Here is a 288,358-nt window from a genome sequence, read left to right as displayed (position 1 = left end):
AAACATTAATTCGTAAACTTGGTAATTTATCACCTCCATTGCATCTATTGCAGTTTTAATACCATACTTTTTAAAAAGTGGTTTTAAAAATCTCTGTTGATAAATCTTTAAGGCAGGACAAGCAAATATAATGTATCCACTGGTTTGTACATCATTATTACATAAGGTGCACAGTGTCTCTTCCATTATTACATTCTGCCATTCATCAGTCACAGTTTTTAATGGTAAACAGTTCAGTCTACGTAGCACTGTACATCTTCACACTCTATGTTTTAAGTTCCAGTTCAAATACATTTAAGGAACGGCTACCTGACAAGACTGAATAATATATTGGAAACAACGTTTTGCTCTTCACATCTCTGTATCATTTTCCATGGAGACATTTTTCATAGTATATTTTAGATAGTTTTTCAAGATGAACATAACTCATATTCTGAATATCTACTGTAGTCAAAGAAAACTGCTGAAGTCCAGTTAAAACATTAGTTAAAAATGATGCAGCCTCAATAGTTGGAGCAAACTATTCCGAAGCCATAAGACTCCTTAAAGACTTCTCTTTAGCATCTCACATACAATGGTACCATCATAATATAGCAGGCAATCCTCTTATGAAAGTGCTCACAAATCCTACTTACAACCCTGAACTTTCTATTGGCACCATGGAATTTAAAGTGCAAATACTTGAAAGGATCTTTCCCTCCACCTTGTGCATAAAGTGCCAATGATTAATTTTAATTATATTTATTGCATTTAAAAGTGTTGGTGGATCTTCATTTTATATGCTGTTAAGAGAGGACCAAAGTGCCTGTGACCTGTTGCTCCAAAAAGTACTTTTAGTGCATTTAAATGGGAAAACGCCTTTTCTGATATATGTCCAACATGTTCGCTTATCAGCCAAGTTTGCTGAAATAATTCTTCCAAGATGTGGACAGGATTTTACTACTTCTATGACAGAATTATCGAAAAAACACTTATAAGTTGTTTTTATCTGACACCCCTTTGGTCAAAACCTCATAACCTTAGATTTATTTATATTCACCTTCAGGAAATGAGTATCTGAGTATGATGATAAGGTATCAAGAAGTCTCTGGAGGCTTTTAGGAGTCAGGTCTAACAGACAATATTGTCTGCATAAAGGAGTGTACCTAAAGGGTAAGAGCTTAATTTTAAGGCATCACCGGCCACCTTACTCAACATTTCAGGCAGATCTGCCATTTATACACGGGCTGCTCCTCCGCAATATCATTTTATTTTTCTGCTGCTGGCTCAGCCAGCAAGTTCAGGGAGGGGCAGAGTTGGGCCACGGGAGGTGAGAGGAGGAACTGTGTGCGCTAAGGGCGCATGTGTGTTTGGACGGCCTAAGATGGCCATCCAAACACACATGTGCACTCAGGTTTCTCCAGCCTGGCTGTGTACACAGCCAGACTGGAGAGACTGCACAGACCCCAGGGTTGTTTCTGAGCAGCATTCACTACCCCTCAGACCAATCCTGACGCTGCTTACATGCTATGTTTAGCAAGTAAGCAGCTCTAAGATTGCTGGGGAGCCTCTTTTGGTGTCCCATTGAATGCTGGGACACCAGAACAGGAAAGGAGGACGAGCGAGACGGCAGGAGAGGTCAGCGGCGGCGATAAAAGATAAGTTTTGTTTTTAATTTCATGTATTCCCCACATCCCCATTGTTCCTCCTGCCCCTCACCTTGATATCTGCGCAGCCACCGCTGGATATATAGTGAAAAAAGAAGGGGAGCCAACAGGCATCCCTGTTTCAAGCCATTTCTAATGGGGATTTTCAGAGTCATACCTCGCCTACCTCCTAACATTACATGGCACCATACATGACACCATGTAGTGGTGTTAAGAGCAATAATGAGTTTCAAAAGACCCTCTGGGATTCCCATGGCGCTCAACTTCCTCCAAAGGGTCTTACTGTCTATGCGATCGAAAGCAGTTGAATAATCAATATAGGCTGCATAGACTGGCATCCCCCTTCGTTTCACGTATTTCTCCAATATCATATCACATGTATTAAATTTATATTATCCAAAGTTGAAAGGCCTGCTCTGAACTCTGCCTGCTCCAATGATATAATGTTTTTTCCTCTAACCATTCAAGTAGGTTAGATAATACACATTTAGAAAAACACCTCCTGTAGCATCCAGCAGGATAAGCTGACAATATCACTTGGTTTGTATAAGGGGCCTTTTTTATGTAGTGGCAGGATGATACTACCCCTTCAAGAGTTAAACACCACTCCTGTATAGCAGCAGTAACGGAAGAGCGCCACTAAGTGAGACGCCCATAGGCCCAGATCCAATTTTATGATAGTAATGGGTAATTGATCTGGGCCTCTTGCACCAGTGTTCTTGGCAGCCTTAAGATATTCTAGCACATCCTGTCTAGAAGGAGGGATAAGAGGAGAGCATCTCTCATCTGATATCTCACCAGGGGGGTACATAACACTGTTGCTTTCCATCTGTTTATTCAAAACATAAAGGGAAGATATATATTTCTGCCATTCCAAGCTACTAATATTATTTATGTTGGGTTTAGAGAAAGAGACACTATTTTCCCCTATAATTTTCCAAAAGGCTTTTGAATTTTTATATTTCACCACTTCTGTTATTGTTACCCAGATGTTATCAGAGTAAAATCTTTTTTGAATTCTTACCCACCTCGTCCTTCTTATTTTAAGTGGAGAGACACACTTGTTACGTTCTTTGGAGTAAAAGGTGTATTGCGTTCTTTGTAAGTGATTAATGATCTTATTAAAAGTAAACAATTTATTGAAATGATTAGACTGCCATATTCAAAGTTACCCTCACATATTTTTCAGTATGTTCCTCAATACGTCAACAGGTAATGAACCTAGCATGTTTCCACCCTGAGTGGAACACAATGGCTGTGTTCTTCACCATGCTGGATGACCTTGGAATGGCAGCTGATGATCATAGTGTCTGATGCGTTTGGATCTGTCAACAGCATTTGTTACTTGACTACAGCTTCTTGATTAGTGGGATGTAAGAGATTGGCTTAGAGGGTATTTCACTCAGTTGATTTCTGTCATTTAAAAATAATCATACCCATGTAGTTATTTTGCCACCATTCACTTACAAGACCATTTCCATCTCACGTGGCATTCTCCAGGGATCCTCCCTTTTATGGCTATTCATATCATCCTGATGTGCTCTAATTGCCTTCAGCTTTTTTCTTATGCAGACGACACCCAGCTCCTCCTTTTGTTCAGAGCAATCTTCATTGGTATTTCAGCATGCTGGGGATTTAAAGGTGGATGGGGGGAATTGCTTCACGGTTCTGGGCCTGGGTGGAAACACAGAACTCTGGACCTCCACCCTCCGACCTGTGGATATAATGCCTTACCCTTTTCCTGCTCAGGTATTGAAGAACATGGGTGCTAAAACTGAGTCCCCTCTTCAGCGGGGTAGTCGGGACTCTGTGGCTGCATCTTCCACTTTTTAAAACTCACTAGGATAATGGCATTCTACATCTTAGAAGTTAACATCGGTCTTTATAGGTTCAAGATTCAACATCTGTATGCCATCTACCTGTGAATGGCAATCACACTCCTCAAACAGAGACAAATTGTTTACAGTATTGCTGCCAGAATGGTAGTCATGGCATCTAGATTAAGCCATGTCTCGCTGATTTTTTTTAGAGCCTTCAAAGCTTATTCATTCAGGCCAAAGTCTCACTCAGTCTTCTGTCTGTCACACGTGGACGTCATTTAGGAGTTGCTGCTGCGACCCCTGTCTCGCCCTTTTCTACCCCTGGCACTGCCTTTGTGAGCCCTGGCATCAGAGGTAGCAAATGCAGTAACAGGAACACAGTGGCAGCTCGTCATTCAGTTGGAGCTCCACTTTCTTTATTTTCTGTAAAATTCTTATCACACTAATAGTGCATAATGACATATTATTCACTATTAGTGTAATAAAAATGGATTACAAATAGCTGGAGTATGCCCTTCCATGGCAGCTGAGGTAAGTAAAAAATACTTTTAAATGTATGCTGTGTGTGTGTTTGCAGGTGAGAGTGTGTTTATGTGAGAGAGTGTGTGTAAGTGTGAATGTGTGTATGTGTAAGTGTGTGTGTGTGAGTGATGGTGAGGGTCAAAGGGCATGTGATGCCACTTCCGCTATCCCTGGCATTTCAGTGAATTGACGCCCATGATGTCACCTAGAGTTTTGCATCACAAGTCTCCTAAATTTCCATAAAAGTGGCATATTATTACTCTGCCCTTCACCTTCTGAACTCTGCCAGCGCTTAAAGCTGGCAGAGTATTTTAAAATATCCATGTTCGGGGACATTCTTTTCCTGTTCTTGTGCCACTGCTGTGGAACTAATTCCCTTGGAGTTGGGCAAGATTCTTCTTCTCCGCCCTTTTCAAGAGATATTTGTTTCAACAAATTCCTTTTGATCATCACAATAATTCTGCTGTGGCCGTCTCTTTCATATAGGTTTGAGAAATTCTATGGAATGGGCGCATTTTACAGAAATGTATTTTCTTTTCCTCATGCCACTGCTGTTGAACTCATTCCCTTTGGAGTTGAGCAAGATTCTTCTTCTCCACCCTTTTCAAGAAATACTTGTTACAACAAATTCCTTTTGATCATCATAGTAATTCTGCTGAGGCCATCTCCTTCCTATAGTGTTGAGAATCCTATGGGAAAGTGTGCATTTTATAAAAATGGCTTATGATAACGTCACTGAGACAGTGAATTCCTTATTTGGATGTTGCACTGACAAGCACAGATGCTCACTCACAGCTCTTCTCAGCCACCTCAAATTCTCGCGGAGCCGCTGTTTCTGCTGGGCACTCAATGTTAGGGCGCTTAACTCTTAAGTGCGTCATTGGATACTAAAGACTTAAAGAAGGGCCCCACAAACTGTGTCTCTTTCCAGACCAACGCTGCACGTGTTTTCTCCAGTGCTAATCCAACAGAATTATAGACAAGCGTTGGGAAAGCCAGCAGGTCTCGCCTAGGCGAGATCTATTGACTTAGTCAATATATTTTTAGCCATGTTGTACAGCAGCGGGCTACTGTGCAGCATGGCAGGAAGTAAGAACACAACACGGGCCGCGTCAGCGCTTTTTTTTTTTTTTTTTATTCTGAACTACGCTGTTTAAAAAAAAAACGACATTACATTTGAAGAGACTCTCTCTCATCTGGTTAAACAATAGAAAGCTCCGAATTATGAGGCCGCCGGACTGAGAGCACTTTGTTTTGTTAATTGTGCCTGTTAAGCCCTATAAACGAGCCGGATGGAGCTGTTGTGGAGGGAGGGAAAAGCTCTCTTTAACAGCAAAGTTTTCAATCATGCGGGCACTCTCGGGTGCATTAGATGTGCATGTGTGTGAGAGAGAACAGAGCTCGCGAATGCACTGAGCACCCCGGGATGAACAAGCCGGAGCCAGGGAGCCTTCAGGAGGGGACGGACCTGAGACAAGGTGGGCGAATTGATGGATGACTGAAGTGAACAGATGAGTTGCTTGGGTTTTAATAGACAGATGAATGTGAAGAGTGGCTGGAGAACGGGTAGTGGATGGATTTGAGTGGGTTGGCATGATGGGTCGGTGGATAGATTGGATAGATGGATGGATGGATGGATGGATGAACAGATGGCTGATGAATGGGTGACGGGTGACGGATGATGGATGAATTGGTGTGTGGATGGGTAAACTGATGGAATACTGGATTGATTGTTCAGACCACATCATGCCAGGGGCAATTTTTTTTGGTTTTTTTTTTTTTTGTTTGTTTGTTTTTTTAGAGATGGGGAGCGACCCATCAGGCAAGGGTCGCTCCCCTGGGGGGCAATTTGTATTTAGGCCATTTCTGCCCCCCTTGGGGGCAGATTGGCCGATTTTAGGTCAATCTGCCCCCAAGGGGGCAGAAACCACTAGGCACCGGGGATTTGTTTTTTGGCGCCAATGTCACGCAGGGGGAGCGACCCCGTAGGCAAGGGTCGCTCCCGGGCAGGGGGGGGGGTTCAAATTTATTTTAGGGCATTTCTGCCCCCCCCCTGGGGCCGGCTGAGCTAGAGGCCAAACTCCACAGGTAGGCACTTTGCAAAAAACACCTCTGTTTTCTCTGAAAAAATATGTTGTGTCCACGTTGTGTTTTGGGCCATTTCCTTTCGTGGGCGCTAGGCCTACCCACAGAAGTGAGGTACCATTTTTATCGAGAGACTTAGGGGAACGCTGGGTGGAAAGAAATTTGTGGCTCCTCTCAGATTCCATAACTTTCTGTCACCGAAATGAGAGGAAAAAGTGTTTTTTTGGCCAAATGTTGATGTTTGCAAAGGATTCTGGGTAACATAACCTGGTCAGAGCCCCGCAAGTCACCCCATCTTGGATTCCCCTGGGTTTCTAGTTTTCAAAAATGCGCTGGTTTGCTAGGTTTCCACAGGTGCCGGCTGAGCTACAGGACAAAATCCACAGGTAGGCACTGTTTTCTATGAAAAAATGTGATGTGTCCACGTTGTGTTTTGGGCCATTTCCTTTCGTGGGCGCTAGTCCTACCCACACAAGTGAGGTATCATTTTTATCGGGAGACTTGGGGGAACGCTGGGTGGAAGGAAATTTGTGGCTCCTCTCAGATTCCAGAACTTTCTGCCACGGAAATGTGAGGAACATGTGTTTTTTTAGCCAAACTTTGAGGTTTGCAAAGGATTCTGGGTAACAGAACCTGGTCCGAGCCCCACAAGTCACCCCAACTTGGATTCCCCTAGGTCTCTAGTTTTCAGAAATGCACAGGTTTGGTAGGTTTCCCTAGGTGCCGGCTGAGCTAGAGGCCAAAATCTACAGATAGGCACTTCGCAAAAATCACCTCTATTTTCTTTAAAAAAATTGGATGTATCCACGTTGCGCTTTGGGGCGTTTCCTGTCGCGGGCGCTAGGCCTACCCACACAAGTGAGGTATCATTTTTATCGGGAGACTTGGGGGAACGCTGGGTGGAAGGAAATTTGTGGCTCCTCTCAGATTCCAGAACTTTCTGCCACAGAAATGTGAGGAACATGTGTTTTTTTAAGCTAAACTTTGAGGTTTGCAAAGGATTCTGGGTAAAAGAACCTGGTCCGAGCCCCACAAGTCACCCCATCTTGGATTCCCCTAGGTCTCTAGTTTTCAGAAATGCACAGGTTTGGTAGGTTTGCCTTGGTGCCGGCTGAGCTAGAGGCCAAAATCTACAGGTAGGCACTTCGCAAAAATCACCTCTGTTTTCTTTCAAAAAATTGGATGTGTCCACGTTGCGCTTTGGGGCGTTTCCTGTCGCGGGCGCTAGGCCTACCCACAGAAGTGAGGTATCATTTTTATCGGGAGACTTGGGGGAACGCTGGGTGGAAGGACATTTGTGGCTCCTCTCAGATTCCAGAACTTTCTGCCACAGAAATGTGAGGAACATGTGTTTTTTTAGCCAAATTTTGAGGTTTGCAAAGGATTCTGGTTAACAGAACCTGGTCCGAGCCCCACAAGTCACCCCATCTTGGATTCCCCTAGGTCTCTAGTTTTCAGAAATGCACAGGTTTGGTAGGTTTCCCTAGGTGCCGGCTGAGTCAGAGGCCAAAATCTACAGGTAGGCACTTCGCAAAAAACACCTCTGTTTTCTTTAAAAAAATTGGATGTGTCCACGTTGCACTTTGGGGCGTTTCCTGTCGCGGGCGCTAGGCCTACCCACACAAGTGAGGTATCATTTTTATCGGGAGACTTGGGGGAACGCTGGGTGGAACGAAATTTGTGGCTCCTCTCAGATTCCAGAACTTTCTGCCACAGAAATGTGAGGAACGTGTTTTTTTAGCCAAATTTTGAGGTTTGGAAAGGATTCTGGGTAACAGAACCTGGTCCGAGCCCCACAATTCACCCCATCTTGGATTCCCCTAGGTCTCTAGTTTTCAGAAATGCACAGGTTTGGTAGGTTTCCCTAGGTGCCGGCTGAGCTAGAGGCCAAAATCTACAGGTAGGCACTTTGCAAAAAACACCTCTGTTTTCTTTCAAAAATTTGGATGTGTCCACGTTGCGCTTTGGGGCGTTTCCTGTCGCGGGCGCTAGGCCTACCCACACAAGTGCGGTTTCATTTTTATCGGGAGACTTGGGGGAATGCTGGGTGGAAGGAAATTTGTGGCTCCACTCAGATTCCAGAACTTTCTGCCACAGAAATGTGAGGAACATGTGTTTTTTTAGCCAAATTTTGAGGTTTGCAAAGGATTCTGGGTAACAGAACCTGGTCCGAGCCCCACAAGTCACCCCATCTTGGATTCCCCTAGGTCTCTAGTTTTCAGAAATGCACAGGTTTGGTAGGTTTCCCTAGGTGCTGGCTGAGCTAGAGGCCAAAATCTACAGGTAGGCACTTTGCAAAAAACACCTCTGTTTTCTTTCAAAAATTTGGATGTGTCCACGTTGCGCTTTGGGGCGTTTCCTGTCGCGGGCGCTAGGCCTACCCACACAAGTGAGGTATCATTTTTATCGGGAGACTTGGGGGAACGCTGGGTGGAAGGAAATTTGTGGCTCCTCTCAGATTCCAGAACTTTCTGCCACAGAAATGTGAGGAACATGTGTTTTTTTAGCCAAATTTTGAGGTTTGCAAAGGATTCTGGGTAACAGAACCTGGTCCGAGCCCCACAAGTCACCCCATCTTGGATTCCCCTAGGTCTCTAGTTTTCAGAAATGCACAGGTTTGGTAGGTTTCCCTAGGTGCCGGCTGAGCCAGAGGCCAAAATCTACAGGTAGGCACTTCGCAAAAAACACCTCTGTTTTCTTTAAAAAAATTGGATGTGTCCACGTTGCGCTTTGGGGCGTTTCCTGTCGCGGGCGCTAGGCCTACCCACACAAGTGAGGTATCATTTTTATCGGGAGACTTGGGGGAACGCTGGGTGGAAGGAAATTTGTGGCTCCTCTCAGATTCCAGAACTTTCTGCCACAGAAATGTGAGGAACGTGTTTTTTTAGCCAAATTTTGAGGTTTGCAAAGGATTCTGGGTAACAGAACCTGGTCCGAGCCCCACAATTCACCCCATCTTGGATTCCCCTAGGTCTCTAGTTTTCAGAAATGCACAGGTTTGGTAGGTTTCCCTAGGTGCCGGCTGAGCTAGAGGCCAAAATCTACAGGTAGGCACTTTGCAAAAAACACCTCTGTTTTCTTTCAAAAATTTGGATGTGTCTACGTTGCGCTTTGGGGCGTTTCCTGTCGCGGGCGCTAGGCCTACCCACACAAGTGAGGTATCATTTTTATTGGGAGACTTGGGGGAACGCTGGGTGGAAGGAAATTTGTGGCTCCTCTCAGATTCCAGAACTTTCTGCCACAGAAATGTGAGGAACATGTGTTTTTTTAGCCAAATTTTGAGGTTTGCAAAGGATTCTGGGTAACAGAACCTGGTCCGAGCCCCACAAGTCACCCCATCTTGGATTCCCCTAGGTCTCTAGTTTTCAGAAATGCACAGGTTTGGTAGGTTTCCCTAGGTGCCGGCTGAGCTAGAGGCCAAAATCTACAGGTAGGCACTTTGCAAAAAACACCTCTGTTTTCTTTCAAAAATTTGGATGTGTCCACGTTGCGCTTTGGGGCGTTTCCTGTCGCGGGCGCTAGGCCTACCCACACAAGTGCGGTTTCATTTTTATCGGGACACTTGGGGGAATACTGGGTGGAAGGAAATTTGTGGCTCCACTCAGATTCCAGAACTTTCTGCCACAGAAATGTGAGGAACATGTGTTTTTTTAGCCAAATTTTGAGGTTTGCAAAGGATTCTGGGTAACAGAACCTGGTCCGAGCCCCACAAGTCACCCCATCTTGGATTCCCCTAGGTCTCTAGTTTTCCGAAATGCACAGGTTTGGTAGGTTTCCCTAGGTGCCGGCTGAGCTAGAGGCCAAAATCTACAGGTAGGCACTTTGCAAAAAACACCTCTGTTTTCTTTCAAAAATGTGGATGTGTCCACGTTGCGCTTTGGGGCGTTTCCTGTCGCGGGCGCTAGGCCTACCCACACAAGTGAGGTATCATTTTTATCGGGAGACTTGGGGGAACATAGATTAGTGAAACAAGTGTTATTGCCCCTTGTCTTTCTCTACATTTTTTCCTTCCAAATATAGGAGAGTGTGTAAAAAAGACATCTATTTGAGAAATGCCCTGTAATTCACATGCTAGTATGGTCACCCCGGAATTCAGAGATGTGCAAATAACCACTGCTCCTCAACACCTTATCTTGTGCCCTTTTTGAAAAAACAAAGGTTTTCTTGATAGCTATTTTTTACTCTTTATATTTCAGCAAATGAATTGCTGTATACCCGGTATAGAATGAAAACGCACTGCAGGGTGCAGATCATTTATTGGCTCTGGGTTCCTCGGGTTCTTGATGAACCTACATATCCCCGCAACCAGAGGAGTCCAGCAGACGTAACGGTATATTGCTTTCGATAATCTGACATTGCAGGGAAAAGTTACAGAGTAAAACGTAGAGAAAAATTGATGTTTGTTTCACCTCAATTTCAATATTTTTCTTTTTCAGTTGTTATTTTCTGTAGGAAACCCTTGTAGCATCTACACAAATGACCCCTTGCTGAATTCAGAATTTTGTCTACTTTTCAGAAATGTTTAGTTTTCTGGGATCCAGCATTGGTTTCATGCCCATTTCTGTCACTGACTGGAAGGAGGCTGAAAGCACAAAAAATTGCAAAAATGGGGTATGTCCCAGTAAAATACCAAAATTGTGTTGAAAAATTGGGTTTTCTGATTCAAGTCTGCCTGTTCCTGAAAGCTGGGAAGCTGCTGAGCTTAGCACCCCAAACCCTTTGTTGATGCCATTTTCAGGGGAAAAACCACAAGCCTTCTTCTGCAGCCACTTTTTCAAATTTTTTGAAAAAAACGAAATTTTCACTGTATTTTGGCTAATTTCTTGGCCTCCTTCAGGGAAACCCACAAAGCCTGGGTACCTCTAGAATCCCTAGGATGTTGGAAAACAAGGATGTAAATTTGGCTTGGTTAGCTTATGTGGCCAAAAAGTTATGAGGGCCTAAGCGCGAACTGCCCCAAATAGTCAAAAAAAGGCCTGGCACAGGAGGGGGAAAAGGCCTGGCAGCGAAGGGGTTAAGTGCCAGTGCTCCGCACAGGCAATAACAAGCACAAATTAAGCACTGCGATAGGGGCATATTTAAGAGCCCCTACTGCCATCTAACCCCACATTAGTGTCATTTTTTTTACACGAATATGGTGTTAGAGGGCCAAAAACACTGCGCCATATTTACAAAGAGGCGCAATGCATGCATTGAGCCACTTTGTAACCCTTTGCGCTACATTATGCCTGCGCCCGGCATAATGTATGCAAAAGGGGCATCCCCCTGTTAGGGGGGGCAAAATAAAGGTGCAAAGAAATCTGGCACCGCTGGCACCGCCCAAAAGCCGGCCCTGTTTTCAGCCCTAAAATAACAAGTTTATCCAGCTATGACAGGACAGTACAACACCGACCCCTGGTTGATGTGAATTTACCTGTCTTACATGGAACATCATAACTGAAATTGATAGAAATGTTGTTGTTTTTTTGACTGGGGTGTGAGCCCTGGTCAAGCAGTACCACAATCCTAGTCACGGTAAGTGTCAGGCAAACCCTAAATTAACCTGCGCTCACCCTCTGGTAGCTTGCACAGACCAGTCAGACTCAACTTAGAGGTAATGTGTAAATATTTCTGCAACACTTCTAACAGTAAAACAGTGAAAATACCACACAGAAGATTCCACACCAAGTTAGAAAAGTAGAAATTAATTTAAAAAATAAAACCAGACCAAAATGACAAGAATGTAATCAGTAGATCCTGAGATATGCAGTTTTAAAGATTTAGGTGAGAAACAGTGCATAAAAACACAAAGAGTCAACTGTGGTCATTGGGTGATGCTGGACTGGGACAAAGTCACAAGCTCAGGCCGGCCGCAATGGAGTGGGGGCTGGCTACAGGGACCCACTGGGGGACCCACTGGGGCCAACTGAACACAGTATGTTAAATCCTGGTGTGTGGTCTGTGTGGTGTTGCTTTGCGTGGTTTCGCGTCATCTGATGTGGCTTCCGAGAAGCTGTTCGGTGAGGCTTTGCAGGGCTTGGTATCACTTTGTATCTATCCAGGGGAGCTGAGTGGTGTGGCTTTGCAGGGCTTGCTGTCCCTATGCTTTGGTTGAGATGGGCTGCCAGTTGCGCAGCAAGGCTTTGTGGGGCTTTGTGCTGCCCAGCATCGGTTCCAGTGAGGCTGGCAGCTGTGCGGGGAGGCGTTGCGGGGCTTGGTGTTGCTTTGCAGTACCTCTGATGAGGACCAAAGAAGGCAGGGCACCTTAGGCCCACTTCCAAGGATCCAGGACTGAAGGTGCACCACTTGGCAGATCAGACTCACAGATGGCACAGTCTAGGTGCATATGCAGGGTGGTTGGAAGTCTGTTATCTCCCTGAGACTTGAGATCAGGAGGCCAGCCAACTAGCCCTTGGAGTCAGTCTGGGTTCAAGAAAGATGCCAGTCCAGTCCTTCTCACCCAGGCAAGAGGTCAGCAGGCAGCAGATCAGCAAAGCAGGAGTCCAGCAGAATGCAGTTCAGTAGAGTGGCAGTCCTTCAGCAGCACAGCGGTCCTTCCTGGCAGAGTATCCACAGGTCCAGAAGTATACTGAGTTGATGGTGTCAGAGGGCCAATACTTATACCCAATTGGTACTTTGAAGTGGGAGGGATTTCAAAGACAGGCCTTTGTAATGCGTAGAAATTCTTCCCTTCCTGCCCTGGCTCCAGACTCACTATAGGAGGATATGCAGCCCTTTGTGTGGGGGCAGGACAGTGACTATTCAGGTGTAAATGAGGCTGAGCCCAGCTCCTCCCTCCCATCCTCCCAGGATGACCCATCAAGTCAGACCTAAACTCCCATTGTGTGTGGCTGTCTGGGGGTCTAGGGGGAATACACAAAGACCAGCTGACACCCACCTCAGAGACAGGTAGCAGGCACCAAATGGCTAACAAAAGAAAATGTCACCTTTTCAAAAGTAGCATTTTGAGAATTGCAATTTAAAATCCTACTTCACCATGAGTTGTAATTTTAAATTGTGATTATAGAGACACCAAATGAGAAGTTTATCTCTTTCAGATTGTGATTTACACTTATAAAATGTGATAAGGTAATCCCAATGTTATCCAATGGGAGATATATGCCTTGCTGTGGTGAAAAAACGACTTAGTGAGTTTTTCACTACCATGGCATGTAAAACATAAAGGTACATGCCCTGACTTTTAAATACATTGCACCCTGCCCTCTGGGTAGTCCAGCATCTACCTTATGGTGACTTCTGTGTACAAAAAGGTATGATTTGACCCAGGCAAAAGGATTACTTTGCCAGGTCAACCAGAGCAAAGTAGAACTGCATACACTGGCTCTGCAATGGCAGGCTTGAGACATGGTTAAACGGCTACTTATATGGATGGCACAATCAGTGCTGCAGGCTCCCAAGTAGCATTTAATTTACAGGCCCTGGACACATGTATTGCACTTTACTGAGGACTGATACGTAAATTAAATACGCCAACTGGGGATATGCCAATATTACCATGTTTTAAGGAGAGAGTACAAGCACTTTAGCACTGCTTGGCAGTGATAAATTACATAGAGTCCTAAAGCCAGCAAAAATGAACTCAGAAAAAATAGAAGGATGGCAAAAAAGTTTGGGGATTACCCTGTGAGAAAGGCCATTTTCCAACAGACATGTACAAGTTAAACTATGTTAGGGTCAAGATCTATCCCTGCTGTAACATATATTAATCTTGCCTGTCAAGAACACCCTCTGGTTTGTATGGAACCAAGTCCACGCATCTTCACGCAGGTCTTTTCATGGTCAGGAAGGATGGCCTATTACACACCTACACCAACTTCTTTTTTTAATTTATTTTTTAATTGAATTCTTTCAGAGCAAACATAACAGGACAGAACAGAAAAAGGGGAGGGGAGAGGAGTAAAGGAAAAAAGAAGGGAAGGAGTAACATATTATAATTGCATTAGAAGGCATAATGCAACATTCCTTGCGGCAGTAATTATTAAACAACTATACATAACTCAGACAGTGCTCTGTTCCATGGCACAATAAGGAGAACTATGTAATAATAACTTACTATATATCATGAGCCAGAGGCAGGCAAGCTTGCTTGTCAAATCATCTATGGGCGGACCACCAGTTGGCCCAAAAACAGTGGCAGATCCTCACAGAAATCTTACAATGTTGCATTTAAGAGGTATGATTTTACTGGTGACCATATATCTTTGGGCTTGGATGAGTACAAAAGCAGGTCTGCATAAGGCTGATGCTGGGCAGTGCAGTAAATGAGGGAATCAAGCAATGTCTTAAATTTGGGAGTTCTATCTCTACCAGATTAGCAGGGCACCAGTCATTTTCCCAGCAGCAGTGTGAGATCTGCAATTTCCTACACAGCTTTGGATATCATCTACCCTGCAAAGGGTGGTGTTTTTGGGGTTCAATGAGGATGTGGTTGTTTGGCACAGGCCAAACCACCACATTTATATTGTGGCGGTTTTCACTGCCGGCCCATCGTGCAGAGACTGCCATTGCCGCCCTGGTGGTCTTCGGACCGCCAGGGTCATAATGAGGGCTATGTCTTCTAAATTATATATGTCATCGCTGACCCCATCTTTGGCATTGTTTCTACATTTGGAGCAATTTTCTGACTTTGCTGGAATTCATAAAGGATAGCAAGAGTGCTGGTAGAAAACTAAGAGAACCATACATTATGTGGAGTACTCAAATGTATAAAAAAATATCCATTCAGATTTTCTACATGTTGGATTCCACATGTGCAAAGCTGTGCTAAATGTATACTTGCACATTTAGCCTTAGTGGCTAGTATTTCTCCAGTGGTGCAGCACCCCATTAATAATGGCAATGTTCCTGACCGATCCGGAACCTGACAGGAATGGATTAGCATCTGTTTGCATGTGGGATACTACTTAGCAGGTACGTAAATAAAAACAACCATAAGCCTTTATTTTTTTTTACTTTTGTAGCCTACAACCACCAACAACCAGTGCTTAATTTGTGCTTGTTGTTTCCGGTGCTGAGCACCAGCATTTATTTTTGAGGGCCGGCGCTTAGTCTTCTGCCTCAGGCATTTGCTGCGAGCAAAAGACACATTTGGGAAAGACGGAGGAAGGGAAAAACGAAAAAGCGTCACAAAGATTGAAAGCAGAACGCTGCTAGAGTGAGCAGAAGGGGCATGGAGTGGCTTTAAATGGATTGAAGAGGCCCGAGATGGCTTCAGGATTAGGCTGCCTCAGTATTCTGTGCTCGCACATTTTTATGCAGCAGTCTCGTGTTTAAGAGGAGGGCTTTGGGCACGTTTTTATTTACAAATTAAGCACTGTCAACAACCCATCCCATCATTGCACGCATGAATTCCAAGATTTCATCATGATGTTTTTATATTTCATAAATGCACTTTGTGCATGAAACATTATGCCAGAACCGATTCTGAAACTTGATAAAAGTGATAATTTTCTGCACCAACGTTCATTTTAGGTACGAATAATCTTTTATGGACCGAATCTCGATAGATTCTAAACCCAGAATCCTTTTGCCAGCCATCTTTTTTCAAAGATATGAACAATTATTGTGAATGTCTTTCCAAAAAACTCACGCGTGCATAACGCCATATTTCTAAAACTCTTCGCTTTCAAGCGGTAAATCCAGACTTTCGTAGGTTATTACACTTCTAATTGAAACAAAATGTACTTATTTAAATGGATGTAATCTAACCAAACTGCCCATTGTTCGCTTGCGAACAGGTACATACATGTGTTCATTATCTGCGTTTTTGCGTTATAAATTATCGTTTGCATATGTGAATTGCCCAGAAATTATCTACACATTTCAAATTGGAAAGATAACACAATGTTTTCTACGTGTTTTCTAATTCTCACTGAATTTTACCAGGGGTGGAATCTGGGCGTCATGCATTTACCGGAAAACACCATTAAAATATGTTCGCAAGTGGGTGAGATCCGATCTACATATGTTCAAGTACTGAAGCGCAGAATCTCACCCGCCGTTTGGCAATCAAACAAAGGTTGCTATTTCTTCATATCTGTGCAAAATACTAAGCTGTGCCAAAATGGGCCATCAGGGCTCAACGTCAATAAAACGTGTGTTGATAAAACGGTAAAATACAGCCATCATCAAGTGGACAAAGCTCCTTATTGTGGTGTCTTCGGACACATTGGGGGTCACGTTCACATTTACTGCGCACGCTGGCGCATGATAAAAGACTCGGACACCGGGCGTCGCATACTACGGGTCCCAGCTGATCGGGCGTGCTCCTGTATTGCCGTGCAGAACCATACATGACCACGCCCGTCGGCTGCGCCCAATTTATTAACAAATTACCATGTGACCCATGGGTCACCACATTGAGGCAAACATCATGGGTAGACTGCGAAAACACCTCTCATCTCCTTAACCTACATGGTAGTGGTTGCGACACCGTTACATCACGGGCGCGACACAACATCCCTCTCAAAACACAAAACAAAAATCACAGAATGCAACACTGTCATTAATCTTACTCAGAGTGTTCACAGGTTGCGTACCACTCAGCCATACCAGATGGTCCCACAATCGAGTTGAGGGTGCTGGGTTACTCCGTAACTCATACAGAGGGCTGATGGCTCGTCTGGCAGGTGACCTGGGCTTACCAGGGCTGGCACAGGGACGGCTCCCAGGATCAGGTGGCTCTGGATCACCATCAGCCGTGCTACCTGTCGGCTAGGGTTCTTCCAACCGGCCATCATCCGATGCATCGTCGTCATCCATCTCAAAGGGGTTATCTGAGGAGACGACGTCGGGCATGGATGCTGGTGGATGAAACCTTTTGAATCATGAGATGTTGCGGGAATTTGTTCTGTGCCTCTCTGTGTGACCACTAGGGATCCCTGGTGTTGAGCTATGACCCAGGAGTAACCCTCAAATGGTAATCGGAACTTGCTGCCTGGAAACCTATCTTTGAGGAGGACTCGATCCCCCACCTGCAAGTTTTATTCACAAGTGCAAGAGACCAGGACTCATGAAACGGAATGACATCTGTGACGACTCGACCCATGGAGAGGTGACTCGGGGCAGCTCCTGTTGTGGAGTGCGGCGTCTGACGGTAATCTCGAAGGAACAAATACACCGTCAACTCGGGCATGTCCTTCCTCGCAGAGGCAATTCAGACTACTTTATTTAAAGTCTGCATAAATCGTTCTTCCTCTCCATTGGCTTGTGGCCATTGTGGTGTGATCTTTCGGTGTCTTATGTCAAGAGAGTTTATGTATTCTGCAAACTCCCTTCCTTGAAAAAGGGGACCGTTGTCCGTTTTAATCTCTGTGAGCATTCCATAGGTGGCAAATATGTTTTTCCAGCTGCAGTATTACTTCTGTTGCTGTTAGAGACTGGACGATTTCCACTTCCGGATAGTGTGAAAAATCATCAATCAGCACCATCATATGTTTGCCATCGGGCAGACTCCGAAAAATCAAGGCTGGCTGAAATCCAGGGTTGCAGAGGTCGTTTTTCCATTTCTATGGGGACTGGCATGCTTGGTTCTCCGGTCAATTGACACCAATGGCAGGAGCATACTACCCTACTTTTGTATCCATCATTGGGAACCATTCTTTGGTCCTCAGTCTACTCTTTGTTTTCACCATGCCTTGGTGGCCAGCATGAGCTAATTGGACAGCTCTGTCGGTGAGTTTGGCTGGGATCACTAGTCAGTGTCCTCAGAGGAGGCATCCATCGCCATTGACGGTCAATTTTTGACAGACTCAGTACAACCCTTCCATGGTCCTCTGTGCCTCTGGTATGAGATGCTCCACTGCTTCTGCATCATGTGCCATGTCTGGGTCTCCATCTCTGGCATGACCCTTTATAGGTTTTCATCCTCTGTGGTTGCTTGTCGGATAGCTTCTAGAGAGATAGGCAGAGGTTGGGATCTCTCTATCACACACCTCACATACTCCTCTGTTTCTTGAGCCTTATCTTCTTTGGTGGGGGTGGCAGGCCTTGGATATCACGAGAGGTAGTCCGCAGGGTTGTTTGTTCCAGGGCGATACTCAACTTTGCAGTTATACTCCTGCAGTTGTAGCATCCATTTGTCTATGCAAGAGGGTGGTTTGGAGTCAGTGCCATTGAATAGAGGGATAAGCGGTTTGTGATCAGTGGTGACCATGATCGGATGTTTGTAGACGTACATATGAAAATGCTTGCACCCCCAATGGAGGGCAATCGCTTCTCACTCTATCTGAGAGTACCGCCTCTCCGTTTCAGTGAGGGACAGACTGGTGTAAGCCACGGGGGCCCACTCCTCTGCTTGAAGTTTCTGCAGGAGCACCGCCGCTAGCCCAGTTGGGCTGGTGTCTACTGCTATGGTCGTCTCTCTCCGGGGATCAAAGTACCACAGGGCGGTATCTGAAGATAGTGCATCTTTTTTTGCCTGGAACGCGCTCTCCTGTGCCGGACCCCATGTGGTGGTGGCTTTAGTTTGGTCTCTCAGTGGTTCCCTGAGGGATGTGAGATCCTTAATGAATCACCCGCAGTAATTCACCATGCCTAAAAAACTCCGGACTTCTGTTACACTGGTGGATGGAAAAGCATTCTTAATGTCCTCAACCTTGTCAGGGTCGGGAGCGACTCCTTCCGATGAAAAGACATAGCCAAAGAGCTGTAATTTGTCCTTTAGGAACTCGCATTTCTCTTTATGAAGGGTGAGGCCCAACTCATGTATGCACTGAAGGACTTTCTTTAGTTGCGCATGATGTTCTGGAATGCTCTTAGCGTAAATTAAAATGTCATCATTGATTCTGATGACACCAGGTAAGTCTCTCAGGAGTTCGAAGATGGTGTTCTGAAAAACGTCTGCTGCACTGGAAATACTGAAGTTCTGTCTTTGGTAGCGGCGAAGTCCCACATGGGTTTAAAACCTCGTGACGTACCTAGATTCCTCTGCTAGAACTAGTTAATAATATCCAGTCGGTAGGTCTAGTTTCGAAAACCACCGGGCTTCACTCAGTGCCCCAATGAAATCATCAATGGTTGGAGTAAGATGTTGTTCTCTCTTTATCACGGCATTGTGTAGCCTCATGTCAACACAAATTCTGACTTCCCCAGGTTGTTCTGGTTTCTTGGCCACTACAATCGGCGATACCCATGGTGTTGGACCCTCTACTTTTTCAATAATACCCGCAGCCCCCAGTTTCTCCAGTTCTCTTTAAACGAGAGGCCTGAGGTGGAAAGCTATCCGTTGGTGCTGCAGGGCCACTGGTTGGATCGACTGGTCTATATGCAGGGTGATTTCTTTGTTTTTGAGGCACCTTATCCCTTCAAACACCTGTGGGAAAGATTCTAGGATGTCGCTGAGGGACTCGACATAGACACCTAACGTGAAGGTTATGATCCCCAGGGCTTCAGGTGTGTGACATCCTAGGAGTGTGCGCTGGCCTTCTTCTGCCATGTACACATACGCATCTGTCTCATGCAGTCAATGGCAGGTGGGAGACCGGAACTTCCCTCTCATGGTAAGTGGTTGAGCTTGTCCATATGCGAATACTCTAATGTGGGTTGGTGTTAGGGGTGGCCGTGGCTGCAGGCTTTGGGACGTGGCACTTGACATGACGTTAATGGATGCTCCTATGTCCACTATGGCTGTAACTGGACATTCCGCTATTAGTACCTTGCACTTGGGCAATCTTCCGTTCTTCTCTTTGGCAGCGCTGACAGTGAAGATTGGGTGTACCATTTGTGCTTCATCTTTGTCATCGTCCATGTCACTGCCATGGATCTGAATCTCCAGGGTGGTATTTGCTGTGGTTTGGGTTGGTGTCCACTTTGTCAGACGGCACATCTTGACAAAATGGTTGATCTTGCGACATCCAGTGCATTTCTTTTCTTTTGCTAGACAGTCTGACGGGGCGAGATGATCCTCCACATCAACCCCATATTCTCTGCTGTGGCGGTTGTTTACAAGGTCTGGGTCTGGGTCTGTACGGTGAAGTTGTGACTGCGGCAAATTGCTGTATTTTGACTGGGCTCTGGAACGCTGCCTCCATGTGGGAAGCTTTCGCTTTTGACAGCTCCTTTGTTCTCCCCATTGTCAGAATGTCCGCTAGGGACCGTCCCGACTCATCAAGGATGCATTCCTGTAGCTTGGATGAGGCTCACCCTTGAATAATCTGTCCCCTGATTTCATCGTTTTCATAGTGGAAATTGCATGTTAGCTAATTCTTTAAGCCTCATATAGAACGTGTCAATGGACTCTTCGAGGTTTTGGTGAACTTGCCTGAATATGAACCTCTTGTAGTCATCGTTGACCATGGGTTCAAAATGGGCTTTGGGGGCTGCAATGAGGGTTAAGTATGTCCTTAGTTCTGCCTCGACTATTGTTTTAGGTATACAATGTATGTCTTTCCCTCCAAAGTGCAGTAACATGGCCCTCTTCTGTGCATCTTTGATTTTCATGGCTTCAAAGAATAATATCACTCTCTCTACCCAGTCCTTCCACCTGGAGGTTTGTGCAGCCAGGACGTCCTCCACTATAAATGGCTCTATGGAGGTATGGTGTTCATTTTGCAGGTGCGAGATGTCTTGTGGATGGCCAAACTCTATCTGTTGCGTGCTGAGGTACGTGTATGATGTTCTCACATTCTATGTAAATGTCTCTTTATTTACTTTTCTCTCTCTCCTTTTGATTTTTTTTTTTCTTTTAGATCCTGGGTGGTCTGGTGACACCTGGCTTCCTTGTGGAGTACAAAGTCTGCACCTGTCTTTCTGGACGCTGTAGCTTTAAAAAGCTCCAGGGACAGCGGGGGCTTGGCCTGCTCCGACTCACCGGCCCTTTCTGTTGAACACGTTGCTCTCTGGAGGCCAGGCTGATCCCCCTGTGCAGCATAAGCATCTGGGATGCCAGTACCGGCAGTGAGCTATTTGGGGCGGCCTGCAGTCAGCTGGTCGGCTTCAGGTTCGGGCACGAGCACTCAAGCCACGAGGTGAGGCAAGCGGCCACCGCATCATGGAAGCACACAGTCAGCCACCCTTGTTGCCAGTGTGGTATCTTCGGACACATGGGGAAGGGGATCATGTTCACATTTACTGCGCATGTTGGTGCCTGATAAAAGACTCGGACACCAGGCGTGGCATACTACAGGTCCCAGCGGATCAGGCGTGCTCATGTATTGCTGTGCAGAGCCATACATGGCTGCGCCCAATTTATTAACAAATTACCACGTGACCCATGGGTCACCACTTGAGGCAAACATAATGGGTAGACTGTGAAAACACCCCTCATCTCCAGAACCTACCTGGTAGGGGTCGCAACCCATTACGTCACGGGCGTGACACTACACTTACATCAGTGTTGCAGCCATCAGATGCTGAACACAAGCACTCAGTTAGGGCACAAATATGCTCGACCTCGTATAAATAGAGTGTGCACCTCGTACTTTGCACGTGGTGTAAAAAAAAAAACAAGCATTTGCAATACAATGGATCTCGCGTTCGCTCAAATTAGCGCTATTAGCGTTGTAAATTCCTAACTAGACTTTTCTTGCCACACAAACTGAAAATAAAAAGTAAAACAGTTGACATAAGCAGGCCGATTCAAAGCGCCACCGCCGCCATGACGTGAGCGACAAGGAGAGGCACAAAAGGAAAAAGAAGTTCGCCCACAGTCAAAGTTATCAGCAAAAGTGTAATTATCCGTGTAACAGGGTCGATGGCCATGGCGGTAACAAAACCGCCCCAAGGAGGGACAAATGGAAAGCATTTACCAACGAAAACTAAGGATTTTTGAAAGGCAAGCCCATGAAGGAGTGATAGTGATGGGCGTGCAGTGCAAGTGATTAAAATCCCAGATACATACCAAAACGTCAAAATAGAATCATGCAAAGCTCAACCTCAAAATAGCCCTGTTCAAGCACAAAAAAGGGAACGTACGCCCTCTTGTGAATCAAAGGAACTGGAAATTACCAAGCAGTTGGTTTGAAAAATGGGCTAGTTAAGAATAAGAAGCAGTTTCCATGCTGCTCGAAAGAAAACTACTACAGAGTTAGAAGAAAGACTGTACTGCACTGAAAGGGCAGAGACAGTAGACTACCAGTAACTGACTGGAAAAATATATCGATCTAGGCAAAACTAAAGACTCGAGGAGCAAAACAAAATCCCAAGATGGTACATCAAGTTAACAAAACAATAATAAATGGACAGGTGTTCCGAGTGTTATACTGTAAATATAGAACACATACAATTATTGCTGAATTTATTTGAGGAAAGATATAAACTTACAAGAAAAACACCCTGCGTTCATACAACTGAATATACAATATACAGATTTCAATATACAGTTTTGCAGCAGTTTTGCCAATGTCTAAGTACTTGGAGATATAAATCCATGATACATGTTCAAATGACATTGCGGGAGCAATGCAGTTTTAAAAAAAGGGCTGCCAGTCTCCAGTCTCCAGTCCTATAGGTTATTCAATCCCTTTTATATAATGTCCAGATGATCAATCCACTTCAGTTCTCTTTTCATCATGATCTGTGTTGTGTTCTCCCTATGGAATCAGGCGCTATCTGTTTGATCACTTGCCATTGGATATCATCTGTGGTGTGTTGTAATTCTCAGAAGCATTCAACCAGTGGTGCAGGTCCTATGTTGCAGTACACAACTCTTCACTTTTTGGGTGGTATGCCCTGTACAGATCATGTCGCAGGGACACCAAATGGTGTAAACCACGTTGTGGGAATTACAGTTGGTCAGAGATCTCAAAGCAAATTTAGTGTCAGAATCTACAAGTTTTTTGGTGTCTTTACAATATTTACAGGCCGTGCAGTTCCCACATTTATCTGCAGTCTGGTTATGGTAGGTAACCCCAATTGTGATGCAAGTGAGGGTGTAGGGAGTTTGGGAAAGGCTGCCCTCACTATTAGATCCTTGACATTTGCTCCTCTTTTGAGTGAGAACATGGGTCTGTCTGGTTGTGGCATAAGAGTTTTAATCAAATCCCGGTGCTTATTGACAGTAGCTTTAATTGCTTTGCTGACCGTGCTGAAAGTCTTGACACAAATCAGGCGGTCAGCAGTTTCAACTCTCATACGGGGTACTCGAAGTTCTTTCCATGGGTTGTAGCAAGCCCTTTTGCAGGCTTGTTTTACAAATCTCTTGGGATAACCTCTGTCTAGTAGTCTTGATATTAGAGTGTCAGATATTCTCTGAAGTAGTCTTCTTTTACGGTGCAGTTCTATGTGAGCCTAAGAAACTGTCCAAATGGAAGATTATCTTTTAGATTGCTAGGATGGTGTCTACAATATTTTAGAAGAGAACTCCTTTCAATGGGCTTCCTAAATGATGAAGTGTACAGTTTATTGTTTTCTGACAGAATTTTCAGATCTACAAAGGCAATCTCTTGTACGTCATGTGATATTGTGAATTGGATATCTCTCGACCAGGTATTGAATCAAGAGAGTAAATCAATCAATCTAGCTTCCATTGTAAGTGAACATTATCAATGTATCTGGTCCATAAAATTATATTGTCTTAGTAGGGATTATTGGCAAATATATGTTGTTCCTCATAATCTGCCATGAAAAGATGCGCTAAATCCGGAGCAAAGACAGCCCCCATTTCAACATGATTTGTCTGTAAAGTAAAAGCTGTTCCCAAATTGGAAGTAGTTTTTACTGAGAGCTATCCTTGTGAGGGCCACTACGAACCAAGGAGAGCCCTAGCAGGGATGTTTACTGCTTTCGAGGGTTGCCTGTATCACCCTAGCTTTCTGTTGGGGGATGTTGGTGTATAGGGATTGAATATCTATAATGAATAGAATGTATGTGGATTTATCAAAGTTAATTCTTTCGGGATCTGCAGGCTTGGGGAATACCATTGGGCAGGGACCGCCATATTGTTTCACTCTACACCAATGACGCTCTATTTTATGTGTCCTCCCCTTGTGTTTCTGGGCCACTGTTACTCCGGCTGTTGGATGAGTTTGTTGGCCTTTCAAGACTCAGACTCAATAGAGCCAAGTCCTTACTGTTTCCACTCACCTTGTTGTCGGGATCCTGCTAGAAGAATTGCCACCTTTGGGATTGCGTTGGGAAATGTGCTGCAGAATTCACTGCGTCCCCTCCTGGGGAGCGTCTGCAAGCAAATGGACTCTCTGCTTGTATCTCTCTTGTGGGTGGAGGGCTGCTGCAGGGTGGCATTGACATCACTGAATAGAACCTACGATGAAGGGGGGCTGAATGCCCCGAGCCTTGACCTGTACTACTAGGTAGCACACTTACAGCATGCAGCTTGTTGGCTGGATCTCAGAAACAACTGGGAGAAGCACCTGTTATCAGTGAGAGTTGCTGTAGAATGCTTACTGGAGCTCCTGATGGAGGGGGCAGGACTTCCACAGGACATTCTGCATATAGTGTGATCAACAGCCTCCATTTGGCAACGGTTTGTCCAAAAAGAGCTAAGGAGAGCCCCATTCCACATGGATCTCCTGATCTGGATACTAGAACCCATCAGGCAATTAACGGAGGAGGTATCCTTTCAGGAGTGCCGCATGGGTGACTGCAGCAGCACTCTTGGAGAGCTATACCCCAAGAAGACTTTCATAACATTTGAGGAGGCAGGTACCACATTCACACTGGGTGAAGGCCACTTCCTAAATTATGCCAGTGTGGCTGAAATAGCCAGGCAAACCTGGCCCACTTTCCCTGAGATACCTAGGACCAAGCACACTCTGGGAATAATTTTGTCCTGTGGGTTAGTTTGCCACCTGATCACAATATTATGTAAAGCAATGAGAATGGATGAGGGTGGATTCCCGCGATCCCGGGCAGCATGTGAAGTTGACTTGGAGGAATAGCTGGGGGAGATGGACTGGTAATGTATGAACACCCTTACCTACTCTGTTTCATACAACACCCATTTTAAATTAATCCACTATGATTTCTTACACAGGATCTATCTAACCCCAGGTGTCCTCCACAGAAAGATTGCCTCCTGCGCAGGTAGTTGTCCTAGATGTGGGGAAGGGAGTGTGGGCTTCCTACATATAGCATGAGAATGCACACTGATTAACAGGTATTGGGAACAAGTGGTTCTGGACCTAAAGAGGACTGTGAACATTAATCTGACACTCAGGCCACTGTGTTGCTTCCTAGGGATCATACATCGCCCAAAATGTAGAGAGACAGCATACAAGTTCTTGCAACTGCTGCTGGTTCTGGCCAGGTGCTGGGTAGCCATCACATGGATGGGCCATAGAGCTCCTGATCCTAACAGTTGGTATAGCGATATAGGGGAATGGGCATTAGCACAAGAGTTACATATGGAACAAAGTAGGCATGAGGACAAAGTGGTAGAAGACCTCAAGACCTGGAGAGGTCTCATTGACAAACTCCTGAATCCGCAGGCTTCGGCTGGGGCCCCTGATGATGATAGCATAACAGACAATGGGGAAGATGATTCAACGGAGGGGTGACTAAATGTATGGACACAACAGGGATTGAGGTGTAGAAGTGTAAGACAGGCTTGGCACCTAACGGGTTATCCCAAACTGTATGAATACTGATTACTCATTGATGTAGTCATCTGTGAGTTTGTCTTGGACAATGTGCTTCATATACTTTATATACTGCTCTATGCTGGTTTGTTCAAAATCAAGAAATAAAGGTTTAAAAAAAAAAAGTTAATTCCTTACATAGTATTGATAAAATCTACTGTCTCCAATAAAAGCCCTGGTGTCTAAAATCAGTGGCTTTATGAAACGATCAACCTATTTGCGAAGAGGTTCCAGGATAGAACTACAACGCGAGAATATGGGTCTGCCATGGGGATTCTGTAGATTCTTATGTACTTTAGGAGGTGTGTATAGTACAGAAATACCTGGGTTTGGTCTATTCAGATAACCACATTCATTTTGACTTAGTAATTCCTGAATCCAAATCTTTCCTGGTGATGTCCAAGATCAAGGTTTGTATGTCCTTATTCGGATTGCTGGCATTTTTTGGTAGCATTCTCTGTCTGATATTTCCTTGTAAATCTCATTGCATTAGTCAGTGGTGTTACAAATGACAATCCCACTCCCTTTATCTGCTGGTTTCACTACAATCTCAGCATTATTTCTTAAGGATTTTACAACTGTGTTCCATTCTTTGGTAATAATGTAATGGATATATTTGCATTTGTTACTAAGTTAGTCTATAGCCCTCATCACGACCCTGGCGGTCCAAAGACCGAAAGGGCGGCTGTGGCGGTGACACACCTATGGGCCAGTGGTGAATACCTCCAAATTAGAAGTTTGGCAGTTTGGCCTAAGCCAAACCGCTGAGCCCCCCCACCCATCCCGCCATGTTACAGCATTCTGCTGGGCTGGCGGTGAGCACCTTCAGCACGGTGGAAGGCGTGATACCGCTAATGGTATCACAAGGTAGGAGACAGCCAGCATTTTTCTGCCGGTCGCACCGCCCGAAAAAGCTGGTGCTCCTGCACCCTGGCGACAGGAATAAGCATTCCTGTCACTAGGATACACTCGCACACACATCCACATACCCGCACACATGCACTCACATACTCCCACACACAAACACACCCCCACTCACCCAGGCACTTGTGTAATACACCTCCATTCACACTAACATACATAAAACACTGCACTCATGCATGCAATCACTCCCACCTTCCCCTGCCCCCTACCTCCTCCCCAGCTCATACATACATTCACTCCCCCAGTGCATCCCTACATTCACTCACCTATCCCCCTCCCCCAGCACATACATACATTCACTCCCCTCCACCCTGCCTGCATACACAACTTCTCCTGCTCTCCCCGTTCACTCACACAAACACCTACCCCCTCTCCCTGCACTGCATACACGCACTCACCCACTCTCCCCGTTCATTAACACAAACACGCAAGCCCTCCCCCTGCACCGCATACACACACTCACCCGCTCTCCCCGTTCAATCACACAAACACGCACCCCCTCCCCACCCACTTACATACACATGCACACGCATACACGCACTCACCCTTTCCATCCACTCAATCACACTCATGAACTCAGTCGCTCACTCCCGCACACATGCACTCACGCACTCACCCCTCAATCCCCATTCACAACCACTCACTCACCCCCACCCTCATCCACAATTTAATTGTATACAGCGCACCTCTGTGTTGTCCCCTGCGCTAGTGCTAAAATTAGTTACCAGCAGCAAAGCAGGCATCCTTGCACCATCGTGCAAGGATGTCTGCATTGAGGGGTGTGATTGTTTATGTGCAGGACCGGACATATGATTTTCTCCCTCATATGCAAACTTGTTTATGGGATGGTTTGAAGAAAAACAGGTGTGGGGTCTGGGAGCAGCGGAATGGCAGACACACATCCTATATTGGGGTACATATATAGATGATTGCTTTATGATATGGACGGGGAATGAGGAGATGTTAAAATGTTTTTGTGAATATTTAAACAGTAATAAGGAAAACATCAAGCTCACATACAAATATAGCTCAACCTGTATTGATATTTTAGATGTGGAATTATTTGTGGAAAACAATAAGATTGAGAGTAGATTACATCGTAAACCAACAGCATGCAATACTTTATTACACGCAACTAGTGCGCACCCAAAACATCAGATAGATGCAATACCGTTTGGTGAAATGGTTAGAGCAAGACAAAACTGTAGCAAAGATAGTGATTTTCACAATTGTTTTGAAGATATAGGACAGAGATTCATTGCTAGAGGTTATCAAGAAGAAATTGTTAGGAAGTCTCAGCTCAAAGTTTCTGAGATATCACGCTCACACACATTGAAACCTCGTAAAATAATGAAAGAAGTAGAAGGGAAGAATGATAGAAGAAAAGTAAGAATAGTATTAGATAACACTGAAAGCTCTGCTCTATTACTCAAGATCATGAAAAAACATTGGGGAATTTTACTACAAGATCAAGTCTTAAAGAAGTATATCAATAACAAACCAGATGTATCATATAGAAGAGGAGTAACACATAATAATATCCTTAGTCCTAGTTACTTAAAAGAAAAGATCAAGTCGAATTGGCTTAACACACACAATATGGGTTTCTTTAAATGTGGAAGTTGTGCGATGTGCAGGTGGGCGTGGCATGCAAAGAGGGACTAAGAAGGAAGGAATCTATTTGGATCATGCGTTTAGGGGCAGTGGAACATGGACTAAATTCAGATCATGAATTAGAATATTTTCTAGGAGATAGGTAAGAAAGTGGCAAATATTAGATTTGGCCACACATTATAAAATATACATATGTAATAATATCGTTGAAATAGTATTAATGTATATCCAGATTACATCTAATAATAAGTAAATAACAATTAGATGTATTTCTCCTATGTATGAGTTTAAAGATACAAAAGTAATGAGAAATAAAAAGAAGACGTATTGTAGTCTTCATTTAATTTGATAATAGATCAGTTGGCATTTTCATAAATTTATGTATAATTTCAAGGAATTTAAATGCAATTAATCTGATCTGCCTGTCGGCGAACGGCTATTGTACAACATTTGGGATTCGGAGCATGCGCGGAAATGCACGATAGTAAGATTAGTCCACTCCCAATGTTGATGACCAGAGGGGGCGGGCTTATAAACGCCGAGAGAGGAAACGTACACTCTTTGGCAGAAACCAGCGTACTCGCGGATTCCATGGAACTAGTTGCAGGAACGAGCTCATGTTGACAAATACGGAGACTATCTAGATTAGCAGGCATACAAGATGGTGAATAACTTTTAACTGTTTTTTTAGGATACGCTTCTGTGCAAGAGCATATTGGAGCACCCGATTAAATATACAGTACATTGAGCAAACTTACGTAGCCAGGTAAGCGTTATAACGCAGCGACCACCTTATCATTCAACTATCATCATTATGGGATAGAGCTTTCAATTAAACACATAGGGGGTCATTACAACATTGGTAGTAAAAGCTGCTTACTGCTGTGCAGAAGACTGCCAACACACCACCGCGGCCGCGGAATTCTGCCACGGTCATTTTGACCCACAGCTCGGAATCCGCCAAAATTTAGACACCCACACAAGTCCGCCACACCAAAGGTCAGTGATAAACTGGCGAAAACAAAACCTCCACCGTCACGCCAACAGGAATACACCCACACTATCACGACCCACGAATCCACGCGGAGGTCTTTCAACCGCGGTATTCTATTGGCGGTACACACTGCCGCGCTCAAAATACACACACATTTACAAAACACTACCACATTGGACAATTCGAAATACACACACCTGATACACCACTCCCACACATCCAATACAATATAAAAACACATCCACATCACCCACAAACCCATACTACCAAAAATTCTGAAAGAAGGCCAGAGAGAGACACCACAATCTACAAACAAGCATCCACAGGCACTCAACACCATCACCCACATAACATCCACACACCTCACATAACACAACACTAAATATCATCCCACACATCACAGCACACACCAACCCACACATCACCCACACCACCCCATGGCATGGCAAAGACATCTCAGGTTTTCTGAGGAGGAGCTCAGGGTCATGGTGGAGCAAATCATCCGGGTAGAGCCAAAGCTATTCGGATCACAGGTGCAGCACACCTCCATAGCTAGGAAGATGGAGCTATGGCAAAGAATAGTGGACAGGGTCAACGCAGTGCGACAGCACCCAAGAAATAGGGATGACATCAGGAAGAGGTGGAACAACCTACAGGGGAAAGTGCGTTCCGTGGTCTCAAGACACCACCTTGCGGTTCAGAGGACTGGCGGGGGACCCCCACCTCCTCCCCCACAACTAATAACATGGGAGGAGCTAGTCTTGGCTATTCTGCATCCTGAGGGCCTCGCAGGAGTAGCTGGAGGAATGGACTCTGGTAAGTCAAATCTTTACTATTACATCCCCCACCCTACCTGCATGCCATCACATACCCCCACCCTCGCCCTCACCCCCATCACTCCAACTCCTCACAAATGTCCCAATATCACAAACCACCCATCCTAACACCAAGCCGTGCATGCAACAACTAAAAGCATGGACACCCATCACCAAAGCATGGCCACTGCACATACCCATACACCCCCCTAAACCATCATCACACAAGGTCCCACACAGGGATGCAAGCACTGGGGTACACGGTCACCCACCCATTGCACACCATGGTACACACAGATGCAATAATCATGCTTTTACACCCCTGCAGGACCCCTAGCCAACGTCACCGGACAGGAGGGTCCAGACATGTCCACACCACCAACAGAAGAGGACCACAGTGATGACAGCAGCTCTGTCCAACTGGATCTAGACGACCAGCCCGGCCCATCTGGGACCTCGGGACAGTCGGTTCCCCTCACACAGTCACAGGCCACCACAGAGCACCTTCTTTGGTGCGTAGAATAGGGAACCACCTGTCATATGTAGGCACCGGAGCCTGGCCTTCAGGAGGCCGAAGGTCCGCTCTATAATCCTCCGAGTTCGCCCATGGGCCTCATTGTAGCGTTCCTCTGCCCTTGTCCTGGGATTCCTCACTCGGGTCAGTAGACATGACAGGTTGGGGTAACCAGAGTCACCTGCAAATGGCGAGGGACAACTGTTAGACACACACTAACTCTTAGGGATATCCCCAGACCCAGACAACTATTCCCACTGATTTGGTTCCAGGTGCTCACCTAATAGCCACACAAGATGCCTCTGGAGTTGCCCCATCACATAAGGGATGCTGCTATTCTGCAGGATGTAAGCGTCATGCACTGAGCCAGGGAATTTGGCATTAACATGGGAGATGTACTGGTCTGCCAAACTCACCATCTGCACATTCATCGAATGGTAATTCTTCCGGTTTCTGTACACCTGTTCACTCCTGCAGCGGGACAAAGGCCACATGAGTCCCATCATTGGCACCTATGATGTTGGGGATATGTCCCAGGGTATAGAAGTCACCTTTCACTGTAGGCAAATTCTCCACCTGAGGGAAAACAATGTAGCTCTGCATGTGTTTCAGCAGGGCAGACAACACTCTGGACAACACATTGGAAAACATAGGCTGGGACATCCCTGATGCTATGGCCACTGTTGTTTGAAATAACCCACTTGCAAGGAAATGGAGTACGGACAGCACCTGCACTTGAGGTGAGATTCCTGTGGGATGGTGGATAGCTGACATAAGGTCTGGCTCCAACTGGGCACACAGTTCCAGAATTGTGGCACGATCAAGCCTGTAGGTGATGATCACATGTCTTTCCTCCAATGTCGACAGGTCCTCCAGAGGTCTGTACACCAGAGGATGCCGCCATCTCCTCACATGCCCCAGCGGACGGTGCCTATGGAGGAGAACAGCGATCACAGGGTCAGCCAACTCTGAGGTACGTAAACACACCTTACTCAGAAAACTATTCATAAAACGAAATTTGCCTGTATGAGTGTTGAGCCAAGGCTTAGGTATGTGTGACACAGTTAAAAATAAAGCCATGTGGGCCCCTGAAATGGTGGCTGCCTGACCTTTAAAGTGGAACAATGGGATATGAGGTAACTGCGCTGGCGTTGTACACCGTCGTGGTAGGCGGTCGAAGACCGCGGCGCAATCCTGCATTGATTAACATTGGACCCTATGGGTCCCAGGAGCCAATGACGATGTACGCCGGCGGTGACGGTTTTCTATCTGTTCAATCACTCGATACCTGATCTTCGACAGGAGAGGACCAACACTGCAAGTGCTGCTGTGACCTCAGTCTGGAAGAGACAATGGCTTGTGCGTCTGGGGAAAGTGCCCCTGCCTTCAGCACAGAGGAGTTGGAGAAACTCCTAGATGGGGTCCTCCTACAGTACACGCTACTCTACGGTCCTCCAGACAAACAGGTAAGTACACTGTGAGCATGCTGTATGGGCAATGCCTGTGTGGAGTGGTGTGGATGAAAGATAGGGGGGGGGAATGAGGCGTGCATGAAACAACGGTGAGTGCATGTGCCACATGAAAAGGGTAGGGATGTGGGCCAATGACTGTGATGGTGCAGTTGGTAATAACTTCTCTTTTTCCCCTGTACAATTCCTGTAGGTCAGCGCCCACCAGAAGAAGGATATTTGGCGTGCCATCGCCAAGGACGTCCGGACCCTGGGGGTCTACCACAGACGGAGCACCCACTGCCGGAAAAGATGGGAGGACATTCGCCGCTGGAGCAAGAAGACGGCGGAGGCCCAGCTGGGGATGGCCTCCCAAAGTGGGAGGGGTGCCAGTCGCACCATGACCCCCCTGATGTTCAGGATCCTGGCGGTGGCGTACACGGAGTTGGATGGGCGCTTGAGGGCATCACAGCAGCAACAAGGGGGTGAGTACACTCTCATTCAGCTGATTCAGCACGCATTGTAGGTGTCTGGGTGGGGGAGGTGGGCTGTGGGTGCCACTAGGCCAGGGCGAGTTTGCTAGTTAAGTCCCCTTTTTCAGGCAGACCCTGTGGCACTCCCCCACCTGGGTACAGTGCCAACTGCACCTAGTCAGGCTCCTGTGACATCCATGTGTGCAGAAATCGGCCATAGCCTTGTAAGCCATGTCCCAGGGATTGAATAGTGGACCCCAAGTGCGCGACGTAGTGCAGGGGGCTTCTGTGTCTGTCGTGTCCGCCAATGGTAGTGGTATTGCATGCACTCAACATGTCTTTCTTCTGCCTTCCCCCTCCCCTTTTTGTGGTCTCCCTGTACTTGTGTGCATTAGCATCATCAGGTGGAGGAGCATTGGCGCAGGAGGGAGCTGCATCCCACATGGCCCTGGAGGGCGAGACTACGGACTCCGAATTCACCAGTGGAACGAAGGGCGAGGGGAGCTCCATGGCGGGGACAGGAGCTGACACCAGCGATACGGACTCCTCCTCTAATGGGAGCTCCCTTGCGGTGGCGGGCCCATCTGTGCCCCCTGCATCTACAGGTACAACCGCCACCCCCCTCCAGCACTGCCCTCCCAGCAGCCCCTCAGCCTTTGCCCCGTGCCCGCTCACCCAGGAGGGTGGGCATCACCTTCGCCCAGGCACCTCAGCCCCTGTCCCTGTCACCCCTGCTGCCCTCAGTGAGGAGGCCATTGACCTCCTCAGGCCCCTCACTGTTGGGCAGTCTACCATTTTGAATGCCATCCAGGGTGTAGAGAGGCAGTTGCAACAAACCAATGCATTCCTGGAGGGCATTCATTCTGGTCAGGCAGCCATTCAGCGAGCTTTTCAGACTCTGGCCTCAGCACTGATGGCAGCCATTGTCCCTGTCTCTAGCCTCCCCCCTCCAACTTCCTCCACCCAGACCAACACCCCTGTACCTCAGCCTATCCCAAGCACACCATCAGACCAGCATGCACACACCTCAACACACAAAGGAAGCTCAGGCAAACATAAGCACCACACATCCCACAGGCACTCACGCAAGCATCAGACACATGCAGACATACCAACATCCACTGCCTTCACTGTGTCCCCCTCCTCCTCGTCTCCCTCATCCCTCCCTGTCTCATCTCCACTCACACCTGCATGCACTACATCTTCAGCCACTACGTCCATCACCAGCACACCCACCACCACACCCCGCTCACATGCAGTCACCACCCCACTGCCATTCACACATCCCCTGTGTCCTCTCCAAGTGTGTCTGTGAGGCCACCTCCCAAGGTACACAAACACAGCCACACACTCATCCAACGGCCATCCACCTCAGGACAGCCTCCAGCTCATGCACCTTCACCCAAAGTCAGCAAACGTACGCCTCCTACGACCACTACCTCTTCCTCCACTCCCAAACCCCCTCCATCTACCCGTCCCAGTGTGCCTAAGAAACTTTTCCTGTCCACCCTTGACCTCTTTCCCTCACCTCCCCCACCCCGTCAGTCTCCTAGGGCCCGACTCTCCAGGTCCCAACCTAGCACCTCAGCCACAACATCGGCGGGACCAGTGGTGCCAGTAGTCACCGGATTATGAAGTGCACCAGGCAGCAGGGCAGGCAGTGTGGCAGGGAGCCACAGCACGGACAGTCCCCCACCTGCCAAGCAGGTGTTGAGCCGTATTTCTATGCCCATGCTCTTATCACTCACTAGACCAACAATGGTATATCATGGCAACAATGGCAGGCCACACACTATTGGCACTACATCCATGATTTCATCCAGTCAATGTGCAGGAATGTACAACAACTACACAAGAGTACACTCCCATAGCAATTTTGAAAGTATGTGTGCTTTGAGATGGCACACACATATTACTTACTTCATTGAAGGATGTATGATGCCATTCCCCAACACATTGAAATACCCACACAACCCCAGGGTAGTACTTTGTTGGTTTGCTGTGACAATGATATAGATCTATGCAACATCTGATGCAGGCTGAAATGCTATGGGTGTGACAATGGGCCAGGTAATGCAACAACCTTTGCATGCCCCTCAGATGGAATATACATTTTCAAGCAGTCCCATATGGTATTGGAGGTGTCGTGCTAACAGACAGCTGCATGACAATGCCATGTAGAAATGGTGCAATGAGAAGCACCACAGGAGTGTCAGGGACAGTGATGGTTTGTAGGTGTGTGGGTCTACCTTATCTGAGTGTATGTGTGATTGAGTGATCATAGATGTTTGTCAGTTAATATGATCTACCTCTAGGATGACTTCCTAACTCAGCCTAACAAGTTTACATTGAACAATGTTTTCCATTTACGGAAACTTGGCTTTTACACTTAGCAATGTTTTCCATTCATGTCTTTCAGGTGGACTAGCGCTCTGCACCATAGGAGAGGTGGCGCGTTTTCAAGACCTCAAACCATCCAGTAAGTGTCATATTGTGCATCCTGTGAGCAAATCCAGGCAATGTTGTGAGTCAGTCAGAAGTGTGGAATGCAATGACAGAGGTTTTTGCCTAACCAATGATCTGGTATTATAGGAGGATGGATGGTGACATCATGTATGTTGCAATGTTGTGCAATGAGAATGGCTTGCATGTGGTTCAAGGGCCAACGTGTGATGGCATGGATGTGTGTGCAATAGGAATAGTAATGGCTGACCACATATTCATTGCTGTCTACCATAATAGGTCACAGGACAACTGTATATGTACATTGCATGCCTGTTGACAACCACTTTGTCACAACACCATTGCCAGCACTGTGTGCCACACTTAGAGAGTTGGTGAGAGAAAATGTTGAAAAGATACAAAGAAAGAATGTTCGACACTATAACAAAAGAATGGGTGTGAAGCGTTGTGACATACAGAGGGGTGAATGGGTGGTGACGAGGAAAGGTGGAATTGTCCTGAAAGGGGATAGCAAATATTCTATTCCCCAATTGGTGAAGGATGTTAAAAGAAATGTGGTAATTCTAGAAAATGGTTCGTCATGGAGCATGGGTAGTGTCTGCAAAGTTAATCGTTAAACCATGTATTAAGTTTCCTTTTTATTGTTTATAGTTTGTAAAACATTCAAGATCCATGTTTAGATCTCTATATGTATATGTATGTATCTACAATTAAATGCTTTGTGCTTAGTGGAGGCTGGAATGTCATGATGTAAGCTGTGAGGTCAGGCGGAATTCTAGGGTGAGTGAGAAGGAGAGAGTAGAGAGCTGTGCTGAAGGTGTCAGGTTACTACTTATGGCCAATAAAATTGGATGTTAAAAGAAGACTTGGAAGAGTGATCTATACACATAGATGAGGAGGAAGTCATCGTTGAGGAATGTGTGTTGGACTGTATGTGTTAGCTGCTATTGCAGTACAATTTAAAATTCTGTACAAACTCAGCCCAATGCTGATATTGATGCTTGCGTGTTCTTATATTTCAGCAGCCAACATGACTCATAAGCAGAGGTCCAATTTTATGAAGAGGGCAGAACGTTACCGCCACATCCTTGAGATGGAAGTGGGATACCACAAGATGGCCAGGTGATTCCATCATACGAAAGCTTCGGGGGAATGGTGTGCCTTTGCACATGGTAGTCCAGCAAAGCAGGTACCAAAGGACACAGGAGCAAGCTCCTCAGGAATGCAGGGGGTCATAGCTGGACCTACGCCCTCCACATCACCTCCACCTGTCTCCACACAGCCACAGGTACTGCCACCAGCAGCCGGTGCACCAACTCAAATTGAGGTGGACCTCAGAAGGGAGCTAAATGCAATCCTCAAGAGACTGGACAAATTGGAGAAGGAATCAGCAGACAAAAGGAGGATGTTGAAGTTCATTAAAAAAAATCAAAAAGGGAAAGAAATGAACATTTGGACTTGTGGAATGCCTCCCAGTTCCCTCCCCTCCCTATTAAAGTTTTGGTAAGTTTTAGGTTGGGTTTTAGATAGTTAGTATTAAGTTAGTGTAGGGTAGGCATAAGTTAGGTTAAGTATAGTGGGAGGGTGGGTTTTTCTTAGTTTGGCGGGCGGCTACCAATGCAGCTGCACTCCAGCAGACCCCATTACGACATCCACCGCTGGGCCGGCGGACGCAAACCAAGTTTATGCCCGCCGGCCCAGCGGGGATGAGGCCGCAACATAGGAGCCGGCTCCTAATGGAGCCGGCAGTGTTGCGGCCGTGCGACGGGTGCAGTAGCACCCGTCGCGCTTTTCACTGTCTGCTATGCAGACAGTGAAAAGCTGCCCGGGGACCTGTTAGAGGGCCCCAATAGAGCTGAAACATCGTGGTGGTAGACAACCATGTCTTCCCTGAGGAAGGCCACTTCCCGCTGAATGTTGTCTGCTATGCTGCTGCCAGTTTGGGAGGGCAACTGTTGTGGCCTCTCCCTCATGGCAGCAGCTATGTCCGCCAGGGACGGCTGGAGTCCATGCAGTGGGGAGTGTGTGCCTCGGATGGCAGCTGTGTTTTCATTAGGTGATATGAGGACCGTCCGCACTCTCTCTAGGCTGCCTGCCATGGTCTCCATCCCCACCCACACCTGCTTGGCCAGCTCCTGCTGGACTCCTACCACTGTCCTCTGAAAGCTGGTCTATGGGTCCCCGGACTCCAGGGCTGTGTCAGTATTGGCAGGTGGTATATTTTGGTTGTTGGGTGGTTCATGTGGAGATCCTGCAATGCTGTGTATCCTCCTTGCAACTGGAGGTGGTGTCTGAAGGGATCCTAAGGCATCCTGGAGAGTTGGTTGATTGATGGTTGTCAGCTGGTCATCCAGGTCATCACTGAAATCCAGGACAGGCAGGTTGGCAGGAGGAAAGCCATCATCCTTTGCAAAGAGATAGTGTAAAATCAATCTTAGATTGTTGTGGCAGTTGACATGGCACATAATTTATTTGGTAGTAGAGGCTAGGTGATTAGTTAAAGGCCCAAGGCTGTTATTGTACATTTCGGGGGTCATTCCGACCCTGGCGGTCCATGACCGCCAGAGCCGGGGACCGCGGAAGCACCGCCAACAGGCTGGCGGTGCTTCCAGGGCCATTCTGACCGCGGCGGTAAAGCCGCAGTCAGAAAAGGGCGGTTTACCCCTGGCCCAAGGAATCCGCCATGGCGGCGCTGCTTGCAGCACCGCCATGGGGATTCCAACCCCCTTCCCGCCATCCTGGTCCTGGCGGTAAATACCGCCAGGAACAGGATGGTGGGAACGGGTGTCGTGGGGCCCCCTCACAGGGCCCCATAATGATTTTCAGTGTCTGCAAAGCAGACACTGAAAATCGGGACGGGTGCCACTGCACCCGTCGCACACCAGCAACTCCGCCGGCTCCATTCGGAGCCGGCTTCATCGTTGCTGGGCCTTTCCCACTGGGCCGGCGGGCAGCCTTTTGGCGGTCGCCCGCCGGCCCAGCGGGAAAGCCAGAATGGCCGCCACGGTCTTTTGACCGCGCTGCCGTCATTCGGCGGTAACCGCATGGCAGGCGGCTACCGCCGCCCGCCGCGGTTGGAATGACCGCCTATGTGGCATATAATTTTTGCCCCTATGGCCACTGGAGTGTCACGTAAAGGGACTCTCAGGTGGCGCTAAGGGGTGCGTCGTATTTACTAGGTGGCATTAAGCCACTTATTGTGGTTTGACGTCACCTTGTAAATACAGCCCCTTCCCACGCTGAAATTTGTGTGAAATGGGCATGCAATGGCTGTTGCTGTGGATGGGCCACACCAACACCCATTGCATTTTCACACTGCCCCAGATCTACGTGTTTTTGTAGACCTGCGGCACCGCCAAAATCTAACACCACCCCAGGGGTGGCACTAGCAGGGCACAATGTTGATGTATATTTTAATTCCTCCTCATGTTTTCCTTTGTCTCTGTGTGCTGCATTCCACTGCACACATCGACCAAGCAGATTGCCATTTCAGTTTCTTGTTGTGCAGGAAGGTGCTCCTTCCTACACAACAATTTTCTCCCCCTCAACGCAGCCATCCTTGCACTATGGTGCAAGGGATGCAGCGTTGAGGCTGGACAGCTAATTTACCACTGGCACAGGGGTGGACACAGGGATGGCCGGTATGCTTATGATTTTTGCTCAAGACTGCGTTTTCTAAATGTCAGTGCATGATCCAGCCTAATTCGGTACCGAGGCACCCAACTTAATTTCCAGTTTGATCAGGGCCTCTATCTTGTTTGATGGTGGGATTGCAGCTACTTGGACTACTGCACACATGGGCCCTCATAACGAGTCTAGAGGTCCTATGACCGCCAGACTTGCAGTGGCGCTCGGGCCACCGCCAACAGCAGCGGTCCAACCAGCACATTAGGATCATGGTACACGATGCCCTGGCACTGTCAGGTTGCTGCCAGCCTATGGGCTGGCGGTGCCACCGGTCTTAATTCTCCAAGCCAGCACTGCAATCAGCGCTGCCCTCCAGATTATGATCCCACTTTCCCACCAGCCTTTGCATGGCAGTCCGTCCACCATGCAAAGGCCGGTGGTAATGGGGTGTGGGGTGCCCCGGGTGCCCCTGCTCTGCCCATTCACTTGGGCCTCCTGTGGTGCAGGACTTCCACCTCCAGTTTGCAGTGCGGCATTTCTGTTCTTGACCAATTTCTCCTTAGTTCTACGCTTGTAATCATGCCAGCGCTTCTTGCACTCAGCAACAGTTCTCTTCACTTTTGCCACGCTGTTGATTTTGTCCACTAGTTGCTGCCATATAGTCTCTCTCCTACCAGTCAGCAATTTAGAGGTGACAAAAATCTGGTGTAGGTGCTCCGTCACCTCTCTGACAAGGATGTTGTGCCCCTCCTCACTAAAGCGACACTTGTGATTTTTTTTTCTTCTCCTTTTGTGGATCCTCCTGGCTGGTGCTTAGGCTATTGGGGTCTCTCCTGGCCTGATGCTTTCATTTTCAGTTGCAATTACACTCTTTCCTTCTTGTGCGTTTAAATTTGGTGCTAATGCAGGCTAAAAATGGCGGTATACCTTAAATATGGTGCATGGCTGGCGCTATGGAATGGCACTAGCTTATGCTAAATAAAATGACACAAAACTGCATTAGCGCAGTTTTGAATCATTTTGTATAAATATAGGCCCTAATGCTCAGCAGCAAGGGCTTGATAATGCCATCATAGTGTCCAGGTCAATAGTGAATTCCACCATTTCAGAACGGGTGGATAGGATCTACGTCCAATTCGCCTGGATTATCAGCAATTCCATGTAAGATGTGCGAAGTCTGCATGTGCGGCGTCACATTTCAGACAGTGGTGGGAGCTGCACGGTCTATTTTCGCTAAGCGCTGCAGTGTTGTGTATGTGCAGTGTAAAGATTTATAATGTAGCAATGTGTGTCGGTGGTTGTTGGACTGAATGCAGCAGAATCTCCATATATTGTTCGTTATGGGTTGGCCATACTCCTAGGCTGTCCGTGCCACAACCACTCCCCCCAACGTCAGTGCTAAGCAGGATTGATAGAGGTGGGGCACAAGCCATGAACTGTCAGTTGATTCAATCAGCAAGGTCAGAGGGGGAATGTCATCTGATGCCTCCAGGTATGAAGGCAGCTGGTCCCGTAAGGTGCCCTGAAGTTGTCTTAGGATGAAATGGTCCATTTGTGTGGACACCACTATTTGTGTGAGAGTGGCATGTGTGATAACCTGCCCCTCAGGGAAAAGGTCACCTAGCATGTCCAAGTGGTCTGACTCAAGTGTGTGCTGAATGAGCCGTTCCTAAGTCAAGTGTAACCCTGGGTTATTTTTGAGTGGCAGGGCAGGGAAATACAGTCTTTCAGCTCCCAGGTATTTTTGCAGTTTCGCCCATGCCTAACTACTGGTAGCAAGCATATCAATGTCCTTGGGATCACAGGTGAGGCCGAAGGACAAAATGGATGATAAGGGAATGCAGCCCACCTGTCCTGTTCTGGCCAGAGATAGGGGAGGCGGGCATCAGGGTGGTACCAATAGTACGCAAAGTGACATGATGCTACCAAATAAAAGAGGTGAAGATCTGGCACCCCTAGGCCGTGGGAGCGTTAAACTTTCCCAGACCAGTCAAATTAGAAGGCTGCACAAGGAAGCAAAGAAGTTGTTGGTAAGAGATATGGGGATGTTTAAGAACAGATTAATAAACCACAGGAGTACAACCATTTTAATTATGATGATGTGCCCAGCCATAGACAGCGGCAACTTGATCCATTGTCGTTTCACCTGTCTGCAAGTCTGGCAACTGCCAGGCCATAGTTGTGGCAGACCACCATCTCCCTCTGGCTATGTAAGATAATGCCAAATATTTGGGAGAGTCATTGCATCCTTTAAGAGAATAGTCCAGGACACAAGGCACGATGGCATCAGTAAGGGGAACGATCTGACTTGCTCCAATTTATGTAAAGCCCGGAAAAGCTGCTCTTAGAGCTGGTGAACCAGTGGATCCAGGGCAATAAGGAAAAGCAAGGGTTAAAGAGGACAGCCTTGCTGAGTCCCCCTGGAGATCGAAAAAGAGTTGGTAAAGGTGCCATTCACCTGAAGCCTGACCTCTGGATTGGTCAAGGTCACCTTCAGGAATGGCCACTCTAAGGAGTCCAACACCTTTTCGGCATTAAGGAGCCCAACCACTGTCGGGACAGATAGAGAGATATGATTCAATACCGCGTAAATTGTGCGAAGGTTCAATGTGGTGGGGCTGTGTGGGGTGAATCCTGTTTGAATGGGGAAAATTACTTGCTCCAACAGGAGTGAGAGGAGTGTAGTAATGACTTTGGATCATATCTTGTTGTCCAGGTTCAAGAGGGGCTGCATCCTCTAAGATGTACAGTAGTGTGGGGCCTAACCAGATTTAAACAGCAGAGTGATCACTGCTTCTCTGAGGTGGGGGGAGCATGCCGGTCTCAAGGGACTCTGCGTACACCTTCAAAAGATGTGGAGAAAGCATATGTTTGTATGCCTTGTAGAAACTGCCTACTAGGCCATTTAACCCTGGAGCTTAGAGCCATTTAAGGTGTCAATCGCCTGAATTATCACCTCACTTCTGATATGAACAGTGAGATATTGCTGCTGACCAGTCGTGATCCAAACCATGGCTATCTCTGCCAAGTAGGACGATATAGCGTTGGGCTTCTCAACCAGGCCGGTAGTATATAGGTGCTTATAATATGTTAGGAATTCCTAGGCTGTACCATAAGCAGATGTCATAGGTGTGCCTGCAGCCATGCTGAGTTCCGTGATATAATTACTATGTAGGTTGGGTCAGAGCAGCCTCGCCATACCTGCAAACCTGGGCATATTTTCCAAGGTAAGCCACCTTGAGGTGAAACAGATCTCAGGATTCATCTAGGAGTTGTAACCTACATTGAAGGGAATGTACACCACCCCATTCCGCAGCTTCCTGATTGAAGGTCTGCAATGCCTGTTCCAGCTGGGCCAAGTCCACATGGATGGATTTGAGTATGCCAGCATGTTTGGAGATACACGTATCATGTATGTAAGCACTGGAAGCCTCCCAGATTACAACACGTGTGGATACAGAACTAATGCTTAATGGGAAATATTAATTGATGGCATCCTCTAGTTCGGAGTGAAAGACCACATCATGTAGTGCATTTTTGGGGCAGCGCCATTGTCTATCTGACCCACCGGTGCCAGGTATAGTCAATAGTAACTTTTACAGGTGCATGGTGAAGTGCCTGTCAAAATCACATATCTCCCCTTTGTGTCTATGACACTGCTATTACAGGTGAAAGGGACACTCTTGTGGATTAGGATACAGACCTCACAGGAGTATGAACTCTAGTACACAAAATAGCGATGTCCCCCTTCCCGATTTATTCACACAGATGCATTCACTTTTGGGCGATAGATGCATTTCCTGAAGGAACACCAGTTGTACATTGTGCCTGGTCAAGTATGACAGTATATGTTTAACCTTCCTGGGGCTGTTAAGACCCCGGATAGTTCAGGACATAAAGGTGAGGTCAAGCCCCTGTGTGCCTTAATGGTGGGACCATGAAAAAGGGAAGACATGGGCAACATGTGCAAAAGGTGCAGTAAATGTGACATGATGTGACAACACAAAAAAGGAGCAGTTAAGCAGTAGTGAGCCCCACAAATAATATCCCACCCCACCGTCCTAACCACACCACAGCAACAAACATCTGGTAAATCAGAGTCAAAAAGGAAAGCAAAACAATAATATACATTGCGGTATACACCTAGGTGGGGTGTCAACACCCAATAGCCGGTGCACTCCTGTGATGGATTAATGTGTGTTAGTGTGTATCGGACCTATTGAGGGATACAGGCACCAGGTTCCAGCAGCACTTGGGCAATGTGATGCATAGGGGCCACGTCCATAAACGCGGCAGTACCAGAGAAATAGAGAGTGTGTGGCAACCAGTATCGAGCAGGGGGCCTCAGTAGCATCCTGCACCGTGGCGCTAGGACAGCGGTCAGGGGTGACATGTTGATGTGAACCACAGTCCTCGCCGTGGTACTTGCAGAATGTGATTGACATCAGTAGGTACGACAAAGATTCGGTGTTGGCTGTTGATCTTGACCCACAATCGGACTGGCTATAGTATAATGCACTTGAGCCCCTGTTTTCGTTAGGTGTTCTTAGCATCAGCAAACTTCTACCTTGCCTCCTGGACTGCGAGAGTAAAATCTGGGAACATCAACAAAGTGGAGCCCTGGAACTGGAGTGGATCAGGTTCACATGCTCGCTGCAGCTCTGTCTCTGTTCCTATAATTCAGTAAGCGGGAAATAATTGGCTGAGGTGGGGCTCCTGTGTTGGGCTTCAGGACAAGCGACTTATGGTAATGCTCCACAACAAATGTATCAGTAAATGCTTCCCTGCCAAAAAGTTCTGTAAGTAGATTTTCGATAAAGATGTCGGGGCAACCCATGTTAGTAGATTCCACCACTTCTGCTATGCGGAGAATGTTGTGACGTGAGTACAATTCCAGGACTCCGTTCTTAGCCACCGTCTGCTTTAGGACTCATTCAACCTTCGCTAGACATTTCACAATGTTAGTAGCATCATCTTCCATCTCAAATATGTGGTGTTCAGCTCCATCGAGGTGGGTAGTGTGACGGTCAGTGGACTCCCCCATCTGATCCAGGTGGCTGGTAAGTGTGTCAAAATGAGCATCAATGGATTTAAAACTGTCCCTCAGCCATTAAGGCAGCTGTACCATCAGCCATCTCCGCCAGCAAGGTCATGGATAATCCTTCCTCTATGTCCGACACTAAGAGTCTCATTATGAACACGTCGGGATTCACCGCTGTGTTCATGCTGGCGGTCTAAACATAGACCGCCAGCCCCTTTGAGATGCTGCTGGCCATATAAACAACATTCCACTCAGCCGGATGGCGGAAACAGCGTTTCCGCCAGCCGGCCCAGCAGAATGGTGGGCCAGGACATTGCTGATTGCGCCACCTGGAGCTGTCGTCAATGCCACAGTGCGGCGGGTGCAGCAGGACCCGTCGCGCAAATCAGACCTGCGCGACGGGGCTGGTCACGGGGGCCCCTGCACTGCCAATGCCAAGTGCATGGGCAGTGCAGGGGCCCCAAGGAAGGCCCCGGATCACCCCTTCCGCCAGCCTTTTCCTGGCGGGTGAAACCACCAGGGAATGGCTAGTGGAATACGGATTCTTTATCCGAAAGGCAGCGCTGCTTGCCCGCTAAGTTCATAATGACCCTCTAAGTGTTGCTGTTGTCGCACGCCCCTGGGATAGTTGAAGGTCACTTTCTTCTGGCAGAGGTCCCCTTGTCCCAGAATAGTGGGGGCTCACAGTCGGCCCCCGGGAGGCTAATTGCAAAGGGGAGGTAGTCTAAGGCCAAGCAGCACTCAAGCTCAGGGTTCCCAGGAACACCCAAAGTATCCCAAGTGCATAGTAGCTACGCTGCAGTCTCTTGCTGGGGAACAGCACAGCCATCTGGATCTCAGCGAGGATATTATATGGAGGTCAGGCAGCAGGAGTGGGCCCGACGTCGTCCCCATCACAGTCAGGGTATGAGGTGGGGGAGGCAGTGATCAAGTGAGGGCTCTACCTCAACCTCCAATCATGTTGTCACAACATTGGGCCCCAGGCAGCACCAAAAGTCTCAGGGGCAGGAATGCTACCAACCAAGGCAGTCGAAGCTCCAGATGTCAGCAGTGAGGTGCGTCTTAAAGACCATATTGGCCCACAATGAAGTTGATCATCACCAGCAGCAGAAGTGGGGCCCCTTCGACACCCCCTGACACACCACTGCAGCCTCTCATGCATGGGAAGAAGCATGAGGCATGTTCCAGGCTTCTAGGCCAGTAGGCAGCAGGCGGGGGCCTACAGCACACTCAGCGTTGGCCATGCAACCCAGAGGACTGCACCAGGCCTCAGGTTCTCAGCCCTGCCTCACCCCACCCGTGCAACGCAGGAATTCAGGCCCAGTCCCGAGTGGCAGGCCCCAATAGACACCCGTTTCGCCTCAGAGTACTCAGAAGTGATGGGGCACAGACATTGATGGCAGGTGAGCGGTAGTTTCACCCAGCAGCCTGGGCCCAAGATCAGCCCATGCGGTCCTCCCCAGTTGGCAGCAGCATTGAGGGTCACAAACAGGTGCACGGGCCACACTCAGCACATCAACGAGGTCCTGTAGGGGGGAAGATGAGCACCATCGCAGGCCTGCATTAGGTAGGGCCCAGCGACCCTGTCCTCAGGCTTGCCTGCAGCCTCTGTCGCCATGGAGCCTCTGAGGTCCACTTCCAGCCTCTAAGTCCTCCACTACTCGGGGCGTGGCCACGAAGCCGAAGATGGCGCAAGCTTGATCCGTCTGCTCCGGAGGGGCCTAAACTTCTCCTGTTATCCTGGGCCACACCCCGGGGCAAATTGACGGGGAGCGAGAGCGGGGACCCGTGTGGGTGACCCGAGCACCAGCGGAGCCCAGAGCGAGCCTGGCGGAGCCCGTTGGAGACGGCCGGCGAGCCCCACGGCCTGGGGCCTGTCGCCATGTTAATGCCGGGAGCCGGACTGAGCGAGTGAGCGGGCGTGCGGCTGGGCGTGGGACCGCGCGCCGTTTGAGGGGGAGCCGGCCGACCGCGGCTGGGGAGGCGGGGCGGCCCCCCTCCTGCCTGGAGGTAGCTGCAGGGCTGATCATGGAAAGCCTTGTGTTCCCGAGACCGCGGAGGACGGTGTGACGGCGGCCTGGGGTGCGTGCGGGCCCTCCGCCCCCATCCTCGCAAGTAAGGAGAAGCAACAAGAACGTGTGCGACCGGAGCCCCTGGGCCTAGCGGGTGGGCCCGGCTGCCGGGAGCCTTGCTGTGGCGCCGACCCCGCAGGACCGGTCCGGCTCCTGAAGTGGCGACTACTGTGATCGAGCTGGTGTGGTGCCTCTTGTCCTGGTGCAACGCGCCCCGAGTCCACTGAGATCCAGAGCGAGAAAGCACGGTCTCTGGTACTGGTGGGATTCTACCTGGCGGCCCCTGCGGGCTTTGAACTGCGCTTGAGACGGAAGTCCTAGATGGGGGATCCCCTGAACTAACGCACCATGGTCCGATTCGCCACTGGGGGGACGATCTCCTACGCAATAGATGTCCCCTAAGAACCGCCACAAGGCTAAAGTCATGGACAGCACAGCGACCCCCGGGCGCAAGGGGGGGACGTGCAGGGTCCACTGCAGGTCAATGTACAGGACACCCTGGACAAAATATTAGGTGCGATAGAAGACACTAAGGGGGTTATTCTAACTTTGGAGGAGTGTTAATCCGTCCCAAAAGTGACGGTAAAGTGACGGATATACCACCAGCCGTATTACGAGTTCCATAGGATATAATGGACTCGTAATACGCTGGTGGTAAATCCGTCACTTTTCCGTCACTTTTGGGACGGATTAACACCTCCTCCAAAGTTAGAATAACCCCCTAAGTTAACACTGCAACACGACATCAATCAGGTCGCGGTCGAACTGGGCCTCTTGAGGGCTGACCATCACAAATTATCGGACAGAGTCAAAGAGACAGAAACCACACTGGCCGACATTGCACCAAAACAAAAAGACCTGCAGGCCGAAATGTCGCATCTCAGAGATAGAGTGATGCGACTAGAGCGAAGAGCTGAGGACGCAGAGGGGAGAAGCCGGCGGAATAACGTGCGAGTGGTGGGCCTCCCAGAGGGGGCTGAAGGATCAAATATGGTGGAATTCCTGGAAAAATGGTTGAGCACAGTGGTGGCACCGGGCCGGCTGACTTCATTCTACACTCTGGAAAGAGCACACCGCGTGCCTGCGAGGCCCCTGGCGCCGGGCAGGCCCCCCGAGTGGTGATCGCAAGATTACTGCACTATAGAGATAGGGACATCTTGCTACAAAGGCCGTGAGAAGAGGGCCCATTTAAGGTAGCAAATGGCGAAGTCACGCTGTTCCCGGACTTTACAGTAGAGGTACAGAGTAAGCGTGCCTCATACATGGCAGTCAAAAGGGCTCTAAGGGACGAAGGTATACAATATTCGTTGCTGTACCCGGCTAAGCTGAAAGTAATGCTTGACAGTAAAACAACATTTCTTCAATCCCCGGAGGAGGCATGGGAATGGTTGGAAGCCCATGGGACCCAGACAGAGCGGCTCGGGAGGGGGGGCCCGACCGGAGCTGGACCGCGCCGGCCCCCCATGGGAAGACGGACCTGAAGTCGCCCACACTTGGCGCCATCCCGGAACCAAAAAGAAAGTGGCAGAAGACCAGCACTGGAGGCAGCGGCCCGTGTGAACGGAGAGGGGACCCCCCGGGAGGACTCTGGCGGTGAATCGGACGAGACCGTGATGTCATCGGCGGGGGGCTCGAGCAGCTCGGTGCAGGCCCCGGTAGTGACCCCACAGACTGCAGATGACCTCTGAGGCCCAGAGGCTTACCGGACACCCTGGGGCGGGCGCAAATGGTGCACTAATGGCCCCTCCGTGCAGGGCCACCCCCCTACTGGAATCTCGCCTGTACAGGTGGACTGGTGAGAACTGCAACTAAAAGATGAAACATGCTGCACTGTTGCACGGGTGTTTTTTCTGTTTTTGGGCAGCCTACTGTTTGAGAGGTGCCCTGGGAGGGGGAGTTGGGATAAGCAGTTACAAGTTAGGATGGCAAGGGGTGGTGAATGGTTGCGTAACAACAGTGCTTCACTAATGAACAGGGGACAGCAGACGGTAAGAGTAGCAAAGAGTAGCCAATGTAAATTTAAAAATCACCAACATGGCAGAATACAATTTCTTAACGTGGAACGTTAGAGGGATGGGGTCACCGGCCAAACGACACAAAATACTGGCTTATTTAAAAAGGAGGAATATACAGGTAGCAATGCTACAGGAGACCCACCTAGCGGCTGGTGAACCTGAGAGATTGAGACGTAGGTGGAGGGGGCGGGTGTTCGCAACAGAGTACTCAGTGTACGCAAGGGGAGTAATGATCTGGATCCGTGCAGGGGTTCCCCTAGAGATAGAAGCTTCCAACATAGATCATGAGGGGAGGATCGTGATTCTGGAGGGAAGGTTATACGGCACACCGATTGTCCTATGCTGCATGTATGCCCCAAATCAAGACCAGATCCCCTTTTTGACGAAATTGTCAAGCCACCTCACCCGCCAGAGGAGAGGAGAGCTTTTGGTTGGAGGGAACTTCAATAGTATATTAGATGTAGACTTGGATAGATCCTCCCCCCACTGCAGGGTGTAATGTCAAGTAAGATAGCTGGGAAACTTAGTGAATGGATGAGCTACTGGGGGCTGGTGGATATTTGGCGGGAACAACACTTACACGACAGGGATTACTCATATTATTCGGGCCTTCACCGACTCCACACCAGAATCGTCAGGGTGGCGTGTACGGCAGACCTTGCACGTGGGATGGTTCACTCAGAATATCTGGGCCGTACACTGTCCGACCACAACCCTCTATTGGTAACATGGATGGCGGCAGAGATTAGGCCCCCCATTCCGGCCTGGAGATTGTCCCCTACAGCACTTGAGGACCCAGCATATAGAGACACCCTGAGACAGCACCTGACTGACCATATTCAATTTAACAGTGGATCCACCACCTCTAGATCTACGGAATGGGAGGCCCTCAAGGTGGTGACAAGGGGTTTTTGTCTTGGACTATCGGCCGGAGTGAGACGCACACTTGAAAGGGAGCTGACTAAGCTAGAGAAGATAATACATGAGGGAGAACTTAATCAGGGGGCTGGCACACTAGTAAATGAGAAATATAATCAGGCAAAGAGGGACCATTCCCAGATCGAAGAACAACTCAGATGCCACAGCACACAAAAATACTTTGCCTCCCTACAATCTGAAGAGGGTAGGTCTGGGAAAATGTTAGCCTGGTTGGTGAGGCCGGGTGGAGAGGCCGAGCCCATCACAAATGTGCTGGATAAGGAAGGGTCATGCAGAAGTAGACCAGGCCCTGTAAATGATGCATTCAAGGATTATTACACCTTTTTATATGGAAAACCGGCTGAAATCAGTACGGAGATCTTTGATAATTACCTACAACATATACCTATAACGAACCTGATGGCCGGAGACAGGGATAGGCTGGGGGGCCCAGTGACGATGGCGGAGGTCAGTGAAGCTATAGCTCAATTAGCCTCAGGAGAGAACCCGGGAACAGACGGCCTCCCCATGGACTTTTATAAAAAATTCGAGAAGCAACTGACACCCCAGTTGGTAGAGATGTATACAGAATCGCTACAGAATGGGATAATGCCGTGCACCATGAGAGAGGCAATGGTAGTCCCACTCCCTGAGACAAAATCTAGGCAACCTTCGGTGACTGACTTCCGCTCCCTGTCAATGCTAAACAGTGATTTTAAAATACTAAGCAAGATCTTGGCCAACCGTTTACTCCCTCTTGTACCAACTCTGGTACATGTAGATCAGAATGGTTTCGTCCCGAATCACAGCACCTCCTTAAACCTGAGACGTCTCTTTGCGGTCCTGAATATGCCTAGCGACACGAAACCTGCAGCAGGGGTGTTGCTCGCTGTGGACTTTGAGAAGGCATTCGACTCGATCAGATGGGACTACCTGAGAGCAGTGATGCTCCGAATGGGAATGGGTGAAGATTGGGTCAAATGGGTGGACTTGTTATACACGTCACCGCTGGCAAGAGTGAGAACAGGTAAAACGGTGTCCGGAACTTACCCAATTCACAGGGGAACCAGACAAGGTTGCCCATTGTCCCCACTGTTATTCGCCCTGGCCATCGAGCCGCTGGCGTCCCAGATGCGGCAGGAGGGCGTGGGTAGAGGAGTGGAATGGGGACACCAAGAACATATCATCTCGCTATATGCTGATGATATACTTGTCTACCTTAGGGACGGAGAGAAGGATCTCCCATGGGCGCTGGGAGTGCTGGAGAACTATGGGAACATATCTGGACTTTGCCTCAACCGTAGCAAGACATGCGTGTTCCCTATGGCTCCGGGCGGCGAACGCCCGACAACATGCCCTGGGGATATGATTTGGGCCCCTCGAACCTTTAAGTACTTGGGTATACAGGTGTTTCACGACAGGGCAGACTTGCGCGAGGGTAACCTGGGCAGAGCTTTACGATCCCTAAAGTCCTCGGTGGGGTTCTGGCGATCGCTGAAATTGACGATAATGGCCAGAGTAGCATTGTCCAAAATGGTCATGCTGCCCCGGCTTCTATACTACTTCGCTAACCTGCCCCTTCTGATTCCAACAGCGTGGTTTCGTGAACTAAACACCCTACTCAGGGAACTTATATGGGATGATGGTCGTAGACGCACCTCGCTCCAAATACTATGCAGGCCAACTAACCAGGGGGGTCTAGGAGCGCCAGATTTTGAAGCCTACTACCTGGCATCCCAGCTGCAATGGGTTGCCGGGTGGCTCACAGGTAAGGGTCACCTGGAGAGGTACACCGACCCAGTAGTGGAGGACATAAATCAGTTCATTGCTCGAATGACAAATAGGAAGCTCAATCCCCACATGCACAGCCCGATGACAAGAGTGGCGTCAGCATGTTGGAAGAGGTGCGTGAAAAGGGATGGCATTGTCCCCCCGTACTCTCCGGCCCTACCCCTGGTGGTACTCACGATCGAGGCAGGTGAGAGGAACCTGGGAGGCATGAGCCTCGGAACCTGGAGGAGAGCAGGAATAGAAACGGTGGGAGACCTGTTTCAGGAGGGAGTGTTGAGGTCTTTCACTAATCTTGTTGACAGTGGAGTCTCCCCGGGGCAGTTCCTTATGTATCATAAACTGATACATGTGCTGAAAACGCACTGGATCACGGTCAACGCAGAACCAGCCACCCACAGGGTGCTGCATCTCCTATTGACATCAGGAGATGAGTCCCATCTGATATCTAAATTATACTGAGTTCAAGTTGAGGATGCACTAGATTCCCTGCGGCCACTGAGAGAGAGATGGGGGAGGACAGTCGGTAGGGAACCGTCAGATGCGGAATGGAACAGAGCTTCGGCTTACCCCCGGACCGTCGCTCGCAGCACACGACTGAGATATATACAATATAATTACCTCCACAGAACGTACCTCACCCCACATCGGCTAACAGTAATCTATGGGGGGGTTCCTAGGGTGTGCCCCAGATGTAAAAATGTAGACGCAAATTTTTACCACATGGTATGGACCTGTCCAGAGATCCAACTGGGGTGGGAAGAGGTGATGTCCGACCTGTCGAGACTCCTTAATATGAACCTGACTCCGACCCCTGACAGATGTCTGATGGGCTTTGGGGATGGATTGCCGCAGGGAAGAGTGGAGACCCGCTTTCTGAGTCTGGCACTGGGACTGTACAGGAGACAGATAGCAAAGAACTGGAAGGCACAGTTTCGGCCCCCCCGGGTTGGGTGGAGACAAGACGTTACAACATGGGCCAGAGCCGAACTCCAGGTCCTGAAGAGCGAGGAGGGGAGGGGAATGCGTCGCCACCCTATAGCACAGAATTGGGAAGTAGCAATGACAAGTTGGGACAATATATTGAGAACAGCGGACACAGACACACCAACAGGAGTGGAGACTGGATAAACATAGGAAGGGAGGAGATGTTGCCTCACCCTGTAGGACATGGTAAGGGAAGACAGGATAAGGCCGAGATTGAATAAAAGGCGGACAACAGGGGACAGAGCCCAGGACATTGAGTAACAGACAGGTTGGACCCGGTAGACGCCCCACCCACCTGAAACCAGACAAGTCTATGAGTAATGACACCATATATACTAGAAAAGCCAGGAAATGGCATCCCCCTGCATTAGCAGCCTCCACCCCCTACATTGCCATCGTGTTTAAGTTTAAGTTGATTAATGTTTGAAACGAGTTAAATGTGTTGTATAATAACTAGAAAAACATGACTCTGCTACACCAGGCCAATTGGGCAACCCATATGAGAAGAAGCGCCACTGATGTTCTATTCTTGCATAAGTTTAAAGTATAAAGGTTATTGAATAATGAAGTAGAACATTCAAACAATGTAGACAGTAGTGATATTAACACTGTTATGCACTAACACGAAGCAAACAAGATGGTGCTGTAAACATGATACTGTTTATTAAATAATAAAATGTTAATAAAAAAATATTTAAAAAAAAAAAAAAGTCCTCCACTACTCAATCCACTGCCATTAGGTTCACAGGTGCATAGTAAAGGGGACCACACAACTGCGGGGTCCATGTGTATGGTTACGCTGCAGGGCCACGGATAGAGTGCGTTATCCGATCGTTTGGGGCAATCTGCATCGGAGCGTCAACGCCATGCAGCCATCTTAGTTGACGGCCCCCACATTGAGTTTACCTTTATAGCTATTTTTACTGGAAAAATAGCTAAGCCTTACTTTTCTGAAAAATGTATGCATCTCAAGTTTAATCTCAAGAAAATCAGGTCTGTTAGTGGATACAAAGGAGAGACCCCTCCTTAAAATAGCAATTTCAGATGGAGATAATGTGTGTTTGGAAAGACTGAATATAGGGGCCATAGTTGGGTTATCAGCAGTTGAAGTCATCTCAGTTGTTACCAAAAGTAGTGCTGCCTCCTCATTTGTAGTCCCCTGTGTGTTTCCTGGGGATAAAAATTCCTGCCTCTCCCCCGACCCCTCCTCCTTTTCTGTGGTCCTCGGAATCCCTATCCGCCCCCCTAAAAATTGGAATATTCGGAGTGACTCGGGTCAGGGGGAAGGGACGTTTTGCCAGTCCCTGGGTGCTATCAGAGTCTGAGAGGTCTGAAGATGAAGTATCAGAAAATGTTAAAAAGCGTCCCCTTGCTCTGAATAAATGGCGTCCAGTTTCGTCCTGTTTATAATAATCATCGCTGAGATATGGAAGGGCTGAAGTTTATCGTATTTTTTTATATCTTTAGGTATTTTATCTAGTTTACAGGGGTGTCATTTAGGGTTTGTTAGGGGTTGTAGCTGCGACCCCTGGCACTGCCTTTTCGACCACTCGGGTATTGGTAAATCAGTGGCAGCATGATACGAGTCTCCGCATTCCTTATTATCTGCCTGTTTTTTATTAACCTAATAGTGAATAATATTTTTGTATTCACTATTAGTGTAATAAAAAATGGAGAACACCTAGGAATTTGGTGGCCGCTGTTGTAAGTAAAAATGGTTTCAAATGTATGTTGTATGTGTGCTTGCGGGTGAAAGTGTGTTTCAGTGAGTAAAAGTGTGTGTATGTGTTAGGAATGTTTCTGTATGTGTAAGCATGTGCATGCAAGTGAAAGCAAATAAGAGTCAAGAGACAGGTCGTGAGTGATTGTGTGAGACTGAGGCACAGACTTACTATTCTTTGATGCAAGGCAACGCTGCAACCAAAGGATGCGCATTTATTCTATCCCAGTGCGCTGGCACAATTTTAAATGCCATGTACCAACGCGCATACCCTTGTGCCAGAGTGCAGGGTGTGTGCATTCTCTGAAGCATGGGTTTTGTACTTCCAGTACTAAAACTATGCCTTAAAGCATTTCCCACTTTGTATGTGTGCTGTACAATGCAGCACACAGGCAAAGTTGGAAAAACGAGAAGAAATGAATAAAATTTCCTTACGCTTGCCTCGACGATGCATAAGATTTTGGTGCAAACTCCTCTTTTCCAACATTTGTAGAAGGTATTAGCATCACACCCCATTGGTGGCTGCATGGGACCATCCATGGAACACCTCTTTGATATAAAATATAGCAAAGCAGCGCATAGCACAACTTTGTGTTACTTTGTGATACACTCCTCAATTGTTGGCATGTTAGGTCATGTGACATGCCTGCCTGGAAAAAAAGGGGTCATATGATCTCAATTCCTGTGATGTCATTGTTAATCAAAGGGTAAGTGATGGTTCTTAAGCTACCCCTGGCATTCTGGTGAAGCGGCGCCCATGATTCCCCTGGGTTCTGTCGCCGCTGCCTGTCATTCTGCTACTGGAGGTTTCTTCTGGCTATCTTTGTCATATTTTAAAGCTGCTGGAGGGAGGAGATGGGGAAGGTCGTACGTGATTAGCATTTAATAGTCATAATAATATTGGTAGCGAACACAAGGAGGCTTTATATTTATAAAATGTAAGCAATTCTAAAAGTCTGAAATTCTCAGTAGTGTGAGGGGATTTCCAAAAAAGGTACATGTTTTAGATTAGGTAAGGAGCCATGCATCACAGTAAATTGTTGTATTAAGTATGTAACTTCTCTTTATTTTCTGTTGATTAAAAATGCCGTTATTATATTGTAACTAAATGCGTTTCCATTTAATAGGGTAGCTACGGATAAACTGTCTGGTATGGGCTCTTCATACAGTGCCTTTTATTTTGTTAAGGTTGCAAGCAGAAATGGTTGCCACTTAATTTAGGAGATTCAAGACAAGAACTGAAAGAAAAACAGAGCTCTCAGATCAGCTTATATTTACATCCCGAAGCAAATGTGGCGCAGCCTAACAGACGCGTGGAATATTCCCAAAGTGAGTAACCACAGTTCATCTCACGTGTTGAGTTCTTGTTTATGTTCAGTCAGCTGAGCTGAGCTGGAGCCGTCGAAGAACCGAGCAGCAAAATCTAGCCGGGTGTTTAGGACATCTCCCATGATTATGTATGAGATCAATTTAAATATAATGAACTATAGAACATATTATTTGAGCATTGCTCATCATTCACAATACCTGATTGGATTCCACTGCTGAGTGGACCAATGGACGCAGCCCTAGTGATAACGTGCGAAAGTGAGAAAGCTCTAGGAGGAGTGTTCTTGCAGAAGACCATGATATGGCGCCTTGCTGAGTTTTGGTATTGCGATGGTATGTAGCATGATGGTTATATCATGTGGCTGCAAAGGTTCGACTTGGTTTTCCTTGGAGTACTTTTAGGGAATGAGGACGGGTATGTGTGTGCCAGTTATGACATGTGCCTATGGGTGCCAGGTCCATTGTTTGGCCTGAAGAGCAACTGTTTGTGGAACTTCTGGATTGTTGTGTAATTGCAGGCTGGGCATTTGAGAGGCCAAAATGAGTTTCTTCTTTTCCTGAATGTTAAACGTCTGCCTTTCTCGTGTTTTCCTTGGTGGGTGTGTGTACTGGTTCCTTTAGTATCTCAGTCATACCCTGTTTGCATGGTTTTGCTTTTCTGTGAATATAAAGTTTTATTTCAAAGTAAGTATGAAACAATGTCTGCCCACTGCTGACAACGAATGTGGGGTGACTATACAGTGGCGTTGTCAACCCTCCGCTTTAGCAGCTACAGCGGGGTTGAGGTTCTTGATTGGCCTCTTCTGACTGAAACTCAGCAGACAAAGGCTCATAAATAAGGTGAAAAGGTGGGTGAGTAAGTGAGAGGATGGATAGTTGGATGGATGGCTTGGTGGATGGATGGCTGGATGAAAAAGTGAACAGAAGGATGGATGAGTGACTGGGTGAAAGGGTGGATTGGTGAGTGAAAGGATGGAAGAACGAGTGAATGAAAGGATGGATGAGTGAAAGGGTAAATAGATGGATGAGTGGAGAGATGCATCAGTGAAAGGGTGGATGGATGGAGGAGCGAAAGGATGGATGAATGTAATGATGGGTGAGTGAAAGAATGGATAGACGAGTGGAGGGATGATGAATGGCTTGTTGAAAGGATGGGATAATTGAAAAGCTGAATGGATGGATGAATGAGTAAAAAGATGGATAAGTGGATGGATGAGTGAAAGTGTAAACTGATGGATGAATGCGTGGGTCATGAGGTGCATAGATAAGTGAAAGGATGGATGGTTAAGTATAAGGATGGATGGATGAGTGAAATGGGGTGGATGGAGTGAAAGAGTGGATGGGTGGAGTGAAAGGATAGATGGATGCATGAAAGGAAGGTCGTATGGTTGATAGGATAGATGGATGAATGGATGGAAGAAAGGGTGGACGGATAAGTGAAAGGGTGGATGACTAGGTGGAATGATGGATGGACATCTTTGAAGATACATGGATAGGTCTGGAAATAGATGGACGGATGGATGGACGGAATGGTGACAGGCTGAATGATGGATAAAAGATTGAATAGATGAAGGAATGTAAAGCTGGATATTAGCAGGGGGATGGAAGGATGAATGGATGAATGAATAGTTACTTTTATGGAAGACGAGCAATCTCTTTGGGAGAGGGTTGTGATGACGGGGTCAAAGTGGGGGGTATTTTCATTTTCTTGCTACTCCCTTGTGACAAAAGAGTCAATGTTTGGAGTTCATGCACGCCAGTGCTGTTTTTTTACCTTGTTGTTTGGAAGGTTTCTGTTTGTGAAATTAATGTACTACACGTACTCCACTGTCCAGTGTATCTTGTCACTAAAGTGTGTTTCTCTGTGTACCCATGCACGTAATATATTAACGATTACAGTACTTTGTTTCTTGTAGTTCAGTTTTACTTGGAAAATGTCTTGTTGGCACAGCACTGCCACATTTTGTTGTGTATGTGAAGTGTATGTCTGATATTGATATGTATTCATTGTGATGTGTATGGAGATGTGTTTGTGCCATGAATGCTGGCACCTTACAGCTCAGGTGCTGTTTTACCACACTACTATGTATAATAATGTGTGTACTGCACGCATTACTTCCTCAACCTTGACCTTGTACCAATACTTACTGAAGTTAGGTGTTCAACCGCTACCCAGGCTCCATGTGACCTGGTTAGAACCAATCACAAGTTTTAGCACTAAACGCTATCCCCCTCCAAGCCTCTCCCACGAATATGGTGGATAAAAGGGGGTAGAGTCCAGAACACGGGCTGTTCTTTTCTGTCCGCTCATCGGTACATGACCTACGAGCGTAGGGAACCCCTTTTCAGGTAAGCCTGGGAATGCGAGGCCTCTTCAGGTATGGGGTTCGCGGATGTTCTCCACCTACTCCTCGAAAGTTGGGTACTTGCTGAGCGAAGTATCTGGAGTGTAGAGAACATTGTTTGTTTTATTTTGTCCCTTGTTTCCAAAGGCGGGGCCTTTTGGGTTCCCAGGCGTGGGAGACTTGGTCTTCCCTTCGTGCAGCTACAGGTTGCTTAGTGGGGCCCGTGGTTGTGGCCAGGGTCTCTCCTTTTCTGCGCCGCCCAAATCTTGGATAGTGAGGCTTGTAATTCTTTATCGCGCGCTGCAGGGTGAGTTACATCCTGGATGCACGCAGTCTGTTTTGCCTCAGGTTGCCTTTCCCTCCTTCCCTGGGTTGCTGGGACTTACCTGGTTCGTGGAGCTTGCTGCACGTTATTTGCCCTGGAGTATTGGTGTCTCCTCAGCAAATCCACTGGGCTCGGCGGAGTTTGCTTTATGTTCCGTGATAGGCACGCGGCTCCCCCGTTGAGCAGGTGCAGCAAAACAGGATACCTAGCCAGAGGCTGGGCACTTGGTTGGATGCCGCTTGGTTTTCTCAGAGGCCGGCTAGCATGGCAACTAGGTGAGCGTGGCTGCCTGGCGGCCATGTTACGGTGTGGATGGTGCTCATCTGCAGCTGTGCCCTTCAGTCTTGCGCTCGCGACACCTGGTTGTTTTCCCCTGACTTCTTCAGGATCAATTTCGGCAGGCTGCTCGTCTTTGGTGTGACTTTGGCTCCCTCTTGTGGATGAGGGAGCTTACGTTTCTTTTGCTGCCTGCAGTTGTCAAGACTCCGTGATGCTGTTTTTGTCACAGTTATATGTGTTTCATATTGGTTATGCCCAGGGCCACTGGGTTTATGCGATTGTGCAGCCGCGACCGTTTTCAGATTATTGTGGATTTGCTGAATTTGCCCCTTACTCCATCATCTGCAGTATATTCTGCACAAGGCCTGAGCAAAGAAAAAAGAAAACCCTTTCAGTAAGCAAGAATCCAAACCAACCATCACCTCGACACCCCAAAGCAGCCCCAACAATGTTGAGAAAGACAAACCCTGGAAGCTCAGACCCCTTCAAACAGGAGCCATGCCAGCAGACATAACGGCCTTCAAGTGTCCAGGGGAAGAAAGAGGCGCAAGTCCCCTCCGCACTCGGGCCAGGAGTCTGGGGCACAAGGGGAAAGGAGGAAAGGCATATAAAAGAAGGGGAGGCCAGGGATGCAAGGGCGCATCTACCCCCAAACACCCCTGAATCCTCATGTTGCCTTGGGGACATACAGAACGTGTTGTGGAATCCATCCCCTTTTATCCACCATATTGGTGAAAGGGGATTGGAGGGAGGTAAGCGTATTGCACTAAAACTTGTGATTGGTTGTAGCTAGGTCACATGGTGCCTGGGTAGAGTTTGAACACATCATTTCAGTAAGTATTGGTACGAGAAAAGGGTATTCAGAGTAATGAAGATTACTGTTAAGTAATTGAACCATTACTTAATTGGTTCCTCAGTCTTCACAAATGGGATGTAATGTTCAATGCATTCACTGCATGCGCCTGGAAATAACTCTGGCAATAACTCTGGCAATAACTCAGATTGGTGAACATGAGACTTGCATAAGGAAGTAGGTGTCCCATTAGGAAACTCGCTCAGCATCCGCCATGAGGTTCATATTGATGCCCAGCAACAGGTTTCAGTGCTGCAAGATTTTACATTTTTCAATAAAGCACAGAACATATTTAACCTGTTTCTCCCAAAGTTCACTCCTGAAAAGCATTCCGTGCCAGCTACAATATCGTATGCACAAATAATCCTTTTAAGAATGTCTCATCTAGAAATCGGAAACACAATGTAGACGTGGCACATTTGTAAGCATGTTTGAGTAATTTTACAGAGAACTGCAAAATGTTCAACATTTGCTATCGCCATGAAAGCAGAATGTTTTTTAGGTCAACATATCTCCTCGAGCCCACATCTTAGCCGCACTCCTTACACATTTCTGTACTCGTCCAGGTCATTTACACCACGTTCCCTCCTGAAGAATGTGGTACTTTCATGTCTCTCCCTTTTATGTGTCGCTTGAAAACGCACTTGTAAGCAGGACACATTGTTAACAATACTTTAAAATATACACGCGGTGGGCTTTAGGTCCACCCTGCAGAATATTTGTCTCTCACCCCATTCTATTGGCAGTTTGATATAAAGCAAGGAAATATGGGCATGCATCAATACAGTGTCCATTAATTAGCACACAAGCCAATTCTATTGGCTTTGACAGTGCTTGGCATGTCAGGGAGTTAGCCAACCCCAATCGATTTCCCTACTAAACTTACTTACAAGGGCTTTCAGAGAGCACTCTTCATGATCTCATGCCTCCATCACTCAAGGCATCTTCCCAGAAGCTCTCAAGAGAAGTCAGATCCTCCTACTCCTGAATAAGCCTACACTAAACCTTGATAACCTCAACAACTACCAGCTCACCACTCATCTGCCATTCATTGGAAAGATTATTGAAAAGGAAGTCTATGTTCAACTCCAGGATCACTTCAGTGCTAACCATCTCCTGCAGGACTACCAGTTTGACTTTGGATCACTCTGCAGCACTTAAACTGCTACCTCACATATAGTAAACAATGCCCCCTGACCACAGATGACAATGAACTCTGTCTCTTGACATTGCTGCACCTCACAGTCTCCTTCAGGACTGTTGACCATTCCACCCTCATATGAACCCTGGAGCCTTGAATGGGATTAACCAGCAATGTCCTTCACTGGTTTCAAACCAACACAATCCTTTACCAGCCATCCTCTGTCACTGATAGCACAGCACACTAAACAGTTTGTGCACTGGCTCCAGATTTGGCCCATTGAGGACAGTTGGGGTTGATGCCACCTGGATGTACGAGTATATTCTTTTTATTCCCCTCCACACAATTTACATGTGCGACTGGATAGGATAGCATGCTCATGCTCCCTCAGTTCCTCGTTCACCAAGATTGATTATTTGGGTCAGACTGCATCGGACCACAACCAGCTGCCTGCAGGTATCCACTGGGATGCTTCTTGCTCTCCTGTACTTGCCTGGCAGCTTCAACTCTCCCCATCAGAAAACCAGGTGTTCTATGCTCCCTTTCGAGACCAAATCTCGGCTGATTTTGTTGATAATGACCATACAGCTATGACTTGAGCTATTAAATAAGACTCCTTCGAGGTCACAATTAGGGACGTCTCGATCAGCATTATTGTTGAATTTCACAGCGTGTTGGAGAGGGAGATGAGAAATGGCAAAGATTTCCTGCTTTACCTGGAGACTCAGACTCTCTTAGACAATGCCAGTGGTGTAGTGAATCCTATCTTGTTTTAATGGGAGCAGGAGTTAGCTTAGCCGTCTAGCTTGCAGACCTGCGCCCCGTCACCCAGTGACTTTTACCCTGGTTAGTTTGTTCTGTTTTAGTGCAAATATTTAATTATATCTTCCCAAGATGGCTGCATTATTTCTAGTTAGGAAGATGTTTTAGTTTCATGTTATCAGCGCCACTCTGCAAAGGCATCACTATCAGCATCAAAGATGTAGGTATTCATATTAGGTACTTATCTACTTTGTGCTTTCCAGGGAATTGTTTACATCATGGGTACTCGCAAACATTTTCCCAGGGGCCAAAAAGTTTGATCTGTGGCGTGCCTGGGGGCTGCATTTATGCCAGGGCAGTGGCGGTCGGGTGGGGTGGCTGGGGGGATTCGTGGCAAGGTAGGTATAGGAGAAGCAAATTATATACATTTAGTGGCTGAAATAACCAATGGGATACCAGAAAACCTGTAACTAATCCCGGCTTACCCACTTTTCCAAATTGTGTGATCCTAGACAATTGTTTAGTCTCACTTTCCCTCCTTTTTCTGCATTATCACATTTAAGATGACCTTGAAATACATGATTCATGGTGTGCTGCACAAAACCTGCTTCTATGTTTGATTTATTAAAGTGTAATGTTGTTCATGTATGATAGGAACCCAGGACACCCATAAAACACACTCTTTAATTTACTATTGGTGTTGTTCTCAGGGTTAGGGAAATAATTAATGTTTCCAAATTTATGTTTGAAAACTATCACTTTTAAATGGATACATCTCAATGCACTGATCAAATAAATTGTATTAAGGCGAAAAGGTTCTGCATGTTAACTAAATACACTTTTTTAATTTTTAAGAGGCTGTCTTAGTTTTACACTTGTTTTGCAAGATGTCTTTAAAAATGAAGGCTTTTCTAAAGTTAAGTGCAGGAGTCCCTAGTTACTTCCTTTCTTGAAGACCAATTGAGCTTGAAATAAATGATTGTGCGTGTATTTCATATTGTTATTGTTAGTGCAGAGTTGAGCAAACAGCTGCCCAGTGCTCCTGTTGCTCCAAGGGCCGCATGTAAAGGTCAGAGGGGCCGCATGAGGCCCAAGGGCCGTACTTTGAGCATCCATGGTTTACATAATTGCCACCCCAAGCATGTCTTCTTATCTATTGTTTGGGAACATACCTATGTCAGGGGTCCAATCAGTTCTGTATAAATACATCTCACACAGACAGCTAGTTAGAGGGATTCCTACCAGATGCCATCAACGCTATCAATGCTCCATGTCACCTTGATGCCGATCCAGTCTTCGTGTTTCCACAGAGTCTGATCTAGAGACCTCATTCCAAGGTAACAAGGGTTGGGGGCTCTTCTCATGGACATGGCACTGGCAGACTAGGTTTAACATGCCTAGCTCTCTTTAGGTTAGAGGGTAGGTTCATCAGATTAGGATATTAGGACATAGTTCACATCCAATGCCATTTCATGCTATTGCAAGATGGTGGGGGTCTTTGTATTAATGACTCTCATCTTTACAGTTCTGTTTCTTGCACTGTTCATTATCATAATCATTGCAGCCCGTGCAACTTATTGTAGATTGTAGTCTTTTTGAATAAAACATATTGAAAACTTTACTGCATGTCCTTCATTGCCTGTGTGTTTGACTGAGACATGTTGTTCATGGGAGAAAGGGGTAATCTCTGTTTAACCACAACCTCCCTGAGATGTCGCACACTTGAGTCCATGCGTAAAGGCTGCCACAAATCACCTTTTACTATTTGGGTTTTTGTGAGGTACTGCTTGTGAGCCTGAAGGGTTGGGATGTCAGTTGCAACTTGTTGTAGGATTGACTTAGTCACCTACAAACAAAAGTACTGTCCTTCTTAAACCAGCAGTCTAGCCTAGATCAAGGGTCATACTACGACAGCGGGAGGCACCCCAGATGGTGTGCACTGAACACCCTGCTTTGATAGACTGTCTCCACTGTCTTAATCACGCTGTGCACGTCGCACAAACCCATGCTGAATTGAATAGGGCTAGTATCCTTGCATGGCCGATCAGGCAGGACCAACCTCTACTTGCCACACTCTTACTTTGTCTGAACCTTAACACACAGGCACGCTTCCAGACTGACATCCATGTGGCCTTCACTGATCATTATGCAAGATTCTACAGTCCAGACCTGCTTGCCTCTGACGCAGCTATTATAGACTTCTTCAAAACCTCCCTTTACCCCACAGCATGCCGGATCAATGCCGGGAACATGACCTCCCTATCTAAGTTGGGGAGGTTGAGGGAGCAATTAGATCATTGGCCACTTATAAAACCATGGGGCCAGACGGCCTCCCGATCAAATTTTATTGGACTTTCTCCAACCTGGCTGGAAAAAGTATATAATGTGGCTGTGACAGAGGATTGTCTTCCCCCATCACTTTGAGAACCCATAGTTATACCTATTACTAAATAGGGAATGGGTACATCGGACATCTCCTCATACTGCCCATGAATGGTACTTAATATGTCACAAGATCCTTAGCAAGATTCTGGCAAAACGCTTGCTCCCGCTGATCTTGCGACTAGTGCCCCTTGACAATAGTTCTGTGCAGGGCAGGAATGTGTCTTTCAAAATCCGCAGCCTAGTCAGGATACTGGAGGTGGATCCTGGACCTTGGCCCCAAGCCCCCCTGTATCATTCTTTATCTAGAGAAGGCCTTTGATTCTCAGAATTGGACATACCTTTTCCACTTACTAGAATACTGTGGGCTGGGTGATTGCATAAGCAATATGATTTGGCTCTTGTACGATTTACTGGTGGCGCGAGTGTTAACAGGAAAACTAAATTGCAGCCTCCCTACAAATATATAAGAGCATGAAACCTGGTTGCCCGCTGCCCATCCTTCTGGTTGCTCTGGCGATGGAGCCAGGGGCCAGTTGCCTGAGCTAGGTTGGAGTGGGATGGGGAATACCACTTGGGGATAGGAGTCATAGAAACTCTTTACATGAAGGTGACATAGTGCTCTATTCCCAGAATGAATGGACTGACCAATCTGACATTACTTCCACTCTTGCTACCTTCGTTGAGATCTCTACTCATCACATCAACTGTTGAAAGTCATGTCTATTCCCCCTACAGCTATATGCTGAGGACCCCTGTGTGGATGGTGAGCCATTGATATGGCAGCCACAGACATTTAGGTTCTTGGGGATCCAGGTATATCGTTGTGGGAGGCCCTTCGGGATGGCAGTCTTGGTAGAGCAGTAGCATGTCTTGAGATAGGTCTCTTTTTGGTGTACTCTCTCTCTCCGAAGTTGGTAGAATAGCACTCTCTAATATGGTTATCCTCCTGTGCCTGCTGTACTATATAGCTAACCACCCCCTTGTGCTACCGGCATCCTTCTTCCGTTCTCTGAATGTACTGGTCGGTAATTGTATCTGGAGTGAAGCCCAAAGTAGAGTAGCTTTGTCTAAGATGCATCGGCCCATGCCGATATGAGCATCACTATTTGGCCTCTCAGGTACAGTGGGTGAGTAGCTGGTTTGCGGAGCTCCAGCTTTCCCCCTTGACAACTGGGTTGCTTGCTGTACCTGTTCTATCACACATAGACCAGGGCGCCTGCTGCACTTTGTCTCTTCCCCATGACATTTTGGTGCTTTTGTAGGGGTGTACTTGTTACCATCTCTGCTCTACCTTACGCATCAGCAGTTTCCAGGCTGGGCTCTCCGCGTATCCGGGGGTCATTATTGACCTCGGAACTGGAGGGATAGCAGGCTGGTGGGGGGGTGACAGTATTGGGAAATATTTTTCATGCCCTTCAACAGTGTAACATCCCTCAAAGATAATTCTTATATCACGCGCTGTTCCATGAGCTGTGACCACCTGGAACATCACACCCGTGAAACCTCCACCTCCTGCTCTTATACAATACCTTCATAGCATGGGAAGTGGCCACCATCTTGTCCAGAAACACTAGGTTCAAACTCATACAATTCTTCATTTTACAGAGAGCTTACCTGGCCCAGCATAGATTAATCAATACTTTCCTACAAAGAATGCTGCCTGCGCCGATGCCAAGTGCCTGATGTTGATTTACACCACGTGATGTTGGCATTCTGGTCCCCCTGTAACGCAGTATCGGACTGCGTTTACTAATCAGTTCATCCACTACTTTTCAACCAGAGAGGCTTGTGACCTGGGATGCCTTCCGCACTCTGTGAAAAAACAGAAACAAATCGTGCTTCCTGGACCTGGCCTTAGTTTTGGCCAAGTGCCTCATCACGCATCACTGGAGGGCTTCACACCTGTTGCAATGACGTAGTGGCTTTCGCTTCCGGCTTGGGCTATCAGTCTGCCTTGTTGATGCTTCCTTCACATACCTTTACGTTGTATTCCCCTTTTTTTCTTGTAGGTTTACTATTGTTGGGATTATATTCCTATGTTGCCACTCCATGTTTAACGACGGAGTTGGCTGGCTACAGATGCCATTATGCAACACGCATATTATTGGGTAAAATGTAACCTGTTATTTGCACGTTGCTAAAATGCACAGACACTGTTGTTAATGCTAACCCGGAAAAGAAAAAACAATACAAATAGTTAAAAAAAAAAATCTTTGAAAGTTTCTGTAAGAACTTTATTATGGAATTATTCATTCAAATATGTCAAACTGTATGAGCACACGTGTGCGCACAGGCTGCCATCTTGTAATTAAGATATTATTAGGTTTAGCAAGCTTCAAAGGGCCCAATTTATTCATATTATATATACTGAAAAATAAAGAATGAAAACAATTATGGGGTTTCTATATCTATAATTAGATATCAAATAATAGAAATGGCTATCTCTGTCTAAATATCATTATCTATTAGACAGGGATAGCAGATTGTTAAGAATCATGCATCGTTGTTGGAGGTTGTCTGTCGCCAAAACGGAATCAATATCTTATTTGATTTGTATTTGCTGTGCACTACTTTGTGAAAGTAACAGATTGCTGAAATCTATGTTTCGCAAACTTCGTGTGTAAGCTATTGGCCAAGCAGTACATCACTGTGTGCCACGAATAAACGAGCAGCGTATTTGTTGCTAATAGTATTTGTAGTCATTTTGTGCTAAGAGTGCAGCATGTGGAGACGGATATACATTCTTCTACATGTTATATCGCATCGGAATACAAACTGTGAAGTATTTTCCATTGCTATGTAAACGTGGTTTGTCCCAGTTGCTCATAACTGATGGATCTGGTGAGCCTGAATAACTTTTATTTTAGCTTTTACTACATGGGCAGCTTAAACCCATAGTATATGAATGTTCATGCGGACATCAATTTAATTTATGTGAATATTTAGTTTATATATTTAGTAAATAAATTAACTTACTATTGTATTGTGAAGAACCTAGGGGTGAAACTTGATGGCTAGTTATCATTTAAGCCACATATTAAAGCTGTGGTAGACATGTGCTTTCAGATGTTGCACTCTCTAAAAAGGTTTTACATCTTCTGTCCTTCTCGGCTAAAAAATAAGTCATCAGGCTTTGATAACATCAAGGTTGGACTACTGCAATGCACTTTATTTGGGCTTACCTGAGTACCTCCTGGAGAAACTTCAGATGGTGCAAAATGCGACAGCTTGCCTCCTTTCCCAGTGGCTGGTGAGACAGCACATCTCTCCATACCTGCGTGAGTTACATCGGCTGCCGGTTAGGAAAAGAATCATGTTCAAAGCACTGGTGCTGACACATGAGGCCCTCTATCCATCTGGGGCCGAATATCTGAGATCCAGATTCAGCTTTCACTGCCCCTTACACAACTTGAGATCAGCTAAGAAATCGCTGGCAGTTATTCCTAGAGTGCGGAAGACCAGAACTGGCAGCAGATCGGCTGCTTTCCTAAGGGCGACAGCCTGGAATAAGCTCCCGCTAGGATTGTGGACCATGTCTTGTCAATCAGCTTTTAAGAGACAGTTGAAAACATGGTTCTTTATTCAGTGTTAACTGTCGATGTTGCTCCTGACCTGTTGGCTTGTTTGCCGGGACATTAATTCGGGTAGCGGTGCGCAATAAGTCTCTATTCATCATCATCATCATCATTACGTGGAAATATTTTATATAAACTTTCCTTTTTACCGTTTTTGGGGGTACATCATTATTGGGTGCCAAACTATGAGATCCAATATTCTTAAAGGCTTCATGGGGTCAGCACTGTCACCTGATTCCACACTGTATATTCTATTTGCTGATTTTCATTTTCGTATTTTGCAATATAAACCATTAGTAACCCTTTGTACCTTATTTTGCAAGAAAACCTTTGGTTAGATTTGGGTCCCACCACCACTGCGTAGTATCACTCCAGTGAGTATAGTCACTTTGTTGGAGGGTTCTGACTATTTCATGAGGTGACCCATCAGCTTCTGTGCTTTCCAACTCTTGACAATACCAGGAAAGAAACATTTTGAGTATTAACACATGAACCCAGTACTGTTTGAGCTCTTTATATCAGTCATGGAATAAATATCTGAGATACATGAGGTACAGCTGGTAATATTGTTAGATATACTGTGCATATTTTTATGATCAGTCATGTCTTCAGCTATTTTCCCCAAGTTCAATAATTCTGCTAAGATGTTCTTGTTGCTAGCTAGTTTTAAATGGAGTATGGTGGATCGAAATAATCGATTCCATGGTGGGTGGGAAGCCAAATAATTTGGGTCTTCAGAATTGATCAAGTGATGCTTTTTCCTCAGAATTAATAAAAAAGAAATGTATCTGACACCATTAGCTGGAAGTGTGGATATCCCACCTGGTGAATGGATCACATTAGCTGATGTGACTCATAACATGGTGCACAATAATAGCGTATTTCCTTGTGTTCGTTTTATGAACAGGTTGGCGAAATGGTAGAGACAAAAGAGATGCTATTGATACTTCTTGCGGTGAAAACGAAAGTAGCAGCATGCGTGGAAGCTCTCAGAACAGAGGTGGACGTAGAGGAAGAGGAAGAGGACGTGGGCACCGTAATGCACAAAGTAAGAGACAACAAATATTAAAATATCCAAGCACACATGCAAGAGAGATATCATTTGTATGGAATTCTGGCATACCCCTGCTGTATGACAATGTCCTAATGAATGCATAGATATTATGGAAAAAGGATTTTCTCTGGGAGTCTAGAGGTTTCTTTCTGAAGAGGGAACAACACACATATTTTCACTACTTCACATTGGGTGTCGATCCTCCCATTCAACTGACAATATATCAGAAAAGACTCCACGGTTGGTGAGGGAGATAAACTTGAGAAAGATAACTCAACCAATAGACTGCAACATTTTCTCTTGTTAAACGGTGAACAATGGTGTGCACTAACGAGCAGACTTTTGATACTAAAACCAGAATAGAGAACAGCCATGTTGGCAGCCTTTACGTCATAATGCCCCGCCTGAAAGTTGGATGGATTTCCAGGTTCTAATAAGAATTGAAGAGATCTCCATTTTCTTTTGTCTCTTGCCTGTAAACCAGTAGTTTGAATTGGCTTAGTGAGTTTATCTAATTATTCTTCTACATTACTTTCTAAGTTTAGAGTCTTTTCTTAGTGTAATTGTGTAAAAGAATACTTGTTATGCAGTTCTATTAAGAGTTCAGAAAGCTTGTAAACTACACAAAACATTGAGGTGAAAACAATGTATCTGCTTTAGTCCTTTTACGTCATTTCTTCACATCACAGACTTCAAGGCTAGATCTTAAGTCCACATAGAGGAAATAAGACTTTTCTGGCAGATCACACCTTTCCTTGTGGCTCAGAAGTAATATTATGTAATGTTATGTTGACTTGCACGGTGCTGCTTATCACCTGTGATGGTATCAATGTACTGGAGCAGGAACATAGGGCGGACAGCGCTCCCAGTTGAATAACAAGGTCTTCAGTTTCTTCAGTTTCTTGCGCTAATCAAAGAGAAAAGTAGCTGCCCTGATGTGTTGAGGAAGTTCATTCTAGTTCTTGGCAGCTATGAAGGAGAAGGCATGCCCTCCTGACTTGCTTCTGCAGATGCGGGGGACCCACACAAGGGAGAGAGAGGTAGAAAATAGCTTGCTGGAAGATTGGTAGAGTTGGAGTCGGCCGTTGAGGTATGCTGGTTCGGTGTTGTGGAGGGATATGTAGGCGTGGATGAGCAGCTTGAATTGGCAACATTTCTGGATGGGTACCCAGTGTAGTTCAGTGAGGTAGGGAGTGAGGTGAGCGTTTTCTGAGAAAGTCAAGGATGAGCCTGGTGGCAGTGTTTTGGATGGTCTGGAGTCTTTGTGTTAGTTGGTTGGAGATGCTGACATAGAGTGCATTGCCGTAGTCTAGTCAAATCTACATGGTTACCTGGGTGACCATGCATCTTGTGTGCATGGGGAGCTACTTGAAAATTCTGTTCAGCATTCTGAGAATGAGGCAGGAGGATGCAATCACAGCGTTTATTTGTTTATTCATTTTGACTGTTGCCTAGTATGATGCTGGGCATTCTAGTGTGGTCTGTGGGGGGGGGGGGGGGGGGACTAATTTGGGTGGCCACCAAGAAGAACCGCATGGGGAGCTCTTGGTTCTAAGGCCCAGATATTCCCTGTTTGAAATTAAAACCCCTTAGAAGTTGCCAGCAATTTTGTTGTAAGAAAGAAAGGAGTGAGAAGAAACTTACCCTCTCCTGCTCTTTTTCCCCACTTCACAGAAACCCCCTCAAACATGAGGATGATAGTTTACTATTGTAATAGTGGGCATCTATTTCACTTCCTTATGCATATGTGGATCCTGCAGGAGTGCCTATGTTTAGAATCCATCTCTGCAATAGGTTGTTTTTTATAAGGAGAACAGCATACAGAGTGCAGTAAAAAAATGCTGCTAACCAGCCTTGCATCATTTCCAGGCGCACAACCATTCTAAAACATGACTCCTGTCTTAGCAAAGAGAGGAGTCATGCCCACCATCCCAAAACAAAATAACCCACTACAGTATCCATCCAATAATAACAACTAACACAAAATTCACCCTAACAACTCAATACTATACAGTTAAGGAATTACTGTTTACAAGTAGGGACCTAAGAAGTATAAAATACACTTCGAAAACCATGAGCACTATACAATCAAACCATACAATGTTAAGACGGATAGATATCGTAAATGTAAATGTACACTAACATATATACCCCTCTTTGAGTTTCCATGGTACATGTTTTTCACAGGTGGATCTCCGTGGATTGTGTTGTTCCAGATTTTTAAACATTGGCTTGTTGTTCTCATTTATCACATACCTGGATAACAAATTTTCTCTTGTTCCAACCTCATTGAAAGCATCACCTCCAACATTCGCAATGTTCCCAACATTCCACCAATGGTCACCCTCTATCATAACAGCATTGCTACACACTTTCTTCACAGTGATCGGTTCACCATAACTGGTATACCCTTTCTTAACAAATGTTTGATGTTTTTTTGCGTACAACATCTCCAGGTTGAACATTTTAAAGTCTGGTAGATTTTTTTAAATCGTACCTGTGTTTTATTTTAATCTGTGCTTATTTTATTCTACACAACATTTTTGTTTGGTCCACCTTATCTGTGACCTTGCCCTCTACTGCTTTGGCTAACCAGGCAGGAGTTAGTTTAGAGGTGGAACGTCGCCCCCTGAGAAGCTCAGAGGGGGATATTTTGGTGAGTGAATGTGGTGTTGTGCGATAAAACCACAACATAGACTTCACTGCCTCTCCCACATCATACCTATTATCCTTAGCCCACTTAATACATTCTACCACCACTGGTTTGTGGATGGTACAGTGAACGTTTCAGATGCTTCACACCAGATTCTTCCAGGAAAGCTTCCACCCCGTGACTAACAAACTGAACCCCATTATCAGAAACTATGGACTCCGGGCACCCCTTCCTTATGGAAACATCTCTGTATAGCACTGCCAGCTGTGGGATTAGAGAAAAAACAAACTTCTGGCTATTTGCTATGGTAATCCAGAAACACAAATGCATAGGGTAAATTATGTGTGAGAAAATGAAAAGGTCTCACTATGTTAATGCCAACTTTCATCTGTGGTTTCTCCGGCATAGGTATGGGCTGTAAGGGTAGTGTCACTACCTTGAACCCCTTCTCTGCTCTGATACACACATCTACTCACCACCATATCCACATCTCTGTCCAGAGAAGGCCACCAGTATTGAGCTCTCACTCTTCTCTTCTTCATAGTTGAGCCCAAATGGCCTTCATGTGCATAGTTAACCAACATAGGACAAATGATGTCTGGGGGAACACATTTGTCATTTTTCAACACCACGCCATCCTCAATAGATAGGTCTTCACAAATTTTGGAGAAAGGTTGTGTCTCGGTACACAAACTCCTTTCCTTGGGTTATCCATTCACAAGATACTCATTGACCATCCTCCAAAGTATATCATTGCTTTCTGCCATCCTCTAAACCATTTCAGTGCAAACTTTGCTTTCATCAATATCCACTATTGCTATGAAACATTCCTCCTTAGCCTCCTCCAGATCTGTTGCTTCCTGTTCACAAACAGGTCACTCAGACAAAAAGTCTGCTGTGATATTTTCCTTATCTGGAATATATTTCACTTGGAAGTCATACTGTAACATACTGTAACAATTTTGTAGTTAAACAAGCAATGCATGGTGTGGTGTACTTAACTTTGTTCCGACTCAAGATGTACACCAGGGGCTTATGATCTGTTTGTATTACATATTTCCTGCCCCACACATGACTCCTGCATTTCTCACTCGCTCAGTAGAATCCTTTTCAATTACAGAGTAATGCAGCTCAGGTTCTTGTAGTACTCTTGAAGCATAGCTAATGACAGTTTCATCCTCCCTGGAACCCTGAGTAAGAACTGCACTCAACCCATTCTTACTAGCATCCACAGAGATGGTGCAACCTTTACCAGGGTCATATGCACTTAATGTTCTTAGATTTGTCATTTCCAGTTAAACACTGTCAAATGTGTTTTGACATGCACTATCCCACATGAAGGGAACCTTGTTTTTTGTCATATTTTAGTTGTATAATCTGGAATGAATCTAGCATAATATTTGCATGGGTCCGCCTTGAGTTTCTACATAGAGACCAATCAGGTTTTATGTCTGGCAAGCCAACACAATATAATCTCCGGCAAGCTCACAATTGGATAAACAAACTTGGAACCCAGTCTGAACTACGTCTTCCTTGCACTGGATACTGAAAAGGCATTTGATGAGGTACACTGGCTCTTCTTGGAGTGCATCCTGATAATGTTTGGCTTTGGTCCCCAATACCGGCAGTGGATTAAGCTCCTCTACCAGGCCCTGGTCACTGCTCTTAGAGTGAATGTTACGCTGTCTTCTGACTTTTCCAGTTGGCAGGGGCACGAGGCAGGGATGCACTCTGTCCCTTCTCCTCTTTGCCCTCAGGATTAAGTCCCTAGCCTGCATAGTTCATGACCACCCAAGAGAAGGCCGCTTCTCCGCACCAGGAGTAGACGAGGTGGAAAGAAAATTTAGCTTTATGCAGACAATATTTTACTGTACATTACGGCGCCAGCCACAACTATTTCCCTTATTTTGTGTCTGTTCAATAAGTATGGAGCTACTCCGGTTATCAAACAAATTGGGATAAGCCAGTGCCTTACCTTCCTCAGGGATAGTCAAACATGTTGGTGCTCACCCGTCATCTGCAATATGCAAAAGATGGCTTTAAATACTTGGGCATCTTTATGATGCAGAATAGAGACCTATGCCTTGAATCAAATCTGTGGAGGGTGGTGAAGCATACTGGGAAGACATGGCGAGATGGCAAGGTCTGCCTCTTACATTAATAGGACGGGTTCCCCTATTTAAAATGCTCTCACTCCCTAAACTATTATATGTGTTCCAGAACACTTACTACTGGATCCGCCCAGAGGTCTTCAGCCGACTAGACAGTGACATGCAAACCTTTCTGTGGGATGGGAAGCACCCTAGAATCCCTTTGAAAACTTTACAACGTAATCCGTTTAATGGGGGATTAGCTCTACCTGATATGGAGGCCTACTATTGGGCAATTCTCCTAATTAATCTTGATGACTGGTTGTTCTCCCTTGCGGATCACTCTACTTTCAGGCTTGAGAGGGCACAATGGGGAAATAGGTCCTGCCTACATTATTTATATGTGTGCAAGGAAGCGCAAGAATTTCTCCCATCCACCCAGGCTGTGCTGGCAGCCTGGGAGAAAGCCCTGAAGCATCTTGGTTGGTACCAGAAGTCTACACGGGAAACACCACTATTGGAGGGAAATTGTTGCTGAGATGTGGAAACTGCGAGGATTCGAAGCCTGAGATCTCACTGGGATTTCCAAAATACGAGACCTCCTTGGGGGGTGGGGGGGCAAAGGGTGGCAATATGATGACTTTTCCCTCTCTTCAGCAGGAAGATCAATTGAATGCCAACCAGTTCTTAAAATACGCACAGGTACATCATGCCCGGCAGGCTGAGGGACTACCGGGGAGGGCAGCCCAGAGTTCACCCCCTTGGAGGGGCAGCTGCTCGCAGAGGAACTAGGAAAAGTTGCAGGATCCCTAACCTACAAAACCCTACATAACAGCATGCCTGATACTGTTCTAAGGTTGAGAGTGAGGTGGGTGGCAGACCTGAGAGACTTAGAAGATATTGATTGGGAGGTGGCCTTAATGCAGCCAAGGGAAGTAGCAATTAAATTGATCTAATTTAAAATACTTCATATGGTATATTTTGTTAGGAAATGATTATTCACCATGGGCAGGGCACAAAGCCCAAATTGCTTAAGATGTAACAACAAAAATAACTCCTTTTTCCACATTACTTTCGGTTGCCCACTAATCCATGTCTATTGAATGGAGATTATAGGGGAATTTAGCAAAATCCTTGCAGAATCGATCCCACTAGACCCTAAATTTATCTTACTGGGAATTCCGAATAATATTGACTTGACAACCGTTAGGTTGTTGTTCTGTGTACTAGGGCTGGTAGTGGTGAAGAGGTTTTCACTCCAGTATTGGGGGGCGAGTGAGAGGCCATAATTTACTAGAGTGGAAACTGAGCATGGACATAGACAAGAGAGCTGAAAAAGTTACATATGCTAGCAGGGGTTGCCCCAAAATGTTTTATAAAGTATGCGACAGATGGAAATATTACTACTCCTCATAGCTGCCCTAGGGGGAGATGAGGGACCGGGCAGTACTGGGCATGATGGATGTTAATATACAAAGTTACTGTGAACTGTGGCTGTGGACACTAATGACCCTTGGTGTAATGTACATGTATTTGCTGGCGTTTGTCAATTTCAAGGGGGAGGGGAACAGGGGCCGTTAGTAGTCTGCTATGGCTGTTGCCCTTTTTTCCCATTAGGTTTCACAGTTGCACTCCTAAGATCCTAAGTGCCATCTTCTTCTACCTTATGTATGAAATGCAACTTCTTAAAACCAAAGTAAAAAATATTTATTAAAAAAAATAGTTCCAGGTTTGAGCAGTGCACTGCAAAATGACAGTATGATTTTATAGGATTATTTTATTCTACCCGTAGATTGTAACACACGCGTGCTTTCTGTTTTTATATGTGTGAAGCACACTATGGCTATTCCTATGTTTATCAAGAGCAATATGGTGAAATACCCCACCAGCAGCAACAAGCAGAAGGCAGCCCGAGGATAATGTATTACTTTGATGATGGAGTTGCACCACAGATGTACCCCGTGGATGAAACACTGCTAAAAGAATACATTAAGCGACAAATGTACGTACAAAGACCTAACAAACATGTTGATTTTTGACTGCTGATGAACGTTTTAAAAATAATATCTGTATATTCCTGACAATCAGGAGGAGAGAATGATGGAGAAAATCGGACACATAAAGGTCCCATGAAAACCATCACAAATCTCTTGTTTCAAATACTGGGAAAATCACCTAAACCCCTTGGAGGGATGGGGAAGGATACATTTCAGAACAGGAAACTCATATGTAACATATATCTGTCCCAACCACAATTGCAAACAGTTTTCATCACAGTGACATTCTAGATATTACCCAAATACATTATTTCACTACATACACCTTAACATCCCATCATAAGAGAAGGAAACTACATTAAGTTTAAATTGTGACAAAACATTGGTATGACTTATTACTAGATTAAATGGAATTGATCATCACTTGGTCCCAAACAGAACAATTCTATGTTACATGTGTTATGCCCAGAGAACCTTTTAAAGGCTAAAAATATAACAATGTGAAATTAGTGTACTGTAAAATGAAATAAATCCAATGTTATTATTTTGTTTTACGAGATCCTAACGCGAAATAAAAAAATGTCGAAAGTGCTAAAAAATCAGTGCCTAGCATATCACACTACAGACAAACCCTGTGAAATAAACAAAAGACAATCAGTAGAAAGTATTTCTTAAATGAGTCGTGATAGCAAAAAGTAAGCAATCTAAACTGTGAGTGAAGAGCACGGGTCATTCCAAACTGGTTAAATGGTTTTCGATTTCAAAGACCAGAAAAAAATGATGCCATGCTAAACCCAACAACGTATTTGTTAGGTCAAGCTAGAAGGAGAACCATTAGTGGTGCCATACCACATTATATTACAATTTGTTGAACTAGAAAGAGGACCCAAATAGGAAACAACCTAATTTTATTTTTAGTCACCAACATGTAGCAATGTTGTTACATGTGTCTATGACACAGATTATTTTTTTAATCTTGAGTTAATTATTACCAACCAAAGCTTCTTGGCTCCTTCTTTCAGTATGACGTAAGAGCTGTAAAATGGATTGCACCACACAAGGACCTCAGTGTCATGCATTTCAGCCATCTTTGCTAGTACTGATGGAAAAGAGACACTCAGGCCCAAATTTACGAAGTCCTTCTGTTTTAGTAGATATGGCACATTCCTGCCCTCTTCCTGTCACACAACGCAGTTGTTAGAAATGGGGTCTTTGGTTGGCAGTCAGGTTACCCCCTGTCCAAGCAAGGACCCTCACTCTAGTCAGGGTAAAAGAGAATCACCCTCAGCTAACCACTGCTTACCCCCTTGGTAGCTTGTCACGAGCAGTATGCTTAACCTCAGAGTGCTAGGTGTAAAGTATTTGTACCAACACACACAGTATCTTAATGAAAATATCACAAAATGACACAACACAGGTTTAGAAAAATAGAAAATATTTATCTAAACAAAACAAGACCAAAATGACAAAAATCCACAATACACAAGTCAAGTTATCAATTAAAAAGCAAAATAGTCTTCATGTAGTTTTAGACACACACTAACACTGTTAGCGTGAAAATGTACCTTGGGTGTGTCAAAAATAACCCCGCACGGGTGAGTGTGCGTCAAAAAGGGCTTGCGATGCGTCGATTTCACTCACGAGCGAGACCTTGCGTTGTTTCTCCTTTCGTCGGGTCGGGCGCATGGTTTCTTCTCTCCACAGGAGAGCGATGCGTCGTTCCGGTCAGCACATGGGTCCGGACAGGCCTTGCATTGTTTTTACACCACCAGCGGTGTTTGCATCGGAAATCCAGCCGCACGATGATCCGAAAACCACACAGCATGGGTTGCGATCTCCCAGCCTCCATCAGCGATGCTGCACGTCGTCTTTCCAGCTCGGTGCATCGATTTTTCGGTTGCAATGAAGGCGAGCGTCGATTTTTCAGCCGCGAAGCCAGTGGCGCGTTGATTTTTCAGCTGCAGATCGGAGTTGTGTCGATCTTTTCCCCGCATGGCGTTCTGTGCGTAGATTTCTTCCTCTTAGGCTGCCAGCTTCTCCTTTCAGGGTCCTAGGAACTGGATGGGCACCACAGGGCAGAGTAGGAGTCTATCTAGAGACTCCAGGTGCTGGCAGAGAGAAGTCTTTGCTGTCCCTGGGACTTCAAACAACAGGAGGCAAGCTCTAATTCAAGCCCTTGGAGATCTTCACAAGATGGAAGGCACACAAAGTCCAGTCTTTGCCCTCTTACTCTGGCAGAAGCAGCAACTGCAGGATAGCTCCACAAGGCACAGTCAAAGGCAGTGCAGCTCTTCTTCCTCAGCTCTTCAGCTCTTCTCCATGTAGAGGTTCCACTTGGTTTCCAGAAGTGTTCTAAAGTCTGTGTTTTGGGTGCCCTTCTTATACCCATTTTCTCCTTTGAAGTAGGCCTACTTCAAAGCAAAGTCTCTCTTGATTGCGAAATCCTGCCTTCCCCGGCCGGCACCAGACACTCACCAGGGGGTTGGAGACTGCATTGTGTGAGGACAGGCACAGCGCTTTCAGGTGTCAGTGACCACTCCTCCCTTCCCTCCTAGCACAGATGGTTAATCAGGAAATGCAGACTACACCCCAGCTTCCCTTTGTGTCGATGTCTAGTGTGAAGTGGAACCAGCCCAACTGTCAAACTGACCCAGACAGATAATCCACAAACAGGCAGAGTCACAGAAATGGTATAGGCAAGAAAATGCTCACTTTCTAAAAGTGGCATTTTCAAACACACAATCTCAAAATCAACTTTACTAAAAGATGTATTTTTAAATTGTGAGCTCAGAGACCCCAAACTCCACATGTCCATCCGCTCCCAAAGGGAATCTACACTTTAATCATATTTAAAGGTAGCCCCTATGTTAACCTAAGAGAGGTCAGGCCTTGCAACAGTGAAAAACGATTTTAGCAATATTTCTCTGTTAGGGCATATAAAACACATTACTATGGCCCTCATTTCAACCCTGGCGGTAAATCCCGCTTACCGGCATGCAGACGACTGCCAACATACCGCTGCTGCCACGGAATTCCGATACAGGTATTACGACCCACAGCCCGGAATCCGCAACAATACAGACACCCATGCAAGTCCAACACACAGGTCCACCACAAAGGTCAGTGATAAACTGGCAATAACAAAACCGACACCGTCACGCCAACAGGAATATGCCCACAGTATCATGACCCACGAATCAACGCGGCGGTCTTTCAACCACAGTAATCCATTGGTGGTACACACCGCTGCGCTCAAAATACACACTTACAAAACACAACCACATTGGACAATTCAAAATGCACACACCTGATACACATACACACACCACACCCACACACCCAATCCTATATAAAGCACACACCCACATCACCCACAAACCCTTACTACACGAATTTTGAAAGCACACCAGAGAGAGCCACCACCTAAAACAACACCAGCATCCACAGGCACACAACACCATCACTCACACAACATCCACGCACCTCAAACAACACACACCAACGCACCCCCTCACACATCACAACAGACACCACCTCACATATCACCCACACCACATCATGGCACCTCAATGACACCCCAGGTTTTCTGAGGAGGAGCTGAGGGTAATTTTGGAGGAAATCGTCAGGGTAGAGCCACAGCTATTCGGATCGCAGGTGCAGCAGACCTCCATTGCAAGGAAGATGGAGCTATGGCGCAGAATTGTCAACAGGGTCAACGCAGTAGGACAGCATCCAAGAACTAGGGATGACATCAGGAAGAGGTGGAACGACCTACGGGGGAAGGTGCGTTCCGTGGTCGCAAGACACCAGATTGCTGTACAGAGGACTGGCGGTGGACCCCCACCTCCTCCCCCACAACTAACAACCTGGGAGGAGCAAGTCTTGGCAATACTGCATTCTGAGGGCCTCGCAGGAGTAGCAGGAGGACCGGACTCTGGTAATGCAAATCTTTACTACCTTATCTCCCCACCCCACCTGCATGCCATCACATACTCCCACCCTTACCCTCACACCCATCTCCCCAACAACCCACAGATACCCCTCTAACACAACCCACACATCCCAAAACCAAGCCCTGCATGAAACACCAACGCATGGACACCCATCACCGAAGCATGTCCACTACAGAGACTCACTCATGCCCCAAAATCACCAATCATACACGGACCAAGCCAATAATGCAAGCACTGGAGTAGAGAGTCAACCACCCATTGCACACAATGGCACACACAGATACAATAATTATGCATTTACACCCCAACAGGACCCCTACCCAACGTCACCGGACAGAGGTGCCAGACATATCCCGTCCCCCCACAGAAGAGGCCCACAGTGATGACAGCAGCTCTGCACAACTGGATCAAGATGACCAGCCCGGCCCATCTGGGACCTCAGGACAGTCGGTTCCCCTGACACTGTCACAAGCCAACACAGAACCTCCCCCCCTCAGGAAACACCAGCACAGCACCCACCCTAGCGGGCCCATCCCTCTGTCCCCAGGCAATCAGCAGTGTGCCCACCACTACAGGGAACCCAGGCAAACCCACCAACCAAAGAAAATCAGGGACCTGGGGGCAGTGGCAGTGGGCACACAGTTCAGGGGACAGAGGCACAGGATACCATGGAAACTGGGAGGACTGCTGTGCAACAGAGGGAGGACAGGCCCAGGGAACCCACTCTCCACGAAGCACTCTCCAACATCATGGGAGCTTACCATCATTCCCAGGAGACGATGGCAACGGTACTGGCCAAGTTTCAGGAGACCCAGCGGCTGCAGGAGGAACACTACCTTGAGATCAGGGAGGACTTGAAGTCCATTAACATCACCCTGGTCACCATTGCAGGGGTGCTGGCAGACCTTTTATCAACACCAGGAGGGACACAGTGGCACAACAAGGTGCCCCTGACACTAGCCTGGATGATGAACATCCCTCCACCTCTGCCGGCGCTAGTGGACAGGAGGCACCGCCACAGGAACAACAGGACACCGGCACCCCACCCCCTACAGATGGAGAACCACCCCACAAACGGTCCCTGAGATCCAGGAACAAGACAGAGAACATTGCCAAGATCCCCGCCAGGAAATGAGACCCCCCTGAATGTCACCCTTCTGTCCCACTATGTCACCCTGTCCATCCTTAAATTGCCATTGCTCCACTTCCCATGCCCCTTTGGACAATGCACCTGTGAAACAAATAGACTGGACTCTGCCATGGACATTCCTCCACCATCACCCCACTCCATTTTACAACCCCCTCCACTTATTAGCACAGGAATAAACACACTTCAATCACAAAACAATCTGGAGTCAGTCTGTTCTTTCACAAATGTGTAATTGCAATAACTATGGAATATAGCAATGTCAATTTACTTGCTCACATACCAATGTAACACAGCTGTAGGCCAGCAGTAAACATAGCAGATGGCACAAAGTGGGACCCACATCTGTGAAATGGAAAGTCAAAGTGACAAGTCAGAGTCCATACACTAAATGAAAATGACACACTTATGCTAGTTCCAACAGTAGAATGAGATGTGGGAAGCAGTGGCATCTTCTTACCTATGTCTCATCACTGGAAGTATTGCATGATGATGTTGTTTCGGTTGTCGATATCCTCTTCTTCTGCCTCCTCTTCTTCACTGTCCACAGGCTCCACAGCTGCCACAAGACCACCATCTGGCCCATCCTCCTGCAGAAAAGGCACCTGGCATCGCAAAGCCAGGTTGTGCAGCATACATCAGGCCACGATTATCTGGCACACCTTCTTCGGTGAGTAGTATAGGGAACCACCTGTCAGATGGAGGCACCAGAATCTGGCCTTCAGGAGGCCGAAGGTGCGTTAGATCACCCTCCTAGTTCGCCCATGTGCCTCATTGTAGCGTTCCTCTGCCCTTGTCCTGGGATTCCTCACTGGGGTCAGTAGCCATGACAGGTTGGGGTAACCAGAGTCCCCTACAAATGTCGAGGGACAACTGTTAGACACACACTAACCCTTAGGGACAGCCCCATACCCAGACACCTATTTCAACTGTATTGGGAGCTTGGCCTCACCTATTAGCCACACACGGTGCCTCTGGAGTTGGCCCATCAAATAAGGGATGCTGCTAATCCTCAAAATGTAAGCGTCATCCACAGAGCCATGATACTTGTCATTCACATGGGAGATGTACTGGTCTGCCAAACATACCATCTGCACATTCATAGAATGGTAGCTCTTCCGGTTTCTGTACACCTGTTCATTTCTGCTGGGGGGTACAAATGCCACATGTGTACCATCAATGACACCAATGATGTTGGGGATATGCCCCAGGGCATAGAAGTCACCTTTCACTGTGGGCAAATCCTCCACCTGAGGGAAAACGATGTAGCTGCGCATGTGTTTCAGCAGGGCAGACAACACTCTGGACAACACGTTAGAGAACATTGGCTGGGACATCCCTGATGGCATGGCCACTGTTGTTTGAAAAGACACACTGGCAGGAAATGGAGTACAGACAGGACCTGCACTAGAGGGGGGATTCCTGTGGGATGGCGGATAGCTGACATCAGGTCCGGCTCCCACTGGGCACACAGTTCCTGGATTGTTGCACGATCAAGTCTGTATGTGACCAGGATGTGTCTCTCTTCCATTGTCGACAGGTCCACCAGGGTTCTGTACACGGGAGGATGCCGCCATCTCATCACCTGCCGCAGCGGACGTGCCCTATGGAGGAGAACAGCGAGCAGAGAGTCATCCAACACTGAGGTATCACAATGTCTTATTTTCAGAAACGTTATTAATCCGCAATGTGCCGGTATCTGTCTATATTCCCGGCCTAGATAGGTGTGACGCAGTTAACATCCATCCCATGTGGCCTCCTGAAATGGCTGCTGCCTGACCTGCAAGGTGGGACAAGGGGATATGAGGTAACTGCGCTGGCGTTGTACACCATCGCGGTGGGTGGTCGAAGACTGCAGCGCAATTCTGCATTGGTTAACATTGGGCCCTATGGGTGCCAGGAGCCAATGACGATGTACGCTGGCGGTGACGGTACACACCGCCGCGGACGTGACCGCCATTTTCTGTCTGTTTACTCACTTGATACCTGACCTTTAACAGGAGAGGACCTACACTGCAAGTGCTGCTGTGACCTCAGTTTGGAAGCTACAATGGCTCATGTGTCTGGGGAAAGGGCCCCTGCCTTCACTTCGGAGGAGTTGGAGAAACTAGTGGATGGGGTCCTCCCTCAGTACACGCAACTGTACGGTCCTCCAGACAAACAGGTGAGTACACTGTGAGCATGTTGCATGGTCAATGCCTGTTTGGAGTGGTGTGGATGGAAGATACATGGGCGGGGGACTGAGGCCTGCATGTGCAGATGGGGAGTGTATGTGCGTCAGGGCAAGGATGGGAACTGGGGGGCAATGAGTATGACGGGCCGGATGGGTAAGTAATTTCCTTTCCCCCTTTACCATTCCTCTAGGTCAGCGCCCACCAGAAGAAGGGTATTTGGCGTGCCATCGCCAAGGATGTCCGGACCCTGGGGGTCTACCACAGATGGAGCACCCACTGCTGTAAAAGATGGGAGGACCTGCACCGCTGGAGCAAGAAGACGACGGAGGCCCAGCTGGGGATGGCCTCCCAACGTGGGAGGGGTGCCCGTCGCATCATGACTCTCCTGATGTTCCGGATCCTGGCGGTGGCATATCCGGAGTTGGATGGGCGCTTGAGGGCATCACAACAGCCACAAGGGGGTGAGTACACTCTCATTCAGCTGACTCTCCGGCATTACGAGGTGTCTGGTTGGGGGAGGTGGGCAGTGGGTTCCCCTAGGCCAGGGCGAAGTTGATAGGCAAGGTCCTTTGTGAGGCAGGCTATGTGGCACCCCAACCCCACCAGTGGTAAGTGCCATCTTCACATAGTCAGGCTCCTGTGACTTCCAGGTGTCCAGCAATTGGTCTTAGGCCTCGTACCCCATGGTCAGCTGAAATTTCTAGGAACTGTTAGTGCATGGCGTAGTGGCGAGGGCTGCTCCCTGTCTATTTTGGCGGTTTCCGCCACGGTCGTAATCCATTTTTTTTTTCTACCGGCCTGTTTGCGTTATTACCAACGCTTTAACACCAACCGCTAGGGTTGTAATGAGGGCCTATATGTCCTACCTTAACCATACACTGCACCCTGTCCTTGGGGCTACCTAGGGCCTACCTTAGGGGCACCTTACATGTAAGAAAAGGGAAGGGTTAGGCCTTGCAAGTGGGTACACTTGCCAAGTCGAATTTACAGTTAACACTGCACACACAGACTCTGCAGGGGCAGGTCTGAGACATGATTAGAGAGCTACTTATGTGGGTGGCACAACCAGTGCTGCAGGTCCACTAGTAGCATTTGATTTACAGGCCCTGGGCACCTCTAGTGCACTGTACTAGAGAGTTACTAATACATCAAATATTCCAATCATGGATAAGCCAATTACGTACACATTTTGTAAAGGCACACTTGCACTTTAGCAATGGTTAGCAGTGGTAAAGTGCCCAGAGTAACAAAAACAACAAAAACAGAGTCCAGCACACATTAACAACCTGGGAAACAGAGGCAAAAAGTTGATGGAGACCACGCTAAGGATGAACAGTCTAACAGCAGTGCAGTAAGTTGTCTTGATGCGTTGTGTTGTGCGACTTGTTAGTAAATCTGCCTCTTAATGTATCTCACTGTTCTATGGCTTGTAGGTGCAGTCTAATGCTTTTATTAGTAATATCCATTATTTGGTAAAAACTACAGGTCTAGCAGGCACCAAGCCAAGTATTTCTTGGAGATGTCCTACAACCACATCTTACAGTGTGGCTTTTCCAAATATTAGTAGATTTAACTTGGGACAATCCAAATTTTTTACCATTGGGTCAAAGGATGTTTATGTAAAGGAATGATTCACTCATTGGGATGTATGGAGCATCTTTAAATTAAATGAGCTTTTAATTTAGCAATTACCTGTTAGCACTTAAACACTTCGGTTCATCCCTAGCCTTCCAACAGTTCATTGACATATCAAATGGCTCTTAATCATCTGGCTAATCTCAGGTCTCAATCCTTCAACAAACCTGAACACAAAATGAATCATGTCTTTCGGCTCAAATGTTTCTGTACCACTGTAATGCTTAAACACCTGCAACAGTCTCTCATAGTACGCATGTATTGACTCTTTCCTTTCCTGAGCTGTCCTGTCTATTCTCTGTCAGTCGATATTTGATCACTTTGTAATAGTATTTCATTACATCAGGTGATGGTGCACCTGCAGCTGGATCTCTCTGTGGTTCTCTTTTCGGCCAATCTAACTCCTCTTGCACTCGACCCATAAGTCTGCTGGAACTACTATTTCTAGCAGGGTGTTCAAATCCTCTCACAGGCCTTTTGTGGGTTTCACAAACCTATCTGTTTGCTGGTACCATTATAATGGCTTCTCTCTCAACCTGGGATAATCATTAGTAAACAAGAATATGTCACTCCTGCTCCAAGGGACATGAACAAAATTCCCTCCCGGAATTTCTCTCATTGATAATATTTTCACTGGGTCTTCAACCTGCTGCACATTCGCAGTAAGATTCCCAGAATCCTTTTCTTCTTGTCTCTTTTCTTCGCCCATCTGCCTTCCCACTTATCTAATGCTCCCCATGTTTGAATGTTCTGTATTTATTTCCTAATGTGAATGTTTATCCCTGGTATTCTCATGTTCCTAAAGTCCTTTGAGTCAAACTCTAATCAGTAACTCCTCTTTAAAGGCTTTGTTTTCTCAATTTCTACATCATATTTTTTTGCCAGGTCTGCTAACTTCTGATGGATGATTCCTGGTTTGTTGGTAATCAGTTTGCACAAATAACGCAACTCATCTTCTCAGTATGAGTCAATTCTGTCTAACCCCATCGTTTGTTCAATCAAGTCTTCTGCTTCTAGTCTAAGCCTGGTCAAATTCAGTTCACTTCCTCCACTGGAATCCCCTGGGGTGCTACTCAACTTCTCTAACTATTCAGATAACTGCTGAGCTGTTAAACCTTGTAATGAAATGTGGTATTGCTTACAGAGGGCACTTGCTGTAACGTTAGTCTTGGGGTCTCTGGTGTTACCATGCTTCGATTGGAACCTATGTCCAATCTCCCCTGATTATTTGGTGGAGTCCTAAAATAATTCAAATCAATTAACGGACCTGTTTCGTCAAATGCCGGTCTCATGGGAGTAATTATTTCTGCATTTTCATGGAACCTCTCCTTTTCTACTCTTGGAATCAGGATTTTCTGTTCACTGCTCTTATTGTTTCCCAGGGCAAACAATGGTATAACTGGACCTATGGTAACCGATACTGACACAGCATCTGGACTTGATCAGGCATTTGGATCTCTTGGGTGCGTTACTCCTGTATTCTGATTTGTCAATGCAGACATCTCTGTCTGTGACCATGTTATGGGGGTGTATCTTGGGATCATCTGTGTCTGTATTGGAGACATTAGATTTGGGTTAGACTCTATCTGGATCAGCGTTGGCTTCTGATAAACCTGTCTCATGTGGGCCGCTTGTCCTGACGGCACTACTAAGTTTGTTGCAGTATCTATAATAGGTAATTCTGGATAAATCCTCGGTATGTCATTCTTTGCACAGGCATTTGAATCACAGAAGTGGTAGGGACATTATGGCTAATCTGTATCTGTCTCTGTGTGGGTTCAATTGGTATCAGAGCTGTAGGGTCTACATTAGTGCCTCGAACCTCTCTCATGTGCTGCATATGGTGAGGGACGATTTCTCAATAACTGCAAAATAAACTCATCATCATCCATATCCTCATCAAAAGTTGAAGTTTTCCTAGACTCAGTCGGTCTCTGGTTTTTGTCATCAGAAGGATAGGAATCCCTCTTCTTGGTACCTTTTTTAGCTTTGCTGTCCTTCTCTTGTGCAATTGCAGGAAACATCTTAATTCGTGTAAAGTGTCAGTTCTCCAAAAGTTCTGCTCACTGTCCCACCTTGCCTCTGCTAAAGATTTCTCAGCTTTCCTCATTCTCCTCTCATATTTCTGTTACTGTTGCTGTCTAGCCACTAATTCCCAAATAGCTAATGCTTCAAACTGTGCAGGTCTCAGAGGAGGTTTCAATTCATACAATACTCCCCTCAAATTCTCTAAAGTCCTCAAATGAAATGTTCAGTTGACAGTGAACGCTAAGCTCCGGTATCTCTCTGTTTCTTTGCACTATTGCTTCAGCCAAAGGAATGGAGCAGTCCCTTGTTCTTCAAATACAGTGTAAGTGGGTGTTCCTTCTGGAGGTGTAATTTCTCCTATTCCAGTTGGAATGAACGTATCGCCCCTTAGGGCATTCTTTAAAGCTTTGAAACATTTCATTTTCTGTAATTTACACTACTTTCAATCTAATCAGGAAGTGAATTTCAAACCCAAACTTCTTTTCGCCTACCTTTTCAACCAATTATGCTTCACGGTTGTCCACCAATCCGTTCGCGGCTTTTCACACTAACCAACCTATCCCAGGGCAGCTTTAGTGATGTCACACTCTTACATACAGCGGCTGACAAAGCTCTCCGGTTTGTCTTCCTCAACTCAGATTCACGCAAAACGAATGCAAATAATGCAAGCACTAATAAAATCAATACACAAACTTCTCTGTTTACTACAGGTAGGTAACACAATTGTTTCAGAAAACTTACTGAATTTTCAACTGCAGCATTTTGCTCTGACAGATACTCCTTCTATCTCAGTTTTTTACCAGCAAATTTTACTCTCAACTGATCATTGGATCCTCCTGGTACACATAGGACTCACCAAATCTCCCTCGAAAAACTATCACACTCTTTAACACGCACTCCTGAGTTTGTCAGCCACGCCCGATTGACCTATTAAACAGACAAATTCCAACATAAACCGAGGCTCTCATTACGACTTTGGTGGTTGATTTCATTGACCGCCAAAGCCAAACCCGCCATTCGACCGCCAGTGCTGGCGGTCAGCATACCGCCATATTACGAGTGATGGCTGCTCACCTTCATTTTTGAGGTGGAGAGCAGCCATCATTCATTCTGACGGTCAGCGGTGCAGAGGCTATTCCCTCGCCGGCACCGCCATGCCAGCATGGCTCCACCCTCTGTATTACGAGCATGACCGCCAGGCTTTTCATGGCAGGGTGACCGCCACAGAAAGCCTGCAACCTTGTAATCTGGATGGCGGCCTCAGGCCTGCCGCCAGATTGGAGGAGGTCACCGCCGGCTGCAGCAGTGCAACCGCACCAGTGGTCCAGGTGGAGTTGTGGAGGTTTGGCTGTAGCCAAACCCCACAACTCATAATACGGCGTCTTCACTGCCGGCTCTGCAGCAGTGAGACCGCCACGGCGAGTCTGGCAGTCTCAAGACCGCCAGATTCGTAATGAGGGCCCAAGTGTCTCAAAAACGTATACAATATTCGGGAGTCTTAGACCACACAGGGTCCGTATACCAACAACCACGTGGGCAATTTTTTAGCACAAAGCGCCACACACCTATTAAGTTCGACGACTTCCCTACTCTCACACTTCGGAATACCCAAACTCCTTAAACAACTTCCTTGGAGTACGCACACTTCCTAAACACTCACAAACTTCACAATTCACCTGCGATTTGCTTAATCTGTGCAAGCGCAAAACCTACTTCATTCACACAGTCACTAGAAACGCTGAGAATACTTTCAAACAACCATTGGCAAACTCCAAGGTTTTGGGAAAGTCATGGTAGGTTCTTAGGAGACATAGGTGGTCATTATGGTGGCAGCCCCACCGCCAACAGGCTGGCGGTAGGACCGCCACATTACGACCATGGCGGAGCCGCCACAGTCAGACCACCAACACCGCCAGGCTGCCGCAAGCCGGCAGCCTGGTGGTTTCACATCCACCAGGGCAGAGCTGCTTGCAGCACCGCCCTGGGGATTAGGAGTCTCCATCTGCCAGACTTTCCTGAAAAGCTGGTGGAATGGGGGACTTGGGGGCCCCTGTGCTGCCCATGCACCTGGCATGGGTAGTGCAGGAGCCCCCATGCACAGCCCCATCGCGCATTCCACTGTCCAAATTATGAGCAGTGAAATGCGCGACGGGTGCTGCTGCACCTGCCGCACCGCCACATTGGCTCCAGCTCCTTATGGAGTCAATGTTAAGGCCCAGCGGTGAAGTCATATTACGGCTGGCGGGGTTCAGGCCGCGCAGGCGGTCTGTGAGTGGGAAGAGGCCGCCCGCCAAACTGTTAATGACCATTACAATCTTTCCTCTGTACTACCAAATTTCCAAAATTATAGCCTATATATTTAGGGGATCATAGTGGCCTCTTAAGGAGACACACCATCCAACTTTTCTACCAAAATCTGTGAATTACAGTGTTCTCTTAAGAAAGCTAACCATCCGACTTATAGTGGCCTCACAAGGAGATAAACCCTCCGACTCTAGTGGCCTCACAAGGAAACTAACCATCCGACTCTGCTACCAAGATCCGTGAGCACGTCAGACCTTATTTGGTCTTTTATATTTTAATTTATAAGGGGATGCATTAGAGGTTTGATGGACCTTTTGACTACTCTTGGAGTGATTCCACTATGAGCTTCGCCTTTAAACAACACTCCTTTCAACATAATCAATAAACAACCATTTCACCTGGAGTCAATAATCTTCACGTACCATGACCCATATGGCCATGAATAATCACACCTTTAGTAATAGTGAGAAAGTTTATTTCCCTATATTAATAATGCTAAAATCACGTAAATTATTCTCAATACCAAATGAGAAACATACACGAATAACACTGGCTGACCAAATCTTCTAAAGAATCTCAATTTAACCAAAACATTTGCAATTAAGCATTCTAGAGTTACAGTACAAATTACCAGCAAAAATAACTGCATAATAGAGATGACATACATCTAGATTCAACAAATTAACAAGATCAATTCTTAGTTAATTGCATTTCCAGGGCTTCCTAACTAACCTTCTAATTAGAATAGCATGTTTGGGCTTCATGTAAAACAATTTTAGTCAAACGTTAATTTGGAAAACATCTAACTATGGCTCTATCTAAATAGAGGTTGGTACCTAGAAACAATGAGCAAAATCTACAACAAGGACAATAGCATTTTGTTACACCTCTCCTCAAACGGATCAGCAAGCTGTGATTTCTCTTCGTCAGTTGGACATCCGTCTAGTCAGCTTCAGCAATAGGGCAATGAAAGGGAATGGCTCAGACATGGGGTACTCTACGGAAAAAGCAATCTCTAAGGAATCCGCATCCACCATTAGCAATTTAAGCAATAAAGTCAAAGTTATAGATAGTCATCAGGAACTGTTCAACTCCTCAAGCAGAACCACTACGAGGAAAATCAGGATAGAAAAGAGCTCCCTCTCCCCTGTGTGGTCGGGCTAAGCTAGATTTTCCTAAAGAAACTTCCCACACTGTCATTGGTCAGAAAATCATACGTTTACAGTTAAGCCAACAGAATTTAAAACCCAAATCTAAGATATAACTGAACTGTCTCATCAGGTAACTTTTCTTGTTGCAATCCATACTCCAGTCAGTGCATCCATTGTTGGTTCCTGGGAACATCGCTGTCATCAAATCTACAATGTAGCGTTCCTAGTACAAGACATTCTAGCAGGCAGTTCTTATGAGAAAGCTAAAAGCGTCTGCTAAACGTTTGGTCAGCACAGTGTGAAAATTTTTCCACTATTTTATTAAATGTTGCAGTCTGACAATAGAGTCTGCAAACTAGGCCCAATCCTTACCTACTTATTGCCTAAGGTTAATAAAACAAATACATAGCATGAAATTGTCAATATGATATACACCTACAATTTTCTCTACACACACTTCAACTAATATTAATATGCATTCACTAAAAGAAATACGCATTAAATGGTGACCACTCAAGTGGGCACATTTTCCCAAGTGACACATTATTTTCTATGTTAGCCTAACTCCATTCAAATTCTTAACACCTAAACAAACAAAACTTATTAGTAAGTAATTCAGCTTTCATACCACCATAGTCCATTGTGCTGCCACTAACCCTCCTGTCTGCCATACATGGTCTTTTGTGCTACATGCCCCTCGCACCTGCCCTGTGGGGTCAGTTTGCTACAGCTGACTGCCTCCCACCTTCCCTCCGTTGTCCAAGTGTAATGCCCTTATTGGCTCCCGGTTGCCTCCATGGTGTGTTGTGCTTCCACTGCCCAATTCCGCCTGCCCTGCATGGTCAGCTTTGTGCTCCTGCCCTGCTCCCTTGTCCCCTCCCTCCATTGTCCATGTGTGGGTGCCTATCCCCTCCCTCCCGCCTTCCATATCCCTTTAGCATGCATCTGCCCCCTCCCTCCTGCCCTCCATGGTCCATTGTGCTGCAACTGCTCCTCCTGCCTGCCCTGTATGGTCAGCATGCTGCCCTTGCCTCTTCCCCCATGCCTCTGTTGCCCATGTGCATGGCCCTATTGTTTTCCATGTTGTGCTGTACTTTCTGCATACCCTGTGTGGTGTGTTGTGCTGCCACAACCCCTGTGCACCTGCCCTGTAAGGTCAGTTTGGTGCCCCTGCCACCTGCCTCCTGCCCTCTGTTGTCTGAGACCATGTACCTACTGTATTCCTTTTGACTTCCATGGTCCATTGTACTAAACATGGCAATGTTTTGAACTGTTAAGATCCGATTTTGAAAATAAATGAATGGGGGAATCGATTTAACCAATTGACCTACTTTGAAAAAGAGGACATTTTAGGCTGAAGACAGGTAAAATAAAGTCCTTTTGGGCTTAAAACAATTGGGAGTCTCTCATCTGAATCGGGTCTGTTGGCATGTATGGATGTACTGCCACTGCCTCTCCCTACTGCCCTCAGTTGTCCATTGTGTTGCCACAACCTCTATTGCCTCTGCTGTATGGTTGATTTGCTGCCCCTGCCCCACTATCCCTTCCTCGCTATGGTCCAATGTGCTGCCATTGCCCCTCCTGCCTACCCAGTGTGGTCAATTTGCTACCTCTGTCCCTTACTTCCTGCCCACAATTGTCTGAGTCCATGCCAATGACCTCTCCCTCCCCACAGTGCTCTAATGAACAATTGTAGCAATAAAATTATGTTTTTATTACAAAAGTGTGGCACACCCTAAGTCATCTTGATGGAATCAAAACTGTAAAACCTACAGCATTTCCTTCAGAAATGATAAATATGAGAAGGTCTTTTTTTCTCTAGCAATTATGGCTTTATTCTAAAAAACCTAATATTTATTTTTCTGAGTTCTCAAATAGGAACAACACACTTTAATTTGTTATTTTTATGTTGTTTATCCAGTTGATCACTTGATTATTTATTTCACTTAGGTTAAAGGATGTGGCATTATGGTCAGAGCTGCCGACTTTGGAACTGGGGAATCAGGTTTAAGTTTCAAGATTAGCTCAACATCATGTGATTCAGGGCTAATTACTTAATTTCCACTTGCCTACAACCAAAATTAATGTGTCCTTGTGTAATGTAACTGATGTTCATGTAAAGCACTCCAATACCTTCAAGTCACAGCTGTGCTATATAGAACTGCAAAAAAAAGTAAGCGTTTTGAACACTTCTGTCATTGTGCTATAATTGGGTGATAATTGGGTTATGCTTGAGCTCTTTTTTCTCCAGTGGCCATCCTGTGAGATTTTGTTGTTATGAAGCTCCCTCATTTCCTAATTTTCTGCAGTTTCCTCAGTGAAAAATGCTTTCAGTTTTCCACTTTGATTCCATCAAGATGGCGTTCAGATGTACCACAATTTTGTCATAAATTTAGAATGTTAGCACTCTAGTTCCTCATTAGAACACTGTGATAAAGCTGCAGTTTATCACCAGGGAGTTAACTGGCAGTCTGCTGCTGGTGTTGAAAGTGCATATTTTAATCTGAATGCCAGAGTGTTTTCATGAAATAGATGAGAAAGATATTTGAGAACTCATCTAAAATGTGTCCTAATCTTGCTTACTGCAGCACTAATCATAATTTCTCTGACAACATGAACCCCCTCATTTTGTTCCTTTCTAAATGAAACGTATCAGTTTGATTTAATCAAGATGGCTTCAGCACTGCCACACTTTTGCCATATGTTTGACTGTTAGTGCTGTAGTTGTTCTTTAGAACACTCTGGGAGGCTGCAGTAGAAACACAGGGGGATCAACTGATAGGCTGTTGCTGTTGGAAGTATATGTTTTACTCAAAGTGTCAGACATTATTCTCACTTGAGTGAGGAAGATAGTGTGAATATACAGAAAATATGCTCTCATTTTAGGTTCTAAAGCACCTTCCATACCTCAATGAGCACATCAGGAGAGAAAACTGTTTTTTCCAAATGTCCCAGTAGAGGGTCAGCATTTTTACAGGATAAAATCACCATAGAACACACCATAATTCCTAAACTTTGTATGTTACCACCCACAAATGATTTATATTTTACCTACAATTTGTTATTACCCTTTATACATGCTCCTTTTTGTGACCCTCAGAACCTGCCATTCACTACAATGCATTTCAATGGGAACCATGCCTGTAAATCTGTAAAGGGTTGCCCCCCCCATACAAACACATGCCCTTTTGGTCTGGGTCTGCTCACCCTGCCCTCATATGCATTTTTTAAATTGTTGTCAGGACACAGGGATCCAGTCCCTGAGTCTTGTAATGGCTGTCAAAACATATTGCTCAGGTTGTCACAGCCAGTCAGGATTGACTAGTCCCCATTAGTTTGGCCAGTCACAGCATCTCTGAACCAACTGTGCAGATATCTATAAGTTTTGAACCTTAATTTCTCAAACTACTGAATGGATCTACACTAAATCACAAAAAGCACACTTTCTGGACCAAGATCCATCTTCCTGCAAAATTTGGTATATTGATGTTCAGCAGTTTTTAGGGTGTTACTTCTTAAAAATATCTAAGCTAAATGCGTGGTGATTTTGTGTTTTGAGATCCCCCTTTTTCTTGGCCCCTGCTTCATAGATCACCCCAAAACTTTCCTTGTGGAAACTAAGCAAAAAACTGCACTTTTTTGGAAAGTGGTGTCACTTAAATTTTCACCTATCTATAATGGTACTTTAACCTTTGTCTTTTTCAGTGATATATGTATCTATATCAGTGGGGGTCTTACCTTAACTATACTTACCATGCTTTGTAAAGGCATGATCATGGTTAAGGCATGTGTGATAAAGGATGCGTGGTAAAGTCATACATTCCTTCCCAGACAAAGGTTTTACCTGTCTTATATACTAGTATTTTATGTTTATGGAAATTTGTAAATTTTAACTCTCCTTTATCCAACGTCAGGCGCTTCCCCCTAGTAGGTTTGTTTTAGTATTATATTCCTTGAGAAATGTTGTAGCCTTGGGCCTGATTCACAAAGGTAAATTTAGATGTGTAGATTTACACATGTGTAAACTACTACTGCACTTATCTACACTTATTTTCTATTCACCATGTTTGAGTGTAGATTTACACATAAGTATAGATTTTCATGTCTCCACTACTAGGTAGGGATCTCTGCTAATAGATGCGCCAATGGAAAAGCATGGGGAAAATATTAAAATGTGTCATTATTTTAAATAAAATACAAATGTAAAATAATTTAAAGTTTTAAGTATGACAAATAACCAATAACCTAAAATGTTACAGCACAATAACTCAGTAAATGAAATGTGTATTGACTAAATAATACTTTTTTAAAATTTATAAATCATATTTCTTAAAGATTAATTTTAGAATATTCCACCCACAGTACCATTTATATTTTTATTTATTACATTTTGTTAAAAGTTAGGTGCAGAATTAATTTAATTTATTTTTACTATGTTAAACTACATTTTAAAATAAAGTAATGTATTAATAACGGTACATATTTTTGGAGCTTGCACAAAAATGTGCATGTTAGAAATGGGGTCTTTGGTTGGCAGTCAGGTTACCCCCTGTCCAAGCAAGGACCCTCACTCTAATCAGGGTAAGTCACACACAATCCAAATTATCCTGTGCCCACCCTCTGGTAGCTTGGCACTGAGCAGTCAGGCTTAACTTAGAAGGCAATGTGTAAAGTATTTGGCCAGTAACTCATACATTACACAATATAGCACCACAAACATACACCACACAGTGTTTAGAAAAATATATAATATTTATCTGGATATTTGCAGGTCAAAACGATCAAAGATGCAATAAGTAAATGTAGAGATCTCACTGAAAAGTGATGCAAAGTGTGTTAAGTCTTTTTAAATCAAACAAAGTCTCTTTCAAGCACAAAGTACCTGGTTTGCGTGAAAAATCTCTGCAAAGGGTTGCAGAGGAAGAGAAGTGTGTAAATAAAGGGGTGTGCGTTGATTTCTCGGGCCGCATATAGCGATGCGTTGTTTAGTTTCCACGCAGGGATGGCTGTGCATCAATTTCCGGCACTTGGTCATGGATCCTCTTTGGGTTGCGGGGTTTTCAGACACCCCGGGGTCTATGCATGGAATCCTGGGCTTGCGAAGCGAAGTCACAAACGCTGCGTTGTTCCAGTGGGCATTGTGTGGAATTTTCTTCCTCACAGCAGGCGCTGTGTCAATTCCCCTCTGGCAGTCTGGCTGCGTTGTCCCAGGTCGGCTGTGCGTCGATCCGGTGGGCCGTGCGCCAGAGTCTCGGTTGCAACGCAGGCGCCGTATCGATCTTCTCCTTGCGAAGTCGCGCTGTGTCGTTCCGGTTCTGTGAATTTCTCACCGCGGGTAAGGCTGTGCATCGGTTTTACCAAGCTGTGTGTCAAATTTTCGCCGCAGAAGGAGTCCAGTTGCAATATAGAAGTCTTTTGGGTCCTGAGACTTCAGGGAACAGGAGGCAAGCTCTATCCATCCCCGTGGAGAGCACTTCTTCACCACAGCCAGAGAGCAGCAAGGCAGCAGGCCAACAGCAAGGCAGCAGTCCTTCACAGAAAGCAGTCAGGTGAGTCCTTTGGGCAGCCAGGCAGTTCTTCTTGGCAGGATGCAGGTTCTGGTTACAAGTTTCTTCACCAGGAAGTTTCTGTGAGGTAGAGTGTCTACCCCAAGAAGTGTCTGAGTTGGAAGGGGCAGAGGCCCTGTTTATATACCCAAATGTGCCTTTGAAGTGGGGCAGACTTCAAAGAGTGGCTAAGAAGTGCACCAGGTCCCCTTTCAGTTCAATCCTGTCTGCCAGGGTCCCAGTAGGGGGTGTGGCAGTCCTTTGTGTGAGAGCAGGCCCTCCACCCTCCCAGCCCAGGGAGACCCATTCAAAATGCAGATTTATGCAAGTGAGGCTGAGTATCCTGTGTTTGTGTCTGAGTGAATGCACAAGGAGCTGTCAACCAAACCCAGCCAGACATGGATTGTAAGGCACAGAAAGATTTAAGTGCAGAGAAATGCTCACTTTCTAAAAGTGGCATTTCTAAAATAGTAATATTAAATCCAACTTCACCAGTCAGCAGGATTTTATATCACCATTCTGGCCATATTAAATATGACCTTTCTACTCCTTTCAGATCAGCAGCTACCACTCAAACAATGTATGAGGGCAGCCCCAATGTTAGTCTATGAAGGGAGCAGGCCTCACAGCAGTGTAAAAATGAATTTGGGAGTTTTACACTACCAGGACATGTAAACTACATAGGTACATGTCCAGCCTTTTGCCTACTCAGCACCCTGCCCTATGGGTTACATAGGGCATACCCTAGGGGTGACTTATATGTAGAAAAAGGGGAGGTTTAGGCTTGGCAAGTCCTTTTAAATGCCAAGTCGAATTGGCAGTGAAACTCCACACACAGGCCTTGCAATGGCAGGCCTGAGACATGGTTAAGGGGCTACTTAAGTGGGTGGCACAACCAGTGCTGCAGGCCCACTAGTAGCATTTAATCTACAGGCCCTGGGCACATATAGTGCACACTACTAGGGACTTAGAAGTAAATTAAATAGTCCAATTGGGTATGATCCAATGTTACCATGTTTAAAGGGAGAGAGCATATGTACTTTAGCACTGAGTAAAGTGCAGAGTCATAAAGCCAGCAAAAAAGAGGGCAGAAAAAGAGAAGGAGGAAGGCAAAAAGTCTGTGGATAACACTGCAGAAAGGCCATTTCCAACAGTGTATATATAGGAAAGTTGAAATAATTGTATTAGTTTAATATTTTCTAAAGGGTGTTATTTTAAGTTCCTGTCTCCATTATTTTCGACACAGGTGTGTTGCAGTAATTGTAAGTTGATAAAGCATTTTTCCATCATGCTTTAAACAAGGTCAATGCATTTTTTTACACAGGGTAAGGGATAGAAATATAGTTATAAAACTCAACACGATTCAAAATGACAGTATGACGCATTTGGCCATCCAAGGAAAAAATCCAGTCTGAAATAAAGTTAAGGGGTTTATTACATATTCAGTCTCAAATTTATGTAAATGGTTCTTAAAACAAAGCTATAAAGGTACAGAATCACCATGGGTTGACCAAGGCAACGAAACATATTCAAGTAAACTAACATCAAAAGGACTAAACACTCAACAACAGCAATACAAAACATCAATAGAATAATTTGATGATTAGAGAATAAGCACTGTTCAGTTCTTTTAAGCATTAAGGCAAAATAAGAGTTATCCAAGTTTGCTAGCTAGGGCACAAGAAATACCTACTGATTAGCACATCACAAGTTAGCATGTGCTGGCTAAAACATGTGGACAAAAAGTAAAAAGAAATAGGACAAAAATATTTTGAAAAAATGACATCTGGGGCAAAAAGTGAAAAGGGAAGGCAACAACATTTCATAAGCTCGGTCAAGTGTCTTCTTCTCGGGGCAGGGGAAACATTCTAAGTCTCAACAAAGCATTAAAATATAAAGTAAGGGTAGAGAGGTCTGTACCTCTCAGAGTCCAAAGGGATCCAGAAAGAAGTGAAGAAGAGTGAGTAAAGCCCAACCCCAGAACGGTATATTAAAGTCCAAAGTAACTGATGAATCGTCCATCAGCTGCATGACATCAATCAGAAGATTTCACTATCCAATGAAAGTTCATCGCATTACATGGAAACTACAATATCTTAACTCAAATATAGAAACAAATGTATACATTTAATTGCCACAGTTTCTCAATGGACTGGGTTCAAGGTTACTTTCTTAGGCCTACTTTGCGTATGGCAATAGGACATCTATTTCCAAGCTAGCATTTCATGGGAAATAAGTCTTAATAGAATAACAAGTTAGCAAGAATGACTAAAGAGTTTCTACACGTTTTATGGAACAGGGACTTACAGGCCTCACATAGGCTAACTAAGTGCATTTGTTTATTTCAAGCAAGACACAGATAACATTCAGAATTATGAGTTTGTCATTACTGTGCCTTATCAGTGTTCATGATACTGTAGATTTAAAACAAAATAACTTTGTTAATGCAATTCATTAACTATAATGCAGAACAGCATTTTTCAACAATTCCATGTAACATTTAAGACATTTCTTTTCAGACATTCATTATTGTTTTAGTGCAAGTACATGAATTGTAAGGCTATACCACATCAGGCATGTATGGATGATAACTGTGATGGCAAAAGTAGCACATTTCTGCTACATTAATGTGACCATGTGTGGTACTTGAATTATTTAAAGGCTGGGTTAAAGTATATTTACTATTGTTTTGCTTTAGGGCTGTAGTAACATAAAAAGTGTAGTTTGTAAATAGCAATGGGGTTACTGTTTTTTGGGTGGGTAGTTGTAGTAGCCTTTCACTCCCTAAACCGCTCCTCACGTTTCTCTAAACTCCATCCCATTTTATAGTAAGTATTCCTCATTTTCCAGCCTCTCCCCTCCCAGTCCATGCCACTTTTACTATGAAAACATGGGCATAAAAGTGCAGAGATCTCCGCAACTAATAATGTGTTTACTTCTTTATTCTGCAGCAGAAATTGTACCTCTCTGTCCATTTTATTCTTTAAAATGCAGTTATTGTTCTCCATTAATGATGTTGAATGGTTTAAAAAAATGCGAGGCCTCCAGCTATAGATAAAGACATTTTAGATGGGATTCAGAATTCACACATGTGAATGTATTGACTTAGTCATGAAAAATCATTATGTAAGGAGCAAGCATGCATAAGAGAGATATCAGCCTTTTTGTTGAGGAGAGGGGTTTATGTATCCAAGGATCTAAAAACCCTCAAATGTAATAATTTATAGATTTCATACATTTCTTTTCCTTGACTTTAGTGAAGAACTATGAAGTTTATGATGTGACTGGAATGTGAACATCACCTACTTGTATTACCACAGAATACCCCATGATTGGAATTATGTAATCTTCAAAAAGCCCCCTCACCCGTAATGTGACCCTTCACATCACAAACTACATAAATGATCCCAAAGTTGCCATGATACATGATTTTCCCATTAACATTACCAGTGAGCTCACTATGGATACAATATGATTTCTTTGCTTGTCTTTGTGGTTTGTTTGGGAATGAAGAACAGCTTTAAAATTAACCTCATTTTAAGAAAATGTTTCAGCCCCTTAACAGTTTTTTTTTTTTTACTTTTATGTGTACGCTTTTATTTTAGTGAGTATTACTTCAGTCCAGAGAATTTGGAGCGGGACTTTTTCCTTAGACGAAAGATGGACGTGAAGGGATTTCTACCTGTTTCCCTTATTGCCAGCTTTCACCGTGTGCAGGCTTTGACTACAGATGTGAATATTATTTTGGAGGTAAAGCAATGAAAGTAAAACTCTTGAGCATCTTTGTCCTGGCTTTTTGTCTCATCCACAGTAAATTGTTATAAGCCTGTGCATCCAATGAAGTAAATGTAGTTTATGTATATTATACATATTCAAAGATGTTGTCACCTGGGTTTGATGCTGTAGTCAGGGCCACTGGAATTATACAATTGTATGATTATAGATTTTCTGCATTAGCCAACAGTCCATCATTTGCCACATAATCTGCAGATTTTGATTAAAAAATGTTTTTAGCTCAAACTGTTCGAAAGTTACTAACAATGCAGTGGCACATGTTGCCGTGCAGTGGAGCGCCCTTTGCAAGGCTGGACTGGCCTCCTTTCTGTTGCTTATTGTTATATTTTGGTATAACACTAGTACTAACGAGGTGCAACCAATGCCCAAACAGTGGTACCAATTTGAAATATGACAAAATAATGAAGTAATAATACTATTACAAATTGTGCCCATTATGTTGCATAATTTGCCTTTTCTTGATGCACAATTTGCTGAGCCCTGCCACATAACGTGGCCCTCTCCTGCTGCATAATTCCAGTGACTCTGACTATAGTTACAAGAACAAGTTAACACAAAATGTCCTGCTGCAAGTGGAGGGTGGTGCACTAGTGCAGCGCAGACTGACTAAGCCCAGTCCATTTACACTCAGCCCTTCTTCAGTATTAAATAAGGGGAAGTGGCTCTGCTTTGATATTCAGTAATGCCCAAGAGGTCATAGGGCAGGGACTGCAGCCTTCTCAGGCCTTAGACTTCCAGCCTAAGACATGACCTCAAGATAGTACATTGATCTAGGTAGTAAATTTTTTCAGAAAAAGTAATTGTGATTTGGACTGCTGTTGGCATTGAGCCTTCCCCTCTGCAAGACAATGGCTCGCATAGCGGAGAAGTGGTCTGAGGAGTATGTAAAGACTGCATACACATGTGAATTGAATGAAAGAGGCACAAGGCTCTGCATTTCATAAATACCCTCAAATACACAATTTGAGAGATAGAAGAAATGACAGGATCCTAAAAATAGCTAACACCTCATATCAGCGGGAGAGGAGTCACGTTTTTAGAGCTTTGTGCAAAGTCATAGGCTGATTAAAATCTAGCAGATTTAGGGCCCAGATTTAGAGTTTGTTAGACGGGTTAGTCTGTCACAAACCTGACGGGTTTCCCGTCCGCAGTATCACAAATTCTATGGATAAAAATGGGATCATTATATGGCAAACAGGAAATCCTCATGTTTGCGATGGAGTAACCCCTTCCACCAAACTCTAAATGAGGCCCTTAATGTTCTTATTCTTTGCTGTGGTGAAGGAGAAAGGAAGTCCACCATCACATGCACTGCAGGACTTGGGGCAATTAGAAGACATGCATCAGGACATGGGTGCAATTAGAAGACGTGCATCAGAGGACCCTGGAGCACAGTTAGAGATTAATGACGCAACCTATTTTACAAGTACTCAGGCCTGGGTCAATGATAGGTTCTAAAAACCAAATGTGTGGATTAAAAAATGATCCATTTGGCAACCGGTAGCTTGTGCAAAGATTTCAGAGAAACTTAGAAAGAGAGTCTCTTGAGAAGATTTAGTGCAGGTTGAGCACTGAAGCCCAGAATTACTATGGGTTTACATTGCTCTTGTGGCAAGGCAACACAAGCCTTAAGTCAGATTTGCTAAGTCACGGAAAGCCACCTCTGTAGCTTTGTGGCTTAGTAAATTTAGAGTAATGCAACACAAGTTGTTGCCTTGTGTTACTTTGCGCTGGGAAGGCATTCTATGGATGGAGTGTGGGCATTCTTACATATCCACCTATGGATTTTGGCGCATTCCCAGATTTACTAAGAATCATAAACCTGGGAATGCATCAAAATTGTATGCCATCCCAACAGAGGTGTTATGAGAAGAAATATGTTTATTTCTCCTTGTTGCAAATGCCCATGAGGATTGTTTGTGTTTTGTTTTGTGAAGGTGTTCCTTCCTGCACAACAACAATCCTACCTGTAATGCAGCCACCCTTGCACTATGGAGCAAGGTAGCTGCATTGGTGCTGGCAGCACTCAGTGCACCAGCACAGGTAGAGAGCAGGAATGCGCCATATCTTAGAAAATATGCACACTCCTGCTCTCTTAATTTGTCTCAGGGTAGCACAGCAAGTTGTCGTGCTGCATTGTATTGCACCAAATGTTAGTAAATCTAGGCCTTACTTATGAATGTGCTGAAAAAGTTGTGGAATGCAGGCAGGAAAGACAATCAAAAAGGGAAATGCAGTACTCGAGGCCGCTAAAAGTGGTACTCGCAGAGCATCTTTGCACGTCTACATTTTACTTGTGTGCATGCTCCTCTGCCAAAAATGAACCTTTTTCGTTTACACAATTGAACTTCGAGTAAAGGTGATACAGGGCTTAAAGCGCTCTCCTCCAATAAATGACCCTCCCCTATTTAAGATGAGAATTTCTAATGTAATGAGCTTGTATTCAGAAATACGTTTTCACCTTTTATTGTAGGACATGATCTTTCAAAATGTAAGTGAGCTCTGTCCTCAAATGCTGTTCAGTTGACATAGGCCTTATGTATGGCAGTGCGCGGTTTTAACACAAGAATATCCCAAGGCATCCAACTTCCTCAAGGACATGTGTGAGCAAAATGGAGATTATGAACAGGCATACACACCATGAAATAACTACGCAGGAAATAAAAGAGATTTTTCAACACAGGATTGATGTTGGGGTCTAGGGTATTTCTTAAAAAATATACAGATGTGTGCATATAACATTCATACCTATAGGTGACGGTTGATTGATTACTGTGTTTTCTTTTCTATTTTCTTTAAAATACATATTATAGTCATAATTATATATCCAGTTCCACAACCTGTTACTTTTTAAAGCACTCTGCCGCCCCGCTGTGCCTGCCTTACGCTATAAAAACTACCTATTAGCAAAAAATGAAATAAAGGCAAGCAGGCAGCTTAATACAATGTTGTGGCATGACTGTCAACACAACTCTGTAAAAACACTACGTGACATTAGTCATGAAGAAACTGCACTGGTTCCCAGTTTGGACTTTTTTTTTTTTACAGAAACTTTTATTGAATTTTTCTCCTTCATTTACATTGGGGCACCTGGCCCTTTACATTCAAAGCAAAATCACTTTGGGATTTGAATACTCATTCACAAGTCACTGAACAGCAAAGTCTCAAGCATTTGAAGCATTTGTTGCAATATTCTTTTGAAAGGACTCAGGTAGACAAAGCCATAATTCTAATATTAAGGAGTCAGTTAAGGAAAATCTGTGCCCACCAGTTGCCCTGCATGACAAGGATGATAGTTTTAAATTTCATGAGGGGTTGAGGCATTGCTATAGTAGTGTTCTCTGTTAAGAGGTCCCTATGAGACTGGCTGTTTCATAATAAGACAAGTTATCCCCCACCATACTGGTAGGAACTCTGAGGTGGCTTATCTATTTTCTTTGGGAATCAATTATAGTCTATCTTTTTTCATTAATTTTGCATTGACTCTAATACCTAAAGTCAGACGTACATTTTTGTATGAGGGATCAACATTAACTGTCAGTGTTACTTTGGTAATCACGACCTTGAGAAATGTTCAATGAAAATATATATTTAGAAAAAACTGTCAGTGTTGCTTTGCATTGTATTTTATCACAAAACTGTAACTATGCTGATAGAAGGGCCCCTGTTGCCAGTGAATAGTGAGTGGCGATTGGTGATATATGTATTTGGTGGGTTAAAGGCATGGATGCATGTTCCCTAATTTCCTCTTAGATGGCAGTGCTGTCATATAGCCTAGAAGGGGTCAGGGGAAGAGATATAACTGTAGAGGTATTCCAGAGCAACATGAAGGCGATTGCCTGGCTGAGTCTAGTTACCAGTAAGTTTTACAGATGAATTTAATTGGCCAGAGAGAGGTCTGAAATCTGCCTAGAAACAGAGGGCCTGGTTGAGTTGGGTGGTGGTGGAAATGTATCTGATTGCTCGAGAACTTGATAAATCTGTAGGAGAAGCGACCAGTAGAACTTCCACTGCCATAGGTATAGCATGGTTCTAGTGTGCCACATTAATGACAGTAATGCACAAATACCTATGATTTGATCTGCAGTGAATAACAAGGCTTCTGTGAGTGGTTAGTGTACTGGACATGTAGAGACCTGGGGCCAGATGTACCAAAGGGTTTTACCCATTCTGTGTCTATGGGAAAATGTGTTTGTACATATGACCGCTGGTCCCCACCGCTCTGTTAGGGCTTGGCAAGGATCGGCAAAGAGAACAATAGTTGGGCAGCATGTTTGGGCCACTGCATAAACCCACAAAGTTGTGGTGGGTTAAGGCACCAAATCAGCAACCTACCTCCGATTTAGTGGGTGATATCGCCACAGGGCTGGTAGAACCCCATTCTTATGCATAAATGTCATTGGTTAAGACTCCTTTCAGCCTAGGTTAGTTAGGCATCCTGGGCAAGGGCTTAATGATGGACATTTTCAAGATAAACCACATTTCACGCACATGTTACTCACAATCGCGCTCCAACAATTTCAAAGTGACCTGGATTAGTAGCCAGGTGGATTTCTAAAAGAAAATATGACAATGGTTAGCAGGGAGATTCCAACGTACACCATAGCTGAAATGTCCTCAACTTTAGCTTTCTGAAAGGCCTTTAGCCTCTGTATGAAAGAGTGGTATGGGTGATTTCTAGATGGCAATATATGTAGAGTAACGTAGATCATGTCCCGAGGATCAGAGCCTTACTCATCCCACCATAAGGAATACAACAGCACCATGTGGAGACAATAATTGTTCATTATACTTCTACCCGCAAGGATAGTGAGCCTGTTGTTTCTGATGTATGATAAGATCCTGTATTTTAAATACAATTAGAAACAGTGCACTTAAGAATTCTTATTTCCAACATAGAGATTTAGGAGTGTCTGGATACAGAATAATACAGAAAATTGTAACCTTTACACAAGACGTCGAGAGACCCCTTCTGTTTATTTCCGTATACAAGTTGAACCACTCCAAGTTCTGCCTACTTAGAACATAGCAATATGCTATATCTTGTGGCTGGCATTTCTGCTGCAGAGAAGGAGAAAATCCCAAGACCTACATTCTGAAATTCGTAACTCTACATTTCGATGTTTTATCCACAATAACCTTTTAAGAAGAGCACAGTGTGCAACCTGCAGCACCTGTAGAGCAGTATGGCATAATAATTCCCATTTGATGCCATCACATTGACAGTAATTGTGACATATTTCAGTTTTACACTGGTAGATAGACTGCACCCTGGTGATCTCTTCACATATAAATAAAAGGAATCCAGAGCTAAGTTCCCATCATCAACACAAGACAAGTGGCCCTTCAAATTCTATTGTCTTTGAAATATTCTTTAACTCTAGGTGAGATGGGGGACGTGGCCAGCAAGATAGCAGTTCGGTCGCTCCAAATCAGTGCTCTCGGCCCGCTGCCACTATCCTTTATATCCCACCTGCTAGATGGGCATCTAAGCCCAGGATTGCTTCCAAAGCATCGCTTGCACAGTGGTGGCATTGAAGGCCAGATTGAGCCCCAACCTGCGTAAGGAATCGCCATATGCTGGAGGCTGAGGGGGTGAAATGGATAAGCGGGGCTGGAGGCATGGTGGAAAATGCTGGAGCCCGAGCAGCAGTAACGCACCCCTCCTGCATGTGTGGTGACTTCACGGAGCTGCCCAGGGGACACGTGGACCTGAATGGAGGACTCTGCACCAGTGCCTGCGACTGGCCCACGGAGAATCCGGCTTCTGACTGTTCAGAACGGGAGCTTGGCACTGCCAGAGATGATGTGGCCTAGACTGGGGTGGTCAGCTGAGGCACTACGTGACACCCATGGGTTTCATCCACCTGCCAGCTGAGCCTGGCTTGTCTGACGCTGTCCAGCTGCGGTGGGCTCGGCCTGCCATCGCAAACTGCCTAAGGACCGGCTCTTGCACCATGAGGGTCAGGAGCTCAGCTGCATGGCTGCCCATGCAGCCTCGATAAAGTGCAGGAATACGGAACACTGGAGACTCCCAAGTAAGAGACTGGGCCACTAGCGCTTGTCCGCTCCCTCTCCCTGGAGGTTGGAAGACTACTGTGGGCTGGCGGCGGCCCCTGGTGATCAAAAGGCATGGAGGGGTGGCATCTCCTCACCAACGACGAAAACACAATAGTGAGGAGCCAGTTGAGGTGGCGCCACTGCTGGAGAGGTGAGGAGACCGAGGTATGGGAGCCAGTGGGTGAATGCAGAAGGGCAACGAAAGCTGTCAGAGAAAATAAGTGCCCCCCTTGAGGCTGAGCCTGCAATGCAGATCACCCCTGGCAGATACTGGCTGGGACCCTTTCTCTGCCCTGGATGGGCTTTAGATACTTGCACTTCCCCCTTGGCCCTGCAAGAGCAGTGACAGACCCCCTGCACCTGGAGGGAACCAGAGAATACTGGAGGAAGAGACACAGAGGTGGCCCGGGGGGATGGCATGCACCTCACTAGAGAGTGAGCCCATAGCGCAGATTTTCTCCTGGCAGACTGCCGCTGGGAGATTAATTTTGGCCCGGATTGGCTGCAGGCCTTTGCTTCCCCTCCCTTGGTGCCATAGGATTATTGTGGGCCCCCTGCTGTTTGGAGCCATGCCCCCACTGCCACCTCTACTTGAGTTTAATGGTGACCCCCCATCGCCAGTGCAAAAGAGGACCGGTTTCCTGGTGCTGGCTAGAGCATGGCTGCTGAGTGTGGTCGGCGACATTCTTCTCTTGTGAAACTGGTTGTGACATACTATCTAGGAGGCGAAATGGTTAGAGACAAAAAAAACCTGTGCTGTGCAACAAACCACCATAGACCAGTTTATGACACAAAGCCGGGTGCCAGCAGGCAGCTGATCAGGACAGCTTGCAGGCACTGCAAGCTCCCACAGGAGCACAGATCCTGGTGGCTATTGAGGCCTTGAGCACAGAGGTCCAGTACAAATTTGAAGCATTAGTCCTGGATGTGAATTTACTGCGCACTGACATCCGAAAAGTAACGGAGAGGACAGTTGTAACGCAGAAACAAGTGGGTGAGCTTCAAACGGAGATGAGGACTCTTAAAGATACAGTACCACGATGGAGGCCCAGATGCTGAAGCTGAAACTAAGGGCAGAGGATGTGGAAGGGAAGGCCCGCAGATGCAATTTGCATTTCGTGGGATTCCCAGAAAAGGCCAAGGGTACTGAACCGGTTCGGTTCTTCAAGGAATGGATCAGAGCGCTTCTCCTGGAAACTGGGTTGTCCTCATTTTTTTGTGGTGGAGCAAGCCCACAGATCGTTGGCTCCCTCGCCCCTGCAAGGGTGTAAATGGGTACCACAAGGTCCATCATAGCAAAGTTACTTATATATAGAGATTGTGATGCCACACTACAGGGGGTGCACAGGAGAGGTGATCCTATCTTTGAGATTTGAGAACTACTTGATTAGGATATTCCCAGACTACACATGGCTAGTCCAGCAGCAACAGCAGTCCTTTGGAGGAGGCATTCAGAAGTGGAGGGTGATGGAACTTCAAAATATGCTCCTTTATCCAACCAAGCTTAAAGTACTACATGATGGCCGTTTGCACTTCTTTATGAAGCCGGGGGACGTCTGAGACTGGCTGGAGATCAGAGACGATGGCTGGATTGTGCCGGGGAGCCGAGGGGTTGCTGGAACAGACCCGGAAGAGTCCAAAGGGCAGAGTTGGGATCCAGGAAGAGAAGCAGACAACAGTGGTGCTTCAGCTCCAGAGATAGAGTGGTGGTACGCAGGGATGGCACACTGGATCTGAAACAGTAGAGACAGGAACGAGTGCAGGCCAGTTCTCTGGTGGAGTCGGTCAGGTCGGCTGATTCAATCGGGAGTGGTTCGGACCTTTTGGAGGGGTCACCGCTTCATGATACTGCACTGTCTACACCCCCATTTGGGCCGATTACTTTGTCCTCCAGGAACTGGTTGGTGTGACACCATTGGCGGAGTATCCTTTTACTGATGCCCTACGACTCGCAGATGTGATTCAGCTACTTCACATGGTATAAACTGGGTGTGCATGTCTGGCCCCTTATAGTGGTCTTGAATCTAGAAATTGTGACACTGGGCTGTAAATTTGATTGTAAGAGGTACGGACTATGAGGGGGGACTACTCAGCGGGCCGTGACCTCCACGTATACTGGGTTGTGGACACTCCCACTTAAACCTCCCTTCAGTGTGAGTGATAGCCCTCCCCCGAATGGAGGTTTGTAGCAGAGAGTGTAAGTGCTGAGTAGTTGCGTGATTGGGGGACTGCATGAGAGTATGCTGAAGAGTCACCATAGAGGCTGGATTGAAGCTGGGGTGACAGTTCTGGGCCAGGATTTCAGTCCCACTTTTGGGAGATAACACTGTTCATTGAGATGGATTGATTACGTTACTAGAAACACAAGTTTTTGTTGATGCCCGCTTGGGTGGTTGGGGTGTGATATAAATGGGGAAACACGAGTTGGATTGTGGGAGGTGGGAGTTGTATTCTTTTTTGTCAGTTAGTTTAGTGCAGTCGCAGCAGTGCTCTACTCAGGGAGAAGGCATAAGGAGACAGGGGACTCGGTGGGGGGAAGGGGGACCCCATGGCACATAACTTAGGCTGTCCTAATGGGTGACTTAACTCCTATTCTCATGTAGAAAATGAGGGTCCTGGGCTCTTTGGGGAAAATGTATTGATTGCACATACCTACTTAAGAGACTTGGGGATCCACAATGCCATGTTGCAGGAAACCTACTTGACAGATGGGGAAGCGCAGAAATTACAAAAAAGTGGAGGGGCCAATTGTACTCATCAACCTATTCCTCCTATGCTAGGGGGGTCCCCACCTGGGTGGCACCCAGATGCCTGTTCCAGCAGCTTAGTCATACAGCAGACGTGAAGGGGAGATACGTTTTGTTACACGGCCGATTGGATGGGGTTAAAATGTGCCTTCCCAATGTCTATGCTCCCAACACAGTCCACAAGGGATTTTTTACATTATGTGGGCATGCACATTATCTGGGGAGGAGATTTTAACTGCCTCCTTGATTGAGCGTTGGACAAACAACTGCCCAGGCTTGCTACCAAGCCTGGCATGGCTACCAGGCTGGCTGAAACCAAGCATAGTGTACAGTGTACAGACATATGGTGGGAATCCCAACCAATGGCAGCACAATTCTCCTACTTATTCCTCACACACCACGTACATAGTAGATTGGATTGGTTTCTTACAACCACAGATGGAGAATTGAATATTAGAGGGGTGGGATAGCAGGTGCGTTTCCTCTCAGAACATGCGTTTCACCTTTTGGAATGTGACATGGCAGATGCAAATCCTGCGCCGCTCTGTGGAGACTCAGACCTCAGTCGTTGGGTGACCCAGAGTTTACAGTAGACATACGACAATGCAGGATTATTTTGAAAACAACTGGAATTCCACAGAGATGAGTGGGTTTGAGTGGGACGCCTTTAAGGTAGTAGTCCGCAGAGGAATGCCTTGGAAATGTGTACGGTAGTCAGAGAAAACTGGAATGGGAGCTGTTGGAGGGCGAAGTCTTGTTGACCCAGCTCAAGCAAAGGACTTTGGGTAGAGAAGACGGACATGGGGAACTCACTGATGTGCACAGGAGTGTGGCTTAAATCTGGGATAGGCTGGATCGACAAGTGATAAGGGACTACTGACAGAGGCTACACAGGGAGGGGGGAATCGGTCGCCGCATGTTGACCTGGCTTCTGAAGAGGGAGAGAATCCCCCTCCCCCCCAGTGATCCTCACTTTTATGGGGCAGACGTACACCCAGTCATGGGCCAGGCTGCAATCAATCTGGTACTGAGGGACCATTTGGCGGAGGTATATGCAGCGCCCTGGATGGAGATATGCGTGAAAGGTTGCATTTCTCGATGATATCATGCTCCCCCACCAGACAGTGGAGTGCAGGAAATACCTTGACGGAGAAATCCAACTTGACGAACTGTGGAGGGCTCTCCAGGATATGGCCAGGGGGAAATGCCCATGCCCGGGAGACCTCCTGGTGGATTTCTTTCAGGTTTACTTGGCTGACCTCCTCCCTAAGATACTGTACACACCCTGCTGCTGAAACCTGGTAGAGATCCATGTGACCTGGGATCACACCGCCCATTATCTATGCTTAACGTAAATCTTATGCTTTTAGCAAAGGTCCTGGCCATGTGGCTGTGTCAGGTAATCACCAATGCAGGTTTATGCCAGGTAGGGGCACCCATATGAACCTCTGGAGACTCTCACATGTCCTACACACCACAAGATCTGCAGGGGAAGAGGCCACACTGGTAGCTCTGGATATACAAAAGCATTTGATTCTCCTACCTGGACATACTTATAGGACGTCCTTCAGAGAATGGAATTAGGCCCACTATACCTGGCCTGGGAACACCTGTTATACACGGCACCCAAGGAGAGAATGGGCACTGGCCAAATAATATCTGAGGCCTTCAACATCGAGAGGGGTACGTGACAGGGATGACCCTGTCCCCACTTCTCTTCGCCCTTGCAATGGAGCCTCTGCCAATTTATCTAAGAGAGAAACTTTAAAAAGTGTGGAACACGGATAGGGGACATGACCCATGTGGGGTCCATGTTTGCAGACTACACTCTCCTTTATGGGTCTATCAAGCATTTCTAAAAATTTTTATCTCAGTTTAAAATATATTCTTTTTATATTAAACCACTCCTAGGTAAACAACAAAGAGAATCAGCAACAGACCTTTATACCATAGCATTAGTACTAGTATGAAGTCATGGGCCACTTTTTCTATAGGTCTCCCAAAGACAAGCCTCGAGTTGGAAAGTGTGGGGTAATAGTTGTAGTTGAAGAGAAAATAGGAAAAGAGAAATAAGATGACAAGTGTTTGGAATGTGTGGAGGTGATAGGTACCAATGCAAATTGGTACTCCGTTCATCATTATGTTACTGATGGAGCTTCAAATCTTTTTTAGATTAACGTTGTATTAACTTATTTCTAAATAGGCAACAAATTGAAAGCTTTATATTTTTTAAGCGGTTACCACAACTGCATAAACTCAAAGAATGGTGAGAGCAGAGGCGAACTAAAACCTAACAGAAAGTACTATTGAGGGCTGCTCTTTTGTACTCTGGTTTCATAATATTGTCTTCAGAATCCACATAGCTTTTTCTTATGGATGTACACAGAGAGTTCGTTTGGGCAGATCTGCAGATGTCTAGGGAAGAAAAGTATGGAAGATGTTATAGATGGGACAGACTGCATCCCAAAGCCCTACCTATATAAAGTGCAGACATAGTCCCTCATTACGACATTCGTGGTCTTCCATGAAGACTGCCAAAGTCGCGGGCTCCAGGAGACACTTTGGGTGGAAATCCGGCAGTAATTGTGCTGGCGAGTGGAGGAGCTCTGGCACCCATATTATGGTCCATAATATGGCCTGGCGGTGTCCTGCTGGCGGGGCACTTCCCGTGGTGGATGCGCACTATCCCCTCCCTGCCGGACAACCTTATCCCTAAAACAGGTAAGGTGATTGTCCGACAGGTGGGGTGGTAAGGGTGGGGGGCGTTGTGTGTGCGTTTATGAGTGTGTGGTGTCTGTGTGTGTGCATGAATGTGTGTATGCGTGGTTGTATGCGTGTCTGAATGTTGAAGTGAATGCGTGTCTGCATGTCAGTGTGTATGCATATGAGATGCATGTTTGGACGTCACTGTGTAAGCGTGCATGAATGCGTGTATGGATGTCAGTGTGTATGCGTGCATGAATGCGAGTGGATGTTGTGAATGCCTGCATGGATGCGTGTGAGTGGATGCGTATATGTAAGTGTAGGTGAATCAGTGTATGCGTGGTGCATGTGGGTTTCTGTGCATGCATCTGGGGAAGGGGGGTGGGGGTGCTGTGTGAGGAGGGATGATGGGTGCTGTGTGAGGAGGAGGGGTGGGGGAGGGGGGCACTCTGGCTGGATGGGGATCTAGTGCTTGCTTGGGGGTGTGGGGGAGCCATCTACCGGTGACAGGGAAGGAATTTCCTGTCACCGTAGCCCTTCCGTCATGGTTTTTGTGGCGGTGCTACCGCCGCAGCAACCATGTCGGAAGGCTGTCTCCTTATATAGCTGACGGTCCTCTGTGAAGATGACCATCTCCGGTCCGGCGGCTCAGACCGCCATGGCGGTATGAGTGGAGATGTGGCAGGTTGGCAGGCACCAAACCCGTCACACTCATAATGTACCGGTCTGCACTGCCAGCCTGTTGGCTGTGGGACCGCCACATTTACTCTGGTAGTCAGGAGATCGTCAGGGTCAAAATGACCCCCATAATGTCCCTCTTGGTAATATATTGTAGTCTGAGTTGCCTTACGGGCACAAGACCCATACTATCACAGGTGACATTGATGTGGAGTCCATGAAAAGTATATTTTTCAGAACTGTATGATACTGTTTTGTTTCTCTTGGTGGTGGGATTTCATCAGCCAAAAACTATACACATAGCACAAGTAAAAGGTGAGGTAAATTTCAGCTGTAAATGGCTGCTCTTTCAGAATGAAGGTGAATCATTACTCTTAATTGTAATGTTATAGTAATTTATTTGTTTATGATATTTATTTATAGTATTTATATAGCATTTCCATAGACACTGGTGTATTTGATAGTTTTACAAAGGGCAAAAAATACATAAAACATCAGACCATTAAATAACGGAGGAGTAGAGATACGAAAACAACTAGAAAGACTAAGGGAAGGTATGGAATGTGTTGCATCGAGAGGTGCGTTTTGAGCCTAAATTATGTTGTCTTTGCCGTTTTCTTCCCTAAAATGAGAGTTTGGCAATTTGGCAAATATTTGCTTTGGGGGACAATTGATAGTGCAACAGTTAGTGCAATGTGGATTACAATGAGTGATACTGGCATAATTATGTAATAATACCAAAATGAAGTACTTTAGCCATCAATCTCGATATGTTTGTTATGTTGTCAGTGGACATGATTGAAATGCATTTTCATTCCTACTTTATCTGGAGTTGTTTTCTACACATGTAAACACTGAAAGCATATCCTCTTGTATACACCAACTAAACAATTTGAGTGTATTTTTATTTTCCTATTCAGGCCTTAAGCAGTAGTTCAGTGGTAGAAATAGTTGACTACAAGATAAGAAAGAAATTTGAGCCGGAGAAGTGGCCAATTCCTTGCTCACCACAAGAGGTTACAAGAACAGACTTCTCTCAATTAATTAACTGTCGAGAATTCATACCAGGAAAAGCCTCAATGTCACATAAGGGTAAGGTATGCTTTTATTTTACATATTGGAGCAGAAAATACAGTTGTTTAATTGGCTCGACAAACTGCTTTATACATCATTTGTACTAAATAATTATTACAATTATATGAAAAAATAAAACGATACAAAAAAGTAATGAGTAGTAGTTTTGTCTTAAAGAGATTCGGGTCTTGAATCTAAGAAGAATATGCCAAGAGAAATCACACAAGCTCCCTCCTTTCCCTCCTTAAATTACTGGCTGAGCAAGCACCTGCTTCTAAAATGCTACATTCTCACATAATCCATTCCTAAACCCTTCTCTCCATGCATATTCTTTCTTCAGTTCCTTCATTAGCACCTGCCTCCAAGAAGTTTCTTAACACTTCTAGGCTCATGCAAGCAGTTCATCTATATCAATATTCTATAGCATGTAGGTATGTATATGGTATTTCTATAGAAGGATCCTAGCCAAATGGCAGCAGAGAACTGTTGATCGTCAAAGAAAAGCATAAAGACAACGAGTGATAGAAAAGGAAGTTGGGTTGTGGATGGTAGTTAATTTATTGTGATTTTGTGTTCTTTGAAGAGGTAAGACTTCCTAAATTGGAGAAGTGTTGGGGCAGTCCGGATCGATACAGGGATGTTGTTCCAGATCCTGGGTGCCCAGATGGAAAAGGCCTCTTGCTTTCTTTTTTCCTTTTTACTCTTTGTAGTCATGGCCTGGCATGAGGGGTGGGTTGCAGAGTTTCACCAGAGATGGTGAGCTTGTCTGCAAGACAATCAGGGGTGCTGGTCGGGAGAGCTTTAGAAATGATGCAGCTGGTGTGAAAGTGGTGCAGACTGGCAAGGGAAGCCACTGGAGTTCCATCAGGATGGGGGTGATGGAATCATATTTTTTCAGGCCCTGGAAGAGACGTACTACCTAAAGTGTGGTATCTGAGACATCCTGGAGCATGGCACTACCGCCATCCAGATGCAAAAGTATGAGGGCTTGAACAGCAGTACTGAAGCCACTTTCTGGAGGAAACAAATTGTTTGACTTTCTTTAGAAGAGAGAGATACCAGGTCGTGATGCTGTTATCTGTGAGTAGAGCACCAAGTAGCTCCATGTATAGGTTGAAAATGAAAGGAGGCAGTATGGAGACTTACAGGACTCCACAGGTAATATGGATCTTCTGTGATCTGTATGTGTCTCTATAAACAAACTGATGTCGGTTGGAAAGGTAGGAGGAGAACTAGTGAAAGACATTGCCACGGAATCCCACTAAAGACTCTGGGTGCATTTGAGCCTGGGATAGTAGACTGTGTTGAAGACAACTGAAAAGTCCAGCGATATCAGGAGGCATGGGTCATCCTCCTCAATGTCAAGAGAGCATTGTCTATGATGTGTAAGGTAGCGGCTTCCATGCTGCAGCATGACCTGAAGTCAGACAGGCAGTTGTGCAGGAAATGGTTAGATTTGCTATGGAGTTGAACATAGACTTCTTTTTCAATTATCTTGCCGATGAATGGGTAAGTGAATGATGGGCCAGTAGTTGGCAAGGGCATCGGGATGTAGTGTAGGTTTCTTTAGGTGTGAGAAGATCTGACCTATATTGAGAGCTTCTGGGAAGACGCCTTGGGGAGTATCTCTAGGGAGAGCTTTGAAGAAGCATGATACTAAAGCAACATCTTCATAAGAAGTGACTTTGAGGTAGTTGAGTATGTCAGCAAGATTTGGGAGAGATAGGACCTTGAAGGCTGACCATTGTGGAATTCCACAGGAGAGGTGGGGATTGAAAGAATTGAAGGAGACTTGGAGCCGCTGATGTGCTGTCAGATTTTCTGTACGTTTTCAAGAAAGAAGAGATTGACTGCATTGCACATTTCTGTGAAATAAAGAATAGGTAGGTCTGGCAAGGCATTGACGTAGTACTTGATTGTCTTGAATAGTATTCTGCTCCTGTTGGTGGAGCAATTGATAGTGTTGGTGTATAACCTTGCTTTGGGTGATGTGATGTGCGGTTTGTGTGTTGAACAGTGGGTCTTTAATCTCAAGAAGTCCTGGGAGTTCTGTTTTCTTTCCTGTGTGTGGCTGGATTGTTTACTGTCAGCAAGGTCTTTAGAGTACCATGGTGCTGAAGGCTTTGGCTTGTACCTACATGTTGTAATTGAAATGGGGATATTCAAAGAGCTTTCCAAAAAAATGCTGAACTTGTTAGTAAGGTATTAGTGTAGTACATGGAGTTAAAAGGTTAAAAGTGTGAGAGATGATTTCAAGCATTAGGTTGTGTTAGATAATGAGGTCTGCAGAGCGAGAGTTGATGAGCATAAGTTGTAATGTTTGTTCTGTAGTCTGAAGGTGTGTGGTGGTTCGTGGGATGTATTAAAGATTAGGTCTATGTGTTATGTGGATGCAAAGTGAGTGTCTGGCTCGTCTCCCACTGGGCGTGATTGTGAGGATTGACAGCATGGGATGCTGGACGAGGCACATGATTATATCTTACCTTATAAGTTTCAATGGAGCAGGTGTTCTGGCCCAATGTCTTTCTTTTCCCTAACAGCCCCAAACAGGTGATACGTTTGTCTGTATCTGCCCATTCATATGGCAGCCCAGCTAATGGGATGCCCTGAAGAGTTAATTAAAATAGGGAGAGGTAGGAAAATATACCACTTCCTGTGGAGATGAATGTTGGGAAATCTAGTGATGTTAACTTCCTGTTCAGATGGATGTTGGAAAATGGAGTGGTAGGACTTCTTGTGCAGCTGGATGATGGGAAATGAAGTCCTTTTGCTTGGCTTCTTCGTTTAAAGACGGTTTTGACATGAGATCAGGTAAGTCACTGTGGGAAAATGGCTCCCTGTTGCTATTACTCCCCCACTTTTTGCCTTTAATTGATGCTGACTTGACCGAGAAGTGTGCTGGGACCCTGCTAACCAGGCCCCAGCACCAATGTTCTTTCACTAAAAATGTACCAAGGTTTCCACATTTGGCACACAGATCAGTTTCTTGTAAAAGGTACCAGTGGTACCAAGGACCCTGTGACCAGGGAAGGTCCCTAAGGGCTGGAGGATGTGTTGTGCCACCCTAGGGGACCCCTCACCTAACACATGCACACTGCCATTGCAGATTGTGTGTGTTGGTGGGGAGAAAAAGGCAAAGTCGATATTGCATCTCCCTCAGGATGCCATACACACAAAATACTGCCTGTGGCATAGGTACGTCACCCCTCTAGCAGGCCTTAAAGCCCTAAGGAAAGGTGCATTATACCACAGGTGAGGGCATAGCTCCATTCTTAGACATTGTAAGTACAGTGTGGCCATTTAAGTATATGGTCTGGGAGTTTGTCAAAACGAACTCCACAGTTCCATAATGGCTACACTGAATACTGGGAAGTTTGGTATCAAACTACATAAACCCACACTGATGCCAGTGATGGTTTTATTAAAAAATGCACACGGAGGGCATCTTAGATATGCCCCCTGTTTTTTTACCAATTCTTCAGTGCAGGACTGACTGGTCTGTGCCAACCTGCCACTGAGATGAGTTTCTGACCACCTGGGGTGAGAGCCTTTGTGCTCTCTGGGGCCAGAAACAAAGCATGCACTTGGTGGAGGTGCTTCACTCCTCCCCCCGGCAGGAACTGTAACACCTAGAAGTGAGCCTCAAAGGCTCAGGCTTTGTGTTACAATGCCCCAGGGTACTCCAGCTACTGGAGATGCCCACCCCCGTACACAACCCCCACTTTTGGGGGCAAGTCCAGAGGAGATAATGAGAAAAACAAGGAGGAGTCACCCTCCAGCCAGGACAGCCCCTAAGGTGTCCTGAGCTGAGTTGACCCCTGCCTTAGAAAATCCTCCATCCTGCTTTGGAGGATTTCCCCCAATAGAATTAGGAATGTGCCCCCTCCCCACAGGGAGGAGGCACAAAAAGGGTGTAGCCACCCTCAAGGACAGTAGCCATTTGCTACTGCCCCCCAGACCTAAACACACCCCTAAATTGAGTATTTAGGGGGGACCCTGAACCCAGAAAACCAGATTCCTGCACCTGAAACAAGAAGAAGGACTGCTGACCTGAAAGCCCCGCAGAGACGACGGAGATGACAGCTGACTTGGCCCCAGCCCTACCGGCCTGTCTCCAGCCTCATAGAACCTGCACAGCGACGCATTCAGCGGGACCAGTGACCTCTGAGGACTCAGAGGACTGACCTGCACCTAAAGGACAAAGAAACTCCCATGGACAGTGGCTCTGTCCAAGAAACAAGGACACAACCATCTTTAAAGGGACTCCAGCCTCACTCCGGAAGTGTGAGTCCCCAACACTCTGCACCCGACGCCCCCGACTCGTGTATAGAAGAACCAACACTGCGGAGAGGACCCCCAGGCGACTCCAATGACATGGACAACCTGAGTCAACCTCCCTGCACCCCCACAGCAACGCCTGCAGAGAGGATCCAGAGGCTCCCCCTGACTGCGACTGCCTGGTAACAAAGGAACCCGTTGCCTGGAAGAAGCACTGCACCCGCAGCCCCCAGGTCTGAGAGGAACCAACTGCCATTGCAGGAGTGACCAGCAGGTTGTCCCCCTCCTTGCCCAGTTGGTGGCTGGCCTGAGAAGCTCCCTGTGCCCTGCCTGCATCACCAGAGTGACCCCCGGGCCTCTCCATTGATTCCTATCTGAATCACGACACCTAATTTGCACACTGCACTTGGCCGCCCCTGTGCTGCTGAGGGTGTATTGTGTGAGCCTGTTTGGGACTCCCCCCAGTGCTCTACAAAACCCCCCTGGTCTGCTCCCCGAGGACACAGGTACTTACCTGCTAGCAGACTGGAACCGGAGCACCCCTGTTCTCCAAAGGTGCCTATGTTATTTGGACCCTACTTTGACCTCTGCACCTGACCGGCCTTGAGTTGCTGGTGCTGGGTATTTTGGGTTGACTTGAACCCCCAACAGTGGTCTGCCTATGCCCAGGAGACTGAACTTGTAAGTGCTTTACTTACCTGAGAAACTAACTATTACTTACCTCCCCCAGGAACTGTTGATTTTTGCAGTGTCCTGTTTTAAAATAGCTTATTGCCATTTTTGCCAAAACTGTATACATTACTATTTTAATTCAAAGTTCTATACTTACCTGTGTGAAGTACCTTACAATTTATGTACTTACCTAAATTCTGAATCTTGTGGTGTCGCGTAGGCTCTCATTATCCTAATGAGACTACTGGATTTTTGGGCGGCAAGATCGTTCACAGTGTGAGGGACTAAGTCTGACCCACGGTGAAGGACCCTTGTCACCCCAAATCCAGGTTATGCTCCGGCTAACTAGCAGTGCCTTATCTCTCCCGAAGGGAAGGGACAATTGGGCAGCCGAGCGCATGACATCTTATTACTTCCCAGGGAAGTCGTGGTCTCTCAGGTCACAAACGGTGCTCTCATACATAGTACGGTCTCATATAAAAATGACAAAGGCAGTTTAAGTTTTAAAGATTGGTTTAATAAAATGACTGCATTTTATATAGTAAGGCATGAGCTGCGATAACCAGAAAACAACACAGTAGGATTAAAATAGTAACGGTGAGAGTGAAGCACAAGAATAAGGCTATCATAGTGCAACAATATTAAGTTCTCTCTAAGTTATATTATGAGCACAGCATGGGAAGCTCTAAGCCTGCCTTTCAGGTTTTCCCGGGAGGACATCAACCCTCATTCCTGAGCATAGGCCTGTAAGCTACATCAGCATCTGCAACGGGGCAGTCAGCATCTAGTTGTAGGTTCCTGGTCGGAATCTCCCTCTGCCTGTACTAGGACTAGAAAGTGATTTTATAACTAACACGCAGACGTTCTAAGAAGAGGTCCCTACGTAAGGATGTGTATCGTCTACGAACACCAGAGACTAAACTTCTACCACGTGTACCGGCAATGTACCAGACTGTAGCCTTGACTGAAGCACAGGGTGAGAAAGAATGCAGTGTTAGCGAACTCAGAGCTGAACTAGGCTAAACAGTGTGATAGAAAGAATAAAACAAGACCGTAAAACTGGTTATTATAAAATAACAGTGTGAGGCGAAATAAAACATGTCTAGAGTAAAGTGCACAGAGGCCTAATATGTAAACCTAATGTGCATAACGCTACACTAAAATGGCACTAAAAATGGCTACACTACACCCTCCCCTTGTCGGTAGAAAGTGGTTTAAGCAAAAGCTAAAAAATGCCCTTATGCTAAAATATAAGTAAAACTATCCAATTTCAACAAGTTAAGAGGACACATAAGCATAGAATTTCGCAATTTGAAAAAGGAGCATGCGGCCAAATGCCGAATTCAAGGGATAATGTCAATTTAGAATAAGTCCAATTTAAGCAGTGGTCACGGAAAGCAGGAGATTCTCCACTTCGGTAGATGACAAAACTGGAAAATCCACGCTGAAGACTAGCAGGGAGCAGGTGTGTTCCAAAGCCTCAGTAGCCACCAAGGCGCCATCCCATGCAGTGCCTGTAAACGAGTGAACATCAACTTCCTCCAGGAAGGGTATCTCGTATTGCCCTTCTCCAAGCAAATGCAGCGCGCATGTCTGGTAATGAGCCCTCAGCGGGAACACCAACAGATCTGCATCAATCACTGGGGGGGCATTGCCATGAGAGACAGACGTCTAGTGCATGTTCAAAAGAGCACCAACAGCACCGAAACACGGGCTGCACACAATCCAAAACAGGTCTGAATGACAGAGAACACTCACACCCCAAATGTTCCAGGAGTGTTGCTCCAAAATACTGTATCATGCGTTCACGACACAGCTGCGCTGATGGGAGCGCCCACATTCGTCCTCGAAGCGGCGGGACAGCCATTGCGTAAGAACAACAGCAACAGTAAAATGCCGGCCAATATAGCCAAAGTTATTCGAAATCCTCCAAAAATGCTTCCGAAAATTGAATGAATAGCCGAAGGTATTAAAGCGAATACGGAAGAAACGGTATGAATGAAACCAACACCAACGGCTTTGAAAAAATGTGCTAGTCCAGCCGTGCTGGATGCATTAAATATACGTCCCACGAGTTCACCAAAGTGGCTCGGAAAGTTGGTATTTAACAGGGGCTGTATTTCCGCCGATGACCTTGCCACTTGAAGTGCGTAAGTCTCGCGTGCAGATGTAAGGGCCACATGCTTCTGAAACAACAAAGCTTTCAGTCTGCTTAACTTGTCAAAATTCACCATGGAAGTAGCAATGTGAGGCCAAATACCTGCTACCTCCCTAATTCTAGTGGGGGAAACAACACTTTCCCGCAGCAAGTAACGACCTTAGTGACTGAAACAACGTAAACTATTCCAGCTCGCATACCACAATAGTCTTCACTATTGAGGAGGACGTAGCCGCTGTTTGAAAGCACCTGGAACGTGCGTTTAATCAAGGGGACTGGAACTCCCTTCAGATAGCAAGCCAAATTTGCAACCGAGGAATTACACGCCCCAGGCACGGACAGCTGCTTACAAATCATCGAATGGCTGACTGAAGTCTCACATTCACTACCGCTAAGAAAGACCTCTTTCATGCCATTGAGGCATTTGTACAAGAAGGGAAGGCTCCCACACCTCATGGATGTAACTATCTCCTAGCTTCTCATATCTGCCTACCGGAACATGTTTCAAACAAGAAGTGAATTGTAATGTAGAAATAGGCAGATTAATAACCCCGTGTATCAACCACTCTGCAGAGGGAATCTCGGCCACGGTAAAAGGCAATCTTTCTAACTTTTCAATGTGAAGCATGACAGAAGTTGCCTCCTTCTTAGCCATTAGTTGTTGTTGTCTCGTCAAATTAAAGGAAAAAAATATTTCCCTGGCACTGATGTGCTGCCACGGAACTCGACCCGCCTTCAATGTCTGAAGCGTCCAATCCAACTGCATAATGGACCTGGTCTGACTCTGTCCATGATATAAAGAAGACATATCAGATTGTATAATGTCTATAGCAGAAGTAACAATGTTGTTAATTGTATAAATCCGGTCGGACAAGGTGTGCATACCATTATCCACAACAGCTAAGGCTTTTTTCAGATAATCCTGATCTATCTGCCATAATCGGGCTGCAGCTTCTTGTTGTGAAAGTTTCCAAATTTCATTGTATACTTCATACAAGAAACGCTTCCTACGTGGCACCTTCGGGCCTGACAAAAACTCTTGTAAGTCAGTGTCATTAGATAAAAGAGTGAGATGTGTCTTAACTGCATCTAGCGAGGGTGATTTCAGCCATTGCTGGCATCATTTTCTCACACTATGGGGGTCATTACAACATTGGCGGTAAAAGCCGCTTACCGCCGTGCAGAAGACCGCCAACATACCGCTGCGGCTGCGGAATTCCGCCACAGCTATTATGACCCAGATCTCGAAATCCGCCAAAATTCAGACACCCACACAAGTCCGCCACACCAAAGGTCAGTGATAAAGTGGCGAAAACAAAACCTCCACCGTCACGCCAACAGGAATACGCCCACACTATCACGACACACGAATCCACGCGGCGGTCTTTCAACCGCGATATTCCATTGGCGGTACACACCACTGCGCTCAAAATACACACACACATACAAAACACCGCCACATTGGACAATTCGAAATACACACACCTGAGACACATACACACACCACTCCCACACACCCAATACAATATAAAACACACACCCACATCACCCACAAACCCCTACGACCACTATTACAGGGAGAAGGCCAGAGAGAGACACCACCAACCACAAACTAGCATCCACAGGCACTCAACACCATCACCCACACAACTTCCACGCACAAAACACCACACACCACTACATATCACCACACTTATCACCATACACACCACCCCACACATCACCTACACCACCCCATGGCACGGCAAAGACACCCCAGGTTTTCTGAGGAGGAGCTCAGGGTCATGGTGGAGGAAATTGTCCGGGTAGAGCCACAGCTATTTGGAGCACAGGTGCAGCACACCTCAATTGCAAAGAAGATGGAGCTATGGAGAAGAATAGTCGACAGGGTCAACGCAGTGGGACAACACCCAAGAAATCGGGACGACATCAGGAAGAGGTGGAACGACCTACGGGGGAAGGTGTGTTCCGTGGTCTCAAGACACCACTTGGCGGTTCAGCGGACTGGCGGTGGACCCCGACCTCCTCCCCCACAACTAACAACATGGGAGGAGCAGGTCTTGCCGATTCTGCATCCTGAGGGCCTCGCAGGAGTCGGTGGAGGAATGGACTCTGGTAAGTCAAACCTTTACTAATATATCCCCCACCCTTCCTGCATGCCATCATAAACTCCTACCTGTACCCTCACCCTCAGCACTCCACCAACTCACATATACCCCACTATCACAAACCACCCATCCCAACACCAAGCCCTGCATGCAACCCCAACGCATGGACACCCATCACTAAAGCATGCCCACTGCACATACCCATACAACCCCCTAAACCATCATCACACAAGTCCCCACATAGGAATGCAAGCACTGGGGTACACCGGTCACCCACCTATTGCCCACCATGACACAGACAGATGCAATAATTAAGCTTTTACACCCCTGCAGGACCACTACCCAACGTCACCAGACAGGAGGGTCCAGACATCTCCACCCCACCCATAGAAGAGGCCCACAGTGATGACAGCAGCTCTGTCCAACTGGATCCAGATGACCAGCCCGGACCATCGTGGGCCTCGGGACAGTCGGTTCCCCTCGCACAGGCACAGGACACCACAGACCTTCCACCCTCTGGTAACACCAGCACAGCACCCACCCAGCGGGCCCATACCTCCATACCAAGGACACGTCAATCAGCTGTGTGTCCACCACTACAGGGAACCCGGGATAACCCACCACCCCAACAACAACAGGGACCTGGGGGCAGTGGCAGTGGGCACACGGTCCAGGGGACGGAGGCCCAGGAACACAGGGGAACTAGGAGGGCTGCTGTGCGACAGGGGGCGGACAGGCCAAGGGAACCCACTCTCCACGAGGCCCTCTCCTCCATCATGGGAGCATACCACCACTCCCAGGAAATGATGGCAACGGTCCTGGCCAAGTTTGAGGAGACCCAGCGCATGCAGGAGGAACAGTATCTCGGCTTCAGGGAGGAACTCAAAACCATCAGCTCCGCCCTGGGCACCATCGTAGGGGTGCTGAAGGAAATACTAAACACCAGGAGGGACACTGTGGCACTCCAAGGGCCCCTGACACTAGCATGGACGATGAACTGCCCACGACCTCCGCAGGCGCTAGTGGTCAGAAGGCACCGCTACAGGACCACCACACCAGCACCCCACCCCCTGCAGATGGAGAACCACCCCGCAAGCGGTCCCTGAGATCCAGGAACAAGACAGAGCACGATGCCAAGACCCCCGCCAAGAAATGAGACCACCCTGATTGTCAACCCACTGTCCTACTTTGCCACCCTGTCCATATTGGAACTGCCCCAGCTCCACTTCCTATGCCCATATGGGCAATGCACCCATGAGACAAATAGACTGGACTCTGCCATGGACACTCCTCCGCCATCACCCCTCACTATTTAACTCCCCCCTCCAATATTTTGCATTTAAATAAACACACCTAAAGCACCAAGATCTGGAGTCTGTCTGTGATTTTGAAATAGTGTATTTGCAATTACATTGACAAAATTTCCAGGAAATAGTTATGTCAACATACCTATGTCACACTGCTCTAGTCCATGAGGAATCTAAGCAGATGACACACGTTTGGACCCACACCTGTGAAACCGTAAGGGAAAGTGACAACTCAGTGACCATACACTGGGTGAAATCGACAGACAGGATAGAGGTAGAAGTGTAAAAGTACTTGTAGTAGGCAGGAATGTATTCTCACCTGTGTTTCACTGGAAATATTGCTGGATGACTGAGTCCCTGTTGTCAATGTCTTCTTCCTCTGCTTCCTCCTCATCACTGTCCACAGGCTCCACAGCTGCCACAACACCGCCATCTGGACCATCCTCCTGCAGAAAAGGCACCTGTTGTCGCAAAGCCAAATTATGAAGCATACAGCAGGCCATGATGATCTGACACACCTTCTTTGGTGAGTAGAATAGGGATCCACCTGTCATATGGAGGCACCGGAACCTGGCCTTCAGGAGGCCGAAGGTGCATTCGATCACCCTCCTAGTCTGCCCGTGGGCCTCATTGTAGCGTTCCTCTGCCCTGGTCCTGGGATTCCTCACTGGGGTCAGTAGCCATGACAGGTTGGGGTAACCAGAGTCCCCTAATAGCCACACCCGGTGCCTCCTTAGTTGACCCATCACATAAGGGATGCTGCTATTCCACAGGATGTAGGCGTCATGCACTGAGCCAGGGAACATGGCATTCACATGGGAGATGTACTGGTCTGCCAAACATACCATCTGTACATTCATGGAATGATAACTCTTCCGGTTCCTGTACACCTGTTCACTCCTGTGGGGGGGGACCAAAGCCACATGGGTCCCATCAATGGCACCTATGATGTTGGGGATATGTCCCAGGGCATATAAATCACCTTTCACTGTAGGCAAATCCTCCACCTGAGGGAAAACGATGTAGCTCCGCATGTGTTTCAGAAGGGCAGACAACACTATGGACAACACGGAAAACATCGGCTGGGACATCCCTGATGCTATGGCCACTGTTGTTTGAAAAGACCCACTTGCAAGGAAATGGAGCACTGATAGCACCTGCACTTGATGGGGGATTCCTGTGGGATGGCGGATTGCTGACATCAGGTCTGGCTCCAACTGGCTACACAGTTCCTGGATTGTGGCACGGTCAAACCTGTAGGTGATGATCAAATGTCTTTCCTCCATTGTCGACAGGTCCACCAGCGGTCGGTACACCGGAGGATTCCGCCATCTCCTCACATGTCCCAGCGGACGGTGCCTATGAAGGACAACAGCGAGCACAGAGTCAAACAACTCAGAGGTATGTACCCACAGTATGCACAGAACACAAATCATACACAAAATGTGGCCTGTATGTGTGTTGAGACTAGGCCTAGGTATGTGTGACGCAGTTGGTAATTAGGCCATGTGGGCCCCTGAAATGGCGGCTGTCCGACCTCTAAAGCGGGACAATGGGATCTGAGGTAACTGCGCTGGCGTTGTACACCGTCGCGGTAGGCGGGCGAAGACCGCAGCGCAATGCTGCATTGGCTAACATTGGACCCTATGGGTCCCAGGAGCCAATGACTATATACGTCGGCGGTGATGGTACGCACCGCCGCGGACGTGACCGCCATTTTCTAACTGTTTAATCACTCGATACCTGATCTTCGACAGGAGAGGACCTACACTGCAAGTGCTGCTGTGACTTCGGTCTGGAAGAGACAATGGCTCGTGCGTCTGGGGAAAGGGCCCCTGCCTTCACTGCAGAGGAGTTGGAGAAGCTCATCGACGGGGTCCTCCCCCAGTACACGCTACTCTACGGTCCTCCAGATCAACAGGTAAGTACGCAGGGAGCATGTTGTATGGACTATGCCTGTGTGGAGAGGGCTGGTTGTAAGAAGGAAGGGTGCAGAGTTCTGAGTGCATGAAAGACGGTGAATGCATGTGCCACATGGCAAGGGTAGGGATGGGGGCCACTCACTTTGACGGTGCAGTTGGTAAAGACTTCTCTTCTTCCCCTGTACATTTCATGTAGGTCAGCGCCCACCAGAAGAAGGATATTTGGCGTGCCATCGCCAACGACGTCCGGACCACCACAGACGGAGCACCCACTGCCGGAAGAGATGGGAGGACATTCACCGCTGGAGCAAGAAGACGGCGGAGGCTCAGCTGGGGATGGCCTCCCAACGTGGGAGGGGTGCCGTCGAACCATGACCCCCCTGATGTTCCGGATCCTGGCGGTGGCCTACCCTGAGTTGGATGGGCGCTTAACGGCATCACAGCAGACACAAGGGGGTGAGTACACTATCATTCAGCTGACTTTGCGCGCAGTGAAGGTGTCTGGGTGGGGGAGGAGGGCTGTGGGTTCCCCTAGGCCAGGGCGAGTTCCGTAGGCTAGGCCCATTCATAAGGCATGGCCCTGTGTCCCCCCACCCCACCTCTGTAGAGTGCCAAGTACAGCTATTCATGCCCCACTGCCATCTATGTGTGCAGATGTCGTCCGTAGCCTTGTAGGCCATTTCCCACGAATTGCACTGTAGAGCCCAACAGCGCGACGTAGTGCAGGGGGCTGCTGTGTCTGTATTGTCCGCCAACGGTAGCGGTAAGCCATGCACTCAACCTGTCTTTCTTCTGTTTCTCCCCCCCTTTTTTTTTGCGGTCTCCCTGTTCTTGTGTGCATTAGCATCATCAGGCAGAGGTACAGTGGCACCGGAGCACGAGGGAGCTGCATCCCACATGGGCATGGAGGCCCACACTACGGACTCAGAATACACCAGTGGGACGGAGGGAGAGGGGAGCACCACAGCGGTCACAGGATCTGCAACCAGCGACACGGACTCGTCCTCCGATGGGAGCTCCCTTGTGGTGGCGGCAACATCTGTGCCCCCCACTTCAACAGGTACAGCCGCCACCCCCCCTACCAGCACCGCCCTCCCAGCAGCCCCTCAGCATGTGCCCCGTGCCCGCTCACCCAGGAGGGTGGGCATCACCTTCGCCCCAGGCACCTCAGCCCCTGCCACCTCTGCTGCCCTCAGTGAGGAGGCCATTGACCTCCTCAGGTCACTCACTGTTGGGCAGTCTACCATTTTGAATGCCATTCAGGGTGTAGAAAGGGAGTTGCAACACACAAATGCATTCCTGGAGGGCATTCATTCTGGTCAGGCTGCCCTTCATCGAACCCTTTAAACTCTGGCCTCAGCACTGATGGCAGCCATTGTCCCTGTGTCTAGCCTCCCCCCTCCCACTTCTTCCACCCAGACCCAATCCCCTGTACCTCTGCCTATTCCAAGCACACCATCAGACCAGCCTGCACACACCTCACCACACAAGGGAAGCTCAGGCAAACATAAGCACCACACATCCCACAGGCACTCACGCAAGCATCACACACATGCAGACACACCAACATCCACTGCCCCCACTGTGTCCCCCTCGTCGTCGTCTCCCTCCTCCCTCCCAGTCTCGTCTACACTCACACCTGCATGCACTACCTCCACAGCCACTACGTCTCTCTCCAGCACACCCACCAGCACACCCACTCAAGTGCAGTCACCACCCCCACTACCATTTGCACGTCCCCTGTGTCCTCTCCCAGTGTGTCTGTGACGCCCCCTCCGAAGATACACAAACGCAGGCACACACCCACCCAACAGCCATCCTCCTCACGACAGCCTCCAGCGCATGCACCTGCACCCAAATCCACAAAAGTTACACCTCCTACAACCAACATCTCTTCCTCCACTCCCAAACCCCCTCCAGCTACCCATCCCAGTGTGTCCAAACAACTTTTCCTGTCCCCCCTTAACCTATTTCCCACCACCTCCTTCCAACTCATAGGTCCCGTAGTAGCACCTCAGCCAAAAAATCTCCGGGACCAGTGGTGCCTGTTGTTACAGGTATGTGGAGTGCACCGGCCACCAGGCCAGCCAGTCTGTCACGGAGCCACAGCACAGCCAGTCCCCCCCCTGTGAAGCATCAGAAGTTGGACAGTGCCCGGCGGGAGAGGGGGAAGACTCCAGCCAGCCAAGCCGCTCACAGGGGTCCCGGGGGGAGTGTGGACTCAGCAGTGACTCCTCCCAAGGTGGGGAAGGGGCAGAAGAAACCTGCAAAGTCAGTGAGGAGGAGCACAGCGGAGAAGACCGCCATCATCTCCGCTGGCCAGGAGGCCACCGCCAGCCCCATCCCCGCTGCCCAGGAGGCCACTGCCAGCCCCATCGTCGCTGCCCAGGAGGCCACTGCCAGCCCCATCGTCGCTGCCCAGGAGGCCACCGCCAGCCCCATCGTCGCTGCCCAGAAGGGCCCCGCAAGCCACAGCCCAACTGCCCAGGAGGGCCCCGCAAGCCACAGCCCAGCTGGGCAATGACGGACCGCCAGCCACAGCCCAGCTGGGCAATGACGGACCGCCAGGGCAAGGATCGCTGAACAGGGCAAAGACCGCCATGGCAAGCACCGCTGAACAGGGCAAGCACCGCTGAACAGGGCAAAGACCGCCATGGCATGCACCGCTGAACAAGGCAAGCATCGCTGAACAGGGCAAGCACCGCTGAACAGGGCAGAGACTGCCAACTCAAGCACCGCTGAACAGGGCAAGCACCGCTGAACAGGGCAAAGACCGCCATGGCAAGCACCACTGAACAGGACGGGCAAGCACCGCTGAACAGGGCAAAGACCGCCATGGCAAGCACGCTGAACAGGGCAAGCACCGTTGAACAGGGCAAAGACCGCCATGGCATGCACCACTGAACAAGGCAAGCACCACTGAACAGGACGGGCAAGCACCGCTGAACAGGGCAAATAGTCAAATATCGTCTTGGGAATACTCGCTCTATGTATTAAATGGTGCCCATAATAATTATAGCAAAACATGTCACCATAATTGTCTCTAAACTGGTAAACATCTTCATATTCATAGACAGTGTAATATTGCAATTCTGTCATCATTGAGTCAACTGTTTTCACATCCCAATCATCAGATACAATGCCTGGTATTGCTATATCATTCATAGACAATTGTAGGACATACGGTATTTGAATCGTCTCAGTGGGACCGTATATATCAAACATTACTTTATCCCACACAATCCCATCAGGAATTGGTACTGCAGAAATGTTCACAAAGGACAAGTCTCTTCGAACCCTATGTGATGAAAAATGTGGTTTCAACACCTCCTCCACCTGTTCAACAGCCGATCTCTCAGGAAGAAAATGACCATGTATCAACAGAAAAAAGGTAATGACAACCCCAATCCAAAGAAAAAACGCCAACACAGTCAATAAAAGCCATAGATAGTTCCATGGAAAAACAAAATACGTATCTTTAAGCCAACGCATCAGCTTACGTGGACCTGACAGGTCAGTAGTTGAAGAGGCAAACGAGTCTGATAGACCATCGTTGTTGTCGGCAAAATAACCAGAGGCATTTCGTGCAAAAGGCACTGCCACAGTCAATGGAGGAGTTGGTGTTTCTCGCGTCGGTATCTTGTAGACAGCACCATCCGTCACGTCCGTATTCATGGTGACTCTATCAAATGTTTCTAAATTAGTCGTTAATGGAACTAATGTGAGATCATCATCCACCCTCCCCAAGCTCGGAGAGGCAACAGTGTTGGTATAAACAACTTGAAGCGGAACGTCTTCTCCAGTAGTGAGAGGGATTCGGGAACTACTGGAAGTTCCTCTTGGTCGGCTGTGTAGAATTGGCCACATGTTGTAACTTGACATTGTCAATGGAAATAAAGCGATTTTCTTTGGCACCTGGCAACGTGGCAGAATCACAGTTCTCGTACCGTGTATCCCCAACACAGGGACTGGTGCACGATAAGAAGGGCCAAATTCTTTTTTTACTGCGACCTTTTCACGCACAAGATCCCCAACCCTGGGAATCCAGCCGGTAGGTGTTACTGGCACATCCTTAATTCCCGTGGAGGCAGCACTTTCAGAAGAGTTATCGTCACGGAACTGCTGCAATTCCTGGAAAACAGTGACACGATCATTTATGTCAAAAGGTGTCTCCGCCGCTTCCACAGCAGGACCATCAAGATCTGGAACAAACATTAGTGTTCCGAACAGGCGCTCATATGAAGTACGACCTCCCAGGGACCTTCTAGACAGGTTATTTAGTGCTCTCTGAACTCCATACCGGTGGGCTAGCCAACTACGACCCGTACCTAAGACTCTGGCTGTTAAGGATTTCTTTAAATCGCGGTTTAATCGCTCCACAACAGAATTTCCCTCGGGATGAAATGGAGACGAGTACTGGAGCTGGACCCCCAACGAAGCTATGGTGTCCCTGAATGCCCCTGAGGCAAAAGCACGGCCCTGGTTCGAATGAAATGCCGCAACTGCATATATACCGACAAAGACTCTCAAATCTTTAATAACAGTCCGAGCGTCAGCCGAGCGTTGTGGCCACACCCACACAAATCTGGAACAAGAATCAACAGTGACTAGAATATATTTGTATGCACTATCCGGTGTTAATGGACCGCAATGATCCAAGTACACACATTGTAATGGTCTGTTTGAGATTAAGAGGGGTGTCTGCGGCGGGCGCTTAGCTGTTGAAACTTTAATTTGTTGACAGATGTCACAACAAAGGACATACTGCTTGGCCTATTTATAGAGACCAGGCCACCAGTAGCGGGCCTGTAATAGTGAAATTGTAGCTGCCACGCCTGCATGTGCAGATGCCATCCCCTCATTCGCTGCTTTAATCAATCGTGGTCTTACATTTTTATTGGGGATGTCACGTACACCTATGCCAGGAATTATAACTTCATCGTTCAGCATACTTCCCATAAAATATTGATATTTATTCGGAAATCCTTTTGGGTAAGGCTTACCATCAACCGTAGCTCTTATGGCAGCCAAAATCTCAGTGTCTGGTTTGGTACTCGAACGAGTCACTGCAGCTACAGTGGCAACTGCCACTGCCGACTTTGCGGCTTCATCAGCCAAAGTATTACCAGCAACATGCATTCCAACACGCTGGTGTCCAAGTGTATGCACAACATGGACCTTGGGTAGCGTCTCTTTCAGGTCTGCTACCTTCCCCCACAGTAGTCTGTGTTTAATGGTGTTGCCTTTTGAATCTCTGAGCCCATTCAAGCGCCAGTAATGTAAATATTCATTAAAAGACTGGACGCAACAATACGAATCACAAACAATCAGTGTGTACTGCGTCGGATCCATATGTTCCAGTGCCATTAGTAGAGCTTTTAGCTCAGCCAATTGTGCAGTACAATCCCCTAAGGTCTGGGTATAAGTATGTTGGGGGCAGAATTTCTCCCCCTCCATATAGCCGCTCATAACTGCACATGCAGCAGAATATTGATGTTTTGTTCCTATCGCTGGTTGCGCAGAGCTATCGGTGTACATGACTACCTGATATTGGGCAATAGGCAATGTGTCAGCGGGAACTGGATATTCAACTTCATATTGTAGAAATTCCTGAGTTTGTAGCTTTGGGTCAAAAATTTAGTCTACGTCAGTAGCTGTCAAGGACGTGGCCCATTGTATCCATCTTGGGTGGAGTGCTTTTGCGTTCGGGATGCTAGCTTTTGTAAAAGCCTCAAGGGCCGGAATAGGAGAAACGACAATAATGCGTTTTCCCTGGGCCAGAGGCCTTTCTTTAAGAACAGCTATCTGTACAGCAGTGAGAATTTTCTCTGTGGGTGCAAATCGTTGCTCGGCAGCGGAATACAAGTGTGACTTGTATGCTATGGGGACTGTCTCACCTTCATTAAATGTGACATAAGTAAACCCAATGGCCCCAGCTATCACCCTGATGACCAAATGTGTCCTATTGTTTCGTGTGTGTAGATGTTTCGCTGCTAGCATATCTGCCTGTAACTCCCGAAGAGTATGTGTATGTTCAATTGTCCAGAATTTACTCGAAAAATCAGGACGTATTAATTCATATAAAGGTTTTATGCGTGAAGCATAATCAGGAATGTATGTTCTGCCAAAATGTAGAAAGCCCAACAATGATTGGAGTTTCTTAATCGTATTTGGTGGTTGCAATTGTGCACATTTTTCTAAAAATTGTGGCGCTAGGCTCTTACCCTCACTTAATAGCTCATATCCCAGGAATATGACGCAGAGGAAGGCAATTTTCGATTTTTTTAAGTTAAATTTGTAGCCGATTTCGGCAAATCCTACAAAACATGCGGGCTACCCGTCTTAAATGTTGTAGCAACTCGTCATCCATGAGATATATATCATCCACATATGACAATGCTTCAGGGTCGAGCTCGTGCAAAGTTTCAGTCACACAAGCTGTAAACAGTCCTGGGCTGTTCTTATACCCCTGAGGCAAACAACATAATGTTTTCTGGGAGCCTAGTGCACTAAAGCTGGTTAAATCCCTGCTTTCAGGGGCTATATTCTGGCATAAGAATCCATTTGAGATATCCAATGTTGTTTTATATTTCTTCCGCACAATGTTGCTCATTAGTGCAGTACTATGTGAATTTTGTATAGCATATGTGCGTGTATGTCCATTCAGATGTCTGTAGTCTAAGACTATTCTATATGAATGGTCCGGTTTAGCTACAGGGAATAAGGGATTATTCATCGGTGAGACACAGGGTTCAATTACCCCCTGGTATTCTAATTCTGTAAGTATTTCTCTCACCGGTGCCCTTGCTTCATGTTTTATGGGATACTGCAGTTGTGGTTGAGGCTCACCTTTAATACGAATTACATGATATGGAGAATCCCTATCCCACCCAACGTGATTTCTATATAACGCAGGTGCCTGTGCAAGAACCCATTTCACAGAATAGGACTCAGCGAGTTCCTCCGGAACAAGGGGCGAGAAGGAAGGTCTAATAACCCCCTCCCCAGCTGGGCAGGAGCGGACAAAAGCTGGCGGCCAATCCAGTTCAGTCAGCAAAATGTCATATATCTTAACTACACGATCACACCAAAAAGATTGCGTGTATAGTGCGTTCAATGTCTCCTTCCAAATGTAAAGCCACTGTATACACCCTATCGGGTTCGGAGACACGCATGTCCGCTGTTTCGACTTGGATGAAGTCATCAGTTGCTTTCACCTCCAGATGCTCCAGAAGATTCCGGCAAACTATTGTGACTTCTGCCGCGCTGTCTAGCAGAGCTAGAGCCCATGTCTTGTTCTTCAAGAGAACCCTCTTCCTGAGTGGCATGTCTAATTGAGACAGCTGCCACCTTTTTCTTTTTAAACTGTTGTTTTTGTTGTACTGGTTTCTCTTCCTTCTTGACAGAAACCTCAGAAGAGCGTTGTGAGTCCTGTCTCGGTTTCACGTAGTCTTGTCTCCGCTCTGACCGCCCACCTCTCTCATTCCTCTTTTCCGATGAGTCCTGAAAGGAACGAGATTGGCGTGTATCAGTATATTGATATCTATCAGGCGTCTTAATATTATCCCTTTTTCTGAGATTATATCTACTCTGCGGGGTCTCTGTACGCGGAGATTCTCCCCGTTCCTTTTTAGGTGTTTGTTGTTTTTTCTCCCAGCGCTTCTTAGTACCCTCAGATTGCTATTTCGTACTATCTTTAGTAATTTCCCCCTGAATCTGAGGTTTTGTGGTCAAGCCCCCAGGCTATCTCGACCAATACTGGAATATGTTTCCGCTATGATTTTAGGCAGTTCCCGCTCCTGATCTTGTTGCGGAACGTCACGAAGACGCATGCGCACTGCAAGCGCAACTGCTTCCCCTTTAAGATTGCTTAGGGTCATTGAAGAAACCGTGGCAAAATTGCCTATCAGTTGCATTCCTAAATCTAAGGCCGGGGCAGCCCCGTGTTTATCCTGAATTTGTTTAAGCACTTCCGGTAGGTTAGCCAGTGTAGGTGTACCGTGTGCCGTGGTATAGAGCGGCGCAAACACCGTGCCCCATGTATTACAAAGTTCCACTGTGGGAACCATCCCAAAGGGTAAACACATAGTTAATATCCTATGTTTGTCCTGAGGTCCCGTATGGGGAAATACCGCCTCAGCGTATTAATTTTCTGTGCCAGCCAAAACGGAGTCTCCTCTCGTTTGGCTGGGACCTTACCCATAATGGAATGTACAGTCACTGGATTAATACCTGGTGTTACTGCATGTGGTTGCGCTGGAGCAGCACGCGCTGGGTGTGTATTAAGTGTCTGCATCACAAATTGTACTAAGCGTCTATATATTGCCGTTAAGTCAGTATACAAGCGTCAAACCTCAACCACCGCCATATTCGCAGCCGCAGGATGCGGTGTATAGGTGGCCAATAAAGGCCAGGTCGGACCGTCATTGCTCAGGGGACCTAACCTTACTGGTAACATTGTATGGGGTAGGGCGCTATCAAGCCAATTATTATGGTCTTGATAAGATAGAGGTATCTCTAAATATGCGTACGCCCTGTATTGTCCAGGCGCGTTCGCTACTGTATATGTATGGAATGCATGTGTGTTCCCATCAACTGCTGGAAATGTGACCCAAGAGTAGAAAAGTTCTGTTCTATAGGCTGCCTGGGCGTCCACCACAAACGTGACTGGACCACCCTGGGCCGTAAGGCTGTGTGCTAGCAAATGTGCCGTGAGCGGTTGTCTCATGTTAAGAGCAATTTGTATTACCTGGGGATTCGCCATCAGCAAAGCACCATGAACTCAGAGAAGGCACACCAAAAGGGGAATTGTTTATTTCCTTTCTAAGGTTCAAGCTTGAACAACCATCTGCTGAAAATAGGGTTACCTATGCAACGGTGGCGGAAGTCCTCAGTACCACGGACGTCTCCGTATACGGAACTGAGGGATCATTATATTATATGAGACTGAGATATACCGGTGGACCAGAAAATTAGAGCCTGACCAATCGTTGGCTGCGCCATGTCGCATAGGCTCTCATCATCCTAATGAGACTACTGGATTTTTGGGTGGCAAGATCGTTCACAGTGTGAGGGACTAAGGCCCGTATTTATACTTTTTTTAGCGCCGCATTTGCGCCGCTTTTTGACGCAAAACGGCGTAAACCTACAAAATACAATGGTCTTTTGCAAGTTTGCACCGTTTTTGCGTAAAAAAACGACGCAAATGCGGCGCTAAAAAAGTATAAATACGGGCCTAAGTCTGACCCACGGTGAAGGACCCTTGTCACCCCAAATCCGGGTTATGCTCCGGCTAACTAGCAGTGCCTTATTTCTCCCGAAGGGAAGGGACAATTGGGCAGCCGAGCACATGACATCTTATTACTTCCCAGGGAAGTCGTGGTCACTCAGGTCACAACCGGTGCTCTCATACATAGTATGGTCTCATATAAAAATGACAAAGGCAGTTTAAGTTTTAAAGATTGGTTTAATAAAACAACTGCATTTTATATAGTAAGGCATGAGCTGCGATAACCAGAACGAAACAACACAGTAGGATTAAAATAGTAACGGTGAGAGTGAAGCACAAGAATAAGGCTATCATAGTGCAACTATATTAAGTTCTCTCTAAGTTATATTATGAGCACAGCATGGGAAGCTCTAAGCCTGCCTTTCAGGTTTCCCCGGGAGGACATCAACCCTCATACCTGAGCAAAGGCCTGTAAGCTGCATCAGCATCTGCAACGGGACAGTCAGCATCTAGTTGTAGGTTCCTGGTCGGAATCTCCCTCTGACTGTACTAGGACTAGAAAGTGATTTTATAACTAACACGCAGACGTAGTAAGAAGAGGTCCCTACGTAAGGATGTGTATCGTCTACGAACACCACAGACTAAGGGGGTCATTACAGCTTTGGCGGGCGGCTGTAATCGCCAGGCGGCCGCCAATGCGGGCCAATGCGGGCGCACTCCCGCGGTGCCCATTTGGACATCCCCGCTGGGCCGGCGGGGATGTGGGCGCAACATGGGAGCCGGCTCCAAATGGAGCCGGCGGTGTTGCGGCCGTGCGACGGGTGCAGTTGCACCCGTCACGCTTTTCACTGTCTGCATAGCAGACAGTGAAAAGCCGAATGGGGCCCTGTCAGGGGGCCCCTGCACTGCCCATGCCCATGGGCCAGTGGCATGGGCAGTGCAGGGGCCCCCAGGGGCCCCACGATTCCCCGTAACGCCAGCCTTTTCCTGGCGGTTCATACCGCCAGAAAAAGGCTGCTGGTCGGGGACTCGTAATCTCCTGGGCAGCGCTACTAGCAGCGCTGCCCAGGTGGATTATCACCGCTGGGGCAAATCTGGCGGAATACCGCCTGGCCCGGCGGTGCGACCGCGGCGCTTCCGCCGCGGTCGTCATGGGCCAGGAAGCACCGCCAGCCTGTTGGCGGTGCTTCTGTCATTTTAGCCCTGGCGGTCTCGTACCGCCAGGGTCAAAATGACCCCCTAAACTTCTACCACGTGTACCAGAATGCAGTGCTAGCGAACACAGACCTGAACTAGGCTAAACAGTGTGATAGAAAGAATAAAACAAGACCGTAAAACTGGTTATTATAAAATAACAGTGCGAGGTGAAATAAAACGTGTCTAGAGTAAAGTAAACAGAGGCCTAATATGTAAATCTAACGTGCATAACGCTACACTAAAATGGCACTAAAAATGGCTACACTACATTGGTTCTACAATAAATTAAGAAAATAATATTTTTCTATATAAAAACCTATTGGCCTGGAGTTAAGTCTTTGAGTGTGTGTTCTCATTTATTCCCTGTGTGTGTACAACAAATGCTTAACACTATCCAATGATAAGCCTACTGCTCGACCACACTAACACAAAATAGAGCATTAGTATTATCTAATTTTACCACTGTCAACCTCTAAGGGGAACCTTTGGATTCTGTGCACACTATGGGGGTGATTCTGACCGCGGCGGACGGCGGTCGCCGCCCGCCAAGCGGTTCCCGCCGAAAGACCGCGGCGGTCATTCTGGCTTTCCCACTGGGCTGGCGGGCGACCGCCGAAAGTCCGCCCGCCAGCCCAGCGGGAAACACCCTTCCCAAGAGGAAGCCGGCTCAGAATGGAGCCGGCGGAGTGGGAAGGTGCGACGGGTGCAGTTGCACCCGTCGCGAATTTCAGTGTCTGCAAAGCAGACACTGAAACTCTTTGTGGGGCCCTCTTACGGGGGCCCCTGCAGTGCCCATGCCATTGGCATGGGCACTGCAGGGGCCCCCAGGGGCCCTACGACACCCCATACCGCCATCCTGTTCCTGGCGGGTGAACCGCCAGGAACAGGATGGCGGTATGGGCTGTCAGAATCCCCATGGCGGCGCAGCAAGCTGCGCCGCCATGGCGGATTCCCATGGGCAGCGGAAAGTCGGCGGTACACCGCCGGCTTTCCGCTTCTGCCCGCGGCTGTACCGCCGCGGTCAGAATGCCCGGCGGAGCACCGCCAGCCTGTTGGCGGTGCTACCGCCAACCTCCGCCATGGCGGTAATTACCGCCAGGGTCAGAATGACCCCCTATCTCTCACTTTGAGATAGTATATACAGAACCAACTTCATACAGTCACTTTCTGTGCAGATGGATGATGGGAAATTCAGTGATGTCACTTCCTGTGTGGATGAATGAATGGAAATGAAGAGATGCACACATAGATTATGGCAGGAGCAGTGATGGCACTTCCTGTACAGATAGATAATAAGAAATGAAGTGCTTTTGCTTGGTTTCTTCATTTTGGCATGAAACCAGGGATGTCACTTCTTAAGCAGGTGGTTGATAGGAAATCCAGTGATGTCACTTAATCTGTAAATGGAGGAAGGGAAATGTAGCATTGATACTTTCTGTGCAGATGGATGGTGGGGAAAAGTAGTAAAGTCCAACATGTATTTTCTTAAACCCCTTCTCTAATGATAACTAAACCAATAATCTAAATTTGATACTTTAAAGGGGCCATTCAATGCATGATGTCACAGAGAGCCTAAAAGCCCAAGCATCCATCATATAATGCCTATTTTTATGATCATCCATCTGCACAATAAGTAAGATCACTCTGTGGACGTGCTACAGGCATGCTAAAGTTGCACCACAGGCAAGCCTGTCTGTTTCTGAACCACGCCCAGCACCAAGAATCCTTTTCCTCACCCATCCCCCCGCTTGGCACTGAGTGCTTTCAAACCTGGTCACGGCTCCCCACGCTGCTGCCGTGCCGCACTACACAACACTGTGGGAGCACTCTCTTGTGCTTCCTGCAAGTTTTCATGCATTTACCTGCATCCAACACTCACAACATCCATACCAACAGCATCCAACACCCCACTCTTTCACATTAGCACCGCCATGCAACCACCTACACAACACTCCGCACTCTCATGCATGGTCCTTAAAAGCTGCTCACTCACAAAACATGCCGCAGGGACCTGCTGCATGATAATAACTTGGACCTACTTTCCTCAAGGAAACCTGGCAGAACAGCATCAGCACCTGACATTGCCACAGCCATCATCCATGGCTACAAAAGCATCAGACAAGATAGAATTCACAACCATGGAGTTAGATTTGCCATCATCCACAAGAATGCTGTCAGCTGTACCACCTCATTGGACATGTCATCCTCCAACATGCCACACCTGTCGTTCAAACTCTGTGTTGCAACCAACTTCACCAAAAGCGACACTTTTATCCACAGACTACTGGAATTGTACACCCAATTCACGGACACCAACATGTACTGGATTGCATCACTCACCCTCAATGCTAGCAACTACATCCTCCTTGGAGGCGTGATCTTCATGCCAACCCCAATTCAAAAGCATTCATTAAAGATCTTGGAAGCCTGGGCCTCACCCACAGGTAAGTGGACCTACCCAGATCACTGGACACCTTGTGAACCCTATTTTCACCACCTTCGACAACATCTGAGTTGACGACCCAACACCAGCCTTCTGGACAGACCTTGCCCTCATCAAGTTCAGCATCACTCTCCTGGTCCAAAACACATGCATCAACGCCAGACCAGCCTGCCGAAATTGAAACAACATAACTGACAAGGACTGGAATACCACTCCCAGCATCCACAGACCCGAACACAGCATCAGCCTCCCTAAAGCCTTCAAAAATTTCAACAATTGGATCATCTCCTGTACCGACTCCCTGACCCTCCTCAAGCAAAGCAACACAACAACCACTAGACCCAAGGCCAGTTGGAGGAACTCTGATGAAACACCACTGCAAATAACTGGACCACCAGTGGAGAATGAGCTGGGAAAAAACAGACAGGAGTCTGTTCAAATCTGCCCTGAGATGCTACAACCGAACGATCCGGACCATCAAACACACCGCTTTGGCAGATTGCATAGTTGCCAGCACCAACAGAAGCAAAGAAATCTTTACCATTGTGAAGGATTTCACCTCACCAGCGGCCGCCTCCAGGTTGATCATTTACAGCAACTATCCACAACCAGACCCAACAGACCTCACCAAATGCCTACCAATATAATCCAGAAAACAATGCTAATCATATGGGCCCTCATCCCCCCAGAAAAAACTGATGCAGTCATAAAGTCCATATACACAGGAGCCCCATCGGACCACTGCCCCTTCCACACCTACTCCAATGTACTGCAACCCATCAATGGCATGCTCACACCAATTTTGAATGTCTCCATCTCTTCTGCAGCCTTCCCAGATGCTGCTTGTAAACATGCATCTCCCATTGCACAAGAAACTCTTGTGGACCCTTCAATGCTCGTGGACTACAGACCGATCTTCCTGCTACCATTCCTGGCCAAGGTCTTAAAGAAAATCATTAACTGACATCTCACCAAATTCCTTAACATCCACCAGCTCTTCAACGCCACTCAGTCTGGCTTCAGAACCTACCACAGCACGGAAACTGCTCTTGATGCCACCATAGATGACATCAGCATTTCTCTGGGCAGAGGAGACACAGTGGCACTCATCCTCCTGGCCCTTTCCGCTGCATTCCACCCCATCCTTTTCCAATGCCTATATGACATCAGAATCCAAGGACACTCATTTCCGTTTTTATTTTTATCAGAGAGAAGCAAGTTACAAAAAGCAATTCAACTAAGGAAAGAAAAAACAGTCATGTCTGCTTCCTTGCAGACTGGAACTATACATTTTATATCTGCAGTATGACACTTCCCCCACGATTAATTGTTATAACGAAAATCAAATCAACTTGACACTCTACAACTTCAGATGCATAATTATAATCATAGATGGTACATTTCATTCATGATCAGAGAGAAATAAAAAATGGAATAAAGAAATAAGAGGAAAAAGAAGGAACAGTACATCGTTGGTTCTGCCTCAGTGAGGCATTGAACACTGACATATATCGGCAGGCGTACTATTGCCATCATGCATCATGGTGTTAGATCTTTAAACCCATTTGGCCCATATAATACAGCGCTAGCTGTAAATTTTCTCATAGCAATAGTGTTCCTCTCCTATCTGCATCAATTAGAGCGTTCAACAAATGGTGGCGCATCAGGTTTTAGGCTCATTCAATGAACAATGGACAGCAAATTACAAAACTCTTGATCCAACGACTACTACATTACAAGACAACAACAGCTCTGATAAGAATACCCATACAAATTGGATCATACAAACAATTTGTCTTATATTGGCTCCACTTGTTGCCATATGCCTTTAGCTCATGTTGACCTAGGCCTTTACGCTTCTGATGTTAGCCAATCCCATAATCCAAATCTGCCTTTTATCCATTTTGACATTGGTGACCAGATTAAAGCCTCTTGTGTCCCAGCACCCTTTCTTTTACAATTGTAAAGAGCTTTTTCCAGGTTACACATGCTTAGCATGCAAGAAAACCATTGCTGTATTGTTGGTTCAGTGTTTTTCCATACAGCTGCTCTAGGCAGGCATGCTTCCACCATGGATACATGGATAAAATATGTCTTCCCCAAATCCCCTGATAAACGATGATTGAGGCCAAATAGCATGAATGGTGGGGTAATATCAACCTTTTCTTTAAGCGCCTCCTTCAGAAAGGCCTCAAAAACTTATTTTAACGCTTGCAGTTTTTTGCACTCACAAAACATATGAGCCATGTCTGCGTGATCCTACCCACAGTGGAGGCAAATATCATCAGCTCTTTTGCCCCAGTTTAGCATATCTACACCCTGTGTCCCCAATATTTACCCCCACCTGCCTCCTTGAGATCTTAAATCATCCACTGCCAGAGCATTCATCATTTTATAAATCTGCCTGGTTTTGTTTTCCTGCTGCATGGTTAGATCCAGGAGGAGGATTCTTTTGAAAGACAATAGCTCACCCCAAGCTTTAATATAAAATCCGTAATCTGCAGGCATTTAAAGAAAGTTTTCCCTCCCAATCCAAAATCCTACTGCAAATTACTGAATGAGCATAATTGCCCATGGCGAAACAGATCATCAAACCTGACCACCCCAGATACCTCCTGTGAATGGCAAATCTGGTCATGGAAAATTGATGGAAAGATAGGAGATCACCACAATGGAATATAGCTGTTGTGTCTTGTAACTCCTATTTTGCTTTTTAGCTGTTTGCAGATCTTAAAGGCTGCTATGACAGTTTTAACCCTCACCTGCTTGTAATAACTATGTTCAATTTGTTTTATAAGCACCCCCTTGCATCCTCCCCTGGAGACAGTTCATAGATAGTTGGAGATTCTGACCTTGAGAGACCAATATTCTCTTTATCCATAAGGAGAATCCCCATTTGTTGCAGGACTGCTGCCCAATAATATAACTTAAAGTTGGGGACTGCCCAGCCACCTCTATCTCTAGGGAGGACTAAATATTCCGAAGGCCGCTCGCCCTTTTATATTGCCATATAAAGTATGTATAGACATTATTAAATTTTTTGAGCCACACTGATTCCAATTCCAATGGTATTGCTTTAAACAAGTAGTTTAAAGTTGGTAGTATAATCAATGTAAGCACGTTACATCTACCAGCTAAAGTGAGATGTAAACTGATAATCCATCTTATGTCCTGACTAGCCTTCCCCAGGATCAGATCAGTTTGTCTTATAGACAGTATCCACATTAGCCATAATTTTAATTCCTAGATATGTTACACTTTCCACCCTGTGACTGTCTGCCATAACAACATTACTGGTGCATACAACCTGGGTTTTCTCTTTACTTAAATGATACCCCGAGATTGCCCCAAACGTTTCAGCCCCTTTTTCCACTTAAGTCAGAGCATGGGGCTCAGGTGTTAACTTAACAATGCAATATTGTCTGCATATGCTAAAACTTTTGTTTTGCATCCCTTCACCTTACTGATTTGAAGGCTGGGTTCCTTTACAGTTGAGTAATTAGTGGGTCAATGTATAAGGCGGATAGGAGGGAAGTGCCGGGGCACCCCTGCCTAGTGCCCCTTGTTATCACCATCCTCCCTGATTCTATACCCATGATTTGATGTTGGGCAGTTGGATTGGGATACAGGGCCCTTTAGCTTTATTCACGCCTGGCCCAAACCCCTTACATCTGAGCACTCCCCTGATGTACTGACAACAAACCCGGTCACTTAAAAAATAAATGAAGAGGGAGCAAAGGCAAGAGGATTCGTGAGGCTTGGATTAGGCTGTTCACAATTACTATGATACTTCAAACAAATAAGGTGGGGCAATATGAGGTGGCAAAGGGCAGGGGGTGGAGTCTATTTTTCGTTGTTGGGATCAAACTTCGATGTCAAGTGACGCAAGCTAGCACAATTCGTATATGTCCTGTTAATGTTTGTGGAATAAACAACAAACTCAAGAGGCAAAGCGTAGCAGAAGTATTAGGAACTCTGGGGCCAGATATTATTTGTGAGCAGGAGACTCATATTACCTGGGAGCAAAGGCATCTGCTGCAGGTCAGGTAATATTCTCTCCTTGCATGTACATTGCAAAGCTCTTCTGCCAGGGGGTGGCAATTCTAGCTAGGAGAAGTATTGGCCTAGTGAAGAGAACATCGGTGGATAAATCTAGTAGGTGTCCAATAGTTGAATGTCAGGTTGCTAACTTCACCCTGTGCTCCATATATGACTCCAACTTAGATGAAGCAGCTGTTCTGGAAGAACTGATAGTAAAATTGGCCTCATGGCTAGTCTCTCTTGTTGTGTGTGTCAATTTTAATCCCCATTTGGATGTGGGTATTAATAACAGAAAGGTTGAAAAATATTTGGGGAGGATACCACTTTTATATAGAATGATTCAACATCTCATAAGTAGCCACGTGCTGGTCTGTTGGATATACAGGATAAACTCATAGCTCCTGACCAAGGTTACACCTTCTTCTCATGTACACACAAAAAATAAATCTGATTGGTCTACTTCATGATTTTCTCTGGATTAGTGGGAAAGGCTGGCACCATGAGACTCTCTAAGATCTTTAATTATAATCCCTTGATCTTAGAAATCTCAGATACGGGGGCAGCCAGGAGTCCGGTTAAATAGACATCTGAAAAGAAGTTGCTTTCAAACATTTACTATGTCAATTATATGAGAAAAAAATAGATGAATTTCTGGAAGTGAACAGAAACTGCACCAGGAGTGATAGTCTGGGATTCATTAAACGTGGGGGTCAGGGGTGAGACCATCCATTTTGCCTCTAATAATATGAAGCAGCAGGCTAAGGAGGTTGGAGGGCTGTATGATGATGCTCTAAAGCTCTGAAATCTCTGCATCAGGAAAAGATGCGGGCCTGATAAAATGCTGTTAGAATTTGATCAGGTACTTTTTTCAGAGTTGGCTAAGGACCTGATAGAAACGCTCCTTGGGGGTTCCGTGAGAGGGGACTCTACCAGCCTCCTGAGGGGGGGTAGGGGTGGTACTTACATCGTTGTCTTCAGAAAGAACGGGAATCCACCAATGAACCTAGGTCAAATTGAAGAAATTAGGTATGTCTGAATTCCCACATACATTAGTTATTACCCTTCGTTCCTCTTCCTGGTGCCAGGTGTTATTGGGTGGCAATCTGAACCTTGCTTCCATAATTCCTAGTAAAAAAAGTCTGAAGCAGGGCTGTTTATTGGCCCCTCTTCTTTTCTAATTGTATGTGTCAATATTAAGGGGGTTTCTAATAGTATTGGTGGACAGTTGTTCACATGTTTGATGAATGCTGATGACATTGTTATTATGGACCTTTTTCCTGAGGGTTTAAATAATTAGTTAGCCTCACGTCAGCATTTTGCTGCCCATCACTTTCTGAAAACCAATATTTCAAACAGTATTGATCTTTAAGTATAGAAAAAGTATGATGTCTTGCTATTATAGCTGGCATTTGGGTTCAGAGAAATTGGAGGTTGTAAAAGCATGCCCCTATTTGGGGAAAGCTGTGTTGAGCAGTCTGATTGAAAAGGACCACATCAATCACTGTTCCTCCAAGCCCTTCTATGTTGCTAATGTCTAAAAGAATTTTATAATGTGGAGGCACTTTTTACTCCTGCTCTCAGTATATAAGGTAAAGGTTCCTCAGACGATACTGACGATACTGTATGCCATAGAGTCAATCAACCAGTTTAATGGGATTTTTTAGAGAGGATGAAAGGTCTAATTTTGTGTAATTTTAACTCACCATTCCTGTTCCAGCTTTAAGACTTGAATTTGGCTTAATAAGTTGTCATGTGGCAAGGCCACCAGCTCATGAAGAATACGGGGAATTCATTGAGAATATTTTTGTGCTTAAAAGGTTTTGGTTAAAATTCAGGAAAATACTCATTTTCTAGAAATGTTAATAATGCTGTAAATCAATTTGATGTAAAGCAGGATATGCTGGATTCCCTTTTGTATACCCAACTTAGAAATGTTCTAAATCATTCATCGGGTGTAATAAGCCCAAGATTGGATGTGCAATATTGTGAATCCAAGAGAAGATGTGAGATGATAATCACCTCCTGCCAGTTACAGGAAGCTCAGCAATATTTGTTGTGGACCCTAGATCATGGAATTCCTTGCTTTTGAACACTATTACAACAAATGTACTCCCTCCAGATAGGTTGACCGCAAACTGGAATAATTCTAAGGATAAAGCAAAAATTAGCAATTTATGTAATCCGGGTATCCAAGATTTTAATCACATATTATTTGTTTGCCCTGTATTGCACCTTCCCTGTCAACTGATTTTATGAGCAATGTTTTTAAATTGCAATATTAAGACGGAAGCAGCAGCTCATTGACTGCTTTTCTCTCCTAAGAGTGAAGTCTTTTTCTAAAAAGTTTTAACATTTAAAAAAACAATATATTAGTTTTTGCATGCATGAATTGGTGCTGGGGTTTCCAATAAAGGATTCTTTTGTGCAGCATGTAGGAACGTGGCCTCTTTCTATCATGGTTACCCCCAATTTTGGCCTGTTTGTCAGTGTGATTGACTGTGTCTACTGGGATCCTGCTAATCAGGACCCCAGTATTTATGCTCTCTCCCTTAAATTATGGTTGTATGATACTGGCAATACAGTATTTCATCTACAACTGGCATACTGGTGCCCCCTTATAAGTCCCTAATATATAGTACCTAGATACCGAGGGCATTGGGGTTCCAGGGTATCCCTATGGGCTGCAGCATATCTTTTGCCACCCATAGGGAGCCCATGCAAAGGCTTCTACAGGGCTGCCATTGCATGCACCCTTTCACTGCCATTTACACTGCACTAAGTCACTTATAAGTCACTCCTGTAGGAGGCCCTTTCAACCCTGAGGGCAGGGTGCAAAGTACCTGTGTGTGAGAGTACCACTGCACTAGCAGAGGTGCCCCCATGACCTCCAGAACCATTTTCCCAGACTTTTTGAGTGCCAGGATGCCATTTTACGCGTGTGCTGGACATAAGTCGCTACCGATGTCCAACTACATAATGGTAACTCTGAACATAGGCATGTTTGGCATCAATTATGTTGGAATCATACCCCAATGCTTTTGCAAGCATTAGTTGTATGATTCCATGCACTGTGGGGGCTCCTTAGAGGACCCCTAGTATTGCCATTCCAGCCTTCTGATGTTTTCCAGGCAGCCCCAGCTGGTGCCACCTCTCAGACAGATTTCTGCCCTCCTGGTGCTTGAGCAGCTCAAGCCCAGGAAGGTAGAACAAAGGATTTCCTTTGGGAGAGGGGTGTTACATGCTCTCTCTTTGGAAATAGGTGTTACAGGCTTGGGAGGGGTAGCCACTGATGGGTGCTTACCTGTTTAGCTGACCAATCCCCCTTTCAGGGCTATTTAGGGTCTCTCTCTTGGGTGATTCTTCATTTTCGGATTGCAAGACTCCAGCAAGAATCCTCTGCATTCCTAACTTCACCTTCTCACCAAGAAACTGCATCTGGATCCTCCAGGAACTCTACAAGCTGCAACAAAGAAGCAAAGGTGACTTCTGCAACATTGTATCTTCAGCTCCTACCAGCAACTGCAACTGTTTCCCAGTCGTGCATCCTCAGAGGGCAGCCTGTCTTCAGCCTGAAGGAATCTCCCTTGGAGTGAATGAGTCATTCCCTTGCTTCAGCAGGCACCTCTCTGCATGACAACCAGTGGCGTGGGTCCTGTCTCCTGATGAAGTGCGTAGATCCAGCATCACGGGTAGTGGACTGAAGTGGTCCCGACGGTCCTGATGTCGTACTGTCTAACTTTGGTAGAGGTAAGAGCTTGCCTCCCCACGCAAGACAGTACCCGCACGCACAGCGTGTTTTGCAGTTGCCAAGCCTTGTTGGCATCCTTCCACAAAGTTCTTTGTGCACTGTGCAGTTCTAGCCCCCAGCACTCTATCCTGCAATGCACAGCTTCCTGAGTGGTTCTCCGGTGGTATCGGATCCTTTGTTGTAGTGCTGCATGGGCCTCCTTTTGCACCTTCCTTGTCCACGTGCTGTGGGACTCCTGTGTGTGTTGCCTGGTCTTCTGAGGGCTCTCTGAGTTGCTGAGAGCCCCCTCTGAATCCCCCTCCTGAGTAGAGTCCACCAGGTCCCTCCTGGTCCCGGGCAGCACCATTTTCCGCTAACCGTGAGCTTTGCGTGTGCCAAGGCTTGTTGCCGGAATCCAGCGACGCAAACAAGAGTGCAATAATCCATCTGGTGTGGGACCTCATCCACACCAACCATCCCTCTTCTTGGGTACAGTCCTGACTGTTGTTCTTCACCGGTGGTTCTTCTTTTGCACCTTCATCCGGGTTAGTAGGGACTCCTGTTCTCCCTGGACTCATATGTGCTTCTTGGACTTGGTCCCCTTCTTCCAGTATAGTCTCTATGGTGTTTCTGGCATTTGTGTCACCAAAATAAAGTACCTTTATTTTTGTAACACCGAGTATTTTCTTTCATGTGTGTGAGTACTGTGTGACTACAGTGATATTGCATGAGCTTTGCATGTCTACTAGTTAGACCTTGGCTGCTCATCCACATTACTCCTAGAGAGCCTGGCTTCTAGACACTGTCTACATTTCAATAATAATGGATAACTGGACCTGGTATAAGGTGTAAGTACCTTAGGCACCCACTACAAACCAGGTCAGCCTCCTACACAGAGCCCTGTGGTGCAACAACTGAATAAAAAAAAAAAATAATTGATGCAGACAATAAATAAGATAATGCACAATGAAAAATCCAAAAAACACATTTGCAAAAAATACTATAAACATAAAAATAAATGTTAAAAAACCCCAAATAATATAAAATGTAAAAAATAAAACAATTTATACTATTAAATCTATTTAAGCAATATTATGAAAACTATTGGAGTCTAAGAATATTAAATATACTACTTCCACTGTAGTTTTGCAACAATACAGAAAGTGCCAGAACTTTGGAGGAGTTAGATTCACTATTCCTACTTCATTCAGTGCAACAGTACAGTGGCATGACAAAGGCCCCTGCAGCCTCTGAAGTGTAGGGGGGCCCCCTTAGAACAGTGCCCTGCCCTGAGAGATCATAAGTGAATTTGTGGAGGGAGCACCTCCATGTACTTTTCAGGGGGGGGCCTCAAGTTTCGTTACGCCACTGCAAGAGTAAAGAAAGCACTGGACTTCGGAGGGGTGACATTTACTATTCCCACTCTAGTCTACACAACACTAGGGAAACTGTTGGATTTTGGGGGGGCTAAATTTACTATTCCCACTCCATACAATGCAACAATAGGGAAAGCATTGGATTTTGGAGGGGTAAAATTCACTATTCCCACTCCAATCTGTGCGACAGTAGTGGAAAGCGTTGGACTTTGGAGGTTTAAAATTTTCTATTCTTACTCCAATTTGGCCAATAGTAGTGGAAGCGTTGGATTTCAGAGGAGTGAACTTTACTATTCTCACTCCAAACAGTGCAAAACTGGGGAAAGCATTGGATTTCAGAGGGACAAAATGTACTATTCCCACACCAAACAACACAATAGTAGGGAAAGAGTTGGACTTTGGAGGGGTAAAAATTACTCTTTCCACTTCAGTGCGTGCAACAGTAGTGAAAGTGATCGAAATTTACTACTCTCACTACAGAAACCGGACCAGTAGTGAAACTGTTAGACTTTGGAGGGGTAAAATTTACTATTCTCACTCCACTCTTTGTAGGGAATGTGTTTGATTTTGGAAGGGTGAAATGTTTTATTCCCACTCCACATAGCGCAACAGTAGGGAAAGTGTTGAGCTGCAAAGAGGTTAATTTTACTATTCCTATTGCAGTCTGAGCAAGAGTAGGGAAATACTTCATTTCAAACACATTACATATATGAGTAACCCCATGAATGTAAAATAATATTGAACTCTTGTATGTATTTAAACAACTAAAAACTATCAATTTAATTATTTTTCATTTAAATAATTCATTTTCAATAAATATATACTTAAATAACTTCCCACCCTGTACCCCTCCAAACCTAGAAGTCCGCACCTGAAATATAACAAGAACACATAACTATTGCATAACTTGCATATTTAAAATAAATTAAATACATTGTTAATTATTATTTAATGAACTTATCACCCTAGATCCCTAAAAATTTACCATCCCACAACCAAAATATAATTCCATAAATTCCATAATAAAATTAAATGAAACAATTAACAATAAATAGTTATTTTTTGTCCTCATTCACATCTTTTACCTCTGCCATTTTGCAGTACTGTTGTATCTTGGGGCATACCATAAATAGATGGATATCATCGGCCTTTTCTTGGTCGCATTTCTCACAAAACGCAGAGTCTCTATTCCCAATTTTCACAAACTTTTTTGGGGTCCACAAAGCTCTGTGAAGGGAGAAGAAATGGTTTCTTCTCAGAAATGCAGATTTTACTTTACTATTAAGTGAGCACATTGATACGTGCCATAAATCCTGGGTCTGCAGCCTCTGAAAAGACTCTTCCAAATAATTCTTCCGGAAGTATGAAGTCTCTGTCCATATTGTCCAGAATCAGCTAGTACCACTGTGAGATCTCTCTCTTCTTCACGCTACTCTTTTGTAATTCTTCTTCAAGCTCCTTTGAAATTGAACCCTTGGCTCTCAAAGCTTTAGTCCAGCTTTTTAACTGAAGGTATTTGAAGATAGAGATCTTGCCCTGGGCCACTCTTTGTAAATCATCCCACAGGAAAAGTTCACCATCTTGCAATAGCTGAACCAAACAGTGTATTTCTGTCTCCCTGATTAGAGTTGCTTATTTGTCTCCTAGGCACTCAGGTGTACCTGAGGGCTTCCACACTAGTGCATACCTGCTATAGTACGATAACTTTTAGGCCCTTCTTATCTGTGACCAGAGGTAGGCCATTGCCTGCAGCACGTTCAGTCTTACTTTTTTGTAAATATTCACATACCCAAATTTATACAAGAAGTGGGATTCACCCCCTCTAATATCCTTCAACATAGCCTTGAAAAGATTCCCCCAGCTGGCTGCTTCCTTAAGTACGCTCCTACAGTTTTTCATCTGAAAAGCCCATGATAAATCTGGAAGTCTGGCAGTGAGACCCATCCCGTATCTTGCCTTCTTCACAGCTTTTTCCATGAAATTCTTGCTCCTTTTGGTGCCCAGATAAATGTGATATTATTAACTTGTAACTTCCCAAACCACTCTTTTTTAAAATATTAAGTATAGATAGATAGATAGATAGATAGATAGATAGATAGATAGATAGATAGATAGATACTTTATTGCATAATTAATTAAAATCTTTACAATCTGTAACCCCTTAAACATGGGGTGAGCAACACCAATAAATAAGAATTAAAAGCATGTATGTAAAACATTGGCTGAGATCATAAAAGAAGTGATATGTTAAGTCAAATGCATTGGGAGGGCGATGGTAGTGAGTGGGCTGTTCCTCCACAGACTAAAAGGCTCCCCTTTGCACCCCCTCAGTTACTGTTATGGTCCAAATGGGTGAGGCAGATTAGCAAGTCTTTAGCGTGCTGACAATTTGATCATTGTGAGAGAGTGGAATTCGGCAAGTGGGTGGTCTTGGGGGGTGCAGAGAGGCCAGTTAGGCAACTACCGCTTTCATGAATTTCACAAAGGGGGCAGCTAGCTGTGCGGATTCACCTCTCAGACATGCTTTTACAGTGCCTCGGCAAGACCGGACATTAAAATGCACCAGGCAGGGTGCAGCCAGCACTTCAAAGATTCAAAGATTCCTCTTCCTTTGCGCAGAGGTGATATTGTCGGTCAGTGTCATCCAGGTTTCTTCAGACATACGAATAGGATGTGAGAGGAACTAATCTAAAGACGTCTTGCCATTTTCTGGCTTTCCCAAGTTGCCTAGATGTTTCTTTAGATGGTTAGCCAGGATCTCACAGAGGTTTGCTGTAGTGGTCCCCCTGCCTTCTCTCCGGTTCGTATCCAAGAAGCGGTCCACAATTTCCCCTAACCCGTCATGATTTGCAATGGACCACTTTATTTTCTTAATGGGCTCGAGCCCTTCTTGGTTGCCCAAGGATTTTGTTTTTGGGGCGAATGGGCCATTGAGTCCGGACTTCACACGTAAGGATTGCGGATTGCATGATCGCTAGCCAATGAGGGGGTTACATTGAACTTGGTTATGCACTGGAAGTGAGCCAGTAATACCCAGATATAATTGAGTATGGCCATCCTGAAGCAGGAGGTATGCATGTAGGCTGCGGGCAAATCTGTGCTGAATCTCCTGTTCAGTGAGTGAAGGCCTAGCTAGTTTAAGAAGGAAGCCAAGAAGTTGCTCCGTTTACCAGATCTTTGGAATTGTTTGTTAATCAGGTGTATGGCCCATATTTGATCATCCAGGGACACAAATGTCTCCCATCATAACCCGCATTTCCTCAGTGTAAGGTAGGTCTTTCAGAGTAGGGAGCAATGAGTCCATAGTTGCCTCTCTTCTTGGTTTTGTAGGGTGAAGGTAAACGCACCCTGAAATGAGGGTACTTGTGTCAGGCCTTTATGTTGCTGGTCTTCGCAAGGAAACTTTGAGAAAGATGTAGTCACCATTCTCTGAGCGGGGTACCGTGACAATTGCTGCCAGGTCATTTTTCATGTAAATTGACATCCCCCTGGAGGTGTGCCCCCCTACCCGTGAGGCTACTGCTGGTGCTTAGTAGACTGTGAAAACTGACCACAGAGACGAGTGGAGAGCCCAAGTTTCCTGCAGGGCAATGACATCACATTTCTTTAGATCGTTGATAACTGCCTTCTTGGTTTCAGAGTATTGTACCGGCAGGCACCCCTTTTTTTGTTTGCTGTTGTTAGTAGTTCCCCCTTTGTGATTGGCAGAGGTCGGCATCCCTTTTGGGAGCCTCTTTGGATGGAGCTGGCCAAATGCCATGGCCTGTAATTGCTTCCCATCTCTAGGGCTGGTGATTTACTTGTGATTTCTTGCTTCTCTGTTAGGAAGGCAGGGTACTTCAGTGCTGTTGGTGCTATTACTTATATCCCCCAGTTTTCCAGCTGCATTTTATTCCTCCTTAGGGCCTTTACCGGTGCAAGATTGATAAGTGCACTTGTTCGTCTCTCTAATTTTTGGGGGGAGGAAGGCCACTCCATCAATATTGGCAGAAGTGATGTTTTCCAGCCCTGGGATATTGGTGCAGAGTTTCTCAATATTCCCTCTGTTAAGAATGTCCCACTTCCCTCTTGAGACATACTCGGTGTATGATATAAACCTTAAGGTCGGAGACAATTGCGGGTGCATGAGCGTTGAACTGCGCGAAGTCCCTCCGTTCTGCTGCTGTGTGGGGTGGCCTAGTGTCTCCCTCACTATAGTCCCATTCCAAGCTGTGTGTTCTTTTGATGTACTGGGGTAGTGCCTTGAGGGCGTCGCCATGTTGTGCAGATACCTTGAGGTTGCCCAGGTTCTCTATTGTGGTGCTAGGGCTTCCCGTTGGGCTCCCGTGTTCCATATTGTGGTGGGTAGTTTCTTCTACTCCTTTTGGTTCTGCAGGAGTTGCCGCTGTTTGCATCCACACAGATGAGATATCAGGGGTTTTGCCGTATTGCCACTTGATGATGTAGTGTTTACAAAAGCATGTGCAGTTGGTGACAGGCATCCCATTTGTTGGGGCAATCTCAGTTCTTCTTTATGTGTTGGATTTGAAGTGTGTGTTTTGGAGGCCTCCACCACCTCACTAGTAAGTTCTCTGTAGTTGCAGTTGGGGGAGCTATTAGAGTCTGTTGCAGATCAGTCAGTTTTTCTCTTTGACTCTTGGCTTTTGCACTGGGGCCAGTGCAGAAGGTTCAGATTTTTGATTTTGCTGCTCTTATTCAGTTTTTTGTTGTTTTTCCGTGATAGGAGAGCACCCACTATGGCCTGGGCATTAAATCCATTGCTCGGGTTTGGATTCCATGATGGTGAGCTCTTGCTCTAGTTTTTGATCCTGTTGATGCTCCTGCTGGGCCATGCCAGTGGCAGACGGCTTTGATGATTGCTTTATTTGGTTGAGGATTGCTCGCCTGTTGGCTGATCCCGTGGTTTTGGCCTTTGGGCTCCCTGAGATTGCGTTGGTGGTGAGGCCAGCCTGCTTTCCATTACTCGTGTCGGTTCTGGAGCACTGTGGCTTTGTTGTTGGGATGACGGCTTCCGGGCTGCTGGACCCCTCACTTCCATTTTCAGGTCCTCAATCAAGGGACTCATCATTTCGGGCAGAGATTATAGTTTCTGGAGAATTGGGTTGCAGTGGCATGAGTCTTACCTTGATGCCCATTTTGATGGCTCTTGGGCTCTGACTATTAAGTTGTTCAAACAGCCCAACTTGCCATTGATTCTTGTGATTAGCATTGTGACGGACTGCAGAATGTTTATTTGAACGTCTAATTTATCTGCTGGCAGGAGTGCTGGGTTAGCCATAAAATGTAGTGTTTTGTTGATGCTTATTAAGGGCTTCTGAATGAGGCGTGGGGGGAAGCATTCTTCTCCCTGATCGTGGTTTAAACTTGAGGCTTTGTCTTGTTAGATGAAGCATGAACTAGAGAATCTTGAGCATGAACTGGCCTGCGAGCATCTCTTGCCTTGTTCCCTTTGTTGGACCATGTATGTGTCTTCCGTTATGGCACCTCACTGGAAAAGTACAGCTTCAAGCAAGAATACACGTTTTATTAGCACATTAGAAAAACACGAGCATCTAAACCGTGAGACAAGGCAACTAGGCCGAAGCCTCCACTAAAGTTATGCTAAGTTAAAACATTTCAAACAAGCAAATCATGGCACACGTTTACGGTTATGTCGGATTAGTACAATTCTAATACATAACGTTATATAAAGCACGCCTCTAAATGTTGGCGAACTACTCTGAGGGCACATTTGTCCCCGTACAATCTTTATTAGTTCGGTTAAAGTCACACTTGATTATTGCGGCACTACGTTTATGCGCTAATAAATGTAAAACCTTCGTTTCTGCGTCATCAATCCCTCCTCTGATGACTATTTGTCATCACACAAAACTATTCCCACAAATTTTATTCCATTAAAATTCTGTCAGTTCTCTTTGCTTTTTAGTTCCCCTTGTTCTTGCCTTGTATTCTTCTGCCATTCTTTTCATCATTTTCTCTTCCTTCCTTCTCTTAATTCTTGCCATGATCATTAGTATTCCCCTCTTTATTCCCCAAATCCCAAAGATGCAAATTAGTACTATTAGTATTCCCTGTATTATTTTTAGTAATATTCCATTCCAAATGCCACCAAGCCAATTTCCCACTGAAGCAACTCCCTTTCCAACCTTCTCCCAAACTCCTGGTTCTTTCAATTCCTTCAAGTCTGCACTCTCTTTTGTTAGATTTGCAAGCATTGTTTTAATCTTCACACTGTTGTCTGGTATATACGTGCAACAGTGACGCGCACCAAGCATTTTGCAAACGCCGCCATCCTTTGCTAAAAGAATGTCTAGGGCAAGCCTGTTTTGAAGAGTCATAGCTCTTTCTGCTGCAAGTTCAGCATCCATCAGGATTATAGCACCTGAAAACTTTGTCAACATGTTATCCACTATAGTAGACAACTTTCTTATTTTGATGGAATTCAACACAACTCCCAATGAAGGAATCATGGCTCCAAATATATCTCCTACCACAGCAGCTGCGGTCTCTCTTTTCTGGATACGATGAGATCCAGGCGTCTTTGGAATCACTGATAGGTCATCCAGTTGATAAACCTTTGGGAACACTATACCCAAATAACATCTCCCCCACCATCCCTTTGGAAGACGATAATAGGCATTATGCCCACAAATGTAATATACACCAGGTATGACAGGGTCAAGTCCGTTCAGCATGAATGTCCATTTGGCCTTAAAGATAAACGTATGTTTACATTCACTCGCTCCCACGAAAATGTTATCATAATAAGATTCACCAAGATATATACAAAATTTCCCTACATGCCAAGCGTCTAAAGCTATTTTTCCTTGTGTTTTTTATTGCGGCAAAAGCATAATTATCTACTGAAGTCCTCTTACTTAGCTCTTTTTCTAATTTCGCATTCATTTGTGCCCTTCTATCATCTGTGCGATCTAAAAAGCTTATTTCTACTGCAGAGAGCGAGCAGGTAAGGTTTTCCCTATGAGCGTGAGCTGTTTCAAAAGGTTGCATTGGCTCGAAAAATTCCCTCATTATTTTAGCATCCCAATCTTTAGCAATCTGGCTTAGTTGCGTTATTATAGGAACATATGCAAAGGTAACATCATAATTTGAATAAAAATACTGTATGTTAGTTTGACCATAAAATCTAGAAGTTACTAAACTACATGTAATCCCATATGTAAGAGGCATGTGGTGATAAGTCACCCCTTCCGTTACCTATGTCGGTATCTGTGTACACACATAACAATCTTTCGCATCCATAGTCTCAACATATTCTGTTAGTAGGCGATAGAAAACATTATACGAAAGTTCCTTCTTATCATGCAAGTGTCTCTCATCTAATTCTAGTCTTTTCAATGCGGTTAGTTCAGTGACAATAACAGGAGCAGAAGTAGAAGCATCAATTTTCTCATTCTCACCCTTACCACGCGTTGCAAGCACTATTGCCATTATTATTAGTACACATGCAGTTATCAAGCCTATACACGCATATTTGCAATATTTCACTCTACTGTTTTGTGTAGCGTACTTAGTCATGATCTGTATAGAATCAGAGAGCTAGAAGCACTTATAAAGAAACGATTTAGCAATTAGTTACAAAGCTGAACGAGCGCAATGTTCACACAGTTTTCTTCAGGAGCCCAGTCACTTATCGGTTAGCAGCATTTGTCTCAATTCGGCAATAACTCAGTCTTTTATCAGTTAGCAATGTTGTCTCAAATCGGGTTTAAGAGTCAATCAGGTTATCAAAGTCTTATCAAGTTAGCAAATGTCTCATCCGGTTTAGCAATGTCTCAGCTGGTTGTATCACGTTATATTATAGCAAGCAATGTCATTTATCAGTTTTTCAATCAATAGTGTCCATAAAACTCTTCTTTTCTATTGGTATCTCTTCTTCTTCGTTCTCGAGGCTAAGAGATACAAATTCGTCGGTCCAATCGTCATTGACTACATATGCCCATTCTGGACCGGAATATCTCCTGTTTGGTATCCTTTTCCTTTTCAATTTTGCATCTCTCTTTGATTCTGCCTCACTGGTACTTTCCTCTTTGGCCAAGTCTTTTTCTTCACTTGATGTTGGTACCACGACAGACACTTCCTTTCTTTTCTCTTTCACTCTTGGCCCTTCACTGTTGTTCAACGTTTCTCTAGTTCTTAGTTTTACTGGTGATATACTTGGTCTTCTCTTTGCACTGTGTCCACTTGATGGACCTGCGATCTCTTCTGAGGAAGTTTGAACAGTTTCGTTCTGTTCTGCCTTGTCCCCTCCTTCTGGGGAGTCAATCAGGTTTTCCTTTTCTTTTTCTGTACCGTCTGCTTCTGGGAAAGCCCTCCTCTGATCAGGCTCTCCTGCTTCTTCACCTTTTTCGAGCCCTTTGTCACCGTTACTTTCTTCAGGCTCTTTGTCACTTTCAGCTGCTTCAGGCTCTTTGTTACCTTCAGCTGCTTCGTCGCTGTCTGAGGTTTCTCCTTGGTCTTCCCCAAGTGAATCGGTTGTTTCGTCCTCAGAGAATATTTCTCCCTCCTCTATTTCTGCCTGTTAGCTTCTAGTTCTGTTTTGCTCTGCCTCAGCGCTCGGCACTTTGTTATCAGGTACTGGCAGTTTCAGCGCTTCAACTTCCTCATCTGTGGGACACAACACTTTCTTTGTATGACTGCGTGAATCCAGTTGGGAACTCCCGCACACTTCACAGCGGTAGTGGTCGTCAGGATCACTTGGAAAGGGCCTTTCCAACGGGGTTCCAGACACGACTTCCTCACGTGCTTCTTTATCACGACCCAGTCACCTGCTTTCAGTGTGTGTCCTGGACCTTGGATCGGTGACAAGGTGGTTGCTTCCACCTGGTGAGAGAAAGAGCGAACCACGTCAGCCAGACCTTTGCAGTAGTCTAACACCATATCATCTGTAATATTCAAAAGCGCGTTTGCGGGAACTGCAGGAAGTCTCATGGCCCTGCCCATGAGAATTTCGTGCGGGGACAATCCAGTCTTTCTGTCAGGGGTGTTTCTCATTGACATTAACACCAAAGGCAATGCGTCAGGCCATTTCAAATTTGTCGATGCACATCTTTTCGCCATTCTTGATTTCAGTGTACCATTCATTTGTTCCACCAGTCCTGAGGCTTCAGGGCGATAGCTACAATGCAGTTTTTGCTCAATGTTCAGCGATGCGCAAAGTAACTTTATCACCTCGTTATTGAAGTGACTTCCTCTATCTGATTCTAAAGAGATCGGGAATCCGAAACGTGGTATCAACTCCCTCAACAATAGTTTTGCAACTGTAAGGCTGTCATTTCTACGTGTGGGGTATGCTTCAATCCAGTGACTAAAAATGCACACAATCACCAACACATACTTCAGACCTCCATGCACAGGCATCTCAATAAAGTCCATCTGCATTCTGCTGAACGGGCCACCCGCCCTGCCAATGTGGCTCACGTTCACAACCGTTCCCTTTCCTGGGTTCATCTGCTGACAAATGACACAACGATGGCAAACTGCTTCTGCAACTTGATGGAATCTGGGGTTAAACCAATCAGTTTTGAACAATCTTATCATGGCATCTCTCCCTAGGTGAGCCTGCCCATGATAGAACCGCGCTAGCTGCGATAAGAGACTATTTGGTAAAACAAATTTTCCTTCATTTGAAACCCATAACTCATCTGGTCTCCTTGTACATTGTGACTTAATCCAGGAAGCTCTTTCATCCTCCCTGACGCTATTCTGTAATGCTTTTAGTTCATCCATTGTATCCACGACCTTCAAGGCAAATGCTTCAGCTGGTTCGAGCTCTGGCTCACTTATCAAATTCCATTCATCCCTGAGCAATATACAGTTCAAGGCACAAAATCTTGCGACTTGATCCGCATATGCATTTCCCAGGGAAACATAGTCCTGTCCTTTTGTATGAGCACTACACTTTACCACTGCAATTTCGGCTGGCATCTGAATGGCGTGTAACAATTCCCTTATTCTCTCCCCGTTTTTCACTGGGGACCCTGAAGAGGTCAGGAAACCTCTCTGTGACCATAGTTGCCCAAAGTCGTGCACAATTCCAAACCCGTACTGACTGTCAGTGTAAATGGTAACCTTCATCAATGTAGACAGTTGGCATGCTCTTGTAAGGGCTACAAGCTCTGCTACTTGTGCGGAATAGACTCCTTGAAGCCAGGACGCTTCCAAGACACCTGTTACAGTACATACAGTATATCCTGCTTTCAAAATTCCCAACCCATCTCTTAGACATGAACCATCAACAAAAATAATATGGTCATTTTCATCAAGCTTAGTATCCCTAATATCAGGTCGGGGTTTTGTGCAAAATTCAGTCACCTGAAGGCAGTCGTGCTCGACGTCTTCAGCGTTCTCAATTTCAGCATTTTCACCGGGAAGCAAGGTTGCTGGATAAAACGTAGTGCACCTTTTCAGCTGCACATTCGGTGAGCCCAGAATTATTGTTTCATACCTTGTGAGTCTTGCTCCAGTCATGTGTTGCGTTCGGGAGCGGGTCAAAAGTATCTCAACTGAGTGAGGGACCATGACTGTTAATGGGTGTCCCATCACTATTCCTTCACTCTGAGTGAGGCTGATACCAACTGCTGCTACGGCGCGCAAACACCCTGGCAGTGCTGCTGCGACCGGATCCAAAGTAGCTAAAAAATACGCTACTGGTCTGTTTATGCCACCATGGGCTTGGGTCAAGACAGACAAAGAACATGCATCACGTTCATGACAAAACAATGTGAAAGGCTTTGTGTAATCAGGCATACCTAAAGCTGGAGCCCTGCACATGCATTCTTTCAATTCAATAAAAGCATCCATCTCATCTCCTTTCAGCTCAATTTCATCCAAGGCATCCTTCTGGGTCAGTTTCAGTAAAGGCTTTGCTAGAGTTGAGAAGTTGGGAATCCACTGGCGACAGTAGCTCACCATCCCCAAAAACTTCCTCACCTCCCTCCTCGTCTTTGGTGGACTCATTTGAAGTACACTTGTTATTCTTTCCTTCATTATTCTCCGTGACCCTTTCTCTATTTGATGACCCAAGTATTTTACTTTCTTCTGACAGAACTGCAACTTTGAAGGAGACACCTTGTGTCCATTCCTTCCCAAATGGTTCAGTAGAGCAATGGTATCGGCTGTGCAGCCACTTTCTGTCTTAGATGCAATCAGTAAGTCATCAATGTACTGTACTAGGGTTGACTCGAATGGCAATTCTAAGGCTTCCAAGTCTTTCTTTAGAATCTGATTGAAAATTGACGGTGACTCAGAAAACCCTTGAGGAATTCGACACCAACTGTAAACTCTGTCCAAGAATTTGAAACAAAAGAGAAATTGGCTGTCCTCATGAAGAGGCACCGAAAAGAATGCTTGTGACAAGTCGATGACTGAGAACCACTCGGCATCACAAGGGACTTGAAACATTATCACAGCTGGATTTGGTACTACAGGGCAGCATTTAATTATGATGTCATTTATTTTCCTCAAGTCCTGCACGATTCGGACCTTTCCACTCGGCTTTATTAGTCCCATGATTGGTGAATTACATGGACTGCTTAACACTTCTCTCAGTACTCCCTGCTTTACAAACTCGTCAATGAGTTGGGCGACTTTCATGAGGGTGTCTTGTGCCATGTGGTATTGTGGGGTCTGGGGAAAGGTTACATTGGGTTTTATGGTCACTTTCACTGGTTCCACTCCTTTCACCAATCCCACCTCCTTTCCTGTCATATCCCACACTTCCTTTCCGACTGTTTCCCGTAATTCAGCTGGAATATCTTCTTCAGTTATCATCGGAAAAAGGTTAATCAGAGGATATTCTTCATCGACAGTTTCCATCTCCTCCCCTTCTACACTGTCCTCTTCTTCCCCATCCCTGCTCGTCTGAATTCTAATTCCATCGTTCGAACACATAATCGAACATCCCAATTTGCACAATAGGTCTCTCCTTAACAGTGCTATCGGGCTTGAGTCACATACCACAAAATTATGTGACCCTTGATAGTTACCAATTCTGACTTGTACTGGATCTGTGATTGGGTTCGTCAGGTGCCTGTTTGCTACTCCCACTACTTGAACTGTTCTCCCTGAGAGTGGCAAATTTGGTACTTCAATGCTCCTAACAGTTGAACGTGTGGCTCCTGTGTCAACCAAGAATGAAACACGATGACCCATAACTCTTCCCTCCACATATGGACCCTTTTGATCAACTTCCAAGGATGCTGCAAGCACACAATTTCCCTCCTCATCTGAACTTTCACTCTCCCATACATTGTTTATTCCATTCTCACTGTGTAATGGGAACTGTTGTACGGTGCCATTTGTATTCATCACCTGACCCGAGACCTGTGGAGGAACCATCACTTGCTGCTGACTCACTGGTGCCAAAGGTATTTGCATTTGCTGATTAGGTACCATGGGAAACTGCTGTTGCATTGGCTGCATTTGCGTCATCTGCATACGGGGCATCTGCATCTGCTGCGGCTGCATGGGCTGTAATCCCTGCAGCTGATTTATGGTCTGAAAATTTGGGTTTGGACCTCTCATTTTCGGTCCCCTCATTGTCTGGAATGCATTGACATCATTGTTTTGCTGACCAACACCTGCACCTTCCTGCACCACCATCGGACACTCGCGTTTCCAATGCCCGACGATTCCGCACACGTGACACGGCATCACCCTTTTCAATGCCTGCACACCATTCGGAATTGCAACAGTGTTCAAATCCGGACCATTACTCCCAAAGTCTCCTCTGCCTCTGCCTCTCGCCTGTGGCTGAAACACCATATTTCCCTGCGGCTGCGGCTGCGGTATCTGCTGTTGGAACCCTTGCAACCCTTGCAAACCTGTCTGAGCTGCTTGAAGTTGCATCACCATCACTTTCTCTTTCAACCTTTTCTGTTTCACTTCAATTTCGTCGCTACAGTATTTCGCATAATTCAACACCTCATCAATCGGTTTCGACTGCCAACAAATCAAATGCGTCTTTATCATCTGACTTATCTCTGGTCTCAGCCCTTCCACAAATCTAAACACAAAATGAAGCATGTCCTTCGCCTCTATTGTTTCCGTGCCACTGTAGTTCTTGAACACCTTCAACAACCTCTCATAGTAACCATGAATCGACTCTTTAGCCTCTTGGGCAGTTCGATCAATCTTCTGCCAATCCACATTTTTCGCGGCAACCTTCGTCTTCAAATGCTCAATCACCTTATAGTACAAGCTCATTACCATAGGTGATGGTGCACCCGTATCCCTGTCCCTCTCTGGTTCACTTGTCGGCCAACCTACAGCCCTTTTGCAGTCTTCCCACAAATCTGCCGGAACCACAATCTCAAAGAGGGTGTTCAGGTCTTCCCAAAGACACTTTGCAAGCTTCACAAACCTATCAGTCTGTTGATACCATTCAATCGGTTTCTCTCTCAGTTTGGGAAAATCATCCGTAAAAGACTGAATGTCGCTTCTGTGCCACGGTACATGTATTAATTTTCCCCCTGCTGTCTCCCTCATTGGTAACATGGTTATTGCATCACTACTCTGTGGTCTTTTCTCCTTATGCTCTGGGACACTGTCTTTCCTCTTTTCCTTTTTCTTTGCCCATCTGCTTTCCCATTTGTCTAAGCACCTCCACACTTGTGCACTCTGCAGCAATTCTCTAAGGTGCGTTTTCATGCCTGCTGACCTCATGTGTTCAAAGTCTGTGGTCCCGAAATCCAATCTATAGCTCCTGCTCAAGTGTTTTGTCTTGTCTATCTCAACCCCGTTTTTGTCAGCTATTTCTTGCAACCTTCTATGTACCTTGTTCACTTCTCTCGTAATCCTGGGACATAGATACCTCAGCTCTTCTTCCGAGTAGGACTCTAACCTATTCAAACCCATAGTCCCTTCCACCAATTCTTCTGCTTCCATGTTCAACCTGACCTTATTCAGATAGTCTTCTCCCTTCCCACTGGCTGAGCTTTGTGTGGAATTCAGACTGTTGAACCACTGTGTCAGCTGTTGCGCATTCAACCCCATCAGTGTAGCATTCACATCGACTGCCATTGATGGTTGCGGCAACTTTTCAGTGTTCGATGCTAGCGGTATCATCAGTGGGGGACTCGACCTCACCACTGTTGACTGAGCACATATGGGACTAAACTCCATCAAAGACCCAGATCCAGTTGGCAGAGCCGCTATCGGAGTTGTCTCTGGAGTGTTTTCTATGCACCTCCTTTCCGTCCCATTCTGCACCACTGATCCTTGACCGCTCATACCTGAGTTAGGCTGAATGTACAAAGGTACCGGTGGACCTACAGTAATGGGTAGGGATATCGCATCTGGGTTCTGTCCATTCCCCAGGTTCTGAGGCATGTTCATTCCCACACTATGGCTCATCATTGCCGGCATGCCCGTCTGACTCCCCGTCATCTGAGCATTTGCGGTTCCCCCCTGCATCCGCTTTTGAGGCATCAAAAACTGGGTTGATTCAGCTTGTGCCAATGTTGGGTTGCGACCATTCTGTACTCCCATTACGGTTGGATCTAGAATCATTCCCGTACTGTTGTCACTGCTGTAGTACCTTGGGACCTGCGGCTGATAATTTTCTGCTGTTTTCAATATAGGCACATCTGGATATATTCTCCTAACCTGCGGTATCTGCGGGGTGAACAGTAAACTCGGGTCCTTAGATCCCGATGGCGTTTCTGAATTCGGAGTTTCATTATTCTGTACCAGTGCCGGAGGGGCAGAACTGGTACTTGGACCTTGTTCACTCTCTGCATAAGGTGGTGGACGGTCGTTCAGCAATTGCATGATGAACTCCTCATCCTCTGACTCGTCTTCTCTCCTTAACTTTTCCTCGTCCTCTCTATCTTTGGAACACCTCCTGTTTGTCTTACAGGTAGCTTTCTTGCCTGTCGCCTCTTCTTCCTTAGCAATTGCGGGAAACAATTTTATCCCCTGCAATATATCTGACCTCCACACCTTCTGTGCATTATCCCACCTAGCGTCCGCTAGTGTCTTTTCTACCTTTCTTATCCTGGTCTCGAACTTCTTTTGCTGTTGCTGTCTAGCCATTAGTTCCCAAATCGCTAGAGCCTCAAACTGTGCTGGCCTTGGAGGTACCTTCATGTCGTACATCGCGAATCTCAAATTCTCTAGGATCCTTATATTGAATGTCCCATGGATCGGGAACGCTACGCTCCCATGTCTCTCTGTCAGCTTGTGCCATTGCTTTAGCCAAAGGCACGGAGCTACCCCCCTTTCCTCCATTACAATGTAAGCTGGTGTACCTTCGGGTGGCGTCTCCTCTCCTACGCTCGCTTTAATGTAAGACTCCCCCTTCATCGCACTCTTTAATGCTTTAAAAAATTTCATTTTCTCGTCTTTTATTTCACAAAGTTTGTAATCAATAAGTGACTTTAATTCCCGGAATACTCTTCGCTTGCCTTTCCCCTTCCAATCGAGCCCCACGGACTGCGTCCAATCCGTGCGCGACCCTTCTCTGCAACCAACCTATCCCAGCGCGGCTCCTAGTGACGTCACACTCACACACACTGCGGCTGACAAAGCCTCGCGGCTTGTCCTCCTTCAATCAGCTCCTCTCGTAACAACTTCTGGCATATATCGCGAGCAACCAAATAATAATAAAACAGATCTGTCGGTTTACTACAGGAAGGGTAACACAATCACTTCAGGACCTTAGGGATTTTTCACTAGCCTCGGCAGTTATTCCATCTTTCTCGGTCCCCACTTTCGCAAGCAAATCCTGACCCGCAGACTCTGCTCTCAACTTGTCAGTGATCTATTCTAGTGCACTTAGAATTTGTCAAAGCCCGAAGTCGAAGTTTTCTTCCACTCCCTTAACACACGTACCGACTCGTTGACCACGCCCGGTCAACCTATTAAACCGACCAGCCCACAACATAAAACAAGTGTCTCATACACTTTTCAACATACTCCGGAGTCTCTTGACCTCGCAGGGCCCGTCTCAACAACAACAACCACGTGGACCTTTTTCTGCACAAAGCGCCACATGCACATGAAGTTCGACGACTTCCCTACTCTCACACTCGGAGTCGCACCTCCGCTATTCTCTAAAATCCTCGCAACCTTTTCAAACAATCTGCGGCAATAAGCTGTGCAAGCGCAAAATCCTGACTTCACTCATACCGTCACTAGTACCGCCAACGCCGATTTCACACCTCCATTCTCTCCATTCGCAAGCTCCGAGATCCCGGGAAAGTCGCGGGGGACTTAGGGCATCATCATTCTCTCAATCTGTTTTACCCAAGAAAATCTAATTCAACACCATATACTTCTCGAGTGGGGTCTCAAAGGGCGAAACCTTCAATTCAACACATATACCTCTCGAGTGGGGTCCCAAAGGGCGAAACCGTTACCTCTCGAGTGGGGTCCCAAAGGGCGAAACCATCCTCTGCTACCATCTACTGATAGAGCGTTCCGACCTAATAAATTACCTGTATTTGGACGCTCTTGGGTCGATGAATCTTTTGACCAAGTGGGGCTCTCTTCACCCGAGATTAGTCAATTAATCAAATCAATAACGAACATAAGCAATGCCCTGATCAACATAACACTTCACAATTAATCCAGAAAACATTTCGGCGAACCATGACCTTTCGGCCATGAATAACCACACCAGTTCATTCAAAGTTAATGAATTTATTTCCCTATATTAACAAAGCTAGCACGATATAAATGTGTCTCAACACCAAATGATATATGTAAATGAACATTAATAGCTGTCCATAACGGCGAAAAAGATGCAATCTATGCAGCATTTGAATAACAATGCATTCGATAATAGCAACGCAAACCACTAAAACTATAATCTGTAATGGGCTAATTGCATACATTAGTCAGCATAACAAGGTCTCAAATTGCATCGTGCAACAAATGAATCCTCGTCTAACCTCAAATTAGCATCTGCATGTGGGACTTCATGCAAAAAACAATTTAGCAACATTAATTTGGAAAAACTCCTATCTAGGGCTCTTATCAAAAATCAGCAGTTGGTTACCTAAAAAGAAACACAATGCAATTGTACATTTTCCTTTCATATTTACCAAATTCAATCAGCATTCAAGGAAGTCTTCGTCTCACAGGTACCAGTTTCGATCAGCATGGGACGGGGGCAAAGGGGGCAGGGTGGACAGGGCAATTGCCTCACAGCGGCAAGATAAAAGGACAAAACTACTACTTTATGCAAAGGGGCAAATCAAAGTTAAAGTCTCTAGGGCGAGAATTTCTTAAAGTCTCTTTCTCTCGATTAGAGAAAGCATCAAAGTCTCATTCAAAATGGCGTCGAACATCAATTGGCATCGTAGAAGATGGCAAAATGACGAGGTCGGCAAGATGGGCCATAATGGCTGCAATGTCCTGCAAATGGCGGGTAATGGCGAGTAATGGCTAATGGCTGCTTTCTTCTTGTGCACCAGGTTTAAATAATCAACAGTTCAAATCCAGTAGGGTCTTCCATTGGGGGGTTCATAGGTTGGTTTCAAATTGTCCAATCAAAAACAACAATTTACAAGCTTCTACCTAGGCATACATTATCCTTGGAGTCGGGAACGTAAGTTGCAACATATTTTACCAATTAACTCACTTTCAGAGCTTCCATTGTCTGCACCTGCAGATTGACTTTGGAGCAAAGAAGAAGATGCCAGGCTGGCACGAAACCTTAAAGATAAGCATGTGAACCGATCTCACTGGAAAAGTACAGCTTCAAGCAAGAATACACGTTTTATTAGCACATTAGAAAAACACGAGCATCTAAACCGTGAGACAAGGCAACTAGGCCGAAGCCTCCACTAAAGTTATGCTAAGTTAAAACATTTCAAACAAGCAAATCATGGCACACGTTTACGGTTATGTCGGATTAGTACAATTCTAATACATCACGTTCTATAAAGCACGCTTCTAAATGTTGGCGAACTACTCTGAGGGCACATTTGTCCCCGTACAATCTTTATTAGTTCGGTTAAAGTCACACTTGATTATTGCGGCACTACGTTTATGCGCTAATAAATGTAAAACCTTCGTTTCTGCGTCATCAATCCCTCCTCTGATGACTATTTGTCATCACACAAAACTATTCCCACAAATTTTATTCCATTAAAATTCTGTCAGTTCTCTTTGCCTTTTAGTTCCCCTTGTTCTTGCCTTGTATTCTTCTGCCATTCTTTTCATCATTTTCTCTTCCTTCCTTCTCTTAATTCTTGCCATGATCATTAGTATTCCCCTCTTTATTCCCCAAATCCCAAAGATGCAAATTAGTACTATTAGTATTCCCTGTATTATTTTTAGTAATATTCCATTCCAAATGCCACCAAGCCAATTTCCCACTGAAGCAACTCCCTTTCCAACCTTCTCCCAAACTCCTGGTTCTTTCAATTCCTTCAAGTCTGCACTCTCTTTTGTTAGATTTGCAAGCATTGTTTTAATCTTCACACTGTTGTCTGGTATATACGTGCAACAGTGACGCGCACCAAGCATTTTGCAAACGCCGCCATCCTTTGCTAAAAGAATGTCTAGGGCAAGCCTGTTTTGAAGAGTCATAGCTCTTTCTGCTGCAAGTTCAGCATCCATCAGGATTATAGCACCTGAAAACTTTGTCAACATGTTATCCACTATAGTAGACAACTTTCTTATTTTGATGGAATTCAACACAACTCCCAATGAAGGAATCATGGCTCCAAATATATCTCCTACCACAGCAGCTGCGGTCTCTCTTTTCTGGATACGATGAGATCCAGGCGTCTTTGGAATCACTGATAGGTCATCCAGTTGATAAACCTTTGGGAACACTATACCCAAATAACATCTCCCCCACCATCCCTTTGGAAGACGATAATAGGCATTATGCCCACAAATGTAATATACACCAGGTATGACAGGGTCAAGTCCGTTCAGCATGAATGTCCATTTGGCCTTAAAGATAAACGTATGTTTACATTCACTCGCTCCCACGAAAATGTTATCATAATAAGATTCACCACGATATATAAAAAATTTCCCTACATGCCAAGCGTCTAAAGCTATTTTTCCTTGTGTTTTTTATTGCGCCAAAAGCATAATTATCTACTGAAGTCCTCTTACTTAGCTCTTTTTCTAATTTCGCATTCATTTGTGCCCTTCTATCATCTGTGCGATCTAAAAAGCTTATTTCTATTGCAGAGAGCGAGCAGGTAAGGTTTTCCCTATGAGCGTGAGCTGTTTCAAAAGGTTGCATTGGCTCGAAAAATTCCCTCATTATTTTAGCATCCCAATCTTTAGCAATCTGGCTTAGTTGCGTTATTATAGGAACATATGCAAAGGTAACATCATAATTTGAATAAAAATACTGTATGTTAGTTTGACCATAAAATCTAGAAGTTACTAAACTACATGTAATCCCATATGTAAGAGGCATGTGGTGATAAGTCACCCCTTCCGTTACCTATGTCGGTATCTGTGTACACACATAACAATCTTTCGCATCCATAGTCTCAACATATTCTGTTAGTAGGCGATAGAAAACATTATACGAAAGTTCCTTCTTATCATGCAAGTGTCTCTCATCTAATTCTAGTCTTTTCAATGCGGTTAGTTCAGTGACAATAACAGGAGCAGAAGTAGAAGCATCAACTTTCTCATTCTCACCCTTACCACGCGTTGCAAGCACTATTGCCATTATTATTAGTACACATGCAGTTATCAAGCCTATACACGCATATTTACAATATTTCACTCTACTGTTTTGTGTAGCGTACTTAGTCATGATCTGTATAGAATCAGAGAGCTAGAAGCACTTATAAAGAAACGATTTAGCAATTAGTTACAAAGCTGAACGAGTGCAATGTTCACACAGTTTTCTTCAGGAGCCCAGTCACTTATCGGTTAGCAGCATTTGTCTCAATTCGGCAATAACTCAGTCTTTTATCAGTTAGCAACGTTGTCTCAAATCGGGTTTAAGAGTCAATCAGGTTATCAAAGTCTTATCAAGTTAGCAAATGTCTCATCCGGTTTAGCAATGTCTCAGCTGGTTGTATCACGTTATATTATAGCAAGCAATGTCATTTATCAGTTTTTCAATCAATAGTGTCCATAAAACTCTTCTTTTCTATTGGTATCTCTTCTTCTTCGTTCTCGAGGCTAAGAGATACAAATTCGTCGGTCCAATCGTCATTGACTACATATGCCCATTCTGGACCGGAATATCTCCTGTTTGGTATCCTTTTCCTTTTCAATTTTGCATCTCTCTTTGATTCTGCCTCACTGGTACTTTCCTCTTTGGCCAAGTCTTTTTCTTCACTTGATGTTGGTACCACGACAGACACTTCCTTTCTTTTCTCTTTCACTCTTGGCCCTTCACTGTTGTTCAACGTTTCTCTAGTTCTTAGTTTTACTGGTGATATACTTGGTCTTCTCTTTGCACTGTGTCCACTTGATGGACCTGCGATCTCTTCTGAGGAAGTTTGAACAGTTTCGTTCTGTTCTGCCTTGTCCCCTCCTTCTGGGGAGTCAATCAGGTTTTCCTTTTCTTTTTCTGTACCGTCTGCTTCTGGGAAAGCCCTCCTCTGATCAGGCTCTCCTGCTTCTTCACCTTTTTCGAGCCCTTTGTCACCGTTACTTTCTTCAGGCTCTTTGTCACTTTCAGCTGCTTCAGGCTCTTTGTTACCTTCAGCTGCTTCGTCGCTGTCTGAGGTTTCTCCTTGGTCTTCCCCAAGTGAATCGGTTGTTTCGTCCTCAGAGAATATTTCTCCCTCCTCTATTTCTGCCTGTTCGCTTCTAGTTCTGTTTTGCTCTGCCTCAGCGCTCGGCACTTTGTTATCAGGTACTGGCAGTTTCAGCGCTTCAACTTCCTCATCTGTGGGACACAACACTTTCTTTGTATGACTGGCGTGAATCCAGTTGGGAACTCCCGCACACTTCACAGCGGTAGTGGTCGTCAGGATCACTTGGAAAGGGCCTTTCCAACGGGGTTCCAGACACGACTTCCTCACGTGCTTCTTTATCACGACCCAGTCACCTGCTTTCAGTGTGTGTCCTGGACCTTGGATCGGTGACAAGGTGGTTGCTTCCACCTGGTGAGAGAAAGAGCGAACCACGTCAGCCAGACCTTTGCAGTAGTCTAACACCATATCATCTGTAATATTCAAAAGCGCGTTTGCGGGAACTGCAGGAAGTCTCATGGCCCTGCCCATGAGAATTTCGTGCGGGGACAATCCAGTCTTTCTGTCAGGGGTGTTTCTCATTGACATTAACACCAAAGGCAATGCGTCAGGCCATTTCAAATTTGTCGATGCACATATTTTCGCCATTCTTGATTTCAGTGTACCATTCATTTGTTCCACCAGTCCTGAGGCTTCAGGGGGATAGCTACAATGCAGTTTTTGCTCAATGTTCAGCGATGCGCAAAGTAACTTTATCACCTCGTTATTGAAGTGACTTCCTCTATCTGATTCTAAAGAGATCGGGAATCCGAAACGTGGTATCAACTCCCTCAACAATAGTTTTGCAACTGTAAGGCTGTCATTTCTACGTGTGGGGTATGCTTCAATCCAGTGACTAAAAATGCACACAATCACCAACACATACTTCAGACCTCCATGCACAGGCATCTCAATAAAGTCCATCTGCATTCTGCTGAACGGGCCACCCGCCCTGCCAATGTGGCTCACGTTCACAACCGTTCCCTTTCCTGGGTTCATCTGCTGACAAATGACACAACGATGGCAAACTGCTTCTGCAACTTGACGGAATCTGGGGTTAAACCAATCAGTTTTGAACAATCTTATCGTGGCATCTCTCCCTAGGTGAGCCTGCCCATGATAGAACCGCGCTAGCTGCGATAAGAGACTATTTGGTAAAACAAATTTTCCTTCATTTGAAACCCATAACTCATCTGGTCTCCTTGTACATTGTGACTTAATCCAGGAAGCTCTTTCATCCTCCCTGACGCTATTCTGTAATGCTTTTAGTTCATCCATTGTATCCACGACCTTCAAGGCAAATGCTTCAGCTGGTTCGAGCTCTGGCTCACTTATCAAATTCCATTCATCCCTGAGCAATATACAGTTCAAGGCACAAAATCTTGCGACTTGATCCGCATATGCATTTCCCAGGGAAACATAGTCCTGTCCTTTTGTATTAGCACTACACTTTACCACTGCAATTTCGGCTGGCATCTGAATGGCGTGTAACAATTCCCTTATTCTCTCCCCGTTTTTCACTGGGGACCCTGAAGAGGTCAGGAAACCTCTCTGTGACCATAGTTGCCCAAAGTCGTGCACAATTCCAAACCCGTACTGACTGTCAGTGTAAATGGTAACCTTCATCAATGTAGACAGTTGGCATGCTCTTGTAAGGGCTACAAGCTCTGCTACTTGTGCGGAATAGACTCCTTGAAGCCAGGACGCTTCCAAGACACCTGTTACAGTACATACAGCATATCCTGCTTTCAAAATTCCCAACCCATCTCTTAGACATGAACCATCAACAAAAATAATATGGTCATTTTCATCAAGCTTAGTATCCCTAATATCAGGTCGGGGTTTTGTGCAAAATTCAGTCACCTGAAGGCAGTCGTGCTCGACGTCTTCAGCGTTCTCAATTTCAGCATTTTCACCGGGAAGCAAGGTTGCTGGATTCAACGTAGTGCACCTTTTCAGCTGCACATTCGGTGAGCCCAGAATTATTGTTTCATGCCTTGTGAGTCTTGCTCCAGTCATGTGTTGCGTTCGGGAGCGGGTCAAAAGTATCTCAACTGAGTGAGGGACCATGACTGTTAATGGGTGTCCCATCACTATTCCTTCACTCTGAGTGAGGCTGATACCAACTGCTGCTACGGCGCGCAAACACCCTGGCAGTGCTGCTGCGACCGGATCCAAAGTAGCTGAAAAATACGCTACTGGTCTGTTTATGCCACCATGGGCTTGGGTCAAGACAGACAAAGAACATGCATCACGTTCATGACAAAACAATGTGAAAGGCTTTGTGTAATCAGGCATACCTAAAGCTGGAGCCCTGCACATGCATTCTTTCAATTCAATAAAAGCATCCATCTCATCTCCTTTCAGCTCAATTTCATCCAAGGCATCCTTCTGGGTCAGTTTCAGTAAAGGCTTTGCTAGAGTTGAGAAGTTGGGAATCCACTGGCGACAGTAGCTCACCATCCCCAAAAACTTCCTCACCTCCCTCCTCGTCTTTGGTGGACTCATTTGAAGTACACTTGTTATTCTTTCCTTCATTATTCTCCGTGACCCTTTCTCTATTTGATGACCCAAGTATTTTACTTTCTTCTGACAGAACTGCAACTTTGAAGGAGACACCTTGTGTCCATTCCTTCCCAAATGGTTCAGTAGAGCAATGGTGTCGGCTGTGCAGCCACTTTCTGTCTTAGATGCAATCAGTAAGTCATCAATGTACTGTACTAGGGTTGACTTGAATGGCAATTCTAACGCTTCCAAGTCTTTCTTTAGAATCTGATTGAAAATTGACGGTGACTCAGAAAACCCTTGAGGAATTCGACACCAACTGTAAACTCTGTCCAAGAATTTGAAACAAAAGAGAAATTGGCTGTCCTCATGAAGAAGCACAGAAAAGAATGCTTGTGACAAGTCGATGACTGAGAACCACTCGGCATCACAAGGGACTTGAAACATTATCACAGCTGGATTTGGTACTACAGGGCAGCATTTAATTATGATGTCATTTATTTTCCTCAAGTCCTGCACGATTCGGACCTTTCCACTCGGCTTTATTAGTCCCATGATTGGTGAATTACATGGACTGCTTAACACTTCTCTCAGTACTCCCTGCTTTACAAACTCGTCAATGAGTTGGGCGACTTTCATGAGGGTGTCTTGTGCCATGTGGTATTGTGGGGTCTGGGGAAAGGTTACATTGGGTTTTACGGTCACTTTCACTGGTTCCACTCCTTTCACCAATCCCACCTCCTTTCCTGTCATATCCCACACTTCCTTTCCGACTGTTTCCCGTAATTCAGCTGGAATATCTTCTTCAGTTATCATCGGAAAAAGGTTAATCAGAGGATATTCTTCATCGACAGTTTCCATCTCCTCCCCTTCTACACTGTCCTCTTCTTCCCCATCCCTGCTCGTCTGAATTCTAATTCCATCGTTCGAACACATAATCGAACATCCCAATTTGCACAATAGGTCTCTCCCTAACAGTGCTATCGGGCTTGAGTCACATACCACAAAATTATGTGACCCTTGATAGTTACCAATTCTGACTTGTACTGGATCTGTGATTGGGTTCGTCAGGTGCCTGTTTGCCACTCCCACTACTTGAACTGTTCTCCCTGAGAGTGGCAAATTTGGTACTTCAATGCTCCTAACAGTTGAACGTGTGGCTCCTGTGTCAACCAAGAATGAAACACGATGACCCATAACTCTTCCCTCCACATATGGACCCTTTTGATCAACTTCCAAGGATGCTGCAAGCACACAATTTCCCTCCTCATCTGAACTTTCACTCTCCCATACATTGTTTATTCCATTCTCACTGTGTAATGGGAACTGTTGTACGGTGCCATTTGTATTCATCACCTGACCCGAGACCTGTGGAGGAACCATCACTTGCTGCTGACTCACTGGTGCCAAAGGTATTTGCATTTGCTGATTAGGTACCATGGGAAACTGCTGTTGCATTGGCTGCATTTGCGTCATCTGCATACGGGGCATCTGCATCTTCTGCGGCTGCATGGGCTGTAATCCCTGCAGCTGATTTATGGTCTGAAAATTTGGGTTTGGACCTCTCATTTTCGGTCCCCTCATTGTCTGGAATGCATTGACATCACTGTTTTGCTGACCAACACCTGCACCTTCCTGCACCACCATCGGACACTCGCGTTTCCAATGCCCGACGATTCCGCACACGTGACACGGCATCACCCTTTTCAATGCCTGCACACCATTCGGAATTGCAACAGTGTTCAAATCCGGACCATTACTCCCAAAGCCTCCTCTGCCTCTGCCTCTCGCCTGTGGCTGAAACACCATATTTCCCTGCGGCTGCGGCTGCGGCTGCGGCTGCGGCTGCGGTATCTGCTGTTGGAACCCTTGCAACCCTTGCAAACCTGTCTGAGCTGCTTTAAGTTGCATCACCATCACTTTCTCTTTCAACCTTTTCTGTTTCACTTCAATTTCGTCGCTACAGTATTTCGCATAATTCAACACCTCATCAATCGGTTTCGACTGCCAACAAATCAAATGCGTCTTTATCATCTGACTTATCTCTGGTCTCAGCCCTTCCACAAATCTAAACACAAAATGAAGCATGTCCTTCGCCTCTATTGTTTCCGTGCCACTGTAGTTCTTGAACGCCTTCAACAACCTCTCATAGTAACCATGAATCGACTCTTTAGCCTCTTGGGCAGTTCGATCAATCTTCTGCCAATCCACATTTTTCGCGGCAACCTTCGTCTTCAAATGCTCAATCACCTTATAGTACAAGCTCATTACCATAGGTGATGGTGCACCCGTATCCCTGTCCCTCTCTGGTTCACTTGTCGGCCAACCTACAGCCCTTTTGCAGTCTTCCCACAAATCTGCCGGAACCACAATCTCAAAGAGGGTGTTCAGGTCTTCCCAAAGACATTTTGCAAGCTTCACAAACCTATCAGTCTGTTGATACCATTCAATCGGTTTCTCTCTCAGTTTGGGAAAATCATCCGTAAAAGACTGAATGTCGCTTCTGTGCCACGGTACATGTATTAATTTTCCCCCTGCTGTCTCCCTCATTGGTAACATGGTTATTGCATCACTACTCTGTGGTCTTTTCTCCTTATGCTCTGGGACACTGTCTTTCCTCTTTTCCTTTTTCTTTGCCCATCTGCTTTCCCATTTGTCTAAGCACCTCCACACTTGTGCACTCTGCAGCAATTCTCTAAGGTGCGTTTTCATGCCTGGTGACCTCATGTGTTCAAAGTCTGTGGTCCCGAAATCCAATCTATAGCTCCTGCTCAAGTGTTTTGTCTTGTCTATCTCAACCCCGTTTTTGTCAGCTATTTCTTGCAACCTTCTATGTACCTTGTTCACTTTTCTCGTAATCCTGGGACATAGATATCTCAGCTCTTCTTCCGAGTAGGACTCTAACCTATTCAAACCCATAGTCCCTTCCACCAATTCTTCTGCTTCCATGTTCAACCTGACCTTATTCAGATAGTCTTCTCCCTTCCCACTGGCTGAGCTTTGTGTGGAATTCAGACTGTTGAACCACTGTGTCAGCTGTTGCGCATTTATTTTCGTAACTCATTACATCTTGTCTAGTCTCATGATATTTCCCAGTTTCTTGATTTGACTCTTCATATTGCGAGGTATTCCTTGGTTTTTACTTTGCTAATACAAGAGGACAGTGCCTCAATTTCAAGTTTCGTCCACTCTCAATTTTCTTTGGTAAGTCAGGTTTTTGAAACAGTTGTCTCGCCAAACTGTTGTTTTTCTCAAAAATGTATGCTGAACATATAGACATGTAGTGTCAGCAGGCTGCATCCTTGGATCTGTTACATTTTCATTCACATATTGCTTCTGCCCACCGGAGCATTCAGCATGGTGCACTGGGTCAGCCCACTGTCCCATTGGCTCCCCTCAACTTGAGTGACAGCACAAAGTCTGTGCACAATGTTCACATGGCTAAAATAATTCCTTTCCCTTCAATGATAAAGCAGGTTGAAAATGTGTTTTCTCACTTTTATTTGTTATTTTATAATAAGTTTAAGTATCAGCTATTTACATTATTTATGCTTCCTATATTAGGTCGATGACGATTGCCTCCTTCACAAATAACGTTAATAAGATGCACGGAACAACTGAAAGGCTTTCTATTTAAAACATAACTAGCAAAACCTCCACATCAGTGCATGTTTTTAAACAATTTAATTTATATGATGATATATTTCCTTTTTGGTTCTTATTTTTTATTTGTGCACCATATGCTTATGCACAAAAAATAAAACAAAAAACAATCCCACCAGCTTGCCAAGGCCAGGGGTACTGCCTTTGCCCATGCTCAACCATCTTATTCTGTGTTCTTTTTTGGGTATGCCTTCAATAACCTCACTCTCAAATAGACCCTAACTTCTTCTGCATTTATTTCTCCATCTGTTCAACTCTCTTTGTTACTTAGATGTTTTTGTTTCACATTGTGAAGCATTTTGTCATTTTGATTTTTCAGTTTACACTTCATTTTCACATCGCATAACCTCATCATATTTTGTACAGCTCATCCCCTCATAACTTGGTGAATCATGCAATCATGTACTGTTTAGGTTAATCTGGGGAGCCATCATATACATTCTTATCCCTCCCTTATCATAGTTCACTAACCACCCTACTGTCATTCTTCCCTTCAACCCATTACCTTTATTTCGGCCCAACAGGGAGTTTCTACTTATTATTGAATTGGCTAGTCCATATGAAATACATAATTCTGATGGTTTAGTGAGACAGAGAGAGCAATTTAGCGAGGAAGAATGTAAGCAGCTATTGCTAAGTCGATTACCTTCTTAATGTTTATGGCACTTACTAAGCAGTTGTTCACTCTATCTAGTACCAGAACATCCCTGTGTTAGTCCTGACAGCCTCAGGATGGTCTTCCCACAAACGTTTTTGCCTGTTTGCCTGACATTTTTGCTGAATTCTTTTTGTTGGCCTTTGGACTCTGAGCACTTTACCACTGCTGACCAGTGCTAAAGTGCATGCGCTCTCTACTGTATACATGGATTGATTGGTACATCCACAATTGGCACATTAAATTTACTTATAAGTCCCTAGAACATGTGCTCAGGGCCTGTAAATTAAATGCTACTAGTAGGACGGCAGTACTGCTTGTGCCAGCCACTCAAGTAGCCCTTAAACATGTCTCAGGCTTGCCATTGCAAAGCCAGTATGTGCAGTTACACTGCCATGCCTAAATGCCATTACAAACCCCTTTCCCAAGCCTTAACCTCATCCTTTATTACATATAAGTCACCTTTAAGGTAGGTCCTAGGTAGCCCAGAGGGCAGGGTGCTATGTAATTAAAAGGTAGGGCTATACTTTTAGGTTTTGCATGTCCTGGTAATGAAAAACTCCCAAATGTATGTTTCATTACTATGAGGCCGACCCCCTCTCATAGCTGAACATCGAGGATTCCTTATTACATTTAATAAGCTTTCATTCCTAATTGAGAAGGAGTAGATATGTCATGTTTAGTACCTATGGAATTGTAATAAGAAACCATCTTTAATGTTGAAGTTGGATTTATTGTTACAATTTCAAAAATGCCGCTTTTAGAAAGTTTACGTTTTCCTGCTCTTAGCCCTGTGTGCTTGCTGCCTGTCTCCAATACATGTCTGAATTGGGTGACAGCTGGACTTCGTGCATTCCCTGCAGACAGTCACTCACAAAGGGAGTTTAGGTGTGACTGATGAGCCATCATCATCCGGATGGCCCATCTTAGGCAGCGTGGGTTGGAGGAGCTGATACTTACACCAGAATAGGCAGTGTCCTGCTTCAAGACAAAGGGCTGCATAACCCCCCTAGTGAGTCTGGAGCCAGGGCATGAAGAAAGGACGTACGTGCACCTCAAAAACCTTTCTTTGAAGTCACCCCCCCTCAAAGGCACAACTGGGTCTAAGTACCGGACCTCAGCCCCTACCATATCACTCCACTGCTGGACCTGTGAAGAACTCTATCAGGAAGAAGGACTGCTGTGCTGCTACAAGGACTGCCACTCAGGACTTCTGCTCTGGAGGAACAGGTTTTTTGCTGTTCTGCCCTGCTGCCCTTTGCCCCACTGAGGAAGGACCGGTTCCATCTCATGAGAACCCAGAGTGACTGCAAGGGCTTGCTGGCTTGCCTCCTGTTCTGAAGTCTCAGGGACATCAAAGACTTCTCTTCAATCTACAAACAGCATCTGGACTTTGCTTGCTGCAAGTCTTGCTCTGCCAAGTGGTGCCAAACCAGTCTATGGCCTTTGCATGTGAATGTAGAGTGCTTCAACTACCAGAACCCACGCATCATCATCATCAGAACCAGCGCCTCATCACCGTTGCATGGAAAAACCTGGCGTATAACACTCAGAACCACCACATCGCCTTCTGAACCACCGCTTTAGAACCAACACATTGCCACCACTGCGTGGAGAAGATCGATGCATCATCCCCTCCAGTGTGGATTAACCTGCCTATTTCATCTGGAACTGCCGCACTTCAGGAACCTGCACTTCACTAAACGGAAGCGATGCATTGCTGTGGTTGTGTGAAGAAATCTAGTGCAATTCTCCCTGACTGACACTTGGGATTATTCCAAATTTCTGGTACTCTAATTTTTTCAGTTGTTTCTGTGACCTCACCTGTCAAGATGGAGTTTGAGTTGGCCGACCTGGAGAGCTACACAGTGGCCCAGCTCAAGGGATTCTACAAGGAGAGGAGACTGCTTGCAAAAGGATGCTCTAAGGAGGCAGAGCTCCGGAAGGCTTTGAGAACAGAGAACATAGGCAGAGGCCCGCTAGATCCACACACACAAACAATGAGAAGAAGGGGGGCAGGAAATGAGGAGTAATTGGAACCGTACCTGCCAGAGGGTCTTGATATGTAACCTGTTGAGGGGTGGACATCCTCCCAGAACTGGAAATTCATCCAAGTGCATGAAGCGGTGTGCCATCCAGGAACCTGTCTCCAAAGGAGCTGGAGTACAAAAGAGAAAAGAGGAAATTGAGACTGGAGCTTGCAAAATTGGAGGAGCAGGCTCTGGAAGAGAGGAGGCTAGCCATGGAGGAACACAGAAGATGGATTCCAGCAGCAATGGTGGCAGCATATCCACAGTATCCACTTGTGAAGTAAGAGTCCACGTCCCAAAATATTTGGTGCCCAGTTATGTGGTGGTGGATGACATAGGCAAATTGTTTGCAGCCCATGAGGTGGCTCTAAGGGTGCACAAGGTTCCTGAAGAATTCTGGCGGAGGGTAGCTTGTGGAGATTCACGCCAACAGTGGACAGGTAAACGCTCCTAATGCTGGAATAAATAAAGGACAATTGATACCAGGCTGATTGAACGTGGACAATTTATGTGTGCTCTCCCAAAAGGGTGGTCAGGGTTCCCACCAGAAAAAGGAGGGGGGAGAGAAAAAGAAGTAATTCTCTCAAGCCCTCCAAAATGGTCCACAGGGGCAAGAGACCCTTTCCCCATTTGGCCACCAGAAAAAGAGCTTCCCTGACAAGAGTCAGACAAGAAATCACAAATGCTATGAGTGTTTGGAGTATGGACACTACTAGGAGGATCCCAAGTGCCCAAAAAGGAAAGATACCAGGGGTGGCAAGTATAGGACTTGGGGGGTTGTCCCAGTAAGTGGGAGGGAACTCAGAGAGGTTACCCTAGTCCCTGCGTGATGAGGAGCTAGTTCCTAAAATCCATGTGCCCTCTAATATTGCAAAGTATAGGCAATGGGTTACCATCAATGGGCATGGGTTGAGGCTCTGAGAGACACAGGAGCCGGTGTGACTATGCTAAGGAGTCAGCTGGTGACCGCAGAGCAAATTATATCCAATGCATCACATAAGGTTGTGGTGACTAACAGCTAGTGGCCCTTGTTCCATTTGAGTGGGTGGGAGGGGGGGATTCAGGTCTTCTGAAAGTTGCTGTGAGCCATGCCATGCCTGTGGACTGTTTGTTAGGGAATGATCTTGAGCATGCTGCCTGAGATGAAGTGGAGTTCATGCCACAACTGGAAATGTTGGGGTTAGCTGAGTGGTTGTGTTCAACCACCAGGTCCATGGCTGCCCAGGAAGGGAATCAAGGAAGTCTGGACACTGGGGTAAGGTGCGTGGGAAACCAGTCCCTGAATATCTTCCAGCTGAGGTGGATGGGTACTGTTGCACAGAGGGCCCTGCATGGGTCCTGAAGTTGGCATGCACTCCATCGCGGGTGGCCTGAACTTTTGAATTTGCCCTGGTCTAGCCTGACCAGATACCCCAATCAGCGCTTACCTTCTCTTAGCACTATTTTCACATTTATTCTTTAAAAAATAACATCTCAATTTCCACTCCTTGGATTTTTGTTGTCTATTTTTTTAAACCTGATGTGGAGTCTTTTTGTGGTGTTTTCATTGCGTTACTGTTTGAAGTATTGCACAAATACTTTACATATTGCCTTTTAAGTTAAGCCAACCTGCTCTGTGCCAAGCTACCAGAGGGTGAGCACAGGTTAATTTATGGTGTGTATCTGACTTACCCTGACTAGGATTGTGGTTCCTGCTTTGACAGGGTGCATACCTCTGCCAACCAGAAACCCAATTTCTAACACTTGTGTTGGAAATTGCCCCTCTGCAGGGTCACCCCCAAACTTTGTGCCTTCCTCTTTCTCTTTTTCTGACCTCATGTTTGCTGGCTTTAGGAGTTGGGACACTTTACCACTGCTAACCAGTGCTAAAGTGCTTGTGCTCTCTGCCTAAAAACATGGTAACATTGGCTCATACCCAATTGGCATCTTTAATTTACTTGTAAGTCCCCAGTAAAGTGCAATACGTGTGACCAGGGCCTGTAAATTGAATGCTACTAGTGGGCTGTAGCACTGGTTGTGCCACCCACATAAGTTGTCCCTTAACCATGTCTCAGGCCTGCCATTGCAAGGCCTGTGTGTGCAGTTTCACTGCCACTTCAACTTGGCATTTAAAAGTACTTACCAAGCCTTAAACTCCCCTTTTTCTACATGTAAGTCACCCCTAAGGTAGTCCCTAGGTAACCTATAGGGCAGGGTGCTAGTAGATAAGTGGCAGGATACATCTGTGTGTTTTATATGTCCCGGTAGGGGAAATCTCTGCTCCTCTAGCATTAGGTCTATGTTCACATACTGCTGGAGTGATAGATTCTGATCAGAAAGGGGTAAACAGGTCATGTTTAGTATGGCTAGAATGGTAATAGAAAATACTGCTTATTGGTGAGGTTGGATTTTATATTGTTATTTTAGAAATGCCACTTTTAGAAAGTGAGCATATTTCTGCACTCAAATCAACCTGTGCCTTACAGCCTGTCTCCAATCCATTTCGGGGCTCGGCTGGTTGACAGCTCCCTTGTGCATTTCACCCAAACAACCACAAACACAGGATACTCAGTCACACCTGCACTCATCTGCATACTGAATGGGTCTTCCTAGGCTGGGAGGGTGGAGGGCCTGACACTTACATTTCAAAGACTTGTGGCCTGCCTTCACACGATGGACTGTCAAACTCCCTAATGGGACCCTGGCAGACAGACCTCTATTGAAAGGGGACCTTGTGCACTTCAAACCACTCTTTGAAATCTTCCCCACTTCAAAGGCATTTTTGGGTATATAAACTGGGTCCCTAACCCCACCAAATTAGACACTTCTGGACCAGGTCCTGTAACCTGTCAAGAGGAGCTGTCTGGCTACCCAAAGGACTCACCTGGACTGCTTTGCTTTGAAGGACTGCTGCCTTGCTGTTGCCCTGCTGCCTTGCTGGCCTCTGACTTTGCTGAGAAGTACTCTCCAAGGGCTTGGATTGAGCTTGCCTCCTGTTTCTGAAGTCTCAGGGCCAAAAAGATTTCCTCTCTTCAAGGAAACTCCTTGTGAGCTGAAAATCGACGCACAGCCTGTTGGAAACGACACACAGCCTGCCCTGCGAACCAGAAAATCGCTGCTTTGCTGGACCGGAATGATGCAGTCCGAATACCAGAGTGGAGATCAATGCAACCCTGCGTTGCGACCGGAACTTCAATGCACAGCCATACCGGATTGATGTGCAGATGAGCCAGGACAACACAGCCTGACTTCCTGAGTGAAGAATCGACGCAGCACCTGCCGTGCAACAGAAACTCTGACGCATCACCCACCGGATCGACTCAGTGCCTGTGACTACATCCTGCACACCCATGATTTCCACGCATCATCTCTCGGCGTCAAACGAACCCCGCATCACAGTGAGGATCCAAGGCTGCACGTTAGAAATCAACGCAAAGCCCTCGTAGCTTGGAAAGAAATGACGCATCGTCTGTGCCGTGTCGGGAAATCCACCGCACACCTTCCTTTTTCCACATATCTCCTCCTCTGCGGTCTCCATGCGTGTAATTTTGACGCAAAACAGGTACTTTGTGCACACAAGAGACAACTGTTGAATTTTAAGATTTAAGACTCTTCTTAACATTGCAAAAGTGATATTTCAACTTGTGCTTATCGAACCTTTATCGTTTTGACCTTAGTTTAGCCAGATAAATACCTTATCTTTTTTTAACTCTGTGTGGTGTATTTTTGTGGTGTTTTCACTGTGTTACTGTATGGTTTATTGCACAAATACTTTACACATTGCCTTCTAAGTTAAGCCTGACTGCTCAGTGCCAAGCTACCAGACAGTGGGCACAGGATAATTTGGATTGGGTGTGGCTTACCCTGACTAGGATTGTGGTCCCTACTTGGACAAGGTTGTATACCTCTGCCAACTGGAGACCCCATTTCTTACGCCCTGTCAAAATATCATCTGACATAATTCTTGTGTCTTAAATATCATCCACAAAATATTGTCGTATTGGAGTTAATGGAAAAAATCAGATATTTGACATAAAATATGATATTGTTGTTAACGATATGTAGCACACACATATATGTCTGACGATGGTTGTATACAATGGCTCCCATTCTGCATCTGTAAAACTGTCACACATGCCCTGAGCCCTGGCAAGCTGGACTAAGGGAACACACTCTATGCTAAGCTTCACAATAAACTCACCTGAAAGTTGCAGTCCATTCAGAACTCAGCGGCCAGAATCACTCTCTACCTCTCATGCCACATTCACATCAAACTACACCTAGAGGAGCTTCACTGACTTCCTATACACAAATCAACACAACTCATACTCCTCTGCTGTACAAATTAGGATAGTATGATATAATATGACATAACATATTCCTATATACAACCGGTAGACACTGTTTCTAGATAACTGACATGATAAATTTGCACTATTCTATATATCCTGAAGCACATCAGGTGATTGCATTATCACAAAAAACGGTTTTAACTAAAGCCCTGTTGTTGCTGTGCATGAAGACTAGCAGGTGAGCTCTTAGTAATAATTAATTGGGTCAGAAAAACCAACTACACAAACTCATCATATAATTAAAATGTTCGGTCATTTGAACAGATAATACACATACAGTCAGCATGGCCCTGAAATTCAGAAAGTAAAAACAAATAGCCACTGTGGCACTCCCTAATGTGCAGATGTAGTGCCTTTTCAGTGAAAATATGAGAGAAAGGTTGCTTTTTCAGGGAGCGATTACATGCAGAAGTGGCAAGTAGTATGAGTGTTTAATTCTTCCTAACTATGTATTTTTTATTTCTTTCAGCTCCTATTTGTGTTGAACGTTATAAAGTGAATCTCCTTTGATCTGAATAGTATTTGGTAGAAGAATTCTGCATACACCATCTACTCAGGGGGCTGTCTACTACATCTCCATAAACCTACTTCTATGTGACTTCTCCTGGAGAATACAATTAATAAATGTCACCCAATATTATATTAGGAATTGTCAGTGTCTTTGTTCACTGTATAACATACAAATAGTTATTTTAAATTGCACTTGTATATCCCATAAAGTAAAGGTTACATTGTGAAGAAGGGAATCATTAAAAATAAAAAAATGATTACTATTGTTTCTTGTAATTAAAACAATATCTTCTTGTCACCATTAACGCCTCCAATGCTCTCACCAGCTAATGTTCCTAATACACATTTTGTTGGTCAAGTAGTCTTTAAAATAAAATAGTAGATATATCAAAAGAGGAAAGTGAAACGTGATGGCTAACACAGAGCAATGAGTGTAAAATTAGAGTAAAAGCACCCCCATTAAGTAATGTTTTCCAATGTTTTTGGATTTAGTATTTACGACTGTTCAGCGATTTGAACAATTATCAAAGTAATGAAATACATTTTACACTTATCTAGTACACGTATACAAAATATGCAGAGAGTGACATTCCATAACTCAGAGGTCTCTTTTTAGGGTCGAGTGCAAAGCGCTTTGTCCCTGGTGTAATTTCTCTATGGGCTTTTAACCACGCCCATGTCAAGCCCATCAGTTTGGTTGGTTTGTGGGCTTGCCTTTTAAAATTAGCTTGATTTAATTAGTGAAAGGCATGCATACGTCATGTCTTTTCAGGTGTTTAGCCCGCCTCAAGCACACCGGCCAACTACTGAAAACATACAAGGCTCCATATTTTTCATATGGATTCTGCACTATTTTTTGTCTTTATTTCGTAGGAAGTGTGACCCCGCTGGGCAGTAGAAGAGCGCTTTGCATGACATCGAGCCTGTTACATGGATATTTGCACTTTTGCAGGTTACATGGATAATTGCACTTTTGCCGGTTACATGGATAATTGCACTTTTACCGATATGTTTCACTGAGAGCGAACTTCTGTTTCCTTTTGCGTGTTTGCGCTCATGTGGTCATCAGCTCACTTATGTGAGATTGTTTTACTTTTCATTTTGTGGCAAGAAAATTCCAGTTAGGAGTTTACAAAGCTAATAGCTTTAACTCCAGTAAAAGTGAGACCCATTGCATTGCAAATGCTCATTGAAGTTGGTGCCAAAATGGCTCTGCAGCCTTTGTTTATGCTGACCTTTGCTCTACAGACAATCTGATGGTCTTATCTTGAAATATAATGTGTCCTGTTCTGAACTGCATTCACAATGCTCACCCACAATCAGCTGGCACACAAGGCAAACAAAAATTCGAGAAAGAGCTGAAAGAACTCATAATATCTCTAACCCATCCTTCAAATCTTTTATGAACATTTTTATGAACTTCTCCCTCATAACATAAAATAAGACTTAAAATACCTTCCGGCATGACTGAATAAATAAATATGCCATGATAATACTTTTACTTTTAATGACCACCACTTAGCATTTTCATCAACCTCAATATAAATTCATAAAGGGGGCACATTTAAATGTAATGATCAGTGGAGTCCATGATATTCACACTACCGATCCATACCCTAAGTGATTGTCCGACGTCATCCGTGCCTGCGTATGTCACCATTTTAGCAGCCATGCATCAGTCAATGTTTGAGTACCATGTTGCCCCATTCCTCTGCGATTTTTCATCTCACAACCACCAATTTAGTAAACACATGGAAGCTTCTTATATTTGAGAGATGGGCGCTTGCCTCCCTACATACTTAAAATCTTTACTTTAGCATTCAGTTGTATTTGGATTTCAGTGACCACTGTGGCATGGTTTTCATTTCACCCTTCCCCAAAACACTTATATCACAAGACATTCCAAAATTGTGCAAAAGAATATACCCACCACAGCACAGCCTGTAGCGTATATCTTGTTTATCCTTCTGAACAACTGTGTATGTGTAATATTTACAGTGCAAGATTTTGAACTGAACCACCCTATTCGTGATCCAATAGAAACCTCCCTAGGGCACTGTCTTGCCTCCTCCCAATTAATATTATTCAAAGGTCTTTCAGTTTGTTGAAGGTCTCTGCAACGTTATTGATCAGTGCCTGGTATATCTTACATATCACTTTCGTAGTTACAGGCTCTGTTTTCCAAAGGTGAACAGTCTTGAGCAAAACAGGTGTCCTTATATTCTGTCATAGTATTTTTCAACTATATGTACGTATACAATTGGGTCTTTTCAGAGACATAGGGGGTCATTCCGACCCTGGCGGTCAAAGACCGCCAGGGCCGCGAATGACGGAAGCACCGCCAACAGGCTGGCGGTGGTTCCTTGCCCATTCTGACCGCGGCGGTAAAGCCGCGGTCAGAAAACCGGGGCCGGCGGTTTCCCGCCGGTTTACCCCCAGCTGGGCGAATCCGCCATGGCGGCGCTGCAAGCAGTGCCGCCATGGGGATTCTGACCCCCTTACCGCCAGCCTGTTTCTGGCGGTTGTCACTGCCAGGAAGAGGCTGGCGGTAACGGGTGTCTAGGGGCCCCTGGGGGCCCCTGCACTGCCCATGCCAGTGGCATGGGCAGTGCAGGGGCCCCCTAACAGGGCCCCATTAAGCTTTTCACTGTCTGCTTAGCAGACAGTGAAAAGCGTGACGGGTGCAACTGCACCCGTCGCACCCCCGCAACACCGCCGGCTCCACTCGGAGGGCTCCTGTGTTGCAGGGCTCCTTCCCGCTGGGCCGGCGGGCGCTACCTTGGGTAGCGCCCTCTGGCCCAGCTGGAAGGTCAGAATGGCACCCGCAGTGCGGCCAAATGGCGGTTCAGAATGACCCCCATAGTGCTTAGGTGGTCAAATAACATCATCTCTTATGCATCCCCAACTTGGAAGAACCCTAGAATGCCCTTTTCCCTGAATCCTATCAGTTTGTTAGGATGTCACTATTCCATAGTGATGTTACTTTACTAGACAGAACTTCCCTGCCTCAATGAGATGCAGCAGTTTGACAGACTTTAATCACTAATCTCTTGAGTTCAGGCAGGCATTTCAGTGCTTGCCCTTCCACCCACAGATCATCTTGTGGTAGCCCTTCATTCTCGTAGCATGATGGTCGAACATCAAAGATGGCTCCTTTAGTACAGAATTAAAGACCAAATGGGATGCCCAGTGGTATCTAGATGGGTCATGCAGATTTATACCTCTGTCATATGCACAACTGGCATATTGTTATGTTATCCTAGAAAGGTTACTTTCCCTTAATAAAGAGGAGAGTAGTGTATGCCTAAGACAGCGCAGATCTCTAGTGCCATGCAGGGTAGTTTGCATCCTAATACTTGACACATGGTTCCATATTGAAATCTACAGTCTGTTGCTTGCAGACTCTAATGAAGTTAGGGTACTTGTGTGCTTGGAGAGCAGATATATGGAAACAATAAAATGTGCCTCATTCCTGATCAATGAGGAAGAGGTAACCAGAGAAATCCTATTGCATAGCACTATAACATGCAGCACCCCTCCTTTCCTTTTTTGTTTAAGTCCATCATCTGTAAAAGCCCGTAACACACATGCAATATCCTTTCTGTCTGAAGAACAGCAGTGTGAATAACAATGTAAAAAATAGGTATGCACACACTCACATCATCAGTATTGTTGGTCAACAACAAATGTAGAACCTGAATGGTAGTCAAAGACATCTACAACCCTAATGTGATCTATGACCTCGAGATCCAAACATAGGTTGTCCCAGTTTAGTTTAAACCATGCTCCATAAAAAAAGGTTATATTTCACAATAAGTTGCTTAATGACAGCCCACAACCTTCACCACTGCTCTCAACCCAGGAATAGACTGTACTGCATCAAGGAGGTAAACACACTCTTACTAACATCATGTTTTCAATCCTGATGTTCTAGGCATTCATGCAACATACTCACAAGCTGGTCTTTTTTATTTCTGTTCATCCTTGCGATCTTTGCAGGGTGACCCACGAAACACTTTGCCTTCCCTCCTTCTGTTTTTCTAAATTCATTTTTTTTTCACTTTAGGACTATGTGCACTTTACCACTACTATCCAATGTTAAAGTGATTGCCCTATCTCCATGAAAAATTGTGATTTGGCCTACATATAATTAGCACCTTTAATTTACTTGTAAGTTTCTAGTATATGGTACTACATGTACCCAGGGACTGTAAATTAAAAGCTACTAGTGGGAATCAGCACTCATTGTGCTACCCACCAGAGTAGCACTTTACAACATGTCTCAGGCCTGTCACTGTAGCCTGTAGTGCAGTTTTAATTTGCCATTTTGACCTTATAAAATAAACCTTTGGCCAGGCCTAAATCTTCCTTTTTAATACTTGTAAGTCACCCGTAAGGTAGGCCCTAAAAGCTCATGGGGTAGGGTGCATGGTATTTAAAAAGTAGGACATGTGGGTTTAAGTTTTATATGTCCTGCTAATGAAAAATTCAGACAGTCTTTTTTCACTAGTGCAAGGCCAATCCCTCCCATTGGCTTACTCCGGATTACCTTAATAATAGGTGCTACCTTTGGATAGGGAGCAGATATAGATATGCTGTTTGACTCAAATGAATTGTAATTTAAAATCCTCTTTAATGCTAAAGTTGGATTTTAAGTCACAATTCTGAAAATGCCACTTTTAGAAAGTTTGCTTTTCCTGTCCTAACCATTTTATAGCCCTGTGATGCCTTCCTTGTTTATAGCCTACAGCTTTGTCCCACTGGGGAAATCCAACTTCCAAAAAAATGCCTAAATCTGAGGGTAGAAATCCTCACTGGGTTCGAGGAAGACCAGCTCCCCATCAATGACAACCTCCTCAGACTGAAAATCCAGCTTTTCCCACCATCATTGACAGCTTCATCAAGCCTTTGTCCAAGAGCGCCTTGCCTGCAACAACTCTTTTTGATTTATTTATTTTCAAATCTGAAGGTATACCAATACAGGGCCCAATCCACCCCTTATATCCAGCCTGTGCTCCATCGTGTCAGCCTTAACTTTTGACTTTGACTTGGTCTTGCACGGTTGACACTTTGATCCTTTAGGTGCCAGATTTTATTAAAAACTTTCAAAATTCATAATTCCAGTTCTACTGATTTGATTTAATTTATTTTATTTATTAAAATGTTACTCTATTTTTCTAAATTGGTGTGGGATTTTTCTTGTGTTGTGTTTTCAGTTTATTACTGTTTGTGTGCTTCATAAACACTTACCACATTGCCTCTAAGTTAAGCCTGGCTGCTTTTGTGTCAAACTACCAGAAGGTTAGGCACAGGTTAACTTAGTGACTTTTGTGGTTCACCTTGGCAAGGATTGTGATTGTTGTCTGAGTGGGGTTACCACCGTCCTTAACCAATAATCCAAATACTCACAATATCATATTGGAGATCAAACTCATTTACTTTGCACTGCCACCTGATCTTCTGATCTTTGCATTGATTACTGAACCAAGTTTAAGGAAATATCCATTGAACATAGAATTTTTACAGGGTTCCACCACAGTTCCTTGGGAAATAACTCAAAAGATGTGTCCTTTCCAGATTTCTAAGATCAGCATCACACGTTCAAATGGTTGTGTATTAATGCAGTTCAGCCACAGCAGAATACCAGGCCTTCTTCTACCTTGCCGTGCAAATATGAAATTCATTCTTATCAAAAGCTCACAACATAGACCATCCCTGGCACTTTAGTATGACATTAAAAACAACACTGTTTTGAATAACTTCCTGTTCTCTCAGTTACATTAGAGGGATGATGTGGGCTTGGCGAGATCTTATTTGGGTGGCACCAGGAAACACTTGTGGTGCATCCTGATGTTATGTGGCCAAAATAAGATGTCTAGCATTGTCTCACTCCATTTCAAATCTGGTAATAGAAATCCAGGTTTCAGCCCTTTTGACAAGCAACAGACCTTTATAACGCAATGGTGTCAGCTCTCTTGCAACATAGTGCTCCGTCACTGCAAGCAAATACTTAGTTGATGTTATCTACTCAACTGTATTACTATCTATTGTCATTTCACACAAAGACTAAGCTATATGTTAAGGGCAAGTCCTCCTATGTAGGCACCACTGAGTCTCTTCCTTGCCGGTTGTTCCCTTACACAGGAAACTAGGCATGATGTACTTTCTCTCTGACCTCCTGGAAGATGGATTATTATCAACATCTATGTTTATGTTTTAGTTTAATTAGCTGGTCTTACACATTCCTTATTGTTCTATCTAACTAATGCAATGGAGGCTGTCTCAATCATGTGCTGGCCATCATGAATTTGCAAGATGGAGGTACATATGTGGCATGATAAATAGTTTACTCAGTATTAGGGACATGGATAACGTAAACACAATCAATTCTCAGATCTCAGTAAGTGCACAGAACTATTTTATGAAACTTTTTGGCATTCATATATTTGACTTCTTTTACCCATTGCCGTTTGTTTTTCTAATGAAACCCATCACACTATTCATATATTCACATCTCATAAAAAATATCATCCCTCTCCCAAGCCATGATGTGGTCCTCACCGTACAAATGTGATCAACGTCAAAGTACGGTCCCCTCACTCCACTTCCCAAGATGTCACACTTGTTTCGTAAATAACATGCTCTTTAACTGCTGTCCCTGCCCAAACATTCATTTAATTATTGACATGTTTTAATCCCTTTCTGTTTCTCACAGACTCCTGGTTGTCCTTAAACCGGTCCACCTTCTCTGGCTTTCTCCACTATCCACTGGCAAAAAAGAGTTGGAGGTCGATTCACAATCATTTTTAAAATAGCCTTGAAATGTAACGTCCTTACTGTTTTTAAATGCCTCTACATTCCCATTAATAGCTCAGCTTCGAAATCTTCATAATTGGCCCCTGCCCAGTGGCCACAACAGTCCCTTCACCTAAGAGTTCATGGACATAAATGTGATAGGTTTCCACTATCAAGGTTATTTCATTCAAGACTACGTAATTCTTTCCGTAAAAGGCCAAAGAAAAGCTACACATATGAAATGACCACCCAATCCCATTGTTATTCGCAAGTTTTTATAACTCATAGATCAGCTTGCTTAACTAAAACCTCAAATCGTTAAACCAAAGTTATGTGTCTCTTGTACTTCAAAAAATGTAATCACTTAAATAAAGAGTTTCACAAGCTCAGAGAAGGTGAGGATGTTATTAAACCACCGAAAAGCTCAAGCATTTCAAGGTTGAAAGAAACAATAATAAAACATTTGAAGAACGAATATGTAATCCTTCTTACCCTTTGCGGGTATAAAATATTGACATTGCACAAGTGCTTTTTGTGCCACTTTACTGAATTCTTCACTAGTATCACAAAGTTGTTCTCGGAAATAAACACAAATAAACACAAACACAAATATTAATATTCTCAGTGTTTCAACCAACAAGTAAGTCTAGTGGCTGCACTCCCAGATTAACTGTTGTAGCCCCTCCCTAACGTCCTAATTCTTGAGATTAGTTGATTTAGTTAGTTGTTTTTAATTAATCGAGTGCAGAATTTTTATAAATGTGTCTCCAAGAGTTCCAAGTTAACATGCACAACTGTATCTACAAAGCATTTTCAAGAGGCATCTTCCTAATGACCACCATACTTTCTCAATCCTTCACTATAGATGTTCAAAATGCTATGCAGAAACATGTATCCAAATTCATCATGTCTGTCTTACAAATTCCAGTTATTCTGCAAGGTCATGCTACTTATCTCTGCTAAATACTTTGTTATGCAGTCAGATCTTGATCTTGCCCCTCAGCAGGAAGAGAATGATAGTGCAGGGGCATGAAGTCTGGCATTTTGAGATTCAGTAGGCTTAACAGGTTTTGGCTACCAAGTACAAAACATATGAGGGTGATATAGCAACCTTATTATGATAAAGACATATTTATCATGGTTCAGGAGAGGGATGATGTGGGCTTGGTGAAATCTTATTTGGGTGGCAGAAGGAGACACTTGTGGTGCACCCTGGTGTTATGTGGCCAACAAAAAGCTGCAGTTGTCCACACTGTCACACTGATACCCACATACATTTCACTGCCACAAACAAGAGAGGGACAGAAGGAATGCTTGAATTAATCCTAGCCACAGGCAATTACTAGGGCAGCATGACAATCACATGAAATCAGGCTTGGTCTTGTTCAAATTGGAATGGTCCAGCATGAAATGCCAGGTCAGGTTCCCTCCATAGAGGAACCGAAGCAAACTCAAACATGGGTCTTTTGCTTACTGTGCCAGAGGACTTTGAACCTTATGCACAAAATTTCCATTTGTAAAAAGTGGTACTCAAATTATGCACAGACTATTTGTGAATGGAAAAGGATTCAGCGCCTCAACCTATCTACTAAAAAGATGGTTCACAAATTGCAAATCATAGTGGGTTGCAATCTGACCTATCTCATCAATATTCATGAGATAGGTTGTGTATTGCAACTCACTACAATTGGATGTGTTTACAGGAATGGTGGCCTGCTGGGGTCAGCAGACCACTATGTTTGTGATCACAGTTTACCAAAGTAAAATATTTCTAAATGCAACCTGTTTTACTTAAAGGCAGTGGGTCTGCAGTTCAAATATTTTTTTTTTCTTGAGAGTTAGTAGTGATCCTATTCTCTAACAAACATTTTTACATTCATAAAGGAAAAGGGGTCCTCAGGGAACCTCTTCCCTTTTATGAATGTGTTATCACCCCAACCCGGGAGTTGGTAACTTTTCAATGTTTTGTGACCCGCTTACAGTTGCAAAACATGGATACATCCCTTAATTAATTGCTATTTGGAAATGGATGCCCTAAATACGCCTCTTACAAATAGCATCTCTTTATGGGCTTGTAAACCTATTTTGCAATATGGTAGCCTAATACTGAATCACAAATTAGGTTTAGAACATAACAAATAGCCAGTTGTGATTTTTTGAATAACAGACTTTGAGACCACAACAGGGCTTTGCACAACAGGCCCTTATTTCCTTGTTGGATTAGACATGCTAAGTGCAACATTTACCCCAGAAGTGGGTACCATGCTTACTGTGCCACTTGGCTCAAGCTGTACCTCACTGTCAAGACCTAAGCAGGCTGAAACCAGCATGGGGTTATTTGAATTCCGTCCTGCAGGGACTTGGTCTTGCAGTTTAGACTGAACTGTTCCTGTAGGAACAGGACTAAGACTGATCAGCACATGACCGGTATCTGAGTAGAGTGGCATAGTTATGAAAAACTGGACAGTGTGAAAGTCTATCAAGTTTTCTTCTTGATCACCTGAGGAAAGAGCAACTCCTTCCAGTGGCTACCGAGCAAACATACACTTAATATACACATACAATTTTCAAGTGTCTCCATAAAAGGGTCCCAATTAAGAGGAAAACACACAAAAGGCAGAAAAACTCATTGGCAATCTTAGCGGTTCTTGATTGAAGATGATGCAGGTGTTGAAAAGCAAGGCACCAAAACTACCCTGGCTTAAGGTTGACAAAGAGGCCATCATCAGTCTTTCAGAACTAGAAAGGCTAGTATGAATCCAGCTACAAAGTAGGGAATAAATTGGAGACAAAAATGGAAGTGGGCTATGAACACAACACGAAAAAAGGAATGAATGCTTTGCTAAGCTTCCATCTTTTATTAGTGGTCTAAAAACGAAATGACATCACAGAAAATAGATCCTGGATGGGGGACTTCCGGCACTAATTACTGGAAAAGTACCACGTTAGGAAGGGCTGTATATAATGCTAATTCAGGCCTACATCTTCAGCGATATGGTGTGTTGTGGTTATGATAAGAACCCCACTATTCACATCACTCTTCCCTTGGAAACTTCAATGCCCTGACTGATGCCCTTCCAGCCTACTGTTCCAAGCGATCCATGGGATACCCATGCAAGCAACCATTTCTGTGGAAATGCTGATGCAGTCTAAGCACTACATGGCGAGACACCTTTCCCATCCCTGAGCATGGTGACCAAAGATGTGCTGCCTCACCATGAGCTGAGCACAAGAACACATTGCTTCCTCATAACTGCATGTTGTTGCTTCTGGTAAATTCCTGGAACTAATGTAATTATAGTGTGTGAAACAATCATTTGCAATGCAATGGGTCTCGTGTTTGCCCGTGTTAGAACTATTAGCATTGTAAATTACTAACTGGACTTTTCTTGCCACACAAACTGAAAATAAAAAGTAAAACAGTTGACATAAGCAAGCCAATTCAAAGCCCCGCCATGAGCATAAAGGAGACACACGAAAGGAAAAAGAAGTCTGATTGTAGTCAAAGTTATTGGCAAACATGCAATTATACATCAAAAAGGGTCGGTCCCCAAGGCGGTAACAAAACTGCCCAAAGAAGGAACAAACGTAAAGTAGTTACCAAAGAATAGAAAGTATTTTTGAAAGGCAAGCCCACGAATGAGTGATAGTGATGGGTGTGCGGTGAGTGTGGGCAAAGGCCCAGATACATATCAACACACCGGAAAAGCAGCGTTTGCACGCTGCTATGCTCGACCTAAAAATGATGATGTGTGAAAAATGATAGGCTACAACTCAGTCTCGAACTGCCAGTGAATTATTGTAATTCCAACATTCCTTCCATCACTTTGGCAGTCATTCTGACCCTGGCGGTCAGTGTTAAAGCGGCGGCCAACCCGCCAACAGGCTGGCGGTCCAAAAAATGGAATTCTGACCCTGGCGGGAACCGCCAACACAGGCTGCCGCTTTAACACTCCGACCGCCACGGCGGCACAAACAAACAGCGCGGCGGTCACCGCCAACAGACAGGCGGCAGACAATGTACCGCCCACACTATCACAACTCACCAATCCGCCACCTTTTCCGGGGCGGGAGCCCCGCCGATAAAAACACGGCGGAAACAGACTACGAACGGGAAAACGCTCACCTATACACACTCCACGAGGACGGAGAACAGCATGGAACCCGAATTAAACATCCTACCAGCTCTTGTCTACCTGCTCATCTACCACGAGTACGAATGCCGGCGCAGACGACAACGGTGAGTACTGCACCTACGACACAGGGGAGGGGGGAGGAGGAAAGCTTACGTGCACACACATATGCGACCCCCCCCCCCCCCAACTATCTACACACCAATGCAGAGCACCAAGTCACAGTGACACCACCCAAACCCCCCGGAATAATCCAAACACATAATTAAAGTGAGAATCAAAATTTATGTATAAAAGAGGGTCATTGAAGTCATGGTAAAATAGCAATATGAATTCAAAAAAATCAAGTAAGAACCTTGCGAAACCGATAAACATAGGCAATAAGTCCTGCACAGTCACTTAAATTTCCACTGTCCGTGGGCCAAAGTGTATCAACACATGGGCAAAGCCCACACAGGAGACCTGAGTCCGTGGGAGAGAACACTGCTGGGGCATCAGATGACAAAACTACAGGCACCTCAGGGAGAAGGGAAGGGGGGGCACCTCAGCCACATGAGTCCACGACGCCAGATCCACGAAGGATCCACCATGCCCACTGTGCCATCCTGGGGAGTGCAAAGCCACAGTCTCACAAGTCTCTACAGTGGGTGGTCTGCCCACTGTGCCATCCTGGGGAGTGCAAAGCCACAGTCTCACAAGTCTCTACAGTGGGTGGTCTGCCCACTCTGCCATCCTGGGGAGTGCAGAGACACCGGCCATCAGGTGGATGACAGACTCCACAGGTAATGGAGGAGGCAGGGTGCCCCGAGTACAGCGTGAACACTAGCTCGACACAGAACCGGCACTGTCAATGGGCCAGCGGTGCTTGACAGGAAGGGCCCAACGGAGCGGTGCTTGAGACGGCGAGGCCCAGCGGAGCGGTGCTTGACAGGAAGGGCCCAGCGGAGCGGTCCTTGAGACTGCGAGGCCCAGTGGAGCGGTGCTTGAGACGGCGAGGCCCAGCGGAGCGGTGCTTGACAGGAAGGGCCCAGCGGAGCGGTGCTTGAGACTGCGAGGCCCAGCGGAGCGGTGCTTGAGACGGCGAGGCCCAGCGGAGCGGTGCTTGAGACGGCGGGGCCCAGCGGAGCGGTGCTTGACAGGAAGGGCCCAGCGGAGCGGTGCTTGAGACGGCGAGGCCCAGCGGAGCGGTGCTCGACAGGAAGGGCCCAGCGGAGCGGTGCTTGAGACTGCGAGGCCCAGCGGAGCGGTGCTTGACAGGAAGGGCCCAGGACTGCGAGGCCCAGCGGAGCGGTGCTTGACAGGAAGGGCCCAGCGGAGCGGTGCTTGAGACGGCGAGGCTCAGCGGAGCGGTGCTTGAGACGGCGAGGCCCAGCGGAGCGGTGCTTGAGACGGCGGGGCCCAGCGGAGCGGTGCTTGAGACGGTGAGGCCCAGCGGAGCGGTGCTTGAGACGGCGAGGCCCAGCGGAGCGGTGCTTGACAGGAAGGGCCCAGTGGAGCGGTGCTTGAGACGGCGAGGCCCAGCGGAGCGGTGCTTGACAGGAAGGGCCCAGCGGAGCGGTCCTTGAGACTGCGAGGCCCAGCGGAGCGGTGCTTGAGACTGCGAGGCCCAGCGGAGCGGTGCTTGACAGGAAGGGCCCAGGACTGCGAGGCCCAGCGGAGCGGTGCTTGACAGGAAGGGCCCAGCGGAGCGGTGCTTGAGACGGCGAGGCTCAGCGGAGCGGTGCTTGAGACGGCGAGGCCCAGCGGAATGGTGCTTGAGACGGCGGGGCCCAGCGGAGCGGTGCTTGAGACGGTGAGGCCCAGCGGAGCGGTGCTTGAGACGGCGAGGCCCAGCGGAGCGGTGCTTGAGACGGCGAGGCCCAGCGGAGCGGTGCTTGAGACGGCGGGGCCCAGCGGAGCGGTGCTTGAGACGGCGACGCCCAGCGGAGCGGTGCTTGAGACGGCGAGGCCCAGCGGAGCGGTGCTTGAGACGGCGAGGCCCAGCGGAGCGGTGCTTGAGATGAAGGGCCCAGCGGAGCGGTGCTTGACAGGAAGGGCCCAGCGGAGCGGTGCTTGAAACGGCGGGGCCCAGCGGAGCGGTGCCTTTCTGCCCGGCGGGGCCCTCTTCAGCGGTGCCTTGCTGCACGGCGGGGCCCTCTTCAGCGGTGCCTTTCTGCCCGGCGGGGCCCTCTTCAGCGGTGCCTTTCTGCCCGGCAGGGCCCTCTTCAGCAGTGCCTTCCTGCACGGCGGGGCCCTCTTCAGCGGTGCCTTTCTGCCCGGCGGGGCCCTCTTCAGCGGTGCCTTTCTGCCCAGCGGGGCCCTCTTCAGCGGTGCCTTGCTGCACGGCGGGGCCCTCTTCAGCGGTGCCTTTCTGCCCGGCGGGGCCCTCTTCAGCGGTGCCTTGCTGCCCGGCGGGGCCCTCTTCAGCGGTGCCTTGCTGCCCGGCGGGGCCCTCTTCAGCGGTGCCTTGCTGCACGGCGGGGCCCTCTTCAGCGTGCCTTTCTGCCCGGCGGGGCCCTCTTCAGCGGTGCCTTGCTGCCCGGCGGGGCCCTCTTCAGCGGTCCTTGTCCAGTCAATCAAGGGAGCCAGACCTGGCCAGGACTCCCTGCTTAGTCGCCCTCCGACCGTGCAGTTGCTGGACCCTTCGCTGACGGAGTCCTGGGCCCGTGGGTGTCCTCCCTCACACCCGGGATGGGGCTTGTGGGTCCCTCCTGGTCCGCGCCCCTGCTGGCTGTCTTCTCCGCCCTGCTGCCCTTGCCCTCCTTCGATGAGGCTCTCTGGCCCTTGCCTCCCCTGGATGTTGTGGCAGGTGACGGCCCAGGACTTTGCTCCTTGGGGGCAGCCGTGTCAGTCTTCTCGCGGCGGCCCTTGATTTTACGGGTCCTCTTTCCAGGGGGGGGGCTGGCTGTCCCCTTGCTGCTGGCCGATGTATCGGTGCTGGGAAAGGGTGGACTCCAAAACCCGTGCACAATGCTGACACTTGAAGCAGGGCTGGTGGTGGCTGAGGTGCTCTTGGGACTCTTAGAAGATGGAGGGGGTGGGTCAGGTGGGGCAAAGAGGTTAAGTTTGGAGAGGTAAAGTTTTTTAGGACCAATGTAAAGGGTAGGTGTAGTGGGTATGGGAGTGGAGGAAGAGGATGTGGTTGTAGGAGAGTCAGGTGTGCTGTCTTTGGGTGCAGGTGCTTGTGACGGAGGCTGGCGTGAGGTGGATGGCTGTTGGGTGGGTGGCTGCCTGCGTTTGTGTGTCTTGGAAGAGGGGGTGACAGACACAGTGGGAGAGGACACAGGGGACGTGTAAATGGCAGTGGGGGTGGTGACTGCACGTGTGCGGACTGTACTGGAGGGTGTGCTGGTGATGGAAGTACTGGCTGATGGTGGTGTGCATGAAGGTGTGAGTGGAGACGTCACAGGGAGGGAGGAGGGAGACGAGGAGGAGGGGGACACAGGGGTGGTAGTGACTGTTGGCATGTCTGCATCTGGGTGTTGCTTGGGTGAATGCTTGTGTGATCTGTGGTGCTTATGTCTGGATGAGCTGCCCTTGGGTGTTGAGGTGTGTGCAGGCTGGTCTGATGGTGTGGATGGGATAGGCTGAGGAACAGGAGACAGAGACAGAGTGGAGGCAGTCAGAAGAGGGAGGCTGGAAACAGGGACAATGGCTGCCGTCAGTGCTGAGGCCAGAGCAGTGAACGATCGTTGATGGGCAGCCTGACCCGAATGAATGCCCTCCAGGTATGCATTGCTCCGATGCACCTCCCTCTCTACCCCCTGGATGGCATTCAAAAGGGTAGACTGCCCAACAATGATGGTCTGTAGGAGGTCAATGACCTCCTCACTGAGGGCAGCAGAGGTAACAGGGGCAGGGCCTGAGGTGCCTGGGGCGAAGGAGATGCCCGCCTTCTTGGGCGAGCGGGCACGGAGCGAAGGATGAGGGGCTGCTGGGAGGGCGGAGCTGGTGCGCTGGGTGGCGGCTGTACCTGTAGAGGCGGGGGGCCCGGATGTTGCCACCACCGCTAGGGAGCTCCCTTCCGAGGACGTGTCGGTGTCGCTGGTGTCACCACGGGTCCCCGTTGTGGTGCTCCCCTCGCCCTCCGTATCACTGGTGACCTCGGTGTCTGTACCATGGCCCACCGGGGCCTTGTGACTTCCAGCTCCCTCGTGCTCTGATGCCAATTCTCCTCCGCCTGATGATGCTAATGCACACATGCACAAGAAGATAAAGAAAAAGGGTGGGGGGAGAAATAAAAACAGGTTGAGTGCATGCATTGCCAACACCGTTGGCGGAGAGGACAGACACAGGAGCCTCATGCACTACGCCGCGCAATCGGGGTACACTACTCAGTACTTGTGACTAGGCCAACAGGTCTATGGACAACAAATGCGCACATGGGTGATGCTGGACCATGGATTGCTGTACTTGGCACCCTACAGAGGTGGGGGGCGGGGGCACAGGGCCATGCCTAAAGGAGGGGACTACACTACAGAAAGCGCCCTGGCCTAATGTCACCCACAGCCCTCCTCCCCCACCCAGACGCCTCCACTGCGTGTAAAGATAGCAGAATGTGCTGGTACTCACCCCCTTATGTCTGCTGTGATGTCCTCACGCGCCCATCCAAATCGGGGTAGGCCACCGCCAGGATCCTGGACATCAGGGGGGTCAAGGTTCGACTGGCACCCCTCCTACGTTGGGAGGCCATCCCCAGCAGTGACTCGGCGGTCTTCCTGGTCCCGCGGCGGATGTCCTCCCACCTCTTTCGGCAGTGGGTGCCCCGTCTGTTGTGGACCCCCAGGTCCCGGACTTCCTTGGCGATGGCACGCCAAATGTCGACTTTCTGATGGGCGCTGACCTATTTGACATGTACAGGGTGGGAAAGAAAATTTCAACATTTTCTGCATGTTAGATTTGATTGCCCCCCCCTCCCCAACCCTGCCATGTGGCACATGCTCTCATCTGTCGTGCCTTGCACTCCTCATTCGCTCCCCACCCCACCATCTTACATCCACCATACACAACCCAGTCATAGCCCATTCAACGTGCACCCAGTGGACTTACCTGTTGGTCTGGAGGACCGTAGAGTAGCGCATACTGGGGCAGGACCCCATCCACAAGTTTCTCCAACTCTTCTGAAGTGAAGGCAGGGGCCCTTTCCCCAGTCGCAGCAGCCATTGTCTCTTCCAGACCGAGGTCACAGCAGCACTTGCAGTATAGGTCCTCTCCTGTGGATGATCAGGTCTCGAGTGATTAATCAGATAGAAAATGGCGGTCACGCCCGCGGCGGTGCGTACCGCGGCGGTGCGTACCGCGACCGCCGACGCACATCGTCATTGGCTCCTGAGACCCATAGGGTTCAATGTTAACCAATGCTGCTTTGCGCTGCGGTCTTTGACCGCCTACCGCCACGGTGTGCCACGCCAGCGCAGTGACCTCACATCCCACTGTCACACTTCACAGGTCAGGCAGCCGCCATTTCAAGGGCCCCCATATCTTAATTTCTACTGCGTCACACAGGCCTAGGCCTTGCATTGCCACTCATACAAGCCTTTCAATGCATAGCGATTTGTGTACTGTGCAAGCTGTGTGAACGAACCTGTGGGTTGCTTGACTCTGTGCTCCATGTTGTCCTTCCTAGGCACCGTCCGCTGGGACTTGCAAGGAGAAGGATGAATCCTCCCGTGTACCGACCGCTGGTGGACCTGTCGACAATGGAAGAACGACATATTATACTTCGATACCGACTTGACCGAGCCACTATACATGAACTGTGTGCCCAGCTGGAGCCAGACCTGATGTCCCCGATCCGCCAACCCACAGGGATTCCCCCTCTGGTGCAGGTTCTGTCAGTACTCCATTTTTTGGCAAGTGGGTCTTTTCAGACAACAGTGGCCATGTCATCAGGGATGTCTCAGCCTATGTTTTCTAAGGTTTTGTCCAGAGTGTTGTCTGCCCTGATGAAATACATGCGGAGATACATTGTTTTCCCTGAGGAGGGTGATTTGGCCACTGTGAAGGGTGATTTCTATGCCCTTGGACATATCCCCAACATCATTGGTGCCATTGATGGGACCCATGTGGCTTTAGTACCCCCAAAAGACGATGAGCAGGTGTACAGAAATAGAAAAAATTACCATTCGATGAATGTCCAGGTGGTCTGTTTGGCTGACCAGTACATCTCCCATCTAAATGCAAAGTTCCCGGGGTCAGTGCATGACGCGTATGTCATGCAAAATAGCAGCATCCCTTATGTGATGGAACAGCTACAGAGACACCGTGTGTGGCTAATAGGTGACTCTGGTTACCCCAACCTGCCTTGGCTATTGACCCCAGTGAGGAATCCCCGGACCAGGGCAGAGGAACGCTACAATGAGGCACATGGCCGAACTAGGAGGATTATAGAACGGACCTTCGGGGTCCTGAAGGCCAGGTTTAGGTGCCTCCATATGACTGGTGGATCCCTAATGTACTCACCAAAGAAGGTGTGCCAGATCATCGTGGCCTGCTGTATGCTTCACAACCTGGCTTTGCGACGCCAGGTGCCTTTCCTGCAGGAGGATGGTCCAGATGGTGGTGTTGTAGCAGCTGTGGAGCCTGTGGAGAGTGAAGAGGAGGAAGACGACGGGGACGACACGGACAACAGGGACACAGTTATACAACAGTATTTTCAGTAGCACACAGGTAAGAATCACCCACGCCATTTTACATTTACTTCTGGCCTCCTGCATCTCTACTTTCTGTGTTTCCCCCCAGTTCCTTTTCACTGATTTTTGACTTTCCCTTCCCTTTTCAGAGCTGTATGACCCACAGCGTGACCTCTGCTTTGTTTGCCCATGGACTAATGCTTATTGACACTGGTATGTTGTCATCACAATGTAAATGAACATTATTGCACCGTTATGTGTAATACATTTGTAAAGAATACAAGCAGACTCCTGACATTTGAAGTGCAATTGGTGATTTATTTAAAGTGCTGCGTATAGGTCCATGATAGTAAAACGGTGATGGGTGGGGGTGGAGTAATGTCCATGGCAGAGTCCAGTTCTCAGTAGCACAGGTGCATTGCCCATATGCCTGTGGAAGGATGGAGCAGGGGCAGTTCAAGGTTGGACAGGGTGACAATGTGGGACAGTGGGATGACATCAGGGGGTATCTTATGCTGGCGGGGGTCTTGGCATCCTACTCTGTCTTCTTGTGTGATCTCAGGTTCCGCTTGCGGGGTTGTTGATCTTCAGCAGGAGGTGGGGTTCTGGTGGCCTGTCGTGGTGTGGAGGCCTCCTGTCCACTAGCGCCGGCGGAGGTGGTAGGCTGTTCGTCGTCCGGGCTGGTGACAGGGGCCCTTTGGGGTGCCACATGGTCCCGCAATGTGGTGACTATCTGGTTGAGGGCCAGGACGATGGTCCCCATTGCGGTACCGATGGTCCTGAGTTCGTCTCTGAACCCCATGTACCGTTCCTCCTGCTGTGCCTGGATCTCCTGGAACCTGGCCAGTACCGTCGCCATCGTCTCCTGGGAGTGGTGGTATGCTCCCATGATGGTGGTGAGGGCCTCTTGGAGAGTGGGTTCCCTGGGCCGGTCAACCCCCTCTCGCACAGCAGCCCTCCCAGTTGCCCTGTTTCCCCGGGCCTCTGTCCCCTGGACGGTGTGCCCACTACCACTGCCCCCAGGTCCCTTTTGTTGTTGAGGTGGTGGGTCATCCTGGGTGCCCTGTAGAGGCGGACACACCGCTGATTGACGCGTCCGCGAGACAGAGGCATGGGCCCGCTGGGTGGGAGCTGTGCTGGTATTCCCACAGGGGGTTGGGTCTGCTATGGCCAGTGTCTGTGTGTGGGGAACCGACTGTCCAGAGGTCCCCGATGGTCCGGGCTGGTCATCAGGTTCTAGGTCGACAGAGCTGCTATCATCACTGGGGGCCTGTTCTGGGGGCGGGATGGACAAATCTGGACCCTCCTGGCCGGTGTGTTGGCGTTCGGGCCCTGCAGGGGTAAAAGAGTATGGTTATTGCTTCTGTGTGTGCCATGGCGTGCGATTTGTGGGTGCCCTTGTCCCCCAGTGCTGGCATTCCCTTGTGGGAGGAGTTGTGAGGGTGGTTTGTGAGGGGGGATGGATATGTGCAGTGGTCATGCTTAGGTGATGGGTGTCCATGGTTTGTGGTGGCATTCAGGGATTGGGGTTGTGTTGGGTGGGTTGTGCTGGTGAGACATTGGCAGGGAGGATGTGTGCTGGGGGGTTGGGGGTGAGGACGGGGGTGTGGGTTGGTATGCTGGTGGATAGGGGGGGTGAAGTAGTTGAGATTAGACTTACCAGAGTCCATTCCTCCGCCTACTCCAGCGAGGCCCTCAGGATGCAGGATGTTCAAGACCTCTTGCTCCCATGCTGTGAATTCGGGTGGAGTGGGAGGGGGTCCGCCGCCAGTCTTCTGCACAGCGATGTTGTGTCTTGACACCATCAACCGCACCTTCCCCCGTAGGTCGTTCCAGCGCTTTCGGATGTCTTCCCGGTTTCTGGGATGCTGTCCCACAGCGTTGACCCTGTCGACGATCCTTTGCCATAGCTCCGCCTTCCTAGCTATTGTGGTGTGCTGCACCTGTGTGCCGAATAGCTGGGGCTCTACCCTTATTATTTCCTCCACCATGACCCTGAGTTCTTGGTCCGAGAACCTGGGGTGTCTTTGGGGTGCCATGGGGTGGTGTGGGGTGGTGTTTGTGATGATGAGTGTGGTGTGTGTGGTGGTGTGTGGTGTTTTGTGCGTGGATGTAGTGTGGGTGATGATGTTGTGTTCCTGTGTGTGTTGGGTTTGTCGATAGCTGTGCTCTCTCTCTCTCTCGCCTTCTCTCCGAAATTCTAGTAGTGGGGGTTTGTGGGTGATGTGGGTGTGTGTTTTATAGTTGATTGGATGTGTGGGAGTGGTGTATGTATGTGTATCAGGTGTGTGTATTTGGAATTGTCCAATGTGGCTGTGTTTTGTAAAGGTGTGTGTATTTTGAGCACGGCGGTGTGTACCGCCAATGGAATACCGCGGATGAAAGACCGCCACGTGGATTCGTGGGTCGTAATGGCATGGGCGTGTTTGTGTTGGCGTGACGGTGGAGGTTTGGCCATCTCCAGTTTATCGCTGACCGCTGATGAGGCGGCCTTCCGTGGATGTCGGGTTTTTGGCGGTTTGGTCAGAATGCCCGTGGCAGTTTACCGCGGCCGCGGCGGTAGAATGGCGGACTTCTGACCAGCGGTAAGAGCCTTTTGAAGAATGACCCCCTTTGTTCTTTAATGCAATAGGAGGCCTTGAGTGTGACAAGAATGCCCAGCTATGAGTCTCTTTCCTCACTTTGTCAGAGGGCTCAATCTATAATTTACTGATGAGGCCTAAATTGTCTGAAACTAGTCTTGGGTCTTTGTGGTCCTGTCTGGAGGGCATCTAGATTGGCAATTTGGATTAGACTATACCTGTTGGAGCAGAGCCAAGACTGATCTACATATGGCTGCTCTCTGTATATATATATATATGCACACACCCCCATCAGCTACTCATGATTCTGATAGGTGACAATTTCGAACTGAACAACTATATGACATTAAAATAGATGCTGTGGTACTCAAAAAATACACATTAACACAAGCAACAATATGATGTAGTTGTTGTAGGAGCTGGAAACTAAAGAAAGCCATGAACAACAAGGAATGTGCTTCGTAGAACTCCGTCAATGCTGTGCTCAGTGCCTAATTTGTGCTTATTGTTTCCGGTGCGTAGCACCGGCACTTAACTTTACGGGCCATCGCTTATTTTTCTGCCTTCAGCATTTACTGCGAGCAAAAGACGCATATGGGAAAAACGGAGGAAGAGAAAATCGAAAAAGCATCACAAAGGGAGAAAGCAGAAAGCTGCAGAGTGAGCTGAAGGGGCAGGGAGTGGTTGTAAATGGATTAAAGAGGCTGGAGATGGCTTCAAGATTACTCTGCCTCAGTAGTCAGTGCTCGCACATGTAATTGCAGTATCCGAGTGTTTAAGAGGAGAGCTTTGGGCACCGGCACCTTTTTATTTACAAATTAAGTACTGGCTGTACTGAGAGAGATCCACGTTATTAAAGCAGATCTAGGAAATGAGCAATGCATGATCCTGTTTTTACATCCCTTTAACAGACAAGTGGAAGACAATGATGGAGAAGACCCTTCTGTAACTTGAGCGGTTGGTTGCTGGTGGTGTGCATGGCACTCTTTTTCGGGGACTGTGAATTGTATTTAGTTAACAAACTTTGACCCAAAGCCAGCCAAAAAGGCACAAAAAGAAACAAAAAGGAGAAAAAAATTATGGGTGAAGAGAAAAAAGAGAAATAGCAGGGATGAATACGAAGCTGCAAGAATGAGATAAAGAGACAGGAAGTGTCTGGTGGTGAAAGATAGAAGCCTGAGATGGAATCAAGAGTAGACATCCTCGGTATTCTAAAAACCTGGAATTATGTAACCTCTGAATAACTTTGGACCCTTCACTGATTAGTTTCACAAATGAAGACCAGGCTCAGTCGCTCAGCTTATGCTAGTAAGTGTGTGTGTTGTTTTAAATGCTGACGTCATAAACAAGCAGAGCGGCATCCACTTGCTCAAAGCAGGTTATCTAGCCGCTATATACCCTCCAGAGTTCCCCTGCACTCCCTGGTCGTTAAGCTATAACAATATTACAAGCAATACATTCTCCAACAGCAACAGGCTCGGATTCATCAAAAATGAAGTCAGCCGGGAACACCTTGCACACCATGGACGAAGGAAGACAACACAACACAAAGACTCAACTCAGTTACAAAAGATTCCAAACCAATAGATATAAAGGTGAGTGGACACAAGTATGCGCAGACTGCTCTCACCTGTTACAGTGCTTATTCCCAAACTGTCTTTATTTGTAAGTAGCTTTAGCATCGAGAAAAAATGAATGTAGATAGAAAATTCGTAAAAACAAAATTCAAGATAGAAATTCTGAAGCCAGACTTAATGCTGTGCAAGCGCTGGATAAAAGATAAAAGGGACAGAAACTTGTGATTGCGAATGTAATTCTACTGCGAGTCTTGCATCGCACTAGAAATTCCTCAAGCCAGGAAAACTGACTCTCAAAACAGGTATTCACAGGTATTCACATGTCACCTCCAGAATGTGGACCCTCCTCCTACAACAGAGATGACTAGTCCTATCATTGCCGACTTCCAAAACTTTCATCAGCTCTCCCTCACTCATTCTCTTGACTTCTTTCTCCACTGCCCTTGTAGTATTGCTCGTGCTATAAAATATGATTATTTGATAGATGAGTACATCACACGAAACCATACAAAATAAATAAACTTTCGACCACCTTTTTGAGCTAGCTTTTTAAGAGAACGAGATGGAAGAGGGCCTACACCAAAGCTGAATAACTCTAGAAAGTGGACAGTTAAGTTGAATCATTTGCCCACATCAGCTCCAACCCTTGAAAGTCATAGGACTGCTGTGACTTCAAATGACTTCACAATGAGTCAATGTATTCACAATGTCAACCAGGGGGAGTCTGGCCTAGTGCAGCCCCCAGTTTAATTCATGCACCTTTTGGTTTCTGTGTTGGGATAGTGTTGGAACTCATGTCAATGTTTGCCATCTCCTAGTGTGTTAGAAAGAGAAAGACGGGACAGAGCTCGAACCTGCCCCTGGACTTTCATTCGCATTGTGTAATGGAGTCTGAGGAGCGCAGGCCACAAACAACCTCTGTCAGGTAGGACGTTTATTTATTTCTGCAGTAAACAAATAAAACAATTCGACAAGATTCAGGTACATTCTCAGGAATGTTAAAGGTAGAATAATTTGTTGAACTAAATATATCATTTGTTAAAGGAAGAGCAACATATCCAGGTGTAACAAAGACAAGATTGAGGGCAACCTAAGAATAGTGCAGCAGTAATTCCAAATCACTGAAAGATGCAAACAAATTGCTAAGGTTTTGATGTAAATTTACAGTTTGTACAAGAATAGTAAGTTTCTTTTTTCATATAATGTTTCTTCCAAAATAATTTTGTTTTTTTTCACTTAATTCAATGTAAATAATATACATTCCCATAAATTGGTTAAAGTTACTGAGAAAACCACTGATACTGCTACCTGTTTGAAAACTTACTATTGTTTAAGGGACTGTCCCAAATCTATTGCAGAACAATTATTGATTCACTTGTTGATTTCTTCACAGTTTACAAGATATTTCAAACCTCTAACCCCATTTAGGAAACACTAATCTAGATCTTCATATAGTATATATGCTTCATGAAAAAACTGTCAATGAGTCTTAGGCTCTAGACCACAAACAATGAAAACCAATTTTTTTTAATGAAGGTTAATGTGGATAATTGGACACATGATTTACAGATGAGTGATAATCAAAATCCTCTAATTTGTAAGGAAAGCCCTAACTCGTCAGTTTAAGCCCCATCTTCTTGGTGGTACCGTTCTATCCACAGACCCCAACAGGACAAAGGGCCAGATGTAGCAAAAATAAAAATTGCGACTCGCATTTTGCGAGTTGATGCGACTCGCAAAATGCGAGTCGCAAATTGGAATGCCAGAAAAAAAAGCGATCCGATTTTGCGACTCGCAGCCGGACTCGCAACGCTGTGTGCGAGTCCGCAGTTTGCGAGGTCGCTGTTTGCGAGTGTGCAAAAAACGAACTCGCAATTAGCGAGTGGGTGTCGCAAATTGCGAATACCTTCAAAATTGCTTGCAGATGCAGCAGAACACTCCAGAAAGCATACCAGAACACCCTGGAAACACTTCCTGGCACATGATGATGACATCACAGCCAGGAAGTTAACAAATACACCTGGGAGGAGGGCTCAACAGTGAGCAGTGTCTCTGCCACTCACAGTAGGGTGCTGAGGAGTGGTAGGCACAGCACCATGGACGCAGCAGGGACCAGCCAGGCTGGCAGGAGGGGCAGGAGATCATAGATAACAGCCAGGACAGATTAATGTGGCACATGGCGTTAATGTGCCACATTACTGGTTGGCATTTTCCTGCCCATGGACAATTTCAACTTGTATATAGTTTCTTCATGACATTAATAAAACAGTTATTTTTGTTCCACTTAACAAATGGTTAATAGGTGAGTATGGTGGGAGTTGACACGTACCGTCCAAAATATTGCGTTGCAATGTGGTCCTGTCTCAGTCTGCCTTGATTAGCTAGACTCCTATCCCCATGATGGCGATGTGGTTGTTCTTGCTCTTCATCATCAGGATCTGGGTCTGCAGGGGTGAGAGGTAGCCCACGTCGGGTGGCTATGTTGTGGAGGATGGCGCATGCGACCACAATTTTGAAAGCGCTAATGGGGGTGTATTGGAGGGCGCCTCCACTGCGGTGGAGGCATCTGAATCTTGCCTTCAGCAGTCCGAAGGTGCGCTCGATCAGGTTCCTGGTCCTCTTATGCGCACTGTTGTATTGCCTCTCTGATTCAGTTCTGGGTGTTAAAAACGGAGTCATGATCCAAGGCCTGAGAGCATATGCACTGTCACCTGTTGGGCACAAAAGTACACGGTTAGGAAGTCCAGATTGTCGTGCACAGTGACCTGTGTGTATGTCTGCAAGTGTCTGTGGCTCTACCTAGGAGGTAACCGTCTCCAAATTCCCCACGTTCCAGGCGTTGATGTATCCCACTATACCTAAAAATGTATGAGTCATGGGTACTGCCAGGAAACTTAGCTACGATGTCCGTGATGACATAATGGGCATCACAAACAACCTGTATGTTGAGTGAGTGGGTACACTTCCTGTTGCGGAAAATGTGTTCCAGATTAGCAGGGGGGCATATTTGAATGTGTGTCCCATCTACACACCCTATGACATGAGGAAAGTGGGCAATGCGGTAAAAGTCCAGCTTGGTGCTGTTAATTTCTGCCTCATTCCTTGGTAAGTATATGAAGTGAGACATGTGCGTGACTAAGGCATCTAGGAATGCCCTGAGGAACCTTGACACTGCACTTTGGGATACCCCACCTGCCACGGCAATGACCCCCTGATAGCTCCCTGAGGCCAAGAGGTGCAGTGCGCGTAGCACTTGCACATGCGTAGGGATGGCGCAGCCACGCAGAGTCTTGTGTTCTAGCTGTGGTTTCAGTAAATCTATTAATTCTAGAATGGCTGCGCTGCTAAGGCGGTATTTGTCATAGATCTCCTCTTCAGTTTGCTGAAAAAGAGTCTGCCTGGTTCTATATATCTTCTCCTGTCTGTGGCCCCTCCTCCTCCTCTGCTGGGCTGCGTAGACTCTCCTCCTCACTGCTATCAGGTATATCTCCGCCATCTTGAGTAACCCAGATGCCTTCTGGGTCCCCTTTTATACTTTGGTAATGGTTACCACCTGCTCTGAGTTAGTGGTAAATGGGACATGCAAACTGGGCTTTTTGCGACTAGTCGCAATTTGCGAGTTGCAATTGCATGAGGTTTGCGACTCGCAAATTGCGACTTGCAATTTGCGGGTCGCAAAATGGGGTCGCAACGGATGCGACTCGCAAACGGGTCCCAACGCTTTTTGCGAGTCGGAAATGGGCTTTTTGCATCCCATTTCCGATTTTGCACTGTCGCAAATTGCGAATCGGCCCGTTTGCGAGTCGCAAACGTTTGCTACATCTGGCCCAAAGATCCTTCAAATGAGTACCTACCACTCTCTTCAATATTTGTAGAATTTTCCAAGCATTGCTTGGAATATGGGGTGCTGTGGACCATTCACATTACCAAAAACGACTTGCTAACGTGGGCTATATGATAGCTAAGCATGACATTACTAAACAATTGGGATCTGGGTCTCTTCCAACACACCAAACTTGGGAGTTGGGGGTGGAATACTGCAGAACCATTGAAAAGGAAGTACACAGAGGGAGAGGTTGCAGGAAGAAATGTGAAAACTTATGTGGAAGATGGGTTAAAGATACAAATTAAGAGGGGATACCTAGATGAACACTTTCTTTGCAAAAGACTATGAATCACGGGCCGGATGAGAGGAAGTACTTGTGGTGTGGTGAATTCATCGTGCAGACTCTGTTCATGTAACTGAGAAGACATATTATTGGGGTTGTACGAAGCTGGCCTGGTGTGTGGTGAGTACCTAAGGTACTATCATCTTATACCAGGTCCAGGTATCCCCCATTAGTGAGGTGTCTAGGAAGCCAGGCTCTCTAGAGGTAGCTGTGGATGAGCAGCCAAGACTTATCTAGGAGACATGCAAAATGTATGCAATACCACTGTAGTCACACAGCACTTACACACATGAAAGAACAATACAGTGTCACAAAAATAAAGGTACTTTATTTTAGTGACACAAATACTAAAATACTACATAGGCAATACCCCAACTGGAGGTAAGTAAAACACACTGTTAAATGCACATTAGAAATTAGGAATTAGCAAAGAATGTAATAGAAAACAGTGAAAGCAATAGAAAATACTGAGGGAGCGGGGGGACCAAACCATATGCTAAGAAAGTGGAATGTGAAAGTCGGGTCCCCACCCAAGGAAGTGGAATCAGTATGGGGGAGCTGGAGCAACTAGGAAACCCACAAGGTAAGTACCAGACTGCCCCCCAGCGACCAGGAGAAGAGAGGTAAGTACCTGGTTCTCCCCAAACCCACCAAAAGGACTTCAGAGAAGAATATTGCAAGACCCAGACAGGACTGCAAGAAACCAAACCAAAGAAGGATCCTGGAAGAGGAAGTTCTGGAAAAGAAGGGGGCCAAGTCCATTCATGTTGGAGTGTCTGGTGGTGGCAGGAGCCACTACCCACCCATCTGTGAATGCAGGACCAGGTCAACGGTGGATGAAGACAGTCTGTAGTGCAGCACTGGAGCAGCTGAAGAGTTCCTGGAGTGATGCAGTTGATGTCTCACGCTGGAAGAAGGATTGCAGTTTGTGAGTGGTGTGGAAGAACCACCAACTTGCCTTGGCAAAGACAAATGCTGTGGATGAAGAAAAGCAGAGCTGCCGGGGACAAGCAAGGTCCAGGGGGACTCAACCCATGGAGGGGAGTCCTGCATGACCTCAGCAATGAGGAGAGTCACAGGAAGAGGAGGAAACCCCCATATTGCGACCCACAGGCAGCAAGCACAGGAATTGAGGTGAGGTCCATACAGCACACATTGGAAGGAGTCCCACGTCGCAGGAGAAGCACACAGAGGGCTGTGTGTTGCAGGGAAGAGTGCTGGGGGCAGGGGATACACAGAGCCTGAAGATCCCTTGGAGGAGAATCAACAAGCCTTTGTAGCTGCAAAAGACATGGTGCATGGGGGTACTGTCCTGTGTGGAAAGGCAAGGGCTCACTGTCTCCTATTGGACAGCTGATAGAGAGGGTCAAGGGGACCACTTCAGACTACCACCCGTGATGCAGGATCCACACAGCTCTGGAGGAGAGGAGATTTACGCAGCCAGTCATCGTTGCAGTCGGTGCTTGCGGATGCAGGGGAGTTACTCTTTCACTCCAAGGTAGATTCCTTCTTGCTTCTTGGTGCAGACTGAAGACTTGCCACCCCCAGAGGATGCACAGCCAGGTAAGTGTTGCAGTTGCTGGGTGGAGCTGGAGAAACAATGTTGCAGAGGGGAGTCGTCGCTCATGCTGCAGATTGTAGGTTCCTGTTATGGTTCCAGTGGCCAGAAGCCGAAGTAAATGATGCAGAGGAGTCCTGCTGGAATCTTGCATGTCGAATCTGAGGACCCAGCCAAGAGGGAGACCCTAAATAGCGCTGGAAGGTGGATTCTTCACCTAGCAAGGTGACCACCTATCGGGAGGGGGCTGTGACGTCACCTGCCTGCCCTGGCCACTTGGATGCTCCCAGAGGCTTCTGTCCATCTTAATTTCAAGATGGCAGAATCAAGTAGCCACCTGGAGGAGCTCTGGGCACCACCCCTGGGGTGGTGATGGACAAGGAAGTGGTTATTCCCCGTTCCATTGTCCAGTTTCGTGCCAGAGCAGGGACTGGAGGTCCCTGAACCGGTGCAGACTGGTTTAAGCAAGGAGGGTATCAAATGTGCCCTTCAAAGCATATCAGTGGCTTGCACAGGCTACCCACTCCTCACCAGCCATGTAACACCTATTTCCAAAGGGAGAGGGTGTTACCCCCCTCTCCAAAGGAAATCGTTTGTTCGGACTTCCTGGGCTTGAGCTGGTCAAGCAGCAGGAGGGCAGAAACCCGTCTGAGGGGTGGCAGCAACATGGGCTGCCTGGAAAACCCCAGAAAGATGGTGGGAGTAATGCTGGGGGTCCTCTAAGGCGCCTCCAGAGTGCATGGAATCATAAAACCAATACTGGCAACAGTCTTGGGGTATGATTCTGACATGTTTGATACCAAACATGCCCAGGTTTGGAGTTATCATTATGTAGCTGGACATCGGTAGTGACCTATGTCCAGCACACGGGTAAAATGGCTTCCCCACACTCACGAAGTCCATGAAAATGGAGCTGGAGTTCATTGGGACACCTCTGCTTATGCAACGGTGCCCTCACACACAGATACCTGCACCCTGCCCCTGCCCATAAGAGTGACCTACAGTGACCTGCTGCAGTGACCTGTAGTGAAAGGGTGCTTGCACCTTCTCACGCAGGCTGCAATGGCATGCCTGCAGACACATTTTACATGGGCTCCCATGGGTAGCACAATATATGCTGCAGCGCATGGGGTACCCCTGATGCCTCAATGCCCTGGGTACCATATAGTACCAAGAGACTTATAAGGGGGCACCAGTATGGCAAATGTGGGTTATGTGAGGTCCAAGCAACCAAATGTAAAGGGAGAGAGCACAGTCACTGGGGTCTGGTAAGCATGATCCCTTTGCACATAGTCAAAACATACTGACAACAGGCAAAAAGTGGGGGTAACCCTGCCAACAAGAGGGTACTTTCTTACAGGGGGGAACCATGAGGTTGTGGAGGATGTGAATGGGATGTTTACTGTATTGGTTTTACTGACATAATAAAAAATAAAATAAAAGCAAAAAAAAAGAGAATTCTCACAGTCATTTAGAAAAACAGAGTAAATGTTATTAAATTATTTGATGTCAAAACAACACAAATCCAATCTGTAGAACCAAAAGTATGATTTTTAAAATGTTTTTTGTAAAAGCTAGCTCCTAAAAGATCAAAGCACCAGCTGTGACCATCTAGTCATGTGAGACCAGGGCAGTCTAAAGTAATGGGTGACCATAGTGGTTCGGATACACAAGTTGGGTTGGGCCTGGTCTCTGCTTACTTTTGGGTTTAGAAGAAATGTTGAGAATAACTGTTTGAGAAAATAAAGGTCAGCGGGGTAAGGCAGCCGGCGGTGTCTGAGGAGGAGCTGCTGGACGAAGATGCATTGAAGATTTCTTTGTTCAGACTTAGGGCCTGATTAAGAACTTTGACAAAGGTGGGGAGGCAGCCAAAATGGCGGCCTCCCCACTGTTGTATTATGATGTTTCCGTCAGGCTGGCTGGTAGAAACAGTAGGGCGGCATTGGCCTTGGCTCCCTCAGGGAGCCAAAGCCAATGCCTTCGTACAGACGGTGCCCCAGCACCATCGGAATGTGCACTGTCTGCCACAGTAAACAGTGCACATTCTGAGTTTGCTGATAGGGGGCACCTGCGCTCCCCATGCCAGAGGCAGTGCAGGGGCTCTGTTGTTTCCCAACTCTGTCTTTCCACCAGACTTTTCATGCCAGTGACACTGCCATGAAAAGGCTAGTGTAAAGGAAAATCGTGATCAGCACCACAGTGCTGAACTCGGCACTGCCAGGGATGACCACAACTTTCACCTCTGCCAACCCATCAGGATCCCTGATCCTGGCACAGGCGGCGGTGTGCTGGCAGTCTGACCATCAGCATCGTAATGTGGTGGTCGGACTACCAAGGTTGCGGCTGTCCGACCGCTGCCACTAGTACGGCGATCCGTGGACCGCCGTACTCGTTATGAGGCCCTTAGTCTCTTTTTTGGAAGTTGAAAATATCCAATGGGTACTAAACTGCAGGCTGTAGCCAACAAAGGCTCCACAAGGTTGGATACACCTTCTGTAAGGAGCTGCTTAACAGTATTTGCTGCTACGGAGATGAGTGTAGTGGGAGCTACCACAAAGTCAGGCTGAAAGGCAATGCACCTTGGGCAGATAAGTGAACAGGTAGGCTCCGTTCTCTACCTGGTTCTCAGGGCACTTTTGGATGAAAAAGTCCTAAGTTTTAGTTTTGGGCTATCTGGGCACCTTTAGCATCAGTTCCAAGGTCCCAGAGCTGAAGAGGAACCACTTGGAGGGTCATGACTCATGCAGGATGGATCCAGGTGTGGGTTCAATATGGTTGGAGCCTTTTCTGTCCTTGAGGAGATCAGGAGGCCAACCAACTAGCCCTTGGAGTCATTCTGGTGACCCTAGGTTCAAGAAGCAAAGCAGGTCTCAACAGCAGGGCAGTCGTCTTGGTGTAGGTCAGGGCTCCGAGGGCACAAGGCAGGCTTCAGGCAGCGGGGCAATCCTACAAGTACAGGACGGCAGTCCTCTGAAGTACACAACAGGCCACAGGCAGGGGGACAGTCCTGTGAGAGTCCTTTGGAGGCCCAGAAGAGTGGGTCTGAGGGTCCTATGTTTACACCTGGTGTCATCTTTGAAGTTGTAACATTTTTTCAGAGCAGGCAGTGGTCCCACAGAAAACAGAAAATAACAATGCTGCATTTACACTGATTTAAATATGTGATTTGGTAAGCACTTATGCCATTTACGTAGGGAGGAATGTATGAAATATAAGTAGGCATAATGCCTCAGTCAACAGTATAATTTTGTCAGTAGTATTATTAGAGAATATAAATACCTTTGCACAGTACATGGTGGTGTCCTACCAGAAGAGTTTATCTCTCCTCTGTTGTTTGTTATTGATTTGTGTACTCCATTTAACAATGGGAGTTTTCTTTGGCAATAACAGTTCTAATATAATCTGTTACAGGGTTTTCCCAGGCACAATTAATAGTGACCAGGGTACTTCTATCATGTTGCCATGAATAATAAAGACTTGAGGTTGAAGGAAGCCACCCTGAAGTTATTTTCCTTTGCAGCATTGCATTTTAACATTCATAAGGATTCTGAAGCTGTGATATTAAGAATAGTTTCACCTTTTGGAAAACCCTGGGCTGATTTCCATTTTCACATCAGATGATATAAAAGAACACGCTTTGTGGAGCTTTGTTAGGTGATAATGGACTTGGAGGTAAATAATAATAAGTAATAAGAAAGGGAAAGGATTTGGATGAATACTCGCAACTATGTTGACAGCAAAGTGTTCAATGTACTCAAGTGAAAGACAATGGGTCACTTTTTCAAATGAGGTTATGGAACTGGTGCACCTAAAGCTTCAAGTGTAATGGTCTGTGACTGACACACATGATTTAATAAGAGGAAACGAAGCAGAAATACAATGCAGGCTGACCAGATAAGTATCTTTACCCAGTGACAGTACCTTGGCGCAGACGGATGCACCGGTGGAGATGACTTTGTGAACTGTATGATCATCCTTTGAGTCCACAAGAACATTAGGAAAGATGCAACAGTGGTTTGTATGGTGTGCAGAGCTCTAAGAGTAAACAACAAGGTACTGTGCCTATCGCCCAGAAGCAGTGGGTGTGGTGGGAAGGAAGAATAACGTGCTCAGAATTTGAAACTGTGAGATATGTGCAGAAAAACAATTTACATGGATGGATGCTTTGCTGATTGCAATTTTGAGCAGGAGAACAAAGCCTGATGTGAGACAAAACAAAAATGAAGCCCAATGGCGTAGTTGCTGATCGACCAATGGTCGCTTTTCAGAATGTCAAAAAGAGAAATGGCAACCGCCAGGTCAATTAACTGATGAGAGACTATCGTTTTGCAGTAACTAAAATGTTTTGCTTCCATTAACCAGCAGGTGAAGGGTACCATTTCCAGAGACCTGACTGTCTCCAGCCCTGGTGAAAGAAACAACTGTAAGTCTCACTGACCACACAGACAACTGTGAAATGCACCAACAGGACTTTAATTTGTTTGCGTCACTTGAGGAGGGTGCCACTGCAAGCAGCACTGCCACCATCTGCCAAAATCATTGTGGAAGAATTACAGCAACACCCACCACCCCTCAGCAGCAAGACAGCACCATACAACCTGAAATCACAGAAGAAGAAGGATGCCTAATAGACCTGGATGAAATTTTGAAGTTGAGGCAAGGGGAAGAGCAATTAACAGGAGATGGTGCATCCCCAGCCCAACAGACACTAGAAATGACAAGCTACTCTTTCAATGGGCACGTACGTTCCTGTTCTACATTTACTGCAGATGGAATAAAGATAGTAAATATTCAGGAAAATGACGAATGGACAGTAAAAGAAATACTGGACGTGTTGGAAATAAAAACACCTCAGGACTGGCCTAAATGTTACATGTTTAAATGTTGACAAAACAGCAGAAAGGGAGTAAAAGCTGCTAAAAGTCCATCTTGATAGTTCATCCACCTGTGCAGTATCTGACAACAGTGCCCCCGACCATTGACAGAACAAGCTTGTTACAGACTTCAATGGATTGCACCCCAAGCAACCTCCAGTATCAACTATGTCCCCAGACCCAACAGTGGGGGACCTATCACAGGTACTGGATCTAAATATCAATGACCATAAACTGTGTGCCTAAATAAACTGTCACTAGACATGGTATCCTGAGGCCGGGAGCAAAGGCTGTTCTGGTTACGAAGAAAGACTTAAGTAGAAGAATATGGAAGAAAGTGTTCTCCATCCCACTTGTTTTTGCTCTAACAACTGTACTGACCATTATTGCCATTTTTGTATGAAATGTATTATCCATCTGTACAGAGCCCTGAACATGGGTACAGAAGGTTCGGATCATCATCCAAAAGACTATAGCACAGGGAAATGTCTGTCTCAAATTGTTGGATATGTTTACAAATCCCGGCAACAGTAGAAAAGGAATGCCTTTCTTGCAACTACCTTTACTATACAATGAATTATGTGTTATTATATGTGCCACTGATTCCATGACCAACATACCATAATAATGCAAGATGTTGTCATTGAAGAGCTGCGCAAAATAAAGATAGACTAAGTGGTGCTGGGACTAACGTTTGATCAAAGTTCAAAAGTGTTGTTTGTGAAAGAAGAAAAAATATATAGACATATAGATTTGAACCAATGTTCAAACATTAGCAATAGATTCTCCATTTTGAATTGTACTTTTAGAATAGTTTTCAAAGACATTTTCTTGTCTTGCTGAGTTAAATATAAAATGCTGGTGCAAGAGCGTAGGCACACAAGGCCACCTTATCTCAAGTCTGTGTATGTATTGTAATCTTGAACTTTGAGAAACCCAAGAAAATAATTGGTTATTTTGCAATGAACATCCTTCCAGAGCACTCACTTGTGAGAATAGTATTTTTGTAGGTTAGATATGAGTGACATATGCTTGGAATTATGGCTTCTGTGATTTGTAACCTAGACACAACTTATAGAGGAGGATATGCCACGCGCATTTGGAATGATGTTTGCTTCAAACAACAGCCTTGAGGCTGAGGTAACATGGTGAGCATGACCCCTGGGGTGTCATCATTGTATATTTGCTTTGCTGATGGACTTTTCTTTTGAAATGTAATTGCCTTTCTATGATGATTGCATTCTGCAGCTGTGCATCAATAATGAATTAGGGATTATGATGGAAAGCAATGTATTTTCAAACATATATAGATGGCATTTCAACTTGAGCAAGATGAAGCATTAAAACAGATTGCCCTTTGTGTATGTTTCCGCCCCGGGCTTAAATCAAATAAAGGTTTGCTTCTGTAGATCACCATGACTGTGTATTGACTGTTATTTCCCTTTCAGACAAAACTTTTGCTTACACAAATTCCAGTGTTCAGGAATCATGAAATACTTATATACAGCTAGCACAAATAGAAAATACTGTGCCCTCTTTGCACTTTTACTAATAGGTAATTGGGCATGTCATGGCCAATTCACAATGGCATCTTAACAATATGTTAGACATTTCAGCCTTAGAATGGTCTTCCCCTAAACCTTTTGCCTTTTACCCTCCTATTTTGCTGAATTCGCTTTTGTTGGTCTTAGGACTCTGTTCATTTTATCACTGCTAACCAGTGCTAACTTGCTTGTGCTCACTCCTTAAAACATGGTAACAGTGGCTTACACCTGATTACCATATTTAATTTACTTCAAAGTCACCAGTAAAGTAGTATACCATATACCCAGGGCTAGTAAATGAAATGCTACTAGAAGATCTGCAGCACTTATTTTGTCACCCGCTTAAGTACCCCCTTAAAAACATGCCTCAGTGCTGTCCTTGCAGCCTATTCACAGGTTTAAACTACCAATTCGACCTGGCAAAATCACCCCTGAGTTAGACCCTGTGAAATACATTTACGAGTCTCTTCTCTAAGAGGCTGGACTTCTACAAGATAGAATTCAAGGATTCGGATTATGCTTCAAGATAGCATTTTATTGGCTGCAGCGGTCACCTCCAAAGAGTATCCAAATGGAACTCTTTGGCCAAAGCAACTGACCTTTCCCTTAGCCTTTGATGTCTTTTATTGCAAAAAACCTCTCCCCACTTTACCACCCTATACATGCGTCACAATTTCCAGACGCCTTCAAGCAAACATTTCCTGTAGCACCTTTAAACCACAATGACAGAATGTTAAAAGACAGAGTTAACATTTCTAGAACATAAGGTGGTTTAACACATCTACAAAGTTTCACATCTGTAACAAATGAAATTAAACAGGTGATGAAGGCATACAATTTTTGTTCGTAGCACAGAACATATGGATAAAATGGAGCCCTCACGCCAAGTTAAGAAATACATTTTTCACAAACCGCCCTTTTTGCCGTTAGGCGAACATTTTGTATCATTCAAGTAATAGAAAAGTCACCAATACTGTATAAGTGAACAAATAAAAAGCAGTGCAGCAAATATTACGAAACCCTGTTTTTTTCTTGTTCTTTACCTTTTTCTCCTCAGAGTGTCCCTTACTTCCAAGCTTCACTGGCAAGCTTATGTACTGGTCCAGACGTTGGTGGTCTTGACCACCGGCATGGGGTGCATGGGGTGCAGTCCCTCCTGGGACTGTTTCTTCCTTTAAGTCTCTTTGCAGTTCACCCGAACCCTATTCCTCAAATCATATCTATGTCCATCTATCTCAGAATCAAAATGTTCAGGAGAAGAAGATTTGTCAGTGAATAGAATTATACCTGAAATCATGGAGGACTCTGGTTCTCTTTCTAAAACACCCATCGAAATCGCACAAAGCTTTGCCTCCTATTACGCACGCCTATACACAGAGCACCCCCTACCCACTATTGAAAGGGAATCCCCCCTTCTAAATGATGTAACTCTTCCCAAAGTTTCCCAAGCGGCTAGGAATTGGATGGACGAGGCGATCAGCCTCGCGGAAATTGCCAACGCGATTGCCAGCCTGGCATAGGGCAAGACCCCAGGGCCGGATGGATTCCCGGCAGAACTATACAGTAAATGCAGTGATATTCTGGGCCCTCACCTGCTTAGTATGTACAAGGAGGCTGAGCGGAAGGGCCGCTTCCCCCCCGGGATCGACCAAGCTACAATTGTAGTGATCCCCATGACCCAGCCCCCGTCGCAACATTGCTCGGCATATCGGCCCATCTCACTTCTGAATACTGAGATCAAAGTGCTGTCCTCAATCCTCGCGTCCAGACTAAGGGAAGTAATGCCCACATTGGTTCACCCTGACCAGTGCGGCTTCATGCCTACCCGTAGCACAAGGCACTGCATTAGGCGGTTACATCTAGCACTACCAGACCCTGTCTCACACCCCCTTGGCTTTGCTTCTGCTCGATTTTGAGAAAGCCTTTGATACGGTAGATTGGTCCTACCTTGATCACGTTCTACAAAGAAACGGACTCGGACCCAAATTCAGGGGCCTGGTGAGGCTACTCTACTCTAATCTGATAGCCCGGGTCCAAGTGAACGGGGTGGTCTCCGACCCATTCCCCATTGGCCGTGGCACCCGACAGGGGTGCCCACTATCCCCTCTGCTCTTTGCACTAACAATAGAGCCCCTGGAGAGGCTGCTGCGAGAGGACCCTCTGATTGAGGTCTTGGTCTTGGCCTGTTTGCCCAGTGGACCGTGTGGCACTTTACGCGGATGATGTCCTATTGTACATTTCTAATCCGGCCAAGAGTGGCCCTCGCATTCTACAAATTCGAGGCCTCTTCCCAGAGGCCTCAGGACTGACTCTAAATCCCAGTAAATCTTTATTGGTCCCCCTCCACCATTCCAGGGATTGTGTGGACTGGCAAAAAAACATCCCAGTGCGGAGAAACATTTTTAAATACTTGGGAATACATGTTTCACTGCTCCCTGAATTAACATGGGAACTCAACATCACGCCATTAACTAGAAGAATCAAAAATGACCTCCAGCGTTGGAGGACCCTCCCCCTTAACCTGCTTGGAAGAATCACACTCTATAAGATGATGATTCTCCCCAGACTTCTCTACCTATTACAGAATTTCCCGCATCCTATTCCCATGAGATGGTTCAGAGAGATGGACTCTTTAACGCGCCAATTCATATGGAATGGCACCCGTCCCTGACTGGCGCTCAAAACCTGCCAGAGAGATGTCTACGATGGGGGGTTGGGATTGTCCAACATCCATTACTATCACCTTGTGATGAACCTGCTCGTGATTAATGACTGGATGGGGGGTGGATGGACAGACCCGGCGTTTCGACTGGAACTCCAGACGCTGAGCTACCCACGGATCTTTGATGCCCTGTACGGAGGCCCGATCTCCCGAGATGTACCAGATGTGACTAAGGTGATACTGCTGGGATGGCGGGCGGCCCAGAAGGTGTCAAGGTGGTGGGGGCGCCTCACCCAGCAGACCCCGCTATTGCACGGGAAACACTTAAGGAAGGTGGTGGGCCTGGAGGGATTTAAGAAATGGGACAACATAGGTATTTCCACACTAGGCGACGTTTGGGACGGGTCACACATACGATCCTTTGAAGACCTCCAGAAACTCTTCTCACTAAACAAGACACAATTCCATAAATATCTCCAGCTCCGCCACGCCCTACTAATACATGTCCAGGCAGGAGATAACGTACCTGAATATAGCCCTATGGAGGCGAAGGCGCTGATGGGGAACCTGGGCAAGGGAGGCGTTTCCCAGATGTACGGCACCTTGATTGCCAACACTGCTTGTTCCCTGGGGGGGCTTCACCAGAGGTGGGAGGGATGAGTGGGCCCTATGGAGGAGGTGGACTGGAACGAGGCACTGATGGCCCCGCGAACCTTAACGATGGCGACTCACCTCCGATTAATACAGACCTACTACCTCCACACAGCTTACCTTACACCCACCAAATTACATAGAGCGGGTCTTCGACCCACAGCCGATTGCCCCCGATGTATGAACCCGGAAACTGATTTCTTCCACATGGTATGGGCATGCCCGGCTATAGCAACCTACTGGAGGGAGGTCACGCGGGAGATCTCCTGGGTCTTGCGGGTAGACATAGGGATGGCGTCACTGCCTCTCCTGTTGGGGATCATGGCAGATATCGGAATGAGAAGAGCGGATCGAACCTTCCTCGGGGTGGCATCCCTAGTGGCCAAAAGGGATATAATGGCTGACTGTAAAGCCAAAGGCGCACCGGCATTGACTAAATGGAGACGAGGGGTGGATTGGTGTGCACAACGTGAAAAACTTGTATATGAGGCTAGAGGATGCCCGAACAAATATAACAAGGTATGGGGGAAGTGGGAGGCCGCAACATGTATCCTCCCTACATTATTGAACAGCACTACATCAGGGAGGGCCAGCGTGCATCCTCCCTCCCCCCCCCCTAACGGGAGTGAGACATTCACCAGATACTCCAACGAGGCGACATATAACTTGCGCTCCCAATGTGTTGTCTGGGACGATGGGTTTGACCACCGTTAGGTGCCCGTTGGCGCCTAGTTACATGTATGTATCATTGTTTTATTTTCTTGCAAAATCAATAAAAATTTCTTTATAAAAAATAATAATGCAAGACTGCAACCTTCATTTTCATGTACAAATAGGGTAAATGGTTTCTGATAATCTGAGGTGCCTAACACAGGTGCATTACACAAAGCCTTTTTCAATTCATAGAAGGCACTTTCACATTCTTCATTCCAAGTGGTTGGTACATGTACATCTTTGAGAGTGAGGGCAACCAAAGGTTTCGCCATGAGGAAATAATTAGGTATCCATTATCTGCAATATAAGGTATTTCCTACAAAACCTCAAACATCTTTCTATGTTTGTGGGCATTGTAAATTGTAAATTATTGATATTCTTTGTGAGTCAAGTCTTCTACCCCCCTTCGACAGGAGGTGCCCTAAATAGAACACCTCCTGTTGACAATATTGCAACTTGGATAGGGAGACCTTTCTCTTCATGTGTGGCTAAATGTGACAGTGATTCTGATGTGGCCTATTCACATTGTTCAAGAGTGTCAGGTACAATGAGAAGTTCATCAATGTATTGTAAAAGAACATTGCCATCTGGTGATTTTAAAGTGTCCAACTGGCTTTTTAGAGCACAATGGACATACTAAAGAAAACATTCTTTAAATCTTTTACAGAGAAACATTTGGCAATGGGTGAAATCATGTGAACAGTGTAGTGACATCCTGTGTACAACTGGGTATTGTGGTACTAATATCTTGTTAATAACTCGCAGGTCAATAACCTATCTAAATTCTGTCTGTTGTCTAGTAGGACTTTTTTTTTTAATGACGGGAAGTATGTGACTATTACAGAGACTACCATAGCTCTCCTTCACCACACCCTTATCAAGGAGGTCCTGTACTACGGAAAAAAGCCCTTCCTCATCTTCAGGGAATAATGTGTATTGTGGAATGAGGGGTAAGGATGTACCTTCTTTAACGCGTATCTTAACTGCTTCCATGCTCATGAAACCCACATCGTTTTTACATGTAGCCCAAAGAGACGGATCTGTGGGGGACAACTCCTGGGGTATTCTTGATGAGGAAAGAACAGGGTAACTTTTTGAAATGGAAGGATTAGTGTAAGGAAATGGCTCCCTGTTGCAGTTACCCCCCACTTTTTTGCCTGATACTGATGCTGACTTGACTGAGAAGTGTGCTGGGACCCTACTAACCAGGCCCCAGCACCAGTGTTCTTTCACCTAAAATGTACCATTGTCTCCACAATTGGTACAACCCTGGCACCCAGGTAAGTCCCTTGTAACTGGTACCCCTGGTACTAAGGCCCTGATGCCAGGGAAGGTCTCTAAGGGCTGCAGCATGTCTTATGCCACCCTAGGGACCCCTCACTCAGCACAGACACACTGCTTGCCAGCTTGTGTGTGCTGGTGGGGAGAAAATGACTAAGTCGACATGGCACTCCCCTCAGGGTGCCATGCCAACCTCACTCTGCCTGTGGCATAGGTAAGTCACCCCTCTAGCAGGCCTTACAGCCCTAAGGCAGGGTGCACTATACCACAGGGGAGGGCATAGGTGCATGAGCACTATGCCCCTACAGTGTCTAAGCAAAACCTTAGACATTGTAAGTGCAGGGTAGCCATAAGAGTATATGGTCTGGGAGTCTGTTAAAAACGAACTCCACAGCTCCATAATGACTACACTGAACACTGGGAAGTTTGGTATCAAACTTCTCAGAATAATAAACCCACACTGATGCCAGTGTTGGATTTATTAAAAAATGCACACAGAGGGCATCTTAGAGATGCCCCCTGTATTTTACCCAATTGTTCAGTGCAGGACTGACTGGTCTGTGCCAGCCTGCTGCTGAGAGACAAGTTTCTGACCCCATGTGGTGAGGGCCTCTGTGCTGTCTGAGGACAGAAACAAAAGCCTGCTTTGGGTGGAGGTGCTTCACACCTCCCCCCTGCAGGAACTGTAACACCTAGCAGTGAGCCTCAAAGGCTCAGGCTTCGTGTTACAATGCCCCAGGGCACTCCAGCTAGTGGAGATACCTGCCCCCTGGACACAGCCCCCACTTTTGGTGCAAGTCCAGGGGGAAATGAGAAAAACAAGGAGGAGCCACTGGCCAGTCAGGACAGCCTCTAAGGTGTCCTGAGCTGAGGTGACTCTGACTTTTAGAAATCCTCCATCTTGCAGATGGAGGATTCCCTCAATAGGATTATGGATGTGGCCCCCTCCCCTCAGGGAGGAGGCACAAAGAGGGTGTAGCCACCCTCAAGGACAGTAACCATTGGCTACTGCCCTCCCAGACCTAAACACACCCCTAAATTCAGTATTTAGGGGCTCCCCAGAACCTAGGAAACTAGATTCCTGCAACCTAAGACGAAGAAGGACTGCTGAGCTGAAAAACCTGCAGAGAAGACGGAGACACCAACTGCTTTGGCCCCAGCTCTACCGGCCTGTCTCCCCACTTCAAAAGAACTGCTACAGCGACGCGTTCCACAGGTTCCAGCGACCTCTGAAGCCTCAGAGGACTACCCTGCATCTAAAAGGACAAAGAACTCCTGAGGACAGCGGCTCTGCTCCAAAGAAGAAACATCTTTGCAACAAAGAAGCAACTTTGAAAGAACACAAGTTTCCCGCCAGAAGCGTGAGACTTTGCACTCTGCACCCGACGCCCCCGGCTCGACTTGTGGAGAAACAACACTACAGGGACGACTCCCCGGCGACTGCGAGCCCGTGAGTAGCCAGAGTTGACCCCCCTGAGTCCCCACAGCGACGCCCGCAGATGGAATCCAGAGGCTCCCCCTGACCGCGACTGCCTGCTTCTAAGAACCCGACGCCTGGTAAGGACACTGCATGCGCAGCCCCCAGGACCTGAAGGATCTGACCTCCAGTGCAGGAGGGAACCCCAGGTGGCCCTCTCCCTTGCCCAGGTGATGGTTACTCCGAGGAGCCCCCCCCTTGCCTACCTGCATCGCTGAAGAGACCCCTAGGTCTCCCATTTAACTACATTGCAAACCAGACGCCTGTTTGCCCACTGCACCCGGCCGCCCCATGCCGCTGAGGGTGTACTTTTTGTGCTGACTTGTGTCCCCCCCCGGTGCCCTACAAAACCCCCCTGGTCTGCCCTCCGAAGACGCGGGTACTTACCTGCTGGCAGACTGGAACCGGGGCACCCCCTTCTCCATTGAAGCCTATGCGTTTTGGGCACCACTTTAACCTCTGCACCTGACCGGCCCTGAGCTGCTGGTGTGGTAACTTTGGTTGGTCTGAACCCCCAACGGTGGGCTACCTTGGACCCAACTTTGAATCCTGTAGGTGGTTTACTTACCTGCAAAACTAACAAACACTTACCTCCCCCAGGAACTGTTGAAAATTGCTCTGTGTCTAGTTTTAAAATAGCTTATTGCCATTTGTATGAACACTGTATAGGCTATTTTGCTAAGTTCCTAAAGTTCCTAAGTGAAATACCTTTCATTTAAAGTATTGTTTGTAAATCTTGAACCTGTGGTTCTTAAATTAAACTAAGAAAATATATTTTTCTATATAAAAACCTATTGGCCTGGAATTGTCTTTGAGTGTGTTTTCCCCATTTATTGCCTGTGTGTGTACAACAAATGCTTAACACTACCCTCTGATAAGCCTACTGCTCGACCACACTACCACAAAATAGAGCATTAGAATTATCTCTTTTTGCCACTATCTTACCTCTAAGGGGAACCCTTGGACTCTGTGCATGCTATTTCTTACTTTGAAATAGTACATACAGAGCCAACTTCCTACAATTAGCAATTGTCACATATACCCCATCAGGGGAACAATAAATATGAGCATGCACGTTCTTTAACAAACCCAACCCTAAAAGATTTTCATCAGAGGCTTCAGTGAAAATCAAAGAATGGGGAAAACTGTAAGGTCCAATATTAACATCCAAAGGCTTTGATATGGGGTTTCGTATGGGCATTCCAGCAAATCCAAGTGAAGTATTAATATACCCAGTGCTTACTTTGTAAATAGAAACGTGCCGGTGCCCAAAGCCCTACTCTTAAACTTGCGGCTGCTGCATTTAAATGTGCAAGCACGGAATACTGAGGCAGAGTAATCCTGAAGCCATCTTGGGCCTCTTCAATCCATTTAAAGCCACTCCCTTCCCCCTCAACTCACTCTGGCAGCTTTCTGACTTCTACCTTTGTGGCGCTTTTTCGTTTTTCTCTTCCTCCGTCTTTCCCATATTTGTCTTTTGCTTGTAGCAACTGCTTGAGGCAAAATAATAAGCGCCGGCCCTCAAAAATAAGTGCCGGTGCTCAGCACCGGAAACAATAAGCACAAATTAAGCACTGAATAGACCCAGAGAGGGGAGCCCCAGGAAAATGGCTGTGGATGGCAGAGGTGCGGGTAACTCCAGTGTCTATCAAAAAGGCTACTCTTTCCCACACAGCTGCATGTCTACATACAGTCTCCGCTGATCTACTGGAAATGCCAATCTCCCTTCACCCTCTCGTGAACATCCCTAGTTCATATTGTCAAAGTAATTAGAGTGCATCTATTGTTGAGAATGTGCAGCAAAATCTTGTCTCGATCGTTCACCTCTTCCTCCCTGTTTTCTCCTATTTCCCATTCCTCTCTGCATTCCTTGGCCAGAATTTTGTAATTCTGGATAAGAGTCTTTCCAATGCCCTTCTTGTTTACAATATGCACAGATCTTTGACTCTCATTCCCTGTTGCGCAGGATCATTTGTTTGTCCTCTGCCAACCCACCGTCCACGTCCTCTTGCCCTCTCCATCTGTCCTGTACCTTGGGCCTGATTTGGGAAGCCTGTGGCATTAATGCTTTTGTCCTCAAATCCTTTTTTCTTATCACAAACCTCTGTCTTGTTTTTTAACACATTTTCATACTATGTGGCCATAGCTAGGAATTCTGACGGGCTCTTAGTTGGCCATATATGTTCAGTATTTTAAATAATCACAGAGGTCCTTTTGCATGTTATTAATGAATTTATCTGCAAACATTTGTTGGACAGTTTGCTCCTCAACTGCCTTTATTCTGTCAATAGGGGCCATGTTAAACATTCCCCCTTGATCCATTTAGACATCAAGTCCAAAAGACAATGTTGCTGAAAATCATTATACTTTTGAAATTCATGTAAAATGATGGCTGAATTTGTATATGGACCATCTGTCATTCACCTGTTTACAGTGACCGGCAAGGCCATTCCATTTGTTCGGGCTCTACTTATTTTTTTACCTTCAGACAGGAGACCATCTTGCAAACTAATGAGAGAAAACGTCACCATGGGGTCGTTCCGAGCACTACATGGAGTGGTAGCTGAAGTGTGTCCCACAGAAGAGGGCCTGTGTCCCTTCTTGTATTTCTTATATTTAACATTGTTACTAACGTATGATGACTGTTGTGAAGTATAAGAAATAGTTCCTTATTGCATGTTAGAATGAATCTGTGGAGTCACCATTATACTTTGTGTACTATTCAATTGAGGTATTCCTCCCATTGTAGTGTTTAGTTTAGCAGCATTTTGTGTAGCTTGTATGGGGACTGGGTTGGGAGGAATAGTTATAGTCTGGGCCGGATTAAATATTTGAGGGCGAAGAACCTTATGGCCAACATTGTGGACATTAGGGGCAGATCCAAGGGAGGAGGAATTGTAACATGAGGAAAGGGATTAGGGATATTAACATTAACATTTTGCACTGGAGCATTAGACTGGACAGGAACATAAGGCGGGATATTGTCCAAAATATTCTCCAACATTTCGTCATATTTAGTCCCTTGTCGTATGCCATTTTCTGACCGATACATTTTATTTGTAGTCATTCTAAATTCACTGTCTCCCTCTTTTAACGTTGCTATATTCTTTCAGTTTCAATGCTGACTGTTTTTTAAAATTTTATTTTATTTTTTATTTATTTTTCATATTCCTGGCCTCTCTCATGGCCCTTTTTCTAGCCTCTTTTTCCCAGGTCTAATAACTGTCCCACATTGTCTGTCTAACATTTTCCTTAAATAATGTCGGTTGTCAAAAATGTAATTTGTCATCGTCAAAGGATCCATTTAATGGCCACTGTCTGTCTCCCCCTTTCTTTGTATACTTGTACCAAACTGGGCCCCAGAGGGTTGGGCCCGTGCCATATTTTTCATTACTATCCAGGCTGGACTACCCTCGGCTGGCATAGGTATAGACTCGTCCAGACAAGGGGTCCAGAAACAATAATAACATTCAGAAACGCATTTCTTGAACTTACTCATGGTGGTCCTAACTTCGGAGTTCACCATGAAAAGGTCACAAACAACTACCAAGATCAAATACCAAGATGAATATGACGTCAATACCAGGATACAAGTTTACAAGTTACAAGTGACATAGAACAGTCCCACCAAATATGTCGGGTCTGGATCCTTGTATTCTTGAGGTCAAATGTTTCCTTGACCTCCTACTGGGTTTCAGTGGGAGAAATTCATTACAGGGGATGGAAGTTGGGGACGTCAGATGGCAGCTACAAGAAACTTGTCTTTTAGCAGGGGCCCCCACAATCCGCGGTCTACGGTCTCCTTCCTCTGTCACAGCCTTTTAGTCTGTTGAATTTCTCTCCATGAGTCCCCGTCGGGCCACCAGGTTTGTGAAATAAATTTACGAGTCTCTTCTAGTAAGAGGCTGAATTTCTACAAGATGGAATACAAGGATTCGGGTTATGCTTCAAGATAGCATTTTATTGGCTGCAGCGGTCACCTCCAAAGAGTATCCAAATGGAACTTTTTGGCCAAAGCAACTGACCTTTCCCTCAGCCTTTGATGTCTTTTATTGCAAAAAAACCCCCCCCACTTTACCACCCTATACATGTGTCACAATTTCCAGACCCCTTCAAGCAAACTTTTCCTGTAGCGCCTTTAAACCACAAGGACAGGATGTTAAAACACAGAGATAACATTTCTAGAACATAGGGCGGTTTAACACATCTACAAAGTTTCACATCTGCAACAAATGAAATTAAACAGGTGATGAAGGCATACAATTTTTGTTTGTAGCACAGAACAAATGGACAAAATGGAGCCCTCATGCCTAGTTAAGAAATCCATTTTTCACAATCCTATACAACCCATGGGGCATAGTGCATTGTGTTTAAGATGTTGGACATGTACTTTTAATTTTTACAAGTCTTGGTAGAGAAAAACTTGCACATTTGTTTTTCACTTCTGGGAGGCCTACTTCTCCCATAGGATAACATTGAGTTAGCCTATTACATTTAATCATTCATATTATTTGTTTTGAAGCAGGTAGAAATAACATGTTTGGTACTAAGCAATTGTAATTTAAACCCTTTTTAATGGTAGAGTTGGATTTTAAGGTACAATTCTGGAAATGCCACAGTTAGAAATTGGGCATTTTCTTGTCCTAACCATTAGGTGTAGTTGACAGTTGGCCTTTGTGTATTCCTCCCAGAGAGCCACACAGTAGAGGGATTGGATCTTGGCAGGATGAGCCATCCTAGTAGGATGGAGGGCAGACCTGTGCACAGCCCCACTCACAGTTCAAAGGAGCTGCCTACGCACACACACAAATAACTTCATATTATCCTTTTGTGATTCCAGACACAGTGGAGCGTGGGCTGGGAGACAGGAAATTACAACACCATCTGTGGGGAAAAGACTCACAGAGCCAGGAACTCTGCTGGTTATAAGCAAGTAAAATTTGCAGCCTATGCTGATGATATATTATTTTATGTTTCAGATCCTCACACCACTGTTCCTGATTTTTTTCACTTCTTAAAAGATTAATCTGATGCATCAATTAATCAGCAATACATCAGAAACGATGCCCCTTAATAGGTTCTGCCTTAAAGATATCTTTAAAGACTCTGGTTGCACATGGAACTCACATTATGTAAAATGCCTCCGTATTATGTACTCTAACTTCAGAAGAGAAATAGTTTATGTTACTCTTGAGGCAATTAAACATAAAATCCTTACTTTATCTGAGAAATTATCACCTTTGTTTTTAACGCAGTAGGGTAGGTTGGATACCATTAAAATGATGATGTTGTAGATTTTTTATTTTTATATATCCATGCTTCCTGTGACTCTTCCTCAAAGATTATTTAAGTCTATAAATGGTTTGTTGACAAAAAGTATATGAAATCAGAAGATAGCACATATATTTTTGCGTATACTTCAGATGGAATCAATTTTCCCAATTTGACTATATGTCACTCTGCTTTTTCCCCCTAAACAGATTTGGGCGTCTTTACCGGTGACATTCAGTAAACCTTTACTATATAGAGATTAGAGGATTCCCTACTACTACTACTTTTTCTTTCAGGGAGATGGTTTGTTCCTGGGGATCAGTTGCTCTCGGTCATGGATTTTCTTACATTTCAAGACATTCAGGATGAATGTAATTTACCCCCTCTTATAACCATAAATATGAACTGTTAAAAACTAATATTTCACACTTCTTGTCCTCTCCTAATTTTTTTATATCTTACTTGTCAAAGAACACCTTATTCTATGTTTACTTTTTCCACTGAAGTGAGAGCTTAATTTCTTTCGAAAAGTCTTGACCTAACTCTGACTGACAGACCAACAACTAGAGTGGGAATGTGATTTTCAAAATGTTATCTCTTTCTAAATATGGAGCAAAAATTCATCTAAAATGTATTCAACATTATTCTTTTTTTGTAAATGTTTTTAGCTCCCACCTCTCTTTATAAATGTAAATTGTCTACAGATATCAAATGATGGTAAAATGAATACAGTGATTTCATTCATATGCCTTTTGAATGTCCAAGGGTTAATCTATTTTGTTTCCAGGTTTGAGATAAGATTACTGATATATGTTTAATCACACGACCATTTGATAAACTGCTTTCTAGGTGGTTCTCCTCATATTTGGCATGCTGATCTCTGGTTTGGGAAATGTGTTGATCTAGTTATTGCTATTTCTTTACCAATATTTCATCTAGTTGAAAAGCAAACATTACTCTTGTCAGGTGGTGGAGTATGCTATGGCATAATTATACATTAGATAGAGCAAATGTGACATTCACTCAATAAATGATTAAGAGAGACTTGTGGTTGCAACTCTCCTCCTTTTTATCTAGATGGCAAGCTAAGTCCCATGATGTGGATGAAGTTTTTGACCTTCCACGGTTTTAATTATTGTAATCAATGAGTGTTAACCAAAAAATTGGGATATTTTTTTTATTTTTTACTAAACCCCATGTCTTTCCAAGTTAAGGGTTTTCCTTCCCTTTTTCGCTTCCTACTGCTATGTCTGTTTCTTAATTTGTTTAAGGTACTGTGCCTTTTATACCATGGGTTGTTTACATTCTATTGCATAATACCTTTGAGCATATAGAGATATCGTACACATTTCAACTGTAATCAATACTGTTATTCCTTGCTATTATATCATGCTTTAATTGTCTTCAATAAAGCATTTTTAAATAACAGTCCGTATGTTTTGTTTTTCCCTGTATTTCCTCAGTCCTTCCTCACTAAAGTTCATTTCTGTTGTTCACTACCTCTCAAGCATGACCCCACCTTCATTCTAGATCCCCAGGAGAGGGGAACTGTAAGATTATGGCTGCCATTCCTCTTATACTATTCTGCCTGTCCACAAAGTCCTTAAGTTGATAGGAATCTTCCATCCCCTCAGACGAAGGCCCTTCTTCCAAATAAGTGGGTCTTGGAGAGCTATGTTTTTTTCTTCTGAATATAATGCTAAGTTTAAAGAGTTCTGTGTAAACCTGTCAAGTTAGATGTAAGCGTACTAGGGGGATAGTCAAGTTCACTCTGAATCAAACAAGGGTTATTTGAGCCAAACAAGAAGTCTTGTGATTTCCATCACTTTGCACATAACTCAATATAAAACCTTCATTGCTAGCATATTATGATTTAGGGTCATAGGTCAAAGATAGATCTTGTAACATGTATTTTAAGTCATCTGTCGATGGATCCATATTTATAAAGTCAAATTTGTTCAAACATGGTATGATGACCACCCTTATTAAAATACATCTAGGAGCTGTAGACAGATATGGGCCCTGATTCTTACCTTGGCGGGCGGCGGAGGCCACCCGCCAAAGTACCCCCGCCAGAACACCGCACCGCGGTCGTCAGACCGCTGCGGTGATTCTGGGATTTCCACTGGGCTGGCGGGCAACCGCCAAAAGGCCGCCCGCCAGCCCAGTGGAAATCAACCTTCCCACGAGGACGCCGGCTCTGAATGGAGCCGGCGGAGTGGGAAGGTGCGACGGGTGCTGTTGCACCCGTCGCGTATTTCAGTGTCTGCAAAGCAGACACTGAAATACAAAGTGGGGCCCTCTTACGGGGCCCCTGCAGTGCCCATGCCATTGGCATGGGCACTGCAGGGGCCCCCAGGGGCCCCACGACACCCCATACCGCCATCCTGCCGCCAGGAACAGGATGGCGGTATGGGGTGTCAGAATCCCCATGGCGGCGCAGCGAGCTGCGCCGCCATGGAGGATTCTTATGGGCAGCGGAAAACCGGCGGGAGACCGCCGGTTTTCCTCTTTTGACCGCAGCCAAAGCGCCGTCAGAATGCCCTGCGGGGCACCGCCAGCCTGTTGGCGGTGCTCCCGCCAACCCTGGCCCGCCGGGGTCAGAATGACCCCCATGGTGATTTGTTTATTTTTCTGTGCAGCTTTCTCCACCCAAATTTTTCAGGTTTAATACTCTGAAGTAGATTTCAGGTTTTCAAGGTCCTTGGAACTTGTGCTTCAAAGAATAACTTATGGTCTATATGGAACACTAGGTTATTTGCTAAATGTATCACAGTGAGACATATTTCCACTGCGACTCTCCATTGTTAAGGGAATAGAATAATTTATAGATTAATGGACCTTCTTGTGTTCTGCGAAGTAGAACATCTGGATTGCTGCAGAAGTTTCAAGTGTTTGAATTGGTAGGACAGCTTCCGGTTACACATTGATTAAGGTACTGTGAGGATTTATGATGATTTACAAAAACAGTGTATGTTGAGGATTTAATACTGATGAAGCTGACCATGAAATAGTCCATTACAAATCTAAAGATCTTAGCAATGTTATCATGTAAGTACAAAGAGGTATTTGAACATTTTCTTGACATTGATTTTATAAACATTTTTGTTAATTCCGTGGAACATTACTTTTGGAACCTTGAATTTCCCATCAGAGTCATGAGAGACATGGACATTGATGGAACACCCAACATTTCTTAACAGATGACTCTGTGAATCACATCGGCCAGAGGCACTGCCTAGAAAGTGTAGAAGGACACTCATGTATTATCTTGAAATACAGCACCAGACAAATGACTCAAACCATCTGCTATGACCCAAAAATAGAATTACTTCAAATATTACAGGGAGTTGCCTCAAATCTAGTGGCTGTATCCATGAAGGATCTGGTTGACTGCAAACAGGCACTAACTGAAAGATTTAAGCAGCCCCTAGACTCATAAACGTACCTTTAACTTCTGCAAATGTTCTCTAGTCATTAAAGGAATCTATGAAACACAGCTGCAATAACAATGCCCAGCAGGACTCTAACAGCAGCTGGACTGTGCTTTCCATACTACAAGAGAGGCTGTTCCGGGACCCTTTTCATTTGATGGGGTCCAGTGGAAAATGCATCATTGTGATCAGTGTCTCCATAGTGTGCATGCAGAATAAGCTGAGGATGGTTCTTTGCAGTCCCACCAAGAGGAAGTTAACTGTAAGTTTAAGCTCAAACTGCCACCATTTTGTCTGCATTAAGTGCTCCTAAAAGTGCCTCATATGGTCTAAACCGCATATAGGCAGGGGTTCTTGTTGCCATGGCTATCCACCTACATTCATAGTGTGTGTCCCCAGGAGTCATTTAGCTACTCTGTGCTGCCTTCACACTTTCCCATTCTGAAACACCTTTCTGCGTACTGTATTCAAGCCATCAATGCTGCTGAGTCCTCTTGAGCACCAAGTACTTGGTAATTGATATAACACCAACCTTTCTCCAGTAATCAGTGGTGCATTTGGCAAAGAATGTTTGTAATAATACAGGAGCTTTTAGAACATGAGATGTGTAAGTGATGCTACCGATGGCTGCGCAATGTGGCGTTTGTGGTGGAGTACCCTGTCCACCAAACTCTAAATCAAGCCCTGAGTACTGTGCTTCCTTGTCATGGCCATGCTACCTTTTTCCTCTCAAAACCCTTGAGTGTGATTTTACCAGTATAAGTACTGACATACAGAGAAGCAGTTCATAAAGAAGGTTTCATTTATGGGATCCATCCTGACTCAAGATAGAGAGTGGGCGGATCATCAGTTAGGCAGACAGGGTAATCCGCCATGTTTGTGGTGGCAAATCCTGCCTGCCAAAATCTAAGACAGGCCCAGAGTACTACTCGTTCTTGTCATAGCCCTGCTACATGTTCCCTCTTGACTTCCTGGAAAGTGATTTTACCAGTATAGGTGTTCTGATACAGAAGCTTCCCCTTGCACGATCCAGCAAGGAACTTCTCTGTGAGGGTGGGCTTTGCCCCTTACTGATAAAGAATGATAAAGAAGAGAAGACTCAGGGGGTCATTCTAAGTCTGGCGGGCGGCGGAGGCCGCCCGCCAGACTTCCCCCTCCAAAATACTGCTCCGCGGTCGCAAGACCGCTGAGGGTATTTTGGCTTTTGCACTGGGCTGGCGGGCGACAGCCAAAAGGCCGCCCGCCAGCCCAGTGCAAAAACCCTTTCCACGAGGACGCCGGCTCAGAATTGAGCCGGCGGAGTGGGAAGGTGCGACGGGTGCAGTTGCACCCGTCGCGAATTTCACTGTCTGCAATGCAGACAGTGAAATTCAAAGTGGGGCCCGCTTACGGGGGCCCCTGCAGTGCCCATGCCATTGGCATGGGCACTGCAGGGGCCCCCAGGGGCCCCACGACACCCCATACCGCCATCCTGTTCCTGGCGAGAGAACCGCCAGGAACAGGATGGCGGTATGGGGTGTCTGAATCCCCATGGCGGTGCAGCGAGCTGCGCCGCCATGGAGGATTCAGAAGGGCAGCGTTCCTCTTCTGACCGCGGCTGAACCGCCGCGGTCAGAATGCCCTGCGGGGCACCGCCAGCCTGTTGGCGGTGCTCCCGCCGACCCTGGCCCCGGCGGTCTAGTACCGCCGGGGTCAGAATCACCCCCTCAGTGTAATGAACATTTTGAGTGTCATTTTCTGTTACCATTATATATCACTATTGCACCCGCAGCATTAAAAAAATAAACAATATTAGTAATAGGAGACTAGTTATAGAACTTAATTGTAATTCTAGGATTGTCCACGCTGAAAACATTCAATTGCAAAATAACTATACATATGTAGGCTTGCTGAGCAGTTGCTAGCCTTCTGTTGGGATCCCAGTGATCCTGCAGAAATGATGACTGCTGTTGGTTTCCACAAAGAGATGTAAATTATGTTTTGTTGAGCTTAAATTATAGGCTACTTGTAAGTAGGCTGAATTGACCTACAAATCACAGAGTAAAGGAATCCAGGAAAGCCATGAATGTTAATTTTAAAAATACATGTTAATAAGCCACTCATGCAAATGTTTATTAATAACAGGTTTATAATGTATATAGTCCTAAATTCCGTATGTTGATTCCAACAGAGAGGAATGTTTTACTTCTGAAATCTTCTCTTATGTCATAGTATTACAATGTGGACTAGTCACTTTGGTGTGTTCTTGTTCTAATCTTGCACAGCAGATACTCAAAATATAAACATTTATCGGTTTATCACCACAGTGCAAACTCCTCCCCCTCAGAAGCTTCTCCATTGCTTGTGAGTTTTGGGTGTTCCACGAACTCGCTGCCCAAACTCCAGCATCCATCTCATGAACTTTTAAAAGAAAATGGCTTCACTTATCAGATGTACCACAACTATCATCGAAGGTGCCTGAATGGTAAGGTTGTAAATTGAAAGAAAATTACATGTTTGTTGATTTTTTTGTTGTTATCCTCCCCTATATCTCTATATAGTGACAAGTTGTAATCCTGAAATTATTACAGGATTTTTATCAGACTGGAAACTGTTGGTCTAAAATATATTCCCCATAGACCAGCGTTCCGATTTCTGCTTTCTTGCAATTCCTTCTGGGATATCATTTGATCTGCTGTGGGTTTGAGGTGTAGCCAACTTCCCCTAACTTGGATCTCTACTACTGTATTGGTTTGAGAACAGTTCTCGAACTGCTTGCATCGTGTAATATATATGACAGAGGCAGCACCTATGTTTCTGTACTGAACACTCCACAGCAAAATAAATTGTTACCTTGTTTTTAACCTTAACCCCACACCTGACCAATTCACACAGACCTTCAGATGACAACAATACTGAAAATTGACTTTGATACAGATATATCTGGTTCAGGGATGCCAAAGGAAGGGGGCAAGTGGGGATGGGGTCGCAAAAATATTGTTATTCACTTATACCATGGAAATCCCCCTGGGCAAATTTGACATCAAAGCAGAAAATAGGCTGCTTGAATATAAAAAAATTGAATCAAGCTAGTAGTGCAGTTTCATGTGATGCCATTCATTGATTTGGTTTATTTTTGTTTTGCTGTTTTAAAGTTAAATGCAAAAGATAAATGATCAATGACGTGTGCATATTCTATATGTATCTAATATTTTATATAGCCAAAAAAACACAGAGAAACTTCCAATTGAACTGCCATGTCCCAAGAAACATTCTCATTGGCTTGTTATTGAAACTGTCCCTGGTCTTCTCAAAGGGCTGCAGAGGGTAATGTATGGGTGAGATGCCCATTTGTCCCCAATGTCCCCTAGGTACCCATGCTTCCACATTTCCTCTTGTGGGAGGAAGTACAGTAAAACATCTGGCCAAGCCAAAAATAGGCCCTTTGCCATCACCCTTAGGCAAGGAGGGAATGGGGTTCAGTAAACCCCCGGCTTTCCAAAAATCACAAGTAAGACATTCGGCAGCTGATCAGTGGAGTTTCTGATCCTTACAGACAATTGAAACTTTCTGAAAAATAATTCAGACATTCTTGATTTTTGTAATCTTCTTCAGTTTATGAACACAGGGAAAGAACTATAAAACAAACAAAGAACAATTGTGGCATAGTTTCCCCAGTTTTTGGTTGTACCTCATTCATTTTTTTTTACTGAGAAGTAGAATCAATTCATTTTTAACAGTTCTAACGGCATCATATTGAAACTGATGCTCATTTTAAATGAATTAAGTTCATTGCTACTGTGTAAATTGTTTCGAAGTTCACACAATAGGGAGTCGTGGTCAACCACTGATGATGGAGCCCGCATAAGGTGGGAGCTTCCGGGCCCTGGACCAAATATCCCCACTTATCCACCACAAAGGGGGAGTAATCTGCATGCCATAAGGTGCCTCGAATGCCAACTCATGCATAATGCACGGATTGCAGCCATCGCCAAACCCTCAATTGCCACCTGGGAGGATGCTGATGCCTCTGGGCCTACCTGCATGATGCCCTAACATGTGGTCAGTGTCTTGACATCAGCAGAGAAGGCCTGCACAGCTGAGGCATACCAGCGACAACCCTGAGTCAACTACCCACTTCAAGAGCCCTGCAGGTTGCTGGGGTGCCCGGCAAATGCTTACAAGCAGGTGCTAGCCTTGGGGGTCACAGGATGACGAACATGATGGCCACGAATCTGGGACAGACCTGGGAGTGATCACAGACTCCGAACCCTGGCGGCATTCTGAGACATTACACGCAGGAGACCAAGGTGCCAGCTGAGATCAGCGATCCCTGTAAAGCCCAGGGCAGCCCAGTGGTGTCAGATGAGAGACAAGTGTGCACCTAGGCTGATGTGGTGAGTCCTGACAACCTCTGCAGCAAACAGGAGGGCACAGAGCAGCAGCGACACAGGTAGGCCAGCCCCTTGAGCCAGAAGAACACTGCTAAAATGGAATGCAACAGATCGGCAGACACCACCTGGGAGATTGCCGCTATGGCCTGGCAGGCTGAGGTCAATAAAACTGCAGCTCAATGAGGACTTGCATGGCTGCGGCAGCCCTATGGGATGGCTACGGAGGGTTGTGAGAAAGTAGACACACATGGCGAGGATCGACAATGTTCCTTTACTGCTGATCCCAGGTACTGAATAATGTCTATGTTTCACCCCAATGGGAAACAGCTGGCCTACCCAGCCTAATCTGTTGGAACATGACTGTCATGCACTGGCTCTGCATCCCACTGAGGGCTGTGAGCTCTGGCCTCATCGTATCATATAGATTAGTACCCGCAAATAGCCATCCCACACTGCACCATGCAAACAGTCCTTGACTAACCCTCAGATCTGGGGTACTGGTTGGGAGGAACCTCGGATTATTGGCACTGCTCATTGAGGCCAGATAGGCTGGGCTCCCCTATTTCTTTTGGACTCGCATAGCAAACCCCCATTGCTGGCATGGGCAGGCATCCTGGACACGGTTTTAATTACCTGTATTAAGGGGACTGGCCCTTGTGGAATTAGCCCATTGCAGCCCACAAACACCTTTGCTTGCCTCCTTCTTTGCAAGGCAGGGCATAATTAAAACTTAATTTGCCACAAGTGGGGACCTTGAAAAGGCCATTATACGAGACTCCTAATGAAGCCATGATTTCACAAAGCTACCATTACGCCTAACTTCTTGTGCTAACTCCCCACCTGCCGGGTCGCTGAGATGCACTGAAGCCAATAGCTAAGCCACCCAGAACAGCTCTTTCTTAACATTGGGCAGTTTTGATTTTCTCCCCCACCTCAAAAACTTCGCCAGCTGATCACCAAACAACCTGGGCCACACCTGAGCCAAAACTACTGACTATCATGGTCACTCCCGATCCTAGACCACTCACTCAGAAAGCTCCTCCATAATGGCAACGGAAGTCTACATACCCTCCACAAATGCTGGTCCCCCACAGGCCAAACTAGACTTCATCCTGAAGGAAATACTGTACACAAATCTAGAGCAGTCATTAAGCACTGCCTAAGAGCAATCACCACTGATCTCAGCCTCCTCAAAGATGTTCACAGGAAACTAGCAGACAGAGTAAAAAATAGCAAAGCAACCCTTGCTATTTTTAATGCCTTGGCAATTGGAGCACAATTCTACCATTGCACAACTCCAACAACAGGTCAACATTTACCAGGAATATGCAGAGGATGCTGAGAGATGAGCACACTGAAGCAATGTTAGGGATAGAAGGCCCCAATGCTACACAATATGTGGAGGGTTGGCTTCGAACTACAGTGGCACCGACTGGCCTATCAGACTTGGTTATAGTGGAGAGGGCACACTGGGTCCCTGCAAAGAGGCCACCGCTGGGAGTGCCACCGTGACCATTTGTGGTACGTATCCTGAACCACAGGGACCAAGACTTTCTCCTCTGAAGCGTGCAAGAAACCGCACCTATCCTGATGGATATTGTTTGAATACCACTATTCCTAGAATATATAATCGCTCTCCAACTCCAGAGAGCCTCCTTCCAGGCAGTGAAAAGACAGCTGTATATGGTGGGCCTCTTCTACGCCATGCTGTACCCAGCTAGACTTAAACTGATCCATGAAGAAAGAACTAATTTTTTTGATACCCCAGAGGCAGCACACGATTGGTTGGAACAGCACTTTCCTGACTTTCTTAGACCTGGAGCATCACAATCCCTACCGCCCAAAGCACAGCACCCACCTCAGAATGGATGCTGGAGACCACTCCATCGAACACATAGGAGTGCAGCTTTATCACCGGAGCAAGAACTTGAGAGCAAAAAAATCGGCACTCATCTCGGCGACTTCTCTCTGAGATACCCGCCCGCTCTCCAGCACCAGTTCCTCACTGGGCAGCTCATCAGACTCTGACTCAGGAGGCAGCATGACACTGTTCCCATTGATCACCCCACAGACTGCCAATGATCTCCTGGGATGAATACTTTGTAAGTACCACCTCCATGGGGGTCACATGGCCCAAATGAGATTGACATGGGACATCATCTTCTCAGGGAATTGCTAGAAATGACACTTTGGTTGGATAATACTTGAAGGGGGGGAGGATACACGGCTGCCCAAAGTGGGGAAAAATGCATGCATATTTAACCTGCCATCATATTCATAGAGACACTGACGTAAGGATCACTAGAACTGGCCACTATCTTCTGGGAACCCTCCCCCTCAAAGCAATATCAGTTCTTAATGGATGCCAGGTTCCGGGCCTGGGTGAACATCAGCTCCTAAATGTCCCAACCACTGCAACCTAGAAATGCTTGCAGACTTAACGCCACACACGCTAAAGGCAACTGCACAAATTGTCTGTTGTCTGCATGTTTTTTCACAAGTTTGGTCGAACGAGTTTCAATTGCTGGACCTTGTATTGGGGGTTATTAACGTTTATGGTTATATGACATCCATCTAAATAGTGGATGCCTATCCTGTTAATAATTGTCCGATCATGTACGATTTCTCATGCTTCTGCATATTAAGTAAAAAATGTCTGTGCACCCCATTATAACATAATTACCTGGAATGTCCGGTGTATAGGATGCTTGTTTCCAGTCCAGGGAAGACCTGGCCTAGCAGTTCGGTGTGGACTGTTCCCATGGGGAACAGGGTCAAGACTGATTTGCATATGGCTGGGTCCAAACTGGAATGGCATGGGCAGCAAAAAAACGGTGGATTTAGGCCCAGATCACTGTACTGGGGGTGAATGTTTGACAATGTTCAGCATTCCGTCCATCACTTGTTGTTTTTGCTTTGTCGCCCTAAGTGGGAAGGGTATGCCCAGACGTGGGTCCCGTGCTTCCCATGCCACTGGATTCAAGCTAGCCTGGCTGATGAGGGGTGAAACCCCGAAACCAGTCCTAGGATGCTTGTTTCCAGTCCAGGGAAGACCTGGCCTAGCAGTTCGGTCTGGACTGTTCCCATGGGGAACAGGGTCAAGACTGATTTGCATATGGCTGGGTCCAAACTGGAATGGCATGGGCAGCAAAAAAACGGTGGATTTAGGCCCAGATCACTGTACTGGGGGTGAATGTTTGACAATGTTCAGCATTCCGTCCATCACTTGTTGTTTTTGCTTTGTCGCCCTAAGTGGGAAGGGTATGCCCAGACGTGGGTCCCGTGCTTCCCATGCCACTGGATTCAAGCTAGCCTGGCTGATGAGGGGTGAAACCCCGAAACCGGTCCTAGGATGCTTGTTTCCAGTCCAGGGAAGACCTGGCCTAGCAGTTCGGTCTGGACTGTTCCCATGGAGAACAGGGTCAAGACTGATTTGCATATGGCCGGGTCCAAACTGGAATGGCATGGGCAGCAAAAAAACGGTGGATTTAGGCCCAGATCACTGTACTGGGGGTGAATGTTTGACAATGTTCAGCATTCCGTCCATCACTTGTTGTTGTCCCGTGCTTCCCATGCCACTGGATTCAAGCTAGCCTGGCTGATAAGGGGTGAAACCCCGAAACCGGTCCTAGGATGCTTGTTTCCAGTCCAGGGAAGACCTGGCCTAGCAGTTCGGTCTCGACTGTTCCCATGGGGAACAGGGTCAGGACTGATTTGCATATGGCTGGGTCCAAACTGGAATGGCATGGGCAGCAAAAAAACGGTGGATTTAGGCCCAGATCACTGTACTGGAGGTGAATGTTTGACAATGTTCAGCATTCCGTCCATCACTTGTTGTTTTTGCTTTGTCACCCTAAGTGGGAAGGGTATGCCCAGACGTGGGTCCCGTGCTTCCCATGCCACTGGATTCAAGCTAGCCTGGCTGATGAGGGGTGAAACCCCGAAACCGGTCCTAGGATGCTTGTTTCCAGTCCAGGGAAGACCTGGCCTAGCAGTTCGGTCTGGACTGTTCCCATGGGGAACAGGGTCAAGACTGATTTGCATATGGCTGGGTCCAAACTGGAATGGCATGGGCAGCAAAAAAACGGTGGATTTAGGCCCAGATCACTGTACTGGGGGTGAATGTTTGACAATGTTCAGCATTCCGTCCATCACTTGTTGTTTTTGCTTTGTCGCCCTAAGTGGGAAGGGTATGCCTTGCATATGGCTGGGTCCAAACTGGAATGGCATGGGCAGCAAAAAAACGGTGGATTTAGGCCCAGATCACTGTACTGTGGGTGAATGTTTGACAATGTTCAGCATTCCGTCCATCACTTGTTGTTTTTGCTTTGTCGCCCTAAGTGGGAATGGTATGCCCAGACGTGGGTCCCGTGCTTCCCATGCCACTGGATTCAAGCTAGCCTGGCTGATGAGGGGTGAAACCCCGAAACCGGTCCTAGGATGCTTATTTCCAGTCCAGGGAAGACCTGGCCTAGCAGTTCGGTCTGGACTGTTCCCATGGGGAACAGGGTCAAGACTGATTTGCATATGGCTGGGTCCAAACTGGAATGGCATGGGCAGCAAACAAACAGTGAATTTAGGCCCAGATCACTGTACTGCGGGTGAATGTTTGACAATGTTCAGCATTCCGTCCATCACTTGTTGTTTTTGCTTTGTCGCCCTAAGTGGGAAGGGTAGGCCCAGACGTGGGTCCCGTGCTTCCCATGCCACTGGATTCAAGCTAGCCTGGCTGATGAGGGGTGAAACCCCGAAACCGGTCCTAGGATGCTTGTTTCCAGTCCAGGGAAGACCTGGCCTAGCAGTTCGGTCTGGACTGTTCCCATGGGGAACAGGGTCAAGACTGATTTGCATATGGCTGGGTCCAAACTGGAATGGCATGGGCAGCAAAAAAACGGTGGATTTAGGCCCAGATCACTGTACTGGGGGTGAATGTTTGACAATGTTCAGCATTCCGTCCATCACTTGTTGTTTTTGCTTTGTCGCCCTAAGTGGGAAGGGTATGCCCAGACGTGGGTCCCGTGCTTCCCATGCCACTGGATTCAAGCTAGCCTGGCTGATGAGGGGTGAAACCCCGAAACCGGTCCTAGGATGCTTGTTTCCAGTCCAGGGAAGACCTGGCCTAGAAGTTCGGTCTGGACTGTTCCCATGGGGAACAGGGTCAAGACTGATTTGCATATGGCTGGGTCCAAACTGGAATGGCATGGGCAGCAAAAAAACGGTGGATTTAGGCCCAGATAACTGTACTGGGGGTGAATGTTTGACAATGTTCAGCATTCCGTCCATCACTTGTTGTTTTTGATCTGCACACAAACAACACAGCATTGTGGTTCTAAAAATTCTGGACCCATGTAATTTACTTTGCCACAGCAGTACGATTTTAGAATCAAAAGACCGATAATGACTAGTACACTAAGCATGAGCATTTTCGCTCAATTCCAGCAGCGTTTTCACCTCGAAATCGCCATTTTCGTCGTGCAGTCGTGGCTCCCATTTTATATACGGCAGCCATTTTTAAAAGTTACCCTCACATAGGCTTATAATACAGTCAGATTTGATTCCAAGGACACATACACCTTGATTGACTTTTCTCTGACCTGGGCAAGCTGGAACCATTGCCTCAGGCCAAACCTGTTCGGTCAGTCCCTCTCCCAGTGGCCGAATCAGATAGCATCAAGGCACACCATGCCATAAAACCCTTATTATCGCTCACACACCCTGCCTAATCTTGCTCACACCTGCACCTGCTCTTTTCTTCTTCTTACTTTACGAGGGGGAGGTGCCCGTTTTTATTGGGGGTCCACACTTATCTGATGTAAAATACTAGGCCTTGCCGGGTAATTTATTATGGGTTGGATGACATGAAATATGAGGTTTCATCATGACACTGTTTTTTCCTTTGTAGTGAAAACATGTGAATGACCAACCAAAATGTCAAGAATGTTTGCCTGAAGCTTAAAAAACTGTATATAAGGAAACCTGACTTTGCATTGAAACACAGTCTCCTGAGAACATACAAACCGTGCTGTTGTACTTCTAGGACGCTTGTTACTTGGCTGCAGCCAATAAATTCGATCTTTGACTTCACCTAGAAGACTCTGAGTTTCTGTGGTCTGAATCAGGAAAGTACCCGAGGTCTTTGGGTGTACCCTGGCACCGCTGGGTTACCGGATCAGTACCGGTTCTGAAAAACCCAGTACCTCAGTTGGCGCCCAACGTGGGGCGATACCAGCGGTACCGGTCCAAGCCTGAGGTCCGTGGGGAGCTTCGTGTGAAAATTCTGGAGGAAGGCCGCCACTTCATCGACCCCTGCATGTCGACGTGGTCCGAAAGTCTTTGCTGCGAGGTTCCCCGCTTCCCGACGGCTACGAAGGACTGCTGCCCTGGCTATCGCCCTGATTTGGACCCTTGATGTTTGGTAGAGCGAAACGATAAGACGAGTCTTCTGGTGACGTCATCGATATTTTCAGTTAAGTATAAGTGGAGCGTCTCCCAGTCCTTAGTTGGACACTTGGTTTGGTTCTTAGGTGGACATTTGGTTTGGTATCCCTTCGGGATCACTTTGATTTGGAACTTGCAAGTACCAAAGCCGAAGGACTCATGTATTCACGAGACTATCGTAAACGATAATCCTTTGAAGTTTGAAGCTAGACTAGTGAGCGAAGATGCCTGGTCTTAGCAGACTTGGAAATTTGTTTTGTCTTGGTTGTAAAAGGGACTCCCGGTTGGAGGACTCATGTCCGGTTCCTCCGATTGGAACTCCAACCTATGAACTATATGTGAAGCACGGAGTAGGCCCCACCACGTTTAATAAAGTATGGGTCCGCTATTCTTGGAAATAATTGAGAAAAGTTTTCTTTTTTTTCTTGTGAATATGACTTACAACTAGGATCTGCAAACGGTTCTGTAAGTAAATTGCGACGGCGCTATTTATGAAAAATGGCTAAAGCGCGCTGTATTGTGTGTACTGAGTGTTTTCTGTTTATATCTGAAATGAGCTCAATGTGTGTTTGTGGGTCTTCTTGATGTTTACAGTTTGTTAAGTAAAATGTTGGTTAATTAATATTAAGTAGAAACTTAGAAAAAATCCAGAAATTAACCATGTGATGTGCTAACATAGCTATATGTTGCTCTTTAATTTATAGAATGAGCAATTGTGCACATATACAAAACTGCTGTTAAATGCTTAATAAATTAGAAAACACATTCAATAGATATAAATAGGGCCCCAAAAAAACGAAATTATCTATTTTTGCAACAAAAAAAAAATACATTTACAGCATTTTTCTTAGATGCATTGTATTAGATGTTCACAGGCAAACTTTTCAGCTGCAGTATATTTGATAGGAATGTTCAATTCAGCCAGCACTTTCCCAGTTAAACATGGGTGGAATTTTGCATAACCTTCCTTTTAAATGAAAGTGGCGCAAAAATGTGACGCATTTCAAGTTAGGCTTATGCGCTTAGGCTTGTGAGTTAATGTATCCCAAATAATAGGCAAGGGATGCAGCTTGCTTTTATATGTGGAATTATCACAAAAAAAAGATTAATTGGGTTTTTATTTATTTTTTAAAAGAAAATTATTCATTATGGAAAAATTATTTAAAAAATAAGTGCCTTTCAAAATCGTTTTTTAATATTGATAAAGCTTAATACCTATACTATGACCTCCTAACATTAAAATTTAATTTAAGTTATGTTGCACCGCTAAAATGACATTTGTATGTGCAATTTTCCCTTGGCGCAGGAGCAAACAAGCTCATTTCTATAAAGTATAAGTTAATATTTTCAATGGCTGACTCATGGATTGTGTAATAGACATTCTGGTAATGCATAATATGCAAGAAAATTGTAGGATATTGATTTTTTAATGCCTAAAATATCAACGTCGATTTTGGGCAAAAGCACTGTTTAAACTGAATTTTCTTTCATTCAGAGTACTTTTTAAAGTGTCTCAGGCTTCAGTAAATGCATACATTTAGGTTTGATATTTATTTGCAGGTTGTGCCTTCTTATGATTCAATGAGTCAATGTGCCAGTACAAAGGCTTGTTTTAATATCAAGGTTGAAGGTTCTAACTTCAGCTGGGCCTACTGAGACGTTCATTCATTCGAGGTTGATGAAATATGTACCATTGCATGGGATTGCAACAAGCATTTATTCTAACAACTGGTATGTGTGTTATTAAGGTTTGTGAATTATTCACAGTAAATGTAGTTTAATAATCTGGAAATAGAGATAAAAAAATTTAGCGCCTAAAAAGGATTTTTTTTTTTTTTTAAATAGAGTGAATTATTGCAGGTTAGAAGGAAAATAGGAAGGCCTACTGTCTTTGACAGATTCAGAGTGGCAGAAGCTAGGAGAGCTACAGAGGCTGGCTCAAGTCACGCTGCTGAGATGCTATCTTTAGTTTTCCCATAAACAATGGAGGAGGCTGTCATGTTGACACTTGTGACCTTTTAAATTAGGGCCTTGTCTCTGTGAAATGCAGAATGACCCTACCAGGCCTCTAAAAGTGGGATTTCTGGTTTCTCCAGAAGAACATCAATACAATTAAAGAACTTAATTCCAAAGGGAAAATATAAAAAAAAGGGGTTTCTTCAAGTCCCAACATCATGTTGAATGCTCTGCAGAACTGATACATTTGTGTCTCCGCTCTAAAAAAATAAAATGATACCTGCTAGTTGCTTTTATTTGACAGAAAACGAAGTGTTGTATTAAGTCTTAAACAGAAAATAAGATGCAGCCCTTTTCTAAAATTTTGAAGGCTACATGCCTTAATGAGAACGATTTGCCAATTAAGACTTATTTTTCACAGTGGAAATTGTAGGTGCCAAATTAATATGGAGTGTCAGTGTAACAATTTTTACTTTTAGAAAGGTAAAACTAAGGTGGCTTGATGTTGCGAAGTAACTGACAAGAGGGTAACAGTTAAGTAATGGAAATTTATTTTCATGTATTTGGTCCTATCATGAATTGTTCTTGCTGGTCCTGTATGTTAGAAGAGAAACAGTAAAGTTATATTTGACAGCAGATTTCCATTGCCTGGTGATCTACTGTCAAAAGGAGGGTAAGGATTTTAAACCTGACAAATTAAACAGGCCCAAATATTGGGTTTTGGGCTGCAGGTTTACAGTGCATAAAGTACATGACATGGTGTTGTGTGTCACCGCTTATTCACACATGCTATTGTTTTGTCTATGCTTTTTGTGCTTGATACGCAGCAAGTATATCTGATGGCTTGACGTTTTGTGCGTTTTTATTATTTTTTATTTGTTTTTTTTGCATGTTTGTTGCTGCTTTTGATACTATTACAAGCTCCCCTGTGTTGTGAGGGGATGGTCATGACGATGCCCATCGCTACGCAACAGTTGGTTGAACTTGTTCTGGTTACTAAATTCCACAGATAATGATATTTCATGCTGTGAACATAAAAGACAACACTTCACCAGTGCATGTCTATTTGGCTATAATGGTATTGAAGGAAAATAAAAAGAGATATACAGGATCAAAGTGTGTCACCTGCAGTTAGTCACGTTACTGCCCCTTCCCTTAAAGGAACAGGCAGCCCTACATTTATGTAGCCTTGATTGGACCTAAGGATGAAATTATAGATCTGTGACTCAAGGTGGCCTAATTTCTATATTACATTAGTTAATGATGTTCTGTTTCCTAAGTAGCATATGGCTTTCGTTCCTTAAAAGAAAACCAGGTTTTCATTTTTTCCTGAAGAAGGAACTGAAACATTAGCTAGGAGTACCGTATATGGTGTAGTCGCCAACGGTAGAGTTAAAATTTGTGTAACTTTGGCCTTTGTGTATCACCCGTACTCTCGGTGTTGTGTCACATGCCTGACTATCACCCAAATAATTTTTTTTGTTCTTCCTATAGATTTTTTCATTTGTTACTTCCCCTGACCAATGTCGCATCATGCTTAGTTATTGAGATTTTAGCTATGTCCTAGTCCCATTTCTCTTTTTCGAATTCCTTTCACCAGTCAGCCCTTTTATTATTATTGATGTATTGTTCAGGTTCACATTTCCAGACTGCAGTGATGTACCAGGGACCCCCATGTTATGTATAATTCCCTTTGGTATGACCAGACTGGTTTTCAAGAATTTGCCTTAGGCCTGCTTCAATGTTTTCCAGCCTGACTGTCAGGGTAGCGATAGACTGGTTAACTGACTCAATATTATAGTAAGACAAGTTTTCCATCTCAATAGGAGATATCTTATGTTTACCTTTTTGAACATGACGAATTTTCAATGTCTATTTTAATTTGGTTTTCGGTTCCCTTCTGTTCCTGCTACTTTAATTTTTGGTGGGATCAGATGTGTCCTAATCATGCAAATATCAGGACCCTCTAGTTCTTGTCTTTTTGTTTGCACATTTGACTATTAGCCTGTGTATTGCATAGTGCACCTGATGCACAGTTTTTAAAGGAAGGTTTCAACATGTCCCTGATAATCGGTATCATGTGATTTCTCTATTGAGATGTTTTAAGGTAAGGAGGAACACCTAGACTTAATCATTGAGGAAAATATGTGTTTACCCCATTAGACAATGCCACTGTGTGAGGAAATCCATTCAGATAGAATTCTCATGTAGCTATAGATGGCAGAGAATAATGGAGAGAACCCAATTAAAGATGCTAGAGACCCTGTTTTGCCCTTCTGCCTTTGTCTTTGTATTTTATGCCCATGGTGTATGGCTACTCCTTTGAAGATTGCAGACCACCTGCTTGCAGTCCCCTTGTTAAAAACCATGAACTGTTTTTGTACTAAATTGAAGGGAACTAACAACTGTGGCACATTTCCTACGTCACTAGATTCTGCGGGTATCAAGTCATAATAACCTGCAGGATATTGATTTAAGCCTAATTCCCATCAGTGACAGCTACAGATGAAAGACGGACGTCTTGGCCCTACAGTCTCAGCACGCAGAAAGTAGCAAAGCTGGACAGCGATCGCCAGCGCATGGTATCGTACTTGCTCCATCAGACGGCGTTGGACATCGCAGAGCCAAAGTTTCAGTGTAAAGGAGCTAAAGAGAAGGATTCCTATTGTTGATGGCAGAGCTGTTTTGAGGTTTCATTTCTCTACCTGTCATGTGCTGGTAACCTCTGACAGTGTGCAATCCCTTTAGCCCCTTGGCCTGAGTTTTGGCCACACCCCCCCTTTTCTTTGCTCCAACGGAAGAAGGGCAGTGCACCGGAGATTTCAAGTTTGGAAAAAGGCACTATATTGTGGTGCCCATGAAAGAGCAGCTTGAGCGTCCTCTGACACTAAATAATGAGTGTTGGAGTATGAAAGTGCTGCTGAGCTTGAGCTATTTCCCAATTAATGGTGCTTGGGTCTGCACAAGATGATTTGTGCCCTTGATCAATGAAGAGCACATTGTTTGTAGTGTCTGCCACAGAGGAGAGACACTGGTGCATTGCTTTAAGACATTGAGACTTTCGAGTGAGCTGTGGGTGTTTGCCAGGAGGGCACTCCAACTAAGCAGTACTTTTCTCACGAAGAGGCCTGAATTGAGAGGCCCATGCGAAAGAAAACAACAAAAGAAAATTTGATGGACAATAGAAGCCTGCCAGAGAGGCTTTTTGAACGGACTCTGGGCATAGTTGGTTTCACAAGAGGTTTCCGTGTGATTGTATAGACTAGGTGTTAGGAGACTGATTGTTTTACTGGCATTGTTTTAAAGTACTATTCTGTTTAGTAAAAGCAGAATAAAGTCCATTTTCTGTGGAAAGAGTACCCCCTTTTCACCTTAGAGCATTGATGAGAGTCACCACTGTTCCACCTGAACATACAAAAATTACTGAAATGCAGAGGAGCCCTAAAAATGTTACTAGATAATTTTAGGATTTGCTTTTTGGTTAGGGTTGTGAAAATTATTATTTCATTTGTAATAGTGGTCACTACTTTCTCCCGTTGACTATATGTTCTTAATAACGTGTTTTCTAGTGTCTTTTAAACATGACGTTGTCATTTATGGGTGGGATTGTTTTTCTCTACTCAATTGACTTCTGCACCCACTTTTCAACCTATGTCTTTTCCTACTATTGTTTCTTTGCACTCTTTTCACCCTTTTCCTGAACATGAGCAGGTTAGAAGATCAGAATTCGTAAGCAATTCTTTTGTACAGCTTGTGCATCAACACTAGTTAGTAGTGAACATCACTAATTGTTGGGTGTGTGATCTTATGCCACCTACTGCAGATAGAGGTATTCCTTATTTTGTCCTGCCATATGTGGCCTTTTGTGCTACTTCATGTTCGAGGAGACCTGTCCAGAGAGAGTTACCAAGTACTAGAATTTTGCTCCAGCAACATCTCCATGGCCTTATAAACATAGACCTGGACTCAGATTAGCATGAGAATAGGTTTATTGCCTATGTAAGGGCAAAAGGAGGGTTTGTGGTTCTAAAAATTCTGGACCCATGTAATTTACTTTGCCACAGCAGTACGATTTTAGTATCAAAAGACCGATAATGACTAGTACACTAAGCATGAGCATTTTCGCTCAATTCCAGCAGCGTTTTCACCTCGAAATCGCCATTTTCGTCCTGCACTCGTTGCTCCCATTTTATACACGGCAGCCATTTTTAAAAGTTGCCCTCACATAGGCTTATAATACAGTCAGATTTGATTCCAAGGACACATACACCTTGATTGACTTTCCTCTGACCTGGGCAAGCTGGAACCATTGCCTCAGGCCAAACCTGTTTGGTCAGTCCCTCTCCCAGTGGCCGAATCAGATAGCATCAAGGCACACCATGCCATTAAACCCTTATTATCGCTCACACACCCTGCCTAATCTTGCTCACACCTGCACCTGCTCTTTTCTTCTTCTTACTTTACGAGGGGGAGGTGCCCGTTTTTATTGGGGGTCCACACTTATCTGATGTAAAATACTAGGCCTTGACGGGTAATTTATTATGAGTTGGATGACATGAAATATGAGGTTTCATCATGACACTGTTTTTTCCTTTGTAGTGAAAACATGTGAATGACCAACCAAAATGTCAAGAATGTTTGCCTGAAGCTTAAAAAACTGTATATAAGGAAACCTGACTTTGCATTGAAACACAGTCTCCTGAGAACATACAAACCGTGCTGTTGTACTTCTAGGACGCTTGTTACTTGGCTGCAGCCAATAAATTCGATCTTTGACTTCACCTAGAAGACTCTGAGTTTCTGTGGTCTGAATCAGGAAAGTACCCGAGGTCTTTGGGTGTACCCTGGCACCGCTGGGTTACCGGATCAGTACCGGTTCTGAAAAACCCAGTACCTCAGCATATGAGCCCAATTACACAGCAGACAGGCACACACAGTATGTTTTCAGGAGACCCATCTCACTACCCCTGAAGCCCTCAAATTGCACAAGAAATGGAGGGGGTCAGATATTTCACTCCTCATATTTTGCCTTTGCGCGAGGTGCCGCAATATGAATCCGCTATGGGGATCATTTACAGCTCTGGACACTAGGATTGATGTGCACAGATGATACATCCTTTAGATGGGGTGCCCGTGGTGCTGGAGTGTATCTACCCCCCGAATAAAGAAGAGGACATATTTCCTAGCAAACCTTTCCACAGTCCTCACGGAGTGGACACAATACCCTTGGATACTAGGTGGGGACTTTAATGCAGTGCTTGATGTGGACCTGGATTGGTCCAACCCCCATTACCAGGCACTGGCTCATTCCGACAGGCCAAGGCCCTACAGTGTTGGGTGGGAGGATGGACTCTGTCAGACTAGTGAAGGCATGTACGAATAATCATCTATTCTCACAGGTCTGTTGAGTGTCAATGGATTTTTTAGAAGGAAATCTTCTGAAGGTGATTACATCAGTAAATCACAAATTAGTTTTTGGATTACATTCCCACTATCAGTGGCTGGTCGGCTGGCACTGGCCAAAATGATTATGTTACCGTGTCTACTTTATTATTTAGTGAATTTGCCAGTAATGATCCTAGTCTGGATTTTAAATTACTAAATATTTTACTGATAGACTTGGCGTGGGGCAATGGCAGACGAAGAGTCAGCTTAACCAAGCTACTGTTACCTTCTGTACCTTCAGACGGGGGATGAGTGCTCCAGATTTAAACTCCTGTGCCTGATGGATCAACTGCAATGGCTTTCCTGCTGGTTGGTTGGACGCAACCTAGCAGAAATTGATTATACCAACACTATGTTAGACCAGGACAAACTACATAGCCTGATCGGCCCAGGTTCCACCTTGACCCCTTCTGACCCCCTCTGACCCGCTCCCCCTACTGCTGAGTATCTCCCTCGCATATTGGAAAGTGACCATGCGCTACACCGCTGTGAGAACACCATATGCCCCAAACATACTCCTACTGGTACTCTCAGCAACAGCTGGAATACTCATGATAAGAAGACAGCACCCCTGGGTACGGCGTGGGGTCATGACGATTGGAATGCTCTTTGCGGATCCTCTTGAATCACATAGCCTTCACCCAGGCTCTGTTGCCAAACCACCTTCGCACACATTTATACAGGCGATGCACACAATGGGCTATGGTAGACACCTGATCGAATGGTTGTGCCAAGGGCTCCATGTGCATCTGTTAATCTCACTAACCCCGTTTTGCACTGAACAGGAGGAGGACTTGAGCCGAGAACACCCGGATAAGGAATGGACCTTCTTTCTCGAATGTCCTAAGAGACTCTCCCAAAATTCCTGATTCAAAATTATTCAGTTCTCCATATTACATATGACATATGACATATGTCACCCTACACAGACTTCATTTGATGTTCCCTGCCTTGTCCCCGATGCAATGCTCTGGTTGCCAATTTGCCACATATGTTGCCTCTAATATCTCAGTGGAGGGAGGAAGTGGAAAGATGGGGACTGGCATAGAGTGAAGCCCAACACCAGGAAGAATATGGGGGCCTGCGAAATGAACCTATAGAAACGGAGTGGGACGTATTATTGGAATCCTTTAAAACCCTAGAAACTAGATGGTGGCTTAACTGCACAGTATCAATGCTGCGTGTACACCGTTACACCCTTGGACCCATTGGCTGCAACCCCATACCATGACTACTCCTTCTTTACATGACACAACGAGAAGTATACGCACGGGGGCGATGTCTAGTTTAAGGGACGGGGGTAGTTACCTTTAGTCTGCAGTTCACATTACACGTATTTTAAAGACGCAGTCTGTGATGATGTGCTCTACGTACTACACCATCAACTCTCCTTATAAAGATGGATATTGTACACTGTTGCTGATACGTTTGTTACTACGGTGTAATGTTTCGATATATGTGCTTCCGATAATTCAGAGGAAGGTGTCTATTTTTTCTACACTGAAAATGCAAAAACGCTTGTGTTAAAAAAAAAGTTCAGGCAACGTGACGTTTTTTGTAATCTCTCCCAGTAAAAATGGCAGCACTCTTTGAGGGTGGCAAACCACACACCACAGTTGGGTTATTTCTTATCTCAGCAACGTCTATGGGGAATGTAATGCCCCTTAGAAAATATTGCTTTCCCTGGATGATTTCTGTTCACTGCTAATTAGGGAAATTGTTGCTCACTATTGCCTGTAGACAGTGATGCTGGCTGGGAAAAGTCATACTCATTAGTGCTTGTGGACGCTCAGCTGTACGGCGTCCTAAGGCTGGGGCCTTTCATGTTCGTTACTGTGAGCTGCCTCTTAATGTCATTACTGCTCATTAATGCTGATTGATGCAAGGGGGCATGGAAGCTCCCTGCTACATTGGCCCATTTAAGCTCCCTAATACATTGCCCATTGAGGTTTCTTCTGGGGCCATTCATACTCACTGACAAGGACCATTCATGACTTTTACTACGTCTGCCCATAATAGTCAATAATGCATTCGGATGTTAAAGCTCTATAATGGTGGGGTCCGTATATGCTGACTAAGCACTGGAGCCACCGAGATTCCTTATAGATCAGACCTATTGATACAGCAATGGGCCATAAATTATCCCTACTGCTTGGGGCAACTAATCCTCATCAATAAATGGGGACATTGAAAGTCCTTGTCTACTGCACTGATTGATATTCACTTGCAGGTAACATTGGTGGCCATAGCAACCAGGGAAAATGAATACTCATTTAAGCATGAGTACATTAAAGCCTCTTACTGATGCTTGAGGTCATTGACGTTTTGTGCTGACTGTACCTTTTCGTATTCACTTCAAAGTACCAGTAATGCTCAGTACTGCCTGTGACCTTTAAGTCTCATGATTGCATGGTGTCGCTAAGGCCAATTTCTGCCAGAGAAAACTGATTCACATTGAGGCTTTTCTCTGGATACTCTCCATGACTTGGTCCTGAAGCCAAAAAACGAATTTCAGTGCGTACTTTTAGGTTACATTTCGTAGTTTACTTAACGATGGTGGGGATGAATACTGCCTACAACACAAAGCCTCAAAGACACGAAAAAAAGTCACTTACGATCGATTATTCATAGTGTGATCGATCAGAATGTGTTAATTACAGCATGGCAGCTATATAAAAAATACCTACTATTTAGTTGAAACCATTTATCTATTTTCCTGAAAAATGATTTCTGCAACAGTCTGCGCGATGTGAAGAAAGCCTTCGACCTCGTGGGGTGGAAATGTATTTTCGCCAGCCTTGAAGCCTATGGATTTCCTTGCTATTTCACAAGGTTGTTAGCTAGTCTATATGCCTATTCGCATGCCTCGATAATGCTAAATGCCAACTGTGCAAAATCACTATAAAAATTACAAAGGTAACAAAACACGGGTATGTCTTGTCCCCCATTTGTATTGTTCTTGAAGACTGACAAGGAGAATATTCAACTCCAATTGGGTCAGATAGCTAAGTTTACAGCAAGGGAAGATTTAAGACTAAGCTTCAAAAGGAAGCTTTTTTTCTACCTTAATAGTGGGGCTTGCTCTAAAAATTCCAAAAGATATCTAGGTATTTTTATTAATCAAAACTAGATTAACCTATAACAATTGCATTAAATCTAATAGGGATCGAGTGCTCTTAAATAGATGGAACTCCCTCCTACTTTCGATATCAGGGTGTGTAGCCTTGATCAAGATGTTGACATTACCTTTATTTGTTTGTTTTTCTCAAGTCCACCGTGTAGTGTCCATTCTAAATATTTGTTTAGTTGAACTTCATTACGCCCTGGTTTATCTGGTATAGTAAACATCCAAGATGGACTCTTAGAAACAGTTGTCTCTCCCAAACAAAAAGAAGACTGTCTCTTCCCAATTTGTTTATTGTAGCAGATTTGTTTCAGCTATGACAATGCCTTGAGATGAAATAAGGGGAGTTGAAGCACTTCCAGAAATTCCATTTGTTCTAAGATCCCTAAAATATCCAAAAAAGTTAGAATTAGGAAGCACCAATTATTTTTCAAAGGAAAGCAGCAGTTTTTTAAACTTCAGTAACATTCCTCTAATGTGTAGCCAGGAGAGTGGATTGAGCCATAGAGATGCATTTTCCTAACTACATTTGCAGTTAATTGACAGCAAACTGCTGGCATCACCTCAGTATCAGACCTTCTTACAGGGAATAGTTGGAAGCCTGGGGTTGATTTACCGAGGACGGATTTGGAACCAAAAGGTTTGTTTTGGATGGCATTTACTCATCCAATGGGTTCATTGGGAAAACATGAATTAAATATGAGTGGGGCCAGCGGTGTTTATTAATCTACTCTTCAACCAAGGAGTTAAACTTTGTTTCAGGTGCCCATAAGAAATCGGCTAAAGACATAAGAATTACAATCAGTGCACAGATTTGGAAAAACACACATATTTTGAACTTTTCCACTGTTAAAGGGGCAAACATCAGGCATGTGCAATTTTCTCGTAAATGGATGCACAAGGTGGGTGCTCTGCATGAAGCCATCCTTCCCCAGGTGCCAGGATGACTCATTAGGAGAGTCTGGGCTGGACATGCCCTAAACTCAGTGTCAAAAATAATCCTCTATATCAGTCAACTGGTTCAGAAGGGTATGCCTTTAGATCAAATAACTGCCTTGTTGAGCTGCTGACTTCATACAGAAAACTTGTCCAAAACCAAGGTTCAGTTCACATTTATACCGATGCTGGCTGCTAGACCAATTTTCACCAGGCACTGGCAGTCAGCCAGCCTCCGAATATTTGAGGAGTGAAAGAAGAAAATGCAGGTCTGTTTCCGGGAAGATTCATTTGTGTAACGAACTGACGCTATAGGTGTGTTTAGCCTTTGAAATGGATGTATAAACGAAGCCAGATAGAATGTGCCTATTATGATATTTGAATTGGAAAGTTGATTTTTATCCCCGCAGTCGGGTAGGAGGAGAATCAAAGGCGGGGCACAACTCGTGAAATTCGAGCTGGTGTTTTACCAGAATGACACTGATTGTCAATATTGCTGGATCATGTATTGTGTGTGTATGAATGATTTTCTCTAATGGGTTGTATATGTGTGATTTCTCCATAACAATATTTCTAAAAATGCATTTTTCCTTTTAAAATGGTTTTGGTGTATTTTTACCATGATATCCATTTACTCAACACCTATAATTTGCAAAATATGTTGCTGCGTGATTCAAATTGCTTTGATAGAACTGCTTGTGCTTTGGATGTTTGAGCCAAGTCAGATCCCTTGTCAGCTTTGGCTAGGGTCTCCCTTTGCATTCTCTGACTGTCCATCCTTTACATCACAGATGACATCAGCACGGGCCAACATTCAGAATGCATGTGGGATCAGAAGTACAGTAAAGCCAAAGCTCACAAACTGTGCCCAGTCTGCACACTGCAGACACCAAAAGAACATGCCCAGATGATTTTGTGGACATGTGGTTTTGGAGGTTAGGAATAAAAAAAAAGGAAGGCCGTTCATGGCTTAAAGCCCTGTGCAGTACATTAGGTAAAGATGTGGGCTTGGCAGAGGCCCTATTTAAAGGTCAGGTCCTTTGTTCCATCCCCTCCATGCACAGCCAAAGACTGTGCGATTGGTCTGCGCCAAGACCCCACATAGGCATAACCTATGGGTCTTGTCGCTATCCTTAATTCTGGAATGTCCAGCCAAGTAGCTATCTCCCATGGAAGATCTGTGATTAGTATATAAAATAACTATGTATACTCGAAGTAAAAAAGGGATGTCAAAAAGAGCATTTTTGGCAGGGAGTCTTAATGATGTACACGATCATTAGTTATTTATCGTATAATTATTGGCTATTTTTTCTGAGACAAAACATTAGGTTAAAAGTAATGCTAAAAACAAAATGGGTTTATTAAACTCTGTATATATTACATTTTCGTGTATTGCCTTTTGGAATAAGTTTGATAATTTGTCTGTAAGTTATTGTTCCTTTTTGCTCATACTTTCATATAATAAAGCATTCGTAAATTAAAAAAAACAACAACATGGGTTCATGCACGTGTCTATACTAAAGTATTGTGGAGATAATTACTGAGGAAAGGTATAAACAATACACCTGTAGATAAACATTTCCTGTGCCCTTTCAACTCTCGGGTCACAGGGCTCTAAGTGTTTTCTAATATGTGTCTCCCATTTTGTTATCAATTCACCAGTATATTCAGACACCAATGCAAATGTGTAGCATCACAGGCTTGCCAACTTTCTGTATTACTTTGTTTCTTTATTAGACAATTCTCAAAGAAGGGAACACTTATACATGTAGTACACTGAACACAGCACATCCATATTCAATATTCCTATGTCTTATGTATATTTGGCATTCTATAACTCCGCATAAGGTGTGTCGGGAGGGGAATAACATCTGTTAACGCCTGGCAGAATTGGGCAATTAGATCATTAGCACCTGACTGGGGGGCTTATTACGAGGTTGTCGGTCATGAGACCACCAAACTCATAATGAGGCCCTATATTTTCTCAGCCAGTACACATATAGAAACAGGCCAGTCGCTCCACGCTTTCGCTTTACTATGAATGCAGGCAAGCATTACTATTCCAAACACTGCCCATCTCGACATTCAGATATTTGGGTAATTAGCTATGAGTTAGTCTTTGCATACAAAACAAATAGTACTCTGCAGGCAATAATTAAAGACATTTGGCTAAAAATTTAATTGTCAATTATGGACTGTGTAAGATGAAGTTGTAGTAAATGATTCAGTTCTACAGCTTTGTCACTCCTAGATATATATATCAGAAAGAGCAGTCACCTTTGGCTAATACTAGTAAGAGAAGTTGTAGGTAAGGGTGTAGCTATTATGCTGGGGCATCAGCATCAAGGTTTCTTAAGGGCCCATTTGCCCTCAGTTATGATTGTCTTTTGCTATCTTACCAGAGAGATGAGAGTAGTGGATTCTTCTTGCACGCATTGTGGCCCTTTATACCTTTGCTTCACCACTTTCTATTTACCTAAATATTGAAACCAGTTAAATTATAACTGTGCAGTATTTAGAGCTACATACATTAAAAACCTAATAACACTGCTGAAAATGAGAAGAAAGAAACAAGGATGAGAGCACAACTTCTAGATGACAGTGGAGTGAGGTACACACGGTTTAGCTATACTCAGAATCACTGCAACCCTTCCAATATTCATGATGAAAGAGACATGTCCTGCTTTTTTTAATGTAGTAAATGTATTTATTAATTCCCACTTTGGAGGATTCTAGTACTCCATCATATCAGGCCATAATGGTGTACTGTGTCTTTTTTAACCTAGATAATTAATGTGTGATGCTATAAATCGACTATAAACCATATGACACACTTCACATTTGCAAACATGGGTTGTGCCAGGATCCAGGTCTAAATTCTGACCATTAATGATATTTCCTCAGTTTGTGAGTAATATTTTTCCAATCTGAATGTGTCTCTCTGAATAGTTATGCATACGTTGAACCCTTTAATATAGCCTTAGAGCCTGCTGGAGCGGGCTCTACCGGCCATTAGAACATTTGAAGTTGGCAGCTCCATTGAAGACAATGGAGTGCTTCCGATCCCTGTCTCAGTGGTAGAGGGTTTCAAAAGTCATCCAGCCCAACTCATTTCTCATTTATATTTCAGAGAGGAAACGTCTGGGAATCGGTCAGTCCTCGGAAATGAACACCCTTTTCCGGTTCTGGTCTTTCTTTCTCAGAGATCATTTCAACAGAAAAATGTATGAGGAATTTAAACAGCTAGCCGTTGAAGACGCAAAAGAGAACTGGAGGTGAGGGTCGTTATTAAGCTATATACCCACTGCTTTTATTATGGTACCCATCTGCTTTTATATGTTCTTTGTAAGGAGAGCTCAACTCACACACCTGTTGGATATTTAAGTGCAGGTGACAGGGGCCACCAGCAAGGCAGTCTGATCTGCCCAAGACTTCTTTAATACATAGCTGGCAACCGGTCTAAATGAATTTTGGGGCCCCTGCCACATCCTGCAGTAGGACCCATTCTTTTTCCTACTCCACTGTTTTCCCCCATGGTGGTCACTGAGATGGATAGAAACAGTTGCCTGTAGCATAATGAAAATTTGTATACTGGAAACACTTTGATCCAATTAGGTGCATTTGATGTTTAGGACCAAGCACAACTAGGCCATTCCACATAACATTACACTAAACTCTGGCTGCGGTCCTGGAAAAAAGTTTAGCACAGTATTATATGTAAACCATGACTGTTTGCTGGGTGAATGCGTATCCCTCTATAGGTTGAAATGAGTGGACAATGCTGAAGTATAGCTCTGCTCCAAGCTGAGTGAGGAGCATAATGGCACATCTTGATGCTAACAGTGGCAGAAATTGGTAAGTTAGTTGCTTTTTTTACTTGAACATGGTGCTGATTATTGCCCCAGACCTTTTGGATTTAAAAGAACACATAAATAAATAAGGATATGCGTTGTCTTCTCAACACTTTTTAATCTTGTAGTAGAAGCACATTAATAAGATAATGTCCAGTAGCATTATTCTGTAATAGACCCATTCTGCAGTTTGAGAGGGTGTAGTAGGTTGAAGGTGACCCACTGCAATGGGGGACTTTGGTCAGAGTGGTTAGGTCCATTTGATAACATCCAAACAATTTTGAAGTTCACTCACAAAGTGCCGGCCCATTGGGGACATAACAGTAGGATTAATATTTTGACAAGAAATAATCCCAATATCATTCTAAGTAGTTCACGTTTCTGTTGAATTTAACAGATGAGTCATTAAGATTGGATTCTGATTATTGGAATGTATACTTTTGAAAATTGCGATGTGGCCCAGTCTGACAGAAGACTATCTCCTAGGTGAATGTAGAAAAGCCCATGGCCCTTCATTAAACAATGACAAGACCGAGGCAACAGCTTTGGGAAAGAACAGCCTGCTTTGGGGGCTTCAACACTGGCCAGCTAAGCTGGGAGTGCTTCCTGAACCCATTAATAAGGGGAACAACGTTCGCTTCTGGTTGGACTTCATCCTGCTCATGAAGCCACAGGTGGCTAAAATAGCCTCCGCATGTTTCACCATATGAAATGGCTCAAACACATCCTGTGGATGCTGCCTTTTCCAGCTCAAAGGACAGTTATCCAAGCCATGTTTCTATGAAGGTTAGATCATGGCAACATCCTGTACTTGAGGGCAGACAAGGCTGTGATAAGACACCTCCCAGTGGTTCAAAATTCTGCTGCAGGCTTCTGTTTCAGCTTCTCAAACACCCGTATGAACCTGGCCTCCTCTGCAACTTTCACTGGTTCACAGTGGACAAGCAAATTAATTTCAAGGCCCTCTGCTTTATGCACAAAATCAGCCTGCATTCGGGACCTCAGTACCTGCAAAAACTTGTGGTGCCCTATCAACCCTCCGACACTTTGTGCTTGAGCAACCGATTCCGCTTTCTGGTCCCTAGAGTTAGACGCACCCGGATGGGCGGCCACGCCTTCTCCTTCCTGGACCCCAAGCTTTGGAAAGCTCTCCCTGAGTCTCTGAGCTGCTGTGCCTCCTTATCTACCTTTCACAAGGAATTGAAAATCTGGTTATTGTAGCTTTCATTCCTAAGTTGTGCAATCTGTCCTCAAGCACTGAGAAACCCTGTGGGTAGCTGCAAGGTATACTAGAATTCAATATTAATAATCATAAAATAATAATATTTGGAAGGGATGCCTACAATTGGCCCTTCCAGATACCAAATTGGTTTCCAACCAGAATCCCATTCTAGGAGCATGAAAACCTTTTCCAACTCCTAAAATGGAATTAGTACTCAGCAAAAAATAAACGCTGAATTGAAGCATTTGTAATTGGTAAAATGATTAGCACATCTGAGTCTAAGTTATCATTCTAACCTAGTTATTATTAGTGAAATAATTAGCAAGGAAAAGGTTGGGCTGTCATTTATGAAACAATGGAAGATCACTCAAAAAAATTAAACAATGGGCCGTCATTCTGTTTATGAAACAATGGAAGATCACTCAAAAATTAACTTGCTATTAACACTTATTCCTCAACCTCCCCCATTCCCTCAGCATTAATCAATAATATTACATTCAATTTTTAGTGGTCTCCATAATTGATTACATTCCCTCAGCAGATAATGGTAATTCAAACTTAGAGGCTGATTCTTGGTGTATAATTACTATCTCCAGGGTGAAGTCAACCGCCATGGCCAGAGTACTCAGCCTCCTGTACTTAGAGATGTCCCCTGCCCCAGCAGACATCTCTTGCATTTTCAAGAACCCCATCATGGAGGTCCCTGTAAATGCATTATAAGTTTGATGGACAGCTCTGTCAATATGACAGAGCCATACTTCAAACGTACAACTTTTTTTCATTAAGCAGGATTTTATTTTTGAAAATAAGGAAAAAACAATGACCCCATCGCCATGGTATTACTCCCTCATGGTGTAGGGGTCACTTAAAAGTTTTCCCTGTCCCATATTATCACATTTTTCATGGGGTGACGGGTATTGAAAACTGGTCATGTGTCTATATGGAGCGGGTGGACACAATCCTCGTACAACCCTTACTCCATTGGAGATGTGTATAGGTGGCAGAGACAGAGAAATCTCTGCTGTCTATAGACTGACGGTCAACCAGACTCTAAATGAGGCCGGCAGATCTTCAGATCTGGGGAAGTACCCTTTCTGCCAACATGTAAATCAAGCCCCTAATAACAAAAATCTGTTTTTGCCACTAAGCAAAAAAGCAGGGTTGTACTATAGTTCTTCACCTTTGATCAGTAATTCATCATCCCAAAAGTGACACAGAAAACAGTAGATTTTGCATCTCTGTAGGTATTAATGAGTGCTTAGGACAGTTTCCCAGCAATGAAAATATAGTTTGGGTTCAATCATTATATTGCATATCTTTCTTAACTTGAAAAAAACTATGTTCCAAAATTCTGCTAGGGAGGGAGGGACAAAGCCATAGCATGGGGGCACCTGCTATTTTAATTTGGATAGTGTTTTGATAATCTATGTAATTGAGTCAGGGAATAAAATAACTGATACATCAAATAATATTGTAATCTTCTAGGGCTGGAGATCAAGGACAAAGAGCGCATATCAGCAGTCAATCTCTTTCACTTTGTCTGAAAAGATTTCACCCAATTCCTCGGCCCATCGTGTTCTTAATTTTATCGTTTAAAAGTTTAGTTAAGGAATTCAATACTAGGTATATGTATGAGATTTATCCTTTTATTAATGGCTGTTGGAGAGCCTACTCTGAAACTCGTTTAATCACAGATCTTCTAGCCAGATAACTCATTAAAAAACTAATAAGCTTGAGGCAATAAAATAAGCTGTCAGGTTCTACTCCATGTCCCTAAACTCGGTGTAGACCTGTAACCTAGCCACTCTGGAGTTTCCTGGCCCAAATAAATGAGGCTACCAGACCATTTGCACTATTGAAAATAGATTTTGTAAGAAAGCATGGAAGAGACTTGTACAGTTAAAAACTGTGAGGCTCAGTACAATAATTTTATTTAAATATATCCATTCTAGCAGGGAAAGAAAGGAGTACTGCCATACCTCTTTATTTTACTTAGAAGCTGTCTTGAATTAATATGATAAATACTCTATTTTTCCCTTTTGCCCTATGAAGGAAGTGCTTTGCAGCTGATAATGCAGTTTGGATATTCTCACGTATTATAGAGGATAACATACATTTCCAAATTATTTATTAAACAATCAGAATTCTTACAGAAATCATTTGTCTGAGTTACTTAAAACAGATTTGAAATTGCATAATTCCACCTCTAAATATAGAGGGGTGATAATATCTGTGTATCAACACATTTTATCTGTTATCTCAGGGCTTGGGCCAGCACAGATTTTAACACTAATCCTCATATATCTAGCTAACGGTTCTAAAAAAAACACAAATTGAAGAGGGGACAATGGCCAACTCTAATGGCTCCTTCTTCCATCCCCAACTAGAATTTGCATTATTAAAGTTGACAAGTATTCCCATTTCACAAGGTTGGAAGGCCTTTCCACATCTAAAAACATGATTGCCAGCATCAAATTAGTATTTTCATAAGAGAGTATGCACTTGGAGGACATCAGACAACCTAGATTGAACCTTGCTCGATCTGGGTGTTTGATTTCGTTGATGATTTCAGCCAGTTTATTTGTCTGAATTTTCTTAAAGATTTTGCAATCTGATTTTAGCAGAGGAAATGGCTGATAAGATCCAGAAACAAGGGGTCCTTTTTAGTTTTAGAAGCATGACTAAAAGCCTGATTTATGTTTTGGCTGAGGGGTAACCCCATCACAATGGTGACGGATAGCCCAGCTGCCAAATCTAAATTCCATTACATCCTATGGGTTTCAGATTTCGGCAGGGGGGCTATCAGTCACCGTTGTGATGAAGTAACCCATCCACCGAAATCTAAATCAGGCTCTTAGCTCCCTCGCTGGAATGAGGTAGGTGCCTTTTTCCCTGTAAGAAATGCATTGAGAATAGTTGTCACCTTGAGTACCAGGAGGTTCTAAAATATTTATATGCCTTATTGGGCATTCCATCTTCCTCTCAGGAGTTTGCTGAAGGAAGTGATTTTATGGTGGCCTGAATATCCTGTCTCAAGAATTTATTTTCTTTTTTCTTTCTGATAATTGATCTTGTCTGTCTTTGGATATAGTTCCTCAGGATATAAGCTGCGGTAGCATTTGGAAAATATTTTGCTAGCAATTTTTGAAATTGTTAATACTGCATTGCCTGCTATTTTAATGACTTACATGCTTTTATTCTCATAGCTAAAAGTTTGCCGAATTTAAATTCTCCTTCAAATTGTTTTTGGGGAATTCAGCCTATCAACTTACTGCCTCCTCCTCTACTCTTATAGACCTAATTTCTTCCATAAGTTTTATTAAAATCAGTAATTTTCTCGTTGATGGATTTAAAGTAACATCTAGTGGTGTCTGCAATAATTTTACCTCTAAATGTAATATTTTTTCCTGATCTTTCTGTCACACAGCAGCTAATATTGATATTATTAACCCTCTACGATTAACGTAAAATGCGTCCTGGACAATACCTGCATACCAGGACAATACCCACACCTCTGCTTTACAAATCAGAAAAGGCAACCCTGAACATACAGTTAGGATATATTAGTAATGCCATAAACCTGACTTTGCACTAAGGATTACTGAGTTATGTGGCAAATCTAGACACTGGCAAGTTGGAAGAAAATGTGTTCATGTGTTAGTTCTTGACATATCGGGTGTTTTGCGACAATGTTGTCCAATCCTTGTGTAATTTGTAAGCTTAACTAATTTTGTTGATGCTTGGAATTTTTCCAACACCATCATTAATGATGTCTAAGGACACAATGTATATATCCATGCTTTCACTCACCCATTCTTTCAACCATTCATCTATGATTGCATGCACTTACGTCTTCAACCATTTATACATATACTTGCACATTCATCCATCCAGCCATTCATTCACTCGCTCATTAATTATTCATGCACGCAGCCACTCACTTATTCAACCATACATGCATTCACTCCTTCATCCAAGTGTTAAGTCATTCCCACATTCACTTTCTAACCCATCCACACAACCACAGACACAGCTCTCCAACCACTGAAGAAGCAACTTGAGTTGTAAAATGTGCTGACCTATTTTATTTTCCAATATTAGTTTATGGACGGTGAGCCAGATTAACAAAGTATTTTTATGTAACTTTGACTTACTTCAAACTTTGTTGTTAATGACTCATTTTCAGGAGTATGTTACACTTATTCATGGAAGAATGCTTTGTGAATTGAGCTCCTTTGTTATTACCTAATTATTGTCCTTATATTGTCATGCAGACAAGAAACTAAAATGCTATTTTGTTTCCTTTGAGAAGTTAGATGTTCACAGATATAGCTCATGCCTGAAACCAACAAAACCTTTTCAATTGCAGATATGGATTGGAATGTCTGTTCAGATTTTACAGCTATGGTTTAGAAAAGAAATTCAGACTAGAAATTTTCAAGGATTTCCAAGAGGAGACAATTAAAGACTACGAAGCTGGTACGTAACCCTGAGTTTATAGATTTGTGACTAGACGTGATGTGAGGGCCATTCTGTATTATTTAGGTTTTTACTTTTTATTATGATCTTCAATATCAAACACAGACATCTATGTTGAGTTTTATGAGAACATTTTTACATACAAATGGCTAATAATAAAAACCCTACTACTAGAATTCAGCACTTTTAGGAAACAATTGATAGAAAGATTACATGCGTCTTTTAAAAATAACTGTTATTTTTCATTACAAAAACTCAAGGTATCAATATAGTTCCATATTAAATGAGGCAACTTATTATTTAGATGTCAATGATAGAGCCACACGTTTATAGAGTGGACAAACCTGGTTAATTGCTCTTTAAATATGCAAATATCAAACATGACAGAATTAAAATTCCATTAATTAGAAAAAATTGTAACTTTGTCACTTCTAAGGGATTTAAGAACTTATACTAATAGAACTCATAGTTATGTTTCCAATTTCCCTAAGTTATCCTTAAGTATAACTTACAAGTTGATTCAGATTAGGGAATTAGTTTAAGTTATTTTTACTGCCACTTGAAGATGTTGGTATTGGTGGGAATAGAGCTGGGACTGTGGCATGAGGTAAGACTTTCCTTGCAATGGTTGAGAGCAGCATATTCAGTATTTGTAATTCCTAGGGCAAGGTAAACAAGTAAAAAATCCCCTTAAAAAATAAAGACAGAAGAAACAAAACTGATAGGTGGTGACTTGGTTTGACAAAGACAGTAATTTGTCTAATCTAATACCTGAGTTTCCTACACTAGAAAGCGAGGTAGGCATAGGGTCCACTACACCTGACAAAAAGAGCAAATTCCAAAAGGGTGAAGGAATAGAGGGGCGCACAATTTCAGTATTTTCCTCATTTAATTTGAGCAGGCTACCATTCAGCCACCAGAACACCTTAGTGAGACACTCATACATTTCAGCAGCAGAATTTTGTTAATTACTGAATATGCAGACAATAATCTGAGTGTCACTGGTGTTTAGGGACAAGCCATAGACCTCAATAAAATAGGTCAGTGAGGACATATCAAGATTAAACAAAAGAGAAGGGAAGGTTTTTTCAACAGGGGCAATGCAAAGCCTTTTCCAAAGGTGCAGGAACTCCTCAGCAAAGCATTCATAGTGGTCCAGGCCCATTCTGGATCCCACAAGATGTTTTATGTAGAATTGGGGCAGTGGGTCAGCTGGGGACCCAGTAGTCTTACTGGAGCAAAACAAAGATGAGAGTTGATTGTATTAATAGTCAAACATTGAGAAAACAAAGCTTTGGGCTGATATCTACCAGTACAGTCAGAGAAGGAACAACTTCCATTGCTAACATTGGCAAGTTTATTCTAAAAAATGTCTATAAGATTGGATCTATCAACGGAGGATTAAACTGAGGCGTACTTGTAAAGTCTTGTAACACATTTGTAACTGGAACAATAGCCATTGACCTTGTCGTAGTTGGACTCACGCTCCTAGGCGAGACTACTGGTTTAGGGATAACAGAACTTTGGTTTGTAGGCAACTATGGCATTCCTACAACAAGTGGCAACTGTCGGCCCAACCCATCCGGCTCACAAGCAGTATCGCACCAAAAATCCAAACAGTAAAAGGTGATTTCTGGCAGCCTTACGCATGGACTCTAGAGTGCAACATCTCAGGAAAGTCATGGTGGAGCAGAAGTTATACTTTTCTCACGTTAGCAATAAGTCTCAGTCATATACAGGCAATAAAGGAGATACAGGAGAGTTTTCAATATATTTACTGAAAAGGCTGCAATCTACGATAAAAGGCATGAGCTGCAAGGTTTAGGTTAATGCATAATAAGAGAAGCATGATTGTAGAGATGAGAGTTGTGAAACAAAGACCCCTTCCATATTGCAATAAACATAAAATGTAAAATCCCTAACATAGATAACCTAATACCTAACCTAACGAGAACTACGTGTGATTAACCTAATCTGCCAGTACCATGTCCATGAGAAGCGGCCCCAACCCTCGTTACCTTGGAATGAGATCTAGGTCAGACCCCGTGGGGACACAAAGGGTAGGTCTGCATCAGGGCAACTTGCAGCATAGATGGTGTCAATAGCATCTGGTAGGAATACCTCTGATAATGTTGTCTGTGAGAGATGTATTTATACAGATCTTGTAGAACCCCTGACACAGGTATGTTCCCAAACAATAGATAAGGGGGCAGGCTTGTGGCAGCAATTATGTCCACTATTCCCACCAATAGTACATTATGTTCCAGTCACACAGAAGTGGGAAAGGGACGTGATGTGAATACCTCCGTACATCACTTAAGCTTGACGCTGATAGTGACGCATTCACGGAGTGGCACTGACAATGTAAATCAAAACATTGCTCTAACTCTAAACAGAGGCAGCCATCTTAAAAGAAATAATAAAATACATAGGCTAAGACAGAGCAGGCTAAGTAGATTAAACATCACTAGGTGATGGGGGCACAGGACTGCAAGCCAGAAGGCTTAGCTAAACTCCTGAGACCCGTTAAAACTAAGCAGGATCCACTACAACCTGTTAGGTTAGGTGCATTAGAAATATTATAGGAGTAGAATTGCAGCTTAGTTTTCCTTATCTTGTTGTAAGTATAGTACATATTCGACCATTTCTTTTTAGCTGTAAAATCAGGCTTAAGATACCAATGACATTCAGCTGTTTTCAATGAATGCATGTGAAATCCATCCAGAGACAACAGAACGTTTTTTTTTTAGTCTTGCAGATCGGGGGACAAGAGTATTGGCAGGCAAACACTCTGCGTTGTAGTAGGTATAAAGCACCGCAGCAGGATCAGAAAAAGAATGAGAATAAAGAACATTTCGGAATTGCTTTCAGCAGACAGTAAACCGAAACTGAGTTCCCTCTCCTAAAGTTGGTACCGGGGAGGACCAGGTTTTGTGTTTTTAAGGGCTTACCAAATTTGCAGGAAAATGGGGTGCCACCGTGGTGTGGCCAAGGTAAAATAAAGCAGAAAATAGGTGTAATTGGAGAAAGAAATAGCGCAAAATAGCCAAGATATGACCTATAGAGTGAGTGAGGAGACAGAGTTAATGGTAGAGTTTGAAATTGAAAATAGATTTCAAGCCCCCAATAAAATGATACTTGATTGATTAGAACAGACCTCGGCTAAAGCAACCAGGAGGTGCTCTGGGGCTTCATTGCCTGTAAAAGGCAGTATACATAGCAGGATAACTGTCCAAAAGTACGTTCAAAGTTGGAAATGTTAACCAACAAAATCTCCAAAACAAATTTACAGAGCAAGTCTAATTTAGTGGATTTAAAGAAGATGTTGATCAAAAAATGTCACACCCTCACTCCATCTCATGGGATGGTGGACTTCAAATAATCATTAATTATTTATGCAGTAATATCTGTACCTACATCCAGTTTATGTCTGTAAACCAAGTTTTGTTAATGGCAAAGACGTTGATGTTGTAGATCAAAAGAAGCATTGTAATCGCCTGGGCATTGTTAGTAGCCAAACATTCATTGATCAAGAAGCCATAAGAAGCTTATTAGCCCCAGAAAGCTAGCTGAGAGAGGAAATGGTATTAAATATCTTTCCACAAAATATCACTTTCAATCAAAGCAGCCTTTGGATCGTCATTTATATTGTGAAACTGAGAACACAAATTTAATAATGTGGATCAATCTACACTGCCGACCTTAACCTGCATATCTTGCAACTGGCTGCATGACTGGCAGCTGGGCACAGATCAGGCACAGACGGGGCATTTGGCGAACCTCTAGTGTGCCACCTTCATGGATGCCCTGTGGGTCTGTTTTCTACCTGCTGTCTTCCATTGGGGAATAGTAACAAGACAAGAGCAGGAGCCAAGATAGATGCCACAAAAGTCCACCCCGAACAGAGAAGAAATGGCCACCGAGCAGCTACACATTGATCAGCTAATTCTTCAAACCACAATACTCCTAACCCTAAAAAGTTCCCCGAGGTTGAAAAATCTCAGATACAACCTACTTTAAAAACAATGCAGTACAGCAGTATTAAAAAGCGAACTCTTTACAAAGTAGTAGATCAGAAAAATAGTTAAAGCGACTCATGCAGTGCGAATAAACAAGTATTATTTAGCACAAATGCACGGTGGGATGGGTTTAATGCTTGCCTTCTTCCATTCCGGAAAATTAAAAAGTCAAGAGTGGAAACTAATAATGCAGTCACAAAAGTTTGCCCCAACGAAGAAGAAATGGCATCTGAACTTCTACATGCTGGTAAGCGCAATCCATAGACCAAACTTCTTCTCTCAAAGCCACCAAGATCAACAAAGCCAAGATAAAACAGACTTTAAAAACAAGACAGTACAGCAGTAAAGAAAAGCTGTTTGCCAATCAATAGATCAGAAACATAATTAAAGTGGCTTGTGCAGTGCAAATAAATATCTAGTGATTAGAGTGGCCATGCTGCAGTTAGGATTTTATACTTGTCTTCTTCCATTCGGGAATAGGAAAAAGACAAGAAAGGGATCCAAGATGGCTGCTGCAAACGGAATAAATGACAACTGAGCAGCTACATGCTTGTCAGCTGAATTTGCAGAACAAATTGCTTCTCATAAACCACCAAAGTACCCAAAAGGTCAACAATCCAAGATAAAACAGACTAAAAACAAGTATAGTACAGCAGTATAAAACACTAACTCTTTGCCAATCCAGAGATCAGAAAAACAGTTAAAGTGCCTCCTGTAGTGCAAATGAACATGTAAAGATGCCATTTTACCTCACCTTGTAACCATCTTTCCTAATAGGTTTTTTTGTTTTACAGCAATAGGCAACATAAAATCAACAACTTTTCCCTTTCATGGATAAACTTGATCAATTCTTTGATAGACCTATCCAAATATTTAGATCCAAATCATAGACTAGAAATCTCTTGACAAGGACCTCGAAAAAGAGCTTGCATTAGAATGCTGTTAGAAAGAGAAGAAGTCCAACAATGATTATCATTTGCATCTTTCATTTTGTGTCTCGTATTACATGTCATTAACAACCTATTGCACTTGAATGATAAAGTCTGAATAGTGTTAATAGCATGGGATGCAGTATGAATCTTTAACCAAATGTTATTCCAAGTCTGAATAGACCAGGAAATGTTTAAATGGCTTTGCCATAAAAGTTCAACAGTAGATTTAAATTTGTCACTTCTATTATTTGGTAAAGATGTGTAAATAATTGAAGCTTTTAGTCTGCCATGAATGCCTCATTCGAGGGTGGGGGAGGAGGGGCGCAGCCGGGTATATCCCCTAAGGCCCAAGAGTAATATTATGTAGCCTTGTTGCCTACCCTCTTTGATGAAAAGGAGAACAAGCAGGTGTCTCTCCTCTCTACAACCTGTTATGCTGATTCAGATAATGTGTCAGATAACTGTTAGAAATGTGGTCTTTGGTTGGCAGTCAGGTTACCCCCTGTCCAAGCAAGGACCCTCATTCTAGTCAGGGTAAGTCACACACAATCCAAATTATACTGTGCCCACTCTCTGGTAGCTTGGTACTGAGCAGTCAGGTTTAACTTAGAAGGCAATGTGTAAAGTATTTGTGCAATAAATCATGCAATAACACAGTAGAACACTACAAAAATACACCACACAGTGTTTAGAAAAACATAATATTTATCTGGATAAACGCAGGTAAAAATGATTAAAATGCAATAAGTATATTTTGGAATATCACTGTGAAAATGATATAAAATGTCTTTAGTCTCTTAAAAGCAATAAATGTCTCTTGCAAGCACAAAGTACCTGGTTTGCGTTCAAAATCTCCGCAAAGAACCGCAGAGGAGGAGATGCATGGAAAACAGGGAGGTGTGCGTCGATTTCTCGGGCCGCACATGGCGATGTGTCGTTTATTTTTCATGCAAGTAAGGCTTTGCATTGATTTCTGGCGCTCAGCCTTAGATCCTCTTTGGGTTGCTGGGTTTTCAGACGCCCGGGGGTGATGCGTTAAAATCCAGCGCTGGCAGGATGAAGTCAGAGGGGCCGAGTTGATCCGGTGAGCGTTGTGTAGAAAATTCTACCACACGGCAGGCGCTGTGTTGATTCCATTCCGGCTCGGCTGTGCTTCAATCCAGTGGGCCATACGCCAAATTTCTGGTCGCTTCGCTGGTGCTGCATCGATCTTCTCCTTGCAAAGTCAGGTGACATCGTTCTGGTTCAGCGTGCAGTGAATCTTTCACCGCAGTGCAAGCTGTGTGTCGTTTTCTTCCGGCTGTGCGTCGATTTCCGCTGCACAGGGAGTTCTTCTTGCTGAGATGAAGTCTTTTTGGTCCTGAGACTTCAGGGAACAGGAGGCAAGGTCTATCCAAGCCCTTCGAGAGCACTTCTCAGCACAGCCAGAGAGCAGCAAGGCAGCAGGGCAACAGCAAGGCAGCAGTCCTTCACAGAATGCAGTCAGGTGAGTCGTTTGAGCAGCCAGGCAGTTCTTCTTGGCAGGTTGCAGGTTCTGGTTCTGGTTCAGGTTTCTTCTCCAGGAAGTGTCTGACTTGGTAGGAGCAGAGGCCCTGTTTAAATACCCAAATGTGCCTTTGAAGCGGGTTAGACTCCAAAGAGTCGCTTAGAAGTGCACAAGGTCCCCTTTCAGTTCAATCCTGTCTGCAGGGTCACAGTAGGGGGGTGTGGAAGGCCTTTGTGTGAGGGCAGGCTACTGTCCCTTGACATGTAAGTGTCAGTCCCTCCACCCTCCCAGCCCCGAAGACCCATTCAAAATGCAGATGTATGCAAGTGAGGCTGAGCATTCTGTGTTTGGGGTTTGTCTGAGTGAATGCCCAAGGCAGCTGTCAACTGAACCTAGCCAGACGTGGATTGTAAGGCACAGAAGAATTTAGTTGCAGAGAAATACTCACTTTCTAAAAGTGGCATTTCTAAAATAGTAACATTAAATCCAACTTCACCAGTCAGCAGGGTTTTGTATTACCATTCTCGCCATGCTAAATATGACCCTCCTACTCCTTTCTGATCAGCAGCACTCAAACAGTATATGAGGGTAGCCCTAATGCTAACCTATGAAAGGAGCAGGCCTCACAGCAGTGCAAAAACGAATTTAGCAGTTTTACACTACCAGGACATGTAAACCACACAGGTACATGTCCTGCCTTTTGTCTACACAGCACCCTGCCCTATGGGTTACCTAGGGCCTACCTTAGGGGTGACTTATATGTAGAAAAAGGGGTGTTTTAGGCTTGGCAAGTACTTTTAAATGCCAAGTCGAATTGGCAGTAAAACTACACACACAGGCCTTGCAATGGCAGGCCTGAGACATGGTTAAGGGGCTACTTAAGTGGGTGGCACAATCAGTGCTGCAGGCCCACTAGTAGCATTTAATCTACAGGCCACGGGCACATATAGTGCACTTTACTAGGGACTTATAAGTAAATTAAATAATCCAGTTGGGTATGATCCAATGTCATCATGTTTAAAGGGAGAGAGCATATGCACTTTAGCACTGGTTAGCAGTGGTAAAGTGTGCAGAGTCTTAAAACCAGCAAAAACAGTATCCAAAAAGTGGAGGGAGGTAGACAAAAAGTTAGGGGTGACCACCCTATGTCTGTCAGGTCTAACAATAACGCTGTCAGAGTAACTCTCGTCTGATGGGGGAGTACTGGTAATAGATAGGATCTCCACCCTGAACCCTAGAAATAGGTGTCACATGGTGTAGTTGGACTCTTGCTCCAAGGTGAGACTACTGGTTTAGGGGAAACAGCACTTTTGTTTGTAGGCAACTAAGCCACTCCTACAACAAGACAACAACTGTCAGCCCAACCCTCCCGGCTCACAAGCAGTACCTCACCAAAACTCAGAAAGCAAAGGTGATTTCTGGCACCCTTAAGCACGGACTCTAGATTGCGACATCTCTGGGAAGTCGTGGTGGAACGGAAGTTACCCTTTTCTCTTGTTAGCAACAAGTCTCATTCACACACAGGCAATGAAAGAGATGCAGGAGAGTTTTCAATATATTTATTGAAAAGACTGCAATCTACAATAAAACGCATGTGCTGCAATGATTAGGATAAAAACAGTAAAAGAAGCATAATTGTGAAGATGAGAGTTGTAAATTTAAAAACCCCTACCATCTTACAATAAACATTAGATATAAAATTCCTAGCAAAGAGAAGATAATTCCTAACATAATGAGAGCTAGGTGTGATAAACCTAATCTGCCAGTACCATGTCCATGAGAAGCACCCCCCACCCCTTGTTACCTTGGATTGAGGTCTCTAGGTCAGTCTCTGTGGTGACACAAAGGCCGAGTTCTGCAGCAAGGTGATATGCAGCATAGATGGAATCTGGAAGAAAGCATTCTAATGCCCTTGTGCATGTGAAATGTATTTATACAGATCATGGAGGATCCCTGATGCAGGTATGTTCCCAAACAACTGATAAGAAGGCAGACATATGGCAGCAATAATATAAACAATCCCCAACAAGTGTACATATTGTTCCTATCACACATAATTGAGAAAGGGACATGGTGATAATACCTACGTCCATTACCCATCATGACGCTGATAATGACGCCTTCACAGAGTGGCACTTATCATGCAATTCAAAACATTTCTATAAACTATAATCAATGGCAGCCATTTTAGAAAAAATAATAAAATAAATGAAATAAAATAGAGCAAGCTAGATATGTTAAAAGTCACTAGGTGACGGGGGCATAGGCCTGCAAGCCAATGGCTAAGCTAAACTCCTGAGTCCCTCTACGTAGTAAAATTGATTCACCACACACACACACACACACACACACAAACAGAGAGAGTTTTTTTTTTTTTTTCACCATGCAATTATTTATGATACATTATTTATCCATACATCTTGTGTTTCAGAATGATGGTAATTACATAACATAAAAAATTATGAACATTAGGAAAACCTCAATCAAGTTTTATCACACATCCCTACATTCCCTATTGGATTAGCCTTGTCACTACCTAAAATATATATACGTGTTCTTAGCCTCATGATTGTTACATCAGCTGAATGGTTATTACAGCTTCCTAAATATTTCTGTGGCAAGCCATGTAAGTATCCCTGCATACCTTGTAAAACCATTGAATATGCGGTCGGAAATGAGCACTCTAGCTTGTCCCCTCAGCAGACATTCACCCAGAAAGTACTGGACATCATTGGCAATGCTGGTGGCCCAATTTCTGCCTTCTTTTCTGTTTTCATATTAAGTCTTATGTATTTTTCAGAAAAGCCTTTTATTTTACCTTTTTTACAAACACATGCACACTGCATTTGCACAACAGTATAAAGTAATTAACTCAGCATCCTGCTTCTGAATAGTTGTGAATTAACGCCTGAGCAGGATCCATGCTAACTAAATTATGTTGGAGTTGCAATCACCTGTTCACGGGACAAAACTGTAGTTTATTTAGCCTGATGGTCTTCAATTCGAAGATTAGGAGATCGACTCTGGAAGCCAATTTGTTAGCAAGTAAAGTGCTAAACAAAACTATAGAGTGTCCCCTTAAGATACTGAAAGGAAAGCCAACGGCAGAAAAAAATTCCAAACTTCTTGCAAATTGCAAAATCACACAGGAATGCAGAAAGAAGGCGATCCAATCTAGGAAATGCTAGAGGAAAATCTAGTTAGAAGCACAGAAAACACAGATGAAAGAGAAGCAAACAAGAGCTGGAAGGAAATATAGGAAAATAAACTACCAGGACTCAAAAAGGGGAAAAATCATTGTGACAGATAATCTCCAATTAGGCGTTGAAGAACATGCTGAACAAAAAGTACCCAGAAGCGTTTTGATGCACAAGAATGTACTCATAAGCACATATATACAAAATTCTCCCCTGAAAGTAGAATCAGAGTCCCTGCAAGTCAAGCACTCCATATTTCCTTTGTCATACTCCTTAGGGAACTGGGAATGGCAGCCTTGATCGACTAGTTCATCTAAACATGAAGTACAAGCCCAAACATGGCACTCTCCTGCTTCATGCTCATGTTCTAGCCCACGTCCTCTTCGTCTAGACACCCCATCCCACAGAGACCCAGAATGACCGCCACTACAGTATGACCCCACTGGAGGCTGAAATTTACTCAGAATAACCCCGACGTCCTGCTAATGAACCATGTGTATTTGAGAGCAGCCCCCAGATGACATCCTGAGATAAGTGAAGATTGGGTTGGGTCCTTTAACCAAGAGAGGTCCCAAAAATGTTGGTATAACTATCAAGAATGATCTAACCTTCTGCCCATATGTCTACAAGTTCAAAGTTTTTTTAAGAAAGTAAGGAAATGTCTTCCCTGCTTCTGTTTTGAAGGAATAACGTCGGTGATCCAGGCAGCTATCTCATCCTGTTTTGATTAGTTAACTATCTTATCTGTTGCCTTCAAGTTGTGCAAAATGCAGCTGCCCCATCTGTTGCTTCCTTCCTCCAGAGGTAACTATTGGCGTCGCACTAAAAGCCTCTACGCGACTGATGGACTGAGAATGGTGTAATTACTATACGGATTCTAGTGGTCATGTTTCTCTATCAGAACCTTTTAAGTGACTGTTTCAATTTAACATGTAGAACCAATTTGGTCCCACAAAAATGAAAGAAGTCTTAAACCTTGTATGTTTTATTTCCAGAGTTTAGTATATAGATATCAATTAGATTAGTTAGGTTCATCAACAAATCAGAGTACAAACCTCAGTTAAAGTGAAGAAATCAATCAAACAACTGAGTAAAGTTCAGTTTAGCAACATACAAAGTCCAAATTGAGAGAGAAATCAGGCATGGATTTGCCTCCAACGGTCAATGTTAAAAGGTTCAGTAATACATGCAGAAGAACACACTTTCATAGGGTTCGAACAAAGTGTTTCATACATTTACAACGGTTGTACATGGTTCTCATAAACTAAACCAATCGGAAGGGAGCAGGGGTAAACTGTTGCAGTTAAATACATTTGGAAAATCTTTTACAATGCTACAATATGGAGCTTGTGCTGACCACCACTGTTGCTGGAACAATTTTACTACATACTGTGCGATTCTACTTGAACAATTAGGTACAATCTTGAATTCGGATAAATTGTATTCAGAGAGGTTGTAAAGGTCACTGCCCTCCGCAATGAAGTACATTCAAACTTTAGCCTACTGAGACATGAACTTACGAATTTAACCATGTGGTGCAGTAAAACATGACAAGATGGAGTCTGAGTCTTGAAATCTCCAGTTTAGCCAAAGTACGGGTTATCACTCACGCAAGGATTTGTATTCAGAAAAACACCTTTATCACTATTGATTAAACGGATCTTGTTTAAGACACTCTGCGTGGTGCACAAGGCACTTGCAGGCATTTGTCCAGAGTAAGCTCTTGGTTTCAAACCAATATGCCCTCTCAAATGCTTTGTTCCTCTTCTCAAGCGCTGTTGTTTGTGCTTGTGTAGTATTACATCAGAACAGGCAGATGCTCTTGGCTTTTGCTCCTCTTCCAGTGCGGCGATGATAAAAGACTCTGCTGTGTAAGTGCAGAGTGAACGGTGTACCTGTGACAGTGCAGGGCGCATTACATTAAAGGCAGACATATTGGATACTGCCAATAGGCATAAACTTTACTTTGGTCATGTGCAGTTTCATATTTCAGAGTATATTGTGTGTGTGTGTGTGTGTGTGTGTGTGTAGGGGGGGGGGAGCTTTACACTTCACCCACACTTATTGATCTGGATGGTGTAGGAAAGTATCATCTTCCTTGGCATGTTACCCCCATTTTTACCTGTATGTCAGTATGTTTTTGCCTGTCTCACTGGGATCCTGCTGGTCAGGACCCCAGTGCTCATAGTTAATGGCCTAATGTGTGTGTCTGTGTAGTGCTTAACTGTGTCACTGAGGCTCTGCTTATCAGAACCTCAGTGCTTATGTTCTCTCTGCTTTTAAATGTGTCACTCTAGGCTAGTGACTTCATTTAACAATTTCAATTGGCACACTGGACCCCCCTTATAAGTCCCTAGTATATGGTACCTAGGTACCCAAGGCATTGAGGTTCCAGGAGATCCATATGGGCTGCAGCATTTCTTTTGCCACCCATTAGGGAGCTCAGACAAACCCTTGCACAGGCCTGCCATTGCAGCCTGTGTGAAATAACACATACGTTATTTCACAGCTATTTTCACTGCACTTAAGTAACTTATAAGTCACCTATATGTCTAACCTTCACTTGTTGAAGGTTAGGTGCAAAGTTACTACGTGTGAGGGCACCCTTGCACTAGCAAAGGTGCCCCCACATAGTTCAGGACCATTTCCCCGGACTTTGTGAGTGTGGGGACACCATTACACATGTGCACTACATATAGGTCAATACCTATATGTAGCTTCACAATGGTAACTCCGAATATGGCCATGTAACATGTCTACGATCATGGAATCGTCCCCCCATTTAAAATCTGGTATTGGGGAGCCAATTCTATGCATCCTGGGGGCTCCACCATGGACCCCCAGTACTACCAAATCAGCTCTCTGAGGCTTGCACTGCAGCTACAGCTGCTGCCACCTCACAGACAGGGTTCTGCCCTCCTGGGATCTGGTCAGCCCACTCCCAGGAAGGCAGAACAAAGCATTTCCTCTGAGAGCAGGGTGTTACACCCTCTCCCTTTGGAAATAGGTGTTACCGGCTGGGGAGGGGTAGCCTTCCCCAGCCTATGGAAATGCTTTGAAGGGCACTAATGGTGCACTCCTTGCATAAGCCAGTCTACATCGGTTCATGGACCCCTTGTCCCCTGCTCTGGCATGAAACTGGACAAAGGAAAGGGGAGTGACCACTCCCCTGTCCATCACCACCCTAGGGTGTCCCAGACTTCAACCATCTTGCTTTGCAAGGAGTGCGGGCACTCTGGAGGGCTCTGAGTGGCCAGTGCCAGCAGGTGACATCAGAGACCCCTCCTGATAGGTCCATACCTGATAAGGTACCCAGTCCCCCTCTCAGGGCTATTTAGGGTCTCTCCTGTGGGTTCTCTTCAGATTCTGCTTGCAAGTTTCCTTCAGGAATCCTCTGCAACAACTTCAGCTTCCTCTGACCTCGGATCAACCGCAGCCTGCTCCAAGAAACGCTGTAACTGCAACAAAGTATCCACAAGAGATACTTTTCTTCAGCAACCTCAGCTCCAAGTCAGCAACTGCCACAGTTTCCATGGTGTGCACACTCTGAGGACTCCCTGTCTTCATCCTGCACCAGAAGGATTGAAGAAATCTTCTGTGGGGTGACGGAGTCTCTCCCCTGCTCCAGCAGGCACCTTCTAAGACGACGACCGGTACCCTTGGACTCCTCTCACAGTGACGAGCGTGTTCCTAGGGACACAGGGGGTGGACATCATCGACATAGACTGTCCTGAGGTCCTGCTGACGCAATTTGGAGGAGGTAAACCTTGCCTTCCCAGAAAGCGATGGTAACCCTGTGTACTGCGTCTTCTTCACCTCCTGAGACCTCTGTGCACTATTTTCAAAATTCCTTCATGCACAGCCCAGGTCCCCAGCACTTCATCCTGTGATGCTCAACTTGCTGAGTTGTTCTCCGGCGGCGTGGGACCTTCCTTTGTTGTGCTGCATCCACTGTGTTTTGCACCTCCTTTATCCCTGTGTCCTGGGACCTCCAGGGGTGCTGGTTGGCATCCTGAGGGCTCTCTATAGTGCTGAGAGCTCCCTCTTCCTCCTCACACACAGTGTAGGGCCCCAGGTCCCTCCTGGGTCCACCCAGCTCTATTTTGAGGCAAAACACACTTTTATCATAGCCAAGGCTTGTTGGCAACTTCCAACACAAAATCATATCTGCAACGATCTTCACTTCGTGGGACATCCTTTGCATTATGCGGGAACTTGCTGGCATCTTTCTAGGGTGCATTTCTGCGGTCTTCAACTAACCATGGACTCTTCTTTTGCACCCTCTTCTGTGTTGGCAGGGGCTCCTGTCCTTCCTGGAACTTCTTTCGACTTCTGGACTTGGTCCCCTTCCTTTGCAGGTCTTCAGGTCCAGCAATCCAGCAGTTGTTCTTTGCAGACTTGGTTGGCTGCTGCAGAATCCCAATCACGAGGTGTAGTGTGTCCTAAGGAAACTTGCAGTACATTACTCCTGCTTTTCTAGGCTCTGAGGTGGGGTAATTTACTTACCTTTACTGTATTCTTACTTTCCCAGTGATTCTGCACACACTACACTTGTCTAGGGGGGAATTCGTGATTCACATTCCACTTTCTTAGTATATGGTTTGTGTTGCACCTAGACCTATTTTCCCCCATTGCAATCTATAGCATTTCCTATTGTTTGCATTGCTCTATGACTATTTACTTGTCTAATTTTGGTGTCTAGTTTATATATTGTGTACAATACCTCCAGAAGGAGTATTGTCTCTAAGATATTTTTGGTACTGTGTCACCCAAATAAATACCTTTATTACCTTTATTTTTGGTAACACTGAGTATTGTCTTACTTGTGTATAAGTACTGTGTAACTATAAGTGGTATTGCAGGAGCTTTGCATGTCTCTTAGTTCAGCCTAAGCTGCTCTGCTATAGCTACCTCTACCAGCCTAAGCTGCTAGAACACTACTACATTTCACTAATAAGGGATAAATGGACCTGGTATAAGGTGTAAGTACCCAAGGTACCCACTACAAACCAGGCCAGCCTCCTACAGATGGCAACAGGCATGATCCCATTGTTTATTAAGACCCATGTTTTGCTTCCTTTGTAAAATTCAACACCTTTGCACATTGTGCAGGTGTCAAACTTTATTTTAAAAACAATGTGAACTTGCAAAGCATTTGGCTTTGTGTCCTTTAAACCCCTAAATTGTGTGGGTTATGCCAAACAACAGAAGCTGGCTAAAGTCAACGGGTGATGGCACCATCCTTTTTCAATAGTAAACATGCATGTGGTCAGGTGAGTTATATTTCTTGGCAGAAACCAAGATAAATGCATGGACTGTGAAGATATTAAGGTTTGTAAACCACCCATTTTTTTTGCTGCCAGGATTAAGTGCTCTTCAAAGACTAAATCATATTGTTGATTCAAAGAAGACATTTGAAAACTCTTGAGGTCGAATTACAAAACATTACTGGTTGGTGGTATTGCATACCCTCAGTAGTATCTAGGGATGTATTTGAATGCAGGGTTTAAGTGGCAGTATTGCATCACAGAAGTGTCTGTTCATGTTTTAGCCGAAGCACTGTAGTTGAGATACAATTAAGAACACAACACAACAGTGCAACAACAACACAACAAATTGATTTGATGAGATTATTCTATTTGTAAAGCTCTTGATTTCCCTCAGGTGTCCTGGCGCTATGAGAGAATCAAAATGGAAAGCGAAAATGGTGTGATTGCAAGAAGTGCAGAAGTGGAATAAAAGAGTTTTCAAAGATTTGCAAACTTTTAGCAGATTAGGTTCAGTGCGGACCACAGAAAAGAGGATGTTCCATGCTTGGAGAACGGTAGTTGCTCTGAGTAGGTGGGCTTGGAGTTTGAAAACATTGTGGAAATGCAGGCCCAGATTTCTAAGGCCCTCGTGCCCCATAGTGCCACATTAGCTGCAACATTTTTGCTGCAAATGTGACACTAATGGGCCACTACCATAGTGTCATATTCACAAGGTGGCGCAAACTAGTCTTGCGCTACCTTGTAAACCCTTTGCATAACATCATGCATAATACATGCATGATGTATGCTAACGGGACCTTCCCTCATTAGAGGGTCGCTAAAAATGGTGCAATGGAATCTACAAGATTCCATTGTGCCATCTCTAGCCTCATTGATTTAAATGGGCCTCTTAACACTACACTGGATTAGCGTCATTTCTGTTGACGCTATTCCAGTACAGCATTACAATAGCGTCAAAAAAAGGCGCTATTGCCCCTAACATGCGCCATTGTGGGCTGTATTGTAAATATGGCACTACCATGGTAGAGTTAGGGGATGTAAGGGGGCCACAAGAAAAGTGGTGCATCACTAGTGATGCACCACTTTCTTGTAAATATGGCCCGTAGTTTGGTGGACGCGTAGAGAAGCTCCATGGCATTCTGGCACAATCAGGGGGACTTAAAGATACTCCTTCTCGAAATGGCAAGCCAATGTAGAGTTGTGAGGTGGCCAGACCTGCTGTTGTATTTGCAGGTACCCATAGTTAGCCTGGTTGCGGCATTCTGAATTGACTGCAATCTATGCATTGAGTGTGCTGGAAGGCCTATGAATAGTACATTCCAGTAGTCAATCCCACTAATGATCAGAGATTTAATTAGTGCCTTTCTGGAGGACTGTGGAATGTTCAGAAGGATTTTCTTTAACGCCCTCACAGTGAAAAAGCAAGTAGCCTTAAGCTTTGTGATGTGGAGCTCTAAAGACATCATGGGGTCCAAAATGACACCCAGACTTCGAGCATTGGAAGCCGGAACAGGACATCTGCCCAGAGATTCAGGCCACCAAGAAACGAACAATTAAGAGGGGCTGCCAAAGACCGGACCTCAATTTTGTCTGACTAGCTTGCCAACTTAACTAGGCATTTTATAAAGTGATCCTGCGGATCACATCATTGAGATGTAGGATGATCTTAGTATTATCTGTAGATGCATAAAACTGATATCCATAAGATGCAATAAAGTGACAGTGGTGCCCCATACACATTGAAATATGTGGGGCTAAGAGAGTAGCCTTGTGGAACTCTACATCCTAGATCTCTGAACAAAGAGCAGAAGGGTGGCAACTGAACCACCTGTTTTCTAGATTTCAGAAAATATTCTAGCCATGTTAGTGCATGCCCATCTGTTGTAACCTATTTAACAGGCTGCAGTATCATATGGATATGAGTGACAGGATTGAGGATCTAGTTGTCTTCAATATAGCGTGAGAGTTGGCCACTGGCCCTGCTTTCCAGGATCTTGGTGATAAAGGGAAAAGTGAAATAGGATGGTAATTTGCTGGAATACTGTGCCATACTGTGGTAGAATAGTGTGACCTTGCTTGTTCAAGTGATTTGTTGAAGATGGCTGTGATTGCAGGGGTGACCGTAGGGGCAATACATTTAAAGATTGTTTCTTGATATGGATCCAGTGGGGATGCTGATTTGATCATCTTAATTGTATCACATGTCACATCCTCTGACAAATGAGTAAAGTTGAACCAAGACAATGTTGCTGGAATGTTTGTCATTTTGAGGCATCAGTTGGTGGAACTGGACTAAAAATGGAAAGTAGATTCACAATTTTAATGTAAAAACATTTTGCCAGATCTGAACATAGTTCTTGAGTGCGGAAAGTTTAGGATATGTGGCAGTCACTACTGGCCAGGGATTTATGTCAAAAAAAGTTATTTTGCTAGGTTCTTGGTTGATAGAATTTTATTTGGGTAGTAGTTACATTTAGCAGCTGATGATGGCATCCTTATAGATCTTCAGTTCAGATTTGTAGGCTAGTTTCTCTGTGAGGTTTAAGTGAGCTTCCAGGCTCTTTCTAGTTTTTAGCTAGTTCTGGAGAGTACCACACAAGGGAAGATGATGGCCTGATGGTGTGTACCTGATTTCAAAGGTAGATCTTCATCTAGAGCTGTAACAATCCAGTTGTTAAATTGAGTTATGGTCAAATCAGTACCATTAATATTTACTAGTACATCCGGTTGTAGGGATTCTAAACAATGGACCAGCTTGTCAGTATCTAATTTGGACCACACCCTATAAATAGAATGAGCGGTTGATGGTGCAATGGTGGTTTTCAAGTTGTTCACAAGCAATCAGAAAAGGATTGACTTATGGTATGTCCAAGATATTTCTGAGATAGAGTCCATTTTGACCTTGTTGCACATAGAATAAATTTGGACAGTTATATGGCCAGCTTGATGTGTCGATGCTGGGACATGTTGATAGACCCCCCATGTTTTTGAGGTTTAAGCTCTGGGTGTCGACCATATTGTCAGCATGAATGTTGATTTTACCCCATACTGGTGGCAAAATATCAATACAATACAGTACCACAATAATATAACAATACAACATGTTACCACGTTATAATACCATAGTAGAAACATCTTAACATCAACATAACCGCAAATTCAAACAACATGACACAAAACAAGATATGCAACACAATAGCATAACAGGTGACACAATTAAACTGAAACAACACAACAAATTACCACTCCAACCCAACACATCAACCAATTAAGAACAATAGATCACAAGGCAAGAGCCTATACCAACACAATAATACAACACAATAATACATACAACAGGACAAAGGCACACCAATATTTATGAAAGGTTAACTTAGTGAACTATGGTTTGTATTTCGTTGTTGTGGGGGTTTCCTTTGCACTTTTTTATATTGCATTGTTGTGGTGTGTTGTGGTAAGTTGCTTTGTTTATTAAATTGTTGTGTTATTGTTCAGTAGTGCAATTGTGTTGTGTGTTGATTTTGTGGACATCTATGATTGCTGTGTTTTAATGTGTTGTGTCCTGTTGAATTTGTTTAGTTGTCATTGTGCCCGGTGTAGGGTTGCCTTATTGTGTCTTGCGTTGTTGTGCTATGATGCTATAGTTTAGTGGGTTTGTTTGTTAATGTTTTGTTAATGTTCTGTTAATGTAGTTTTTGTTACTGGCAAACTATATTTATCTGGAGCACCTGTATACCCCTTCCTCAGAAGATGGAGGTGGTAAAAATGCTTTAGAGGCCCTGATTATGAGTGAGCCAGTGTTTTCCCATGCCTGTGCATTCCACTGTTTGTGCAGAGGTCAGAATTGCAAGTTGTGTGATATTTATCACACCCGGTATTTACAGGGTGCATTAGATAACTTGCATTTCTTTTTATTTTCTGCAGGTCAAACCTGATAGAATCAGGGGAAATCAGTATGGTGGTTATGACACCATGGGAATTTTGGTACAGTAAGAACCACACTCCACGTTATTCCCCAAAAACATGAAATAGGAGATATTTACCAGACCTGATAAATTCCAAAGTCCCAGAAAGTCAGATTTTATTGGGTGCAATATATTTCAGCGCCCTCATACTCGGGACAGGAATGGTTTCTGGTTGCAGCTGAATTGTTCCAAGCTAGTGTTTGTACTTTTTTTGCCAGTAATTGGAGTCCAAAGGCTTATCACCTATTCAATCTGACAAAGAGAGACTAAGGGACCTGGGGATTTATGTCATATTTTATGGGACCATGGTGTATCCTCTCTATGTTGTAGGAACATGTCCTGAAGTATCAAGCGAGTGTCATTTGTCAGCCTCCTTTCCCTGATGTTGATCATGGTTGGGACAGCATCGGCTAAAAGCTATTTTACTACCTAAGCTTAGCATATGTTTCAAGTTATGATAAATTCAAAAGTGAGTCAAAAGGAAGACAAATGAGTCTCTAATTTTGCTCGTAGCCATGAAAACAACAAGACTGGAGAACTCTTCTTAAAAGCAGATCAAGTGGATCTGCAAACAGTGGCGGCCAGTAATTTTAGGAGGGAGGGAGGCGGGTGGGAAGCACACTCACACTCATTCATTTACACACACGTGCACATGCACATCCATTCACAACACTCATCCAATATTCAAACATACATGCACGCACCAAACATTCATTTAAAAAAACACACACACACTTTCCTTCAGCTCTTCCTCGGAGGTCCCAGGAGGGTTGGGACTGCTGCCTTCCCTCACTGGCTGACCTGGTCAGCCAGTAAGGAAAGGCAGCAGTCCCAACTTCATCACAGAGTGGGATGGGGTCAGTGAGACTGCTGACCCCACCCCACTCTGTGATGAGGTGTCACTGATTGACATTTCCCCTGGACGCTTCAGGGCTTAAACCTGAAGCCCCCAGGTCGGAGTCAATGGGTGATGCTTCCCCTCGTCACTGAGGGGGAGGGCCTCGAGGCACCTTTTCTGAGCTGAGGAGGTCATGCCCATAGGCATAGCAGCCCACCAAAGTTCAGCTCAAGCAGCCAGGAGTCTGCACAAATCAGGCATGTCTCACTCCTGGCTGCCTGACCTGAAAACTAAGAGTTTTGCTCAGCCTGACAGGCACTCTTCATGAAGGGCAAAAGGTGGGGGGCGTGGCCCCTCCGCCTTAAAGGACGGGTCGCGGCTGTCTGCAAGAGTTTTGTGCTGAGTGGAAGATATGAACTCTATGCAAGAACTCCTGCAGCACTACAGGAAGCTTTGCAGGAGGTCACAGCACAGTCCTCTTTACATCCCAAATACCCGATGTATAGAAGTATGGAGGAAGCAAAAGTCAGATAATAGAGTTATACAAATGGTACTTATCTTCAATACTGCTGTTGTTAATGGAGCTTGTAAAAAGCTGTCCGGGAATGTACGTGTGCCGGTGACTTCTAGAATGAAGGTGGCCATGTCAAAATACTATTGCAGCGTTATAGGAAGCATAATTATTTAATTTTTTTTAAACGTTTGCAGGGAGCTCAAGTAGAGCTTTTACAACATCAAAGTAACACAAAATTAAAAACAGGGTGCACATTTCCCCTCATAGCAAAAAGTTGACCTTTTGTGAGAACTCACATTTTGATCCTGCTTTAAGGTTCGATTTGTTCAATCACAAAGTGGTTCTTTGAAAATGTGAACCTACTGATTTGGAGGCAATACTTAATATGACATTTAGGCACTACTGCCAGATTGGAGAGGGGGGGAGATGAGTAGCAGTCTGATTGGCCTGTTGCTTGTTCACATTGTTGAAATGATGGGCAACATTCACAAACGTTTTGCGTCAGGTTTGTTTAACATTTATATTGCAGACCTGATGCAAAATCTTCTGGATTTACAGAACAATGCAAATTAGTATTTGCGTTTAGTTGGTTTATAAGAAAAAGTCATGCAAACTAGTTAAATTCGCTGCTTTGCATTATTCTGCGTCAAGCGGGCTTTCCATGGGTGGGACATGCGCAACCACCTGTGGTTTTGGATGCAAAACTGTATCTACTAAAAACTATAGGGTTTTGCACCACCAACAACTAACTTCACTTGAAAGCAGGCTTTAAAAAGGAGAAATGCTTTTAGTTCTCCAGCTGTTCCTCCTTTTTCTGTGCCCTGCACTGTACAGTGCACCTCCAAAGTGGGAAAAGTTTTAAAGTCAGTCTAAGCATAGTATTTTGTTCCAGTACAAAACCTATGCTAGACTTACACAGACACCTTGTCACAATGGTGCAAGGGTGGGTGCGTGGCACGTTGACTGCCTGATTGTACGCCAGCGCTAAGGTGACGTGAGGCTAGTGCCATATCTCTGTAGACATGGTGCTGTCCTTCTTCCTCTATGTCACTCAGCGCAGCAACTTTAGGTGCTGTTCTGCTTTCTGGGACAGTTTTGTAAACCTGGGCTGTAATTTGGTTAATGCGTAGAGAAGACAGCCTTATGGCAGAAGCAGAGGTCTTTAAAGATGTTCCTTTTCGAAACAGGGAGGCAATGTACAGTTGGCGGTGGCCATTGATGCTGTTGTATTTGTGGGTGGCCTGATTTAGCCTGACTGTTGCATTCTGAATTGACTGCAACCTATGCACTGAGTATGCTGGGAGTTCTATGAATAGTTCATTTTAACAGTCAACCCTAATAATGATCAGTAGTGATCCTACTGAGTTGTAGGCAACATATTACCTGTAATAGGATGATATTAGTGGTTATGTCATGCATTGGTACTGTTGTAGATGCTACATAACCCAATAATGATAAGTTATCTTTGTTTTTGTCAAGGTCAAAAGTACTTACTGGTGTATTAATGTACAATAATAATTTGTTGAAAAATTCTGCCTCTCTTCCTAATTAGGTCAGCTCTATGGGCTGGAAAAGTTTTGGGCATATCTTAAGTATTCGAAAACCAAAAACCATTCAATCAACCCCAAATTAGCTGATTATCTCTGCAGCTTTAAAAGATTGGAGGACTTTAGAGTTGAGGTGAGTTCAAAAGACGAAAATGGCAGAGGTGAAAGGAAGACAGGGGTCATCAACTATGGTGGAACAACTCTCAAATTCTTGTCTGTGCTCCTTGAAATGGTGAAATGTAAATATATATTTATATTTTCTTAATTTTTCTATAATATATTTACTTGCTCCATTCTATTGCTTTTCCTGTTTTGCTGCATAGTTCCTTATATGTGTATTATTTTCCCTTCAATTCATGTGAATTGCCTTGCTATTGTTGTGTTGAGGAAATGGAACTGCTACCAGTCCTTGTTAAAATGAGTGATGGTATGGGTATGTGGGCAATGCACAAGGGCTCAAGGGGTCGGGTCTATAATGTATCACAGTACTGCATTGCTCCATCCAGTGTGATTTTTGCAGGAACACTCTGATAAGTATTGAAAAGTCAGATTTTTTACAATTGTCTACAAACACAGAGCTATAAAGATTTATGACCTCCACGAATCCAATATAGTAATGGTATCTCTATATCAAAATATGAAATTCATGAGAACATCACTTTTCTTTTGGTACAGTTCATGACATTATCCTAAGAGCAAAATTCGCAAATCCTGAACTTAACAATTGGCTGATTCAAAGCAGCACAATAATATAAAATATGAAAACATATTTTCGAGTTAAGAGCCGCATAAATGGCATACCCTCCCTACTGGAGCACCACACACTCAAGATAGGGCAGCACAGAATGTCATCACATGCAAACTGTAAACAATCAGTTACAATACGGATTATATGTTCCATGTGATATTTTGTGGATATCATCCAGGCCCCAGCCTTGGCTAATTAGAGGCGTACAGTCTTCTTCAATAACATTAATACAAATATATGAAATTAATAGATCCTGAAAGAGAAATTCATAATTAATGTTCAAAAATAAGTTGATATAAAATCAATATTTACCCCAGGGCCACTCCACAGTTTAGTCCCAATACCGAGCAAGAAAGAACCTTGCACAGCATGACTTACAAACAAATACATAAAAAGGGTATTAATGCAGTGGACCAGCAGGATCTGTAATCCATCTCAACCTTAATTGCTAAATTAGAGTCAATGTCCTGACTTTAAATAACATATACCTTAGTGACTCTTTGAGTTTGTCTAAAGATTACAAAGACGAAAAGCCACCATGGAGCACAGTACATAAGCTTCAACAATACCTTACCTTGGTACATATCAGCTTAAGGTACAAGGAAAATTCCCTGAAGCAAACACTGAAGCCTTTTAAGACATTTTAAACAATGGTCACTGGATTTTTTCTGGCGCCCATCTGAGGGACCCAAGACAGTTGCCAGTCGAAGGGAAAGTCTAAGTACTAATAATCTTTGCCTAGTTGTAGTCCGCAATTCCCCATGTACCAATGGCCCCTAGACTGAATCATGATCAGTGAATTCTTTGATTTGTAAAGCCTTCAAAGATGGCTGAAACCCAATCAGGTTGCAAAACCTCACATTATCTCCATAATAAATAAAGTGACTTGATTTTACAAGAACCCGAGGTAGGCTGCAAAATGTGCACTCACTTCAATAATTCATTTTCATTCATTTTCCTAAAAGTTCCTCTTGCTTCTGAAAGCGTCTCTTTGAAAAGACGGCACCTGGCTGATGCAGCAGGCTCTGAACTCCTGGGATAGCAGTCACCCAGCTCGAAATCATTATATCAATATACTAATATCTGACAGGTGGGAGGTTTTGTAGCCACCTAATGGGTTATTCAAAAACTCCTTTCTATGTATCAGTTTATTTATTGTGACAGGAAAGGCAAAATTTGAACAGAACTGCAAACCAGTGTTCCCCCTTAACCTGGTGTGTCCCAAATTTGGAAAATGACTGGAGAATATGTTTCTGTTTACTCATATTTACATATCTTGTACAACAAAAAAACGCCTCACTTCTAGGTGAAACAATTGCTCTGCAAAGCTCAGTCTAGTGCCATTTTCAGAAAGCTTCATTTGTAGGCAGCAAGTTTGACTAGCATCGGAAAAGACAATCTAGTTAGTGTGTGCTCTCTAAATGCAGTTTATCAGCATTTAGTCTATCAATCATTTGCTCTCCCCATGCAAGTATGTAAATGCAAATATGTCACTAAATTGTGATTTGGTCTTTGATATAGGACACCCTGTGAGGTAGGTGTCTTTCCTTTACAAAGCACAAGCACATCTTTTTGTTAGTTGAGAAGTTACTTTTCTTCCCTGCTCAATGATGACCAAGAGCATGTAGCCTAACATCTGTGGTAATTGTGTTCTATTCTGCTTTTGAAACCTATTACATCGTTTTGACTCCAGCTCTTAATGCTTGAGGATGTTGTCTGCAGGACCAAAGAAGCAGAGAGATCACATTCATTAAGATCTGCAAAGTCTGCACTCATTGAAACTTTAACTATATACAACTTTGAGGATTTTGATCCTTGGATTAAACATCACAGGGCATATTTATCAATGTGTTGAGTTGCACTTGCGCCGCACAAGGAGGACGCAGAGGTGACGCAGCACTGAAGTAAGATTTATCAAGCCACGTAAGACCTTGTGTGGCCCTGAATGAGTTGATAAATTTGGAGTAACGCAACGCAGTGCAAATCACTGTGTTGCATTACTCTGCCACAGGGAGGTGTTCCATGGATGGAGAGTCAGTGTTCCCACACATCCACCCATAGATTGTGGGGCATTCACAGATGTACCATTACTGGTAAGCCTGGGAACGCGTCAAAATGCTACACGTCCCTGGGGCAAGGCACACAAGGAGAAATATCTTTATTTCTCCTCGTTTGTTTCTGCTTTCTATGTGTGCTGCATTTTGCCCTGAGTATAATGCATATTACCTGAGCTGTTTATGAGAAGGTAAAAACCTGAAGGGACATGAAGACTAGGGTTAAACATTGTTGGGTGTAGAATCTTCAAAGGTTTCCTAGATGTGTCTACAAATGCAATCTTACATTTTGATGGCCATTTATCAACTATGCTATGGTGGTAAACTATTTGTGTTTCTGTAGGGAGCGACTGGAGAAGACTTGTGTAGAAAAAGGCATCCATCAAGTTCTACAAGTGAAGAGGCAGATTGGCAAAAGCACAGTTTTATTCGCTCCTCTAAATGCATTCTTGATTCTAATCCAATGCCTATGAGCCCATCTAAGATTCCTGAAGCTCTACCGAAAGCAAATGTAGCACAGCAGGACCTCCTAATCAATGCCACCAATAACAACTGTGTCAGAAAAGTCACTGAAGGAACCCAAGCCAAGACATAGACCAGAAACAGTTTGTAACCCTTGAAATCTACAATTTACATCAGAAATTTAATGCAAGAACTTCAAGGGAACCATTAAGTGCATGATTGATAGACGAGAAGAAAGACTGCATTTTCTGTTTCTCTTGTATAAAAATGATTACCCTCATTACTTATATCGCTTTTGTTGTATTTTTCATATTTTGAAGATGGGTTTGAAAATATGGGATCCTTGCCCCTAGAAACAGAGAAATGCTCCACTGGCCTTCTAGAAGGTCTGTGTTGTGGGATCCTTGGGAAGAAAGGAGCTTCTGTTCGATAAGAATAAGAAGACAAGAACTAATTTTGTTTGATAGACTTTTTAGGCTTTCTTTATTACTCTTTTCTGTAGTTTTCCAGGCAGAAGAAAAAACTGAAAAAAAACACCAACCAAAAACAATATGTGTTTCTTTTCCTTTTTCTCCTTTGTAACTCTTCTCTATTCATCTTGTGCTTTAGGTCCCTTGTTTTTGTTTCTTTCTATTCGTATGATAAGTCCCTTGGCTCTTTTCTCTAATGTACTGTTTTCCTTTCGTCTGGGTCACTTGTTCCAGTCGCGGCGTGGAGGCGTCCCGGGGGAAAAGAAGGATCAGGGAAAATCAGGTAAGTGTTTTGTTTACTGCCAATATCATTTAAAAAGAAACAGTAAAGTGGAACAACGGGTGAGGGTCAGAGGGGCGTGTGGGAGAGGGAAAATGTGAGCAACCCAAATCAAGCACGTTGTCTGGAAAACATGCAGAGAGCGGTGTGCGATATTTCGTAATGCCTTCCACTGCCTGTTTCTCCCTTTCTCCCTTTCTTCACTCCGCTAGTATCCCTCGTCCCTCCTCTGACCTCCCCACGTCCACCAATAACCCCTTTTGCCCGGGTTACGGGTATGCATCTGGGGAGTTTCCGCGTTGTCCGTCACAGGTGCTGAATCTGCAATATCCTCTGCGTCTTGCCAGGTAGGCCTTGATGTGTTTTTGACGTTGCTCTTCTGTGCAGTTGGTTCCGTACGTATGGGACCCACTCCACTTGATCCTCGTCCTTTTCCTCTTCACACCGACTTTCTGCTCCTTCTGAACGTGAAAGCGCCGGCGTTTCAGTTCTGGTTTCGTTTTGTGATCTTTCAAAGCAGACATCCGGATTAACCCCCCAGCCACGGGCCCATTTCAAGGCACCCCCGGGGTGTGTACATAAAGGCCCTGGGGAACCTTCAGATGGTGTGGATGTTGTGACCATTTTACACTTTCCTCCCCCCATGAGAAGGGCTGTTTGGAGACCTTCGTCCATAGGATGTCGAGAAAGGAAGGCCGCTGTTGTCATCTGGGAACCCGGGAGATGCTGTACCTGGAAGACAAAGGGTTCAAGCTCCATAAACCACCGTAAAATCCGTGGATTGGTGTCTTTGTGTCTGGCCAGCCAAGTGAGAGGCGCATGATCAGTGTAGAGTCTGAACGGATGTCCTAGCAAATAGTATTGAAGTGTTTCAATGGCCCATTTAATGGCAAGACACTCTCTTTCTATAATCGGACAGTTCTGTTTTCTGGGCACTAATTTCCGTCTAATGTAAACAATGGGGCAAAGGTTCTCTCCATCGAGTATTTGAGAAAAGACCGCCCCTATTCCAACATCTGAGGCGTTGGTTTGTAGAAAGAAAGGTTCTGTAAAGTCAGGGCATTGTAGTTCAGGTTCTGTGGTTAGACTCTTCTTCAGAGTTTCAAAACTACGAAGCTGAGGGGTCGTGAGCGTTGTTATTTTGCTTGGGTTATCCTTTTTTAACAGATCTGTCAGGGGTGCAGCAATGGTAGAATATCTAGGTATTAATCGTCGGTAATACCCCACCATCCCTAAAAAATAGTGTATGTCTTGTTTTGAGGTTGGTTGTGGTAAGTCTAGGATGGCTTGTACCTTGTCAACCTGGGGTCGTATCTGTCCATTTCCTATGTTATACCCTAAAAAGGCAATGTTATCCCTTGCTAGATTACATTTCTCAGGGTTCACTGTTAGTCCTGCCTCGAGCAATGTTCTGAATACCGCTTCTAGATGTTGTAAATGATCTCTCCAATTCTCACTATAAATAACAATATCATCGAGATAAGCCGCGGCATATCCTTTGTGCCCTTTTAGCAGTTGGTCCATTAACCGTTGGAATGTGACGGGGGCTCATGTAACCCAAAAGGGAGAACAGTAAATTGATATAGTCCCGAAGGAGTAGAGAACGCTGTTTTTTCCTTATCGGGAGGATGCAGGAGGATTTGCCAATACCCTTTTGTCAGGCCAAGGGTAGACAAATATTGTGCTTTACCTAACTGTTCCAACAGCTCATCAACCCGGTTTATAGGATAAGTGTCAAATTGTGAGATGCTATTAAGTTGTCTGAAG

At 45.3% G+C, this 288,358-nt stretch overlaps 1 protein-coding gene across 1 annotated transcript; it reads left to right on the top strand.

Annotated features, from left to right (window-relative positions):
* The first annotated feature begins 56,587 nt into the window (after window positions 1-56,587).
* LARP1B (La ribonucleoprotein 1B) lies at window positions 56,588-285,974 on the top strand. Its single transcript, XM_069205824.1, has 13 exons — window positions 56,588-56,699; window positions 66,923-67,063; window positions 73,646-73,814; window positions 97,353-97,497; window positions 110,651-110,827; window positions 135,657-136,119; window positions 136,946-137,058; window positions 202,169-202,275; window positions 231,292-231,449; window positions 254,388-254,532; window positions 260,700-260,809; window positions 282,583-282,710; window positions 285,723-285,974. Exons 2-13 carry the CDS (start codon window positions 66,991-66,993, stop codon window positions 285,972-285,974), a joined length of 2,040 nt encoding a protein of 679 aa, XP_069061925.1. The 5' UTR covers window positions 56,588-56,699; window positions 66,923-66,990.
* Window positions 285,975-288,358: the final 2,384 nt, after the last annotated feature.

The sequence above is a fragment of the Pleurodeles waltl genome, chromosome 1_2, assembly GCF_031143425.1.
Source record: "Pleurodeles waltl isolate 20211129_DDA chromosome 1_2, aPleWal1.hap1.20221129, whole genome shotgun sequence".
Lineage (NCBI taxonomy): Eukaryota > Metazoa > Chordata > Amphibia > Caudata > Salamandridae > Pleurodeles > Pleurodeles waltl.
Note: the sequence above shows the minus strand (reverse complement) of the source record. Positions and strands in the feature narration are given on the sequence as shown.

What these genes read in the sequence shown, in the direction of transcription:
- LARP1B (XM_069205824.1), top strand. Translation starts at nt 66,991, where the DNA reads ATGCGTGGAAGCTCTCAGAACAGAGGTGGACGTAGAGGAAGAGGAAGA. An exon ending in TGCTACCATTCCTGGCCAAG is followed by an intron (nt 137,059 to 202,168) that starts GTCTTAAAGAAA and finishes GCCATCTCCTAG; the next exon opens with TGTGTTAGAAAGAGAAAGAC. An exon ending in GACGCAAAAGAGAACTGGAG is followed by an intron (nt 254,533 to 260,699) that starts GTGAGGGTCGTT and finishes TTTCAATTGCAG; the next exon opens with ATATGGATTGGAATGTCTGT.